This window comes from Haemorhous mexicanus, chromosome 19 (assembly GCF_027477595.1).
Source record: "Haemorhous mexicanus isolate bHaeMex1 chromosome 19, bHaeMex1.pri, whole genome shotgun sequence".
Taxonomy (NCBI): Eukaryota; Metazoa; Chordata; class Aves; order Passeriformes; family Fringillidae; genus Haemorhous; species Haemorhous mexicanus.
In genome coordinates this window covers 1,632,982-1,864,958 of record NC_082359.1, presented here as the reverse complement: position 1 = coordinate 1,864,958, position 231,977 = coordinate 1,632,982, and the positions used below count along the sequence as shown (strand labels likewise).

At 58.8% G+C, this 231,977-nt stretch overlaps 17 protein-coding genes and 1 non-coding gene across 48 annotated transcripts in view; 9 read left to right on the top strand and 9 right to left on the bottom strand.

Annotated features, from left to right (window-relative positions):
* The window catches only part of KSR2 (kinase suppressor of ras 2), an 80,823-nt gene extending 74,705 nt beyond the window's left edge, over positions 1 to 6,118 (bottom strand). The window contains exons 1-2 of the mRNA XM_059863857.1: positions 5,942 to 6,118; positions 5,722 to 5,874 (exon numbers count right to left, since the gene is read on the bottom strand). Coding sequence (XP_059719840.1) covers positions 5,722 to 5,874; positions 5,942 to 6,118 — 330 coding nt within the window. The remainder of the gene's footprint in view (positions 1 to 5,721; positions 5,875 to 5,941) is intronic.
* Positions 6,119 to 11,889: 5,771 nt separating this feature from the next.
* On the top strand, positions 11,890 to 14,319 carry RFC5 (replication factor C subunit 5). Of its 2 annotated transcripts, XM_059863141.1 has the most exons (11): positions 11,890 to 11,940; positions 12,046 to 12,110; positions 12,219 to 12,355; positions 12,461 to 12,540; positions 12,751 to 12,824; positions 12,960 to 13,119; positions 13,222 to 13,303; positions 13,383 to 13,512; positions 13,694 to 13,771; positions 13,856 to 13,910; positions 14,047 to 14,319. In XM_059863141.1, the coding sequence occupies exons 1-11, from the start codon at positions 11,909 to 11,911 to the stop codon at positions 14,141 to 14,143; spliced, it is 990 nt and encodes a 329-aa protein (XP_059719124.1). In that variant the 5' UTR covers positions 11,890 to 11,908; the 3' UTR covers positions 14,144 to 14,319. The 2 variants fall into 2 exon arrangements, with proteins under 2 accessions (XP_059719124.1, XP_059719123.1); XM_059863140.1 differs by having other exon boundaries at positions 13,694 to 13,910.
* Positions 14,320 to 14,727: 408 nt separating this feature from the next.
* On the bottom strand, positions 14,728 to 18,840 carry WSB2 (WD repeat and SOCS box containing 2). The gene is made up of 9 exons (XM_059863139.1): positions 18,757 to 18,840; positions 18,494 to 18,665; positions 17,541 to 17,776; positions 17,236 to 17,367; positions 16,846 to 16,946; positions 16,485 to 16,657; positions 16,047 to 16,160; positions 15,564 to 15,671; positions 14,728 to 15,363 (listed from the first exon to the last, which is right to left on the bottom strand). Exons 1-9 carry the CDS (start codon positions 18,770 to 18,772, stop codon positions 15,201 to 15,203), a joined length of 1,215 nt encoding a protein of 404 aa, XP_059719122.1. The 5' UTR covers positions 18,773 to 18,840; the 3' UTR covers positions 14,728 to 15,200.
* A 1,404-nt stretch (positions 18,841 to 20,244) lies between these two features.
* On the top strand, positions 20,245 to 29,345 carry RASAL1 (RAS protein activator like 1). 8 transcript variants are annotated; one of them, XM_059863134.1, is made up of 21 exons: positions 20,253 to 20,666; positions 21,869 to 21,925; positions 22,014 to 22,127; positions 22,221 to 22,282; positions 22,363 to 22,492; positions 23,187 to 23,268; positions 23,399 to 23,536; positions 23,752 to 23,840; positions 23,940 to 24,057; positions 24,140 to 24,293; positions 24,477 to 24,541; positions 24,622 to 24,734; positions 24,894 to 25,086; positions 25,187 to 25,324; positions 26,255 to 26,387; positions 26,529 to 26,704; positions 27,163 to 27,300; positions 27,609 to 27,837; positions 27,920 to 28,019; positions 28,458 to 28,522; positions 28,918 to 29,169. In XM_059863134.1, exons 1-21 carry the CDS (start codon positions 20,254 to 20,256, stop codon positions 29,148 to 29,150), a joined length of 2,940 nt encoding a protein of 979 aa, XP_059719117.1. In that variant the 5' UTR covers position 20,253; the 3' UTR covers positions 29,151 to 29,169. The 8 variants fall into 8 exon arrangements, with proteins under 8 accessions (XP_059719121.1, XP_059719113.1, XP_059719116.1 ...); XM_059863136.1 differs by having other exon boundaries at positions 20,255 to 20,666; positions 27,702 to 27,837; XM_059863130.1 differs by having other exon boundaries at positions 20,252 to 20,666; positions 27,609 to 28,019; positions 28,918 to 29,339.
* On the bottom strand, positions 29,323 to 38,350 carry DTX1 (deltex E3 ubiquitin ligase 1). The gene is made up of 9 exons (XM_059863142.1): positions 38,063 to 38,350; positions 33,494 to 34,154; positions 31,948 to 32,009; positions 31,677 to 31,838; positions 31,375 to 31,436; positions 31,136 to 31,294; positions 30,246 to 30,407; positions 30,065 to 30,154; positions 29,323 to 29,691 (listed from the first exon to the last, which is right to left on the bottom strand). Exons 1-9 carry the CDS (start codon positions 38,319 to 38,321, stop codon positions 29,467 to 29,469), a joined length of 1,842 nt encoding a protein of 613 aa, XP_059719125.1. The 5' UTR covers positions 38,322 to 38,350; the 3' UTR covers positions 29,323 to 29,466.
* Positions 38,351 to 43,009: 4,659 nt separating this feature from the next.
* On the top strand, positions 43,010 to 54,086 carry EMID1 (EMI domain containing 1). 5 transcript variants are annotated; one of them, XR_009488837.1, is made up of 16 exons: positions 43,015 to 43,188; positions 45,374 to 45,487; positions 45,573 to 45,676; positions 47,514 to 47,654; positions 47,748 to 47,809; positions 47,935 to 48,046; positions 48,306 to 48,404; positions 48,560 to 48,697; positions 49,302 to 49,388; positions 49,475 to 49,527; positions 49,613 to 49,666; positions 50,309 to 50,353; positions 50,437 to 50,481; positions 51,005 to 51,089; positions 51,995 to 52,085; positions 53,807 to 53,855. XR_009488837.1 is itself a non-coding variant. In XM_059863587.1 (15 exons), the coding sequence occupies exons 1-15, from the start codon at positions 43,055 to 43,057 to the stop codon at positions 53,935 to 53,937; spliced, it is 1,404 nt and encodes a 467-aa protein (XP_059719570.1). In that variant the 5' UTR covers positions 43,010 to 43,054; the 3' UTR covers positions 53,938 to 54,086. The 5 variants fall into 5 exon arrangements, 4 of the variants coding, with proteins under 4 accessions (XP_059719570.1, XP_059719568.1, XP_059719569.1 ...); XM_059863587.1 differs by lacking the exon at positions 51,995 to 52,085 and having other exon boundaries at positions 43,010 to 43,188; positions 53,807 to 54,086; XM_059863585.1 differs by lacking the exon at positions 51,995 to 52,085 and having other exon boundaries at positions 47,568 to 47,654; positions 53,807 to 54,086.
* A 1,393-nt stretch (positions 54,087 to 55,479) lies between these two features.
* Positions 55,480 to 76,959, top strand: EWSR1 (EWS RNA binding protein 1). 5 transcript variants are annotated; one of them, XM_059863069.1, is made up of 18 exons: positions 55,480 to 55,546; positions 58,482 to 58,518; positions 58,736 to 58,787; positions 59,247 to 59,300; positions 60,531 to 60,654; positions 65,969 to 66,155; positions 68,424 to 68,591; positions 69,221 to 69,435; positions 70,035 to 70,215; positions 72,916 to 72,953; positions 73,601 to 73,633; positions 74,249 to 74,367; positions 74,672 to 74,801; positions 74,919 to 75,041; positions 75,116 to 75,293; positions 75,616 to 75,713; positions 76,076 to 76,349; positions 76,600 to 76,959. In XM_059863069.1, the coding sequence occupies exons 1-18, from the start codon at positions 55,480 to 55,482 to the stop codon at positions 76,637 to 76,639; spliced, it is 2,118 nt and encodes a 705-aa protein (XP_059719052.1). In that variant the 3' UTR covers positions 76,640 to 76,959. The 5 variants fall into 5 exon arrangements, with proteins under 5 accessions (XP_059719052.1, XP_059719053.1, XP_059719055.1 ...); XM_059863070.1 differs by having other exon boundaries at positions 55,490 to 55,546; positions 72,919 to 72,953; XM_059863072.1 differs by lacking the exon at positions 59,247 to 59,300 and having other exon boundaries at positions 55,490 to 55,546; positions 72,919 to 72,953.
* A 226-nt stretch (positions 76,960 to 77,185) lies between these two features.
* On the top strand, positions 77,186 to 87,191 carry GAS2L1 (growth arrest specific 2 like 1). Its single transcript, XM_059863856.1, has 6 exons — positions 77,186 to 77,700; positions 78,897 to 79,587; positions 82,081 to 82,188; positions 82,388 to 82,484; positions 83,732 to 84,002; positions 85,372 to 87,191. Exons 1-6 carry the CDS (start codon positions 77,186 to 77,188, stop codon positions 86,387 to 86,389), a joined length of 2,700 nt encoding a protein of 899 aa, XP_059719839.1. The 3' UTR covers positions 86,390 to 87,191.
* Positions 87,192 to 88,029: 838 nt separating this feature from the next.
* On the bottom strand, positions 88,030 to 113,907 carry AP1B1 (adaptor related protein complex 1 subunit beta 1). 4 transcript variants are annotated; one of them, XM_059863657.1, is made up of 24 exons: positions 113,842 to 113,907; positions 108,859 to 108,976; positions 107,634 to 107,696; positions 106,658 to 106,763; positions 104,061 to 104,196; positions 101,856 to 102,101; positions 100,919 to 101,109; positions 100,271 to 100,492; positions 99,176 to 99,296; positions 98,870 to 98,965; positions 98,008 to 98,123; positions 97,215 to 97,380; positions 96,281 to 96,379; positions 94,170 to 94,429; positions 93,580 to 93,781; positions 92,734 to 92,754; positions 92,444 to 92,473; positions 92,176 to 92,325; positions 91,883 to 92,028; positions 91,266 to 91,395; positions 90,711 to 90,795; positions 90,383 to 90,469; positions 89,951 to 90,105; positions 88,030 to 88,961 (listed from the first exon to the last, which is right to left on the bottom strand). In XM_059863657.1, exons 3-24 carry the CDS (start codon positions 107,668 to 107,670, stop codon positions 88,887 to 88,889), a joined length of 2,877 nt encoding a protein of 958 aa, XP_059719640.1. In that variant the 5' UTR covers positions 107,671 to 107,696; positions 108,859 to 108,976; positions 113,842 to 113,907; the 3' UTR covers positions 88,030 to 88,886. The 4 variants fall into 4 exon arrangements, with proteins under 4 accessions (XP_059719640.1, XP_059719639.1, XP_059719641.1 ...); XM_059863656.1 differs by having other exon boundaries at positions 108,859 to 109,070; positions 113,842 to 113,896; XM_059863658.1 differs by lacking the exon at positions 92,734 to 92,754 and having other exon boundaries at positions 108,859 to 109,070; positions 113,842 to 113,896.
* LOC132336470 (small nucleolar RNA SNORD125) lies at positions 91,697 to 91,801 on the bottom strand. Its single transcript, XR_009488871.1, has one exon. It is a non-coding gene; the product is annotated as a small nucleolar RNA SNORD125 (small nucleolar RNA).
* A 2,465-nt stretch (positions 113,908 to 116,372) lies between the features above and the next one.
* On the top strand, positions 116,373 to 121,817 carry NEFH (neurofilament heavy chain). The gene is made up of 4 exons (XM_059863660.1): positions 116,373 to 117,168; positions 118,351 to 118,550; positions 119,274 to 119,398; positions 119,704 to 121,817. The coding sequence occupies exons 1-4, from the start codon at positions 116,376 to 116,378 to the stop codon at positions 121,331 to 121,333; spliced, it is 2,748 nt and encodes a 915-aa protein (XP_059719643.1). The 5' UTR covers positions 116,373 to 116,375; the 3' UTR covers positions 121,334 to 121,817.
* Positions 121,818 to 122,625: 808 nt separating this feature from the next.
* THOC5 (THO complex subunit 5) lies at positions 122,626 to 136,283 on the bottom strand. Of its 6 annotated transcripts, none has more exons than XM_059863661.1 (21): positions 136,170 to 136,283; positions 135,387 to 135,498; positions 134,999 to 135,079; positions 134,477 to 134,620; positions 133,483 to 133,596; positions 132,120 to 132,217; positions 131,355 to 131,501; positions 129,527 to 129,641; positions 128,963 to 129,095; positions 128,020 to 128,097; positions 127,821 to 127,861; positions 126,595 to 126,694; positions 126,350 to 126,458; positions 125,212 to 125,313; positions 125,023 to 125,119; positions 124,654 to 124,768; positions 123,750 to 123,853; positions 123,571 to 123,658; positions 123,348 to 123,463; positions 123,008 to 123,198; positions 122,626 to 122,835 (listed from the first exon to the last, which is right to left on the bottom strand). In XM_059863661.1, exons 2-21 carry the CDS (start codon positions 135,480 to 135,482, stop codon positions 122,772 to 122,774), a joined length of 2,133 nt encoding a protein of 710 aa, XP_059719644.1. In that variant the 5' UTR covers positions 135,483 to 135,498; positions 136,170 to 136,283; the 3' UTR covers positions 122,626 to 122,771. The 6 variants fall into 6 exon arrangements, with proteins under 6 accessions (XP_059719644.1, XP_059719646.1, XP_059719645.1 ...); XM_059863663.1 differs by having other exon boundaries at positions 135,447 to 135,498; positions 136,170 to 136,260; XM_059863662.1 differs by lacking the exon at positions 136,170 to 136,283 and adding an exon at positions 135,883 to 136,067.
* Positions 136,284 to 137,125: 842 nt separating this feature from the next.
* Positions 137,126 to 141,427, bottom strand: NIPSNAP1 (nipsnap homolog 1). Its single transcript, XM_059863667.1, has 10 exons — positions 141,330 to 141,427; positions 140,045 to 140,172; positions 139,872 to 139,917; positions 139,525 to 139,619; positions 138,349 to 138,419; positions 138,119 to 138,259; positions 137,935 to 137,966; positions 137,733 to 137,827; positions 137,564 to 137,647; positions 137,126 to 137,477 (listed from the first exon to the last, which is right to left on the bottom strand). The coding sequence occupies exons 1-10, from the start codon at positions 141,410 to 141,412 to the stop codon at positions 137,413 to 137,415; spliced, it is 840 nt and encodes a 279-aa protein (XP_059719650.1). The 5' UTR covers positions 141,413 to 141,427; the 3' UTR covers positions 137,126 to 137,412.
* A 58-nt stretch (positions 141,428 to 141,485) lies between these two features.
* Positions 141,486 to 144,901, bottom strand: LOC132336405 (pleckstrin homology domain-containing family A member 4-like). Its single transcript, XM_059863855.1, has 9 exons — positions 144,870 to 144,901; positions 144,327 to 144,394; positions 143,920 to 144,024; positions 143,380 to 143,452; positions 142,740 to 142,846; positions 142,548 to 142,651; positions 142,164 to 142,320; positions 141,836 to 141,941; positions 141,486 to 141,751 (listed from the first exon to the last, which is right to left on the bottom strand). The coding sequence occupies exons 2-9, from the start codon at positions 144,384 to 144,386 to the stop codon at positions 141,486 to 141,488; spliced, it is 978 nt and encodes a 325-aa protein (XP_059719838.1). The 5' UTR covers positions 144,387 to 144,394; positions 144,870 to 144,901.
* Positions 144,902 to 146,222: 1,321 nt separating this feature from the next.
* Positions 146,223 to 193,033, top strand: NF2 (NF2, moesin-ezrin-radixin like (MERLIN) tumor suppressor). 4 transcript variants are annotated; one of them, XM_059863166.1, is made up of 17 exons: positions 146,223 to 146,387; positions 157,468 to 157,593; positions 158,616 to 158,738; positions 160,911 to 160,994; positions 165,315 to 165,383; positions 165,529 to 165,611; positions 166,230 to 166,305; positions 166,532 to 166,666; positions 169,128 to 169,202; positions 170,669 to 170,782; positions 173,586 to 173,708; positions 174,066 to 174,283; positions 174,905 to 175,010; positions 179,991 to 180,118; positions 182,319 to 182,478; positions 184,147 to 184,191; positions 191,654 to 193,033. In XM_059863166.1, the coding sequence occupies exons 1-16, from the start codon at positions 146,274 to 146,276 to the stop codon at positions 184,180 to 184,182; spliced, it is 1,770 nt and encodes a 589-aa protein (XP_059719149.1). In that variant the 5' UTR covers positions 146,223 to 146,273; the 3' UTR covers positions 184,183 to 184,191; positions 191,654 to 193,033. The 4 variants fall into 4 exon arrangements, with proteins under 4 accessions (XP_059719149.1, XP_059719148.1, XP_059719147.1 ...); XM_059863165.1 differs by having other exon boundaries at positions 179,988 to 180,118; XM_059863164.1 differs by lacking the exon at positions 184,147 to 184,191.
* Positions 193,034 to 201,339: 8,306 nt separating this feature from the next.
* CABP7 (calcium binding protein 7) lies at positions 201,340 to 209,472 on the top strand. The gene is made up of 5 exons (XM_059863337.1): positions 201,340 to 201,598; positions 205,873 to 206,016; positions 207,325 to 207,437; positions 208,303 to 208,456; positions 208,571 to 209,472. The coding sequence occupies exons 1-5, from the start codon at positions 201,490 to 201,492 to the stop codon at positions 208,696 to 208,698; spliced, it is 648 nt and encodes a 215-aa protein (XP_059719320.1). The 5' UTR covers positions 201,340 to 201,489; the 3' UTR covers positions 208,699 to 209,472.
* Positions 209,473 to 214,048: 4,576 nt separating this feature from the next.
* ZMAT5 (zinc finger matrin-type 5) lies at positions 214,049 to 229,147 on the bottom strand. 4 transcript variants are annotated; one of them, XM_059863929.1, is made up of 6 exons: positions 229,032 to 229,147; positions 223,998 to 224,220; positions 223,571 to 223,633; positions 223,058 to 223,138; positions 216,763 to 216,874; positions 214,049 to 214,279 (listed from the first exon to the last, which is right to left on the bottom strand). In XM_059863929.1, exons 2-6 carry the CDS (start codon positions 224,122 to 224,124, stop codon positions 214,150 to 214,152), a joined length of 513 nt encoding a protein of 170 aa, XP_059719912.1. In that variant the 5' UTR covers positions 224,125 to 224,220; positions 229,032 to 229,147; the 3' UTR covers positions 214,049 to 214,149. The 4 variants fall into 4 exon arrangements, with proteins under 4 accessions (XP_059719912.1, XP_059719914.1, XP_059719913.1 ...); XM_059863931.1 differs by having other exon boundaries at positions 223,998 to 224,223; positions 229,032 to 229,081; XM_059863930.1 differs by lacking the exon at positions 229,032 to 229,147 and adding an exon at positions 228,705 to 228,849.
* Positions 229,148 to 229,196: 49 nt separating this feature from the next.
* LOC132336447 (cytochrome b-c1 complex subunit 9) lies at positions 229,197 to 230,698 on the top strand. The gene is made up of 2 exons (XM_059863934.1): positions 229,197 to 229,379; positions 230,466 to 230,698. Exons 1-2 carry the CDS (start codon positions 229,239 to 229,241, stop codon positions 230,502 to 230,504), a joined length of 180 nt encoding a protein of 59 aa, XP_059719917.1. The 5' UTR covers positions 229,197 to 229,238; the 3' UTR covers positions 230,505 to 230,698.
* The last annotated feature ends 1,279 nt before the right edge of the window (positions 230,699 to 231,977 follow it).

Sequence of the window (231,977 nt, the reverse complement as noted above, 5' to 3'; positions counted from 1 at the left end):
TCCAAGAGGGAATTTCCCTCCCAAAAAATCCCTTTATCAGCTCCCTCATCCCCAGCCCAGCACTGAGGTCTCATTCAGGGGGTGGGCAGCCCTTGGCATGCCCTGAGGGGTGTGAGAGGGACAGGGGGGGCAGGCACCACCTTTCCCACAAATGCTTCCCCATCCTAGTGCTGCCCAGCCACCCACAGGACACTTTTCCACTTCTACTCCCAGCCTCAGGGCCAAGGGACCCTAAAGGACACAGTCCCCTCTCTTACACCCAGGTTTGATGCCAAGAACCCCCCACAGAACCCTCAAAAGCCACACTCCTCTCTTGTACCTCCCACAAAAACCCTACAAGGGGAGCAGCCACAGCATCACATCCCAAGGGCTGGAATGTGGCATTTGCTCCTCGTTCCCCCCTCACCAACCCAAATCTTCCTCTCTCCAGAGCCATCCCACCTCTCTGCTCCTTTGTAGCCCCATCCCTGCTCGGATCATCCCCAAAACTCCCCAAACCCTCCCACCCCGAGACCGGAGCCGCTCCCATCCACAGCCCAGCTCCCAAAAAAAGCTGCCCTCCTTTCCCAGGAATTCGGAGCAGGGCTGGGAAGCTGCTGGGATTTCCTGCTCCTGCTTTTCCAGCTGGGTGATTCCCCGGCGCCTGCAGCACTAGATGGTGCTGTGCCTCTGCTCCTGCACACCCCAAAAACAGCCGGGGTGAAATACGGGCTGCTTTGGGTAACAAAGGCGAGATTTGGGAGAACCCCCTGGTGGGATTTGGGAGTTTTCCCGTCTCTCCGGGTCCTTTCCCTTGTGGTACCCACTGGTGATGCCCACAGGGGTTGGCATGACCCCCAAACTCATCCCCCCAGGTTGGTGAGGGCCCTGCCAGGAGCTGGGGACAGAGTTGTCACCCCCCTGGCAGCTTCTCCCCATCCTCAGCCTGGCTACCAGGGATTAATTCCTGAAAATCAATCCCCAAAAATGGGGCAGGAACAGCAAAACCGGACCTGGGGGGCTGCAGGGAGCCCTCAGCTCTGCAGAGCCCTGCCCCACTGGGCTGATTTTTAAGGAAAAACACTTCCAAACGGACAACCAAATGTTTAAGGATCAGCCTGGATCTCACATCCCAAACACACTCCAGGCTTTTGGAGCTGAAGCAGCCCCAGGCACTTTGAACACCCACAGGGGCAGCTCCTGTCTCCCAGAAAATGCCCTTGCATGGACACAAAACACCAGGAAAAGAAATTCCTAAAAATCCATGTCCTGCCCCCAGCCTGTTCTCCATTCTGCCTCTCCAGGTGGGATCCCAAAGGGAATTAAGGTGATTTCTGAGCCACCAGTGCCAAAATCAGGTTCCTGGGGTGGGAATGGAGCTGGGGACAGGACAGCCCCCACACCACCATGCAGAGGTGAGCTGGGAATGGGGAAAGAGTGGGGGGAATGGAGGAAATTTCATTTCCAGGTGGGGGAAACTCACCCCCACAGTGCCCTTGAGTGACAGGAGGGGTCATTTTTCACCCTAAAGTGGACCCTGCTGGGGTCCAGGTGCTCTGGTCTATGGATTTGCTCCAACCAGGGAAAAAGAAGCCCCAAAACCCCTCTGTAAAATCCAGAGGCTCTCGGTGTTTGCTGGGGATGGAAAGGGGACGGAATTCCCTGCCCCATCCCGCGGCCGCGGAGCTGCTCTGCCTCCCGCTCATCCCGGCACGGAGCAAGTTTGGGAAATGCCGCGTTCCTGCTGTGGCACAGCCTCCCCGTGCTCGCTCCTCCGTGCCTCAGTTTCCCCGCCTGGAGGCGGGCAGGGGGCACAAGGAGAGGGGCGGGAATCCTGCGGATCCCTCCCTTCCTGCTGGTGGAATTTGCGGCTGGTCCAGCTGCGGATGCTGCTAGAAGGGATCCAAAGCTTTTCCCGTGGAGTTGGGGTTGTTTTCCCACCTTCCCAGAGCCTCTTCCTGCTGCAGCTCTGCCCGGGGGGAGGCAGGAGCGATGCTCTGGGATGAAGGAGTGAAACCGTCAGGATTCCCTTATCTTTGGGGGATCCAGCAGCTCCTGGAACCCCCCAGCTCCTTGGAAACAGCGTCCCTGCTGCCCGGGGGCGGCTGCGGGCACAGGAGCGATGTCCCCGCTCCACGTCACTCCACAGCACCTTGGGTGACCCCGGCCAGGCGAGGGGCTGGGATCACCCAGGGCTGGAGCCGGATTTCCCAATCCCACCCCCGAGCCGGAATTTCCCTGGGCTCATCCCTCCCCCTAGCCCGGCAGGTTCCGAGCCGGTCTCCAAGGAGCCAGAGGGCGGCCGTTCCCCCCTGGAATGGGATCCTTGACGTCAGCCGGACTGGAGACAGCACCGGCCCTGCCTGGAGACCGGGACAGGCAGTGGAAAATCCAGGAGGGGGAAGTTCATTCATTCATCTGGCACTCGGTGAGCTGTGGGGGATGCCCATCCCATAGATCCCATCCCATCCCATCCCATCCGGATCAGCACACCCTTCATCCTTCATGCCACCTCTCACTTCACTTCTTCTGCACCCCCCCTAAAAATCATTTTCCATGACAGGAAACACGACCAGAGCAGCTCCCTCCAAGGGGCTCGTTATTCCAGAGGCACCTGGAGCAGCCTGGGGCTGGGGAATTCCTTGCCATGGTTCTATTTTCTCTCTCAGGGCTCTCTCAAGGTCCTGTTGGGCTTGTGAGATGTTTCTGCCTCTGCTCATCCTTTATTTCGGGAGATGCTAAATGGTCCCTGGGGATTTTGCTAGGAATACAGGAGCCAAAGTGTCTCCATCCAGCACCCAGGGAGGATCCTCTCTGGGAGAAGTGCACTGTGCTCACCCATGGTGAGAATCCACAAGTTCAGGCAGTAAAAATCACAAAATCATGGAATGGTTTGGGTTGGAAGGAACTTAAAGCTCATCCAGTTCCACCCCATGGGCAGGAACACCTTCCACTATCCCAGGCTGCTCCAAGCCTCATCCAGCCTGGCCTTGGGCACTGCCAGGGATTCAGGGGCAGCCCCAGCTGCTCTGGGCAAATCCCAGTGCTGGAACAGCATCTCCAGAGCCTGTGGAGGTTTGGGAATGGCCACAGCTCTTTTCTCAGAGCCTCTTCCCATCCTCACCACACAGCAGCCAAAAGTATCCCGGGAGAGTTCCCTGTTCCTGGCAGGAGCATGGCAGCCCAGGGGGAGGGAAGTGTTGATCCTGGAGCAATCCACCAGTTCCTGGGATCCCTGACCCACATTGTGACACTGGCATGGGGTTTAACCCCACAGACAGAACGGTGCTGTGGGAATATCGCCCAGCTCTGAGCAAATTTTCCTCCTGCTGTTCCCAAACTCCACCAAACACAGCATCCCCATCCACATTTCCACCCCAACCCCAAACTGAGAGCCACAAAGCCCAAGTGCCACACTTGGACAGGGATAAAACCCCACAGCCCAGGCAGGGCTGAGGGATGGACACTCAGCTCCTTCTGGATGCCACCCCATAGCAAGCAAACCAGTCTCGATTCCCACTCCAGGTGTTTTATCCCTGCTGCTGCCTTGGTTCCCACTGGAACCTGTCCCAAGGCATAAGCAAGACACAAAAAGCCTCCCAGCTCCAAGGATTGCCCCTGGAGCCAGGCTGCAGCCATGGCGCCCATCCCAAAAACACTGCACAGCAGGAGGCAGGAGGGTGGGAGCTCAGCCTACCTTAAGGTGGCTTAAAACAAAAAAAAGAAGGGAAAAACTTCTATTAATCCAGCAAAATCAATGTTTAGCCTATGAAGATTAATCAAAAAACAATGGATTCTCCCATTTTATTCCAGGTTCATGCTGACACAAGGGCTGGGCACTGTCTCCAGTGCCACATCCCAGGTCATCACTCCCTTTGCCATGGCACTGCCTGGCCCGGCTCTGCTGCCACCAGATGGGAAGGGAAGAGGCACAGAGCAAGGCCTGGGAGTCTGTGTCACGTCCTTGGGACGTGGTGGTGGCAGCAGGGACTCAGGGACACGGAGACTCGGGGACTTGGGGACTCAGGGCCAAGTTCTGCTCCTGCTGACGCTGGTGGCAACCCAGGACAACGCCAGCAGCCCGCCCAGGGCTGGCATTGGGAATCTGGCCCTGGATTCACTCCCCTTGTGGGAATCGCCCTGGGTTTGAGGTGAAAAACAACCAGAGAGTGTCAGCAGGGATGTCCTTGGCTGGAACATCCCAAGCTCCTGGTGTGGGGGTGTTTTAGAGATGGTAATACCAGGGTTCCCTGTGGCTGGCACTGAGGGATCCCTAGGGGCTGGAGAGGTGCATCCCTGTGAGCGTTTGTAGGACAGCATCCCCCTGAAAACCTCCAGACCCTTCATCCAGCCCCAGCTGGCTGCCCCAGTGGTGCTGGAATGCTGGGAAGGAGCATCCCACCAGGATTGCTCCACCACACTCTCCTGCTCCCCTCCATGTCCATGGGACAGAGACAGGGAATCCTCAGTACTGACCTCAGTGAGGCCAATCGCTCCATGAGGGATGAGCTCCTGGAGTCCTGCACCTCCTGGCAGGTTCTCCTGGAGATTTGGAGCCTGCCTGCAACCCAAAAAGTCTCCAGCACACCCCAAACCACTGTTATCCCTCTCCCAAGGTTGCTCCAGGACCAACAGCTCCCAGCCCCTCACACAGAGAGTTGGGATGAGGCAGGGCTTGGATCAAGGTGACAGCAGGATGGGAGTGGGAATGAGCACAAGTTGGGATGCAGAGCAGGGAGCTGCACCCCAAACCTGGGGTCTCCCCACGAGTGGCACAGCAGTGACGTGGTGATGCCCCAATTGTTCCCACAACTAGGGGAGCAGAAGCAGCAGGACAGGGCGCTCCAGTCATGTCCAGAGCCAGCAGCTGCCCCACAGAGGGGCTGCAGGACCAGCTGAAAGGCCTGAGTGGGATCAGGCTCTGAACCCCCCCCACCCACAGCCCCAGCTCTGTGCAGCCCCCCCCATAGCAGCAGCACGGCCCCACTGGCGTCTCCCCAGGGTCACGGCCTCGCTTCTGCTGCTCTGTGCCAGCTGCAGGGATCCCACTCAGCCCTGGGAATCCCTGGCTGTTCCCTGCCCGTCCCAGCCCACCGACCTCCTGCTGAACCACAAATTCACCCCAGCAGGGGCTCAGCACACTCCAAGGGGAGCCCCATCCCCTGGGAGGCAGGGGTGGGGAGAAGGCAGCCGGGTTGGGGGCTGCTGCTGGAAGGGAGGGATGCAGGTGGGCCAGGGGGATGCAGCCAGCTGGGACAGCTGGAGCCTGCTGGAAGGGGTTCAGGTGGGCTGAGGGGATGCAGCTCAAGGAAGGGGATTCAGCCAGGCCCAGGGGATGCAGCCCCGTGGAAGGGATGCAGGTGGGCTGAGGGGATGCTGCCTGCTGGAAGGGATGCAGGCAGGCCCGTGGGATGCAGCCTGCCACAAGGAATGCAGGTGGGCCGAAGGGATGCAGTCCAGGGAAAGGGATGCAGGCAGGCTGGGGGGATGGAGGCAGGCAGCAGGGGTGCAGATGAGCCGATGGGATGCAGCCCGGTAGAAGGGATGCAGCCCGGCTGGAGCAGGAGCCTGGAGGAAGGGATGGGGCCGGGCCGGGGGATGCAGGAAGGCGGAGGGGATGCAGGTGGGCCGGAAGATCCAGGTGGGCCGGGGGATGGATGCAGGTGGGCCGGGGGATGCCGCCTGCCGAGCGGTGGAAGCCGGGGGAGGAACGCGGCCGGGCCGGGGGATGCCGGGGGATACCGGGAGGATACCGGGGGGCTGCGGCCGGGACTGGGCGGCCCCGGTGGGTCCTGGCAGTAGGGTTCGGTGGTCCCGGACCCACCTCGGGGCCACCTGCAGAGCGCGCAGCCTCACTCGGGCGCACCGCAGCGCCGCGGGGGAACCCGCCGCGGCCTGGGGGGGGGGTGGGGGGGAGACTGGTGGGGGGGTGTTGATGTTGGGGGGGTCGGCGGGCCCGTACCTCCAGGGTGCGGATCTCCTTCTGCGTGAGGTCGTTGGAGGCGGCGCACTTGGTGCGGAGCCCCTCCAGGTTGGAGATGCTGATGTCGATCATGTTCTGGACCAGCTCGCACTGCTGCAGCGCCTTCTGCAGACTCAGCTCCTGCTCCTCGCTCCTCGTCATGTTGTCCTCATCCATCGCTCGCCGCCCCCCCCCCCCCCCGCCCGCCCGCCCTCCCCTCCGCCCGCCGCCGCCGCGGCCCCCCCTTCCGTCGGCTCCGCTCGCCGGCCCCCGCCGCCGCTCAGCCCCGCTCGGCCGCGGCCCGCAGCATCGCGGTGCCCACCGAGCCGTCAGCGCGGCGCCGCCGCCGCTACCCCCCCCCGGGCGCGGCGGGGCGGGGGCGGGGGCGGCGCGCTCCGGCTCCGCGGGGCCGCGCTCGCTGCGCGCCGCTCCGCGCGGGAACCCCCGCACACCCCCGGCCCGGCACCCCCGGCCCCGGCAGCTCCGCGGCATCCGCATCGCCCCCACACCCACACATCAGCATCCTCATCATCACCCCCACATCATCCTCAGCAACCCCCCCAACCTTATCAACACCCCCATCGGCATCAACACACCCCCCCAACCTTATCAACATCCCTCCAGCCTCATCACCCCCAGCCCCATCACCCCCAGCCCCATAGCTCCCCATCCTCATCACTACCCCCTTCCTCATCAACACCCCTCCATCCTCATCACCTCCAGTCCCATCACCCCCACACCTCCCCATCCTCATCATCACACCCCCTCCTCATCATCCCCCCAACCTTATCATCACTCCCAACCCCATCACCCCCACCCCATCACCTTCCCACATCCCCATCCCCCCCTTGCCCATACCCCCATCCTCCTCAACATCCCATACCTTATCAACACCCCCATCCTCAACACCCCATACCTTATCAACACCCCCATTCTCATCACCCCCAACCCCATCATCCCCATCACATTCCCATCTTCATCATCACCCCCCATGCTCATCACCCGCAGTCCCAGCACTTTCCCACCATCCTCACATCTCCTCATCCTCATCAGCACCCCCATTCTCATCACCACTCATCCCTATCCCCACCCACCCTACGCCCCAAACCCCACATCTCTCCATCCTCATCACCACCCCCCGTCTCCATCCCCCATCCCCACACCTTCCCATCCTCACAGGAATTCCCCCATTCCCATCCCACTCCCCCCCGTCCCCATTCCCATGCCCTTCTCCCCCATCCCCCCATCCGTTCTCATCCCAGTCCCTCTGACCCCGGGAATGGGACAGGAGGGGAGCACCAGGGGGGAAGGGGGGCATGCTGCACTGGGGGGGGAAGGGGCAGGGAGAATGAGGGGGGTTGAAATGGGGGTCTGGGATAACTGGGGGGTCTGGGGTAATGGGGAGTAAATGAGGAAGGGGGGCTTGGACATTGGAGGGCTGGTGCAATAGGGGGACCTGGGGAAATGGGGGGCCAGGAAATGGGGGGGGTGGGGGCATTGGGGGGATAACGGGGGCTGGGGAATGGGGGGGACCTGAGGTAATGGGGGGAAATGGGGCATCGTGGGGGCTGGGGCAGAGATGGAGAATGGAAATGGGGGGTTCTGGGGAAATGGGAAGGTCTGGGGCACTGCAGGGGTCTGGGGAACTGGGGCAGGGGCATCTGGGGCAATAGAGGAGGTCTGGGATACTGGGGGATCTGGGGCATTGGGGGATCTGGAACACTGGGGGATTTGGGGGACTGGAGGGGTCTGGGGCATTGGAGGGGATCTGGGGCATTGGAGGGGATCTGGGGCATTTGGGGGGGTCTGGGGCATTTGGGGGGGTCTGGGGCATTTGGGGGGATCTGGGGCATTGGGGGGATCTGGGGCATTTGGGGGGGTCTGGGGCATTTGGGAGGATCTGGGGCATTGGGGGGTCTGGGGCATTTGGGGGGGTCTGGGGCATTTGGGGGGATCTGGGGCATTGGGGGGTCTGGGGCATTGGGGGGGTCTGGTGCACTGGCAGGGGGGCAGAGGGGCATTGGAGGGTCTGGGGCATTGGAGATTCCTGCTCTGGGGCATTGGAGGCCAAGGCTGGCCAACACCTGGGAATTATTCCGGAGAGATGGAGCCAGGATGATGCTCCCAGAGCCTTCACCTGCTCCAGGCACAGCGTCCTCAGAGCCATAACCTCCCTGCCTCTGGATGTGTGACTTCATTCCCAGCTGGCATCCCCATCCCAGTCCCTCTCAGCTCCGGGGAGCACAAGCCAAATTTCCAACAACTCACAGTGGTCGACTCCCTCCGAGATAGCATGTGGCTAAAAAACCTGGAAATCTGCTGATTTTTGCCTTTTTTTTTTTTTTTTTTTTTTTAATTTTTAAATCAGGACTTTTAATTTCCAGGGTGACCCCTGAGCTGGGACATCCCTCTTCTGTCCTGTTCCCAAGGCTGGCTGTGAGGGGAGCTCAGAGGGACCCCTGGGGTGGGAAATGACATCAAATACTGCCAGGGAAGGGAAGGTTTCGGGAAGGGAAGGGAAGGTTTCGGGAAGGTTTCGGGAAGGTTTCGGGAAGGGAAGGTTTCGGGAAGGTTTCGGGAAGGGAAGGGAAGGTTTTGGGAAGGTTTCGGGAAGGTTTCGGGAAGGGAAGGTTTCGGGAAGGGAAGGTTTCGGGAAGGTTTCGGGAAGGTTTCGGGAAGGGAAGGGAAGGGAAGGGAAGGGAAGGGAAGGGAAGGGAAGGGAAGGGAAGGGAAGGGAAGGGAAGGGAAGGGAAGGGAAGGGAAGGGAAGGGAAGGGAAGGGAAGGGAAGGGAAGGGAAGGGAAGGGAAGGGAAGGGAAGGGAAGGGAAGGGAAGGGAAGGGAAGGGAAGGGAAGGGAAGGGAAGGGAAGGGAAGGGAAGGGAAGGGAAGGGAAGGGAAGGGAAGGGAAGGGAAGGGAAGGGAAGGGAAGGGAAGGGAAGGGAAGGGAAGGGAAGGGAAGGGAAGGGAAGGGAAGGGAAGGGAAGGGAAGGGAAGGGAAGGGAAGGGAAGGGAAGGGAAGGGAAGGGAAGGGAAGGGAAGGGAAGGGAAGGGAAGGGAAGGGAAGGGAAGGGAAGGGAAGGGAAGGGAAGGGAAGGGAAGGGAAGGGAAGGGAAGGGAAGGGAAGTATTGAATAAATTGCAATCAGGGAGACTCCACTGGGATAAAAGCACCCATCCCAAAAGCCTGCAGCAGCAGAGCTGCAGGGATTTTGGGTGTCCACCAAACCTCATGCTTCCCAAAAATCCCTACAGCAGCCTCTGGGATAGCTCCCACGCTTGGAGCTGGCCATGGTCCAAGAGGTGGATGAACATTCCAGGCAGTGGAAATGCAACAATCAGTCCATATAAAAATATCTGGTAATATTTTAATGGACTTCTGTGGGTTTTCTCCATGAGAAAAGAGTTTGGAGTGACCCAGAGTCTCTAAACTGGGTTAATGTTCCCTCAGTGCCAAAGGTACTCTTCCAGGCACGACATCCTGCTGGGAAGGGAGAGGGAATGCCCTGGCATGGCCACTCCACCCTGGCAAACCAACACCACTGCACCACACCAGGGGTTTCTCACCTAATTCCCCCAAAATCCCCCCACGAGGGTTCATTTCTCCAGCTTGGGGTGAGCTGCTTCACAGGAGCCTCTGGGTATCAGCCCTGGGATTTCTTGGTTTTTAATATGGCAAAGAGCTTCTTCAGCTCCACATAGGGTGGGGGCATCCCTGGGATTTCAGCTCTCAGGGAGCACCTGTCTAATCCTCTGTGGAAGAGCACCTCTGTCCCATCACCTCTGTCCTGTCATCCCTGTCACCATCATCCCTGTCCCTTCAACCCTGTCACCATCACCTCCGTCCCATCACCTCTGTTCCCATCACCTCCATCCCACCACCTCTGTCCCATCACCCCTGTCCCCATTAGCCTGTCCCCATTATCCCTGTCACCACCATCTGTCACCATCATCCCTGTTCCTTCAACCCTGTCACCATCGCCTCTGTCCTACCATCCCTGTGACCATCATCCATCTCATCATCATCATTCCCCACCATCCTGTCCCATCACCTCTGTCCCATCACCTCTGTCATCACCACCACTATCACCATCACCTCTGTCATCATCTCTGTCACCATCATCTCTGTCCCATCACCCCTGTCCCACCAACCCTGTCACCACCTCTGTCACCATCACACCTACCCCATCATCTGTCTCCTCATCTCTATCACCATCATTCCTGTCACCGTCGCCCCTGTCCCATCATCCCTGTCCCATCACCTCTGTCCCATCTCTGTCCCATCAACACTGTCACCACCATGCCTGTCCCATCTTCCCTGTCCCAACATCTCCATCCCATCACCTCTGTCCCATCAACACTGTCACCACCTCTGTCACCACCATGCCTCTCCCATCACCTCTGTCCCCTCATCTCATCCAGGAAGGAAATCAGAGCCATCCCAGGGACATGCATCCACCAGTTTAACCCCATTAAACACCACCCCAGAGATTTTCCCTGCTCTGGAGCCCAGGATTAATTAATGATGGGGAAACACCTGGAAAAATCCATGTAGGAGGACAAGAGCCTGCCCCAGGCAAAGGCAGATCCGGGGGGAGAGCAGCAGCTCTGGATCCAGGACGTGCAGGAAAATCCCAGCTCCTGGCTGTTCCCAGGTGCCCGGGAAGGACCTGGAGGCTCCAAAGGGAAGGGCCATCTGTCACGGCTGTCACGTGCCCAGAGGGACAGCTGAGGCTGCTGACCTCAGCCTCCAGCTCCTGCTTTCCTTTATGGGGCTGTGGGGAAAATAAAGGGGGAAAAAAAAACCAGGAAGGCAGCTGCCCTCCAGCAGATTTTTGGGGTTTTGTACAATCCAGCCTGAAGCTCTTGATGTTTTCACTTCCCTTGACCAGTATTTTTCTAGGGATTTTTTTGCCTGCCCTGTAGCGCTACTTCCCAAAGGATCACTTCCCATCCTCACTCCTCCTGCGTTTTCCAAGCCGGTGCCTCTCACTCCTGCCTGCTTTCCTTTCTGGGATCAGAGCAGCACTGGAGCATTGCTCCAGCAGCCTGGGCTGACTCTCCCCTCTAAGCTCCTTCTCTAAATGAGGCTCCAAGGCTTTTCCAGAGGCACTGGGAAGCAGCAGGGACAGGGCTAAAAGCATTTCGTTCCAGCAGCCACCTCTGGAGTTGGCTGCTCCTGTCGCACTGGGAGGACCCCAGATCTCCTCTCTGCCAGTGTCTCTGCACCCAAAGGTCCCTCTCTCATCCCATCGGTGTTCCAGGGGTAGAGGCACTGTGCTTTCCCAAAACCTTGATCCAGCCATTCCTGCTGCCGTGATCTCCCCAGGATCGCCGGCACCACCCTGCTCTGGTGAACACCAGCACGGTGCTTTTCCCACAATCACAGAATCATGGAATGGGTTGGGTTGGCAGGGACCTCAAAGGTCACCTCGTTCCACGCCCTGCCATGGGCAGGGACAGCAGGATGGGGGGATTCTCCCTCTCCGCTCAGGTGAGATCCCAGCGGAGCGCTGTGTGCTGACCTGGGGCACAGCTCAGGAGGGACCTGGAGCTGCAGGGGAGAGCCCAGAGGAGGCCATGGGGACGCTCTGAGGGCTGGAGCCAGGCTGGGAGAGCTGGGGGTGTTTACCTGGAGAGAGAAGGCTCCAGGGACACCTCAGAGCCCCTTGCAGGGCCTGAAGGGGCTCCAGGAGAGCTGGAGAGGGACTGGGGACAAGGGACGGAGGGACAGGACCCAGGGAATGGCTTCCCACTGCCAGAGGGCAGGGATGGATGGGAGATTGGTGAGGAATTGTTCCCTGGGAAGGTGGGGAAGGGCTGGGATGGCATTCCCAGCGCAGCCCCGGACCCGGGAATCGCTGGAAGGGGCCGAAATTTCCCCGCTCCGCCGGGACCCGCCCGTCCCCTCAGGCCGGCCCCGCCCCGGCGCTCTCGCGCGCTTGGCGGCGCTCTCGCGAGACTTCCCAACATGGCGCCGGCGGGCAGCGCGAACCTGCCGTGGTACGGCCGGGAGCGTGGGGGAATACCGGGATAACGGGATACCGGGATAACGCGGCGGGAGCTGCCCCGGGGCTCAATCCCCTCTCCTTTCCTTCCCCGCTGCAGGGTGGAGAAGTACCGTCCGCAGGCGCTGTCCGAGCTGGTGTCTCACCGGGACATCCTCAGCACCGGTAATTAATCCCTCCCCCCGCGGTGACCCCCCCCCCCCCCGCCGGTCCCGGCTGTCCCCCAGCTCCGTTATCCCGCTGTTATCCCGTTGCTATCCCGTTATCCGGCAGTGCAGCGCTTCATCAGCGAGGACCGGCTCCCCCATCTGCTCCTCTATGGGCCGCCCGGTACCGGGAAGACATCCACCATCCTGGCCTGTGCCCGGCAGCTCTACCGGGAGCGGGAGTTCGGCTCCATGGTGCTGGAGGTGAGCGGGAACACGGTGGGATGGGATGGGATGGGATGGGATGGGATGGGATGGGATGGGATGGGATGGGATGCAGGGATACAGATCCACACCATTCCCTTCCAGCTCAACGCCTCCGATGACCGGGGCATTGACATCGTCCGAGGGCCCATCCTGAGCTTTGCCAGCACCAGGACCATCTTTAAGTACGTGATGGGTCTGTGCTTCCCAAAGCTCCCCATCTCTTTGGCACCTTCCTGCCCTGGCACTTGGATTGGGAAGGGGATTTGGGAGGTCCCAGGGTGGGCCCAGCAAGCAGGGAGGGTGAGGATGCAAGAAGGGCTTCCCAGGAGCCAGGCTGGGAACAAACATCCCAGCTCCCCCTTCTCCAGCACCAAACCCCCCTCTCTTCCTAGGAAAGGCTTCAAGCTGGTAATCCTGGATGAAGCCGATGCCATGACCCAGGATGCTCAGAACGCCCTGAGGAGAGGTGAGGGGCACTGGGAATCCCACACCATGGGAATCCCACACTGTGGGCAGCCACGGCCTCATCCAGCCTGGCACAGGGGGGGAATCAGTCCAAGGCAGCAGCCAAGGACGCTCCTCCCCTCCCTCCTTTTTGCAGTGATCGAGAAGTTCACAGAGAACACCCGGTTCTGCCTCATTTGCAACTACCTCTCCAAGATCATTCCCGCCCTGCAGTCCCGCTGCACCCGCTTCCGCTTCGGCCCCCTGACCCCGGAGCTGATGGTGCCGCGGCTCCAGCACGTCATCCAGGAGGAGGGGTGAGTGGGGATCCCCCCAGGGCCCCTCTGGCCCGTTCCCTGCCAGGGAGGAGCAGCAGGCTGGACTCCCCCAGCTCCACTTGCCCGGGTGTTGTTTTCCAGGGTGGATGTGACAGAGGATGGGATGAAGGCTCTGGTGACGCTCTCGAGCGGGGACATGCGCAGGGCCCTCAATATCTTGCAGGTGGGACTGCGGCCATCAGCCCCTGGCCAGCTGAGCTGGAGGGGCCTCTTCATCCTTCCTGTTCCCTCCTCTTCCTCAGAGCACCTCCATGGCCTTTGGGAAGGTGACAGAGGAGAATGTTTACACCTGCACGGGACATCCCCTCAAGTCTGACATTGCCAACATCCTCGACTGGATGCTGAACCAGGATTTTTCCACGGCCTACCGCAGTATCCTCTACCCTGGGGGTTGTTCCCAGCTGGGATAAATCCTGCTCCATCCCAGGGATCTCTGTGGCTTCTGGGGTGGGTGCTGCTCTCTGGAGAGGCTCTTGGGATTGCTGTAAAGATTAGGAGTGGGATCTGGCAGAGAAACGCCTGGAAACGAGGCCTTGACTCGCTGTCATCCCAGAAATCATGGAGCTGAAGACGCTGAAGGGCCTGGCCCTGCAGGACATCCTCACTGAGATCCATCTCTTTGTGCACAGAGGTGGGGAAAGGGTCCAGCTCCGGATGATCCTGGAGAGGCCAAACTCCCCCCTGCCCTTCACTGAGTGTTTCCTTCTCTCCACAGTCGACTTCCCCCCTTCCATCCGCATCCAGCTGCTCATCAAGCTGGCAGACATCGAGTAAGTGTCACTGCCCCACTGTGGGGACCCTGGGGTGGCTCCTGGTGGTTCCTGGGCACTGCTGGCACGCAGCCCGTGGCTGTGGGGGACACCCACAGTGGTGGACACCCCCAGAGCTGCCTTGGCCCCTCTCCAGGTACCGCCTGGCTGCTGGCACCAACGAGAAGATCCAGCTGAGCTCCCTCATCGCCGCCTTCCAGGTCACCAGGGACCTGGTGGTGGCTGAAGCCTGATCCTGCCGGGTGGATCTGCTGCTGGATTTGGGAAGGACCATCAGCCCCATGCCTGGAGCTGCCTCCTGCAGCTTTCCAGTTCCTTTTCGGAAGCCCTGAGTGCACAGTCAGGGTAAAAAGGTTGTTAAAAAGTAGCATTTTTCCCAATGGGAAAATACAGGTGCCTCCAAAGCCCAGCAGGTTGCACTGCCCTTTGCTTTTTCCTCCTGAAGGGAGCTGGGGGGTTAGGGGTGCACCAGTTCTCTGTGTTCAGCTGTTCCCAAGGGAAAAACAACATCCTGGCGATGTTTGGAGGAGAATTCCCTCCACAAAGTCGGCCAGCACACAAGGGAACGTGCTGTTGCTCCAGCCACCAGCTAAGCTGGAGGATGGGGACAAACAAAACACTTCTGCATGCTCAGCATGTCTGGGAATTTGGCTGATTGAGTGCCACGCTCCAGCACGGAGAGAAAACAACAGAGGAATGGGAGCAGGGGGTGGAGTGAAGCCACCTCTTCACACAGATGGACACCCCTGCCATCCCTCCCTCGCAGCCAGGGCGGTGCCAGGCACTCCCAGGTCACCTGAGCGAGCCAGGAGGGAAATCATGAGGAATCAATTTTTATTTATTGAGACCTGTTCGGGCTTGTCCCACTCCTGCCCATGCTGGGAGAGCAGCAGAGCCCACGCTCCAGCGGGATGGAGGGACATTCCCAGGTGGGTGTTTTGGGGGGGGTTTAGCCCCATATTTGTGCAGGTGACAACAGCTCTGCTCCCACAGCAGCTGTTCCACCATCATCCCACACCATTGCACTCAGAAGCAGAAGCACCTGACCCAACCCAGCAGGCAGCAGGGGACAGGGGGACCTGTGTCCCACCCATGTCCCCTGCAGGGCCACCACAGCTCTCTGCGTGGGATTTTGCTGGGTTTTTGTATTATGACACCGAAAAAAGCCCTCCACAGCCCCAAAACCATGGAGCAGCAACGCTCCTGGCTCACGGCTCGGCGTTCCTGCAGCGCCGCCGGCCCGGGCCGAGCCCCGGGGCTCACCTCCCTGCCTCTGCTCCCCCTGCTGCCTTAAAAAGTCCGGTAAGTGAGGAATTCCTTCAGCTTCCTGGGAATGGGCAGCGCCAGCACCTGGTAGGTTGTGAGGAAGGTGCGCAGGGCTTTGCGGCACAAGTGCTTGAGCGACGAGAGGACCCTCGGGGCTGTCCAGAACTGGACGTGGCCATCCCTGGTCCTGCAATGGGATCCAAACAACCCTGAGCTCACGGCAGAGGGACACGAGGAATTCCAGCTGTCCCCAAATATTCCCAAGCTTGCCAGGAGCATGTGTTCCCCAGCCCAGGAAAACTATCCCCAGGGAAGCCCAGAATTTGCTGGGCTACAGGAGGAAGGAGGAACCCTGTGTTTCTCCACCCTCTTCTCCTGTTTACTCACCCTGTGGCAATGAATCCTCCATGAGGGAAGTACATGCAGCACAGACCGTTGGTCATGGGGGCAAAGGCCACTGGGGACCGCAGCTCCAAGGCCCAGATCCTCAGGAGCCTGTGGAGAAAGGGAGAGGACACAGTGCAGTGCCTGCTGCCAAAATAAAGCCTCTGGAATCCCCTGAAGACACAGAAACAAGAAAGATTTGCTTCCCAGAGGAGTGTTCCAGGGAGGACTATCCCCTGCTGAGCGAGTGACATGCTGAGGATGGCAGAGCACCCAGGAGGACACAGACCTCAGCTCAGGGTGACAGGGCCCTGACCTTGCTACCCCTTGTCACAGCCGAGCCATGGTGTTCCCGCAGGCCTGACCTTCCCCCTTGTTCCAGGAATTGGTGGGGACCTGGAGCACTTACTCCCCACCTCCTGAGCTCCTGGTTCATTCTGGTCTCCTCCAGGGCCCCCCTCTGGGTCCCCACAGGGGTTTACTCACCTGTCATCTGCCACTGTGGCCAGGTAGAGCCCCTCAGGGGAGAAGCAGACGGAGCGCAGGGAGCTGGTGTGGATTTCACTGCTGGAGTCCAGCGTGGAGTGCAACGGGACGTGGCTGTGGGTGGGGACAACATCCCAGCGTCAGCTCTGAGCTGCCACCAGCCCCTTCCCCAGCTGAGGCTGGCAGAGCCACCAAACTTGGCAAGCCAGACCCCCATCCTGCCTCTAGAAGCAGAGGAGTGGTGATGGCCGTGCCCAGAGAGAAGGGAAAGGCACATCCAGCCCTAAAATCCTCCCTGGCATTGCTCTGTCCTGTCCCACAGTGTCCCCATGTTCCACACCACAGTGTGGACATGGTGGCTGTGCCGAGAGAGAAGGCAAAGGCACATCCAGCCCTAAAAACCTGCCTGGCATTGCTGAGTCCCCTCCCAGGTCGTACCGCAGTGTCCTGAGCTGCTCCCCGGTGTAGGGGTCCCACATGATGACACAGGCGTCGTAGGACGCGGTGACAAGGAGCGCAGAGTCCGGGGAGAAGTCACAGGACACCACGCTGCTCTGGTGGCCCTCCAGCCTCCGGATGAGGGTGTAGGATCTCATGCTCCACAGCAGTGCCTGTGGGATTCGGGCAGGGGATCAGGCTGGGAGCATCCCAAGGTTTAAAGCATGTGGGCTCTGCTCCCATCTTCCAGCTCCCGAGGAGCCAGGGCAGGATGGCTTGGCCCTTCTCCAGGGGGGTTTCTGGGGGCACAGAGGGCTGGGTTCAGCAGGCACAGGGATGGCTTCCATCCTGCAGGACTCACCGACTTCTCACCAGCAGCAGAGCAGAGCATGCTGCAGTCTGGGGAGATGGAGCAGCAGTAGACCCACTGCACGTGGCCTGACAGCACCTGCACCTGCCGCCCTGGGGACAGCAGAAATGTGTCACCAGAAGAGAATAGGACTCCTTGGCTCTGCTCTCCCTCCCTTTCCCCAGTGGGAATTCACATTGGGCTGGGGATTCCCTGGGTAAATCCCAAGGCAATGCCCTCCTGCATCTCATCTCCCAGGTTACACTCTGCTCCCAGTCACGTGGCTGTCCCCTTCTGCCTTAAATATTGTCCCCAAAGGTCCTCTCTCCCACCACCTTCCCTCCTGAGATGGGTTTCCCCCTTTTCCTGACCCAGCACAGGGATACCCCTGCATGTTCCTACCATCCCTGCTCAGGTCCCACACGCGCAAGGTCTTGTCCCGCGAGGCCGACACGAGGATGGGACTTCCATTGGGAGCAAAGCTCAGGTCCCTGACAACATCCTGGTGTCCCAAGAGGCTGAAGAGGAGGTGCCCTGCAGAGAGGAGCCAGGCTCAGTGCCATCCATCCACGGGGAATGAGGCAGAGCCTCTCGTGCAGCCCTGCTTGGGACAGGGCAGGTATTGGGGAAGGGGGGAGATGGGATCTCCTTCCACAGAGGAACAAGGGGACAGCCAGCCAAAAGCCACAACAGAGAGGGCTGCTCACCTGTCTGCACCTCCCACACCTTGATCTGCCCATCGTTGAGCCCGGTGGCCAGGACCAGGCAGGGAAGCCCCACGGCACAGGCAGGATCTGTGTCCCCATCCTCAGCTGCGGGCCAGGCACTGAAGGCCAGGCCCCAAACGATCTGCCCACACTCCAGAGTCTTCTCCTTGGCTGCCCCACGGCTCCAGGTCTCCGCTTTGCCACCCCGGCTCTTGCACTCCGAGGTTTTGCAGCCGCTGGAGGGAGGCAGGGATGGACGGAATGTTCACCCTGAGACCCTCCCGCCCCAGCTCCATGTACCCATCCTCACCCCACACCAGGGAACCCCTGGGATCAATCCAGGCTGGGGAATGAGTGGATGGAGGGCAGCACTTGGAGGACTTTGGTGCTGGTGGCTGAGAGCTGAAACACCCGGGGCTGATCCCCAGGCAGGGGACAGCAAGAAAGGAGGGGGTGATTCTGCCCCAGCCCTTGGGTTCCCAACATCAGAAGAACGTGGAGCTGCTGGAGTGAGACCAGAGGAGGAGATGCTGCAAGGGCTGGAGCCCCTCTGCTCTGGAGCCAGGCTGGGAGAGCTGGGGGTGCTCACCTGGAGAGAAGAAGGCTCCACAGAGAGCTCAGAGCCCCCTCCAGGGCCTGAAGGGGCTCCAGGAAAGCTGGAGAGGGACTGGGGACAAGGGCTGGAAGGACAGGACACAGGGAATAGCTTCCCACTGCCAGAGGGCAGGGATGGATGGGATATTGGGCAGGAATTGCTCTGGGTGAGGGCGGGCAGGTCCTGGCACAGGGTGCCCAGAGCAGCTGTGGCTGCCCCTGGATCCCTGGCAGTGCCCAAGGCCAGGCTGGACAGGGCTGGGAGCAGCCTGGGACAGTGGGAGGTGTCCCTGCCCATGGCAGGGGTGGCAGCTTCAGGGTCCCTTCCAACCCAACCTATTCCATGACTCCGCACTCACAGCTCGGCCTCTCCCAGGGGCCACGGGATCAGCTTGACCACGCAGTGTCCCTGGGACCAGGCGAACCAGGCCCCGTCGGGGGAGAAGGCGACGCTCCAGGTCTCGCAGCTGGATTTCCAATCGTAGCGCTGGGGCCGGCCCGGCTTCAGCTCCGCCAGCAGCACCGGCTCCTCTGCGGCGGGACAGCCCCGTCACCCCCAGAGCCCCCAAACCCCCGTCACCCTCACACCCCCACACCGGGTCCCCGCCCGGCTCCCGCTCACCTCCGCTCGGCTTCATGGCGGCCCCGCCGCCCGCTCGGCCCCGCCGGGCCCGCCCGGCCCAGGGCGGCGGCGGCGGCGGAAGCGGCGGCGCGGGGAGGGGACCTGGAGCCGCCTCCTCCGGCCCCGCCGCCACCGGCACCGCCCCGCGACCGGGATGGCGCGGGAGAGGGCCGGAGAGGGCCTAGAACAGCCCCTGAGGGAGAAACGGCGGGAGCCGGGCCTGAGCCGCCCGCCGGGCCCGGGCAGCGACCCCCTCGGAGACCCGGCACCGGGACACCTCCCGGCAGCGACACACACCGGGACACACACCGGGACACCTCCCGGCAGTGACACACACCGGGACACCTCCCGGCAGCGACACACACCGGGACACACACCGGGACACCTCCCGGCAGTGACACACACCGGGACACACACCGGGACACCTCCCGGCAGTGACACACACCGGGACACCTCCCGGCAGTGACACACACCGGGACACACACCGGGACACCTCCCGGCAGCGACACACACCAGGACACCTCCCGGCAGCGACACACACCGGGACACACACCGGGACACCTCCCGGCAGTGACACACACCGGGACACTTCCCGGCAGCGACACACACCGGGACACCTCCCGGCAGTGACACCCTCAGAGACCCGGCACCCTCATGGGGACACCCCTGGCAGCGCCATTCCCCCCGAGCCCACACAGGGACACCCCCTGGCAGTGACGGCCCCCCAGGACCCAGAGGGTGACACCCCCCACCAGTGACACCTCCTTCTTGAGCACCCACACAGGGAATCCCCCCCGCCAGTGACACCCCCGGGACGCAGCACCCACACAGGGACACCCCCTGGCAGTGACACCCTCAGCACCTGCTGGATGACACCCCCCAATTCAGCAGCCCCCAAAAGATCGGCACCCCCATATTCACCGCCCCCAGCAGCCCTCAAGGATCTCACTGAGCCCCCCTTTAGCAGCACCCCGATCACCCCGTGCCCCACATCGTCCCCCCAAGGAGCAGCATCCCACCATCAGTCCCCCAAGAGCCAGCACCCCACCATCAGCCCCCCAAGAACCAGCTCCCCTCCTCTGAGCCCCTCCAGCACCCCCTGGGTGACACCCACCCTGGCAATGCCAGCAGGAGACAGCTGGCCAGCGCCCCGAATTCCACAGCCCCCCCAAGCCCCCGCTATGCCTCACCAGGGCAGGGATGTCCCCCCTCAGGGTCCCTGGTGCAGGGAGCGGTGGGATTGGGGTGCTGCACCCACAGACACGCCAAGACCTGCTGGAGTCCCCCTGGCTGGGCTCAGGGTGTCCCCTCTGAGGGCTGGGGTCACCTTGGGGGTCCCATGCACGTCCTTCCTCCCCTCATCCCCAAGGCCGGTGTTCACCCATCCCCCCCCCCTACTTTGGCACTTTGGGGTCCAGACCGAGCCCCCCACCCTGGGGGACACCCACCCCTTGTGACATGACAGAAGCCCCTCACCGCAGGTGCCACCGCTCTGCCATGCCCCCGTGCCTCAGTTTCCCCGCCTCTAGGACGGAGGGTGGCTTTGCTGTCTGGTCGCTGGCCCGTGATGGGACCCCCACGGTGGGCACGGTGCCACCTCCCCCGCGCTCGCCCTCCGCCCTGTGCCAGCCTGGCGCAGGTGGGAGCGAAGCGGCGACAAAAGCAACCGAGAAGAGGAAAGAGGAAGAAGCGGCGGTGAGAAGCGGCGGCGGCGGCGGAGGAGGAGAAGGAGGAGGCGGGGACCGGTGCCGGCAGCCCCGCCGGCGCTTTGCGGGGGCTCAGGGCACCCCCGGGCACCCATCGCAGCCCCCCAGGTGCCCACCCCGAAGTTTGAAGTTCGCCGGCATGGCCAAAACCACCTCGCTGCGCTGCCGGGTGCTGGAGGGGAAGGACCTGCCCGCCAAGGACCTGTGAGTGGCTCAGGGGGCTCAGGGCCCCCCTATTTCCCCCAGACCCATCCCGGGAGATGTGGTGGGGAGGGGGCACTGGGTGCTCTGCCCTCCCTGGGTGTTCTCTCCGTACAGTTTTGGGGGTCTCTGCTTGTACCCATTACCCCCAAAGTGGGGGTCTGGGGTGTGCAGGGACTGCCAGGCCCCCCCAACCCCCAGGGGTGTGTGACCCCCCCAACCCCTTTATCATCCCTTTCGTGCCCCCCAGCAGGGTGGGCACAGAGGATCCCTACAAACCTGGGGGTGACACTGGGGGGGCAGAGCCCCTGCACCCCCACCACTTTGTGGGGGTGGGGTGGTGAGCGGGCGGTGCAGGGAGACCCTCGCCCGCTCCTGCCCCGGGGACCCGGCTCAGCGGAGCTGGCAGTCCCGGGCACCTCCGGATGTGCCAGCTTGGCACCGCCGGCCGCTCCCAGGGCCGGGCAGCCGGGAGCGGGGCCGTGTCCCTGCCTCGGGGGGTTCTGCTCCCGGGGTTGTCCCACTGCGGGGGTCTGGGCACAGCGAGCGATCTGCACAATGATGGGGGGCCCGGTGCCGCTCCCAGCGCCCCCAAACCCAGCTTGGGGCTGTCGTGGGGCTGCAGAGGGGGTCGAGGGGAGCCACTCCCACTTCCCGTCCCGTGGCAGGGACAGAGACTGCGGTCACGTCCCTCATCCATCTCGGGGTCTCAGTCCTTGTGGAAACACCTCCTGGGGATTTGGGGCTCCAGCAGCGCCCCAGGATCAGCACCCCTCGGTGCTGCTCCAGCTGCCGTAACCCAGCAGAAAGGGACTTTGCAGGGAGCGGGTGGATGGTCCCTGGATCCGTCCCTCATCCCTCCATCCTGTTCTCCCGGCGGAAAGGGCCAGACCGGTGTCACCCGGGCACCGTGGGTTGTCACAGGGACTCGGGCTGGGCTGTGCTGCTGGACAGACAGCGGTACCCGCTGGTGGGTGGCACAGGGAGGGACACTGCAATGGCTCGGGGTGACCCACAGCAGGTCCCTCAGCTCAAGGAGAAAAGGGGATGTCCCCATCCCGGTGTCAGGATGGTGTCAGCAGGGCCAGGCTTAGACCGGGCAGCTTGGCTCACCCCCGGTGCCTCACTGCTGGGGTTTGAGGGCCCCGGGATGGGGGGGATTCCCGAGTGGGGGCTGACCCTGGGCACCCCCGTCCCCTGCCCAGGTCTGGCTCCAGCGATCCCTACTGCGTGATCAAGGTGGACAACGAGGTGGTGGCCAGGTACGGGGGCACTGTCCCACACTGGGAGGGGGCACGCAGGAGTGGAGGATCCTCCCAGGGGGGACAGCCACCTCTGCCATCCCGGCAGGACGGCAACTGTGTGGAAGAGCCTGAACCCTTTTTGGGGTGAGGAAATCACGCTGCTTCTGCCCCGTGGATTCCACAGCCTCACCATCTACGTGCTGGATGAAGACACCATTGGGTAGGGGGACAGCACGGGCAGGGTGGGCACTGAGGACCCCCCCAAGAGGTGGCAGGTCCCCAGCAGTGTCCTGCTGTGTCTGTTCCCTCACAGGCAGGACGATGTCATTGGCAAGGTCTCGCTCAGCCACCAGCAGATCTCGGCCGAGCCGCGGGGTGAGGTGGGGCACAGTGAGGTGGGGGACAGCAGGACCCATGCTGGCACCATGGGGTGCCCACGCTGTCCCCCTCGGCAGGCGTTGACAGCTGGATTAGCCTGGCACCTGTGAACCCCGACCAGGAAGTGCAGGGCGAGATCCACCTGGAGCTGCACGTCCCTGAGCGGGGCCACCCGCGGGTGCTGCGCTGCCACCTCATCGAGGCCAGGTGGGGGCTGCCAGCACCACGGGGTCTTACTTTTGGCAGGAGGGAGGAGAGGAGGGGGACAGTGGTGGCACGGGGTTTGTCCTCCCCTTTCCACACTCAGAAGGATCCTCGCTGCACCAGCTTGGGGACATCAGCGGTGCCAATGTGACAATGCCATGGGGGCTCAGTGGGAAGTGTGCTGCTATCCCTGTTTGGGGACAGGGGCACAGGAGCACCAGGGTTTGTCCCCAGCAGAATGGTTGGCTCTCACACCGTGTTTTTGCCCTTTGTTTTCAAAATTTGGGGAAACTGAGGCACTGCCCAGGCTGCCCTTCTGGGTTTGAGGGTGCAGATGTGTGTGCATGCGTGGGAGCGTGCACAGGGACACACACGCGGTGACACACACACACAGAGCTGACAGATGGAGCAGCCAGCAGAGGCAGCATCCTGCTGCCATGGCAACCAAAGCGGCTACCAAGGCAACAGGATGGCCATGGGGACAGGGTGGCCATGGGGACAGCCAGGAGGGACGGCAGCACCCCCACTAGGGACTGGAGGAGGAAGGGCTCCCTGGAAATGGGGGCACGATCTCCCCAGCATCCCCCGGCACCTGCCGGCTGCCCCACATGCCCAGGCGAGCTGGCAGAGAGCAGGGACGTGGGGCTGCAGGGACGTGATGGTGGGGACAAACCCTGCTGCCCCCATGTCCTCACAGGGACCTGGCTCCCCGGGACGCCTCGGGCACCTCGGACCCCTTTTGCCGGGTGTCGTGCTGCGGGCACACGCTGGAGACAGCCGTGAGTCACTGCTGGGTGCTGGGTGTGGCACCGGGTCGCCCACGGACCCAGGAGGCTCAGGCACCCTCGGGCACCCTCGGGCACCCTCGGGCACCTCGTCCCCTCAGCCACCAGTCCCGGCGCCCCGCAGGTGGTGAAGAAAACCCGGTTCCCGCACTGGGATGAGGTGCTGGAGTTCGAGCTGCCGGAGGGGGAGCTGGGAGAGGCTGTGCTGAGCGTGGAGCTTTGGGACTGGGACATGGTGGGCAAGAACGACTTCCTGGGGCGGGTGAGGACCTCGGGGCACACCCAAATGGTGCAGGGTCCTGGGGGCACCTCTGCGACCCCTGGTGTGGGGTCTGGGTGACCACAGGTTGGGACCCACCAGGATGGGGGCAGTGCCACATGCAGACCCTGCGTGTCCTGGGCTGTCATCCAAGGGAGGTGCAGTACAGGGGACTGGCATGTGCCCCCACCCATCCAGACCCTGCCTCTGTCCCCCAGGTCGAGTTCTTCCTGGGCACCCTCTGCCCAGGTCCCACCAGGGGCTGGTTCCATCTCCTGCCCCTCCCCAGCACCACCGAGGACCACGGGTGAGTGCAGGCAGAGAGGGCAGGGGGTTGTGACCAGGGCAGCACGAGGTGACCCCCATGGAGAGCACAGGACCCATGTGACCCCCCGTGTCTTTGCAGGGGACAGCTGGGTGCCCTGAGGCTGGCAGTGAGGCTGCTGGAGGACACGGTCCTGCCCTCCCACCACTACCAGCCCCTCATCCAGCTCCTCACCGAGCCCATCCTCTGCCCGGCCCAGGTGGGTGCTGGGGCTGCAGGGAACTTTGGGGTGACCACCCCAGTGTGGAGGCCCCACTGTGCCCACCCTGCCCTCCCCACAGTCCCCTGAGGGCACAGCCCTGGCTGTCCTGGAGGAGGTGACCTCAGGGGAGAGCCGGCAGGACGTGGCCACCAAGTTGGTGAAGCTCTTCTTGGGCCAAGGTCTGGCTGTGCCCCTCCTGGACTACCTCACCACCCGCGAGCTGGCCAGGACCAGTAAGTGCCCTGGGCCACCACAAGAAACCCCAAGCCAGGGTCCCTCCACATCCCCATGGAGAAAGAGTGAGGACACCAAGGGAGAGGCAGGAAAGGTGCCACGTGTCCCTGGGGTTGGGCACACCAGGGACAGCTGGGGTGTCACCCTGTGCCCACCTTGCCACAGCCTCTGTGCTCTTCCAGCTGATCCCAACACCCTCTTCCGCTCCAACTCGCTGGCCTCCAAATCCATGGAGCAGTTCATGAAGGTGAGCATGGGAAGGGACACCTCCATGATGTCCCAGCAGGCCATTTGGGGACAAGGATGGTGCCTTCCCACCCCTTGCAGGTGGTGGGGCTGCCCTACCTGCACGAGGTCCTGAAGCCAGTGGTGAACCGCATCTTTGAGGAGAAAAAATATGTGGAGCTGGACCCCGGCAAGATGGAGCTGAGCCGGGGCAGGTGGGCACAGATGGATGTCTGGGAGGGGCACAGGGCACCTGGCATGTCCCTGTGTCCCCTGCAGGAAGGGGCCACCTATTGCTGCTGAGCCCTTGGGTCACTTCTGGCCAGCTCAGTGCCCCCGTTCCCGGTGTCCCCGACCTGGAGGTGTCCCCACAGGAGGATCTCCTTCAAGGGGTCCCTGTCAGAGGCGCAAGTGCGGGAGAGCAGCCTGGAGCTGCTGAAGGGCTACCTGGGGGACATCATCAATGCCATCGTGGGCTCGGTGGACAAGTGTCCCCTCCCCATGAGGGTGGCCTTCCAGCAGCTCCGCAGGCGGGTGGAGGAGCGATTCCCCTCGGCACAGCACGAGGTGGGGCCCACGGCGGGGCTGGGGGTCTGCACAGCCCCAGGACCACCACGCCAAGCTCTGAGCTGTCCCTGTCCCCTGAGCTGTCCCTGTCCCCATCCAGGAGGTCCAGTACTTCTCCATCAGTGGGTTCCTCTTCCTTCGCTTCTTCGCTCCCGCTGTCCTCACCCCGAAGCTCTTTGGGCTGCGGGAGCAGCACGCGGAGCCCTGCACCGGCCGCACACTCCTGCTGCTCGCCAAGGTGGGGACAGCACGGGGACACCAGGGAGGGGTGGGCACCTTGGAGAGGGATGGGGACACCAGGGAGGGGTGGGGATCCTTGGGAGGGGATGGAGACACCAGGAAGGGATGGGGACCTTGGAGAGGGATGGGGACATTGGGGAAGGGATGAGGACCCTTAGGGAGGGTGGGGGACCTGGGGAGGGATGAAGACCTTGGGGAGAAATAGGAAGCCTGGGAATGGATAAGGACCCTGGGAAGGGTGGAGGAGCTGGGGAGAGATGGAGACAGTGGGGAGTGATGGGGATCCTTAGGGAGCGTGGGAGTCCTGGGGAGGGATGTGGATCCTTGGGGTTGGACGGGATCTTGAGAAGGGATGGGAACTCCATGGAGGGATGGGAACTCTTGGAGACGGATGGGGATCCTTGGGGATTAATGGGGACCCTTGGGGTGTGTGAGGGACCTGCAGAGGGATGGGCACCACTGGGAGAGACAAGGATTGTGGGGAGGGCTGGGGAGCCCAGGAAGGGTTTGGGACTTCAGAGAGAAACCCCAGGAAGGACAGACTTCTGTGAGGGACATGGACCCTGCAGAGAGATGGGAACCCACAAGGAATGGGGAGGCCAGAAAGGCAGGAGATCCTGGGGAGGACCAGAAACCCCAGGGAATGATGAGGACCCAAGCAAGGCAGAGCCATTCCTGCCCCTGTGCCACACACCATGGGCTGGCTCCTTCCTGTGCCACTTGAGGCCTGTCCTGCCCGTCCCCAGGCTGTGCCACCACAAGCTGGGCACAGCACAGGGGCAGAATTTGGGTCCCATCACCCCTCCAGCTGCTCCACTTTTCCCACCCCACCCCCTGAGCCCTCGGGGTCCAGGGGTGCAGCAAGGGTGGCCCAGGGGGTCACACCAGCAGGGACACAGCAGTGTGACCCCTTCCCTGTGTGTGACAGGCTCTGCAGAGCATCGGGAACCTGGGGCTGCAGCTGGGGCAGGGCAAGGAGCCGTGGATGGCCCCACTGAATGCCGTCCTCCTGCCCAGTGTCACCCGTGTCCGGGCCTTCCTGGATGCCCTGGTCACCGTGGGTGAGCGGGGACAGAGGGCAGGGAGGGGACATTGCTGGTGCCCGGTCAGTGCCATCACCCCGGTGCTGCCAGGAGCACCCTCGGGCTGTGGGAGGTGGTGGCACTTGGGGTGACACCGCTCCCTCCCTGTCATGGCCGCAGTGGATAAGGTGCCAGTGCCACAGGGACATTCCCAGCCCTTGGCCACCATCAAGGAGGGTCCCCTGCACACCTGCCCAGAGCTGGGGGTGGCACTGCTGCCTCGCTTCGCCTTCAAGAAGAGGCACTTCAGGCTCAGCACCCAGGCCCTGGCCTATGCCAAGGTGCCCCAGGGGCAGGTGGGTGCTGCCCAGGACCCCCACCCTGCGCTGGGTGCCCAGGGCTGGGGGGAAGGACGTGGGCACAGATTTTGGGGTGTTTTGGGGTATCCAGGTGAGCTGCTCCATCCCAGTGGAGTGAGTGGGGGATACAGATGTGGGTGCAGATGTTTTGGGGTGTTTGAGGTCCTCAGATTTACCATGGATATGAGTAATGGATATGGACATGGGCACAGATTTTGGGGTGTCTTGGGGTATCCAGGTTTTCCATGGACATGTGTGATGGATATGGGCATGGGCACAGATTTTGGGGTGTTTTGGGGGTATACAGGTGAGCTGCTCCATCCCAGTGGAGTGAGTGGAGGATACAGATGTGGGTGCAGATGTTTTGGGGTGTTTGGGGCTCCCCACATATTCCATGGATATGAGTAATGGATATGGTCATGGGTACAGATTTTGGGGTGTTGGGGGGTCCCCAGGTGCTGGGCTCCATCCCAGTGGAGCAGATCCGGGCAGTGGAGCAGGTGGACAGGGGCACCTTCCAGCACCCCCACGTCCTGCAGGTGGTGGCACAGGATGGCACCGGGCAGCTCCACACCATCTACCTCCAGTGCAAGGTGGGTGACCCCACCCTGCCCCAGCACCCCAAAAACCCCAGGAACCCCCCACCACCGCAGCCTGGGGGCCCTCTCCCCTGCACCCAACCATGGGACAATGGGAATGGTCCCAAATCCAGCTGTACCCAGGCTGTACTGGGAGCACTGGGAGTACTGAGGTCAAGGGGCTAACTGGGTATACTGGGGAAGTTGGGGTGTCCTTCCCTGTCTGTGCTGGGGTCACTGGGGTACCCTGGCTCCTGCAGCCCCATGTCCCCCCACCTCCTACCGGGCAGCTTTGCCACCAAACTGTCATTCCTGTCCCCCAGCCCCGGTGCCCATCCCTTCCTCCTCCCTCCTCCTCCTCCCCCCCAGCACTGGCAGTGTCCTCGGGGGTGTCCCCGTCCCTGCTGTCCCCGCAGAGCGCCCCGGAGCTGTGGCAGTGGCTGTGGGCGCTGCGCCAGGCCACCAGCGCCAATCGCGACATGCTGCCCACGTGCCACCCCGGCACCTTCCGCGCCGGCCGCTGGACCTGCTGCCTGCAGCCCACCCGTGCCGGTAGGACTGGGGGTGCCCTGGGCTCGGGGTGCCCGCGAGGGGGGTGTCGGTGGCGCCGTGTCCCCACTGCTGTGGTTGGCAGTGCCCGGCTGCAGCCGTACCCACGGCGCCGTGGTGCTGGGGGAGTGGAGCGACCTTGGGGACCCCGCGGTGGCAGCACAGAGCCTCTACGGGCACCTGCGGTGAGCCCGGGGGATTTCGGGTGCTGGTGGGCAGGGTGGGAAGCTGCTGAGGGTCCCTGTCCCACAGGCTGGTGGGGATTGGGGGTCCCGAGAGCGAAATTGAGGGCCTGAGAGTCCTCTACGGGGTGGTGGGCAGGATGCCAGCGTGTGGAGGGTGCTTGTCCCCCAAGGGGAGTGGGAGCTGGGGGTCCCGGGGTCCTTTGGGCGCTGACAGGCGTGGTGGGAGCCTGCTGAGGGTCCCTTCCTGCAGGGTGGTGGCGACCAGGGGTCCAGAGGGTGGCACAGGGGTCCAGGGGACGTTTAGGTGCCGGTGCGCAGGGTGGGAGTGTCCTGAGGTCCCTGTCCCCCAGCGCGATGGGAGCTGGGGGTCCCGGGGTCCCTTGGGTGCTGGAGGGCGGGGGGGGAGGGGGGTATGTCCTGAGAGTCCCTGTCCTGCAGGGCAGCGCTGGCCGGGGGTCCCGTGGGCAGCGCGGTGGCCGGGCCCCCCTGCCCGGGCCAGGCAGGTACGGGAGCCCCGCGGGGCGCAGGGGGGCCATGGGGACCCGGGGTGGGGGCTGGCACACGCAGAGGACCCCTGCGGGCACCACAGAACTCTGCTCCGGCTCCCTCCACGAGGGGACAGCAGATGCACGCGGACAGGGGAAACGGGGACACGGGGACACACGCAGTCCGGGGGGCTGGCGGGTGGTGGGGACACGGGGTGGGATGTGACGGGACGGGGGGAGCGGGAGGGACAGGGGACGGGTGTGGGGGCTGGGGGGACACCACGGGTGGGTGTCGCGCGTGGATGCGGGGCTGTGGGGGGGAAATGCCGGCGGGTGGTGCCGGAGGGACTGGCAGGGGGGTGGGGAGCGAGGGTGGGTGCCACAGGTGGCACTGACCTCACCCTGGGGTGCAGGGGGACCCGCTGGGGACAGGCTGCAGGAGGTGCTGCGAGACCTGGACATCGCCCACGACGCCTTCACCCACCGCGACGAGACCCCAGAGCCACCCCCAAGTCCCCTCCCTGTCCCCAGACCCCCGGCACGCCCCAGCGTCCCCCCTTCAGCCCACGCGGGGAGGGGCAGGGAGGCCAGCGAGGCCACAGAGGGGACGCGGGGCCAGCAGCCCGGCACGGGGTGTATTCTGTAACACAGAGATGTACATGGCACCGGCTGTGCGCGGCTCCCGGGGGCAGCGGCGGGTGACACGGGTGACACGGGTGGCACGGGTGGCACAGACGCGCAAAGAGGCCACGGGTGGAAAAAGACCACGACGCTATCGCCACGAGAGCGGGGCGAGCCGGGACGGGACGGGCAGACAGACAGACACACACGGGGACACGCGGTGGGTGGCACCGGGTGGCCCGGGACGGGGGACGAGCCCGCCGGGCGGGGCTGCGGTGAAGCGGCGCAGGCGGCGGCGGCACGGGCGGGACGCGGGGGCGAGGGGAGCCCCGAGCCCGGCCTCAGTCCTTCAGGGTGGCCTCGGACACGCCCTGGGCCAGCAGCTCGGCCAGGACGTTGTCCAGGTAGTTGGGGTCGGGGTAGCCGTGCCCCGTCAGGTTGGAGCCGAACTCGGTCTTGTGGTGGATCTCGTTCCACACCACCGTGTCCGACTCGCCCGTGGTGTTGGAGGTGCCGATGGTGAAGATGAGCCGCCGGTCCCAGGCCACGATCAGCAGCTTCAGCACCTGCGGCGGGCACGACCATGGCTCGCCCACCGGGCACCCTCGGCATGGCATGGACTGGCACAGCCACCCAGCACCCCCACCCAGCCTGGCATGGACTGGCACAGCCACCCAGCACCCCCACCCAGCCTGGCATGGACTGGCACGGCCAGCCGGCACCCCTGGCACTTCCTTCCCCAGCACAGCACAGCCTCAGCCCCAACAGGGTGGGATTCAGCCCCAGCACGGTGCCCACAGAATGCCATCCCATCCCATCCCATCCCATCCCATCCCATCCCATCCCATCCCATCCCATCCCATCCCATCCCATCCCATCCCATCCCATCCCATCCCATCCCATCCCATCCCATCCCATCCCATCCCATCCCATCCCCACCTTCCTGCCCTTCTCGTTGTCGGGCAGGTAGCAGTGCCGTGGGAAGCCTCGTGCCGTGAATTTCTTGCCAGGATTGGGATGCTCCGGGCCCTGGGTGGGTGTGGGGACAGGGCATGAGAGGGGACACAGGGACACAGGGACACGGGGCAGGGTCACCAGCCCACCGGGGGTTCCCCCTCACCTGGATGCCGGTGGGGATGTCGTAGACGATCCGGATGGTTTTGGAGTCGGTGTATCCCGGGAGGGAGTGGGGGATGAGGTGGAATTCCATCTTCCCAGGGGGCTGCGTGCCCGTCTTCTCCCCGTAAATGGCCTTGCAGGTGGGGCACTGCAGGCTCCCGTCCTGGGGGCACCGCGGGCCTCAGGGGTGGCACCCACCCAGCACCCACCCAGCACCACCCAGCACCCACCTGGACCCCCCAGCACTCCCCAACACCCACCTGGACCCCCCCCAGCACTCCCCAACACCCACCCAGTACCCACCTGGATCCCCCCAGCACCCACTCAACACCCACCTGGACCCCCCCAGCACCCACCTGGATCCCCCCAGCAATCACCCAAACCCCAGTACCCTTCTGGAACTGCCCAGCACCCACCCCTGCACCCACCTGAACCCCACCCAGCTCCCTCCAACACCCACCCAGCACCCCTGACACCCACCCAACATCCACCTTGCACCCCTCAGCACCCACCTGGAACTGCCCAGCACCCACCTGGATCCCCCCAGCACTCCCCAACACCCAGTACCCACCCAGAACCCACTCAACATTCCCCAGTACCCAACCAACATCCACCCAGCACCCACCCAGCACCCCCCAGCACCCCCCCAGCACCCACCTAGCACCCCTGACACCCACCCAGCACCCCCCAGCACCCACCCAGCACCCACCCAGCACCCCTGCACCCACCTGAACCCCACTCAGCCCCCTCCAACACCCACCCAGCACCCCTGACACCCACCCAACACCCCCCAGCACCCCCCCAGCACCCACCCAGCACCCCTGACACCCACCCAACACCCCCCCAGCCCCCCCAGTCCCCCCGAGCACAGCCAGCCCGGGGGGCTCTGACCTTGTTGCCGTTGTTGTACATGGCCAGCAGGCACAGCAGGTGGTACATGTGCCCGCACTTGCCCAGCTTGCCCACCAGCTCCGGCTTGATGCCTCTGGGGCTCAGCACGCCCTCGTAGCCAGAGGAGGTGACCAGCCGCTCCATGCAGATGGTGCAATCCTGCCGGGAACGGGATCAGCACCCGGGCGGATGAGGAGTCACCCCCGGCTCTCCCGGAGCCCCCCGCGCCCCCCACTCACCTCATCCGGGGGGTTCTTCACCTTCTGGATGTAGCGGCGCACCACGTCCTCAGGGGTTTTACCTGAGGGCGATGCCATCAGAGCCTGCCCGCGGTGCCACAACCCCCGCTCCACGGGACGGGGACAGCCCTGCCACCCCTGCCAGCATGGGGACGGGGACAGCCCTGCCACCCCTGCCAGCACGGCAGGGACACGCGTGGCACAAAGCAGCGACGGGCATCGCCCCACGCAAACCCCCGGGGTCTTTTCCCCCCTCCGAGTCCCCTGTCCCTGACCCCGCTGGGACATTGGTGGCTCCTTACTCTTCTTGAGCTGCTTCTTTTTGGTTTTCCTGCAGATGCCGTTGACGCCGGGGACAGGTTTGATGTCGCTCTTGCTGACGGGCGGGGGGTGCAGGATGGGTTTGGGGGCGCGGGTCAGGCACACGGGCAGCCCGGCGGCGCACATGAGGATCCCCGTCATCCCTGCGCCGGGAGAGCGCCTATCTGTCCGTCTGTCCGTCCTGCCCACCCCCTGGCAGCGTCCCCCGCTCCCCGCCCACGGTGTCACCCCGCGGTGACACCCGGCCCTTACCTGCGAGGGCGGGATGGACGGGGCCGGTGCCGTTCAGGTTCTTGACCGGGAGCGCTGGGACCCTGCACGGACATGGGACAGGAAGGGGCTCAGCCGGGCCGGCAGGGATGGCACTGTCCCCTCCCCGCATGGCATGGCCCCAGAGCAGTGTCCTTCCCACGGGACACAGGGCAGGGTGTCCCCTGGGGGCTGCTGGCACTGTCCCCAGGCAGTGTCCTTCCCACGGGACACAGGGCAGGGTGTCCCCTGGGGGCTGCTGGCACTGTCCCCAGGCAGTGTCCTTCCCACGGGACACAGGGCAGGGTGTCCCCTCACCAGCTTGGAGGGCTGCTGTCCCACCCCAGGTGACTGTCACCCAGTGCCACCTGTCCATCAACCAATGGCGCTGGTGGCACTGGTGGCATCACGTCCTCCTCGACCCAGGGTGGAAACCTTGTCAGGGCATCCTGACGGTGACACCTGTGTCCTCCACTCCTTGGGGACGTGGGAGAGGAAGGAAGTGGCGGAAGGAAGTGGCAGAAGGAAGTGGCGGAAGGAAGGAAGTGGCGGAAGGAAGGAAGGAAGGAAGTGGCGGAAGGAAGGAAGGAAGGAAGGAAGGAAGGAAGGAAGGAAGGAAGGAAGGAAGGAAGGAAGGAAGGAAGGAAGGAAGGAAGGAAGGAAGGAAGGAAGGAAGGAAGGAAGGAAGGAAGGAAGGAGGGAAGGAAGGAAGGGATGAGTTCAGCAGTGCTCAGCCCCGAGGGCTTTTTCCCTCATTCCCAAAGCTCCTCTACCCACACCAAGGCCACGGCATAGATGGGGGCCCAGCCCCTCCTCCCTGTCCATAGGTGTGTGCCAGGACAGGGACAGCGATGGGGACAAGGACAAGGACTGCTCAGCCCAGCACACAGAAGGGAAAGCAGGATGTCAGCAGGGGAAGGAAATGTGCCAGGAGCTGCTGGGGGCTCAGAGAAACCACCTGTCCCGCCAGCCCAGTGCTGCCAGCCCCAAGGGGACACCAGGCCAACCCACCACGGGGTACAGCCATGGAGATGTGGGTGCCAGGACAGGGACACCCATTAGGACACAATTCCAGGGGTTTGCTGTCCCTCCTGGACCCCCTGGTGAATCATTCCCAGCACGGAAGGGACACCGTGGCTGTGGCCCCTCCCCACAGCTGTGCCCTCCCAGGGATCTGCCCAGTGGCACAGGAGCTGGGTCACACAGCCCATGCTGGCTTTGGGGACACCATTCCCTTGGGACCAGGCACTCCATGTGCTCCAGCTGCCATGGATAGCGTGGCACGCCTGGCACGGCCTGGCACAGCATGGCACAGATCACCACACCCCCTCTGCAGGGATCCAAGCACCCCCAGGACCACCCGGGTATCCCTCCCACCACCCAGGGTGGGGACCCCGGGGCTGGAGGTGACACAGTGCCACAAGAGCTGGGGCTGCCTGCAAGGTGACAGCAGGGAACGAGCCACCCCCATCGCCCCCTTTGCCCCTCTGTGTGCCCATCCCCGCCTCGGTGACACCCCTCTTGTCCCCTCCCCACCCACCCATCTTACCCGGGGGGCACAGCAGCCCTGGCGCCCAGCCCAGCCCCGCGCTGCGTGCCGGGCCGGTTGAGGTTGTTGAGACCGGGCAGCGCCGCGCTGGGCACGCCCTGCCCGGGGCCGAACCCCGCGCCGGCCACCCGCAGCCCTTCCCCCTTGGCCGCGCCCCCCGCCACCACGGCCGGTGTCCCGGTCCCCGCCGGCCACAGCGCTCCCCCGGCGAAGGTGCTGCTCTGGCGGACGGCGCCGGGGTAGAGCTTGCGGCGCTGGGACGCCAGGATGGCGTTGGAGGCGGCGCGGGTGCTGTTGACCAGCAGGCACTGGGGGCACGAGCAGGGGGTGCCTGTGCTGGCGCCCACCGGCCAGGACTGGGATTTGGGGATGGAGCCCATGGTGAGCGGGTAGGCCAGGTCCATGCGGCGCCGCAGCCGCCGCTTGCGCTGCGTCTGCCGGTTCATTTGGGACATGCTGCTGAAGTAGATGAGGTAGCAGAAGCCCAGGGAGGAGAGGTCCAGCCAGGGGTGCTGCTTCTCGTAGGCGTTCTGGATGGTGATGCAGATGTCCATGTCGTAGGGGGTCCAGGAGTTGTTGTCGTTCTCCCACTCCCACACGATTCCCTTCCCCGGCGCCGAGGAGGGGTCATAGAAGTTCCTCCGGACGGGGCGCATGGTCCCTGGGGACACAGAGACGGGGGGTGACACCGGTGGGGGGACATCCCTGTGTCCAGCTTCCAGCCAGGCATCCCACAGGGACTGGGGTACAGAGGCTCCTTGGGGTGCAACAGCCGCTCTGTCCCTTCACTAAAGTCCCCATTGCACCCCAAAAATGCTTCCCTAGGGATGAATCCAACCCTCATTCCTGCACTGGTGACAGTGGCTCAGACTGCCACCCCTCGGGATCATCCTGCTGGATGTCCTGGGAGGAGCAGTGCTGCTCAGCCAATGTGGGAAATGGATTTGTATAGAATTCTCCAAGGTGAGAATTCAAAATTCGTAGAGAATTCTCTCACCCATCACAAGAGCCTGAAAATTGAATAGAAGTTTTGAAAAACGCCTCTCAGTTGCCCCATCTCTGGGTCAGAAAAGGGCATAATCCAACAAATCCTTGTGCTTTTCCCAGCTTTTTCCATCCCTCTGGTCCAAGCCCTTCCCCACCCTCCCATCCCCGTGGCCATCCCGGGGCAGAGGAAGCATTTCCCGGTCAGGAGAGGTTTCCTGACAGCTGGTGGCTCTGGCAGTGACACAGCCAGGGATTGTCCCACACGGCCACATCCCGGCCCCTCGCCGCTTGTTTGGGATGGAGCTGGATCCCGCAGCCCCCTCCGGAGCTCCGCAGGGCGGGGGGGGAATCCCAGCCCTCTCCTCGAGTGCCCCCCCGGCACGGGGCCTGTCTATCCCCTCGCCGGCACCGTTTGCCCAGCTCGATTAACGGCGCTAATTAACGGTCATTAATCATCGGCCGCATCAGGCAGCAGAGCCAGGCCCCAGCTGCCGCCCTGTGCTGAGGCAGCTCCGCCGGGGCCGCGGGACGGGAGCGGGGGGGCCCTGCTGCCCGCATCCCAAATCCCACTGCTGGCTCCAGGCCACCCACACCCCGCTGCTCACAGCCCCACTGCCCTCCAACCCCACTGCCCACTGCCCTCCACATTCCCTCACATCCATGTCCTGTATCCCATCTCAGTTCCCAGCCCTGCCTCCTCACCTCAATGTTCCCCATCCCACTGCTCACTCTTGTCCAAATCCCACATCCCACCATAAACACATCCTGGACCCACCGGTCCTTGCAAATGCATCCCAAATCCCCCTGCCCCTCACATTCCCATCCCAAACTTCACATCCCCATCCCAAACCCTGCATCCCCATCCCAAACCCCACATCCCCACCCCAAACCCCACATCCCCATCCCAAACCCTGCATCCCCATCCCAAACCCCACATCCCCTGCCCCTCACATCCCACATCCCCCAGAGGATGGAGGAACAGCCCATTCCCCTTGGCACACACAGCTCCCAGTCCCCAAGGGCCACCAGCTGTCCCCAGCCCCCACCCCTGCCCCCTCTGCCAGCCATGCCAGAGCCACAGGGCCAAGCCAGTGTCCCCAGGGCCACCGGGAGGGGCCACATGTCCCCGCTCTCAGAACGGGGTCACCTCGTTTCCCTTGTCACTGGGTTTCTCTGTCCCCAGGCACTGTGTGGGCCAAGCCCCCTGAGCCCCCCAACCTCCTGCCAGCCTTCCCTGTGTCCCCATGTCACAGCAGGCACCAGCAGCACCCTCAGCTCAGGGGACCCTCTTGTCCCCAATCACCACGAGCCGTGTGGCAGCCTCCAAACCCTGGGCCTCACCCTGGGGAGGGATGCTGGATAGACATGGACACAGGGATGGGGCACACGGGGACCACAATGCTGAGGACAATGGCTGTGTCCCCTGCCATGACACCCCTGGGGACATCGAGGTCCCTCTCTCAACATCCCTGTCCCCAGGTCCTGCTGGCACAAGGACTGTGGTACCCAGGGACACCCTGGCAAGAGTTGTTTTGTCACCCCAAATCCATCCGTGTGGCCCCACCACGGGCACAAGTCCCCAAGGGATGCCCAGCACTGTGGCTGTGGGATGTGATGCCAGCTGCTGTCAGAGGTTGGGTCCTGGCCAAAGCTGGCAGGAGGTGGCATGGGGACAGCCAGGGTGTCCCGGTGGCTCCCGCAGCTCTGAGTCAGCGCGGACCCTCCGGATCGTGCCGGTGTCCTCGCTGACTCAGGGCTGCAGGTGCCAAGCTGCCCTTTGCCAAGTCCGTGACCGACTGGGGATGGATTCAGAGCCAGGCTGGATGGCAGAGGCAGGTGGCATGTCCCTTCTTTGGTCCCCATCTCAGTCCCCAGCCCCACATCGGGGTCACTTGGCATCACTGGGGACTAGAAGTGGTGGCATCAGTGGCCAGGCAGAGGTGCCACAATCACGGGGGCCCTGCTGTGGGTGTCCCCAGGCAGGTCCAGGGAGTGTCACCTCACATGTGGCAGGTCCCCTGCCTGCTCTGCCTGGCCTGGACCAGATCCTGCCCCGGGCAGGGATGCAGGGATGGGCAGGAATGCACCCAGAACAGCACAGCCCCCCACAGCACAGGCAGCACGTGCTGGTTTAATGGGTCACACTGTGACAGGGACACATTTAATGGGGTCTGGGCTCAGTCCCAGTGTGGGATCAGCCCTGATTTCCCACAGGATTGCTGGCCTGGATGCGCTGCTGCAGCACCAACCAGCAGAGCTGCAGCCATCCCAGTGCCCAGCACTGCTCCCAGGGTCCAGCTGGGGCCTCCCCACTGCCCTGGGCATGGAGCAGCTTGGAGGGGATGATGAGGGGACAGCAGGACAGTGGGACACAGCACAGCACCCACGGAGGGGACAGGGCACAGAAGGATGTGGGGACGTGTCCCTCTGGGGTGGGGGTCTGGGGTGGATGAGAAAGGAAAGGAATGGAGGAGCCTGGAAGGGCCCATGGGGGCACTGGAGCCCTGGAGAGTGAGGGGAGGAGAGAGGGAACAGATGGATGGACAGATGGAGGGAGGGATGGAGGGATGCAGGAATGAAGGGAGAGACAAGCAGAAATACACAGGGAAGGAAGTGGCGGAAGGAAGGAAGTGGCGGAAGTGGCGGAAGTGGCGGAAGTGGCGGAAGGAAGGAAGGAAGTGGCGGAAGGAAGGAAGGAAGGAAGGAAGGAAGGAAGGAAGGAAGGAAGTGGCGGAAGTGGCGGAAGTGGCGGAAGTGGCGGAAGTGGCGGAAGGAAGGAAGGGGCGGAAGGAAGGGGCGGAAGGAAGGAAGGAAGGAAGGAAGGAAGGAAGGAAGGAAGGAAGGAAGGAAGGAAGGAAGGGGCGGAAGGAAGGAAGGGGCGGAAGGAAGGAAGGGGCGGAAGGAAGGAAGGGGCGGAAGGAAGGAAGGGGCGGAAGGAAGGAAGGAAGGAAGGAAGGAAGGAAGGAAGGAAGGAAGGAAGGAAGGAAGGAAGGAAGTGGCGGAAGGAAGTGGCGGAAGGAAGGAATTAAATGATGGATGAATAAGTAGAGATACACAGAATAAGGAGTGAGGGGAAGATGGATGGATGGATGAATGATGGATGGATGGATGATGGATGGATGGATGATGGATGGATGGATGGATGATGGATGGATGGATGGATGGATGGATGGATGGATGGATGGATGGATGGATGATGGATGGATGATGGATGGATGGATGACGGATGGATGGAATGACAGACAGACACACAGTGACAGATTCACGGATTAATGGAACAACAGACAGATACACACAGGGACAGGAGAGGGATGAAGGGATGGATGGAAGGAAGGAGAGAAATATGCAAGGACAGATGGAAATACGGTAGGATGGAAGGACAGAGGGAGGAGGGAGGGATGTGCCAGTGGGTGGAAGGATGGATGGATGGATGGATGGATGGATGGATGGATGGATGGATGGATGATGGATGGAGAGAGAGGGGGAGTGAAGGCTGTGCGGATGGATGGCTGCACGGACGGACGGACAGATGGAAGGACGGACGGGTGGCTGGATGTCCCTGGCCCGATGCCAACCCCTTACCCGTGTCCTGCCGGAACTGATGCATGGACTGGAGGTCAATGACGTAGGGCGCCAGCTGGACATCGACCTGTCCCAGCACCACGCTGCCGCGGGCGTCCTCCTTCAGCACGTTCTCGATGTGGTGGCACACGGCGGCTGAGTAGGGCCGCCAGCGCCCGTGCTCGTTCAGCCACTCCCACACCACCACGCGGGCCACGTTCTGCGGGGGGAAGCCCAGGCCCCCCGAGGCCAGCATGGCCCCCGAGCCCTGCCGTGCCATGCCCGGGGCGCGGCGGCTCAGCCCGGCGCCGTCCCCCGGCCCGGGGACACGAGGGTCACCCGGGGCCCCTCCAAATCCTCCTCCCGGCCGCCGCCGGCTGCGGGCTCCGGAGCTCAGCGGGGCCGGCGCTGCGGGGCTCTGCAGAGGCGGGTGCTGCCAGCCAGGTCCCCGAGGTCCCCGAGCCGCCCGGTCCCGCTCCCCCGAGGCCGCCGCGCGGAGCTGGGGCCATCCATCACCCGGCACGTCTTCCCCGGCTCTTCCTCCTCCCCGCGATGCTGCTGGCAGGGCTCGGGCTCCAAAAAGCCACCAGGACCTCGCAGACTGCGTCGGCCCGAGGATGGCGGTGTTTGTGAACGGGGATGGGGACGCACAGCCACGGTGCTGGTCCCGAGACACCCACTCCTCCTCTTCCTCCTCGTGTCCTGCTGCTCAGCCCACGTCCTCGGCGGCTCCACGGCTGTCCCCGCCGCCCAGCACGTCTCTGGTGGCAAGTGAGGGGGGTGTCACCTGCAAAACAGGGCCACAGCGCGGGTCACCCCGGGTACCGCCAGGCGGGTGGCAGCTGGGGGACCGTCCCCATCGCCCCGCGGAGCCGGAGGGCAGCGAGGCCGCGGTGCCCGCAGCCCTGGCAGCGCGGGCTGCTTGCCAACCCCAGCCGGCTGCCGGCCTCCAGCGTGACAGAGGGGACAATGGGGACAGGGGGGGACGGACCACCCTGCTGACGGCCGTGGGGGGCTGCCGGGGGTCCGAGGAGCCCGGGAAGCCTCATCGCTCCCCGCGCCGGGGCTTTGGGTGCCGGGGAGCCCGCGGGCCCTGGATCCCGCTCCAGCCGCCGTTGATTTATGATCTGCACTGCAGGCATCGGGCCGGGGGTGATCCCGGCCCCCCGCTCCCGGCCGGCCCCCAGCCCACCCATGGCAGCCCCCAGCCCCACGGCGGCGGGTGGGGGGCCCGCGCGAGGGGGGATTCGCTGCACAAACAGGCGGCAGACAGAGGGACGGCCACGGCCGGGCACACACAGACACACTGACACGGAGAGACACAGGCACACGCGCTGGCACACGCACAGCCGGTGACACGGACAGACAGCGGGACCGACAGAGGCGCGCGGACGGACGCGGGGAGCCACGGCAGCACAACAACCCCCCCGCGGACACACGCACGGCTCCGGCTGGGCTGTGCACACACGCACCGCGCACCCCACACGCGTGTGCGCCCGGCCCCGCGCCCGCCGTGACCCCGAGCACCGCGGAGGGGGGGGACCCTCACCCCAGCCCTGAGACCCCCCGGGACCGCGCGGTGGGGACGATCCCCGGGGCCAACAGCCCCCCCAAACCAGGCCCCGGCTGCTCTTCGTGGAGGGGGGGGTTGAGACACCAGGCCCGGCCCCCGTGCACGGTGTTCCCCCCCCCGCCGCACGGCAGCCCCCCGGTGCAGGGTGCCCCGCCGGTGGCCGGTCCCCCGCGATGCACGGCAGCCCCCAGGCCGCCGCCGCACGGTATCCCCGAGCACGGCAGGCTCTCCCCGCTCGGTGCCTGTTGTGTGCCCCCCTGGCGCACGGTCCCCGCCATGCACGGCAGCCCCCATCCCTCCGGAGCACGGTCCCCCCGAGCCACGGCAGCCCCCCCGGTGCCCCGTCCCCCCACCCCGGTGCCCGGTTCCCCGCGATGCACGGCATCCCCCAGCCCGCCGGTGCCCGGTCCCGCCGCCCCCCGAGCCGCCCCCCCGCCCCGCCATGGCCGCCGCCGCCCCGGCCGCGGCCCCCGCCCGTTACCTCCGGCGGCCGCGGCCGCACCGGGACCCGCAGCCGCACCGGGAGCAGCGGCGGCGGCGGCGGGCGCGGGGCCGGGCGGCGGCAGCGCTCAGCCAGCGCCAGGCAGCCACCGACACCGGCACCGGCGGCGCGCACGGCCGCGGGCACCCGAGCCGGGAACGCGCGCCGGGAACGCGCGCCGGGGAGCGGGGGCACGCACGGGGGAGCGGGCATCAGCACCGGGATGGGGAATACGCACGGGAAACTGGGCATCGAGATCGGGAAAACGCGCGGAAAACCGGGCATCGGCACTAGGATCGGGAATACGCACGGGGGGACCGGAGGCGTGCATCGGGACCGGGGTCACGGTCGGGGAAGCCGGGACACGCACCGGCGACACGCACTGGGACCGGGTGTCTGCACCGGGAACACGCACGGGGTTGGGGTGGCTGCACCGGGAGCTCGCCCTGGGATCGGGCACCCACAGCGGGGCCAGGCAGTCACAGCGGGGACACACGCCGGGCGCTGTGGGGACACCCTTGGTACACGTAGGGGACTCTGACCTGGGTGTGGGCTGCCACCGTGGGGACACAGCAGACCAGGGACACCCACCATGACAGGGCATCCCCCGCGTGGGGGACCAGGGACACACACTGGGGATGGAGCATCTGCACTGGAGCTGGACACCCCCACTGGGGACACACACTGGGTGTCCTCATGGGTGGCTGTCCCCAAGGTGTACCACCCTGCTTGAGGGGACACTTTGTCCCCCCCTTAGGACAGGTGTTTCCCACAGTCTTGTGGGGAAACTGAGGCACAGGAGGTGGCAGGAGGCCCTGAGCCACAAAGGCAACCCAATATCTGTCACCTTCAGCCCAAGGGCTTGTGGATCTGCCTGCCAAGGGACAGGTCTGGGGACAGATGTGGGGATGGGAGCTCCATCTGACACCATGAAGGGACACATTTTGAGGCAGGGCAGTTGTCATGGTTGAGCCTGTGGAAGGACAGATTTGGGGACAGGGGAGTTGACACTGAGGTTGTACCCATGGAGAGACACCTGGTGACAGATCTGGGGACAGGAGAGCTGTCACTCTGGTTGTGCCCATGTAGGGACAGATCTGGGGACAGATCTGGGAATGGGGGAGTTGTCACTATGGCTGTGCCTACGAAGGGACAGGTTTGGGACAGAGGCGTTGATGCTGCGGCTGTGCCCATGGAGGGACAGATCTGGGACAGGGTTAAGGTTGGGTTAGGGTTGGGCTGGGGGCCGGGCAGCGGTGGCCGCGGTGGCCTCGCAGTGCCCCCTTGTGGCTTCGGGCACGGAGGGGGTCCCGGGTCGAGCATGGGGACACCCACCCGTCCCCGTGGTGGGGGACTCGCTCCGTGCCAGCTCGCACGGGCAGGGTCACTGCTGCCACCGGCGCAATGAGCTCGGGTCTCATGCGGGTTTGTCACCCCACGGGCAGGGACACGGCATGGGGACATGGAGATGGGATGGGGACATGGAGACAGGACAGCGATCCGGAAATGGGGCATGGCAGAAGGACCTGGAGCTGGGGTGGGGACACAGCTTGGGGACAGAGCTGGAAACACAAATCCAGGGCAGGATCATGGCATGGGGACCTGGAGCTAGAGCAGGGACACGGAGCTGGGGCTTGATAAGGGGACATGAAGGTGTGATGGGAACACAGAGGTGGGACAGGGCCGCTGCACAGGGACCCGAAGCCACCCCGAGGAGCCCTGAAGGGGCTCAAGCCATCAGACGGGGGTGAACCCAGGGCCGGGTGGGTGTCATTGAGGGCCTTGGGGACAGCACCCTGCGCAGCCGAGGCTGGGCCCTCCATCCTTGTGGGGACACACACGTGCCTCACCCGGTGCAAGCTCCTGTCCCCACCCAGGGCCCCCCCCGGCCCGGGAGCCGCCGCTGCCGCTGCCGTGTTTAGTCTGAGCAGGAGCGTGGGTGACCTTCGGCTCCCGCGGCACCCACGAGGGTAAACAGCCCCGGGGCCCCGCCCCAAGGACACCCGGGGGGGGCCGCAGGGTGGGGATGACCCCAAGGGGCACCCATGGGTGGGGGTCCCTGGGCGGGGCTGGGTGCTCCTGTGTGCCCACCGCGGGTGGCTGGGCAGGGTGGGGGATGCGCTGGGGACACCCACAGCCCACAGAGGACGAGGTGGGGGGTCCCGGGGTGCCGCCACTGCAGGGCTGTGTCCCCAGACAGACAGACAGACAGACAGACAGACAGTCTGTAGGGCCCGCCGGCGGGGACCACCCGCCCACACAAACACACACGCGCGGTCTCTTGCACGCCCCGACACGGGGACCACACACACGCACACACACATGGCAGAGGCAGCTGGAAGAACAGCAGGAGACAGACAGACAGATAGACAAAGAGGCAGGCGGACAGACAGGAGGGTGGGTGGGTGGGTGAGCACACGCCCGGGCCGTGCACACACACGCAGGCACAAACGCACCTGGGTGTGCACACGCGTGTGTGATTCCGTGGGCACACACGCGTGGATTCCGCGTGTGTAAAAGTGTGTAAAGAAACGGACAAATGCGGAATTTTGTGCTCACACGCGTGTGTAAATCCACACACAGGGATGCACACGCAGGCTCCCGCACACGCGTGTGTCCCCAATCGCTCCCACGGGGACCGGTGTCCCGCCGCCGGGCCCAGCCCCGCATCGCGCCCCCTCCCCGAGCCCCACCTCCCCCGACCTCCGTTCCTGCCCTCCCCGGGCCGGTTTGCCCCCCCAGGCTCCCAAACTGCCCCCCGCAGCCCGCGTCCGCCCCGCCAGCGGGACCCCTGTGCCGGCGGGGCGGAAGGCGGGGGAGCAGGCGGGGGGGCAGGCGGGGGGTCCCTCCTCCTCCACCCCTCCTCCATCCCTCCTCCTTCCTCCTCCCCTCCCCCGCCGCCCGCTCGGTGCCGGTGCCGGTGCCGGTGGCCGGGCAGCGCCGAGCCCCGCGGAGCGGCATGGCCGGGGGCCGGGGGTGCCGCCGCCGCCCGGCCCTGCCCGCAGCCCTGGGGCTCTGCCTGTCCCTCTGCCTGCTGCTGCCGCCGCCCGCCGCCGCCTGGAGCCCGGCCCTGCTGCCGCCCGCCGCCCGCAGGTACCGGCACCGGGGACACGGACATGCGGGCACCGGGGCAGCACCGCCTGCTGCGGGTACCGGGGGCCGTGGGTACCGGGGGGCACCGGGGGGCACCGGGCACCGACAGCTGCGGTTTCTCAGCGCCAGGGGCGTCAGGGACCCGGGAGCTCCGAGCACGGAGGACACCGGGGACGTAGGGATGTGGGCACCCGGGAGACTCCGGGGATCTGGGGGTACCAGGGGTATCAGCCATGGGGGCATCAGGCACGGGGTTCTGTGGGTACTGGGGGGTTCTGTACCAGGCGTGGGGGCACCACGGACCGGGGGCACTCCAGGGAGGGGCTCTGTGGGCCGTGATGCTGGGGCTGCTGGGGCAGAGGAGGCTGGGGGCACTGGGAGATACTGGGGCTAGCTGGACTGGCTGGGGCTGGGTGTTACTGGGGCCAGCAGGACTTACTGGGGGCATCAGAGCTGCCAGACTTGGCAGGGTGCTGGGAGGTGCTGGGGTTGCTGGGGTTGCCTGGGCATTTTGGGATACTGGGGCTACCTGGGCATTTGGGGATCCTGGGGCTGCCCGGGCATACTGGGGCTGAGGCTGCTGGGATTACTGGGACTACTGGGATGGACTGTTGGGGCTGCTGGGCATACAGGGACATGCTGAGGCTCCTGGGTTTGCCTGGGCAAATTGGGATCCTGGGGCTGCCTTGGCATGCTGGGACTACTGGGAATGCTGGGCATGGGGGGGCTCCCAGGGCATGCTGGGGGTGCTGGGGCTGTCTTCTCATGCTGGGGCTACTGGGAGGGCTGGAGTTGGTGAAGAGTGAATTCCCCAGCCCCAGGGTCCCCAGCCCCAGGGTCCTGCCCGTCCTTTGGAGGTGGCCCAGTCCGGGGCTCTGTGGGTGCTGTGGGGGGCTGTGGTCCCTGTCCCGCCGCAGCAGAGGGGTGGGCGGGAGGGTTGTTTACAGGAAACCCTTGGCTCTGGCCGTGTCTCCGGCACCGGATTGCCGGGACCTCCCGGTTCCGCTCGGCTCGGTGAGGCGACGGGCAGAAGCCGCCTCATTTCCCCTTCCCCTCCCGGCCAAGCCCAGGAAGCCCCCGGCGCCTTGGCACAACCCTGCCGTGTCCCCCCGGGACCCCCAGGCCAGCACCCAGCGACCAGGAGCCCCCACCCCATCCCTCCCTGACGCATCGCTGGGATCCCACGTGCCCAAGCCGGGGGCTCAAAGCCAAGGGGCCGATTTGGGGAATGGGAGTGGGATTCGGAGCCAAACCTGGTGTGGGCTTTGCCCCGGGTGGGCACAAGCCCTGGCAGCAGAGCCCGAAGCCCCTCGGTGCCAGCGCGGTGCCGGGTGGGCCGGGGTCACGCCGGGCCAGGCGGGCGCTCGCGTGCCAAAGCCTGCCAGCTCCTGCCCCGCTCCTGGGAGGGCATTCCCCCTGGGAAACGAGCCGGGACCCATCCCCATCCCATCCCATCCCAACAGGCATTTCCACAGCTGGAGCTGGCACCGCCCAGCAGCCGGGTGTCCCTCCAAGGGGGACAATGCCACCCGGGACCCCCTTGGCATGGCAGGGTGGCAGCGGGAGCGTGGCGACAGCCCCAGCGGGCTCTGTGCCTCCACAGCCCTGGCACGGAGCCCGCCTGGGACGCTGCCCAGCCGGAAAGCCCTGTGCCACCCTGCTGTCCCCCCCGCCTCCGGCACCTCCCAGACAATTGTCCCCCCGCGGCGCCCGCTTGTCCCTGCCGCTACCGCCTCCCTCCTCGCAGCACTGCAGCAGTGCCGAAGAGCTCATTTTTTGACCCAAATTGTGCAGCCTTTGAATTTGGAGCTGCCGAGAGTACGGCGAGTCCTTCCCGCCGCGGGGATGGGGACATCGGTGTCATGGCACCTGTGTGTCCCCCTCTGCAGAGGGAAACTGAGGCTGGGGTGCCCTGGGAGGGGGTGGGCAGAGCCTGGCATGTGGGGCAGAAGAAAGGAGCCTTTGTGTGGGGTGGGCTGGGGGCAGGGGGGGCTCCGGGCCCGCTGCAGGCCGGCCGGCGCCAGCGCTGCCGGGAATGCCGCAGGAATGTGCGGCCCCACGCTCCCCATGGGCACCCCAAAAACCGGGCATGGGCACCTCCCAGGGTGACAGTTCAGCTGGCAGCACCCCCTGTGGTGTCCCTGCAGAAGGGAAGGGCTGGTGACATCGGTGGTTTCCCTTCCAGCAACTGGTGCTCCTACACGGTGACACGGACGGTGTCGTGCCACGTCCAGAACGGGACCTTCCTCCAGAGGGTGTTCCAGGGCTGCCGCTGGCCCCTGGCCTGCAGCGGGGGCAGGTGAGCGGGGCCACCGGGGTCCCCCGGGAGCAGGTACAGCCGGGATGTCCCCAGGACGGGTGTCAGCTGCCCCTCTGTGCCGCAGCTACCGCGCCGTGGTGCGGCCCCTCTACAGGGTGACATACAGGACACTGACGGCGCTGGAGTGGCGCTGCTGCCCCGGACACGGCGGAGCCAACTGCGAGGAAGGTGGGAGCTGGCCTGGGTGGGCAGGGCCGGGAGGTGGCACCCAGGGGCTGTGGGACACAGCCTTCGGTGTCACTGGGGGTGAGGAGAGGTGGGATGGATGGATGGATGGATGGATGGATGGATGGATGGATGGATGGATGGATGGATGATGGATGGATGGATGATGGATGGATGGATGGATGGATGGATGGATGGATGGATGGATGGATGATGGATGGATGGATGGATGGATGGATGGATGGATGGATGGATGATGGATGGATGGATGGATGAATGAGGCATGGATGGATGGATGGATGGATGGATGGATGGATGGATGGATGATGGATGGATGGATGAATGAGGCATGGATGGATGATGGAGGGATGGATGGATGGATGAGGCATGCATGGATGGATGGATGGATGAAGGATGGATGGATGATGGATGGATGGATGGATGGATGGATGATGGATGGATGGATGGATGATGGATGGATGGATGGATGGATGGATGGATGGATGGATGGATGATGGATGGATGGATGGATGAGGCATGGATGGATGGATGGATGATGGATGGATGGATGGATGAGGCATGGATGGATGGATGGATGATGGATGGATGGATGGATGGATGAGGCATGGATGGATGATGGAGGGATGGATGGATGGATGGATGGAGAGAGATCCCTGGGTGGGGCAGTGCATGGACAGTCAGGGGGACAGGAGTGGGTGGGCAGTGGGTTGTGTCTGGGGTGGGGAACTGAAACAGCCAATGGACAGGGTGTGGGTGGATGGGCAGATGGACAGATGGACATTCCTCAGCATGGCAGTGCCCACGAGGGGGTGCAGTCCCCCAGCCACAAGGGGCCGGGTGTGGGTGGGCACTGGATGAATGGGTGCGAGGCTGTGCCGTGTGTGGGAGGACGGGCGCTGCCAGCTCTGACAGGGGGGTCTTTGTCCCCATTGTCACCACATCCTCCCCCTCCCCCTCCTCCCCCTCCTCCTCCTCCTCCCTCTCCCCAGGACCCCACTGCGGGTCCCAGCCCGGCCCTGGCTCTGTGGGGGCTGTGAGGGCAGCGGGTGGCACCCAGGGGTAGGGACGCCCTGGGGTGGCACCGAGGGTGTGCAGGGCAGCGGGTGACACGGGGGGGTCTGGAGGCGGCTGGGTGGGCGCAGCGCTGAGGGAGGCGGGGGGTTCTTCCTCCTCCTCTTCCTCCTCCTCTTTCTCCTCCTCCTCCTCCCTGCGTGCTTGGCCGCCTGCCCCACATCTGGCCCCACTTAGGGCTGTCCCCTGCAGCACGGTGGTGGCCGTGCCGGGGTGGGGTGACAGTGTGGGGGGGCTCGGGGGCCACCTCTGCTCCAGACACCCCTTTCCTGCCGTGCTGGTTGGCCCCAAGCCACTGTCCCCGGGATCCCTCGGTGGGGACAGGGGACTGGGACCCCCCCGTGGGGGCCGGAGGTGGGCAGGGTCCCCAGGACTGTGCCCCCCCTTCTAAAGCCACCCCCGGAATGGGGCTGGGGGACGTGGGGGTGTCTGGGGGGATGGGGCTCAGGGCCGAGGGGGGAACTGGGGGGGCTGGGCTGGGTTTGGGGCTGAGATTGGGGGGGTGATCATGGGGAGATTTGGGGGGTCTGGTTAAGGACCGTGGGTGGGTTTGGGAGTTGTGGGTTGGGGCCATCTGCTGTGTGGCCATGGAGGGTTTTGGGGTCTCGTTCAAAACCATGGGGGGGTTTGGGGGATCCCGACTCAGGTTTATGGCTGGGATTGGGGGTCTGAGGCTCACCTGGAGCAAGGATGGGGCCCTGCAACCCCAGTGTGTTGGAGGGAAATACAACAGGAAGGTCTCCCACAGGAGGCGATGCCCCACGAGGGGGTCCCCCCGTGCTCACCCCCCTTTCCTCGGCAGAGGCTCACACCTCCCTCACCCTGCGGGACCCCGGGCGCCCCAGCGCTGCCGCCCGCCGGCCCCCCCTGCACCCCACGGCCTTCTCAGGTGGGTCCCTCCCTCCCCAGACCCGCTGGGCTGGGCACAGAGGGCCGGCTGCCCCCCATCCCACCGCCCGTGCCCCCCAATTTCCCCCCGCAGGGTGCCTGAACTGCAGCCGTGTCGGGGAGCTGACAGCCCGGCTCGCCACCCTCGAGGCACAGGCAAGTCCCAGTTTGGGCTCTGGCCACCTCCCCCTGCTCCCCCCGAGGGGCACCAGAGCCCTGGGTGGGGGGGGGGGGGGTCACCTTGTGCCCGCTGCTGTCACCCACCCCCGTGTCTTTGGCAGGTGGCCCGGCTGGCGGTGGCCGAGCCCCCCAAGGGCAGCAGCCCGGGCAGGGGGCCCGAGGCCGGGCAGCTCTGGGGGTCCCCGGCTGCCCGCGGGAGCCCCGGGGATGACGGTAAGGCAGGGTGACAGTGACAGTGACAGCGACAGTGCACCTGGCAGCACCCGCAGGGCGGGGGAACGCACCTGGGTGTTGTCACTACTTAGGGAGGCGGGACCCCTCACTCTGGGGGAAAAGCAAAGCTGTCCCACCGCAGCTGTCCCCAGCGGTGACACCCGCGGGGACAGGCCAGCTCTGGGGAGGGGGTGGGGGACTGGGTGTGGGTGGGGGGCGCCCCGAGGGTCCCCCCCCTCAGGGTGCTGCTGTGTCGCAGGGAGACCCGGCTGGAGGGGACCCCCCGGGCCCAAGGGCGACGCGGGAGGACGGGGACCCTCGGGAATTCCTGGAGTGAAGGGGCCAGTGGGGCCACCAGGTATGGGGGGGACAGTGTGGGGGGACCCCAGCGGGGTGCCTGGCCCAGCCGAGCCCCACCTTTCCAGGTGGGCAGATTTGGGGGCTCCGTGCAGCACTCGGAAGGGCTCCAGCGCTCCACAGCCCCAATCTTCACCCTCCTCTTCCTCCCTGCAGGTCCCCCCGGGCCTCCAGGACCACCCGGCCGGGATGGAGCCAGGGGTCTCCCCGGAGAGAAGGGGTCCCCCGGGCCCCCCGGCCCCCCGGGCCCCCCTGCCCCTGTGGGGCCGGCGATTCCCCGGCTGGCCGAGCCCAGTAAGGGGGGCTGGGCTGTGGTCCCCAAAAACGGGACTGGGCTGGGGCAGGGCTGGGACGGGGCTGGGCTGAGGGGTCTGAGCCTCACCTGGGCTGGAGGTGGTGTGGGGACATCCTGGGGGTCCATGGGGTCCCGGGGATGAGGTGTGGGGCACTGGGCAGAGCTGGGGACATCCAGGCCATTACTGGGGTGACACAGAGGAGATGTGGGGCACTGGGCAGCACTGGGGAGCCCCAGGCCATCATTGGGGTCCCAGGGATGAGGTGTGGGGCACTGGGCAGCACTGGGGTCCCCCCTGCCACCTCTGGGGTTCAGAGATGAAGTGTGGGGCACTGGGCACAGCCGGGGACCCCTGACACCCCCAGGATTCCAGGCATGAGGAATGGGGGGCACTGGGCACAGCCGGGCACCCCCTGCCAGCAGTGGGGTCCCAGCAAGGAGGTGTGGGGTGCTGGGAAGAGCTGGGGACCTCCTGCCATCATTGGGGTGACAGGGACGAGACACACAGAGGGCAGGGGAATGTGGTCCCTCCATGTCCCCAGGTGATGCCAGGGGTCACGGAGGCCCTGCCCCAAACACCCCCCCCCCCCATTCTCCCCCCAGGGGACCCCGTCCTCTCCAACACCTTCACCGAAGCCACCAGGAGCATCGTGGGTCCCGTGGGACCGCCCGGGCCCGTGGGGCCAATGGGTGAGGGTGTCCCCACCCCCTCTGTCACCCCCCGATGCTTTCAGGTGCCCCAGTGTGGGGCTGAGCTGTGTCCCCTGTCCTCGCAGGTCCCCCCGGCCCCCCAGGTCCCATTGGTCCCCCCGGGCCCCCAGGACCCGATGTAAGTGCTGGGGGGGGGTGGGGCAGGGCAGGGCTGGGCCCCCGTGTTCCCCCAGGGCTGATGTCCCCACCGTGTCCCCACACAGGGCAGGGCAGGAGCTCCCGGAGCTGCCGGGCCCCCCGGCGAGAAGGGGGACAGGGTGAGTGCCACAGGGACACTGTGACACCGGCTTGGGGGGGCTGGCCGTGCCCCCCAGGGGGGTCTGACAGCCTCTGTGTCCCCCGGACTGTCCCCAGGGCCACCCGGGCAGCTGCTGGTGTCGCCCGTGGTGGGTGGGGTGGCACAGGGAGTGGTTCGGGGCCACCTCTGCTCCAGACACCCCTTCCCTGCTGGGTGGCCCCAAGCCACTGTCCTCAGTGGGGACAGGGGACTGGGACCCCGCCATGGGGTGTGGACATGGGCAGTGTCCCCAGCATTGTCCCCCCCCACAAAGCCACCCCCGGAATGGGGCTGGGGGCCGTGGGGGTGTTTGGGGGGTGGGTTCAGGGCTGGGGGGAGATGTGGGGGGGCTGAGGTGGGGGGAGTTGGTGTGTGGCCATGGGGACATTTGGGGGACTCAAGACCATGGGGGGGTTTGGGGTTGTGGGTTTGGGGGTTTGGTGTGGGGTCATGGGGGGGTTTGGGGTCTGGTGTGGCATCATGGGGGGTTTGGAGTTTGGTGTGCAGTAATGGGTGGGTTTGGGGTTTGGTGAGGGGTCTCAGCCACGGGCTCTGCCAGCACCTCCCCTGGTGGGGGTGTGGCCGTGCCCCCCGGGTGCTGACGGGCTCTGTCCCCCCGCAGGGTCCCCAGGGCCACCCGGGCAGCCGGGGGCAGGACGGGGCGCAGGTACGTGGGTGGGTGGGCCCTCCCCGGCCGCTGCCCCCCGTGCCCCCCCTGCCAGCTCCTCTCCTCTCCTCTCTGTGTTTCAGGGCGAGCCGGGCCCCCGGGGCGAGCCGGGCGACAGGGGCACTTGGGTGAGTGGCACCGGCGACACCGGGGACGGGAGGGACGCACCGTACTGACAGGGGGGGGCTGGGCTGGGAGGGGGATGGGCACGGGAGGACCCCGACACCCTCCGTGCTGTCCTCTGCATCTCTGGGACCCCAATGATGTCCTCAGGGTCCCCCACTTGTTCCCACTGCCCCACAGCTCATCCATGCCACCCCAGCGATGTCCTGGGTGTCCCCAGCTCCGCCCAGTGCCCCACAGCTCATCCGTGTCACCCCAGCAATGTCCTGGGTGTCCCCAGCTCTGCTCAGTGCCATGCCTCATCCCCAGCACCCCAAAGGTGGCTCTGGGGTCCCTGGCCCATGTCACCCAGTGCCAGTGTCACCCAAACAGGCTGATGGGGCACAGGGTGGGCTCAAGCCCCCCGGGGGTTCCCCCTCTCCTTCCCCTGGTGTCGTGGTGAGTCGGGGGGTCCCCGTGTCCCCCCCCGGGGGTGGCCTGGGGCCATTTGGGGTGCAGCCCCCCCTGACCCCTCCCTCTCCTCCCCAGGGGGAGGGTTTGCACCAGCTCCGCGAGGCGCTGAAGATTTTAGCGGAGAGGGTTTTAATCTTGGAAACAATGATTGGGCTCTACGGTGAGTAGGGGCACGGGGACCCCCGGGGTGACCCCCACCCCTGCCAGCAGGTCACCAGGCCCCCGTGACATCACGGTGGCCCTTGGCTCACTGCTGTCATGGAGCTGCAGGGAGGGCACCCTTGGCAGCCTCTCCTCGTGCTGGGGGGGCAGGGACAGCAGGTCCATCCCCTCCAGGGGGTGACCCCCATCCCTGCCAGGAGGTCACCAGGCCCCCATGACATCTCAGTGGCCCTTGGCCATCATGGCATCAGCCACGCATGATGTCATCACCCACATGGTGGCATCGTGGCCAGCACTGGGGACCACTCAAAGGAAGGGCCACCAGGGTCCCCCCACCCTCACCCCCAGCTGGGCACCCCAGAGCCCCCCCCAGGCACTGCCCCCCTCGGGCAGGGACACCTGTGACAGTCTCAGTGTTGGGGACAAGCTGGTGGCCCTCTGAGAAGGCTGGGGACATGTCCCCCCATGTTTTGGAGAGCTCAGTGTGCTGGGGGTGGCAGAGGGAGCACCCCCAGCTGGGGACATCAGTGGCCCCCCAAATATCGGGGGGCTCAGCGTGCTGGGGGGGGGCAGAGGGAGCACGCTCAGGTCAGGGACATCAGTGTCCCCATCAGGGCACTGCCAGGGACATCAAGCCAGCACAAGGGGCCCCCCTGTCCCCATGGACCTGCAGGGATGGGGGAGCCCCCGGCACCCTCTGAGACTGGGAAGACCCTCCTAGGAGACCTGGCACCCCCTCCTCGTGCCCCAGCACCCCCATCCCACTGGGGCTGCACCCCCGCCATGCTGTGCCACCCCTGCCATGCCGTGTCCCCACCCTGTGTCCCCATGCTGTGTCCCCGTGCCCGCGGTGGGGCCAACACGCTCTGCTCTGCTCTGCTCTGCTCTCTCCCTCTCCCCCAGGCCAGTAGCTTCCAAACCCTCCTGCGGCAGCAGGCCCGGCTGGAGGTCCTGGCTAGAAGGGTCACCTTGCTGGAAGCCATCATCTGGCCAGGTAACCACGCCCCGCCCCACCCCGCACGAGCCCGGAGCGCCGCGGCACCCCCGGGAGCGGGCGTGGAGCACGGGGGGCTGGAGCAGCCGGGACCGGGCACTGGAGAGCTCCGGGGCCATGGGAGTGCTCAGAGACCTGCTTGGATTGAGAGGGACAACCATGGAGATCCTCCTGGATTGAGAGGTGACCATGGAGATCTCCTGGATTGAGAGGTGACCATGGAGATCCTCCTGGATTGAGAGAGGCAACCATGGAGATCCTCCTGGATTGAGAGGTGACCATGGAGATCCTCCTGGATTGAGAGAGGCAACCATGGAGGTCCTCCTGGATTGAGAGAGGCAACCATGGAGATCCTCCTGGATTGAGAGGTGACCATGGAGATCCTCCTGGATTGAGACGTGACCATGGAGATCCTCCTGGATTGAGAGGTGACCATGGAGATCCATTTGGATTGAGAGGGACAACCATGGAGATCCTCCTGGATTGAGAGGTGACCATGGAGATCCTCCTGGACTGGAGAAACAAACATGGAAATACTCTTGGATTGAGAGGGACAACCATGGAAATACCCTTGGATTGAGAGGTGATCATGGAGATCCTCCTGAATTGAGAGGGGTGACCATGAAGATCCTCCTGGATTGAGAGGTGATCATGGAGAGCCTCCTGGATTGAGAGGGGCAACCATGGAAATAATATTGGATTCAGAGGAGCAAATAGGGAGATCCATTTGAATTGAGAGGGGCAACCATGGAGATCTCTTGGATTGAGAGAGGCGACCATGGAAATACCCTTGGAGAGGTGACCATGGAGATCTCTTGGATTGAGAAGGGTGACCATGGAGATCCCTTGGATTTAGCCATGCAACCATGGAGAATCTCTTGGACTGAGAGAGGCAAACATGGAAATACTCTTGGATTGAGAGGCAACCATGGAGATGCTCGTGGGCCAAGGGAAATTCTGGAGCTCCCCAAGGTTTAAGGGAGACCATGGAGAGACCCTCTCACTCCAAAGGAACCCGTGGAGACCCCTCTTGGACCAAGAGGAACTCAGTACCTCTTCAGGGTTCAAGGGAGACCATGGAGAGACCCTCTCACTCCAAAGGAGACCATGGAGACCCCTCTTGGATCAGGGGGACCCAGGGAGGTCCCCCAAGGCCAAGGGAAGCTCCAGAGCCCCTCTGGAACCACAGGAGACCATGGAGCCCCTCTTGGATTGGGAGAGGCAGACACAGAGCCCCTCTTGGGCCAAGGGAAACCCTGGAGTACCCCAGGGTTCCAGGAAATCCTTGGAGAAGGGAGACCATGGAGACCCCCTCAAGCCAAGGGAGGCTCACAGAGCCCCCCAGGCTCCCAGCAGACCACGGGGACCCTCTCGGGCTGCAGCGGCTCCCAGAGCTCCCGTTGTCCCCAGGGATGCCCCGGTGCCAACCCCACCCCGTGCCAGGGCGCCCCTGCCCTCCTCCCCCCTCCCCCTCCCCATTCCAGCTGTGCTTTTCCACAGGGCTCACGCCGGGGGTGCCAGGCAGGGGTGCCAGCTGGGGGATCCTCGGGTGGGTGTCCCCAGGGCTTGGGGACACCCAGAGCCACCACGGTGGAGCAGTGACCCCCATTTCTGCGGGGCATAACACCCCCAGCACAGCCCCCAGCGCTGATTTGGGGGGTTTTGGAGAGGGGCGTGCCATCCCACCCCCCGACACCCCCTTTTTTCCTCTCTCCCCGCAGAGCCAGAGCCCGGCTCGGGCAGCGGCGCCCCCGGCACGGCGACCCCCGGGGTGCCCCGTGCCAAGCGCGGCAGCGGCCACCCCCCGTACCGCATCGTCACCACGCCCCGCCGCGCCCCCCCCGAGCCGTGACAGGGCGGGGGCGTCACCCCGGCCACCCCGCTGTGCCACCCTGGGGAGCAGGACGGGCTCACCCCCGTCCCCCCTCTTGGTGCTACTGGTGGCACGGCACCGCCCCCCCGCCACGCTTCGCCCCCATCGCTGCTGCTTGGGCCCCCGCGAGGGACAGGGGTGTCCCCAACGCCGTCGCTGTTCCCCCCGCCGTGGTGCAGCTCCGGGGGGATGGGTTCATCCCATCCCATCCCCCCCCAGCCCGGGAGGAGGGGACTGGGGGGGCTGGCGGTGGGACCCCCCGGGCGGGGACCCCGCTGTGCCACACGCTTCGCTGCTTTGGGACCTGCCAGGGCATTAAATGTCCCCAAATCCGTGTCCTGTGGGGTGGCTTGGTGCGCCAGGGTCATCCCAGGGGACACGGGCAGAGATGGGATGGGATGGGATGGGATGGGATGGGATGGGATGGGATGGGATGGGATGGGATGGGATGGGATGGGATGGGAAGGGATAGGATCCATGGGGTGGGATGGGTTGGGATGTAGTGTGATCCATGGGATGGGATGGGATGGGATGGGTTGGGATGCATTGTGAACCATGGGATGGGATGGGATCCATGGGATGGGATGGGTTGGGATGCAGTGTGATCCATGGGATGGGATCTATGAGATGGGATCCATGGGATGGGTTGGGATGCAATGGGATGACACTCAGGGACACCCAAGGGACATGTGGCTGTGTCATGGGACGCCCACCTGCAATGTGACACCAACCCATGCAATGTCACTCCTGGGACACCCACTCATGTCACAGCACCCATGGGACACCCAGCTGTGCCACCATACCCCGGGACACCCCCCAAGTCCATGCAGGACACGCGGTATCTGCACCCCTCCCATGTCCTCATGGGACATGATGATGTCACACAGTGATGTCACACAGTGACGTCACTCTGCCACGTTCACCACATGGGCCGCATGTGGTGAACGTGGCAGGCATGAATGCCAGGCACAGCACGGGGACCCCAGCCGGCACCCGCGGTGCCGCTTCTTGGCACGTGACCTGTGACATCTGGTGACGTCACATGCAGCTCATGGCGTCACGGGCTGGCCGGTGACACCGAGTGACCTCGCGTGCCGGGAGGCACCGTCAGGCGACCGCGTGACACCCAGGGCTCACCGCGTGCCGCCGGGCACGGTGCGTGACGTCACAGCGGCCCCGCGCCGCCCGTTACGCCGCAATGACATCACTACGCCGACTATGACGTCACGCCCCCGCCGCGCTCCCCGCTCCGCCTCGCGGCCCGAGCGCCTCTTGCGCGACGGTCCCTAACGGCCGCGGGCCGTACCATCCCGCCGCCCGGCGGGGGAAAAGCGCCCGGCAAGGCGGCAGAACCGCGCTCCGGAGCGGCGGCCGCTGCCCGCCGGGCCGTCCTGGTTCTCCGCGGCCGGTAGAACCGGCGGGCGGGCGGCGGAACGGGGCGGGCAGAGACCCCGGGGCGCGTTGTCCCGGCCGTCCCCCCCCCGGCCGCGGGGTGGTGCGCGCGGCGGGGCCGGGCGGCGCATGCGCGGCGCGGGGCGGGGCCGGGCGGGCAGCGCGGAGGAGGAAGGCGAGAAAATGGCGTCGACGGGTGAGCGGGGCTGGAGCGGGCCGGGCCCGGGGCGGGGGGCGAGACGGAACGGGACCCTCGGCAGCGCCACCGCCCCCGGCACGGAGTGGCCGGAGGGGCGTTGGGGCGGCGCCGCCGGCCCGTAGCGCCGCGCTCGGGGGCCGCTGGGGTCGGGCCGTGCGGGGCCCGTCTCGCCCGTGTCCCCCCGCGCCGCCCGCCGGGGCCTCGCCGGGGCCGCGGGTGTTTCCCTCAGCGTCCCGGGGGTCGATTGCGGCCTCTCGGTGCTGCGGCCCCGCGGGATCGCCGGAGCTCCGCGCTCCCAGGGGCAAAGCGCCGAGCCAGGGCTTTCTCCGCGCGTTCGGCCCTGCCGGGCTCGGCCGGGCGGGTTTGGGAGCGAGTCTGGGATCCTGGAGTGCTTTGGGTGGGAAGGCAGCTGAACGCTCATCCCATGGGCACGGACACCTCCCAGTGCCCCAGCGCGCTCCCAGCCCCGGCCAGCCTGGCCCTGGACACTGCCAGGCATGGAGCATCCTCTGGGATCTCCCTCCCAGCGCCTCCCAGCCGGGAATTCCTGCCCAATATCCCATCCATCCCTGCCCTCTGGCACTGGGAAGCCATTCCCTGTGTCCTGTCCCCTCCGTCCCTTGTTCTAAGCTCCTCTCCAGCTCTCCTGGAGCCCCTTTTGGGCCTGGAAGGGGCTTTGAGCTCTCCTGCTTTTCCCCATAGGGAGGTGAGGTGTTCCATCATCTCCATGGCTCCAAAATTTTCTGAATGAAACGTTTTTTCCACGAGGGCTCCAGCTGGAGACAAGTAGTTGGGAACTGAGACTCCCCAGCTCAGTACACTTTTAAAGTACTTTAAAGCCCAGCAGCCCAAGATCTGACTCTCCTTAAAGAAGGAGGATTTTCCTTTTCTCCAGCAAGTAAAATCCCCTAGGCCACGGAGTGTGAGGGAATATCACCAACAACACCTTGGGGAGCCTGAAAAAGAAAAGTCAGTAAAGGAACATCTGCCAACGGAATTGTCAGGATGGGGGTTAAAACCACAGCTGTGTTTTCCCTTAATTCATGGAATTGTTCCTCCTGGGAGCTGCTATTTTCAGCCTCTGGTGTGCTCCTGAGCCTTGTGAAATAAAAGGATGAAGATTAATTTCCCCCTGGAAATAAAAGCCAGGAGATGGGTTTAACTAAATGAACCATAATATTATTTTTTATTAATGTTCTATGTTCCTCTAAATCCCAGCAAATTAAAAGAGAGGCATCACCACACGCAAACTGCAAATTCCACACCTGGAATTGAATCCTACAGAGGATGAAATGTTGGATTTAGGTGGGACTGGGGGAGGGCTGTGAGGAGAGGGGTTAATTGATACCCCTGTGTGGAGCTGGGGGCCGAAATGGGGCTGAAAATGGAGAATTCAGTGAGGTTTTGGTGACTGGAGGGTGAGCAGGGAAAAGAGTGGAAAAGAGTGGAGTGGTAGGAAAGGGAAGTTGGATGAGGGGGACCAGGCATTAATTAACACTCAGGGTTTAGCAGAACCACGTGTAAAGTGAATGAAAAAAAAACCCAACAAACCTAGAACCCTGAACTGAAGGAGGAAGACGTTCCAATATCCCATGTGCCAACCTGAGAGGGAAGTGGGAATGCTGCCAGAGGAGTTTAACAACTTGTGCCTTGTGTCCTGGGAGCAGGAAAAGCTTTGGAGAACTCCAAGTGTCTTCTTTCTCCCTGTGAGGTGTTCTGGGCAAGGTCAGAGGAATGAATAAGTGCCAGGGATTCCTCTTGGGATCACAGCTGGGCCATTCCTGCCTGCAGCAGGATCCAGGGGCTCTGCTCCTGCACAGGAGGAGAAGCTGGGAGCACACCTGGAGGCTGGGCAGGAAGGGTTTGGTAGGGATGGATGCACAGGCTAAGGAGCAGGAGGTTGTGCTGGATGCAAGTTGTGTTTTCCCAGTGATTCCTGGGGCTCCGTGGCCTTGGGAGTAGTGGGATGATGGCATGAGAGCCAGGCAGAATTTGCTTCCTGAAATTCTCCAGTGCAGGAGTTAAACTTGATCCGTGTGGGCCTCTCCCACCTCAGGATATTCCATGGTTCTGGGAGAACCTTGGATTTCTGACAAGCTGTGATGGTGATGGGAGCCCTGGGAGCTCCTCCCACACAGGGATGGCTGGGAACAGCCCCACTGACCCAGCTCCTGGCTGTGGCCTCCACCAGGAGGTTCTGGGCTCGTTCCTGATCCCAGGCTTTCTGTGCTTCTGGCCAGGTCTGCTGGGAATGGTGAATTCATCCCTGCTCCAGACCTTGGGGTGGGAGCTGGAGCTGTTGCTGCCCGTGAGGGACCTGGGAGCTGCAGTCCTTTCAAATTTAGCCTCCTAATTGCCATGTGGATTCATTTTCCATCCCTGCCAGCAAATCAGTTCAGCACAGGCTTTGCTGCTGGGATTTTCAGGGTTTTGGTTCTCCTCCCAGTCAGTTGCTGCCATGGATTGAGGATCTGGGGAGGGAATCACTCCCATCTTCCCAGCTCCAGTGGCTTTCCAGCCATCCATTTGTGTCCTCGAAAGGGAAGGGAGTGAAGGTGGTGAAACCTTCCAGCCCAGCCCTTTCCAAGCAGGCTGGTGGGTTTGTAAGGCTCAAATCCCTGCTTTTCCTTTGTTCCAACCCAAATCCCCCCCTGCCAGCCCCCTGGGATCCATCCAAGGTGGCAGTTAAATTGAACCAGGGTCATTTGAGATCAAAGTGGCTGCTGCAAACAGCAGGAACAATGAGGGGAAGGGAGGTTTTGTTCCCCTCAAAAAGGAGGACTGAAAATGTGCATTTACCTTCCACCCTTGGGAAACTGGAATTCCAGTGGTTTATAGTGAGCTGCAGGAGGAAATTCCAGCTGCTGTGCTCTGGACTCTTTATTAAGCCTTTATCAACGTTTTTGTTCTTTTTTCTTCTCTTTTCTTTTAGATTACAGTACCTATAGCCAAGCTGCAGCTCAGCAGGGGTAAGTAGCTTATCCTCCCTCTTTTAAAAAGATGTAATAAAAGTAAATCATAATTATGGTTTGGGCTTAACTCAGGTGTGTTTGGGAATCCCGAGGGTTTTCCTGGAGCTTTGTATTCCCCTAGAATTTCAGCAAGAAACCGTTGGGCTGCATGAAAATTTGTCTGGTGATGCAGATTTGGGGCAAGATTATAAATGTCTTTACATTCATTCCACAGCTACAGCGCCTATGCACCTCAGCCAGCCCAAGGATATGCACAGACCACCCAGGTAAAACATGGGGAGGGGGTGGAATTCCTGCTCAGTCACCTGTTTTCCAGGAAAATTGGAAATTCCAAGCAGCAGCATCGAAGTCCGTGGTTCAGAGTTGTCTTGGAGCTTCTCCCCCAGCCCAAAGGGCTTTTTAAAAGCAGAAATAAACCTCAACAAGCCCCCTTTTTTTTTTGTTAATTTATTCAATCTTGATCCCAGAAAAGCCAAATTCTTGGTGTGTGTTTGACACCACCACGTTGGTGGGTGTTGTAATCAGAGGTGTAGGAGAGAAAAAAACTGGGAAAAAAGGGGGGGAATTGCCTGTTGGGAAATGGCAGAATTGGGCAAAGGAGGAGGAGGGAAACTGCCTTTTCCTGGAGTTTTTATTGCTATAACTGTTCATACTCTCAGTTGGCTGGACTGCAAAATAATGATGGTCTTTAAGAGATTAACTTAATGCTTATTTTTAACCTTTAGAATCCAAGTTACTACAACCACATTTGTCTGCAAACTCCAAGTATGTTTCCAAAGGTAAATTCTCGTCCTCACAAAGTGCTGTAGGCTTAATTTTCCTTCCCAAGAGGAGGAAGACAGGCTCAGTGGGCTGAGAGGAAGGTGATGGTGACTTATTTAAAATAAAAGTCTTTGGAGACAACAACTGGGAGAGCTGCTCCCAGCTGTAGGTGAGGTGAAAGGTGGGAGTAGGATAAGGGTAGGAACAGGAGGCCTCAGCAACTAAAACCAGCTAATTAAACACCTAACCAGCTAATTAAACATCTAACCAGCTAATTAAACCCCTAACCAGCTAATCTCAGCTGTAGGCACGTGTCCATGGGAAGTTTGCAGCGTTCCCTGCCTCTTGGATGAGGAACTTCCAGGGACAGGGATGTGTTCACGTGCTCAAGGCTTTCCTGCTCCTGGTTCAGACCTGTGCCCTGAGTTCAGGAAGGCTGAATATCCCAAAAAAAAGTCCAGAGAAATCTGAATTCTGTCAGAATCTGCAGGTTAAAGCTGTCTCCATGTCACTCCTCAGACTGTATCCAGAGTTTTATCCTAAGCCAGGAGCTGTTGGAAGCTTGCTGGTGCCTGCAGCATGAGCTGGTAGGGCATGGCTTGGGCAGCTGGTGGCACTGCTGGGCACAGCTGCTCCTCTCCCTTCCTCAATGATTTTCAAGCTGGATTTGGAAACAAAATCAGGGAATGGGTGAGGTGAGAGCTGATCCCTCACTGAACACAGGCACCAGAATGGGAGCAGCACCACTGGGATGTTTTGGGTGTTCCATGGATCACATCCTTCCATGCCTGCACCAACTCCCTTTTTTCAAATTAATTGCTGATGGGCATGAAAAATACTCTGAATAATTTAATTGAAACCTTCATCGTGTTTCTTTTAGCCAGCACCAAAGCAGTTTGACACTGAAGTGACTTTTCTTTGGTGCAGTTCCTCCCTCGGGGCGCTCCCATTCCCGTGGTCCAGGTTAAGCCTGGGGTGGTGCCTGTGGGTGCTGGTGGTAGCTGTGAGCAGCTGGGAGCTTTCCTGTTTGCTTTCCACAGAGCAGAGGTGTGTGGTGCCAATGTCAAGAGCCTGTCCCTTCAGTCTTGGCAGGGAAAAACCTCTCCATAACCTCCTTGCAGAGCTGACCCGGAATTTCCCGCGGCACCTAAACTTTCACAGCAGCCTTGGCTTTGGGAGTGCTCAGCAGCTGCAATTCCTGGGGGTCCCTTGTGCTCACGGATTGAATCTGTGTCCTTTTGGAGCAGACCTACGGGCAGCAGAGCTACGGGACCTACGGGCAGCCCAGCGACGTCAGCTACACACAGCCGCAGACCACGGCCACCTACGGGCAGACGGCCTACGCCACCTCCTACGGGCAGCCCCCCACAGGTGAGAGCCCTGCTGGGCTGGGTGGGCTCAGCCTGCAGCTCTGCTGGGCCTGGGACAGGCCTTAATGTCACCTAGGGACAGGGCAGGGACAGCTTCCACAGGTTGCTGCACACCCTGGGCAAGCTCAGACGCTTCGGGGATGTGGCAGCCGCAGCTGTGGGTAACCCGTGTGACTGCCCTGCCAGGGAGCAATTCCTGCCCAAGGTCCCATCCTGCCCTGCCCTCTGGCAGGGGGAGGCCATTCCCTCACAGGGAACAATTCCTAATTCCCAATATCCCATCCATCCCTGCCCCCTGGCAGGAGGAGTCTGTTCCCTCACAGGGAACAATTCCTGCCCAATATCCCGCCCATTCCTGTTCTCTGGCAGTGGGAGCCATTCCCTGTGTCCTGTCCCTCCAGCCCTTGTCCCCAGTCCCTCTGCAGCTCTCCTGCAAGGGGCTCTGAGCTCTCCCTGGAGCCTTCTCTTGTCCAGGTGAGCACCCCCAGCTCTCCCAGTCTGGCTCCAGCCCTCCATGGCCTCCTCTGGACTGGCTCCAGCAGCTCCAGGTCCTTCATGGAATGGCTTTGGCTGGGAGGGACCTTAAAGCTCATCTGGTGCCACCCCCTGCTATGGGCAGGGACACCTTCCACTGTCCCAGGCTGTTCCAAGCCCCATCCAGCCTGGCCTTGGGCACTTCCAGGGCTATGGCAGCCATGCATAGACAGGAATAAATGCTCTGTTGAGTTTTCAGGGCAGGGTTTGGGTGCTGTGGGACCAAGCAGGATGTGCTGTGCTCAGAGCAAAGGGAACAGTGTCCCTGGCTGCTCCTCAGCCCTTCCCTTCCCTGCCAGTCCTGTCACTGGCAGTGACATGTGCCTGTTCTGATCCTGTACCTTCTCCTTCTCACCTTGTGCTTCCCACAGTGGAAGGAGCCAGTCCAGGCTGGACTGTCCTGCTCACTCCTGCATGGAAAATTCTGTCTCATCCTGTCAGAACCTGAGGTCCCCTTTGGGACCCTTGAGGTGTCACTTGGTTTTAGTGCCAAACCCTCGAGTGTCAGAGCTCACCCAGGCAGTGACAGCAGGGCTGCAGTGCTCTTTGCCATCTCCAAACTCTCCCAAGTGCCATCTTCATGGGTAAGATCCTGACCACTGAGACAGTTTAGGTGACTCCAGCCCCATTTCCAAAAGGATAAACAGCATCCTGCCCTCCACCTTTGCATGCCCCGTGGTGGTTTTGGATTTCCAGAGCAGATACTTGTTCCTTAATGCTCCATAAACTCTCCCAATGTGTTCTTGGAGCTGGAATTTCCTCCAGATGAGTGTCTTAATGTTTAAAACTACTGAGACAATGTTTAATTCATGTATATTCATGTTTATTTAATGTATGTTTGGGCTGAATATTCAGGAGTTTTAGGAAGCAGATTTTCCTCCCAGTGATTCCTTGGGTGCCGTGTCCTGCACATTCCTGGGAGAGACATTATAAACATTTTGTAGTTGGAATTAAACACTTCCCAAAGCAGGGGAATTCCAGGACAGACAGACAGACCCTGGGATATCTGGCTGTAGAGGCCATTGAGGAATTCTTCACAGGGAGGAGCTGGAGAGAAAATATTAACCAAAATGAAAATATTTACCATCTTTACATGGATCAGGAAAATTCCTGCTCCTGAGATCCATATCCATTAGCCAGTGGCACTGGGAGTTATCTACAGAGCTTTTTCCTTTCATTTAAGACTACCTAGAGAAAAGTTGGCAGCAAAAAATTATTTGTGACCTTCCAAAAATTCTTTTCTTAGAAATATTTACATCCCTGTGACTCCTTTGGACTCCAGTCCCACAGGGGTCACAGGAAACTGCTCTGTTTATGTTTTTCCTTCTCCCTTAAGAGGAGATTTGCTGGAATAATAATAATAATATCAGGCTTTTTTTTTTTCTGCACAGCTGCACTTTTTGTTTTTTGGGTAGGCAAAAAAAAAAAAATAAAAGCTTCATTTTCTTTTCATCCATGAAAAAACCACCAACTTAGAAAGTGGTCAAGCAAAAGATCGTATCAGCCCACAGAGCAAGGCTGTGGCAGCTCTGGGCATGGAGCCAGGCTGGATTTATCCTTCCTCCACCTGCCTCTCCTTGAGGAGCCAGAGCTGTGGAAAGGAGACTGCAGCCTCTCTATCTCTCCCCCCTCCCTGCCTTTCATGCTCGATGAACCCCAGGGCCAGACATTGTCATGCCCTGAGACACGTGCAGTTCCTACAGCTGAATCCCAGTCCTGTTTTCCTGTGAATCACCTTTTTGTACTGCAGTTCCTTAAAGCAGTTTTTTTTCCCTTTGCTTGAACAGCCTGGGGTTTAGGTGAAGTGTTGTTGAGGTCAAGGAAATCCAAGGTGTGTGTGGATGCAGCCTCTCAGGATGGGGGGAATGGCAGGGATGGAGTTTTCCTTGCCCTGCCTCCAGGAAAGAGTTACCACCCTCCTTCCTTCCCTGGGGCTGTAGGAAAAGGTGTCTTGGAGCCACCCAGTGACTTTGTTCCAGAGAAAAAAGGATTTGGGAGCAGCTCCCTCAGGTTAGGGATCACTGGGCACCCTCAGACCTGTGGCTCATTAATCAGTGCAGGGTGTTGGCAGGAATTACAGGACTAAATAAATAAAGAGCATTTTGGTGTCCAGGTGTGGATCTCTTGGAAGTGGAAAATGCTCTCTAAAGCCAGCCAGCCCCTGCTTCCCTTTACCTGGGACATTTGGGGTATGGATATTGAAATTTCTAAAGGATGTGGAATTAATGAACACACAGCTGCCATAACAACCCCAGAATATCCCAAAACAGGCTGGGGTGAGTCAGCTCTGCACCCCTTCCCCAGCCCCTCACTGCTGGGATGGACCACAAGCAGGAGGCAGCTCTCTTCCTGAAGAAATTTCTCTGGAAAGAAGGAATCTCTCTGAGTCCAGCCTTTTCCAGTTGATATTCTCTGTGGGTCAAATCCTGCAAGCTTCTCCACCACCTGGAGAATTCCTAGCCTTCAGTGAGGGGTTCCTTTGAGGGGAATTTAGGCACTTGAGGCAGGTTATTATTCTTTCTGCCACCTTTTTCTTTCTTTCTTTTCTGCTGTGTCAACTTTTATCTTCCCAGCTGGGAGGGGAGCAGAGAGAAGTGATGTAATAGGAATGCCACCCTCAAAACAGCAGCTCTTGAGGGTTCCCAGAGTGTCTAAACTGGGCTTGGTTTGTGATTTAGACCAGTGGGATGGGAAATCACTGCCTTTCCTTTGGGACAAACCCTTCCTGCTGAGCACACGGTTCCACGAGGGAAATGCTCCATCTAGAGCTGAAGCTTTAAAATTCAACATCTTTTTTTTCCCCTCCCTTTCATCCTGCTGCCTGTGCAGAGCCAGCAAAGCTTTTTGCTCCCAGTAAGAGCACTGGGAAAAGGGGGCCCAGCTGTGGGAGGAGCACCCTGGGGCTCCAAATCCAAGGGGAACAGCCCAGGGCAGAGCTCTGGCTGCATTACAGGGCCTGCAGGCTGTACTTAGCCTTTTTTAGTGTGTGGTCAGGCTTTGGCCAGTTAAAAATAAAGGTTTATTTAACTCCTGGGATTGGTGCTCCCTGTGGAATTGCTGTCTAGCCTCACATTTAAGTCTTTGGGCTGCTCAAATTTGTCCAAGGCTTTAAAAATCCTCCCATTGGGCATGATCCCCTTCACTCTTCTCAGCAACACTTTCCAGGGAGCAGCAGACAGGAATAATAACCATGAACATTGATTTCCTAGTGATTCCTCCAAGTTGTTTCCTAGTGGGAGTCCAGTTTACATTCCCAGCTTAGGAATGCCCTGGGATAGGGTTGGGGGCCGGGGGTAGGAAGAGGGAGGAGTGGGCAGAGGGTCCAGGCTGGCCTTGTGTCCTCACCAGGCTCCTGAGGGTCACCAGAAAGCTGAACTTTGGGGGTGTTTTTAATGAATTTGCTGTGCAAGCTTCCTGCCCTCCTCCTGTTCCTCTTTCCTGCTGCCCTGGTGTGCAGGCAGCAGTGGGGCTGTGGCAGTGCCATGGTGCTCTGTGAGGGCACACCGTGTTCTGCTCTGCCAGTGCTGTTTGCTTTGCAAATGAGGCACTTGGAATGAAATGCTGCAGCCCAGTTTGCCTAAAGGAAATGTGTGTCACAAGGCTCCCATGTTTATTAAAAATCAAAAGTCATGGAGAAGCTGTTGCCTTCACTGATCCCAGCCATGAGAGCATTTGGCTGCTCTTTTTTTTTTAATGTTTAACAACATTTTTATTGCTGTTTTTCCATCTAAGTCTAATATTCTTAATTTGAAAACTTGCTAGAAAGGTTGTTAGGAGTACAAACCCAGTGTGTTAATGCCAGTTCACCTTTGTGACAAGGCAAATGCCACTAAATTATACAGGAGCTGTTAGGGGATCCTGGATATTGTAAAACTGTTGAAAAGGAACTCTGTGAGCTCTCAGCTTTTTCTCTAAACTGAAGTGAAATTCTGAGAAAAGGGAAGGTACATAAAACATCAGGAGCTGCCTGATGTGTCTCTTTTGACCTTTTCCTCATGTGAAAGCAAATGGAAAGTGCTTTTCTTTTGTTTCCAGCTTTACTGATTTAAAATAAGCCTTCAGAAATGTCTCTGAAAGACTTCCCAGGCCAGGTTTTGTGCCTTTATTTTTCAGAAATGTAAAAGGATGGGACTGTACTTGCTAAATCAGTTGGATTTATTTTATTTTGGAGCTCAGGGGGGTTTGTTACCCTGCCTTTGTTGAGGAGATGCTCCATGTCTCAGCTTGCCCTGCCTGAGCTCTGGTTGCTGTAAACAATCCTGAGTGCTGGTCCAGGAGTAGCTTCCAGAAAGCTCCTGGGAGTGAGATTTTGGGATGCTGAGGGGCTGGAGGCTGAGGCTTCCCAAGGTGGGGGGGTTCTGTGAGGAAAGCAGAGGGGCAAGGTGGGGTCATTGATGATTTTTGAGTTGTCTGAGGTGGTTTTGTGGTGGTAAAACTGTGTTGAGTCCCAGGAGCACCACAAGGGCCAGAGTCTGAGATATTTAGGAATGCTGGAGAGGGACTTGGGACAAGGGTCTGGAGGGACAGGATAAGGGGGAATGGCTTAGGGTTAGATGGGATACTGGGAAGCTGAGGGGGTGACACAGAGAAGCTGTGGCTGCCCCTGCATCCCTGGTAGTGTCCAAGGCCAGGTTGGACAGGACTTGGAGCAGGTCTGGTGGAAGGTGTCCCATAGCAGGGGCACGGAGAGAGATGAGCCTTAAGCTCTCCTGCAGGCCAGGCCATGCTGGAATTGCGTGGTTCCTGGCCGAGCTGTGGAGCTGAGCTGTGCTGTGTTGCAGGTTACAGCGCCCCGACTGCCCCCCCTGCCTACAGCCAGCCCGTGCAGGGCTACGGCAGCGCCGCCTACGACACCAACACGGCCACGGTCACCAGCAGCCAGAGCTCGTACGCAGCCCCGGCCGCCTACGGCACCCAGCCCGCCTACCCCGCCTACGGGCAGCAGCCGGCCCCGGCCGCCCCCGCCAGGTACCGCCCCTCCTCTGCCCCTCCTCCTCCTCATCGGCACCATCCTCCTCCTCTCCCTCCTTCTCCTCTGTCTCTTCCTCCTCCTCCTCCTCCTGGCACCGTCCTCATCTCCTTCCTCCTCCTCCTCCTGGCACCGTCCTCATCTCCTTCCTCCTCCTCATCGGCACCATCCTCCTCCTCTCCTTCCTTCTCCTCTGTCTCTTCCTCCTCCTCCTCCTCCTGGCACCGTCCTCATCTCCTTCCTCCTCCTCCTCCTGGCACCGTCCTCATCTCCTTCCTCCTCCTCCTCCTGGCACCGTCCTCATCTCCTTCCTCCTCCTCATCATGGCACCATCCTCATCTCCCTCCTCCTCCTCATCGGCACCATCCTTCTCCTCATTGTCACCGCCCTCATCATCTTCCTCCTCCTCCTCCTCCTCCTCCTCTTCCTTCTTCTTCCTTCTCCTTCTTTTCCTTCTTCTCTGTCTCTTCTCCCTTCTCCTCTTCTGTCTCTTCTTCCTCTTCCTTTTCCTTCTCTTCTTCTTCCTCCTTCTCCTCATCCTTCACTTCCTCCTCCTCCTCCTTTTTCTTCCTCCTCCTTCTCTTCCTTCTTCTTCTCCGTCTTCTTGTTTCTCCTCCTTTTCTTTCTCCTCTTCTTCCCCCCTTTTTCTCCTCATCCTTCTTTTCTACCCCCTCCTCATCCTTCTCTTCCTCCTACTTCTCCTTTTTTTTCTTCTTCCTCCTCCTTCTCCTTCTTTTCTTCCTCCTACTCCTCCTCCTTCCCTTCCTTCTCCATCTGTCATTACTCCTCTTCCTCCTCCTCTTTCTCTTTTTCCTCCTTTTCTTCCTCCATCTCCTCCTCCTCCTCTTGTTCTTCCTTCTCCTTCTTCATCTCAACTTACTCCTTCCTTCCTCTCCTTCTCATTCTCCTTCTCCTCCTTTTACTCCTCTTCCTCCCCCTCCTCCTCCTCCTCCTGTTTCTCCTGCAGCACCCCCAGCTGCCAGGGCTGTGGCAGCCCCTCCTGCCTGGGGGAGCAGCGTGGGAGGGCTGGGCTGGGCTGTGCTGTGCTCAGCCCGTGCTGTGCTGTGCTCAGCCTGTGCTGTGCTCCCGTGAGTAAGCACCATTCCTGCAGGACCAGGGAGCCCCCACGCAGCCACATCAGCCTCTGGGCTCGCAGGCTGCAGCAGAGGGCTGAGTCCTGCCTGCTCCCGAGTCCCAGCGTCAGGCAGGATGCTGGGTGGATGCACAAGCTGCAAAACATTTCCTCTTGAAGTCTCACCCCTCTGGGCAGTGCCTGTCAGCTATTGAGTCGGATTGTTTGCTCAGAGGATATGGAAAGTTTAGAATACATAATGGAAACTGGTTTGGGAGTGAGTAAAAGCTGATTTATTCCCTTACCTGGTGTCTGTAGCAAGCACTGTGGGAAGGAAAGGCAGAGCCTGGCACAGCTCTGACAGGTTACACTTTAAAGGGATGTAAATTTGCTGGATGAATCCTGACACTGTATAATTTTTCCCAGCTTCTACAGCAAAAGCAGCTTCTCTCTTTTTGCTCCACTCAACAAATAGAAATTAAAGACTCGTAGAATCCTTGAAGTTAGAAAAGCCCTGTGAGGTCATGGGGGCCGCCACTAACCCTCTCCCCAAGCGCCCCATTCACATGGCTCTTAAACTTTGGGGCAAACAGCAAGGGATGTGTGAATCACATGCAAAGGGTTCTCAAATTTCAGGCCTTGAGTTAATTCTAAACACACAATTGTGAGTGGTTTGGGTTGGAGGGGACCTTTAAAGGTCACCCAGTCCGAGCCCAGCATCCTTCCTCCTCTGTGGGATCATTGGGGATAACGTGTATGAGGCAATATCTGCCTGAGCTGGATTCTGAACCAAACAATGGGGCATTTCACTGCCTGCCCTGCTGCCTGCTTCAGCTCCTGCTTCCCCAGGGCTCTGCAGGAACAGCCTTGCTGGCATTCCACATCTCCACTCAGCCCCACAGCCCAAGTGTGAGCCCCATGGCTTTAGGATGAACAGGAGCTGTGGTGTTCCATGCTCTCTGTTCAGGACACTGCCTGGGCCTTTCCTGGAGTGTGCAAATACCCAGGCAGTGAGTGCTGAAATTGTGTTTATTACCTATTTATTGGCTGCTGCCAGAGTGGCTGGCACCAATCGAGGCCAGCTTTAATGCTACCCCAAAAAAGAGCTCACAACCCTCAGTCCTGGGGGATCTGAGCCTTTTGCTGCTTCCAGCTGTGAGGCTGGGCACCAATGTTGTTCCATATTTCTCCTCAGACCCCAGGATGGCAGCAAACCAGCAGAGACCAGCCAGCCTCAGTCCAGCACGACAGGCTACAGCCAGCCCAGCCTGGGCTACGGGCAGAGCAACTACAGCTACCCCCAGGTGCCTGCCAGCTACCCCATGCAGCCTGTCACTGCTCCACCCTCCTACCCTCCAACCAGGTAATGGCAGTGCTCAGGTTAGGGGCCTTTCCGGGGGGATTTTATGGAAAAGGAGCTTTGGTGGCCTGGCAGGAGGAGCTGTGCTTCTTGTAGTTGTTGTGGTGGGGAAGGGGAGCCTGTGGCTGAGTGTGCACATCTGAGAAGGAAAATGATGACAAATGGGTTTAAGACATTTTCTACTTTTTTTAAAATTTTAATACTTGAGAATTTTAAGAGTTTTCCTAGAGTGACCTTTTGCTGCCTCCTTCCACATACAGCTTAGCCCAGGAGCTCCCTTCTCCCTTCAGGTGTCTTTAATGTGACTTCTAAAACGTACACTTTGAAATTCTCAAAGCCCCAGCTGCATGAGAGGAGCTTCTTTTATCCAGGGCCTGTTACCTCCATTACCACTGAGTTTTGCCCTGGCACTTGTTCCTTTTCCTAGAGGTGTGAATAAACTGGGATTGGCCACATGGTTTTTGTTTTCACAGCCCTCGAGACTGGCCTCCATAGGATGACTTCAGCTTTTAAAGTGATTTACAGCACTAAATACAGCCTCTAATTGCATTGCCTTCCAGCATGAGCCATTCCATGCACGCTGCCAGGGAATTGCCTCACATCCCACCTTTCCCAACGCTTTTCTCTTCCAGCTATTCCTCCACACAGCCAAGCAGTTACGATCAGAGCACTTACTCCCAGCAGAGCAGCTACGGGCAGCAGAGCTCCTATGGCCAGCAGACCAGTTATGGCCAGCAAAGCAGCTATGGCCAGCAGCCACCTCCCACCAGTTACCCACCTCCCACTGGATCCTACAGCCAGGCCCCCAGCCAGTACAGCCAGCAGAGCAGCAGCTACGGCCAGCAGAGTGAGTGGGAGCCCTGGGAAGGAGCCCTGGCCTTAGTTTGGATCTAAAACTTGGAGCTGGGTTGAAGGGAGAGGGGGTTGAAGCTGGGGTTTGGCCTTTGTTGGTGAAAAATGGCATCTCTGGAGGCAGTGGTGGGATAGGGAAGGTTCCTCACCTCAGGGGAGAGGGAACACAGAGGCACAAAATGTTCGTGGGGAGGATTTGAGGGGGCTCAGCCTGGAGAAAAGGAGGCTCAGGGAGGACCTTGTGGCTCTGCTCAGGGCAGGAGTGGGGGGTGTCAGGCTCTGCTCCCAGGGAGCAGGGACAGGATGAGAGGGAACAGCCTCAGGCTGGGCCAGGGGAGGGGCAGGGTGGATATTGGGAACATTTCTTCATGTTGGTCAGGCCCTGGGCAGTAGTGGATCCCCGTCCCTGGAGGGATTTAACAGCCATGTGGATGTGGCACTTGGGTGCACGGCGCAGTGCTGGCCTTGGCTGGGGAAACAGCTTGAATCAACACCCTCAGAGGGATTTTCCCAAACTAAACAACTGCAGTGTGGCTGGAGCTGAGGGCAGGTGAGGGGGCTGCCTCTCCCTGACCTGTTTGCACCCTTCCCCAGGCTCGTTCCGCCAGGACCATCCCAGCAGCATGAACATGTACGGGCAGGAGTCCGGAGGCTTCTCCGGCCCCGGGGAGAGCCGGAACCTGAGCGGCCCCGACAGCCGGGGCAGGGGACGAGGGGGATATGAGCGTGGAGGCATGAGCAGAGGTGGGCGGGGAGGAGGACGCGGTGGAATGGGGTAAGAGCAAAGCTTTTCTCCTTTTCTCTAATTCTGGTTTACCCATAGGATTTGAAACTCAACAGAAGGGACTGAAAGGTTGACGTTCCCAGCTGTGTTTCCATGGAGGACATGTCTGTGTAGCAGCATTGCTTGTCATCCATGGAAACATTATCCTAAGGGAAATAGGAGCAGGATGGTTGGTTTGACCTGCAGCTGGTTGGGCCCCAGGGAGGGGGATACTGGGGGTAATGCTGGCCCTGGCACTTTCAGCTCCCTTCATGGTCGCCCAGAGGTGGAATCCTCTGTGGGGTTTAACAGTAACTCTGGGTGGAACACACACAAACCTCCCACCAGCTCCAGGGGATGCTCCCCGGGCCTCAGGAGGGGATTTTGGCAGGGCAGGAGCCTTGTGTCAGCCTCCTCCCATGGAGCCTGCGAGCTCGGAGTGCCGCGTGGAGAAGGAGCCCGAGGACAGAGAGAAAGAAGTGCTTTGGCTCCCAGGCCTGCTCCCCCTCGGAGCATTCAGGTGCTCTGAATCAGTTTGGCCATTTCACCTGATGGCACAACCTGGTTTGGTGCCACCTGTGCCTTCAGGTGTATCCCCATCCGTGGAGGTCGTTCTGATGGAGGCGAGGGAGGAGAACTAATCCCAAAGGCTCCTCCGAGAGAGAATTCTCAGCTTTGTGTGTGTTCCATCCCCTCACCCCGTTGCTCAGAGCTATGCAGAGTGTCCCCAGGTGTGGCACAAGACACGCTGTGCCCACCCTGGTGCTGGCAGGGGGGCTGTGATGGCAGCTGCCCTCCAGAGGCCACTTCTTCCCGTGTGGCACAGCCCGGTGAGAGCCCCAGTTTGGCAGTGGGTGGCCCCATTCTGCATAGCTCTGTTGCAGCCCATTGACGTGGCATGAAATCTTTATCAGAGAAATCAGAGGAAGAATGGAAAGGGCTGGTTTGTGTGGGAACACATCCAGCCTGGAATTGGCACGGGTGGAACAGAGTTCCAGGGATCTGCATAAAGATTTCAGCCGTGCTGTATTGATCTCTTAACGATGAAAGTAGATGTAGACACCTGAAATGTCTATCATCACATCTTCAAATTTCTAGCCCCTTCCGAGCTTCTCATTGCCAAAGATTTGTCACCTGTCTCTGATCTCACACCTTAATCCCAGCTCAAATTTGCCTCCCGAGCGATTTCCCACCTGGCCAGACCCTTACAAAGGGTCCCCCCCTGCCCCAGCCTTATGGACGTAGAGTTTGTGATGTCCATAGAACGGGTGGCTTCAGGGGACACCCAGGGCAGGTAGGGGAACTCGGCCCACCTTAGCATGCTGTGGTGATGGATTTCAGTGTCTCCAGCAGGTAAGGAGCTCGATGTTATTAACATGCCCTTTTTCATTGCCTCGATGATTTGATATTTTTATGAAAATGGAAAACTTTTTAACATGCTTTGTCGCATTTATATGCTACAGGTTACAAAGTGAGAGCCTTGTAAACACCTCAATACTTAAAAAGTACCCGTACTCAGTACTCAGCCGGCAGCATAATGAAAAGTGGGACTAGACACGGTGTCCATATGGAGAGGAAAAATATACATAGAATATTTTTAACCCAATGTATTGATTGTATAAACGGAATCCTTCTGTAACTTTGGTAACTGCATACTTGTTGTTTGGTAATAAAACCAGAGGAGGGTATACTACTACTTTAGAATTGTGTAACATTAAAGAAAAAAAAAAAAGTGTAAAAATCTTATGTTTAAAAAGAGAGACATTACGTAAATGGTGTGTACTTTAACGAGAGGAGGCAAAGCTGCATGCAACAGCTCGAAATTCTGTATTGACTTTTTTTTTCCCAGTATTAGAGGTGCAATACTTGCTAGAAAAATTCACGGTGCTCTCCCTCCTCCACTCGGCTCCTTCCAAACAGCTTGCTGGCTCACCCAAAAAAAGAGCAAGAAACAGCCCAAATCCTTTCTCAAGGTGGCATTTTCCTACTTCACCACCACGCTCCAAAGCAGTTTTAGCTGTGAATGCTTCAGCCAAAGCTTTTGGTGAAAGCTGCGGCCCTGTTTGCATTGGCACCTGCCCAAAAGTGAGCGTGTCCACAAAGCTGCACCCCAGGCCTTGGAGCCCCCGCTGTACTCTGTAAGTTCTCCCTCCAGAGAGTTGTTAAATTCAGTAGTGACCTGAATGTATGGCTTTATTTTGAGGGTTTTAGGGGCGATGTCAGCTGAATTGTGTTGTAGGTCTCGCGTGTGGTTTGTCTCCTTTTACACTGTTAAATGTCAGGGACCCGCGGGCCCGCGCTGCCACAGGCTGAGGGTGCACCTTGGTGGACACACCGAGGGGAGGGAGTTGACCACTGAAACACCACCAGATTGCTCTTGAACAACAACAACAACAAAAAAAAACCAAACCACCTGCTTTGATTACAAACAACCCCCATTTCTCAGCCAAGTATTGCACTGATGATACCCGAGTATTAACGCCGGGGCACCGACAGCAGAGCGGTGCCTCAAACCACACCAAGGTTGCTTTATATGTAAAGAAAATTTGAGCGAGCTGCCCTGAAGAAAGGCCTAGTGCCGAGATGAGAGAGAGACAGAGAGATGTTTGGAGATGTTTAGCCAGTGCCCTTCTCCCCTGTGAGCCGCAGAGGCTCAGAGCGGTGCTGGCTTTGTAAAGGGAAAGGCCTTCATTTCTTCGTTTATCCCCCCAGCAGCGCTGGAGAGCGAGGTGGCTTCAATAAGCCTGGTGGTAAGTTTTTGAGCATTACAATGGATAGTGTTAAAAAAAAAAAAAAAAAAAAAAAATTGCAGTCAGTTTTTTTTTTTAGCACGAAGTGTAATTTTTTATTCATTTAAGTGGTTTAAAAATGACAATATGCAACCAGACTGTAATGGGTACTGCCGGCGATGCCCAGGGGTATGCGGACACAGTGGAAGAGTTGAGCAACCACTCCTGTAATTTTGGGGAAAAGAAATGGTTTGGATGTAATAAATCTTTTTTTTTTTTTTTTAATATATATAGATATATTAAGTAACTTTTATTAATGAACTTAAAAACTGATTGGCTTAGTAAAACCTTTTAAAAAATCAGCGTTAATAGTGGTTAACGGTTTGAAACCTGCTAAAAAAAAAAAAATCAGTGTAATAGTGGTTAACGGTATGAAAGCTGCTAAAAAAAATCAGTGTAATAGTGGTTATTGGTTGGAAAAAATGCTTAAAACCAGTGTGATAGTGGTTTTTGGTTGGAAGAAGTGCTAAAAGAGCCACCTGATGGCCCAGTAAGGTGCAGTGCTGCTGTTGTGCGGCGCAGGTCGTAGCTAGTGTTGTGTGTGTCGGTTCTCCAGCCCGCAGGGCCCCCACTAACACCCTTCCCTATGCTTCTCTCCCACCTGGCAGGACACATGGAGGAAGGACCCGACCTGGATTTAGGTAATTCCCACCAAACTCCCTCCCGAGGTTGTGGAACAGCCATTTGTGTCCTCGTTCCGAGGGCTGCGGCCACCGCGGTGTTGCCCCACCGCCACTTCCAGCCTTCCTGGCTGTTCCCATCATTTCTTCATTCCCAAACAGCTGGAAAACCACCTCACGTGGTTGGGACATGCTCCCCCTTCTCTGCAGGAATTCAGGGGGTTGGGGGCTGCTCTGGAGCTCTTCCAGGGGGCCTGCAGCACCCCCAGGCCTCATCCGTGGCTTCTCCCTTCCTGTCACACAGGCGTGTCTGGAAGTTGTGCGTCAGCCTTCCAGTATCGGAAAAGGGGGGTGGATGTCCTTGTGTGGGAGCCCAGGGGGCACCAAGGTCTTCCTCATCTCTCCTCTGGGATGTGTCCTGAAATAGCCTGGGGGTTTTTCCCACGTGGGTGGGTGTGGGCTCTGTGTGGCTGTGGCACTGGGGAGGTGAGGTGGGGACAGTCCCCTCCCTTGGGCCTGGGGTTTCCTGTCACTCCCGGAGAGCAAAGCTGCAGCCGTGGAGGGGATGAGGGGATGGAAAGAGCTGGGCCCTGGGGTGTCCCTGCCCTTCCTCTGACCCTGGGAATTGTCTCCTAGGACCCCCTATGGACCCGGAGGAGGACTCGGACAGCACTGCAGTCTATGTGCAGGGACTCAATGACAATGTGACCCTGGAGGATCTGGCAGATTTCTTTAAACAATGTGGTGTTGTCAAGGTGAGGGGACACCAGTGACCCCTTCCCGCTGGCACAGGGAAAAGGGTCACCCTCCTCCTCTTCCTCCCTGCCCATGGCTCACATCCTTCTGGCCCCTCATGTCCAGGCTCTGGGAGAGGCCTGGCAGTGCTGTTTAGGGCCTGTCCCTTCATTTTTGGGGCAGTTGCTGTCATCCATGGTTGGCCTGGGGTCTCTTTCTTCTGTCCTGGAGTCCCTGGAATGAGCTTCTGCTGGAAAGCAGAACAGTAAATCCCAGCTGGGCTGTGGGGAGGCTGGAGCAGGGTGACATTGCACTGTCCCTTAGATGAACAAGAGGACGGGGCAGCCCATGATAAACCTGTACATCGACAAGGAAACGGGCAAGCCCAAGGGCGATGCCACCGTGTCCTACGATGACCCGTCCACTGCCAAAACAGCCGTGGAGTGGTTCGATGGTGAGTGCTGGGCGGCGTTTTGGGGTGGAATTCCAAAATCTCCCAGTGTGGGCAGCACCCGGGTGCAGGTGTGTGAATCAGGATTCACCGATGCTCCTGCCATTGTGTCCCTCCCAGGGAAGGATTTCCAGGGGAGCAAGCTGAAGGTGACCCTGGCACGGAAGAAGGGCCCGATGAACAGCCTGAGGGGCGGGATGCCCCCCCGGGAGCAGCGGGGGATGCCCCCACCCCTCCGTGGAGGTACCGTGCAGCCCCCCCAGAGCTCTGCCCATCCTTCCCGTGGCTCCCAGCACTAACAGGGCTCCTTCCCGCAGGTCCAGGGGGCCCCGGTGGCCCAGGGGGCCCCAGCGGGCCCAGCGGCCCCATGGGCAGGATGGGGGGCAGAGGTGGAGACAGAGGTGGCTTCTCCTCGAGAGGCCCGCGAGGATCCCGGGGGAACCCGTCCGGAGGGAGCGTCCAGCACCGCGCCGGGGACTGGCAGTGCCCCAACCCGTGAGTACCCCACTCCCCTGAGCCACGGGGGCATCAGTCATCCCAGCAGCTGGCCAGGGCAGCCAGGCCTTTCCCACAATCCCTGGCCGGGCCTGCCCAGGAAGCAGCTTCCAGCTGGTGCAGAGGGAGGGACGGGGTCACTCCTGGGGGCTGTGGGTGAGCCACAGCTGCTCTGGGCAGCCAGACCCCCACCCTGCTGCGGGAGCTGTGCCCCACGTCCTGCCCTTGGGTCCCTTCTCCACGTGCTCTCCTGCTCGTGCTTCCCAATGTCACCCCAGCTGGAATGCCGTCCCACTCTGGGCTAACTGGAATTTGTACCCAGGGGCTGTGGAAACCAGAACTTTGCCTGGAGAACAGAGTGCAACCAGTGCAAGGCACCCAAACCTGAGGGGTTCCTCCCACCCCCCTTCCCTCCTCCAGGTACGTTTGGGGGTTCACAGCCCCACTTCCCTGCAGGACACCCCAGGCCTGGCCTTGGGCTCCTTGGGGAATGGCTGGGCCAGCTCCAGGAGCTGCCAGGCCTTCATCCCTCCGTGAGCCATGACATGGAGACTGGGATTTCTCCTGTGCTTCCTGGATTTGGGGGGCCGTCAGCAGCACCCCGACTCCCCAGGGCACTGCTTCAGGCTTAATGAACCCCGAGTCCCCTCGGGAACCCAGGAGCTCCCAGCCCTTCTCCTGCTGCTCCTGCCAGTGCTGGACGTGCTGGATGCTGGGGTGGGGAGCACGGGGGCGGGCTGTGCTCCCCTGGGCTCACTGCCGGCTCTCCGCTCCTCCCGCAGGCGGTGACCGCGGCCGAGGTGGCCCCGGGGGGATGCGGGGCGGGCGCGGCGGGGGCCTCATGGACCGAGGGGGGCCCGGCGGGATGTTCCGAGGCGGCCGCGGCGGAGACCGAGGTGGATTCCGAGGTGGCCGGGGCATGGACCGAGGCGGCTACGGAGGAGGCGGCCGGAGAGGAGGAGGAGGCGGCGGCCCCGGGGGACCCCCCGGACCCCTCATGGAGCAGATGGGAGGAGGAGGCAGAGGACGGCGCGGAGGGCCGGGAAAGATGGACAAGTATGGATGGAGGGCGGGGCAGGGAGCGATGGGAGGGGACACTGGGGAGCGGGAGACCGTGATGGGGACAAGGTGGGGGGGGGCGGCTGGGGTGGGACAACTGGGTGGAGGGACAAGGGGGTGAATGGTGGGGGATGGGATGGGATGGGTGAATGGGTGTCAGGGTCTCTGGGCGAGGGGTTAAGGAGCCTCCCCGACCCGGGGAGAGCTCCTGAACCCCACGACTGACCCCTGTCCCCCCGGCCCACAGGGGCGAACACCGCCAGGATCGCCGAGACCGGCCCTACTAACGCCGCCCCCCCAGAGCCGCATTTACTACCAGATTTATTTTTTAAACCAGAAAAAAATGTTTTAAATTTATAATTCCATATTTATAATGTTGGCCACAACATTATGAGTCCTCCTTGTCTGTACTTTAGTATTTTTCACCGTTTGTGGAGAAACATTAAAACCAAGTTCAACGGTAGCGTGATGAATTCTTTCTTCCCCCCCCCCCCCCCAAAATAAAACCGGTTGTTTAACGCGCCCCTGTCCCCCTCCCCGCCTGTAACGCTGTGAACGGTTGTGACGGTTGTTTTTTTAAATAAAATTCCCGCTGTTTGTAACCGCACCATTGCTGGCCTTTCTTGAGAGCACCCCGGGGGGGCCCGGGCCCGGGCCGGGGTAGGAGGGGATGGAGGGGAGGGACGGAGCCGCCCGGTGCATCCCGCTGTGCCTCAGTTTCCCCACCGGGTGTGAGTTCCGGGGAAGGGAGGGTGGGGGGGAGGAGGAGGCAGATCAATGGAAGCGGGGAGCCACACCCGGGCGGGGGTGGGGGAACGTCACCGAGTGTCGCTATGTGCCACCCCCGTGCCCCGGCCGTGTCCGTGCCGCCCCCCCATCACGCCCATGCCCCCTCCCCGTGTCTGTGCTGCTCCCCCCGCCCCGTGCCCCGGCCGTGTCTGTGTCCCCCCTCCGGGCCATGTCCCTGTCCTCCCCCCCCCCCCCGTGTCCGTGTCCCCCCCGCTCCCGTCCCCGCCCGCCGCCGCCGCCGCCCCCGTCCCGGCCCTTTCTGGGCCGCCTCCAACTTCCCGGCCGGGGCGCGGCGGCGGCGGCGGCTCCGCGGGGCTGCGGCGGCCGAGCCTCGTCAGGCGCCCCCCGGGCCCCCCCGGCCGCCCCCCGGGCCGCTGCCGGCGGCCGATGGCGGCGGGGGCCGCGGCGGGGCCCCCCCGGCGCTGGGAGCCGCGGCCCGGCCCGGAGCGGGGAGCGGGCCCGGCCCGGCCGTAGCGGAGCGCGGAGCGGCGGCGGTGAGTGCGGCCGGGGGGGTCGGCGGGAGGCCCCGGGCTCTGTGTCCCCCACCGTGTCCCCGCAGGTGCGGATCCCCTCCCGCCGCCCCCGGTGGATCGCCCCGGAATAGGGACCCCAGCGCGGACAGGGACCCCCCCCCCCCCCGAGACAGAGACACCCCCAGAGATGGACAGCCGCCCCCAGGGGACAGGGGGACCCCCGGCACGGACACCCCTGAGCACGGACACCCCCCCTCCGAGGGTAGGGACCCCCCCCCGGCAGAGACAGCCCTTCCGAGGGAAAGGGACCCTCCGACCCCGCGGGAAGGACACCCCCCCCCCTGCGACAGGGACACCCTCTCCCCGAGGGAAAGGGACGCCCCCCGCGAGGATCCCCCACTCTGGAGGGATGGGGACCACCCCCCAACAGGGTCCCCACATCCCCGAGGGCGGCAGTGCCACCCCCCCCAGGTGAGGGGACCCTCCCCAAGGGACACCCATCCGAGGGTAGGGGACACCCTCTCGGCAGCAGGGACACCCCAGAGGCAGGACCCCCCCCTCCCAGGGTGTAGAGCTGGGCTGGGGGTGGCAGTGGAGGTCAAGGGGTCCCCGGGAGGGGGTGACACCTCTGCTGAGCCATCCCTGGCTCTTGTACCCCCACCCCAGGTCAGGGACGGCCAGGGGCCTCCCCCAGGTGCAGCCCCCACCCCATGGCTGAGTGCTGGGACCCCAATCCCCCCACCCCCTGCAGCCCCTCAGGGTTGAACCCCATCAGGGTGAAGGGTGGGCTCCCTGCTCCTGGCACTGCCATCCCTCGGGGTGTCACCCGCTCCAGGGTGGGGACACCGAGGTGAGGATACCCGCCATGACTGGGCAGCTTTCAGGGCGGGGTTGGGGAGGGATGTCCCCTCTGTGCCACAGCCCCCCCCCAGGGGTGGGCATGGGTGACAAGGGACTCATTGACCTGGGGGGGGGTCACAGGATGAGGGGACACAGAGTGGGGGACATGGAGAATTGGGACACACAGGGCAGAGGGACATGAGGGGAGGAGACGTGGGCTGTGGGGGGGACACATGGGGTGGAGGGACAGGGAGTGGGTGGGCTGCAGGTCCTGGCAGGGATCAGACAGGTCCCGGAGGGGTGGTGGTGGCAGTGGCGATGCTCCTGCCCATGGGTAACGTGTGGGGGAAGCTGAGGCACAGAGGGGTCACCGAGGTTGGTGGGTGGTTTTGGGGGGCTTTGGGGGATTTCCCGCCCATGACAGCCCCCGTTGTCCCCGCAGGCAGCTTGCCATGGCCGACCCCAGCCACATCCAGTCGGCCGCCTCCAAGAGCATCCGCCCCTTCCGCTCCAGCGAGGAGTACCTGGAGGCCATGAAGGAGGACCTGGCCGAGTGGTTCAACACCCTCTACGACCTGGACATCCAGGTGGACACCTTCCTGGAGAGCCTGGAGACGGGCTGTCACCTCTGCCGCCACGCCAACAACGTCAACCGCACCGCCCTGGACTTCCAGGAGCGGCACCCCGAGGCGGCCGCCCGCATGCGCGTGCCCCAGAACGAGGTGGTGTTCCAGGCCAAGAACGTGGTGCCCGGCTCCTTCATCGCCAGGGATAACGTCTCCAACTTCATCCAGTGGTGCCGGCAGGACCTGGGCATCCAGGACGTGCTCATGTTCGAGACCAACGACTTGGTGCTGAAGAAGAACGAGAAGAACTTTGTCCTCTGCCTGCTGGAGGTGGCCAGGAGGGGCTCCAAGTTTGGCATGCTGGCCCCCATGCTGATCCAAATGGAGGAGGAGATCGAGGAGGAGATGAGGGACCAAATGGCCGAGGGCGCGCTGGGCATGCGCCGGGAGAGCCGGGACCCCCGGGCGGGCGCCTTCCCCAGCCGGGCCCGGCCCATCGCCCTGTGTGACCTCAAGAACCTGGACGAGCTGGTGAGACACGCGCTGCCCGCGGAGCCCTGCGCCTGGGTGAGGGCCCTGCCGGCCACCCCGCGCCGGGCCACCGCCAGGGCCTCGCCGGGGCGCTCGGTGCTCTGGGGGAGGTGCTGCCCAGCCCCCGGCAGGGAGCTCTGTGCTTCATGGGAGCTCCTCTCTGTCCGGCCAGCAGGGTGCCCTCTGTCTCCTGGCAGGTCCTGTCCACTCAGTGGTCACTCTGTGGTCATTAGGAGGTCCCACCTGTCTCTGTCCACCCAGCAGGGTCCATGGGGGGTCCCACCCATCTCTCTGGCCCCCAGGATCCCTCTCTGTCTCTGTGGCTCCTGTCTGTGTGCCCCATGAGGTGCTCCATGATCCATGGGAGCTCCCACCTCTCCCCCCCAGCGGGGCATTCTGTGGTCTCTGGCAGGTCCCACCTGTCCCTGTGACCCCCAGGATGTCCTTCCTGGCCATCCAAAGGGCACTCGGTTGTCCGGGGGAGGTCCCACGTGTCACTGTGACCCCTGGGAGGTCCTTCTGCCCACCCCTGTGGTCCATAAGATGTGCTCCACCCACCCATCCCAGCTCTCCATGGCTACGGGAGCTCCTCCCCACCCACGCGGGCTCCCGTGGAGCCTCCTGACTCCAGGGGGGTTATTTCGGTGGCTGTGACCAGAATCACAGGTGTCACCTGTGCCCTGCCACCTGCTCCCCGTGAGGGTGTGACCCGCAGTGGTCCCCACCGCAGGACTGCTCCTCCCCTCCTCGGGACTGCTGTCCCCAGGGACGGACGTGGGGACATCCCGGCTGCTCACAGCCACAATTTGGGGTGTCAGGAAGGGGGCGCGGGGACCTCCCGGGCCGGGAGCTCAGGAAGGATTAAAGCCGGGTGCGGGATCCGTCCCGCGGGTGAGGCAGCGGATTAATCCGGCCCGGGGGGGGACACGGGGGGGACAGGGGGGCTCTGCCCTCCCCTGACTCCCTAAGCCTTTTTTTAATTGAAACCCCAATTCCTCATTAAGTCCCTCATTAAAGAGCATCCTGACCCCCCCCACCCCGCCCAGGGCCGCATCGGGGGGGCTCCCCGTGGCTGTTGCCCCCCCAAGCCCCCCTGGCCGGGCGCTGCCAGCCCCGGCTGCATTTTTCCGGGCTGCGTAATTCCTCGCCATCGGCTTTTATGGGCAGCGCCAGCGCCGGGGAGGAGCCTGGCGGAGCAGGACCCGGCCTGCCTCGTCCCCAGGTGCCCCTCCGGGGTGGCAGCAGGGTCACGACCCCTCCTCACTGCAGCCCCCCCCACGCCCCCACTCCGTGACTCAGTTTCCCCAGCTGGGGCTCTCCGTGTCACCCGGATGGGAACCGGAGCGGCCACATCCTTCCTTCCTCTCACCGCTGCGATGGGCACAGCTGCAGGAAGACCCCCCAAAATCACGGAATTATTAAAGAAACCCCAAATTTCGGGACGAGGCGGCGCCGTGCCCCCCCCCCCCCCCCCCCAGCCCCAGGCCGGGACATGATGCGGCCGCGTCCCCGCGTCCCCCCGTGGCTCCCGGTTTAATCCCTGACGTCAGCCCAGGAGATAGAGCCGGCAGCTGGCAGCCGGCGGGACCACGGCACTGTCCGGCCACCCCACAGCCCGGGGGGTCCCCTGCCCGGCCCCCCAAATCCTCCCGCTCCTCTTTTCCCTGTGCCACATCTTCAGGTTTGGAGGGAGGCAAACCCCCCCGGGATTTACCCCATTTCTGTGGGTGGATGTAGGTCCTGCCCCATGGCGGGGATCTGGGGGCGAATCCCCCGCGGTTCAGCATTAGGGGGGTGGGGGATGTTGTGTGCCCATCCCCGGGGGTCCCGGGGCGGGTGAACCCCAAATGAAGAGAGCTGTGCCCGTTCTCAGCCTGCCGGGGGTGCCCAGCCACGGGAGGAGACCCCAGCCCCGCTGCCCCTGAGCCCCCCAGCTGCTCCCCACGGATGGGAGCTGCCAGCGTGGGGGGCACACAGGGCCCTACATGTGTGCCCGTCTGAGGGGCTGCCCCTATGTGGGGATCCACACTGACCTTGCAGGGGGGTTTGTGCCCCACCGACCCTATAGCAGGGGGTTCTGTGCCCACCAGCCCTATAGTGGAGGGTCTGTGCCTCACCAGCCCTATAACGGGGTTTGTGCCCCACTGACCCTATAGTGAGGGTCCTGTGCCCAACTGCCCTATAACTGGGGGGTTTGTGCCCCACTGACCCTATAGTGGGGGTTCTGTGCCCACCGGCCCTATAGGGGGGTTCTCTGCCCACCAGCCCTATAGCAGTAGGTCTGTACCTACTGATCCTATAACAGGGGGTCTTGTGCCCCACCAACCCTATAGGGGGGTTTCTATGCCCACTGGCCCTAGAGTGGGGGGGGGGGTCTATGTCCTGCTTGGCCCATAATGGGGGGTGTGTGCCCCAGCAGCTCGGTAACAGGGGTCTGTGCCCCACCGGCCCTATAGGGGGGTTCTGGACCCCGCCGACCCTACAGCAGGGCGTCCACGCCCCACTGACCGCTCCCCTGTGTGCCCGCAGGTGCGGGAGATCCTGGGCTGCTGCTCCTGCCCCTCGCAATTCCCCATGGTCAAGGTCTCGGAGGGGAAGTACAAAGTGGGCGACTCCAACACGCTCATCTTCGTCCGAGTAAGAGCCGCCCCCTCACCCCATTGTCCCCCCCTCTGCCCCCATTGTCCCCCCATTACACCGGGCCCCTCCACCCTCTCCTTCCCCCGCTCCCGGGCAAGGTGGGTGGGGTCCCGAGCTGGATTTCCCGCCCACGCCGGGGTCCTGGGGTGGCTTTGGTGGCTCTTTGGGAGCCGCAGGGTGACAGCGCTGCCCACAGGTGCTGCGGAGCCACGTCATGGTGCGCGTGGGCGGCGGCTGGGACACCCTGGAACATTACCTGGACAAGCACGACCCGTGTCGCTGTGCTGCCCTCTGTGAGTGTCACCCGGCAGCCAGTGTCCCCCCCAGGCACGCTCCTGGCGCCTGGCCTGGTGGGGTGGGGGCTTCCATTCCCTGGCTCTCCAAGGGATCCGTTCCTGGATTCTCCCAGGGGCCACTTTCCCTGATTGTCTATGGGGTTTTGTTCCCTGATTTTCCATGGGGTTCCATTCCCTGGCTCTCCCTGGGGCTCTGTTCTCTGGTTCTCTGTGGGGTTTTGTTCCCTGATCTTCTGTGAGGTTCCATCCTCTGGTTCCCCATGGGTTCAGATTCTCCCTGGGCTCCATTCCCTGGCTCTCCATGGCACCCCTTTCCCCAGTTCTCTATGGGGTTTTGTTCCCTAATCTTCTGTGGGATTCCATTCCCTAGCTCTCCTTGGGACACAGTTTCTGATTTTCCATGGGGCTCCATTCCCTGGTTTTCTGTGGGGTTGTGTTCCCTGTTTCCCCATGGGGCTCTCTCTCTCTGTAGGTTCCAGTCCCTGATTTTCCGTGGGTTCCATTCCTTGGTTCTCCATGGCTCTCCCTGATTTTCTGTGGGGTTGTGGTCCCTGTTTCCCCCTGAGTTCCCTTCCTTGGTTCTCCCTGATTTTCTGTGGGGTTCCATCCCCTGGTTCTCCATGGGTTCTGTTCCCAAATTCTCCCTGGGCTCCACTCCCTGGCTCTCCATGTGGTCCCTTTCCCTGGTTCTCTCTGAGTTTTTCTTCCCTGATTTTCTGTGAGGTTCCATTCCCTGGGGCTCTGTTCTCTGGTTCTCTATGGGGTGTTGTTCCCTAATCCTCTGTGGGGTTCCATTCCCTGATTGTCCATGGGTTCTGTTCCCAGTGTATCCCTGGTTCTCTATGGGGTTTTGTTCCCTGATTCTCTGTGGGCTTCCATTCCCTGGCTCTCTTTGGGACGCTGTTGCTGATTTTCCGTGGGGCTCCATTGCCCGGTTCTCCACAGGGCTCTGTTCTGTGGGGCTCCATTCCCTGATTTTCTGTGGGGTTCTGGTCCCTGTTTCCCCCTGGGTTCCCTTCCTTGGTTCTCCCTGATTTTTTGTGGGGTTCCCTTCCCTGGGGCTGGGTTCCTCAGGGCACTGATCCTGCTGCAAGGGGGAAAAGGAGAGTGACAAAAGTGGGGCTTTTCCCCAAATTCCCGAGGTGTCACCATCTCCGGGAGTCAGCCCGGCTGGGAGATCGGGATGCTGGGAGGGGAGGGCTTGCTGAGCGCTGTCCCCGCTGACCTCCCGCTGTCCCTTCCAGCTCACCGCCTGCCCCAGCCCCGCACCCCGGGCATGTCCCCCCAAAAAGCAGCTCCCGGCGCCTCCTCGTCCCGCGCCTCCAGCCCCAGCGTCCCCCGGCGCCCTCGGCCCGCCGGGCCCCCCCCAGCCGGGGCGGAGCGGGGCCCCCAGCCCCGGGGGGACCCCCCGAAGCCCCCCAGGCAGGAGGGTTTGCCCCCCCGCGGGGGTGCCGCCCCCTGCTCCGGCAGCCCCTCCCGGAGCCCCGCGGAGCCGCGGGGAGCGGGGACGCCCAGGTACGGCCCCCCGGGGCTGGGGGGACCCCAAAACTGCGCCGAGACCCCACGGCAAGGGCTGAGCCCCCCGCAGGGGATGGGGGAACGGGGGCGTTAACGGGGAAAGCATTGGGGGCGGTGGGGGTGCAGTGAGGGGGCAGTGGGAGGTACTGGGGTGGAATGGGGTAACTGGGCTGAACTGGGGGATGCAGTGGGGAACACTGGGGAGATCGTGGGGGGGATATGGAATCACTGGGGGCAGTGGGAGGCACGAGATGGTGAAATGGGGGTGCACTGGGGGGTGGAGTGGGGAAATCATGGGGGAAAATGGGGCAGTGAGCAGTACTGAGGGGGCAGTGGGGTGAATTTGGGGTGGAATGGGGGTGCAGTAGGAAAGAATGAGGGAATTGGGGCGCAGTTAGGGAAGGCAGGGGAAGGGAAATGGAGAATGACAGTGGGGGTGCGGTGGGGGGCCATGGGAACAGATAATGGTGCACTGGGAGGTGATGGGGGGCAGTGGGAGGGGGAAATGGGGAAAGCATTGGGGGATCAGTGGAGGGGAATAGTGGGGGGCAGCAGGGGGAGGGAAGGGGGGCTACAAGGGGGAAATGGGGTGTGCAGTGGGGGATTGTGGGATTTCGTGGGGGTTCACTGGAGGGGTTCACTGAGGTGCAGTGGGGAACAAGGGGGAATGGAATGAAGGGGCAGTAGGGGAAACGGGGGTCCAGTGGGGTGTGAAATGGAGGGGGATGGGATTGGCAGGGGGTGGAAAATGTGGGGTGCCGTGGGGGAGTTCAGGGCAGGGAGGCAGTGGGTGTGCAATGCGGGAAAATGGGGTACAAGGGAGAGAATATGGGGTGCAGCGTGTGGGGGCTGAGGGGGGAGAAGGGGGACAATGAGAGTGGAATGGGAGGATTCAGTGGGGGTTTAATGGAGGGGGGAAACGGGGGGCAGTGGGGAGGGAAATGGGGTTCTGGGGAGTGCAGTGAGGAGGAATGGGCAGTGAAGGGGAGAACGGGGGTTCAGTGGGGGGTTTTAATGGGGGGGCAAGGGGAAGGGAAATGGGGTTCAATAGTGGCAATGCGGGGTTCGGCAGGGGTGCAGTGAGGATGGAAATGGGATTTAAGGGGGGGAATGTGGGGTGCAGTAGGGGTGCAGTGAGGAGGAATGGGGATAAAGGGGGAAGAATGAACGGGTGCCGAGGGGAGGGAAATGGGGTGCAATGGAGGGAGTGTGGGGTGCCATGGGGGGGAATGGGCAGGGTTGGGTGGGGAGGGGTGCAATCGGGGGTACTGGGGGGTACCAATGGGGGGGTTCATGGAGGCTGTGCAGTTGAGGGGGTGCCCTGGGGGGGGACACCGGGGTTCTCACTCTCCCCTGCCGCCCCCAGGCCCCGCGCCCCCGCGCGCTCCCGGCGCTGCTCGGGTGACAGCGACTCCTCGGCCGCCTCGGCGCAGAGCGGCCCCCGCCGCCCTCCGGCCCGCCGGGACCCCGCGGACGCCCCCGCCCCGGGCTCCCCCCGCGCCTCCCGCAGCCCCGGGCGCGGCTCCGCGCCGCTGCTGCTCATCCGCCGCCGGCCCGACGGGCAGCACTCGTGGGCTCGGGCGGAGCCCCCCACGGCCGGGGCCGGCCCCGCGGGGAGCCCCGGGGGGCGGCGCGACCCCCGGCCCGGCCCCGGGGACCCCGAGGAGCTGGCGCGGAGGCTGCGGGCCCCGCGCTGGCTGGAGCCCGGGCAGGAGCAGCGGCTGTTCCAGCGGCTGGAGGAGGAATTTCTGGCCAACACGCGGCTGCTGGAGCAGCTGGGGGACACGGAGAGCCCCCCCCCCGCGCCCCCCGCCACCGCTGACTCGGCCTATTGCTCCTCGTCATCCTCGTCTTCCTCCCTGAACGTCTTCGCCAAGCACGGGCTGCCCGCCGAGGAGGGGCGGCGGGGCGGGGGCAGCGATGGGAACAACAACGGGAACAGCAACGGGAACAACGGCGGGTGCCCCCCGCTGCCGTCCAACCCCAGCCTGGCGGATGCGAGGCGCCGCTCCACCTTCTCCAGCTCCTCCGACGAGAGCTGCTGCTTCCCGGCCTCCTGGGACAACCGGGAGACCCCGGGGAACCCCGGCTCCGACACCGACTGGGCCACCGGGGAGGACGAGCTGATGGAGGTGGAGGAGAGCCCCGGGCCGGAGGTCCCCGCGCCCCCGCCGCGGCCCTGGCCCAAGCCTCGGCTGGACACGCAGCCCCACAAGACGCCCTCCCGCATCCCCACGCCCCGGGGCTACGGGGCAGGCGCGCAGCGGGCCCCGAACGGCAGCCCCAGGGCCTGGGGGGCTCTGCAGAGCATCTCCTCCTCCCTCCTGGAGCCCCCCTGGGCCCCGCGGGAGCGCGAGGGGCTGGAGGAGAACGCGTGGCCCTGAGGGGTCGATGGCCGTGGCAGCTCCTGGCAGCCCCTGGGGACATCCCCGAGCTGCTGGGGAGGGTGGAGGTGGCACCCGGCCAGGCGGTGGCCACAGAGTTGGGGTGGCCAGGACCTCTTCACTCGGTGACTGTTGGCACTGGGGTGGGCCCTGCGAGGAGCCCCCAGCCCCAGAGGGTGCCAGGGGTGTCCCCATGTCCTGGGGAGCAGTTCCAGGCAGGGCAGCTGCGTGGTCAGGGCAGTGGTGGCCAGAGCAGAGCTGGGAATGGGGCTGGAGAGCACCCAGTTCTCCTGGTCTCTTCATCTCCTCACTCTTCTCCACTGGTTTTCCTTATCTTGACCTTCTCTTCTTGTCTTCTCCTCCTCTTCTTGCTATTCTTGTCATCCTCCTCCTCCTCCTCTCATCTTCTCTCTCCTCTCTTCTTTTGGGCTGCCTCCTCTTTCTCTTGTTTTCTCCTCTTGGCCTTCTAAGTTCTTTTCCCTCCATCATCTTCTCTTCTTGACTTTCCCTCTTTCCTTCTTGGCCTCATCATCACCTCTTTGGCCACTTTCTCATCTCCTCTCCTCTCCAGTCTCTTCTCTCCACCCCTGAGATGACTTGGGGACATGCTGTTTGTCACCACAAGCCCTATTTCAGGGCAGGAGGGGGTCACTCGTCCCTCTGCAGCCCCCAGCTGGCCACAGCACTGCCCACAGCTCGTGTTGATGTCCCCGGGGTGGGACAGGGCTGTGTCCCCAGCCCAGGCCACCGTGGCCCCCACCCCTGCATGTCCTCTCCAGCCAGTAAAGACCAACGGAGCTGAGCCCACCATGTCTGCTCATCTGTCCAGGGGGATTCAGACCCCAGGCCCAAGGGAGGGAGGCTCTGAGGGTGCCAGCAGGGGGGAGCAGTGAAGAGCTGGGCTGAGGCTGAGTCGCAGTGTCCTGCACCCCCTTACAGCCACTGGCACCCCTCCAGAGGTGTCCCTGGAGCCCCAAGTGCCCCAGGGCCAGGGACCTTCACCTCAGGGCTGCTGGCCCAGGGGGCCACGGCAGGTTGTGGGTCACCAGGAGGGTCCAGACCTGCTGGTGGTGACCGCCCTGCTGTGACTTTGGGGGTTCCAAAGCAGGGTGTCCACCTGCTCTGCCAGTGGGGCTGGTGTCCGGCCCCAGAGTGGTGCTGGTGGCCCATGGAGTGTCCCAGAGCAGCACCAGTGATTTGTGGGGTGTCCCAGAGCAGGACTTGGTGGTGCTGCTCATCACCCACCCCACAGGGACCAGTAACAGCTCCTGGGGACCCCACGCTTGTCCCCAACCCCAGGAGGGGCTCGGGGCACCGAGACTGGACACCATGTACAGCGCAGGGCCACCTTGGCCTTGGTGGACCCCTGAGAGGCTCCAGGAGCAGAGCCACGAGCTCTTCAGGCCCTTCCTGTCCCCAAGGGGTGACAGGCCCCGTGTCCCTGGTCCCAGCCCTGCCCATCTGCTGTGTCAGGCCTTGCTGTGCCAGAGGCCACTGGCCCCAGGGAGGGCTTATCTGGCCCTGCAGGGCTGGCAGGAAGCTCCCAGGATCCTGCTTCCCTCGGGGTCACCGGGCCATGGCCACCCCAGCAGCGTCCCCATGGGCTGGTGTCACCTTTATTCAACATTCCCTCAAACCAGTGAACATTACAATATATTTATCTTTCATATATTAGAGATTTCCTGCTTCCAGGGAGGGGGGGACCCATGGCTTGATTTAGGGGGGAAGGGAGCAGTGGGACCCCAAGGGGAGCACCCAGGGGTGCCAGGGGGAGCAGAGGGAGCTGTGGGGCTGGGCTGGGGGAGAGGGGACACTCAGAGCCCTCCTGGCCCCATAGCAGGGGCTGGAGGGGGCTGCAAAAGCCCTTTTTAACCTGCACCCTAAGTACAGCCTCAAGTGTGGGATCCTTGAGCCCTTCTGGGAAGGGCTCCCATGGGAAGGAGATCCTCTGTGAAGGGCTCACGTGACCACAGCTCTGCTGAACCAGGGCACAAAAGCAGGGAGAGCCAAAGCTGTTTCCCACCTGCTCCAGCCCCAAATCCCAGGGATCCAGGGGGATCTGCAGCCAGAGCCACCCAATCCCACAGCACTCTGGGCCCCCAAGCCACTATTCCCAGGGTTTGGAATGTGCTGAACCCACCACCAGACAGCACTCCATGAGAGCCAGGAGCAGGAGCTGGGCATTTTGGGAGCCTGAGGGTGAAACTGGGATGTGGAGGGAGCAGCACATGGAGGAGGACATGGCATCACTCACGCACGGATTGCTGCAGGGATGCAGGGACTGGGGACAGCCCCCTGCCCCCTCTGCTCCCCCAGCCCCCCAGGAAAGGGAGAACCCCAGGGGCTGGGTCCCCAGCAGGACGGAAAGGGGACATGCACACGGATCCAGCCCTGCTCCCTCGGGTGGGAAAGGGAGGGGAGGAGGAGGAGGAGGAGGAGGAGGAGGAGGAGGAGGAGGAGGAGGAGGAGGAGGAGGAGGAGGGGCTGCAGCAGCCCCTCAGTTCTTCAGGATGGTCTCATAGGCTTGGTAGATGTACTGGGACACCTCTGGTGCTCGGCATTTCAGGGATAACTGTGGGGAGAGAGGGAAGAGCGGGGTCATGGCATCCCACCCCACGCTGGCGAGCCACCAGCCCCAAAGCAGAGCCCTGCATGCTGCAGCACCCTCCCTCCCACGGGGCCCTCCAGCTCCTGATTTCAGCTGGAAAAAGGCCATTTAACCCCTGCAAGCCCTCCCAGGGCAGAGCCATCCACATGCAGCACAGGCAGGGAACAGGCAGGGGCAACACTCCAGCTTTTGGGATTGGATTCAGTGCATGGCACTCCAGGGTGAAGGGTTCCCAAAAAACGTCCTCCTTTCCAAAGAGGCATCAGCCCCTTCAGGTGTTTGCTTAAATATTACATCATTCCCAAATGAATTAGCTCCTCAAGCAGGGAAAGCTCACGGAGAATCCTCTGGGACAAGGATTTTCAGCTATCCTCATCCCTAGTGAAACCAGCAGGGCGATGGGGACGCCCCAACCCTCGGAAACGTCCCCTCCTTGTGCCAGTCCTGCTGGGAAGGAGAGGCAGGAGGCACCAGGAGACTGGCAGGGCAGGGATAAACATCAGGGGAGGGAGGAATATCCAGGCAGCAGCCAGGGAGAGCCCAAAGCCAGGGAAAAACCAATCTCTAACCTCCAAATCCTGCAAGAGCGGGCAGGCCGGCGAGGCGGGCGGCAGGGACAGACACAGAGAGAGGAGTCAGGGTGACACAGCTGGCCCCACCCCAAAGGCTGCCAGGGAGGTGGGGAGGGGACAGGGAGAGCAGGACATCGGGATGGCTCTTGGGTGAGGTGTGGAGAGATCCCTGCTCAGGGAATGCTCCGAGGACAGGGTTTCATGGAGCTGGGTGGGTTGGGAGCCCACTGTGTCCCTCAGCTGTCCCCACAGGAGCAGTGCCACCCTCCCCACGAGAGAGGGACAGCGGGGCTGGCACCAGCGCCACCAGCAGGTGGGTCCCACAGCAGGGATGTGCCCCCCAGCCCCAGGGGCTGGGAGCAGGCAGGGGATGGGATGTACCGTGAAGCTGGGGTTGCTGGGCGGGATCCGGAGCTCTGCCAGCACCCAGATGCCGTTGGTGAGCTTCAGGGACTGGTAGAGCATGTCCTGGCCCTCCACGTTCCTCTTGGCAATGGTGAAGATGTTGCTGCCTTGGAGTTTGCTGCTCACAGCATCTGGGATGGGAGAGAGAGGCTGAGGGGCTGGGCTGATCCCCTGTTCCCCTTGGACCTGCTCCTGCCCCACCTCCTCCCCTCCTTGTCATGGAAGAGGCTTAGATTGGGTTTTAGGGAATTAGGGGAAATTTCTTCATGGAAAGGGTGGCACAGCTGCCCAGGGCAGTGCTGGAGTCCCCAGCCCTGCAGGGATTGAACAGCCACGTGGATGTGGCACTTGGGGACAGGGTTAGTTAAGTGTGACCCGAGCCAGGTCCTTGCGAGGGGTGGGACCCACCTGCGTTGAGGGAACAGTCTTTGATCTGGAACTGGGTCTCGTTCTCGTTGGGAATGTCCTTCCAGGTGGCCAGGAATGTCTGCCTCTCTGCAGAGAGGGAGGACACCAGTGCTGAGGGAGCTGCCAGACTGGCCACCCCCAAAGGTGACAACACAGGTGACATGGCAGCCAAGGTATGTCACCCTGCCACCCACTCCAGCAGGCTCAGGGCAGCCACCTGCTTCTGGGGGCTCACCCAGTGTGATCTAGAAGGTTCCAGGGGCTGGGATGGCACCTAGGGACAGGTGACAGAGCACCACCTTGCTGGAGCCATGGTCACCCCACTCACCCATCTTGCCGTCCTCCACGAACAGGATGTGCAGGGGGTACAGGGTGCTGAAGTAGAAGACGTCAATGTTGTTCTTCACTGCCACCTGGGGTGGAAGGACACGGGGATTTCAACACCTCCAACCCACAGCAGCCTCCCAAAATGTCCCATCCCATCCCGTCCCGTCCCGTCCCATCCCATCCCATCCCATCCCATCCCATCCCATCCCATCCCATCCCATCCCATCCCATCCCATCCCATCCCATCCCATCCCATCCCATCCCATCCCATCCCCATCCCATCCCCATCCCCATCCCCATCCCCATCCCCATCCCCATCCCCATCCCCATCCCCATCCCCATCCCCATCCCCATCCCATCCCATCCCAATCCCCATCCCCATCCCCATCCCCATCCCCATCCCCATCCCCATCCCCATCCCCATCCCCATCCCTCTGGAGCCAGGTGTCACTGCAGCAAGCACCTGGCTCCTGCTGTCACACCTCCCTCTGGATTTCTCCAAGGGACCCTGCCCTGTCCCCAGCTCCCCAGGAGGGGACAGCCCCGTGTTCCCCACCTGGAGGTTGTTGAGGGGCTCCATCTTCATGACGGAGCCCACGGTGTTGAGGGGCAGGGAGATCTCCACGGACTGGTTGGGAGCCAGAGGTGCATGCACCTGCAGAGGAGCTGCTGGGGCCAGGCCGAAGCTGGGGGGACACCAGGGAGGGCAGGGGGTCAGGGTGGGGACAGCAGGGGATGGCACAAGGCGCTGTCCATCCAAGCCTGGTGCTCCCTGCCTTCTTCCATGGGCATCCCAGGAATCGCCTCGCTGCCCCTGCACCGTCCAGGAAGGGGCTGGTTCCTGCCCTGCCCACCCTGGGGCAACCCCAAATCTCCCCCCTTCCTCCTCCACCCATGTGTGGCATTCCTGCAGCATTTCCTCGGTGCCTTGGAGGGAAAAGGAAGCATTGCTTCCCCAGGATAACCAGCAGGACAATGGTCAGACCCTGAGGAACAGCCTCTTCAGCCAACTTCTTAGAGGCTTTGGTTTGATGCTCATCACCACCACAGCCATCAGAGAGAGAAGGGTCATCACCAGAGACTGTTCCCAGCCCTTGCAGCTCCTTCCTCACACCCTTTTCCACACAAAACTGCTCCACAGGTCCCAGGTGAGCCAGCCTGGGTGGGACTCACCTGTTGCGGTTGAACTGGATGGCAAAGTCAGACATGACCTGCAGGGCTTTGTTGGTCAGCACGAGGTCCATGGAGATGGAGCCCACCTGGCGGCTGAAGGTGCCAGAGATCTCCAGCCCCTTGGCTTTCATGGCAGGGAGCCAGACCTGGGCCAAGGAGACAAGAAACCCCTGGGGTGTCACCCACAGCAGAGCCTCTGGTGCTCCCCCACCTCCTCCAGGGGGTCTCTGCTGTGGGGGGTGGGCACAGGGGTCTGGGCTCCCCTTAACCCCGAGCCTGGCTGCCCCACTCACCGTTTTGGGGGCCACATAGGATCCTGAGAGGGTCCCCACCCCACCGGTGAGGTCGAAGAGGTCGCCCAGGCCGCTGCCAAGGGGTGCCCCCATGTTCGTGGGCGCCGTGGTGCTGGGAGCTGCTGTGAAGCTGCCACCGCTGCCACCCATCTGTGGGGACAAGGGAGGGGTTACAGGGGCACCACGGGGAGGGGAACAGGAGGAGGAAGAAGAGGAAGAGGAGGAGGATGCAGAGAATGAGAGGGTTTGGGTGTGAGGGCACACTCACAGCAGGGCTGCCTCCCACATCGCTGCGCAGCTGCAAGAGAAGAAAGGGGCATCAGCAGGGGCAGGGCTGAGGGCACAGGGGTCCCCAAAATGTCCCCTCTGGACGCTGCCTGGAAGCAGCAGTGTGGGGCAGCAAGGGCCTGGAGTTGGGATGCTCCAGTGGTCCCAGACCAGGAGCTGTGAGGGGCCATGGCTGTCCCCAGAGGGAAGCAAGGTGTCCCTGGGGCTGGGGGGAGCAGGGGCAGCTGGGGGGGGCACAGGGCTGGGCAGAGGGTGATCCATGATCCATACCCCTTCCGACTCGTCCCCCATCTCCAAGCAGAAGCAGGCAAGGTGGAGAGAAGAGCCAGCCACATGCAGAGAGAAGAGACAAAAAGAGAGAGAGAAGAGAAGGGGAGGAGAGGACAGAGGTTAGTCCTGACACATCTGTCTGTCCATGGCTGTCCTGGGGACAGGGGACAGAGCCAGACCTCGTTCCCAGCCTGAGTGCCAGCCCATCACCAGTCCCTGGGAGCCACAAGGTGCCAGGGCAGCACCTGCAGGGTTACAAATCAGGAAAGGCAGCAAGGCTGCCTCCCCTTGGGATAAATCGGCTGAATTTCATGAGTCATGGAGCAAACTCCAAACTCTGTTCCTTCAGGGAGCCTGGCCCATCTCCAGCACCCACAGGACAGGTGTTCCCACCCAGGAAGAGGTTTCCATCCTGCCTCACCCAGAGGCCAAACCACTGCTTGGCCTGCATTCCCAGGAGGACACGCTGTCACCTCTGGGTCTCCTGGCACAGGGGACACCCCACAGGCTGGGAGTGGCCGCATCCTGGCCCAGCCCTGCAGCAATTTGGGCAGCCAAGAGCAGCCACTCCTGCAGCACAGCACATGGAATGGGAACATCCACACCAACAGAGAGAAAAGGCACAGGGAAGTGGTGGGTGGGACCCCTCCCTCCCCTCCACTGGATAATGGCAGGATAAATGAGGGTTCAGTGCCTTCCATCCTCACCCCCTGCAGGAAAGGACCAGCCCAAGTGTCCCCAGGCTGACAAGTCTGTCCTTTGGCAGACCAGAGCCAGCATCAAGCCCAGCAGGATGCCAGTGGGATAGCAGGGACCCAGGGAAGGAGCACAGGAGCTGGGACGTACCAGCCTGTCCAAGCCACCCCCGAGGAGGTCCACGGCGCCCATCTGCACGGCGGAGGTGGCCATGGGTGGCCCGCTCACTGGGGGGCCCAGGTCCAGGTTGAGCAGGTCCCCCAGCAGGTCCCCCTGGGTGGGGATGACAGAGGGCTGATCTCCTGCTGGCCCCCCCGACGGGGCTGTGTCCGGGCTCTCAGGACTCTCACCCCTGCAGGGAGTGATGGGAGAGGGTGAGGAGCTCCAGCTGGGACAGGAGGTCCCACTGCAGACAGGAGCTGGCCCAGTTGAACCCTCCATCCCATCCTGGCTCCCAAAACTTCAATGGCAAGCAACACCCCCCCCCCCATGCCATCCCGGCTCCCAACACATTCCCACAGATATCACTGGGAATCACTTGGGAATCTTTACAATCACCTCCACTGGGATCACTCCAGCTTTTTAAGGCCAGGGCTGAATCCACACAGCGCTGCTCCTACAGAACCTCCCCTGGGGAGGCTCATCTCTGAGCCCAGGGGCCCCACAGCAGCCCCACATGCACCCCCTCCACCCACATCCCTGGAAATCCCAGCCCGGGGTGGGGACACGGGAGCACTCACGAGTCCGTCCGTGGGGGCAAACTCTTGTGCACGACGCCCCTGCTGCCCTCCACGAAGGCGCTGGGGGGTTTGTGGTACACCGAGGCCAGGGTCCCGATGTAGCAGATGAGCTCGTCCAGCAGGGTGGGCTCGATCAGATCCGTCTCCTCCGAGATCAGCGGCTTCTCAGCCAGCACCACCTCCTTGGCGGCCACCGGGTCCGTGGAGAGCAGCCGCCAGTAGATGTAGCCACGATCCCGCAGGTCGGGGTTGTCCGAGTCCTTTGGGAAGCCATTGGGAAGCTGCAGCTGCTACAGAGCTGCTCGGTGCAACTGCAGCTACTACAGAGCTACTCGGAGTAACTGCAACTACTACAGAGCTGCTCAGAGCAACTGCAACTACTACAGAGCTACTCGGAGTAACTGCAAAAACTACAGAGCTGCTCGGAGCAACTGCAACTACTACAGAGCTGCTCAGAGCAACTACAACTACTACAGAGCTACTCAGAGAAACTACAACTACTACAGAGCTGCTCAGAGCAACTGCAACTACTACAGAGCTGCTCAGAGCAACTGCAACAACTACAGAGCTGCTCAGAGCAACTGCAACTACTACAGAGCTGCTCAGAGAAACTACAACTACTACAGAGCTGCTCAGAGAAACTACAACTACTACAGAGCTGCTCAGAGTAACTGCAACTACTACAGAACTGCTCAGAGCAACTGCAGCTACTACAGAGCTACTCGGAGCAGCTGCAGCTACTACAGAGCTGCTCAGAGTAACTGCAACAACTACAGAGCTGCTCAGAGCAACTGCAACTACTACAGAGCTACTCGGAGTAACTGCAACAACTACAGAGCTGCTCAGAGCAACTGCAACTACTACAGAGCTGCTCAGAGCAACTGCAACTACTACAGAGCTACTCGGAGCAGCTGCAGCTACTACAGAACTGCTCGGAGTAACTGCAACAACTACAGAGCTGCTCGGAGCAACTACAACTACTACAGAGCTACTCGGAGTAACTGCAACAACTACAGAGCTGCTCGGAGCAACTGCAACAACTACAGAGCTGCTCAGAGCAACTGCAACTACTACAGAGCTACTCGGAGTAACTGCAACTACTACAGAGCTACTCGGAGCAGCTGCAGCTACTACAGAGCTGCTCAGAACAAATGCAGCTACTACAGAGCTGCTCAGAACAACTGCAGCTACTACAGAGCTGCTCAGAACAACTGCAGCTACTACAGAGATACTCAGAGTAACTGCAGCTACTACAGAGCTGCTCAGAGCAGCTGCAGCTACTCAGAGCAACTGCAGCTGCTACCACAGAGATACTTGGAGCAGCTGCAGCTACTACAGAGCTGCTTGGATCAACTGCAGTTACTACAGAGATACTCAGAGCAACTGCAGCTACTACAGAGCTGCTGAGAGCTGCTTTCCCCACCCAAGCCTTGCAGGGAGGGATCACAGGGATCACAGAGGCCAAAGGTGCCTCCCGAGCCGTGGGAGTGCCCACATCTCCAGGCTTTCAAATGTCAGCGTTCCCAGAGGGACTTGGGCCAAGGGATGGAGGGACAGGACACAGGGAATGGCTTCCCTGTGGTTCTGAGCTGTGTTAATAAGTCTTTGAGGAATTTTTGTGGAATAGTGTCATGGTGAGTGATTGACTGGTTGAGAGGGGGAGTTATGGGGGTTGTTGAAATGGGTGGGGGGAGCTATGGATTTGGGAAAATTGGTGTTGAGTTTGGGTGGTTTGTTGGTGTTTGAGAGGGTGTGGGTAGGGGAGGGAGACCCTGCCCATCGAACCCCTGCCAGAGGGCAGGGATGGATGGGATATTGGGCAGGAATTGCTCCCTAGGAGGGTGGGCAGGCCCTGGCACAGGGTGCCCAGAGCAGCTGGGGCTGCCCCTGGATCCCTGGCAGTGCCCAAGGCCAGGCTGGACAGGGCTTGGAGCAGCCTGGGACACTGGAATGTGTCCCTGCAGGCTGGAACAAGGAGATCCTTAAGGCTCTTTCCAACCCAAACCATTCTGAACTAAGCTCCAATTACCTGCCTGCTGTCACATGACCAGGCCATTCCCGCTGCCCCGAGGGATGGGAAGCCCTGGGAAGCTCTCCCAGGTGTCACCCACCTGTGTGGCCAAGCTCAGCACCTGCTGCACCAACTCCTGTGTCTCCGTGGGCTTCTTCAGGAATAGCTTCACGATGGCTGTCAGCAGCTGCAGCTGGACCTGTGGGGGACAGACAGGGTGAGGGACAGACAGACAGGTCACACTGTGTTCATGCAGGAACACATGCCCCAGGACCTAACCCCAACCTGCCTTTCAAGTGACCATGTCAGTGGCAGTGACACATGTCAGGGCACCTTGCCTGGCCCCTTTCCAGCCCATTTGCACACCCTCAGACCCAGGCTGACCCCAACACCATGGGGCAGGACCTTGGGAGCAGGTTACATGGTCCCACAGGGCACAGGCCAGAGCATCCTTTAACTTCCACATGGATAAGCAGCAGGAATTTCCCTCCCAGCCTCTCAGGGGGCCTGGATCTCTGGTTTTGCTATTCAGCATTTGTAGACTTTGCCCTGTTCACTGTCACTTGGTTACAGGGTGTTTTGCAGAGTTTTCCAGAGCTGGAAATGCTCCAAAATTCCACAGGCAAACCCACTGGCCTCAGTTGCCCTGGGAGACAGGGCAGGCACTGCTCCCTCTGCTCATTTTCCAGCTCCACAGGGATCCTGTGCTAGCACAGTGGGATAACCAGGTCCCTGCCTGGTGCCTCCCAACCATGGAACAGGGAAGGCACTTGGGACAATGCCATGGTGGCATTTCACAGAACCATGGAACAGCTTGGGCTGCAAGGGACCTCAAAACCCATCTCATTCCCCCTCCTGCCATGGGTAGGAACACCTTCCACTCTGCCAGGTTACTCCAAGCCTGGACCACACCCTACACCCAAACCTGCCCAAGCACCTGCACAAACAATCCCTTCAGAGCAAACTGTCCCCTGCTCCACTGAGCAGGAGCTCTGTCCCAGTGTCACCCCGAGGCAGCAGGTCCCCTGGCACACCTGGGTGCTCTCATCATGGAAGCCCTCCAGGAAGCTCTCCAGCAGCTCGTCGGCGTTGTCGATGCGCTCGGCGTATTCCCCCACGATCCAGATCATGGCAGCCCTGGCCTCGGGCTCGTCCAGGGAATCCAGGTTCTCACAGAGTGTGGCGATCACGCTCTCATACCTTCCCGAGGGGAGGAGAGCAGGAGAAACCTCACCCAGAGCAGGAGATCCTGATCCACCCAAACCCCAAACCACATCCCACTGCCCACAGCAGAGCTGTGGCTGAGGGCATCCTGCCTGGGGCTGTCCCCTCGCCCCATGGGCAGTGCCCACACTGATCCCAGAGCACATTCCCTGCTCCTGAATGAACCTGGAGCCAAGGGCTACTCCTGCAGAGCTCTGCTCGTTACCAATTCAGTTCATTAGTATTTATTACCACTATTAGCCCCCGACTTCCTGATTACAGAGTTGCCTATTCATCCTGGCTCAGCTGGAACATTCCCTCCCCTCTCCTCTCCTCCTGCTGCCTTTGTTCCAGCACCAGGAGCTGGAATGAGAGCCAGGGACAGTTTCTGCTGACACAAGGGACCTGCGCATCCCTGGCAGCTCCTCTCCATTTCAGTGCCTGGATCTGCCACCATCCCGGGGCTGGGGACAAAACAAACCCAAAGCCACCTGTGCTGGGGGGAGGCTCCGGGGGCTTCATCCCACCAAGAGCTCGTGGCCCCCCAAGCACAGAGGGGAGGGAAGAGCTCAGGTAGGACCAGGAGCACCCCGGAGAACCCACACGCCAGGAGTCCCCACGCACTTGTTGGGGTACTTGCGGAAGATGTCCTTGATGACCACGATGGCCTCCTGCACCACGTAGTTCACCTTGGTCTGGATGAGGTCCAGCAGGGTGCTGACACAGCGTTCGGCCGATTGCTGCCAGAGGGACTGGGTCACACAGGGACAGTCCCCCGCTCCCATCCCAAACCTTCCACTGCCTCTTATCCCCCCCCAAATCCAGCCCACAGCTCAACAGGGGACACTGAGTGTGGTCTGCCCTTCACATCCTGGTGTGCCTCCTCCTCATCCTCTCTGCACATCCCCACAGGCTCCTCTCTCCCCATGGGAAGTGTTCCAGCCATGCAGAGCCACCTTTCCAGGGAGGTTTTTAATAATCCCCTTTGGAAAATTATCCCCACAGGGAAGCAAAGCCTCTGAGCAGCCCCTCAGGAAGGGATGGATTCCCTCCCAGCTGCTCAGGAAGGGACTGGCTCCTTGCCAGCCTCTTGCAAAATGACTGGGACCTTCCCAGCCCCCCTGGGAAGGGATCAGCTCCCTCCCAGCCCCCCTGGGAAGGGATCAGCTCCCTCCCAGCCCCCCTGGGAAGGGATCAGCTCCCTCCCAGTCCCACTCTGATCCCCCAACAAGCCACTGGTATCGCCCATTGCATTCCTGGCCCCGTTCCAGGCAGGGATCCTAAAGCACCTCCACTTGCAAAGGATAAGGGGATGGAAGACCCTCCTGGCACCTCACTGATCCCTGTGGAAAAACCATGGCTCATCCCCATGCATGGGAAGGCTCCAACTTGCAAATGCCTGGGGTGAGATGGCCACCATGTGCTGGAAAGTGCCACCCTGCCCACCCAGAAGTGCCACAAGGCCCCAGCATGTCCCAGCCCTCACCTCCACCTTGATGGCACAGCGGCCGATGGCTCTCACCGCCTTCCTGACAAAATCCACATCCACCTCCGTGGCATATTCCTTCAGCTCTGCCAGCACCTGAGGGGTGGCACAGCACAGTGAGAGCCTGGCAGCAAGGCACAGCCACCAGGAAAGAGGGGCACAGCACAGTGAGAGCCTGGCAGCAAGGCACAGCCACCAGGAGAGAGGGGCAGTGACCCAGCACGAGCAGCAGGGTGGGACAGCTGCTCCCAGCAGAGCTGGGGCTGGCACTGGGGTGGCCCTGGGTGCCCCAGCCCAGCTCCTGACCTGAGCTATGTTGGCCTGGGAGGCCAGGCGGATCATGATGTCCAGTTTCTCCAGTTTGACGTAGATGGGGTCGTTGTACTTGACAAAGAACACCTTCATCTCGTGCTTCAGGATCTCGGGCCTGGGGCAGCAAGAGGCAGCGTTAGGGGGGACAGGCACTCACTTCCACCCCAATCCCAAGGTTTTGGGAGTCTATTCAATGCCAAGGAATCCAAGTCACCATGGTTATCCCCCAGGATTCTGTCCCCTTTGCTGGCACACAGGGGACAGAGCACAACCTTGTCACAAACACGGGCCAGACGTAAGGCAACGGGGGACGTTTGTCCTGCCAAGGCTGGAGGGATGTTTTAGTGGGAGCAGGGACACAAATCCAGACCCCAGGGCTAGGCTGGACCTTTCTCTAAGCTGGGAAATAGCTAGGCCAGGTCCAGCTCCAAGCTGGCTTCCACATTCCCACTCCCAGGGACACTAATTGCTTTCTACTTCTCCCAGAAATTGCTGCTATTTTTAAAAGACAACCATGGCGCTGACTGGGAGGAGAACAAATCATCTGACTGGGCTGGGGCTCTCCAGCTGCCACTCCTGCTCCAGGCACACGTGTGGGGCCTCAGCCACCTCCAGGATTTTAGATCAGCAAAGGGACAAAAGGACTCTGAGCACTTGTTCAAAGAGGACAACTGTGGAGAAAGCAGCTGGCAGCACAAAAATCCCTCCCTAGACACAGAGGGACTACTCCAAAGTCTCACAGCTTTTGGCTTTGCCATCCTTTGCTGCCCCAAATAAAGAATAAATTAAATTAAAGGATACATTAAATTGGAGATCCCAGCTTAGCTCCCTGCTCATTCCCTCACCTGACAGATGCAAGGGCAGGCTGGACAGGTCTTGGAGCAATCTGGTCTAGTGGAAGGTGCCCATGGCAGGGGATGGAATGAGACGAGCTTTAAGATCCCTCCCAACCAAACCATTCCATGATTGCATGACTCTCCTTGGATTTTAAGTAACAGAGAAGAAATCACCCTAGAGGATGTGTTGTGACACTGCTGCAGTCAGAGGGTTTGAAGCACCTGTGACTAGAGGGGACACCTGGACACCCACCTCTTCTGCACTATGAGGTTGATGTTGCGGAGGGCCACGTACTGCAGCTCGGGCTCTGCAGACAGTAGAGTGACCAGTGGTGGGGCCAGCTTCTTCAGGAGAGTGCCATAGTAATCCAGGTCCTTGGACAGCATCTCCATGAACTTCATCAGCACCTTGACAGCCGACAGCACCACGGCAGAGTTGGCGTGGGACAGCCGCGGTGTCACCCGCTCACAGATGCTGCCGGGGCGAGGAGGAGGGAAAGGAAATGATCCCAGCCCTTCCTCCTGCTGAAAAACTCCTGCCAGCATGGAGGAAGGACTTGTAGGAAAGCTGAGCGGCACTTGGGACCTTCCCAAAGAGGCTGAACTGGCTCCTGAATGCCCCAGTGAAGGTTATTCCCCAGGCTCTGCAGAACCCTCTGGCAGTGACCCCGTTTCAGGGCTCCCCGGTGCCCATTGTCCCCTGCAGCCACATTTTAAGCAGCTCAAGGAGCAGAATCCCAGTGCCAGGGCTCACTACGGGACCAGGGCCGGCTCCAGATGGCCATGCCCAAGGCACAGGTCCAGCAGATGCCCGCTGTCCCACCTCCTGCAGCAGGGTCAAGAGGATGAAGACTCTCCTCAGAGGAGAAGGGGCAGTGCCAAGCCCTGCCTGTCCCCTCACCTCTGTGCTTCCCGGTCATCCTTGGGCATGTAGTTTGCCAGGCAGTCCAGGATGAAGATCTGGCCCCACTCAGTGCACTCATTGAGGGCTGTGAGCAGCTTGTTGATGGACTGGGGGTTGAGGTCCAGGAGGTTGCTGCTGGGATGAGACTCTGCGATTTCTGACAGCGCCGCCACCGCGTTGGCCACCACCTGCCAGGGGGACAGGACAGGGATTGGTGACACCAAATGTGGTGTGAGGGGATGAGCTGCCTCCTCACTACAAACCCCTCACATCCCACCTACATCTGGGCTCCAGCTTCTCCCTCCCCACAGCCGATCTGAGGGGGATGGATGAGCCATCCCCACCGGCACGCTCCCACCGCCCACACCACATCTCCAAGGGCTCCCACATGTTCCTCAGAGTCAGCCTTGGCTTTGTGCCCAGTTCCCTTCCCCAGGCAGCTCTGAGGAGCCCCAGAGCTTTCCATACAGCTCCTGGGCTCAACACTACACCCAGGGTAAGACTGGAAAAGCAGGAAAGGCTGTGGGAAGAGAAACCCTGGGGAAAGGTGGTTTTAAAGTTCCCCGTGCCCGGGGAAAGGGAGGGAAGCCAAAGCCCAGCTGCCAGGAAAAACAGAAGCAAAAGCCACTGGCTCTATGGTATCAGAACCAAAGCAGCAGCTTCCCTCTGCCCTGAGGCACCTGGGGCAGCCTCCTTCCCACTGGGAACAGAGGAATAACACACAGCCACAGGATGGGAGAAACCCTCTGTCCAGGACACAGGGTTATGGGGCAGGGAACACAGCCTGCAGTCCTGAGAAGCAAAAACTCCCCAAAGGTGGCTTGTTAACACCAAAAAGAGAGTCTGGGAGGAAGGGAGTTGGACGCGAACACGATGGGAGAGCGGCGACTGCCATTTGGACGAAGGGGAGCTGAAGAAGGCAAAAACCAATCACCATGGGGTTGGAGTCTGAGATGAGATCCTTGAGGGTGTCCAGGAAGCCCTGGTCCTCCACCAGCTGGGCGTTGATGTCGTGCAGCTTGGCCACGCAGACGGCGGCCGTCTTGCGCACGTAGGGGTCCTCGTCCTTGAGGCACTTGCGCAGGGGCTCGCACAGGTACTCCGTGATCTTGTCCACGCGGATGCAGCCCATGGTGCGCACGGCCAGAGCCCGGATCAGCGGGTTCGGGTCCTCACAGTCCTGCAGGGATGTTACAGGAACTTCTTTGAGCTAGGTCTAATGAGCTCTAGGAGGCCTATAACACACCCAATGGTGCGCTGTGATTTCAGGGTTTACCTCAGAACCTCGGGTCCCTCCCATGATATTTGCCGGCTGTGTCAGTCACCTCTGCTTCCCCCTCCCTTGCCCCCTTCTGAGTACTGTCTGTCAATCCTGGAATTCCAGAAAGGCATCGAGTGATTGGCAGATTCAAAAGATGTCCTCTGCCCCTGGGGGGACATTGGGCCATCCAGGTGTCCTTTGTCCCCTGAGACCTCCCCTCCTGTACCTGGCTGGTGGCTCCCTGCCCCTTCCCTGCCCTCTCCCCAGGGTTAAAAGGAGCAGCACCCACGGGGTCAGGAGTTCTGTTGGAGCTGGGGCTGGGTTCAGAGGCATGTGGGTCAGAATAAAGCTCTGGATCTAAACCATCCATCAGAACCGACTCTTTTCCTTCACCATCCCCTTAAAGCTTCTCCACCAAAGGTAAACCTGAGCTCCTGCATGTCTGGATTTGCCTCCAAGGGCCCAGCTGCAGTATCCAGCTAGCCAAGTGTCTCTGGGGTAAAACACCACAGTGCCAGTCTTTGGTTCAGCAGCAAGGGCCAGACAAGCTCAGGCACATCCTGTCTGGCTATATTGGTAATTATTCCAATAACCCAAGATAGCTCAGCTACTTTTGGAGGCACAATAATCAGCAGAATGGCTTCTGTTGTTGCAGTGTTAGAAAGAAAAAAGTTTAATTGAAGAGAGAAACTTCCAGACCTCTTTCCTTTTAAAGAGACAAAAGATAGTTTTGTCACTCTGTTAGCAGAGAGCACACTCCTACACAGGGAGGACAGGGGAGGGTGGATATATTATTGTAATCAAGGAGCCCCAACGAAGGCAGGAATGATGCATCTGATTCCATGTTCTCAGAAGGCTGATTTATTACTTTATTATACTATATTATATTATATTAAAGAATTCTATACTATACTACAGAGTGCAGAAAAGATACTTACTCAATGTTAAAAAGATAATAATGAAAACTCCTGACTCTTTCCAGAGTCCTGACACAGCCTGGCCCTGATTGGCCAAAGAGTGAAAACAACTCCCAGCAGAATGCAATGGAACAATCACCTGTGGGTGAACAATCTCCAAACACATTCCACACCAGTACAACACAGAAGAAGCACATGACATAAGAATTGTTTTCCTTTTTCTCTGAGGCCTCTCTTACCACCTTTCACCTTCCCAGGAGAAAAACCCTGGGTGAAGGAATTTTTTCAGAGAATGTGAATGCCACAGGCTATCTTGGGCTCCTCAGCTGTCTCCAGGGGGTTCAGGTTTTCCAGGATTTGGGTTCAAATCCTGAGGTTTTCATGTTCTGCTCTTGAGAATAAGTCACCCAAGAGAAGTTTCTCTCTTGTCCTGCACCCACTGAGTTCCAACACCACCAATCCTCACAGCCAGAACTCCTCAATCCATCCAGGAATCCCATGTCCTCATCACTTACAAAAGGGACCTGAACCAACCTGATGCTGGAAACGGATATTGGGATTATTATGAGGGGTTTATCCTCCCTGAAAAGCCTGAACTCCCTCTAAAGCCCACCAGGCCTTTCCACTGAGTGCTTTGGCAACATCCTGGTTCCTAACACGCTCTTCAGCTCTCAGCTCCAACAGGAAGATCACGAGGGATTTCTCAGCCCATAAATTCACATGACAGCTCTCGATCACGGGAGCTGCCCACACCCCTGACAGAGCGAGTGGCACAGCTGCCAAAAACCGACTTTCTGCATTACTGGACAAATTCAATCAGTTTTCTAGAGCTTGCAGAGCCCCTCCTCCAGAAGGGAGAGGCTTTAGAAAGCTGCCCACGCTCCCTGGCTTGCAGCCTGGCACGGTGAGCTGGCACCTGGTGTCCCCTGTGGCCCTGGGACACAGAGCCCTGACCCCTCACCTTCACAAAGGTGTTCACAGCCATGATGGCCATGTCTGGCTGGCTCTTGGCATAGTTCATCAGGTAGAGGTAGACCAGCTTCTTCAGCTCCAGGTTGTCTGTCTGCATGCAGTTCACCACGTCCGGGAAGAGAGCGCTGGAACACAGAGAGCTCAGTGAAGGCAGGACACGGCCACACTGCCCATGGATCCCCTTCCCATGGATAACCTGCTCCCAGAGCCAGGAGAACCCAGCCCTCCCCGGGCTGGGAGAGCTGGGGGTGCTCACCTGGAGAGGAGAAGGCTCCAGGGAGAGCTCAGAGCCCCTTGCAGGGCCTGAAGGAGCTCCAGGAGAGCTGGAGAGGGACTGGGGACAAGGGATGGAGGGACAGGACACAGGGAATGGCTTCCACTGCCAGAGGGCAGGGATGGATGGGATATTGGGAATTAGGAATTGTTCCCTGGCAGGGTGGGCAGGCCCTGGCACAGGGTGCCCAGAGCAGCTGTGGCTGCCCCTGGATCCCTGGCAGTGCCCAAGGCCAGGCTGGACAGGGCTTGGAGCAGCCTGGGACAGTGGGAGGTGTCCCTGTCCAGGGCCAGGGGTTGGATGAGCTGGGCTTTAAGGACTTTTTCCCATCCAAAACATTCCATGATTCTATGATTCCATGACTCGAGCCCACCCTGCAGCAGCTGAAATTCCCATCCCCAGCGGGTTTTTTTAATGGATCTGTATCAAAACCAGCCCCTGATGGACCAAAACTGAGCTTTCCCACTTGGCTCTGCTGCATCTCTGCTCTAGGGCACATCCACTGCCCCAGGAGAAGGTGCTGCACAACTCTCTCAGGCACAGGGTGGGGTTATTGCATGGCCAGGAGCTGCACTGGATGACTCTTGTGGATCCCTTCCAACTCAGGATATTCCAGGACTTTATGCATCACCACAGGATGGTGCCCAAAGGAAGAGCCCCACCCCCCTGGCTGAGTCTGGAGCACCAGGAGATTCTGCTGGGATGGAGGGGAATGCAGTGGATCTGCCTGCACAGAGCTGGGGCTTCCCAAACATCCTGGAGCTGTGGGATACCAGAGATGCTGTTTCATCCAAAGACAGATCAATTAGACAATTAAACCACCTCAGGGGAGGCAATCAAGATCCCAGGGCTAACACAAGGGTTATTCCACCCTGACAGATGTCCCAAGGCTCCTGGAAGCTTCTCCACCTCCACAACCAGCCAGGATCAAACCCAGGCCCCCCCCTAAATCCAAGGAATTGGGTTTTGCAAAGCTGCTGCCCACCTGGGCTGGTCTCACCCCGGGTTAAACCAGGCTTTGCTGGCACCTCCCGGGGAGCAGTGAACTGAGCAAACTTCTTCCCTGCAGCCTGAAACAGGCACACACCAAAAAAAAATGGGCTGACACAGCCACAGGATCATGGAATGGCTTGGGAACCATGGAATCTCTAAACTTATCAAGTTCTACCCCTGCCATGGGCAGGGACACTTCCACTACCCCAGGTGGCTCCCAGCCCCAATGTCCAGTCTGGCCTTGGGCATTGCCAGGGATCCAGGGGCAGCCACAGCTGCTCTGGGCACCCTGTGCCAAGGCTGCCCACCCTCCCAGGGAACAATTCCTAATTCCCAATATCCCATCTAAATTTCTTTTAGCTTAAAGCCATTCTCCTTTGGCCTGTCACTATTTGTCCATGTAAAAAGCTGTGCTCCCTCTTTTTTTAAGCCCCTTCAAGCACTGGCAGCTCCTGTCATTTCCATGTGATTTCCACAGTGGTCTCAAGATGGACACTCCCTGCTGCTGCTGCTGCTCTGGGAGCCAGGGATGCCCCAGTTCTCCCAACCCTGAGTGTGTTTTCCCTCCATTTACTCTCAAATGCACCATGAAAATCAAATTGCTGATGCTGCCTGTGCTGGGACAGGTCCGTGCAGGACAAGGTACGGAAAGAGCCACGTGCAGCTCAGCCAGATGGAAAAGGAAGCAGGAACAGCAGCAGCTGCCTGACCTTTTGGACTGGAGAGGCTGTAAAGGGTTTATCAGCATCCAGGCACCGCCACCAACCCTCCAAGGGGGTCCTGCTTGTTTTTAGTAACACACAAAGGAAGTGGGAATAATCCCAACAAACTGATCTGGCAGCCAGACCAATCCTCTTTTAGCCAGATTACAACAAAAGCCAGGAGAGCCCCCACCTGCCAGGTGGCCACGTGGACACAAACTGCACTCCAGGAGGTAGAGCTGCAGCCAGGGTGTACCTGGGTGAATCCTGAGGGGAAAAGCAGCATGGAAACCCCCTGGAAGCAACAGGGGGCAAAGGGGGCAAACCCAAAAACCAGCTGGGTTTGGCTTGGGCATGTGGGAGAACAGCAGGAAAGAGAGGTTTTAGGGTAAATTTCAGGAAAGATTCTTCCCCCAGAGGGTGCTGGCACTGCCCAGGCTCCCCACGGAATGGGCACGGCCCCAAGGCTGCCAGAGCTCCAGGAGCCTTTGGACAGCACTGCCAGGGATGCCCAGGGTGGGGTTGGTGGGGTTCTGGGCAGGGCCAGGGGTGGGACTGGATGATCCTGGGGGGTCCCTTCCCACTCAGGACATTCCAGGCTGCAGCCCCAGCACACACCTGACGTCCTTGCCCACAGTCATGGAGGCGATCACCTTCTTCACAGCCTCCTTCTTCTTCTCCTTCTTGTCGCTGTTCAGCTCAGCCTTCAGCTCAAATATCTCCCCTGGAGAAATGGGAGAAGTGGCAGCTCAGGGATTAGAGGAAGGGGTCCCCTACCCCTCTGCTGGATGGGCACATCACCCACCTGCTGTGTGACAGGGTTCCTTTGCCAGCCCTGAAAAGGGGGATTTAATTTCCCAAACACCCACCCCAAGGCTGGGGCTGCTCTGGGGGCTCAGCTCTCATCCATGGGAATGGAGAATGTTCACCTCCTGCTGAATCCTTGGGGCTCCTCCAGCCCCACAGGGATGGGAGATGCTGCAGGAGCCAGAAGCACCCCACAGGCACTGGATGGGGTTATCCAGAGGGTATTTTTGGCTGTGGGGTGATTATCCCAGCCCCAGGAGGCCCTACCCTTCCCAGGGATGATGGCAGGTGGATTTTGGGCACTGCTCCTCAAGGCCATACGAGGAAGGGTGGCTCCTAAATCCCTCCCTGCCTGTGGCAGCGACCCCCCAGCCCAGGGCAGCATCTCCTGCCCTCCTGAAGCCTCGCTGAGCTCCTTACTCCCTCCTGGGCTGGCAGACTGAAGAGGAAGATGCCACACGGCTTCTCTCCACATTAATTCCTTGGTCTGGAGAGTGCTTAAGGCCCCGAGCGCTGCCCAGGGGAGCTCCTGAGCTGCTAAAGCTGATCACCAGCTGCCACCAGCCCTGGCTGGGCTCAGGGGGCTGGGGACAAGGTGCCCTGACCCCACAGCAGCTCAGGAGCTGCTCCAGAGCAAGGAGCAGGGTGGGGCGTCAGCCAAAGCATTCCAGGGGGACTCAGGGCATTCCCACGGGAGCTTCCCAACCCTTCCCACCTGGTTTGTACAGGAGTAAGAACCAGCTGGTGATTTTGGGATGAACTGTGACATTCCTGCTCCTTCCCTTACCTTTCTTGGTGGTGGTGAAGTACTTGGAGTCTGTCATGGTGGTCTCCAGCCAGCAGCACAGCCCTGGAGGACAGGCAGAGCACAGAGGGTCAGGGCTGATAATTTCCTTGCAGGGATTGTTATGGAGAGCTCCAGGAAGGAAAAACACCAGGGGAGGGAAAGAGTTTGGGATCTCATGGGAAGAGTCACAAGGAGAAGGCCAATCCCTAAGGGAGGGTGAGCACCTCACAGCACTGTGATGATGGGAATCAGCCATTTCCTGATGGGGAATCAGGGTCCTCCAAAGAGGATGTGGAGGAGGAAAGGAATCACTGAAGATTCCAGGGCTGCAGCCCTGACTTTGCTCATCCCATCCTGCACAGAGCTGGGCAGCAGGGGCTCAGTGATCCCCCCCCCTGGATTGGCCTCTCCTCATCCAAAAAATGCTTTCTTAAGGAAAATTCACAGCCAGCCCTCCCTCTCACCTACCCAGGGAACAGCTCAGGGCTGGGGACAGGAACTGAGCCAAACCCAAGGCTCAGCTCAACGGGACAGCACAGCCAAGGGGAACGGATCTGCCAGATCAAAGGGAGCCTCTCCCACAAACCAGCCCTGCTCCAGCAGGGTTGCTTTAAATTCCAAGGGTGTGAGGCTTCAGCCCAGCACTTGAGGCTCTATTATATAATTCAGGCAGTTTAGGGCAGATTTAGGGCTTGGCAGGCTGAGGAAGGAGATGTGCAGCCCTTCAGAAAGGTCAGCAGGGATTTGGCTTTCATGGCTGGTTTTCCCATCTTTGCTTCAACAGGGAAGGAACCAGAGGCTTGTCCTTGAAAGCCTGCAGTGGCCTTGCTGTTTTGGAGGGGCAGGAATACAGGAAGCAAAGCCAAGTGAAAAAAAAAGAGATTAAAAAAAAAGAGCTTGCGGATGGGCTTAAAATACAAATGAGCATCTTGAAATCCAAACGCAGCAGGAGCACAGAGGAACTGTGTCCTCTGTTCCCTGTCCAAGCTGGAGAGGGATCCCCAGCAGGGATAAAAAGAAAATCTGGATGAAATCTGGGGGTTGAGCAGGCTGGGCAGAGCACACAGCTTGGCAGGGAGGGAGAGGGAAGGAGTTTGCGTGGGTTTGGGGCTGCTCTGGGGGCTGGCAGCACCATCCTGGTGCTATTCCAGAGGGGGAAGCCTGGCACCACACTCCCATAGCCCTGCCCCTGGTGAGACAGGACACTCCTCCCTGCCTCAGTTACCTGGGATTGATTCAGAGCCTTTTTTATCCCACTAAGTCGATGGCTCTCCAGGGAACAGCGGGAGCTCCAGGCTGCGCCACAGCTCTCTGCACCTCACTGCAGATCCCGTCCTGCCAGACTGGGAGGAAGGAAGCAGGGAAAGAAAGAGGATTCACTGCAGTCCCTCCGATTCCAGGACCTGGCTCACAGTCAGCCCTGCTCTGCAGAAGTGCCTGGAAAGCAAACTTGAAGCTGAGCAGGGAATTTGTGCAGGCAGCTCGCAGACATGAATCACACCGGCCGCTTCCCTGCAGCTCCCTGCTCTCCCAGAGCCAGGGAAAGCACAGCCTGTGCTCTTCCCATCCACAACCCCACTGAAAAAAACCCCACTGACTTCAGAGGCTGAGACAACCACCCATTCCCCCACTGCTTTAAGCCCTGCAGCAACCCCAAGAAGGAAAGTGGCTCCTCCAGCTCAGGAATGAAGGCGCAGCCCTCGCTCCTCACACTGACACAACCCTCCCCAGGGCAGGAAGCACCCCAGGGCCTGCAGCAGGGTGATGAGGGGACCCAAAGAGCTGCCAAACCCCAGTGCTCAGCACCCTGCGTGTCCCCCAGGCTGTGCCAGGGTGACAAGGCAGGGCTGGCTGCCAGCTGCAGGTGAATTCCCTCAGCTCAGCCCTTGGGCAGGGGCCAGCGCTGCTGCCTGGCTCTGCTCTGAAGGATGCAGAGAAGGTGTTTGCTCCCTCAGCTCCAGCAATCCCCACCCAGCCCCTTTCCACACTGATCTCCCACGGAGAGGCTGAGGGGAGCAGCTCCTCACTCACAAAAAGCAGGATGCAAGCAGCAAAGGAAAGGACACAGAGCACCCCTGACCTTGTGATGGCTCAGATTTTACCCCATCTTGACACCAAACTTGTTTTAAGCTGGTCTGGCAAACAGGATTGAAGGAGTTAAGTGTCCATAAGGATTTGGAAGCTGCTGGAGAAGAGCACCCAGAGCCTCCCCCCCAGCCAGTTTGGGCTCCTCAGGACTGGTTTTGGGACAGGTTTTGGCAGTGGCACAAACCCAAAGCCTTTTATCCCTGATTTTGTTCACTCCAGGGGACTCAATTCCACAGCTCCACACAAACCAGAGCACTGCTGCTCTCCTGAGCCTCTCAGCCCCAGGTCAGGCACATGGCACAGCTCAGCCACCCCATTTTTTCCACTGCCATGCCAGCACCTCTCAAATTCAGCTGCCTTGGGAAAATAAGAGGCTCCTAAACCCAAAATACCACAACAAACCCATCACTGGGCTTCCCACCGAGGTGGCTGCTGCCGGGGGGTGGTCCTGGGAATGACACCAATGCCAAAGGAGCCATTGCTGGTGCTGCTCACTTCCTCTTATGGAGAGTGCAGGAAAACTCATTTCTTCTGCTACTTTTACCACCCTGTTTTAGGATAATTCCTCCATTCTTGAAGGCTGAGATGCTGCTGATCAGACACTTTCACCATGGAATGGTTTGGGTGGGAAGGGACCTTAAAGCCCACCCAGTGCCATCCTGCCATGGGCAGGGACACCTCCCACTGTCCCAGAGGGGACAGGGCTCCAAACCCTGTCCTGGAACACTTCCAGGGATCCAGGAGCAGCCACAGCTGATCTGGGAATACCATCCCAGCCCCTCACCACTCTCACAGGGAACAATTCCTAATTCCCAAGATCCCATCCATCCCTGCCCTCTGGCAGTGGGAGCCATTCCCTGGGTCCTGTCCCTCCAGCCCTTGTCCCCAGTCCCCCTCCAGCTCTCCTGGAGCCCCTTCAGGCCCTGGAAGGGGCTCTGAGCTCTCCCTGGAGCCTTCTCCTCTCCAGGTGAGCACCCCCAGCTCTCCCAGCCTGGCTCCAGCCCTTGGAGCATCTCCAGTGCCTCCTCTGGTCTCACTTTCAGCTTCCCCCAGCACAGAGCCATTGCCAGGGCTGGGAGCAGCCCTTAACCTGTGCCCAAGACATCCCAAATCCCTGTCCATCCCAGCCCACCACAGCTCCCAGGTCCTCCTTGACCCTCTGACAGCCCAGCCCAGGAGTTCTCTGATTGCCAGAGCTCTGATCTGCCCAGGCTGAGCCAGGAGGGAAAGGGGAAAAGGGGGAAAAGGTGAAGGAAGGACAGGCTGCTCTCACCAGGGAGAGCAGAAAGGAGCAGGAAGGACAAGCTCCTAGGAAAGGGCTCCCCTGGAAAACAGAGGGGCAGCTGGAGGTTAGTGGGGAAAGGCAACTCCCTCAAGCAAACACCTCAGCTGGCAATGAAGCACCTGAGGGCCAAGGTGGCATAATTAGGGAAATTAAGGAAGACTAAAAAATTAATGGGTAACTGGAGCCATGGGGAATCACATAACTGCTCCCTGCTGGTGTGAGGCAGCTCCAGGGCACTGCAGAGGCCAGGCAGGGGTGAGGTGGTGATGGCTCCCTGTGGGAATTAGTAAAGGTAAGAAGGCTTCCAAAGCTGTAAAAGCAGGCCCCAGAAACAGAAAGAACAAAAAGCTTAGAGCTAAGTTGTAGTTAGAAAGTCTGAAAGTAGAAAAATTATAATAGTACAGCAAGCAAGGACATGAAACAACAGCTTAAGTCTTAAGCTTGGCTAAGACAGACTTTAAGACTACAAGAAAATATGCTTAGCAAGACAGTAGAAGGTTTAAACTTACTAATAATGTACTGTGTATTATTCATACAAGAAGACAAGCAAAGACTGTGTGAAACAAGTATACATCTACTTTTAGTAATTAGCTAGAACAATTATCTGTAAACTTCAGCAATCTGCTATTAGCTAAAAGTTTTTAAAGTATCCTGTAACAAAGAAACCTTGAGCTGCTACTAGCTGTACATAAGCTTTACCATCTTCCTATTGTCCCAACCATGTAATAAAGGTAACACAACAAATAAAACTCAAGAAATGCACCCAACAGTCCCATCCTGCTCATGAATGAAAAATAAAAATAAGATAAGCACACCAACCCAGCTCTGAGCACATCCCTGCCCCATGGACAAACCCCAGGAGCTGCCACAAGCACCAGCCAAGGGAGAGAAACACCCCAGGGTGCAAGAAGAGAACCAGAGGCTGAGGATATCCACCCCAACAGCTCCAGAGCCTCGTGCTGATCCCAGTTCTTTCCCTCCTTACTCACAGCAGCGTTTCCCATCCTACAGCCAGGGGCACAACTCCCATCCCACAGCTCCCATCCCACAGCTCCCATCCCACATCCCACAGCTCCCATCCCTGGGCTCATCCCACCTCTGCCAGACCACCACAAGCCCTCCCAGCAGCCCCACACACCTTCCCAGCAGGATAATTTTCCTCTGTCTGGCCTAACTGGAGCCAGTTTTTGCTGCAGCTTGGCCCTGCAGCAGCTCAGGGCTATGATTCTACTGGATCCCACCAGGACCATCCCCATCCTCTCACCAATCTGTTTCTGACCAACCCATGGGCATTCCAAAAGGCTCCATCCCCATCAAACAAGGGATAACTTGGATAACTCAGGGGTAGGAGCCATCATCACTGTGCCATCAGCAAGGTGTCCAAAGCAAATCCAAAAAGTCTTTGAGAGATCCAAAGCAGTGGCACCAGCAAATGAGCTGCAAGCAATACATCCCATCAACCAATAACTGGGAATAAACTCAAGGAAAAGGCAAAAAGAACAATGCTGAGGTGTCCCCTGCAGCACACACTGCCAGTATCCCACTGCCACAGAGCCAGAGCCCCGTGCTCTGAGAGCTGGGGGGACTTTTAACCACCTTGAACTGGGATGGCACCCCCCAAACTCTGGCTGAGCATCCCCAGGGACACCAAGGACCTTGTCCTGGCCACAGCACCAGGTTCCCGTGGCAGAGGGGATGTTCTCCTCCTGGGATAGCCAGGTTCTGCAGGGTGGACACCTCCTGCCATGGAATTCCCAGCCTGGCTCGATCTAAGCAAGGCCCAACACCTCTGGAAAGCCCCTTGGGGTGCCAAAGCCTGTTCAGCCTGGCAGTCTGACCCCACAAATGGGTGTGGGAGCCACGAACCACATCAGTCCAACTGCTTATCCAAGCCTTATCCCATTCTCTGTCACCCCAGGAGAGAGCAGACACAAAACCCCACTGAGCCCCCACTGCTGCTGGGGATGGCACCCCTGGAGGTCCCATTTTGACCCTGACAGGTGTCAGAACTCCACACAAAACACCTGCAACAACAGCAACACCTCCAACACGGCTCCCTCGGGCCGGAGCTGTCTCACAGCTCCTTTTTATCCACTTTGGGGCTTTTTCCCCCCAAAATCTCCCTGGAGGAGGCAGCAAGCACAGGATATCGGCCTCCCTGTCTGCTCCATGCCCAGTTCCCAGCTTATTTCATGCAAGCCAAGACCTTTCCCTAGGGATGTGCCATGCCCTGAGGGGGGTGAAGGGCTCACCCCGGGTCCCCCAGCCCTTCCAGGGGGTCCTGCCCCCAGCACGGTGCCCCCCGGGGCTCTGCCTGTGGCCAGGACACGGCGCCGGGGAGGGGAGCGGATCCCGGGGCGATCCCTGCGGGATGGAGCCGGGAGGGCAGCGCTGCCACACGGAGCTGCCGGGGAACAGGAGGGGACAGGAGGGACACGGGACACGGCCCGGGGGAGGCTGCGGGGACCGGGGACCCCCGTGCGCCCCAGGTGGGCAGGGAAGGGGGACACAGCCCGGACTGAGGAGCGGAGCACGAGGACACAGCCCGGGGACACAGGCCGGGGGCAGGAGAACAGGGCCCGGGGTCACAGCGGGGACACCGCCGGCCCAGAGGGCCACGGCTCAGGTCGGGGGGCGGGAGGGGCCCGGGCCCAGAAGGACGCGGCGCGGCCCGAGCCCCAGCGAGGGGCCCGTCCCGGGTGCGCACGGGCGGAGCTCGGGGGAGGCGCCCGGGGCAGGAGCGGCTGCGGGGCCCGGCTCTGCCCCGGCTCGGCTCGGTTCGGTTCGGTTCGGTTCGGTTCGGTCCACCCCTGCCCGGCCCGGCCCGGCCCATACCTGCTACCGCCGCCACCGCCGCCACCGGAACTGAGGAGCGGGGAGCGCTTCCGGGGCGGGGCGGGGCCTCCGCGGGTGGGCGGGGCCAGAGGCTGGAGGGGCGGGGCCGGGAATGGGAGCGGGAACGGGAGAGGGAATGGGGCAGGGATGGAGATGGGATAGGGGAGACGGAATGGAGGATTCGGGATAGGGATGGGACAGGGGAGAGGAAATGGGGGACAGGGAACGGGGACAGGGAATGGGAACAGGGGATAGGGACATGGGATGCAAACAGGGGATAGGGTTAGAGTATGGGAACAGGGGATAGGGATTGGAGGTGGGAGCATGGGATGGGGATGGGAATAAGGGATAGAGACATGGGATGGGGACAGGGAATGGGAATAGGGGATGGGGATGTGGGATGGGAACAGGGGATAGGGATAGGGGATGGGGACATGGCAGAGGGACAGGGATAGGGAAAGAGATGGGGACATGAGACAGGGGCATGGGATGGGGACAGGAGTGGGTCAGGAATAGAGACAGGGGATGGGAACATGGGATGGAGCAGAGATATGGGGACAGGGGACACGCCACATGTTGGGATGGGAATGGGAAAAGGGCTTGGAGACAGGGTTCAGGAAGAGGGGTCACACAGGGTGTGGGGGCAGGGTCACCCCCTCCACAGATCCCCTTGCTCAGCCGGGTGTCCCCAGGGTGGGAAGGACCCGCTGGGCCCTGCCTGTCCCCACCCATGGGTCCCCATGGCCCCAGGCTGGGGGCGGATGGCCGGGAGCGGGACAGCGGTGCTGGCCAGCGGGAGCAGGACAGGCACACAGCTGCTCAGGGGTGGCCAGTGCCTGCTGTCCCCATGTCCCCAACACTGCCGGGGATGTGTCACCAGCTGGGGCTGCTCAGCCTCCCTCTCCTCCTGGCACATGCAGTTGCTCCCAGCCTGGCTTCCATGGATCTGTGGGAGAAGGGACGGGGTGGGACCCTGCTCCCACATGGGACAGCTGTGGGGACAGCAGGGACACCAGGGCGGCTCCTGGCACCCACGGAGCTGTGCGCTGATTGGCTGGGATCTGTGGGTCTGTGTGTTGATTGGCTGGGATCTGCGGGCCTGTGTGTTGATTGGCTGGGATCTGTGCTCGTGCCTGATGATTGCCTGGGGCAATGTATTAGGACCTGGTTGCTGATTGGCTGAGATCTAGGGACCAGTGTGTTAATTGGCTGGGATCTCCAGGCCTGGCTGCTGATTGGCTGAGCTGTCACTACCTGCCCACATCTTGAGCTCTGTGTGTGCTGATTAGCTGGGTAGCAACTGTGTTGATTTGGTGTATGGTCTGTGACTGCTGATCGGCCATTGGTCCATCTGTCCGGGCTGTGTGTGAGTGCTGATTGACTGGATGGTACCCAAGTGCTGATTGGCTGGATGGTGCCCGAGTAATGATTGGCTCTATTGTACCTGAGTGCTGATTGGCTGGGTGGCCCGCACCTGCCCCTCTCCCAAGGGCAGGTTTGGGGGATCACATCTCCCCGCCCCATCCCTGTCTCCATCCCCTTCCCCATCCCTATCCCAGCTGGGATCACAGACCCGGCCCTTCCATCCCTCCCTGATGGGAGCTCCCCAGCATCCCGCAGGGCTGTCCCCTGTCCCCCCAGGGGACCCTCCCAGCACCACCCCCCAGCCAGCAGGAACCCCCAGTCACTGCCTGGCCCCGGGGGGACACCGAGTGAGGGCCCCATCCCAGGGTCGCTGCCCCACCCTCGGAGGGGGTGTCTGTGCCACCCGGGGTTTCCCCCTTCCTCCTTCACACCGAGGTGGGTTCCTGCTCTGTACTGGCTGGTCCCAGCTCCCTCCCCAGCGTCGCACTCTCTACTCGTGGGGACCCCACTCTATTCCCAGGTGTTCCTCTCTCTGTCCACGGAGTCCATGGTCACACAGGAGCTCCCCACTCCCTTTCCACGGGGGTCCCACCTCCCTCTCTGAAGGTCCCACCCTCTATTCCTCTTTTCCCCCTCTCTCTTCGGAGGGTCCCTTCTCGCTTCGGGGGCTCTCCACTTCTCGCGGGGTCCTCACTCTGTCCTGGGGTGTCCCTGCTCCTTTTCCGGGGCTTCCACACTCTGTTCCCAGTGGTCCTGCTCCCTGCCGGGGGGGATGTGTTCTCCCTCAAGGAGCTCCCTGCTCCCTTTCCGAGGGTCTCAGTCTCTGTTCCCGGAGGTCCCGTTGTCTGCCCGGGGGGTTCCGTTCTCCCTCCGGTATCTCTCCACTCCTTCCCCGGTGGTCCTGTTTGCTGCTCCCGGGATCCCGCTGTGCCCCGGGGTCCCCGCTCTCCTGCCGGGGACAATCCGTTCCTTTCTGGTGTGGCTCCCGCTCCCCACCTGGGCGTGGCACCGGGATCCCCCCGCACCCGCGGGGCTGCGGCGGCGGCGCGGGGCGGTGCCGCTGCCGGTGCCGGTGCCCACCCCCGCTGCCGGCGGCGGGGCGGAGCGGCCGTCCCGAGCGCTATAAAGCGGGCGGCCGCGCCGGTGCCGCAGCGAGGGCGGGGGTCGCCATGAGCCTGATGCTGGAGACGCTGCTGGGCCCCCCGGGGGGGCTCCGCAAGGAGCCGGGCCGCGCTGCCCCGCGCTCCGCCGCCTCCAGCGGCTTCTACTCGTGGACGGCCCCGGTGGTGGGGCGGGCGCGGGGCGCGGGGGGCGGCGGCGGCAGCGCGGCCGCGTCCTCCACCGAGAGCCTGGACTCGCTGAACGGCGAACCGCGGGCGCGCAACGAGAAGGAGCTGCTGCAGGTGCTGAACGACCGCTTCGCCGGCTACATCGAGCGGGTGCGGGCACTGGAGCAGCAGAACCGGGCGCTGGCGGCCGAGGCGGCGGCGCTGCGGCAGCAGCAGGCGGGGCGCTCGGCCATGGGCGAGCTGTACGCGCGGGAGCTGCGGGACATGCGGGGCACCGTGCTGCGCCTGGGCGCCGAGAAGGGTCAGCTGCGGCTGGAGCGGGCGCGCCTGGCCGAGGACGTGGCGGCGCTGCGGGGAAGGCTGGAGGACGAGGCTCGGCAGCGCTCGGAGCTGGAGGCGGCGGCCCGCGGGCTGGCGCAGCGCTCAGCGCAGGAGGAGCGGGCGCGGGCACCGCTGGAGGAGCGAGCCCGGGCTCTGCGGGAGGAGGCGGAACAGCTGCGGAGGCAGCACCGCGCCGAGGTGGGAGCGCTGCTGCGCGGGGCGCGCCCCGAGCTGCCCGCGGAGCCGCCCGCCTCCCTGCGCCCCGGCGTCACCGCCGCGCTCCGCGACCTGCGCGCCCAGCTGGAGGGCACGGCGACCCGCAGCACCCTGCAGGCCGAGGAGTGGTTCCGCGGTGAGTGCGAGGGTGTGGCCGCCAAACGCTCCGGCAGCATCCCGCTACCTCCCCGGGGACACCCTGGGCTGCCGCGCTCCGGGACGGGTTTGGAGCAAAGGGAGCGAGGGAGGCCCGAGGGACGCGGGGACCCCCCGCTCTCTGTATCGTGTTAGATGCCCCCTCCCCGGGAGGTGCAGGGACCCCTCCCACCTCTACTGTGCTCCTGGAGGGTGTTGGGATACCGAGCCCCCATATATTGTGCTGGGGGAGGGCGTCAGCATCCCCCCACCCTAGCAGTGTGCAGGGACCTCCCGTACATCCAGCACCCTGAGAGGGCTTCAGGGTGACCCCATCCCTGCCCCCAGAGCCCCAGTGCCTGCGGGTGCCCTGCCGACTCCCCTCTGCCCCGCAGTAAGTTTCGAGGAGGGTTCCAGGATCACTGGCCCGGCATCCCGCAAGTTTTTGGGGTGCCGGACGTCCCGATGCTGCAGGGAATTGTGCTGGTCCGTCTGAGGCGGGGCGAGGCCAGGGGTTTTTGCAGTGCTGGGGAGGTGGTACCCCATCCCTGACGAGGGAGGGGAGGACAGACAGTGGCCCTTTTTTGGGGGGGGGGGGGGAGAGACTTTTTTTGGGGTGCGGGGTTGGGGTCGGCACCCCAGGCGCAGCCCCCGGGCGCGCAGGGCGGGTCCAGCACCGCGGACAGCGGCGCTTCAGCACCGCGGGCAGCGGCAGCCACGACCCAGTCCCGCAGGGCGGGAGCTGCCCCGGGAGCCGCGGGATCGGCGCTCCGCATTTCTGTCCCTCATTCTGCGCCCCTCCTCGTCCCCTGGGGTGTCTGCAGGGCGCTGCGGCAAAACCCCCCGGCCTCGCCAGGGCTGGTGTGTGTGGGATGTGGCGGGAGAGCAGCGCCGTGGGGCAGGGGGCTGTGGAACAGCTGAAGGGGAGGCGGGGGCTGCAGAGAGGATCTGCACTGGCTGAAGTACAGGATGGCAGAAACAGCCCCGAGCTCGTCTTGCCCGTCCTCCTTCACTTATCCCGGCAGAGATGGAGCCAGGGGTGAGGAAGGCAGAGCACTCAGTGAGCCTGGAGAGGCTCTGCAGAGGGTAGGGATGTGTGGCATGGACTGGTTAGAGTTTCCCCAAGGAGGTGAGGCTGCAGCCTCCTTCCCTCCTGCTCTGCAGCTTCCCTTTTCCATTGCAGTGAGGCTGGACAAGCTCTCGGAGGTGGCCAAGGTGAACACGGACGCCATGCGCTTGGCCCAGGAGGAGATCTCCGAGTACCGCCGGCAGCTCCAGGCCAAGACCACCGAGCTGGAAGCCCTCAAAGGGACCCAGGAGTCGCTGGAGAGGCAGAGACAGGACTCAGAGGAGCGCCATCATGCAGATGTCCTGTCCTACCAGGTACCGTGGCGCAGTGGGCAGCGGCCCAGGCTGGGGAGGGACCATCCCGCTGCGGGGAGGGGCAGCACTGGGATTTTGGCTTCAGGGATGTGAAGGAGTTGTGGGACATGCTCAGAGCTGTGTCAGAACTGGCCTTCCCCAGCCCACAGGGATCAGGAACCCAGAGCCTGAGGTGGTGTCCAGGCTGTTTTGTCCCTCAGCACCCCTGGAGCTGCCTCATGGCTCTGCCTGGCACTGAGCTGCCTGTGAGGATGGTCACACCATGGAAGTGTGTCCAGGCTTTGGGCCACATCCTGTCCCCCAGATCTGGGAAGTGAGGGCTGCCTTGGTAACCTTGGAATGAAGTGCTGTCCTCAGGGTGGTGCCCACCAGCCTCCAGCTGGAGTTCAGTTGCCATTGGACTCACCCAAGTCTCAGAAGCATTCCCACAGCTTGTCCCTGCTGGAGGCAGTGCTGGGAGCGGGCCAGGGGCTCAGCTGGAGTGCAGCTCCTTGCTCAGGGCATGCAGGGCTCCTGCCAGGTCCCCCAAGGCAACTGGACACCCTGTGACCACCCCTGGCTATGTCCCCTTCCCTGTGTGTCTGCAGGAGGAGGTGGCTGCAGACTCCTCCGTGAGGACACCCTGGTGCTGGAGACCAGGGGACAGTTTAGGGGTGCTCGTGTCCCCCTGCTCCTGGGGACTGTGCCATGTGTCCCCCCCATTATTGCTCTGTCTGCCCACAGGAAACCATCCAGCAGCTTGACAACGAGCTGAGGAACACCAAGTGGGAGATGGCAGCTCAGCTCCGCGAGTACCAGGATCTGCTCAACGTCAAAATGGCCCTGGACATCGAAATTGCTGCCTACAGGTACAGGGGGCAGGGGAAGGTGTGGGGGGTCTCAGCCAGATCTGCTCAAGGTCCCTTGTTAACACCTGGGCTCTTTTTGGTGAGCAAATCATCCATCCATGGTGGGCAATGTCCAGTTGAGTGACCCAGTGGTGTGTGGAGGGAAGGGCAAGGAAACCTGCTCATCCCAGGCCACAGGAGCAGGAGAATAATCCAGGATGGGACAGGGAGGGAGACAGAGCTGCAGGACATTGCTGGCAGCTCCTGGTCATGGGAGGAGAGGAGAAGTCACCACTGAGTGCCCTGTCCTGGTCTCTCCCTGGCAGAAAGCTCCTGGAAGGGGAGGAGTATCGGCTTGAGACTGGCATTGGGATGCTCTCCTACCCCGAGGTGGTCCCCAAACCTCCGAGCATCACCACCAGCATCAAGGTGAAGAGCGAGGAGAAGATCAAGGTGGTGGAAAAATCAGAGAAGGAGACAGTGATTGTGGAGGAGCAGACAGAGGAAATCCAGGTGACCGAGGAGGTCACAGAGGAAGAGGAGGCTGAGAAAGAGGCTGAAGAGGAAAAAGCTGAAGAGAAGGAGGAAGAGGGGGAGGAAGAAGAAGAGAAAGCTGAAGAAGAGGATGAAGAAAAGGCCCAGTCTCCTGCAAAGGAGGAGGCCAAGTCCCCAGAGAAACCTGAGTCCCCCTCAAAGGAGGAGGCCAAGACCCCAACAGTCAAGTCCCCTGAAAAGCCTCTGTCCCCCTCAAAGGAGGGGGACAAGACCCCAGTTGTGAAATCCCCAGAAAAACCTGCAACCCCCTCAAAGGAGGAGGCCAAGAGCCCGGCTGTGAAGTCCCCAGAGAAACCCCCGACCCCCTCAAAGGAGGAAGCCAAGACTCCAGCTGTCAAATCCCCTGAAAAGCCACCAATGCCCCCTAAGGAGGAGGCAAAAGCCCCAACAGTGAAATCCCCAGAGAAACCTACACCTCCCTCAAAGGATGAGGCCAAGACCCCAACAGTGAAATCCCCAGAGAAACCCACACCCCCCTCAAAAGAGGAAGCCAAGACCTCGACTGTCAAGTCCCCAGAGAAACCCCAAGCCCCTTCTAAAGAGGAGGCCAAGAGCCCAGCTGTGAAATCCCCAGAGCCACCTGCAACTCCCTCGAAGGAGGAAGCCAAACCCCCATCTGTCAAATCCCCAGAGAAGCCCCCAAGCCCCTCAAAGGAGGGAGCCAAGCCCCCAGCTGTGAAGTCCCCAGAGAAGCCCCCGAGCCCCTCTAAGGAGGAGGCCAAGCCCCCAGCTGTGAAGTCCCCAGAGAAAGCCAAATCTCCCATGAAGGAGGAGGCCAAGTCTCCGCAGAAGGAAGTGGCCCCAGCCAAGGAGCCAAGCCCTGCTCCAAAGGCCCCTGCCAAGGAGGAGCAGCCCAAGGAGGTGAAGGCTCCCTCCAAGCCCGAGGAGGGTAAGAAGGAGGAAGCTCCCAAGAAGGACGTCCCAGCCAAGGCAGAGGAGAAACCCAAGGAGAAGGCAGCTGCTGTGCCAGAGCCTCCAGCTCCACAGGCCAAAGAGACCAAGCCAAGCCCCAAACCTGCCAAAGAGGGAAAAGCCGAGGAGGCTCCAGCAAAACCTCAGCAGGAGGTCAGCAAAGCGGCCACCAAGGAGGCTGAAAAGCCAAAGGCTGAGGAGCCCAAGAAGAAAGTAGAAGAACCCAAGAAGGAGAAGGCGGAGGAGCCCAAGAAAGAAAAGGCAGAGGAGCCCAAGAAAGAAAAGGCAGAGGAGCCCAAGAAGGAGAAAGCGGAGGAGCCTAAGAAGGTGGAGGAACCCAAGAAGGAGAAGGCAGAGGAACCCAAGAAAGTGGAGGAACCCAAAGCGAAAGCAAAACCCAAAGATGAGCCCAAAGCCAGTAAGGAACCCCCCAAAGCCGAGGCTCCCTCCAGCAAGGAGGGCACAGCCCCAGAGCCGGGGAAGAAGTGATGGAGGAGTCCTGGGAGCCGCAGGCACCTCCGGGCACGGGAGCTGCTCCGCTCCCTCCGATGGCTGGGCCCGGGGTGGGAGCCCAGGGACCCCCAGGCCAGGCTTTCCCTTAACAATAGGCCCGTGAGAGCCCCTCAGGTGGGCGATTGCTTCCCTCGCAGAACGTGATATTCGCCGAGCGCCACATTTAAACACTTGAATTATAACCCAGGAGAAGAGGGGGGACCCCCAGGGGAACCCCACCACCCTTCTCCTCTAAGTGCATTTATTTAATGTATGTGCAATGGATGGATGAGTGCAATGCAGAGCTGTAGCTGCTTGGGGGGGCTGGCAGGGTCCTGCCCTGCCCTGGGGGGTGACAGTCCCTCTGGGCAGAGGTGGGAGAGGCTGGGAGCTGCTGGAATGCTCACAGACACACATGGTGCACCAGGAACCTCAGCCCACTGATCTTTGCTTTCTGTGCAATAACCAAATAAAAGTGCTTACAGAGACACCCTGGCTCTGCTGGCTTGTCCTAGGGAGAAGACAGGGAAGGAAGGCGGGAATGTGGGGCTGGGGTGGGTGACATGGGGCTTTCCAGAGGGGAAACACACCCCACAGCAGGCAAAAGAACCCTGGGTCCTGAGGATGGAAATAGGGCCAGCCCTGCCATGCTTTCCAAAGGATTTCAGTGTGTTTTTTCCCTTCCTTCTTTTTTTAAAGCCTGGCTCCCAAGGGACTGGGAGAGCCTGGTTTAACCCAAGGGCTGCGGCACAGCCCGGCACTGCAGCACTGCACCGAGGGCAGGGGCTGGGGGAGAAATCATTCCCATGAGAGACACAGAGAGGCTGGGATTGAAGGAGGGACAGTGACCTTGGGAGGGGGGATGGAACCCCAGCTCTGCCAGTCTGGGACCCCACACAGAGCGGTGGAGGGGAGGGGGCACATCCCAACTCCCTGAGGCCAAGCAGGACAAGCCAGGATGTCCCACCTCTCATCCTGTCTGTCCCAGGACCCTGCTCTGCTCCCCTGCAAGCCCAGGAATAGAGAAGCCCCCCAGGATACAGGGATTGTGCTGAGTGGGATGGCAGCCAGCTGGCAAGGACAGGCTGGGGCTGCACTGCGGGCTCTGGAAAAGGGCTATTTTTAGCCACCTCAGTTTTTAGCCACCTCAGCTCCCCAGTCCCTATGGTGGGGAGGGAAGTCAGGAGGCAGGGAGCATCCCTGGAAAGGCTGTCAGAGCCAAGGGCTGGGACACAGGGCTTGCTGCAGCCCTCACCTCAGCCCCTCTGCACAGAAAAGGCACCCACACATTTTTTCTTTAGCTCAGTTTAATCCCTTTGACTACAAAATCTTCAAACAACCCCCAAAATATTGTAAAAGGAGCAGAAACATCAGGATGGGAACCCTCCTCCTACAGAGTGAACGAGTTCCATCCCAGAATGAGGCCCAGGGCTGCTCAGCGGTGGCTGAAGAACCCCTGGGGGTAGTTGAACTTGAAGGGTTTCAGGCGCAGGGGACCCCTGGAAGAGGACAAGAGGGAGAGGCCGTGACCACAGGGATCAGGAACATCCCATGGCACCCACAAACAAGGCCCAGTTCTGGGGCTACTGTGGGGGCTGGTCCCTCTAGGACAGGCTCCTAGGAACAGCAATGCCACCAGAGTCCCTGGCAGCACCCTCAGGCAGCTCCCACCTGACCAGGCGCAGACACATCTTCTCCTGGGGGAATTCCTTGGGCCCCTCCACGCTGGGATCATGGGGCTCTGTCTCCAGGTACACATCCAGCACCATGCACAGGCGCTGCAGCTGGTTGGTGAGCAGCTGGTAGCCAGGTTTGGGCCCCCACAGCTCCTTGTAGTAGACATTGACCTCGCTCTCCATGGCCTGGAAAACAGGGATGAGGTTGGCACAGGCTTGGATCTCCACCCTGCATTCCCAGGAGTGTCCAGCCACCAGCTCACCCCAACATTTCCTTGTTAGAGACACAGAACTGCTGGGGACACCCCCAGAATGCAGCCCCCTCCCCACAGTACCCGAATGTTGTCGTCGTTGCTGCTGTTCCTCTCTCCCTTCCAGTTCAGGCACAGGCTGAAGACAGGAGGCAGCGTGGAATAACCAGGGTTCAGCACCACAGCTGCCTGGAGCTTGGCTGAGCAGGGAAAAGGTGTCACTCACAAGGCCTCCAGCCAGGTGGGTTACCCATGAAGCTGCCCTGGGATGAAGATTGAAATTCCCAAGGGAAGAAAAGGTGCCTACCTGTTCCTCTCTCTATCAGGGCCATGTAGTAGAGGTGAGTGTCTTCAGCCAAGCCAGCCTCTATCACATCCTTAGTGTAGGGCAGCTCCTGAGAGGAGGAGGAGGAGGAAGAGGGATGATGGCTGCAGTGCCATGTGGGAGCTGGAAGGGAGGGATTCAGCCTCGTGCTCAGCACTTACAGCATAATCCTCATAGGGAATGGCAGTCCACTTCACCAGGCGTGAGACAATTTTGGTTGGGAAGAGCTGCTGGCACTCGCTGGACACTGGCACAACGCCGTGCTCTGAAAGCAAGGACAGGGCTGGGGACACTGCTCTGCCACTGTCCTGCAGTGGGGATACCCCCAAAGTGGGACCTGGGCATGATGTTATCCTTCACCAGCTCCATCAGGTGCCCAGCAGAGCCCAGGCCGTGATTCCATGGGATCCCTGGCTTGTGATCCCACTGGATCCCTGGGCTGCTTGACAGACACACAACATGCATGGTGTGCAGTTCACCTCCCACCATGTCCCAAATCACCTCCCAGCACTGGGATGGCCATTCCCAAAGATGTGCTGAACACTGGAAAGGGCAGAGCCTTCCTCTGCCACCCAAAATAGGGCAGTTCCTTCATTTCTACAACTCCCAAGGGCTGAGGAAACAACTGAGAACGGCGAGGGTGGCACTGCCACCCATCAAATGCAACATCAGCCAGCTGATGTCTCCTCTCCTGTGATTGCTGCTGTTCCACTCTCCCTCCAAGTTCAGGCACAGGCTGAAGATGGCTCAGCAGCTTGGAATAACTGAGATTCAGGACCACGGCCACCTGGAACTTGGCTGAGCAGGGAAGAGATGCTTCCCTGCATGAGGATCCTGCCACTGCACCCCTGCCCCCAGGGAAGGGTGAGGAGCCTGGCAGGATCCTGCCACTGCACCCTTGTCCCCAGGAAAGGGGGGACATTGCATCCCTGTCCCCAGGGAAGGGCAGAGAGCCTGGGAGGACCCTGCCACTGTACCCCTGTCCCCAGGGAAGGCTGGAGAGCCTGGCAGGACCCTGCCACTGCACCCCTGTCCCCAGGGAAGGGTGGGGAGCCCAGCACTCACCAAGGGATGCAAACTGCTTGTGCAGGGCCAGGCGGGACTGCAGGCGGCTCCGGAGCAGCTTCACTGTCAGCTCCATGTGGCTGGCACTCAGGGAATTGTCAGCAGCCACCGTGTGCTGTGGGCAGGAGGGATGTCAGGCCAGGAGCCACATCCCCACAGGGACAGACACCCATCATTCAGTCACTAAAAGGGCTTGGACTATCACATGTGTGGCATGAAATATGTCAGCGTGGCCCCACACACAGATCCAGCCCAGCTCAGCCTGTCCCAGCCATGATTTGGGGGCAGCTGGTGTCAGCAGGGGGACAGGACAGGACCCCAAAGCTCAGTCCAATGTTGTGGGGGAGAGGGGAGGGGTTTGTGCCGTGCCTGAGGCTGATCCTTGGGGAAATGCAGGCCGCCCAGCTTCTGCACCCACACGTAGGGGTGTCCCAGCTCTGTCACATAGTCACTCAGGGTCAGGATGCTGTGGGGACAATGAGGAAGGGTCACATCAAGCAGGGAGGATTTGCTGTGCTGGAGCAAGGAACTAATGGCAATGGCATGGGTGACACTCACCCCACTTTATCGAACTGGAACTGGTTGGCCGGGTTGGGCGTTTTCCTCCCGTGGTCCCCGGGATAGAGGCAGTTGAGGAGGGAGTCTGGGGAGAGCAGGTCCCTGGCAGAAAGAGAAGAGAGGTCAATCAGCAACAGTCTGGGCTCTCCATCCCTCCATGAACAGGCCCCAAGCCCAGAGAAGGGGATTATGAGCTTCATGAGTTCAAGAGCAGAATGACTTCCCCCTAATTCCACTCCAAAAGGAGAGCTGCCTCCTCCCTGCCCAGAGCAGGATGGAAATCACAGGGCACCAGGAAGCTGCTCCCTCTAGTGCCATGAAATCCCTCATTTCTGACTGTACTCACAGGACTGACCAAGAACAATGGGCTGTAGGATTTGGGGTCTGGCTCAAGGCACAGCCTCCCTGGTTTGGGGTAACACAGCCAAGGGCAGAGGAGGGAGGGAACACCCTGCACAGGATCTCCAGCTGCTGCCACAGAGGGTTTGGGGTGTCTGCAGCAAGAAGAGAACCCCAAGAAGATGAGGAGGCTGCATATGGGACAGGCTGGGAGGCAGCACTTGCTCCCAGGCAAGCCCAGGCCAGCTTCTCCCACCTCCCTCTTCCTCAGGCACTGCCTGTCCCAGGGAGAGCCACCAGAGAGCTGGCAGCTGCTGGGAGCCCCCTGGGCAGGCTCCCAAAGCTGCCACTTCAGCTTTTCCTCACACCAATCAGGCTCCTGCAGGCTCTGGGGAGCACAGGCAGAGGCAGCAGCATCTCTGGAGCTCAGGACAAGGTGACCTCAGGAACAGTCAGGTGAGGGAGCTGCCAGCTCTGCCTGTGGGAGGGAGGCTGAATGTGTCAGCAGGAGAGACTGTCCCTCAGTTCCTGACAGCCCTGGCACTGCTGAGAGGTTCCCAAACTCCCTGAGTCTGGCTTGCCACGGCAGAGGAGAGGGGGAGGAAGGTACTTGGGCTGTGCAGGGCTCCCAGACCCACAGGGACAGAGGGGTCACTGCCCAGTGATCTCCAGGTTCTACAGGGCTCCAAAATCCCATGAAGTCACTGCCCAATGACCTCCAGGCTCTGCGGGGCTCCCTAAGCCCACGAAGTCACTGCCTGATGATGTCCAGGCTTGCTGCCCACAGGGCTCTCCTTACCCAGCACTGATGGCTGTGGTCATCTCCACGGCAGTGGTCACCTTGGCTTTCACTGTCATGACGTTGAGGTTCATCAGGTAGTGGAAGGTCAGGTGAAGCACGTTCTCATCTGCCCACACAGAAGGGTGACATTGGTGCCTTCTCCAGCTCAGAGAAACGCCTCCACACTTCCAGCTCCCCTCAGGGTCCCCAGGGTGCTGCTGGGGACAGTCCCTGAGCTGCTGTCACACCCCAGAGCCCCTCACCTTTGCACTTTAGGTCCAGGGTGACAGACAAGGGGTGTCTCTTCAGCATCTCCTTGCGTTTGTCGTCCAGCTGTACGCCCAGGGTGGGCCTGCGCCGCTTCTGGGGGGGCAAAACAGCTGTCAGAGCCTTCTTCTGCTCCTCACCAAGCCATGGACCTTCCCAGCTCACAGCTCTTTCCCTCCAATCCAGTTCCACAATCCCTCAGCACCACGGCCACAACTATCCTGGGGAGGGAGAGGAACAGGAAACCCTCACTCAGCTCCAGCTCCTGTCAACAGGGAATGTCTCCACTCTTGGGAGATAAAGCCAAGGACCTGCTGGCCCAGAAGATTTCCCACTGCAAGAGGCAGAACCTGGAATCACTGAATCCTTTAGGTTGGAAAAGCCCTCTGAGAACATCAAGTCCAACCACCCCTGCAGTACTGCCAAGGCCACCACTGCCCCATGTCCCCAAGTGCCACAACCACATAGCTGTTCAATCCCTTCAGGGATGGGGACTCCCCCACTGCCCTGTGCAGCTGTGCCAGGCAGGACAGCCCTTTCTGTGAAGGAATTTTCCCACTATCCTCCTCTGGCAGACTCTCCTCTCCTTCTGTCCCTGTTCCCTGGGAGCAGAGCCCAACCCCCTCGGCTGTCCCCTCCTGGCAGGAGTTGTGCAAAGCCACAAGGTCCCCCCTGAGCCTCCTTTTCTCCAGGCTGAGCCCCTTCCCAGCTCCATTCCCTTCTCTGGACACAAGACCCTTCCCCTCAGAACAGCCCCATACACCTGGCTCTGCTGCTGGGAGTGGAGGCCCAGAGCCCCTTCAGGCTTTGCTGCTGGGAGCAACCAGCACCTCCAGCCTCTCCTCAGCATCCAGCAGGAATTATTTGTAGGAGAAACACTTCCTCCAAGGAGTGCTGAACAAGCCCTGGTGCAGAGAATGCTTTTGGCACGGGATGGACACAGATCCCTCCCTGTTGGACACAGCTCCCTGCCCTCAGGCTATTTATACAAAGTGGAGCAGCTCCAGCCGGAGAGCTGCAGGGATGGGACACGAGAGGAGCAGCTCTGTACCCTGCCTGCTCCTGCATTTGGGACACCAACTGGAAATGACAGCTACCTCCTCCCAGGAAAGGTCAGGATTTGACATCACTGCACTTCCACACACACTCCCAGCATGCAGGAGCAGTACCCAGCCCCAGCCAGGCCCAGCTCTCCCCAGAGGGGGACAGTGCTGTCCCTTACCGTGGTTTGCTCCTCCTCTGCGTCAGAATCGCTCTCATCATCTGTGCAGAGAGAGGGGTGTCAGCAGGGACCACCCAGGACTCAGCTCTCCCACCACCAGCAGGACCACCAAGCCCTGACACCCCTCTCCCAACAGAAGCAGGGTCCCAGGAGCTGCAGACACAGAGGAACAAGTCCCCAAGGCAACCCCACAACTCACCCTGCGAGTCCTCAGGTGGCTTATAAAGGGCCTTGGCTTCCTCCACGCTCCCTTCAATGGCCACCACCAGCTTCTTATCTGCAGAGGAGACAGGAAAACTGAGCTAGCAATCCCATTCCTGCTGCCAAGGCAGTGAGCAGAGCAGCCCTGCCCCTAAAGCTCCGGGTTCCTGGTGAAGGAAGCTCCAGCAAAAGGCCAGTGGGAAGAGAGGTTATCTGGAAGGTTCTGGGAGGCCACCACTGGGCTGGATCTCCTGGGCAGGATGGGGCCAGAAGATGGAAAACAATGTGTTTTGAGGGATTCTCCCTGGAAACCATAAGGGTCAAATCTTTATTAAGAGCCAGGAGAGGTTGGGATCTGGCTGGGACAAGCAGGGACCAAGCACCTGGTGGGGCCAAGCACCACTGTGTCCTTCCATGCTCCTCTGGCAGAGAGGAACCGTCACACCACAGCCCTCACCACACAGGGGGTATGCACAGGCCCTGTGTGGGATTCCTGACCTCTTCCAGGAAATCCCTCCCAACTCAGGGAGGCTCTAGAAATCCTCTCAAAATACAAAGGGATGAAGGTTTCCAGGTGAGCTGTGGGAATGGCCTCTACAAGGCCTGGGGTCCCCAGGTGGCACAAGGCAGGGGGTGACAGCTCTGGGGAAGCTGTGACAGCACTGAGCCAGCTCACAGCCTGCAAGGACATCCCTGCTGACCTTGGGAAGGGGGGAAGGGGTGGGAAGGGAGCTTCCCAAGCACTTCTTCCAGCGAGGCAGCTGAGCAAACAAGGTTTCAAATGCTGCTGCCTCACTGCGCCATGGGGCCACCCTGCTGCTCTGTGCTCAGCAGAATCTGACAGCAGAGCAGACAGTGGGGAAACACCCCCAAAAAGTGGTGATGGCTGCAGGCAAGAGTGCAATCTGGCCCGTGGGGGGCACTGGCCCCTCGGTGCTCACCACAGGCCTGTCCATAGGCACTGGCTTGGACGAAGAGGACGTAGAGAGGCGGCGGGAGGTGCCGGGCGGTCTCGTATTGCTTGTGAGCCTGGTCGAAGGGCATGAACAGGTACTCCTGCACAGGCAGGGAGGCCTGGGAATGACAGGGAGAGCCTTCATCACTGGGAAGGAAACAGCTCTTCCTCCTCACCCTGAGAGAGTGGGAGATGAAGCTGGCAAAGCAGCGGTGGTGCAGGGTTAAACATGGAGAGCCCCAGGAAAGGGCTGGCAGCTGCCTCTGCTAGGAAAGTTTTGGACCTGGAAATAACCCAGTTCCTCCTCCTGTTCTTCCCTCCCAAGGCAGTCACAAGGGGCTGGAACTGCGTGGGGCTCTCCAGGGAAAGGCCCATTTAGCAGCTCCTGCAGCTGCAGTTCTGCAGGAATTGCTGCATAAATAAAAAAGGAGACTCTGGAGGGGTCTCAGATCTGCCCCTTGCCCACCCCAAGCGGGAATGAAACATTTCCAAACCCAAACCAGCTCAGGAGCTGCCTCTCAGAGTGTGACCTCCTGCAGGGCTCAGGTACCTGCATGATGCTGTTGAGTCGAGGCTGGAGGCTGCTCAGATATTCCTTCTTCACCTCAATCTCCTTCAGGATCTTCTCCTTGCTGGTCAGGCACTCCTTGTATTTCTCTGCCAGCCTAGGGGAGGGAATTCTGTCACTGCCACACACCACAGCTCTAAACCTGCTGGGGTCCACCTGGATGATGAGCCCCAGCATTGCTGCCCTGACATAAGGAACCAGGAGAGCTCAGACATGGGGCAAACACAGAGCTCCTAACACCAAGAGCAAGTGGAGGCAGGAAGGAACTGACTGGAGATGGAAAACACAAGGAAAATGGGAAGCTCAGCCTTCTGCTGTGCTCCACAAAGGGGCAGCAACTGGCTCTTCCCTCGGGAGATCTGCTACCACACCAGGCTCTGCTGCCAGCAGCCATGACCCCTCTGAGCTCCCTAAGAGGCTTTGTCCCTTCATATCCCCAGAGCCACATCATGTCACATAGACAAGGCTCAACAGAGAAAACCCAGGAAAATGCAAGCCCACCACGATGCTCCGAGCCCTGGATACACTCGTGTTCAGGGAGAGCACACCAAATCTCCTCACTGCTGCTGACTGTGAGCCCTTTCGAAGCAGGAGCAGGGAACTGGGTATGGAAGTGACCTGCCCAGGACAAGGGTTCTCCAAGGGGGAACAGACCTGACCTTGCAGAACTTGGATTCTGTTTCCAAGCAAAACTGTATTTGTGTGGGCCAATGCACATTCCAATAGGCTCCTACACAAGCTCCAGTGCTCACACACCTTCCCAAAACAGAGCTGCTGAAATCCCTGCACTCCACTCCAGAGGCACCTCACACAAGATGGAGAAGAATCCAAAGCCAATCCAATGGGGTTGCACCAACCCAAATGATGGATGGATGTTGGCAACCCCAACATCATCAGAAAGTGCCCAGAGCACCACTGGCATCTGCTCGTGAGCAGCTGAGCAGGCCATATCCCACCTCAGCAGTGGTGGGAGATGGACAGGGGCATTCCTTAAACACCACAGAGTGAAGACTGGGAATTCCAAGGCCTCTCAGCAATTTCATGAGCAGCTGAGGGTCTCCATGAGGTTTGCAATGATCATTTTTATGCACAACCTCAGAGATCTGCAGGCTGAACACTCCTCTGCTTGTGCCACAGGCAGAGCCAGCTGGAGGATCCTGGCTATGCCTTCCACCAGGCAAAAGCAGCCAGGTTTTAGGGAAAGGATCTGGGAAAAGGGAAGCATGAAGGGTTGGAGGCACCCAGCACCTCATCTGCTCTGCTGAGCTGCCCCCAGGCTGCACCCACCAGCATGTTCCAACTGATCTTTCCAGAAGGTGTTCTTGGACACTGCCTGACTGTTATCCAAACACAGGAATGCTGTGTCATGTTTGCTTTTCCCAGGGGGCAAGAGTCAGGGAGCAGCTGAGCCCTGGGACAGCGGTGACGCCAGCAGCAGGACACAGGGCTGTCCCAGGCCAGCGTGGTTGGCAGCTCCACACCATGGCATGGAATGGCAGCAGCTCCAGCCAGGATGGGTTCCCTTTGTTCCTTGGATCATCAGGCAGTGCCAGAGAACTCCCTGAGCTATGGAACAAGGATCCCAGCAAGCCCAGCTCTGCACAGAGGGAATCTCCCAGCCACACAATAAACACCTGTTCAACACTGACCCAAGTAGTTAAAAACTTCATCCCTACATCTGCTCTCCCAGCAGCTCTGGGTGTCTGCCCAGACCCCTGGAGCTGGGACATGGAGTGGGGACACCCTGAACACCAGGTGTCTGCCCAGGTCCCTGGAGCAGGGGCACGGAATGGGAACACCACTGACCCACCTCTTGCGCTGCTCCAGCTCCCAGTCCAGGCGGGCCAGGGTCTGCTGGTGGGGCTCGCTCAGGGTGATGGCAGGGCGGCTGATTTCGGGGGGGGCCTCTTTGTAGAACTCCTCCAGGCTCACCAGCTCGATCTCCTCATGTTTGGATCTGCCAGGACACATGGATCAGACCAGGAAAAAGTGGGAAGTGCTCAATGTGTCCCACAGGACAGTGTCCCACTGGTGCTTCCAGCCCTGCTGCTGAGCCACCACCATCAGTGAGCTGAACTTGTTTTGATCCCCACTGTCTGTGCCTAAAGGAGCTCCAGGAGAGCTGGAGAGGGACAAGGGATGGAGGAACAGGACACAGGGAAGGAGCTGGGGACAAGGCCTGGAGGGAAAGGACACGGGGAATGGCTTCCACTGCCAGAGGGCAAGGATGGATGGGATATTGGGAATTAGGAATTGTTCCCTAGGAGGATGGGCAGGCCCTGGCACAGGGTGCCCAGAGCAGCTGTGGCTGCCCCTGGATCCCTGGCAGTGCCCAAGGCCAGGCTGGACATTGGAACTTGGATCAGCCTGGGACAGTGGAAGGTGTCCCTGCCCATGGCAGGGGTGGCACTGAATGAGCTTTAATGTCCCTTCCAATCCAAACCATTCCATGACTACAAACACCTGAAGCACCCACTCTGCTCCCACAGTGAACATGGGAAGAGCTCCCAAACTCAGGAATCACCCACCCATCCCAGACACACCAATGCTCCCTCTGCTCCCTGGCCATGCTCACTTGAATTCCAGACACTTGGTGATCTCTTTCTGCAGGTGCATCACCTCATAGAGGAGGTTCTGGAGCTGCAGGTGATAGGCATCAACCTTCTGCTTTGCCTGAAACACAGACACAACCAGAGCAGGGATGGAGCAGGAAAACTACTCACCAAGAGAGAGTCACCAAGACCCCATCACTATAGCAGCTTGGGACAGATTTTAGGGTATGCAACAGTTTTTTGGGGGAAGAATGCCATTTTTAAGGGCTGGAGGAGCAAAGGATTGTAACAGGAGACTGATCCTGCTCCTTCCTGCCCATCAAAGCCAAGGCACAGGACAGCGCTCATTTGCTGGGGCACACAGAGTCCCCAGGCCAGTCATCCACCCATTGATACACTTGCTCAACACCAGATCCTTGAAACAGACTTTCTGACCTCCTGCTACACTTGAGACAAAAGCAGATACTGCTCCTTCGTTATTACATATCTTATTACAGCTGCCCTGCACCCAGCAGGAGTTTATCCTGATTGGAGCCTGTCTCAGGTTGAAAGGTGTAGCTGGGGCTGTGTGCTCTATCCCCATCTGTCAGAGCTGGGGCAGTTCTTTGCTGTTCATGGGGCAGTTTTTTCTTTATCTCTCCCACAGCCAATCCTCCCTCCAGGAGATCTCTGCTCTCCATGGCCACTGAGTGTCCCTGCATGGCTGATCAAATTCCATCATCCCATGGGGAGATGCTCTGCCCAGGGGAGGAGCCAAGCATTCCTACCTGGATCCAATCTGCCCTGGGAACAGCACAGCAGCCTTTGCCCACTGCATTCCCAGAGGAGCAGCTTTCTCCTGCCCTGCATTCCCAGAGGGAGAGCAGGCCCATCTCCAGCAGCCCTGGAGCTCCAGAGGAAAACTCCTGCCTTGTGCAGGATCCCTGCTCCAGCAGAACCACAGCTGGCACTGCAGGAGGGCTGAGCCCCCCTGGGATGGGACTGTGCCACCACCCTGACCCACAGGGGGCCAGCTCCTGTTCTGACTCTGGCAGTGTTTTTTTTTGTTTGCTTGTTCTACTGCATTTGTATTTTTAATTTTCCTAGTAAAGAACTGCTACTTTTATTCCCATATCTTTGCCTAAGAGCCTCCTAAATTCAAATTTATAACAATTCAGAGGGAGGGGGTTTGCATTTTCCATTTCAAGGGAGGCTCCTGCCTTCCTTAGCAGACACCTGTCTTTCCAAACCAAGACAGAGCCTCCCAACAAACCCTCAACTCAAACCCCACGACCTGGCCGAGGTGTAACTCCTCACACCACGCCCACAGGACAGTCAGGACCCACCCCATCTCTGACCCCCCTAAATCCCAAGCTGCATTCCTCCCTGCCAGCCCCTCCTGGGTACCTCGTGGGTCTGGTCCCTGCCCTTCTTCAGCCGGATGTGGGCCAGGCGGTTCAGCTTCTTCAGGGTCATGAAGTGCACGCAGCTCTGCACGCGCCGCTCGTCGATCTCCGAGGCCTGAGGGCAGGAGACAGGGGGTGGAAGCAGGAGGGATGGCTGGCACCACCTCTGCAGGGAATTCCTGCCACAAAAGGGGCTCCACGCTTTGCTGTGGAGCCACATTTATGTCCCTGGGGCTTCTGAGGGAGCCTCCTGCTGCCAGACCACAGGGCTCTGCTAGGAGTAACTGAGAGGGGATCCAGGCTGCTCAGAGAACCACTCCAGCCATTTTCCTCAGCAGTAGGAGCAGAGGTGGTTCAGCCTGAGGCACCTGACATGTCCCAGGAACCTGGGACAAGGGAGACTATTCTATTTCTAGAGCTAAATCCCTGTCCCAAGAGCCCAATACAAGGGAAACTGGTCTATTTCCAGAGCTCAATTCCTGCCCCAGCAGCCTGGGAAAGGGAGGTTATTCCATTCCCAGAACTAAATCCCTGCCCCAGGAGCCCAAGACAAGGGAAACTGTTCCATTTCCAGGGTCTCATTTCCTGCCCCAGCAATTCAAGACAAGGGAGGCTATTCTATTTCCAGAGCTCAATTCCTGCCCCAGCAGCCCTGGACAAGGAAGGCTGTTCCACTTCCAGAGGCTCAATTCTTGCCCCAGCAGCCTGGCAAAGGGAGGCTGTTCCATTTCCAGAGCTAAATCCCTGCCCCAGCAGCCTGGCAAAGGGAAGTTATTCCATTTCCAGAGCTAAATCCCTGTCCCAAGAGCCCAATACAAGGGAAACTGGTCCATTTCCAGAGCTCAATTCCTGCCCTAGCAGCCTGGCAAAGAGAGGCTGTTCCATTTCCCTGACTCTGCCCAGGAGACATCACAGCACCTGCTGCCTTTCCCTGGGATTAATGGGAAACACCGAATGACAGACATGTTACACCACACGTGAAGGCCTCTGCTCACATTTTCCTTGATGCCCCGGCTCTTCAGCTCCTGGATCTCTGCCATGAGCCTCTGGAGCTCCTGGCAGGTCTCTCTGTAGAGCTCATAGTCCTTGATGGGGTCCCGCAGATCCACCTCGCTCTCCTCACTGTAGTACCTGGCATCCTGCCAAGGCAAGAACAGCTCCCGTGGCTCATCCCTCCCTCTGGAAAGGACCCTGGGGGACAAGCTGCCATTTCTGCCTCTGCCCATGAATCCCATGGCTTTGCACAGGGAGAGGACTCAGTTCCAACAATCCCAAACCCACCAATCACTAAAACACCTGGCAAGGTCAGGCTGTCTTTAATTGTTATAGATTTGAATTGACACCGCTGGGGTGTCTGGGCCAGGAGTTGGAGGAGGATCCCTGTAGATCCCTTCCAACTCAGGATATTCCATGATCTACATGACCACAGAGGACAATCCAGAAAGGTGATTCCTCCTCCTCCTCCTTCTCCACCCCGCTCCCCACTCTGGCTGATCCTACACTATCCTGCTGCTCACGGGAGGGTTTGAAGGCACCATGCAAATCCCTGAGGGATCTTCCAGCTTTGTGCTCACTCTCCAGAGGAGTGTTTGTGTCTCCTGAAAGAGATGGAAGCAGGTTTAGGAATTCACAGTGGGAGTTTAGGAGGCACTGGAAGCTGAGGGAACTGGATCTCACAATTCATGAAATTCCAGAATGGTTTGGGTGGGAAGGGAGGACTTTAAAGCCCATCCAGTCCCATGGACAGGGACTCCTTCCACTATCCCAGTTTTCTCCAAGGCCACTCCAACCTGGCCTGGGGTGCTGCCAGGATGGGGCAGGCACAACTTCTCTGGGATTGTTTTCCAGCAGGGAAAACCAGGCCAGCACAGAGGGGTGTGGGCGGGGCCCTGGGCACGTCTGTACCTGGTCCGTGTCGCCCTTGCCCCGCTTGCCCTCGGCTGGGACCCCGTCCGTGCGGATCACCTTGGGCTTCCTCTTCTTGCTGGACTCGGAGGACATGGTGCTGCCGGCAGGGCTGGGGAGGGAACACGGGGCGAGTCCGTGGGGGCCAAACCTGCCTGCACCGGGGATCCCCCGGGCTCACCCCGCCAGGCCTGCCTGGGCTCTGCGGTGCGCCCTGTGCCTTCCTCCATCGTGCACCTCCCAGCCCTTCCCAGCCCCCTCCAGCACGGCAGGCCCGGGGTCCGCTCCACCACAGCCCCCCCGGGCCCCCCAGTGCCACTGAGCTCCCTTGGGACCCCGGGCCCGAGCGCTGAACCTCTCCCTGAGCCCCCGGACTGCAGCACACCGGATTGCGACTTCTGCCTCACCAGAGCCCCCAGAGCCCTCACAGACCCGGGACCCTTAGCTCCTTCAGAGCACCCCAGAGCCCCGCACATCCATCCCGGAGCGAACTCACCTGCGAGCCCCCCAGACCCGGGACCCTGAACCTCCCCAGAGCGCCGCACACCGGGCCCAGAGCCCTTCACTCCTTCAGAGCCGCCCCAGACCCTCACGCCGGGGACTCTCCGCCCATCCAGAGCCCGCGCACCGGGCCCGAGGCCTCAGAGCTGCCCCAGCACGGGGCCTTCGCCCCTCCAGACCAGGACCCTCCACTTCCACTGAGCCCCTAGCACACAAGGACACGGACCTCCCACCCCTGCGGAGCCCAAGGGCCGGGGGTCCCCGGCTCACCCCACCACTCACCGCGGCCTCCCCTCCGCGCCTCCCGGAAGTGACGTCACGGAGCGGCGGAGCGGCGGCCGCTGCTACAGGCGCCCCCTAGCGGACCTGGCATCCTGGAGGACCCGCAAGGGGCCGGGGGCGTGGCTTCGGGAAAGGCGCGTGGTTTAACAAAGGGGCGTGGCCACATGTGAGACCTCCACGCTGGGGGCACTGGGGGGTTCCTGGTGCAGAAGGGCACCCACAGGAATAGGGGGAGCTTGCAGAGGGGTCCCAGAAGCACTGATGGGTGTCCATGGGCTTGGGATAGGGTCCCCAGTGGCTCTGGGGGTACCCATTGGTTGGAGGGGCATGGGATGGGGTACCTGATGGCACTGGGGGTACCCATGGGTTTGGGATGGGATCCCCAAGGTGTTGGAGGGCACACAGGGGCTTGGGAGGGGCACAGGATGGCGTCATTGGTGGTGGTGGAAGGATCCATGGGCTGGCGGGGGACTGGGGATGGCATCCACAGTGGCACTGGGAGCATCCATAGGCTTGGAGGGTCATGGGATGGTGTTCACCTTAGCACTGGGGGATTTCAGGGGCTTGGGATGGGGCCCCCAACGGCCCTGGGTGGTATCCATGGGCTGGGTTGGGCCTTGCCTTGGAGTGCCCAGTGGTTCTGGGGGATCCAGGAGCTCGGGGGGGACACTGGATGAGGTCTCTGGTGGTGCTGGGTGTATCTATGAGCTTGAGGGGAGCATGGGATGGAGTCCCTGAGGGCACTGGGGGGTATCCATGGGCTTGGCAAGGGGTCCCCAGTGGCACTGGGGTTTTGGGGGGTCCCTCAGTGTATCCCAGCACCCATGGGTGGAGGTCCTTTGGTGCAGGAAGCACCCACGACGTGGGGCAGGGCAGCCCCCCGGGTGACAGCAGCCGGGGGGGTCACACCAAGCACCCCTCAGTCCCGCCCTCCCCACCCCGAGAGGGGCCCAGGCTTTAGCATATTAAATATTTAATTGGCAGCAAAGGCACCCGCTGGGCTCATCAGGAGCAATTAAGCCCCTCCACTTCCACAGCCCCCCCAGCAGCACCATCCTGGAGACCCCCCACAGGATGGGGGGCTCCCACCTTCCCCTACCTGCTCTCAACCCCCCCAGGGCACCCCAAACCAGGCTGGGGGAGAGAGCTAGGAGTTGGGGGGGAGCAGAACCCCCCAGCCCTTCCCCAGCAGGGCCAGGGAGCCCCAGGGGGTGCAGGGAGACCCCCCTGGCACGGCCCCAAATCACTGCAGGGGGGAGATCTTCAGGGGAATCATTATCCGGGATTCCATGGTCCGGATCAGCGGGACTGGGGAAGCAAAGGAGACAGAGGTGAGGCCAGGGGGTCCCCTGCACAGCCAGGGGGTCCCCAATGCGGGTGGGGGTCCCACTCACCTGTGTAATAAACGTTCTCATCCCAGCCCCTCTTCCTCCAGGCTGCATTCCTGGTCTCCTCCCGGGACTGCAGATCCCTGTAGGCTGTGGGGAGAGCATGGGGGGGGCACCCTGAGCCCCCCAGCACAGCCCCCAGGCCAAGGGTCCCCCAGGGGTGACCCCCCCTTACCCCAGAGGTGGTGCACCACGTAGAGCTCCCCAATCTGGGAGAAGAACCCCCCGACTGCCTCCTGGTTCTCCTGGCGGTACTTGATGGCCCGAGCCCTGCAGGAAGCAGGGGACACATGGGGGGCTGCCCCAGGGGTCCCCCCTTCTCCAGAGGGAGCTTTTCCTACCGTGGATCCCTCCATGCTGGGAAACCAGCACCTTACCAGTTGTTGCCCCACTCGATCATGGTGCCTGGCTGGAAACAGGGGAGGAAAACCAGTCAGAACCTCCCTGCCCATCTAGCCTAGGGCCTTCTCATGCAGGAAGAAGGAATTTGGGGGACTGTCCCCCAAAACTGGGGTACACCAGCCTGAAGATCCCCCCCTTGAGGCACAGGCTGATCCCCACCTTCAGCTTGTAGGTCCTGAGCTCATAGATGTTTGGCCCCTGGCGGGGCTGGGGCTCATTCCAGAAGCTGAACTCCAGGAGCAGCTGGTTCCTGCGGGACAGCAGCATCCGGCTCCTCTCCTTGCGGAAGTCCAGGTACTCCTGGGGACAGCCCCAGCCGGGGGTTTGGGGTGGGGGTGACAGGGAGTGGGGCTGTGGGGCACAGGGGGGGCTCCCCACCCCGGCGTTACCTTGTTCTGCCTGAGCTTGTTCATGCAGTCCATGAGCGCCGGGTACCCACCCGAGAAGCGCCACAGGTGCACTGCAAAGAGAAGTTTGGGCTGGGGAAGGGTGTTCTGGTCCCTCTGAGTGCCACTGAGTCCCTCTGAGTGCCACTGAGTCCCTCTGAGTGCCACTTAGGGAACCCTGAGACGGTTAACAGCGGAGGGTGGCACTCTCCTGTGCCCCGGGGGTATGGAGGGCAGCCAGGCTGATCCCCATCCCTGGAGGTAAGGAGGGCAGCCAGGCTGATCCTGGGGGTATGGAGGGCAGCCAGGCTGATCCCCATCCCTGGGTGGGTACAGAGGGCAGCCAGGCTGATCCCCATCCCTGGAGGTAAGGAGGGCAGCCAGGCTGATCTCGGGGGTAAGGAGGGCAGCCAGGCTCATCCTGGGGGTATGGAGGGCAGCCAGGCTGATCCCCATCCCCGGGGGTGCTGAGGGCAGCCAGGCTGATCCCCATCCCTGGGTGGGTGCAGAGGGCAGCCAGGCTGATCCCCATCCCTGGGTGGGTACAGAGGGCAGCCAGGCTGATCCCCATCCCCGGGGGTATGGAGGGCAGCCAGGCTGATCGCCTGCAGCAGAGGAGATGCTGGAACAAGGGCAGAAGATGAAGGGGGGGACTCTTAGCAAGGGTTAATCCAAGATTTATTTCAGGAGCTCCGGGGAGCCCTCACAACCTCAGGGGGCTCCTGCCGAGAGCCCCGGGAGAGGTGCCAAGGTTACATTTAAAGGGAGGTGGAAAGCCAAAGGAGATGGCATTTACTGACCAATGAGTGACCCTGAGGGATGGCTACTGGGGAATGGACATCTAGGACAGCGTATGGGGTGGCACTTGGGGGGCTGACCCCTGACCTCTGGCTAATCACTCGACATCCTGGACCGAAAGTTCTAGGGGGAGGGGATGGGATGCTGAGTGATTGACAGAGAGCCAGGGTGGGGATTTGGGGGTGATCTCAGGGAAGGAAAGGGATTACACAGGTGAAGGGAAGGGATACAATCTGCGATAAACCACTTGGGAAAGATACGGGGATACAAAACCAGGACTATTACAAAGTATTACAAGGTATAAAACCACACTGCAACAGAAGGGGAGGAGTGCCCCAATGACCCACCAAGATCTCTGGGGCAGGAGCTGCCTGGCCTCACCTGCCTGGTCCTGCTCGCCGTACCACGTGTTCCAGTTGCCCACCAGGTCACAGGGGTAGTCGGGGTCTGAATGGAGCTTGGGCAGCACCTCCTCTCTGTGGGGGCACAGAGGGGCACAGTGGGCTGGGGGGCAGCACCCCAAACCCTCCCAGTGCCCCTCTTTGCCCTCCCAGACAGGATCTGGCACAGCCTGGGGGATGCATCCATTTCACAGGGAGGGAAACTGAGGCACAGAACAGGGGATACAGATCCAGCCAGGAGCTCCAGGAGCCCTCCCACCCCTGTCAGTCCAGAACAGCACCCCAAAACCCCGCTGGGAGGCTGGGAAGGCCCCTCAGTGTGCTCACGTCAGCTTGTTGTAGGCTTCCAGGCACTCCGGCTTCACATTGTGAACTGCAGGGACAGGAGAGAGGCTGGGAATGGGGGAGGGAAGGAGAAGGATCCGGGAATGGGGGTCCCAGTGGGTCGGTGAGGGGGGCACTCCAGCTGTGCCTGCCTTCCTCCCGGCAGGAGCACTCACACTGGATCTTGTAGAGATTGCTGGTCTCCTTCTTGGACAGGAGGTTGGAATGTGCGTCCTTGCGGGGATCCACCTTGTGCACGAAAAGGGAGCGGAACCAGCTGCCCTCGACATCCCTGGAGTACCCCCTGCGGGACAGCGGGGCAGGGGGACACCGGAAATCACCGGGAATGGCCGGGAATGGCCGGCAAAGCAGGATCCAGAGGCCTCACTGCCAGTCCTGCGGGCAGCTGCCTCCATTGTCCGGCTTCCAGGGAGCCCCGGGGCTCCACGGGCTTCTGCTCAGTTCGTTCTGGAAGCCCCGTCCCAGGTCTGGACTGGGTCTGTCCCCAGCTCCAGTCTGTCCCCTGGACCCAGAGGGGGTGGCCATGCTGCCCAGCAGAGCAAGGACACTGGTGTGGGGGGATGGGACAAGGGGGGCACCCCCATGGGAGCCCCGCTGCCACTGCAGTGACAGTGACCCCTCCATGGGCAAGGGGACATGGGGACATCCCCCATGGGATCCCCTGTGCCCAGGGGCTGCTCCAGAGCTGGTGACCCTTCCACGGGCAAGGGGACAAGGGGACGTGGGGCGACGGGAGCAGCCCCCCAGCCTGTCCCCCGGGGCTCCCCAGCAGCCCCGGCGGTGGCTCCGGTGCCCGGAGAAGGTCGGGCAGTGGCGGGGGGGGGAACGGGGCCCCTCGGCCCCGGGTCCGAGCTGCGGCCAGACCTTTGTCCCCAGCGAGGCAACGACCGTGGGGCCACTCCGGGGACCGCCCGCCGACTCGGGGAGGGCAGCGGGGTCCGGGGAGGGCTCCGGGGGCTGGGTGCGGGGTCCCTGCCCGGGGGGATGCGGGGAGCGGGGGATATGCGGGCTCCAGGAGGGGATCAAGAAGCCCAGGGGAGCGGGGTGCGGGGGCCCCCTCCCGGGGCGATGCGAGGAGAGGGGTGGGGCTCAGGGGTCTCAGAAGGGGGGATACGGGTGTCCCGGCCCGGGGGGATGCGGTGTCCGGGGAGAATGGGAGGGCTCGTGGGTGCGGGATGCGGATGATGCGAACAGCGGGGAAAATCTGGGCCGCAAGGGCTCAGAGGTGGGGACTTCACCCGGGGGGATGCGGGGAACAGGAGGGATGCGGGGTCCGGGGAAGCTGCAGGTGCAGGGGGGAGGATGCGGGGCGTCCCCGCCGGGGGAGATGCGGGGAGAGGGCTGGACGCGGAGTCCGGGGGAGGATGAGGGATCCGGGGATGCCGCGGGGGCTCTCAGGGCGGGGGTTCCAGGGGTCCCCGCCCGGGGGTCCCCACTCACCGCGCGCCCCGCGGGGTCGCGCCCGCGCCCCCGCCCCGCAGCCGCCGCAGCGCCGCGCTCCCGCCGCGCGCTCCCGCCGCCATCTTCCGCACCGCGGCCGGGCCGCGCGCCGCGCGTGCCCACAGGGCCCCGCCCCCTCGGCCTGGCCCCGCCCCCTCAAAAGCTGGCCTGCAGCAGCGTGATCCTGATTGGCCGCCCGGCCACACCTTCTCGCGCCCGGCCACGCCCTCCCTCCCCCTCCCGCCGCCGCCGCGACGCCTCATTGGATGCCGGAGCGGGGGCGGTGCCCGCAGACTCGGCGGCACTCGGCAGCCAATCAGAAGAGGCGGTTGGAGAGGCCGGTGGCTGATTGGTCCCGATGTCTCGCTCCGGCGGGGGCAGAGGTGCTGTTCCAGGAGGGCAGGGCTTCCTCGAGCTCCGCTCTGGCGATGCGAGGCCAGAATGGGCGGGGCCGCTCGGCCAAGGGGCGTGGTCGGGGCGGAGCCGGGGGCGTGGCCGGGTCTCACCTGCAGGCGCGGGCTGGAGCTCGGGGTGTCCCCGCGGGCCCCCCGGCGTGTCCCCGGCCCTGGGGGGACATCCCTGCGACAGGGGCTGCTCCTGGGCTTGGGGCACCTGCGGGAGGGCACAGGGAGCGCTGCTCCGGCCGGACCCAGAGCCGGTCCTGCCCCAAACGCCCTCTGCCCATAGCCCCGCTCTGCCCCATAGCCCCCCCCACCTCTCAGTCCCCCCGCTCTGCCCCGTAACACCCCATCCCCACACGGATCTGCACCACAATCTCCCCAGTACTTGCCCCCCTCATATCTCCCCCCATTTCAATTCTCCTCCAGATCTCACCTCGCTGTGGGGCTGTGGAGGGACTGGGGGGCAGCAAGGAGGGGACACGGGTGGGCCCCCGAGCCCCTCCCTCGGGGAGTGCGTGGGCAACGGGGGCGAGGGAGGATCCGCAGCCCGGGGTTCCTGGAGCGCCTGCTGGGAGAGGGAGCGGGCCGAGCTGTGAAGGGGGGAGAAAACAGGAGTTAAAGGGTTAACTGCCCCCAAAACCCCGCCAGATGCTCTGTGACCCCCACAAACCTTCTGTCACCCCCCGCCCCAGATTCCTCAAACCCTCTCTGTCCCTTCCCAACTGTCCAACCTCCTCCTGCTGCCTGGGATCCCCCAAACCCCTCCAAACCCGGGGCCCCTCTGTGCCCCTCCCATTGCCCCCCGTGCCCCACTCACCCGGGCAGGGCCGATGCCCCCCGGCGCAGGGCACAGACCCAGGCGTGCAGCTCCTCGGGGCTCTCGGTCCCCAGGCAGTACGTTCGCATCCCGGCATGTTCAGCCTGGGAATGGGGGAGCCTTGCTAGTCCGGGCTCAGGTGTCGGGGTCCTGTACCCCCCCGATTCGGGGTCCCGGGGAGCCGGGGCTGACCGTGAAGAGGAACTGGGGGGCGCGGGGGGCGCGGGGGGCGGCGGGCAGGACGCGGATCTCGTAGCCGGGCAGGGGGAGGCCACCCCGGACCTGCTGCTCGCTGCTGTCTGGGGGCAGAGGAAGGTCACAATCGGGGGCACCAGAGCCCCCATCTGCACCCTGAGATCTCCAGTACCATCAGGGGGATGCCGGGGACCTCCTCTGATGCCCTCAAACCTCCCGGGGTTAGATCAGACCTTAGAACCCTACCAAGGACCTCTTCAAGCCCCCAGGGAGCCTCGATCCTGGGGAATCCCTGATCCACTCAGTGACCCCCAATCCCCAGGAGTTCCCAATGCTCCAGAGACCCCCAATCCCTGGGGGATCCCTGACTCCCCCAGAGACCCCCAAATACCCCAGGGATCTTTAATCCCACTGAGATCTCTGACTGCCTCAGGGGCCTCCAACATCCCAGGGACCCCCAAACCCCCAGGATTCCTGGTCCTCCAAGGACTGCCCAACACCTCAGGACCCCTCAACCCCCCCAGTGACCCAGGGACAGCCCGGAACCGCTGACCCCCAGGGACACCAGGTCACCCAAGCCCCCTGACCCCCAGGTCCCCAGGCCCTCCAGGTGTCCCAGCCCCCCATGCCCCCTCACCCCGGTAGTAGTAGAGGCAGAGATCCACCAGTACAAACCAGCGGCGCTTCCAGAGCCGCAGCCCCGAGCTGTCCTGAGAAGCGATGGAGGGGAGGATGGGGGCTGAGCCCCTGCAGCCCATCCCCCCGGGACCCTCTGCTGCCCCAGACTCCTCAATCCCTTCTGATCCCCCCAAGATCCTCACCCCAGGACTCCCTGCCACGCCAGATCCCCAAACCCCATAACCCCCGGCACCCTCTTCCATGCCAGACCCCATAACCGCCCCACACCGCCCGGTCCGACCACGGGTCTCTGATCTCCCCATAACGCTCCCCTCACCACCCACTGACCCTCCCCAACTCCCTCTGATCCCCCCCCAAACCCCACATCCACCCCCATGGCCCCCTGACACTCCAGACCCTCCCAACCCCCTACACCCTCCAGCTCCCCCGCACTGCCCCAGGTCCCTCCAAAACCCACAAACCCCCCAGAATCCCGCACCACAAACCCCACACAGCTCCTGAGCCCCCTCCCCAGCCCTCCCCATGCCCACCACCTCACCTGCTTGTGCAGCCAGCCCTGCATGGCAGGGGGTGTGCGGGGGTCCCTCCGCAGTGCCTGCTCCCCCTTTCCAAAGGCGTGGACCCTCGGCACGGGCCGGCAAGGCTGGGCAGGGGGGTCACCCATGGCGGGGACCAAGGAAGGGTCCCCAACACCCCCCCAGCCCCCCAGCCCTCCCACCCCAATTTATCTTTCTAGCCCACAATGCCCCCCCAGCTGCCCAGAGATCCCCCCTTGTGCCCCATAAGTCCCTATGGATTCCTGGGCTCCCCCGTCCACCCCCATGCTCCACATGCCACCCTCGGGTGCCCAGGGTTCCCCAAACTCTCTCCCCCAACCCCTACAACCCCCCACACCTCCCCGTAGTTCCCCAGTTTCCCCCTCATGTCCCCACCCCCTTCGCCCACCTGGGTGCGGGGTCCAGCGGGGGCGGGGTCCCGGCGGGCAGGGTCGTCGCTTTCTGCCATGGGGGCTCCTGCGGAGGCAGCGGGGCCCGGGGGGATCCCCATCAATGTCCCCATTGTCCCCGCCGGGACAGAGGTTCCGTTCTTCCCTCTGCGGGGGCAGGGGCTGCTCCCGGACGCCTGGGTCCCCCGGGCGTGTCGGGGGGGGCATCTCGGCTCCCTCTGGTCCCTTCCCCCTCCTGCTCCTGCCGGATTTAGGTCCGCCCCGTCCCCCTGCGCTGGTCCCGGTTTCTGTCCAAGTAACCCTGAACTGGTCCCAGTTCCCATCCCGGTAACCCTGTAGTGATCCCAGTGCCCCCCGTGCTGGACTCAGTTTCCGTCCCGGTAACTCTGAGCGGGTCCCAGTTTCTGTTCCGTTCCCCCGTGCTCGTCCCAGCTCCCAGCCCGTTATCCCACACCGATCGGGGAGGCGGTCCCGTCCCCTTGCGCTGGTGACAGGTCCCAGCCACCGTCCCCTCATCCCAGTGGCGGTCCCAGGACCATTACCGCGGCTGGTTCTGCTCCCGGCGCCGTCCGGTGTCCCGTTGCGCCGCGCTGGTCCCAGTCCCGATCCCGGTCCCAGATGCAGTCCCAGTCCCGGTCCCAGCTGCAATCCCAGTCCCAGTCCCGGTCCCACCAGCAGTCCCGGTCCTGCCCCGTGTCCCCGCCCGCCCCGGGCGCTGGTCCCAGTCTCTGCCCCCACCCACGAGCCCGGACACCCGGGTGCCCCCGGGACCGCGTGGGTCTCCTCGCCCCGGCAACCACCGAGGGGGCGGCACCCCGTGTCACCCAGGGAACCCCGCCCTGCGGGGACGCCCACGGCGCTGGGGACACCCACGGTACCGGGGACACCCGTGACACCGGGTCACCCACGGCAGTGGGGACACCTCAAGGACCTCACGGACCCACAGAGCCCTCGCATCTCAGCGATCCCTGACATCCCAAGGACCCTCATACCCCACGGACCGTACACACCCCCGGGCACCCCCAGATCCCTGACACCCCACGGGCTTCTGACACTTAATGGACCCCAGACACCCCAGGATCCCCGGACCCCCACAGACCCTGGACACTCCACTGGCCTGGGGATCCCGGACACCCCACTGAGCGCGGACACCCCACTGACCCTCCAGAGAACTCGGACTCCCCACTAACGGCGCAGAGACGCCGGACATCCCTGGATCCAGGACACCCCGCGGACCCCTGACACCTCACGGGCCCCGGACACGCCAGGGTCCCCTGACACCGTCCCGTGTCCTCATGCCCCGGTGTCCCCCGTGTCCCCGTGTCCCCGTGTCCTCATGTCGCCCGTGTCCCTGTGTCCCTGTATCCCTGTGTCCCGGTGTTCTCCGCCTCCTCGTGTCCCGGTGTCCATGTGTCCCCATGTCCCCGTGTCCCGACGGCCCGGGTCCCCGTGTCCCCCGTGTACCCGTGTCTCGGTGTTCCCCGTCTGCCCGTGTCCCGGTGTCCCCGTGTCCCCATGTCCCCGTGTCCCGACGTCCCAGGTCCCCGTGTCCCCCGTGTCCCCGTGTCCCGGTGTTCCCCGTCTCCCCCGTGTCCCCATGTCCCTGTGTCCCCGTGTCCCGGTTTTCCCCTATACCCCCGCCGGCCCCTGGCGCTTGTGTCCGCGAGCAGGGCGCTCCGCCCGCCGCCAGGGGGCGATACCGCCACGCCCAATCGCTTCCTCACCCCGCTGTTAATGGCCCCTCCTCACCCCGCCCCTTCTCTTGAGCGGCGTCCTCTCTACCCAGTCACAGCCGCTTTTGCTCCCGCCTCTCTAGCATACCCTTTTCTATTGGCTACAAGGTGCGGCGGGGGCGGGCGCACAGCGCGGCACGGCCAATGGCACGGCGGAGGGGGCGGGGCTAGGCCGCCATGGCGCCGCCGCCGCGCTGACCGCGCTGCGCCGCCATGGCCGGGGCCATCGCGTCCCGCATGAGCTTCAGCTCCCTCAAACGCAAGCAGCCCAAGACCTTCACGGTGCGCATCGCCACCATGGACGCCGAGATGGAGTTCAGCTGCGAGGTGACGGCCCGCGCGGGCGCGGGGGTCCCGCTGAGGGGGACGTGCCCCCCAGACCCCCCCAGACCCCTGAGGGGCCCGGAGCCCCCTCCCGGTCCCCCCCACCCTCCGCCGGTTCCCGGGGCCTGCCCTGGGCCAGCAGCGACACAGCCTTGTTTTGGTTATAAATTGGCGTTATCCTGGTGTGATTTTGGTTATAATTGCACATTATTCTGGTTATAATTCGGCTTGGTTTTTTTTTTTTTTAATTTTTTTTTTTTGGTAGTAATTCACCTTTGCTTTGGTTATGAATCGGTGTAATGTGGCTTTACTTTGGTCATAACTTGGCTTTGTTTTGGTTGTAATTCAGTGTTATTGTGTGTGTAATTCAGTTGTATCCTGGTTATAGTTTGGCTTTATTTTTGTTGTCATTAATCCTTATTATGTGTGTAATTCAGCATTGGTTTAGTCTTAAATTGCCTTTTTTTTCTGAGGATAATTTGGCTTTAGCCTGAGTATAATTTGCCATTTTTCTGGTTATTATCCATCCTATATTTTGGTTATAATTCAGCTTTATTCTGGTAATAATTCATATTCTCTCCACGTGTAATTTAGCTGTTTTTGGGTTATAATTTGGCTGCATTCTCTTTATAATTGGGTCTCATTCTGGGTGCAATTTGGCATTATTCAGCTTATAATTAACGCTATACTTTGGCTATAATTCAGTTTCATTCTGGGCATAATTCAGGTTTTTCCTGGTTATAATTCAGCTTTATTCTCATCACAATCCAGCTTCCTTTGGGCTCTAATCCCGTGCTGTCCTGCCATTCCAGCCCAAGTCACCACTACGCTGTGGCTGTCACAGGGCTTGAGGAATCTCAGTGCCAAGGCTTGAATCCACAGGAACCCAACTCCCAAGTGCTCCACAAACGCCCAAGGACAGAATTTTGGCTTTTTCCTCAGCCCTTAGCTCACCATGAGGCTGAGGGATGCTCCAGGGGGTTGGGCCTGGCTTTTCTGTGATAATTTCCCTTTTTGGGGCCCTTGGAACTTATAAAAACCTTCTCCCAGGGCGTTGTTGCCAAACCCTGGGATCTGCTCTGCTTTTTCAGCTGATCCTGAGGGCTTGGCCACACAAACACCGAAACCCCAGTCCAACCTCTGTATTTAATAGTTTATATTTCATTATCCTGACCCAAACCCTGAGGGAATCCCAGCGCCCATCAGCCAAGGGGAGTTTGTCATCACCCATTTCCTCGCTCTGGAAATCTGCTCTTGGCCCTGAAGAACTTCCTGCTTTTCTTAGGGATTAAGGATTTGTTCTGGGCAGCCCTGTGAGCTTCCCACTTCCAGCAGAGTGGGAATGTCCTGGCTCTGTTTTTCCTGGTTTCCCGAGGCGGCAGCAATGACTGATGGTGGAAAGTAAATAATTGTGAGTTTCAGTGCTGTGGCCGGGTGTCATTTCCCGCTGGGATCAGGGGCTTTGTGCAGCCAGGAGGCAGCACTCCCGTGGGATTTGGGTGTGGAATTGCTTCATCTCCAGCTGACTTTTCTGGGAGGTTCCTGCCAAAGGAACTTGTTGCTGCAGAGAGACTCGTGCAGCTGGAAGGAGCTCAGGCCCTGCTGAGGGCTCCTTGTGTTGGAGCTGCTGCTGGGGGGATGCAGAGGGAACTCAGGCCTCACCCTTCAGCATGAGGCAGGATGGATGGATGCATGGATGCAGGTGGGTGATAGGGCTGTTTCATGCCTTGCAGGTTAGGAGTGAGTTTTCATGGAATTATGAATGGTTTGGTTTGGAGGGGACCTTAAAGCTCATCCAGTGCCACCCCCTGCCACAGTCAGGGGCACCTTCCACCATCCCAGGCTGCTCCAAGCCCTGTCCAGCCTGGCCTTGGGCACTGCCAGGGATCCAGGGGCAGCCACAGTTGCTCTGGGCACCCTGTGCCAGGGCCTGCCCACCCTCTCCAGGAACAATTCCTTCCCAATCTCCCCATCCATCCCTGCCCTCTGGCAGTGGGAGCCGTTCCCTGTGTCCTGTCCCTCCATCCCTTGTCCCCAGTCCCTCTCCAGCTCTCCTGGAGCCCCTTCAGGCCCTGCAAGGGGCTCTGAGGTGTCCCTGGAGCCTTCTCCTCTCCAGGTGAGCACCCCCAGCTCTCCCAGCCTGGCTCCAGAGCAGAGGGGCTCCAGTCCCTGGAGCATCTCTGTGGCTTCCTGGGCTTGTTCCATGCCCGGCTAGAGGTGTGAACTTTATCCAAGCTGGATCTGAGCAGGGCAGGTCCCTGGCTGGATCTCTGTCCCTGGTTTTGTGTTGCACTTGGGAGGCTCTGGGGAAAGAAAGCTCCTCGTTGTGCTGAGTCTGCAGGGACATCCCTGGGACAGAGGGATCAGACACACCTCGAGTTGCTGGGCTGGGAAGGTGGCCCAGGGAGAGGCTTGGCTTGCTCTACACCCACAGTGAGAGCCAGGAGTGGAGTTTGTGCCCTCCTGAGAGCTAGTGTGGTGGGAGAGTCGATTATTTGGGACAGATTGTGCTCCTCCCTGAGGGAATCTGGCCCCTATCCCAAGGTTTGCCAGGAGAAGAGTGAGCAGCAGTGTTTTCCCAGCTATCTGTGTGCTTTGAGGTGCCTTTGGCCAGGAAGGAGAGGGAAACCTGCCTCACAAACCCTTGAGAGGATCAGTGGAAGGAGATGCAGTGGGAATCCTGTGGTTTGGGGGCTCTTCAGATGTGTTTTTGTGGCTTGTGAGTGGCACCTCGTGCTGACAGGGACAGGGAGCTGCTGCTCTGTTGGATGTCTGGAGCTGGTCTTCCATGATCCCTGGGGGTTCCTCCCAGCTCAGGATATTCCATGATTCCATGACCCAGCTGTAGCTGCTGAAGACTCACCTTCTTTCTCAGTGCTATTTTTTCAGTCTGCTCCCTAGAAATCCGCAGCTGTGCATTTTAAGGGATTAAACCTGCTTTGCATCTGTTTATTCTGCAGTTGATGTCTCTAAATTGAGCCTAAATCTAAAATAATTCCTAGAAATGAAATCTTAATCTTTCTAACATGGCCATGCAGATTAATAATCACAGTTGGGGTTTCACTTTAAAGACTTCAAATTTGTTTGGGGAAATCTTGGAGGCGCAAAGCGAGTGTCTTCTTTTTGTTAGTTCCATCTCCGAGGTTTGAGCTGTACCTAATTAATTGATAACATCTGGAGGAAGGGTAGACATTTGCATAGCTCTTGAATCCCTGTGCTAAAGCAGCCCCAGGTGCCTCACCTTCCTGAGAGCCTTGGACAGCCACGTGGAAGCCTCTTCCCTGGGAGGCTGGTGAGTCCCTGGCACAGGGTGCCCAGAGAAGCTGTGGCTGTCCCTGGATCCCTGGCCGTGGGGATCAGGTTGGAGTACCCTGGGATAGTGGAAGATATCCCTGTCCAAGGCAGGGAGGTGGAACAAGATGGGCTTTAAGGTTCCTTCCCACCTAGACCATTCCATGAGTTATTCAGTATTGAAAACCCCGTGGTGTTTTTGAGTCCACTTCCAAAGCACTGTTTATCCCCTGTCTCTGGTGGGATGGCAGAGTGTGGTGCAGCTAATGACAGGCTGGTCTCCCCCCTTGCCACGGGCAGTTTTTTGCCTCTCAGAACCAAGTTCCCTGGCTGGTGGGAGATCCCCTCCATCTTTCTTTTGATCTCCTGGGTGTCTTTCCCAATTTCTTCCTCTTGCAAGTGCTCAGCCCCGTTAGTGTCTCTCCTTCTCAGAACCACGGACCATTTTCCAAAGGGTGTGTTTTTCCCTTTCTGTTGTGTTGTGATCTTGGGCTTGAATCCTGCAGGGGTGGTTGCTCCATCAAGGTGCAGCTCACTGCCGAGCTGCTTCCCAACCTTTATCTTTTGGTGTCTTAAAAATGAATAGGAAAAGCTTTACAGCCAGCCTGGAGAAACAGCTTAAGTGTTCAAGCAGCGAGAAGAGGCAGGTTTGTGCTGATGTATTTGCTGGTCTAAACATGCATCCAGTTATTGCTTCAGTGCTTAAGCTGTTCCTCTCTGTCCAGAGGATAATCCTGGTTGGAAGGGATTTTTATTTTAGCCCAGTGCCCCACTCAGTGCAGGGCCAGTTGGATGAGGTTGGATGTAAAGCCCTTGTAAGTAGAAGAGTCCTGATTTCGGCCATGTGTGGCCGAGTGCTGTCCCTTTGTCACCAGACACAGGGACTTGTGTAGCTGAGCTGCAAAGCTCATCTTCTGGAACAGGAACAACCAAGGATTTGGTGGTGGAAATGAGTTTTTGAGGAAGAGCTGGTGCAGTAAATCCGAGTTGAGTTTTGAGCTGTGTCCAGTCACTGCACCAAAATAAAAAGGCAGGAGGAGGAAATCAGGGAGCAGAATGCCCTTGGCTTCCTTCTGCATTGCAGGATACTTGGAAGGGGGTTTATAAAGATCCATATGTTCCCAGTTTCAGGGAGCAGGGTGCTGGTAGGGACAGTGACCTCTTGATGCTGCAAAGCTTTTGTGAGTGGACACAAACTTAACAGGAAAAGAGCAGTGTGTGTGCAGGAACAGCTGTTTAAAAAAGCTGAGAGAAATAATCCCCCTCAGCTAGATGATCCCAAGTAAACTGTTGGGATACCAGCTGTCAAGTCCGTGTTTTGTTCCTCCACATGCCTCTGTGTCCTGATCTTGTGCCAGCACTCAGGAGCACGTGCTGCTCTCTTTGAATCTGAGACATAGCAGGTAAGGGCTGTTTCCTCACTCATATCTTGGAGGGGTTTATTCCCCAAAACCTCAGAATTTCTGATTCACACCAGTGACATTTGGGAGTTGGTGTTTTGGAGATGTCTTGCTTGGTGCAGTTCATTTCCTTAGGTTGTGCTTGTGACTTGTGGACATGGATCCTCTTTGGCTTTGGTGCCTCACCCTGCACCTGAAAAGTTCTCTGGATCCCCTGCTCCCATCACAGCCTCTTCCAAACCAGTAAGAAACTCCTGTTACTTTTCTCCAAAGACTGTTCAAAACTTCTGTCAATCTCCAGAGTCTGTTAATTAATCCAGAGATGTGTTGAGGCAGAGGGGAAGGAGGGAGGGCATTTGGGACAGTAAATCTTTCTCTTTTGGTGTGTAGATTCCAGTTTTGATGCTCTTTAATACCTCTTTTTTTTTTTTCCTTTGTACAGGCAGTGTCTTTCAAGTAGGTGGTTTTTGAAATTAAAGGTACTTGAACAGGGAAGCAGCCCTGGGAATAATCTTCTTGAAGCTGGGAGGCAACACTGGTAGGGAATGACTTGGAAATGCCCTGGAAATGGGAAGAGAGGCATTAAACCTGGCATCACCCCGAGGTGAGCCACTGGCTGCCCCTCCCAGCCCGGGTGAGCTGTCTGTGTTCAGAGCTCAGCAATATTGAGGGCTCATCAGAGCAGGTCAGGCTGGGGCTGAAACACCTTGTGTCCATCAGCAATCAGCTCCTGCATGGAGGGAAGGCCTGGGGCTGTCCTTTCTGGGGCAGGGAGCAGTGCTGTGCTGCAGATGTGTAAGTGCAGCACAGAGACAGCTCTGGCTGATGTTACAGCTCTGTGCATCCTCAGCAGAGCTCCCTGCAGGATCGAAACCCTCCTTTCGTCCTCTTGGAGTTTCTTGCTCTGCACTGAGCTGCTGCTTGACCCTGTAACTCTTCATCTGTGTGAGCCCAACTTACAGGGTGAGGTGTGGCTTTGGTGATGGAATGGTTTGGGTTGAGAGGGACCTTAAAGCTCATCCCATTCCATCTTCTGCAATGGGCAGGGACACCTTCCACTATCCCTGGCTGCTCCAAGCTGTGTCCAACCTGGCCTTGGACACTGCCAGGGATCCAGGTGCAGCCACAGCTTCAGTCTGTGCTTACAGGGAACAATTCCTCACCGATATCCCATCCATCCCTGCCCTCTGGCAGTGGGAAGCCATTTCCTGTGTCCTGTCCCTCCATCCCTTGTCCTCAGTCCCTCTCCAGCTCTCCTGAAGCCCCTTTGGGCACTGGAAAGGGCTCTGAGGTGTCCCTGGAGCCTTCTCCTCTCCAGGTGAGCACTCCCAGCTCTCCCAGAGAGAGAGAGGCTCCAGCCCTTGGAGCATCTCCGTGGCTTCCTCTGGACTCTCTCCAGCAGCTCCAAGTTCTTCCTGTGCTGGGACCCCGGATGTGGAGGTAACTCTGCAGGTGAGGTCTCACCTGAGCAGGCAGAGGGCCTATTGTCACCAGTTGTTGTGCCCTGCCTCTCCCCTGGCTCTGTCTGGTCACAGCCTGCTGTCCTCGGCGTTGCCGCTCCGTCTCTGTGTCGGGCAGACACCTCGGAACGTGCTTGGCTGCACCATCTGCATCCTCACGCCTGGGCGCGTTTTTGGCCTCCTCGGTGGTTAACAGAAATAGGTTTTAATTAAAAGCTCATTATCGAGTTGTCGTGTAGCATTAGTAAATAAAAATAACTTTTACAGCCCAGCCCTGTGACTCAGTAAATGGCAATTGAAAATATTTGACATCACTTTATTTAAAACAAAATTGACTAATATTACATTTTTGATTCCCTGTTTGCTCCAAATGGGCTTTAAATCTAAATAAATGGTTGTCTGTGGCACTGTGGTTATCATTCAGGTCCAGAAGAAGAAATAAGTGTGGTCTGCAGTCTCAAAATCATCTCCATTTCACTTGTGAACTGTTGCGGCTGGGTGGTTTGGGCATCTCCTGTGGGATGGGGGTTTGGAAAAGCTACAGCCTACATCCATTTCCTCATTCCCAGGTGGAGGGTTAGTGGAGGGATGCTCAGCTCAGGCCCAGCTCCCTCCCTTCTGCCTTCTCCATCCCTGTTTCAGTGAAGAGATGTCACGTTCTTTCATTAAAACTTGATTCTAAACAGGAATAAGTTCACTCTCAGCACTTTTTCCTGGGGCTTGGTCCCCTTTACCCAGCAGTCCTTTGGCTGTCATGTCACAGCAGGGGCTCTTGCCTCTCTTTGCATCCCTAGCATAGAGCTAACACCTAATAAAATTATCTGCAAAGCAAAAAGCCATTTTCTGTGTTATTTACGGGTAAATTGGTGCAGTAAAATACTCTGTAAATGCGAGTCATTTCTGCAAGGTCATGCCTTAACCTCATCCCATGGGTGGGGTGTACAGAGGCTGCTGCTCTAGGTTTTCCTGGGAAGCAGCTGAGCCTTGGTGTCCTCTGATCACTTTTTTGTGCCCTTATTGCCCAGCCTATCCCAGGAAGAGCTGAAGCTCCAGGGGTTTGTGTTTGTGATGAGGAGAAGAAGGTGAGATCTTCATTTGTGCCCCCTGAGCAGAGACAGTTTCTGTCCCCTGGAGTTTGGGCACCTCCCTGTTGTCCCAGGAGAGCCTCTTGTGTGAGGAACCTAAAAATTAAATTAATCCCATCTCTCTTGCCTCCCCTTTACCACATTTGACATTGTTGGAAGGAAAAACATCACCTGACAATGTTTTGGGGATCTCTTTTCTGCACAGACCCCTCACTCAGCCCTCTCTGTGCAGGATGCTTGCACCCCCTTGTCCTTTGCTGCTCATTTTTTAGAACTGTGGAATATCCTGAGCTGGAGGGACCCACAAGGATCATCCAGCCCACCCCTGTCCCTGCCCAGGCCCCCCAACAACCCCACCCTGGGCATCCCTGGCAGTGCTGTCCAAAGGCTCCTGGAGCTCTGGCAGCCTCGGGGCCGTGCCCATTCCCTGGGGAGCCTGGGCAGTGCCCAGCACCCTCTGGGGGAAGAACTTTTCCCTGATCTCCACCTAAACCTCCCAGCACAGCTCCATTCCCTGGCTTGCCCTCCCTCCTTGTCACCCCTGATGAGCGGATCAGACAACCCTTCTGCTCAGTTTGGGAGCTGCTTTATCGAGTGGGGAGCTGAGGAGCAGTTGTGAAACTTGACAGAGAGGTTATGCTCCGAAATAAATCGCGCAGTTGCCTGCGAGTTGGAAATGACTCCCGGTGCAGGTTAATAAATAATGCAAACCCTGTTAATAGATGCCAAATGCGCCGTCTCCGCCAGAGAAAAAGATGATGCCAATAATCTGGGCTGGAAATACTCAGTTCTAGCCACTGGCTGGAGAGTTTGCTGTGTTAGTGCTGTTAATTTAACATGCTTTGCTGATAGATTGTAACCGCTCTGTACTTAGCAAAGAACACGAACAGCTCGGTGGAGTAACAGCCGGTGTATAACGCGCCTCATTCCCGTGTCCCTTCTGCGGCTCCTGAGTCCCTGCAGCCACCCGTGCTGTGATCCTGCTAATGGGAAAGGAGCTGCAAATGTCAGAGGTGATGCCTGCAGCCGAGGGAGGATGCTGGAGTGACGCATCCCTCTCTGTCCTGACGGTCACATTGAGGTTATCATGATGTAGCTTTTTGCTGGGAGATGGAGCTTTATTACAGCATCGTGCCAGCCGCCCCAGCATACGGCTGAGGTTTTTTTCTGCTCTGAGCTGCTTAGTTTTGTCTTCGGGAGCTCAGAATGGCTTCTAAAATCATCTTTGTGCTTCAGGTGTCACGAGTGCCGTGCAGGGAGGGGATGGTGTGACGGACATTGTGTGGATGGGAACAGCCAGCCTGTCCTGGCTGTCCCCCAGGCTCTCTGGACAGCAGCTCTGTCCATCCCCTCATGCCCTGGAGGGGCTTTTTATCTAGTAGTTTACAACCACAGAATGTGGCAGTTAATGACACAAAGCCTGTAAAGTATGGGTGAGGAGGGCTGAGGTCCTGGATGTCTGTAAAGCAGTTGGAGTTCAGCTGTCAAAAGATGCCACTTGAATGCAGATGGTTATTTTAAGTACCGAGGTGTGGAGGGAAATCATGTCTGTTGGAATAAAGGTGGCTGCTGATCATTGATATATTTAATGAAGGTAATTGAGCACAGTTGGGGAGGATATGTGCTCTGTTATGGCTGGAGTCTTGAGCATTGTGCAAGAATGTTAAATGTCTATTCCTGCCGCCACAGAAACGCGCGGTGACAAAGCGCTGGTGTAAATTGCAGCAGCAGAAGCCTCACTTAACATACAGTCCCTTAAAGAGGGGCTCGTAAAAAAAGGAGAGAGAGTTTTTAATGCAGGCAGATAGTGGTAGGGGAAGGGGAAATGGTTTTAAACTAAAAGGGGAGAGATTTAGGTTAGGTTAGGAAGAAATCCAGCTGTGGGACCCTGGCACAGGGTGCCCAGAGAACCTGTGGCTGGTCCTGGATCCCTGAAGTGTTCAAGGTGAGGCTGGACAGGGCTTGGAGCAGCCTGGGATAGTGGAAGGTGTTCCTGCCCATGGCAGGGGTGGCACTGGGTGGTCTTTAAGGTCTCTTCCCACCCAAACCATTCCAAATTCCGATCACCAAGTTGAAACTGCACAAAGCTCCTGCTTTAATCCGCAGTGCTGCTCTTCAAAACAAACTGGTGGTTTGTGTTTTGAGAGGAAACCTTTGGGTCCTGTCAGCCCTTGAGCACGGTTTGGGTACCTGAGGTGGTTCAGTGAGGAGTCACAGCCAGTGGAAATTCCAGGTTTAACGCACTGATCCCATGGGATGTGGAGCCACGTCCTGCTGCCATCAGCAGCCTGTCCTGGGAAGGTTTGGTGCAGGCACTGCTGTGCTGAGACTGAAATACATTCTTAGAGAAGGAAAAACAGCCCATAATGCTTTATACAAAGCAGTTTAGTGAAGAAATAGCCTTTTGCTGGCAGCCTGCTTTTATGTGCCTGCAAAAATGGTACCAAATAGCTCTTTTAATGGGCCTCACTCTGTTTTGTCTGAGCCCTCGAATTAACCTCCCACTTAAAATCATAGTCAGGAAAAGATCTTCTGCAGTCTGAGCCATCCTGTGCCGAGCTGGAGCCCATCCCGGGGGCTGGAGGATAGTGAAATGTGTGAAATTAGGGGGGTTATAATTACAGCACTGCCAAACTTGCTGCTCCTGGCGTTTTGACCCCGAGGTGTTGACAGCGCCCGATCCGAATCTCGGCGAGCGCTCCGGGGGTGGTGTTTGTCGGGAGGGTGGCGGCGACTTTGTCCTATTCCGGGACTGCCAGCGCGTGTGCCTGTGCTCGCCGGGAAGGGGGAGAGCAGCGACGGAGTCATCACTGAAAGGCAGAGCTTGGCTGAGCCGGGCCTGGCTGTGCCCACAAGGCGGCAGTGGGTGACAGCGGGAGCGGCCCCGGCGTTAATATCGATGCGTCCAGGTGGCACCAAGATTGAGTTGTAGTGACAAGAGAGCGCGCGAGATCTGTTTGCCCAAGGGCTTTGGAGTAATGGCCATATGTCTCGGTCCAGCAATTGTTTTCAGAGTGCAGATGGAAGACCAAAGTGGCTTTGGCATATTAGATTCACGTGGTTTATGTCCCTCTTCACCTCTCTGCCTCCCAACACCTCCCGGTTTTATGAGCAAACTTCCATAGCATCATGGATGCAGCTGCAGGATTGCTCCAAGGACATGGTCCTTGAGCAACCAATTTTCTCTGCTCCTTGGCTGCTTCTGTCACCAACATTTTCAGCAGAAAATGCAGTTTAACTCTATCAAAATGTGCTCCCAGACAACTGCTGACTTCAGTGGTAACAATGGGGATTTTGGAGCTCTTTTTTCCCTTCTGTCCGTGCAGGGTCGCTGGCTCTGGACGCTCTGTGCAGGGATTGTGTCACTGCTGATTTTGTGGCTCCACTCTCTGAACCCCTGGTGCTGATGGTGTTGCTTGTGCAGGGCTTCCTGGGCCTGTAGGGAGACACATTAAAGCCACCAAGGGGCGGTTCAAAGGGATTTTTATTCCCTGCTGGCAACAGTCAGGAACCTAAACATGTCAGGAGCTGAAACCTGAGCTCAGCAAGAGCCTAAATGAACACTTAGTTTCCCAGGGCAAGAAACAGGGGCTTTACGGTGTCATTTTTTGGAAAAGGGGGAAATCACATTTCAGTTTCCTGCTGAGGGAGGAGCTGGTGATCTGCAGATGAGATCAGATGGAAAGAGATAACGTGTGCCTCTTTAGGGTGTTTTCATGTCTGTACCAGACTCGTTCACAGGGGGTTTAAAGTTGACCTTGAGAGGTGAAAACAGTGCATTTGGGTGAACAGAGAGAAGTTCTGAAATCCACCTTTATAACTCTGCTTCCTGTTTGCTTTCTGGCAGGTGAAGTGGAAAGGGAAGGACCTGTTTGATCTGGTGTGCAGGACTCTGGGACTGCGGGAAACCTGGTTCTTTGGGCTGCAATACACCATCAAGGACACCGTGGCTTGGCTCAAAATGGACAAGAAGGTCGGAACCAAAGTTCACAAAATCCCAAAATGGTTTGTGTTGGAAGGGACCCTTACTGGACCCTCAATGCTCATCTCATTCCTAGCCCTTGCCATGGACAGAGATATTTCCCTTGAGAGGTTGTGTGGGATGACAAAGGAAAATGTCCTTTTGTCTTTGCATGCCCGAGGTTGTGTGGTGGGTGAACTGGGACAGATGCACTTAAATCCCATCTTTGTGGTATCTGGGGGTGTCAGACTGGAAAAAGGTGGCAGAGATGCCCCATCCCAGCATCTGTGCACACTGAATCCCCTGGAGACATTTTGGGACACAACCATGCTGGGGTGCTGCACTTGGGGGTGACTGCAAAGGAAATGAAACCTAAAAGTCTCTCTTTTGTGCCTCTGAACACAAAACCATCAGCAGAAAAGTGGAGTTGCCTCTTGTTTTGTTGTTGAGAAATACAGAGAGCTTGGGAGGAGGAAAACCAGAGTGAAAAGAAGATGGGGATAAGGGAGGAAATGCTCCCCAGATCTGCGAAGTGAGGGTTTTGGAGGTGTCAGGTGTGGCTTGTTCACATCCAAGGGATGTGACACTACAGCCAGATGGTCATGGACACCAAAGGAGGCCTGGGTGTCTCACCTCTCAGGTTTTAAGGTTTTAAACCTACATTTAACTGGTCAGTAGCAGAGCAAGGTGGGAAGAAACACCAGTGAGATAAACTCAGTGCAGGAAAGTGAGGAGAAGGTCGGGTGGTGGCGCAGCAGGATCCAACATCTCTCTGCAAGTATCAGGAGAGGCAACAAGCAGATCAGGATCAACCTTCACTGTCTCATTTCTCATGCTGTTTGTTTCTGCCTTTTTTTGTTCCCTTGCATCATTAGGAGTGTCAGAAATGTTTGTTTTCTTTTTTTAACTACGGTGTTTGAACTATTTAGGTCTGTTCTAGATGTCTAAAAGTGTCTGACAGAATATGTGCTCATCTCAACAGAAGGGAGCTGGGTCTTGCCTTGGAAAAACCAAATGGCTTTTGTATCCCACAGGTCCTGGATCATGATGTTCCCACAGAAGAGCCCAAAACTTTTCACTTCCTGGCCAAATTTTATCCTGAGAACGCAGAGGAGGAATTGGTCCAGGAAATCACTCAACACCTGTTCTTCCTGCAGGTAGGAGTCAATACACTGCTATCCAGCCTGAGGGAGAGGGAGCCAGGATGAGCAGAAGGTCCCAGGGTCAGAGAGCTGGTCAGCAGAGTGTGCTCCACATCCTTAATGTTCATACTCTCCAAAGGGACTTGTCTTTAGCAACAGACACTTCCTAAAATAGGTGAAGGATGGTTTTTGTGGAGGAAGCAGCTTGCCCAGACTGGCAGACCTCTGAACTGGCAGTCGAGAATGATGAGGTGATCCATAATATCCATGGGGGTGGCTCAGGGACGGGGATCTGTCAGCCAAGGGCTCGTGTCCCTCTGCAGGGTGTGGGATGAGCTCTGCTGAGGGGTGGCAGCTGCCTTTGGACATGACAGCGATGTTGTGTGGAGCAAGGAAGTTTGATCCTGGAGAGCAGAGTGCAGCCAGCCTGTTCCCAGGCTGCACAGCAAAGTTCCCCTCCTCACCAAACAGCCTTCAGGTCCCTGGAGCAGAAGAACATCCCAGCAGTTCAGCTCTCTGATGGAAAAACAGAGAAGGGGAGACCTCACAGTCTCACCTGCCCCACGAACTCCTGCCCTGCAGTTAAGCCTTTAGAAACTCTGGTGAACACATCTTGGTTGGGTTTTTAATTTAAATTATTCTACAAAACTTTGTGTCCTGAGAAATCAGTTCAGCTGATGATGTGGCAATGCTGCACGGCTGGTAACAAGGAGCTGCTATCACAGGAGCTCTCTTTCAGAGACATGATCAATTTTCTGCCACAAAATCCATTTTCTGACACATTCTTCCTCAGAAGAGTGTGTCAAGCATGGTTACAGGGAACCAAGCCCTCCTAGTCAGACTCCTGGGTATTCACTGGGATGTTTCAGCTGCTCTCTGGCTGTTAATTTGAAGATAAATTACAAAAATTTTTTAAAAGTCACTCATTCTTACGTTTTTTACACCAAAGTCAGGACAACCTGGATTTGGGAATACCTCTGTAGCCTGCAGGGTGTCCTGCCCTTTCCAAGTGAGCTCAGCAGCCCCTTGATACTCCTCCCTCTTCCAAAGTCCATCTTTTTTCTCTAGAACCAAAAGTGTTCTAAATGCAAAGTATTCCTGTTAATTTCCAAGCTCAGTCTCGTGCACTGGTGTCTCTGTAGGGTTATTTCTGAATGCCTCATTTGCCAGGAGCTTTATCCACAGTGAGGAAAAATGCTGTTGGCGTCTTTGAGAAGGAAAATCAGAGAGGAAAAGCCATTCAAGCTGCATTTTCTAAATGCAGACCATGACTTTGCTGCTGGGATTTGTGTGCTGAGAGGAACCTGGGCTCCTGAATGCATTTGGGAAACAGGAGCACATCTAAGCTTGTAAACTCTCCTGTTTTTTATCTTGATGCAGCAGAATATCTGCTGTGATTATGTTGTACCCAACTTTGAGGACTCAAAGCACGTTATAAATTCAAATTGATGTTCCTGCATCTCCAACAATCCATTTAAGCCTCCCAGGAAATCGTAGGCTTTTTAATTTTTTTTCCCTCCTATCTTTAATCAGGAAAATTAAGTGTGCCAACCCAAAAAATATCGAACATGACAGGTTTAATTTTTGAATGCACAGGAGGCAGGGAAGTAAAGCTGTGGCCTCAGGGAGCTGCACGTTGGCTCTCCCAGGAGCACATGGGGCTCTGCCTGCTGCTGAAAGCTCTGCCACAGAGGTGACCCACAGCTCTCTGTGCTGGGATCCAAGGAATTGGCCTCCAGCACAGGTGAGCACTGACTCACAATGAGGCCTGAATGTCCCAGAACAAAGCTTGCAGTGCTCAGAGACTGCTCTTTTATTTAACAGCGTGGCTGAATGTCCTATCAATCCGTAGCTTGTGCCTGAAGAGGTTTTATCTCTGTGTTTACATGCAAGGTTCCCCCCCCCAACCCTTGCCTTTAGCAACAGGATAAAGCTGCTGTCATTTTCCACATATAAATTTAGCTCTTCTCACCAACCTGTCTGAGAAAGGTGGTCTGTGAAAGCCTGAGCCCTTCCGAGCCACCAGAGATTTCCTGGGTCTGGACTGTGATTAGTGTTAGGAAAATTGTTAACTCTGGGTGGTTGACAGCTCGAGTTAAAACAAACTGCAGCCATCTGCTGTGACAGTCATGCTCTGCTGTGCTCCACTAAATGTGTGCTATCTGTCCTTTGCTGCTCTGTGTGCAGGTGAAGAAGCAGATTTTGGATGAGAAGATCTTCTGTCCTCCTGAAGCCTCTGTCCTGCTGGCCTCCTACGCTGTCCAAGCCAAGGTAGGCAGCAAGGGATGCTCCAAGGGCCTGCTGGGCTGGTGTTGATCCAGGTGCTTTGTGCTGGAGCCACTTCCTGGGGAAAGGGAAGGCAGGGAAAGCTGTGAAAGCTTGGGAAGTGAGGGGGCTACACCAGCACTGCTGTCTTCTCCATGTGGCTGGTTCCTGGCTACTTCCAGACATTGGATGGATTTTTGCTTTCTCTTTCCAGGACTCTTTAGCAAATGCTCAGCTCATGAGCTGCAGAGCCTGCTTGAGTGTGGCTTACTGCTGGAGCAGGTGAATTCCCTGAGCATGAGGTTTTTTTGGATCTCCTCCCTGCTTTTGCCAGTGTAGCCAGAGGCAAACCAGCCGTGGGACTCCCAGCTCCACTGCTCCCTCAGAATACTTATCTTGATAATGATTTTATTTCAGTGCTGCAGCTGCCACATCCATTTTATTGCACTGTGAAAGGGCTTTTCCTGGCTTCTCCCTTTATCTTGGGTTTGATCTTGGGTGTTTGGCCTCACCAGACAGAGGGAAAAGTCAGTGTTCATTGAGTTCCCCTTGTTTCTCTGCTTCATTCTGCTCTGGGCCCAGAGTGGGTGTGTTTTGCTGAGCATTTATTCCAGAGGACACTGCTTTCCAGTTTGGGGTGTGCAGCCTTGGGCAGCTTGCCCAGGGCAGAGACTCCTGGGGTGGAGGGAGCAGCCCAGGGTTCAGTGGCAGGGACATTGTTGCACTCAGGGACATAATTTCTCTCTGTGTGTGCACGACATGTGCTGCTGCTCAATTAACAGCTCCTGGAGCTCAGCTCCAGTTTGTGTGTGCAAAGATCCTGTTTTGGGAGGGAGAGGAGCAACTGCAGTCTGAACGCAGCCCAGCCACGTTGTCTCTGCATCTCCTGTTGGTTCTGACTCTGGGTGGGATTTTGGGAGGGTTTGGCTCACAGGAGTGCAGGCAGGTGGCCGTGCCCTGGTTCTGGCAAGTCCTGCTGTCCTTGAGGAGCATGGCTGTGGAGAGGTTTAGGAGGAGCAGCTCTGTGGGACCGTCTTTCCTAGCAGTGCAGGACAGAGGGTTTGGCCCTGTTGCCAGAAGAGAGGGCCTGATCCAGGCTGGTTTTTCCCTTTGGCCATGTAATTTTCTCATAAGCCTTCAGCTCATACTCTGAGTAGAGCCCTGGGTGTCATGTTCTTTGATGGGGTTAGAATTTACAAGAAATTGGTGTTTTCTCCTCATAATCAGAGTATTGATGAAACCATGTTAGAGACTCATCAGCTGGGCAAAGAAAAGTTGCTTTTAGAAATGTTTCTGTTTGTGTGAAACATTCATCACTCTTATTAGAGTGCATGAGTAAACACTTCCTTGGCTTTCCTTCCATTGACCTGAGCTGAGGATACGTAGGGAATGACTTTTCTGGCTGCCAGAATGAATAAATGTTGGGTAAATATTGAGCTCTGTTACCTCATGGCCGGGACAGCTCCTTGGGTACAGACTGTGACTTGGTGCAGGTCCGTTGTGCCCTCCTCTTTGTCCCCCTGGCACCTTGAGTGTCCTGGGGCACTGGGAGGAGCTCACTTGGTGTCAGAGCAGTTCTGACCGAGCTGAGATCAGGAGAAGGTGGAGCAGGGATGACTCTTCTGCTTTTCACTAAAGGACTTTTTCAGACATCCCTTTCCTTGCTGCCCCTCCAGTCTGGGATTCCCCTCCTCTTTCACTCCCAGCAAAGGTGGAAGCTGAAAGCACATCTTTGATAGGGAACTGGGAAGAAGGATGTTGCAGGTCATCTCCTTCCAGTTGAATAGGATAATGATGTCCTTCCTGGACAAGAAAGCAGGCAGAGAGTGCAGTAATTGCACTAATAACGTGCTGATTTGCATGATTAGGGGCATAATAGCTTGACACAGCGGTGTGTGTGTGCATCCAGCAGCCACTTATTGACAGCCAGGTGCTGCTGGTCCATCCACCCCAACCTGAGACAGCAAAGGAAACAGGGGGGTCGTAAAAATAACAGCTTATTTATTTCTCTCTCGTTGTGTTCATTTGGGGAATTACTATGTGCTTTCCCCTCCAGCCCTGTTGAAACCACCCACGTGGCTTTCAGAGGTTGGAGGAGGTTCAGGTTTTAAATAGCTGGGAAAGACGTGGGATCAACTGGAAAAAAAATGGGAACATCCAGGAGGTTCTTCTATTTTTTGCCCCTTAAATGCAGGTCGCTGCTGTGCTGCAACTCTCTCAGCACTTCAGATCTTGTAGCACAGCAAACAGCTCTTTAATTATTATTGTTTTTCCCCCAAACAAGCAATGCTTGGTGTTAATTTGTAGCTGAGCGTGCCTGTGTTTATCCAACAGTCTAAGCTGGGCGCATGAATGTGGTAAAGGCAGTTCCATGCCCAATCATGAATATTAATCATACAGTTCAATTAACAAGAGCTGAAATTCCATGACAGTTTGAAAGTAATGGTTTAATTGAAAAGGCCTTTAGAAAGTACATTTGCAAAATCATTTGAGCCAACAAATTCTGCAATACTTAAGCCATTTGTTGATTTTTGACTTGTGAATAATTAATGTTCTCATCCAGACTCCCCTCTCAGTACAAATATTCCTCTGGGACATGGCAGTATTTTTTAGCTCATGAAAAGTCACATAATCCATACTTAGTCTTAGACTTCTGCAGAAGATCACAACAGAAAATAATCATGTTAATCCTATTTACTATTATTTTTATCCCCTAAAAATGATTTACTTGCTGTCTGTCCAAAGTTGTTAGAGTTTCTTCCTTTGCCAGTGCCACGTTTTTAGTGCTGCTTCCTTTGGAGAGAGGCTCAGGGGCCGTGTACCTGCAGAGTGCTGCATCCTGAGGAGCTCCAAGACCTTGGAAGGCAGAGAGTTGCCCCCACTCTTGGATGAAATCCGGGCTGGTTTTGTTCTATTAATTGAAGTCTGAGTCAGTGTTGGTTGTTGTTACATGCTCCTTTTGCATCTGCATTGGCTCCAAATCAATATTTGTGTCTTTAATCCCCCACGTGTTGTCTCCCAAGTGCAGAGGTGAGATGTGTGTAGACTTTTGATGCTGAGCTCTGGTTTTGGTGCACGATGTGAAGGTCCTGGCACAAAAAGGAGGCTGAGAGGAAAAGCCTTCTGACTTGTTGTATGACCACCAGGTGCCTCTTGATCTTGAGTTTAAAAATTGTCACCATTTTGCACTTCCTGAGTGAAGGTTGCTCAGAAGAGCAGGAAGGGAAGGGCTGCCCCACTTGCAAAATGAGTGGCTTGAGCAAACGGAGCTGCGTCTCGTGCAGTCGGGCACTGTCACCTCTATCACTGCAGAAGTCCTGGTTGCCAGGTGAAGGAAGTGTGGAAATCACAGCATTCCGTGTACGTGCCTCACATGCTTTGTTCCTCTCCCCCTGATTTTGCTGGGCTGTTGGAGGAGCTGTTTTGCAGCATTTTCCTGCCCTCTGAGGCCGTGCAGGAGGTAAATTCATTTTCACATGCACCGCAGGGACACACAGCTCTTCAATCTGTTAATAAGCAGTTTTCTTTCTCAGTCACTTTATATGCTGCTCAAAGAGATGTAAATCTAAACAAATACCAGTAATTAGTGGATGTGCTTAACAAATCTGAATTGGATTCCATGACCCAGTTGAGCAACAGACCCTCTGATAGAAGAGCCACCACCTGCCTGAGAGGAATCTGTCAAACTCCTCTAATTTTTTTGATATTTATTCATTAGGGTGATGAGCAGCGACAGAGGAACTGCCATCTGCCTAAGTGGGATCACTGCTATCCATCAGTTTTTGGGGACAGGTCTTTCTCCATGTCTTATTTCCTTGTTCTGTTACCTGTGGAACCGCAAGGACCTCTCAGCTATAATCTTGCCCTGCTTTGGGGGAAATGTTAATTAGGGCATGATAATGAGAATAGAATAGACAACCATCATCTACAGCTGGACTGATGGAGGACATCAACTAGTGATGGTCATCAGCTGAAGTTTTGTGGCAAGTGGTGGAGTCACCATCCCTAGAAGTGTTCAAAAACTGAGCAGATGTGGCTCTTGGGGACCTTAGGGGTGTTCAGTCACAGGCTGGACTTGATCTTGGAGACCTTTTCCAACCTTAACGATTCTGTGGTGGTGGGAAGTTTTGTTCTTCTCCCAGCTCTGCTGCTTGAGTAGAAGGAAGTTCTTTGTTTCTATTAGCAATGAAATGACAAAGAAATTCAGAAATTATTCACCTTGGAGAGCAGCAGGCTCTGTGCTCGTGGGGTGAAGGGGTGAGCAGGCCGTTTGACTTGCCCTTGTTGTTAACGTGGGGTGGGCGTGGTGTCTGTGCTTCTCCCCAGTACGGTGACTACGATCCCAACGTCCACAAGAGAGGATTCCTGGCACAGGAGGAGTTGCTACCCAAGCGGGTAAGGAGCTCAGCAGCGTCGGGGAGTCGGTGTCCAGGCTGTCCTGAGGCTGAATGTGCTGCTGGGACCTGTCTTGGTGTTTCTGGCTTTCTTGCTGAGCCAGGAGCAGCACTGTGACCTGGTCTGTGTCTCCCACCTATCCCAGGTAATAAACCTGTACCAGATGACTCCAGAGATGTGGGAGGAAAGGATAACAGCCTGGTACGCGGAGCACCGGGGCAGAGCGAGGTGAGCTTGTGCTGCTGGGCTGGGTCAGGGCCAGTCCCCTCCCCTGGGGAGCCACCAGGCTTTGGGAAGCTTTGGCAGGTGCTGGATGAGCTCTGCCAGCATGTTAATCCCAGCACATCTCTGCAGAAGCCTCGGGAAGAGCTCAAAGCTTTTGTTGATGGCTCTGCTTCTGCCTTGCTGTCCCCTGGTCACTGTTGGGGCCTTCAAGAGAATTTAGGAATGATGCAAAGTAAGGACTCATCTGCATCAGGGATTTGGGAGAAGAAATAGGAATTCAAACCTTATGGCTGCCTCAGGTGGCAAAATGCTCCTCTTGGGGGATAAACCTAAAGCCATGGATCTGAAACAGTGGCATCCCAGCCAGGGATTTCCTGTTTATGCTGAAAGGATTGAGAGGTGAACAAAGCCAGGCCTGGAGTGCTGCATCTCAGCAGCCACTCAGATGCTGGCAACTGCAGTGTGAGATTTGCTCTTGGACTTTATTGATCCTGCCAGCAAAGACAGGATTGACCTGTGTGATAGAGACAGTCCAAGCTTTAAAGCCTGGTGAGTGCTTAGGATCAGCAGGAGCAGCCATGTTCCTCTCTGATCCTCCCAAACACTGTTCCTGCCTGACAGAGATGAAGCTGAAATGGAGTATCTGAAGATAGCCCAGGACCTGGAAATGTATGGCGTGAACTACTTCGCCATCAGGGTGAGTTGGGTGGGTTGGGGATCCTGTTTTCCTGCCAGGGTAATCTCCATGTCCTGGAGAGCCAGGAGAGGTGGGAGGTGGCATCTGGGGACCCCCACCTGTGCTGAGGGGAGGCAGCAACTCCTGGTACCCAGTGCTGGGTCACTGCTCAGGGCTGGCTGAGGAGGGAGCAGTGGTTCACATCTGACCCTCCCAGTGATTTCTGCTCTTTCCTTTCCTCCCGCAGAATAAAAAGGGCACAGAGCTTCTCCTTGGAGTTGATGCCTTGGGTCTTCACATTTATGACCCAGACAACAGGTTGACCCCCAAAATCTCCTTCCCATGGAACGAGATCCGGAATATCTCCTACAGTGATAAAGAGGTATGGATGCGTCCCACCTCCTCCCTGAGAGCAGTAAGAACACAACTGGGATTTAAAATTATTTCTTTTGGCTTCTCTGTCTGCTGTGCTTGCTCTCACCAGCTTAGCTAAGAGCAGCTCAACTCCTCCAGTTGAAACCTTAATCCAAGCCTTCCTGAAATTGTGCAGGAGTGGGCGTGCAAGGGGTCACTGGGGAGCTGGTTCTCCTCTTTGGTTTCAAACTTTCTATGTAATAATCTTTTCAAAAACCCAAAATTGCTGTTGATGTTCTTAGCCCAAATACCAGAGTTCAGAAGTTAAAATCTCTTCTTTACTGCATATATTACAGTATTTATTACTGTGGATATATTCTGTATTATGAAGTACAGGGAGATGTATTCCTGGGGAGAAGAGCTCTTGCCATCTTATTACATCATCTTGGGTTTCAGGCTGCTGGGCTTGGCATAGCAGCTGGAATCTTTTTAGGAAGTTGAGCAATTTAAGCCCACTGTTAGATAGTTATTTATTAAATCCAGAGTCTAAATATGGGTCTTTGGGATTGTTGGCCCCCAAACCTAATTGAGAGCAGAAGTGCAATTGGCTGAGGAGGGGGAACTGAGCAGCTCCATTTTAATTCTGAGAGAGCTGCTCAAGGAAACCAGCTGCCTTCATGGTAAGGAAGAGAATTAACTTCTTAATTAAAAATGGTTTTCTAATCTAAACATGATATTGATCAGGGAAGCAGCTAAAGGTTTCTCATCAGCTGCGTTTATTGCATGTCTTGTGAAGTTTCATAAGCAGTAAATCCATGCTGGAATTGTCTTCACTTGCTTTACTCCTTAAAGAGCTTCACAACTCTGCAGAAGGCCCAGCACTGAGCGACTTCCAAAGCTCCCCTGCCTGTCCCAGTGCAGTGGGAGCTCCCCAGAATCCAGGGACTGACCCCTGCCTAAGCAGGCCTTGCCACAGGACTGTAGCAGAGCTCTCTCCAGGGGAAGGACGGATCCCTTCCATCAGCTCAATCATCTGTGTTATCAGGTGTCCACAAGCAGGTCTGACCTGATGCAAACAGGGCCAATAGCTGGGAACAGCAGCTCTGCTGACACCACACTGGGGGTTATCCCTCCTAACAAAGATTGACTGTTCACACGGAGCTGAAACTCCTCTCCCAGCACAATCCTGCTGCTGCTCTCAGTGACTGCTGGGGGCCCTGCTGGAGCTTAAATCCAGGGACGTTCATGCATGTCTGCTTTTGTGAAAGTCTTAAAAGATTGGCTCTTAAACTGCCAGAGCAAGGCAGTGCCAGGACAGGGCCCTTTGCAGGCAGGGCCATGTATTGACAGATCTCCCACTTTAATGGACACACTGTCTGCTCCAGCTCCTCAGCCCGTTATTTCTGTAGTGTGTGGGGGAGTGATGGAATATGTGTGTGTCTCCTAAAAAATGCCATCTTGCAGAGCACTCCATCTCTTCAAGTACCCTTTGGATAGTGTAGAGGCTTCTCTCCATCCAAGGGCTGCATTACCAAAGCCCTTGAGGGATTTGTGCCGCCACTGGGCTCTCAAGAGAGCCTCTGTGGGAGGTTGTGGAGAGGGTGAAGCCAGGCCAGGGGTAGGGCTGGCTGGTTGGTACATGGACTGTAAATACAACTTAGAGCCAGGGAATAACAGTTTGAATTGTGGGGAAATCTGAGTTCTGGAGAAGAAAATGCATGGAAAATTCTTCTGGGGAGCTCTTGTGGGTGGAAGTGCCAGTGGGAAGGGCAGCAGCTCCTTGCTGTGTTCCTGATGCAGCTCTCCTGCCCTTTTACCTCCCTGACAGGAGAGTGCAGCCAGGTGGGAGTTGAGCTCTTCTCCCAGGTAACAAGTGACAGGATGAGATGAGACAGCCTCGACTTGGGCCAGGGAAGATTTAAGATGGATATTAGAGAAAATTCCTTCATTAAAGGGCTGTCAAACCCTGGCCCAGACTGCCAAGGAAAGTGTTCAGAACACTTGTGGTTGTGGCACCTGGGGACGTGGTTTGAGGGTGAACATGGTGCTGTTGGGTTGACACTTGAATTTTAGAATCTTGGAGGGCTTTTCCAACCTCAATGATTCTGTGGTGCTGAGCTGGTTCTTCCTGCCTTTGGAAGCATCCTGAGTCCCTGCTGTGGTTTCTGTGTTCCCTGCAGCTCCCAGGAGAGCAGCACCTTGCCCGGGGAGGTGCTGAGCTGAACCCCCACCCCTGCAGGGTTGTCTGCAGAGGACACCAGCTCCTGTGGCCCCCATGTTTTCCTGGCAGGAGGAACAGTTGTCTCCTTGGCTGCTTTTGATGCGAGTCCTCTTGCTTGGCTCAGAGCCACGGGGACGGCTCTGAGCCGTGTGTCTGACCCTGCTGACCTGCTCTGAGCCAGAGCTTTCAGGAAGAATTTTATAGCTGCCTTTTTATTAAATGCACCACTCTCTGATAACTCTCTCCCTCTTTATTTTTTCCTTTTCAGTTTACCATTAAGCCATTGGACAAAAAGATTGATGTTTTTAAATTCAATTCATCAAAGCTGCGTGTGAATAAGCTGGTAAGTGCACACACAGCCTTTTTTTATTGCCTGCAGCAGTGGGTTCTGCAGAGAGTGTGAGACAACGAGCTTTTGGGGCTTTTCCTTTGAGAGGGAGCTGCTGCTGTCTGGTTGTGGTGGGGTGTAGCAGTTTCTGCTCGCTGAAGGAGGGGAGACTCAAGACAAGCTGCTCCACAGAACCTCTTCCCCTCCCCTGTTTTTGTGCTCCCTTTTGGAGCTCTTGGCTTTCAGCTGACCTAAATAGTGGAAGCACTTAGTAAATACAACTCCCAGCTTTGCTCAGTTCCTCTTTCTTCCCATGTGGATCTGTCCTGTGTCATAGCTTTCCCTGTTTTGGGAGGCACCTTTACCAGAGTCCTGGCTTTTCCCCCTCTGAGGACACTCTCCTGGGACCAGGATGGGCTGCATTGAGCTGTCCATGTTGGAAACCAGCTTTAGCTGATGTTCTGGATTTGGATCTGTTGTTAGGTCACACAGGTACCTTTGCTGTCCTGTTGTTGGCTGTGCTTTGTATTCCATAGGAAATGAGGCTCCCTCATTCCCTGCATCATCAGGTTCATAGTGCTGAAATCTTCAGAGAAGTCATTTGTGACTTGGGTTGTGGCTGCCCCATCCCTGAAAGGGTTCCAGGCCAGGCTGAACGGGGCTTGGAGCACCCTGGGATAGTGGAAGGTGTCCCTGCCCATGGCAGAGGGTGGCACTGGATGATCTTAAAGATCTCTTCCAATCCAACCATTCCATGATTCTTGTGATTTTATGAAATGGAAGAAGATCATGTAAATCAGTCCTTTAGAAAAGAATCCAAATTTAGAACCCTGCTTTTATTGCTAAAAAAATCTTTTCACTCCTCTGTGTGCCCACCTTGTGCTAACCCTCCTCTAGCACTGCCACCTCCCTGGTCCTCACAGAGAGGAGAGAGAATCACACTGGGGCTCAAATCCCTTCAGCAAAGGCATCTGGAGATGCCCAAGCAAATTTTGGATAAGCCTTCTGCTTGTCCAAATGGAAAGTGGTTTTCCTTTCTTTTTTTTTCTTTTAATTTACTTTTTAATCTCAGTGCCTTAAATGTACACTGGGGAGAAGGTGCAAGTTCATCTTGAGCCTAAAGAAAGGGGGCAGTGAGGACCAGGGAACCAGGAAGAGCTGTAGAAATTTTTTATTTCATTATTTGGCCTCTTGCCTTTTTAGAGTGGGTGTGAAACAACACCCGTGCTGTGCTGGAAGCACAGAAAATTGGTGTCTGCAAAGAGCTGCTGTAGCCAGGAGCTGGTGTTTGGTGTGGGACCTGGCTCCCTGCCCCTCCTACAGCTGTGAGAGCTCGCAGGGTTGGAGCTCAGTGGGTGGAAGCACTAACAAGCACCAAATCAAAGCAATTCTAGTGGTTTTGTGTGTCAAGAATACAAACCACCTCATTGCCATCACGCGTACAGCTGTGTCTCTCTGCTCTTCACCCCTGACTGCAACAGATTCTGCAGCTGTGCATTGGGAACCACGACCTCTTCATGAGGAGGAGGAAGGCAGACTCGTTGGAGGTGCAGCAGATGAAAGCACAGGCCAGGGAGGAGAAGGCCAGGAAGCAGGTGAGCCACATGTCCCATAACCAGTGAGCCAAAATCAGAAATGCAGACGGTCTTGGGAAGGACGGGTCTCTGGAATGGCTGCAAAGCAGCTTTGAGGGAAGGTCTAGCTGAACATTTTTTAGTAGCCTGCTCTCAGCTCTCCAGTCGTCTCAGCTTGGCTCTGCAGGTTGGTGGCAGCCTGAGTCCAGCCCCCAATTTGGGAACAAACCTGAGAGGACGGGAGGGAAGAGCTGCCCTGCGTGTCTGCAAGTGCATGGCAGGCTGTGTGTTGGGACAGTTGATAAATCAGGGGCTGTGAGGGGGAGCTGTGCTCTGCTGTAGCTCTTTGGCTCATTTCTAATTGCAGGGTGATGGAATGCACAGGCTGTGCAGCCTGGAATGCTAATTCCACGCTGGCCTCTCTCCGTGCCGCGGGTCAGCCCGGGCGGCCGGCACGGCGCGGCAGAGGCAGCGGCGTGGAGCCCACGAGCAGAGATCAGCAAATTGAATTGTATGAATCATTGTTTTCTGCTCGTAGACCTTTTCTACTCACTGAAACCCACACAGCTAATCTGAGCACTGGTGCTCGGAATATAAATGGCCCTTTGGCAGGGAAGCCACTAGAGAGAAGGAGAAGCCAGAGCAGTCACTGCACCCAGCAGGGGCTTGTGCTCATGGGTCTGGGTGTAACTGGGTTTGAGTGTGGCCACAGAGGTGCTTGTGTGGGGTGGAGCTGCTCAGCTGGCCTGGAAATGGGACATGGCTTGTCCTTCAGGAACCTCTCTGAATCCTTGTGTGGTGCTGAGGTGCTCAGCTGAGCTGAAGGTAGGACATGGCTTCTTCTTCAGGCACCTCTTGGTGTTGGTGTGATGCTAAGGTGCTCAGCTGGGCTGGAGGTGGGATGTGACTTGTCTTTCAGGCACCTCCTGAGGCAGTTTTCCTTCATGTAGCTCATGGAGTAGCAGGAGAGGTCTGGACTTGAGTAACTACAAGCTCCACTGGGCAAGAGGGACTTTGTGCTTCCCACAGGGATTCCTCTGGTCAGTAAGGAGTTGGCACTATAGATCCATTGAGGTTGGAAAAGCTCTCTGAGGCCTCCAGCCATCAACCCTTTACCACTGTGTTCCCTAAGCCATGTCCTTAGTGGAGCAGAAGGTCCTTGGAAGGAGCAGCACGGTGTCCAAGTGCTGACAGCCTCAGGGATGGATGGTCAGGCATTGGAATGGGCTGCCCAGGGAATTGGTGAAATCACCATCCCTGGAAGAGTTCAGAAGTGCATGTGGCACTCAAGGATATGGTTTTGTGGAGTACACAGTGGTGCTGGGATAATGGTTGGGCTTGGGCTTAGAGGGCTTTTCCAACCTTAACAATTCCATGAATCTTTAAGTTTTACAATGTGTGAGTTTTTGATGTGTTTGGCTAACACCACACCCAAGATCCTGTGCTTCTTTGGCTGCTGGAAGAGGTGAGGGCTCTGGGAGGGAGCAGCAGCTTATGGCTCCATGTGAGCTCCCAAATCCAGAGCACTTGGGAAATCCCTCCCCAATCCAGGGCTCCATGGGAAAGGTCAGGCTCCTGTGTGGGCTGGCTGCCCTGTCCTGAGTGAGCCACTGTGCTGTCTGCCCTGCTCCCTACTCCCTCCCCAGCATCCACAGTTGTTAACTGGTTTCAAATAGTCCTTTTAGATCAGGAATTCTTGTTAATGGGAGTCCTGAGCGGGATGCAGATCATAATGATAATTAATGAGGGAGACCTTTAATGGAAGGAAGCAGAACGGTTGGAACAGTGGGCGTCCCGCTTTCAGAGCACAGCTGGTGTCCAAGGAGTAGAGAAATGTGGCTTGTCTCACTTCCTTCCCTTATTAAACCCAGCAGGTCTCCTGTCCTGGCTGCAGTGTGGATATTTATAATGCCCCATCCCTGTGGAACTGGAGGAATTAAACTCAGTGTGTTAATTAGCCCAATGGCTCCCAATGGGCTCTTGGCTGGTGAAGAGGCAGTCCCTGGGCACAGCAACCCTCCTGGCATCTTCTGGAAAGAGCTGGCAGGTCCTGGTGGCTTGGATCTTCTCCTCCTGGGGAAGCATTGCTGTACCCTGCAAACGGAGAGGGTTTGTTTTATCCAGGAATTGCTAGAGATGGTTGCACTCTGTGTGACCTCCCTCTGAACGAATGGAAGTGAAGGTTCCAGGATGCTGGGTTGGATATCTGATAAAAAGGAGCAGCTATCCTTGTCCTTCAGCCCCCTGCCATGTGCTTTGGTGTTTGGGAGATGCCCTCAGACTGTCCTTAAGCCCAGCCCTGCTGTAAGAAATTCCAGAGAGTTAAGCTGGAGATCTTGAGACCCACTTGTCCTGGTCTGGCCTGTGACTCAGCCTAGGAGGGCACTGTCTGGGGACATTGTCACCTGCAGGCAGCTCCTGTGGCCATGCTGTGAGTGACAGCCTGAGCAGAGGATGGGAATTGTCTCAGGACTGGCACTTTTCAGGGGAGTATCAAACAGGCTGCCCAGGGCAGTGGTGGAATCACCATCCATGGGAGGGTTAAAAGAATGTGTGGATGTGGCACTTGGGAATATGGCTTAGGGGTGGCCTTGGCTGTGCTGGGAGAACAGTTGGACTTGATGATCTTGGAGGTCCTTTCCAACCTAAGTGATCCCATGATTCTGTTCTTTGGTCAGGTCACCCCAGTCCAGGGGCATTCCCACTGTCACTAAGCAGAGAGGAGGCAGCAGTGCTCTGACCTCACCTGTGACTCTTTCTCATCCATGGAAAACCTTCCTCATGTGTGTTTTTCTCCTCGCTTTCCCCAATCCCTTTTTCCCAGATGGAACGACAGTGCCTGGCACGAGAGAAGCAAATGAGAGAAGAGGCTGAGAGGACCAGGGATGAGCTGGAGAGGAGGCTGATGCAGCTGAAGGAGGAGGCAACCATGGCCAACGAGGCTCTGGTAGGTCCCTGGGAGGCCGTTTCCCGAGCACTGCAGCTGCTCCTCACTCTTTCCACTGCCGAAGCGTTTTTGGAAGTGCTCTGTGACTGCCCTAAGACTGCTCCCAAACTGCTGCCAGTGGCCAGTGAGCAGCAGGCTGGATGGAGCTATTTCATCTGCTCGGCTGCTTGGGAGGAGCACAAAAAGGATGATTTGGGACAGAGCCTGGGCACATCCCAGCCTTGGCAGCAGACGGCTGCAGGCTTTCATGGAAGGGAGGGATTCTGTGGAGCGTGTCGGGGCCCTGCTCCAGGGGCTGTGGGCACATTTGGGGAGACATTGGCTGTGCTTAATTTCTTCGTGTCCTGGAATTGTCAGATGAGGTCGGAGGAGACGGCGGATCTGCTGGCGGAGAAGGCGCAGATCACGGAGGAGGAGGCCAAGCTCCTGGCTCAGAAGGCGGCCGAGGCCGAGCAGGAGATGCAGCGCATCAAGGCCACGGCCATCCGCACCGAGGAGGAGAAGAGGCTGATGGAGCAGAAGGTGCTGGAGGCAGAGATGTTGGCACTGAAAATGGCTGAGGAGTCGGAGAGGAGGTCAGAGGGTACAACCTTGCAGCTGCTTCTGCTTTGCTTCCCAATCTCTTCAAGTTATCCCTCTGAGTTATCCTCCCTCAGCTTCCCATGTGTGTCCAACAGCAAATGGCTCTTTGGCCCAGATGGTTTCCCTCTCCAAAAGCCAGCTCTGCTTTTGGGTGCTTTCTGCAACCCTCCCCTGCATTCCCCAAAGTATTCAACAATGTTAATAACACCTGGGAGTTGTTCTTCCTCTGGATGGTAGATCTACATTCCCTTTTCTCTCCTTACTCCTTTACTTATCTCTCAGTTGTTCAGTTCTCCTTTCCAGCCGTGAGGTCTGTTCCAGGTTAGCCTTGAACAGAGACTTTGCTCCTTGTTAAAACTGGTGTTTCCATCCTCCTGGTACCCAAGCTCAGGTCCCACGGTGAATGTGGCAGTGAGCAAGTAAAAGATCAGCCTTGTTTCCTTCCAGCTGATTACTCCTCTGTGTGAGAGCCTGCTTCGTGTCAGCCCTTCTGCTCGGATGAACTCAGCCCTTCTCTGTCTCTTCTTGCCTATTCCACACTGATCCTGCTTCTCCATCCTCTTGTTGCTCCTGGCTGCAGTCTGACATTTGCTGTTTGCTGTTGGTCCTTGCAGGGCAAAGGAGGCTGATCAGCTGAAGCAGGACCTGCAGGAGGCTCGTGAGTCGGAGCGCAGAGCGAAGCAGAAGCTCTTGGAGATCACCAGCAAGTCTTCCTACACAGTAAGAGAGATCTGTGTTGTAATTCCCAGTTCCCTGCCCTCCTTTGTAGCCTGGAGGAGCCTCCTTCTCCATCCCAGTCATGGAGGGGGTTGAGCTGTCTCTTTGCTGCTCAGAAATCCTGAGCAGTGCTTGCCCTTTTCATCCCTGCATCTCATCCAGCAGAACTTCACTATGCTCTTTTTTTTTTTCCACCCACCTCTTGCTACGAGAGCAAAGGAGCTGCTGGTGAAATTAAAGCAGCAAATTTTAAACCAATTTAGCAGCCATGTCAGAGCCACTTTGCCGGCACGTGTGGAGTGCACCAGCTTAGCCATAACCTTTAAAATAGGGTTAAATAGGCCCTTATTCTAGTTAGGTGGGATGAACACTGTTCAGAACCTGTGAATTCATTATTTGGACATAAACTGGACCTTCATGTGCTGGAAAAAAACTTACTTGAAGGGAGATTATTCCATAATTGTCCATTAAGAGGATTTCACACCTTCCTCTGAAGCATCTGGTCCTGCTTCCTGCTGGGCACTGAAAAGCCAGACTAGATGACCAGTGCTCTGACTTGTCTGACAGTTCTTTTCCTCTGCTTCCCTAATTGTGCCTGCAAACCCCATCAGGTGCCTCCAGTCCTGCAGCTCACACCTGTTCCTTCCTGGCCTGGGGGAAGGGAAACAGCATCAGGAATAGGCTTGATGTGGGAGTTACAGACTGGCCAGCACAGAGATTTGAATTTGTACCTGCAGGCTCCTTCCCCCTTTGTCTGGAAACTTTATAGGAGCAGATTGGAGAGAGGTTGAGATGGAGCAACTTTTCATCCCAGTTCCCTGGAGTTCACTGCAAGAATATTTGGAAGCTGTTAAAAATAACAGTGATGGAAAATAATCAGGTGCTCTCAGCTCTGGGACACTCAGTCAAGTGAGTGCTGGATAAAGCCCAGCTTTGGAGTGCTCCTTCTTTTACAAGTCACTAGAATTCTGGGATGCACCAGCTTCTTAATTCTGGCTTTGACTTGTGCACAGGGAGGCACTTGTCCTCTTTGGAACTGTTCTGCCTGGCTACACCAGGCACTGTGGAATTTGGACAGCTCTTGCCCACCATGTTCCCTTGTATTGCCATGTCCATCCTTAGTGAAACCAGCAGAACCCCAGCTCGAAGCCCTTGTGCTGAAATCCCTGTGCAGGGGAGCAGCTGGGTGGCTCTGCTCTCTGTTCCTGTGGAATTAGAGCCTCATTAGGGGAATGATGTGGGATTGCATGGAGCTCAGCTCCACCCCCCCAGCTGCATCTGCCTGGAGGCAGAGCTGCCGCTTCCAGACACATGGGGCTGTGTCCTCTGCCTTCCCTAAAGAGCCCTGGCCTTCCAGACACGGCTGCCAGTGCCTGCTGGGAAGGAAAATGCTTTTTCCTCCCCGTTTTGGTGTCAGGGTCCCTTCATGCAGCTGCTGCTCCTCCTGCCCCTCTCCCTGCCCTGGGATGAGGGCTGTGCTGCACAGACTCCCTGGCTGTTGTTTTCAAGGTCAGGAGGAGGCTGGTGTCCCCAGCATGTTCCACCGTATCCAGGTGAAAACACCTTGCTGAGATCTTCCATCCTCTGTTACACTTCCCTGGATTGCCAGTACATGGCAGGACCCTGTTTTGAAAGCTGTTTTTGGGAGACTTGAGTTCCTCAGCTCTGATGAACGGTGCAGGATTCCAACATTGGGCTTGTTCTTTTCCGTGGTCCCACACTTGTGCTGTCATCCCCTGACACTGGGAACTCAGCAGGACTTCACAAGAGCAAGAGAGGGAGGGATTGGATGGATGTAGAATCATTTAGGATGGGAAAAACCCTTCAGAGATGAAGTCCAATCCCTGACCTAACTCTGTGCTGCAGAAAAGGCTAAAGAAACAGTTAAATATATATATTTTTCAACTTTCCAATCTCCAGTCCTGGTTCTTTGAAGCTTGTTTCAGTGTCTTTTTAGTCCTTGAAGCCCAGGCTGCTTTTATGATGTCACTGGTAGGTGATGCATGAGAAGTGAGATGTGGATGTGAGTCTCAGGCCGTCAGGGCTTGGAGAACAACTCATTCCTTATGGACTTGGCCACAAATCTTTGCCTCCCTCAGTGCCCTTCAGGTGCCAGCTAAAGGCAGTCGCCTCCTCTCTGATCCTGTGGGAGCTGTAAGTGGCTGCTTTGGGCTTGCCCAAAATAAAGGCAGTGGCAGCACCAGGAGGGGCTTTGCCTGTAGGGGAACCCTCCTGACCTGCTCTGTGCTCCCTCTGGATCCTGTGTGGTGCTCTGCATTCCACAGGGATTCAAGGGGTGATGCTGCCGGCGTGCTGCTTGCCTCTTAACGGCAGGAAGCTGCTGTAGTGCAGGAACAGGGCTTTGCAGTTTGTTCCAGGTCAGGGAACACATATGGAAAAAGCTCCCTCTCCCTTTTATCACCCCATGGCCCTGGATTAGAAATAACAGCACCTGCTGAAAGAGCTGCCCAGGATTGTTGCTAATGGCAGGGAATCTGCAACAGGAATTCTGTCCCTCTGCCCTGCTCAGTTGAGACCCCCCCTGCAGAGCTGCCTCCAGATCCAGGGTCCCAGCACAGGGAGGACCTGGAGCTGCTGGAGAGAGTCCAGACGAGGCCACAGAGATGCTGCAAGGGCTGGAGCCCCTCTGCTCTGGAGCCAGACTGGGAGAGCTGGGGGTGCTCACCTGGAGAGGAGAAGGCTCCAGGGAGAGCTCAGAGCCCCTTGCAGGGCCTAAAGGGGCTCCAGGAGAGCTGGAGAGGGACTGGGGACAAGGGATGGAGGGACAGGACACAGGGAATGACTTCCACTGCTAGAGGGCAGGGATGGATGGGATATTGGGCAGGAATTCCTGGCTGTGAGGGTGGGGAGACCCTGGCACAGGGTGCCCAGAGCAGCTGTGGCTGCCCCTGGATCCCTGGCAGTGCCCAAGGCCAGGCTGGATGGGATTTAGAGCACCCTTGGATGTGAAAGGTGTCCCTGTCCATGGCAGGGGTGGCACTGGATGGGCTTTAAGGTCCCTTCACACCCAAACCATTCCGTGCTTCTTTTACATGCTTTGTTCCAGATATCAGTCCTGTGCCTTTGAGAGCCCTGAACCTGCTCACTCTTTGCTTTTTCCATATTCTTCCTCACTCCTGCTCCTCTCTGACTTCTCCAATTTTTTCCTTGCTCCATGGCAGAGCACTGCTGAGGGAAGAGAAGGAAGTAGTGGCTGTAGAAACCCTGATGAATTGGCTCAGGCCTTAATGGTTGCAGCAACTGAAATTCCTGCTCAACTGTTACTGCTGCTGTTGGGAGTTTTTAAAAACAAAAACCAGCAAAGCTTGTACTGAAAAAAATACAAGCTAAAGGTTGTTTGAAGGCCAGTGGGCTGGCCTGGATGCTCCTGGCTCCCCTGCGCTGCAGGGACAGGAGAACCTCACGTGGGAAGGGCTTTGGGAACCTGTGTGCCTTACAGGGAAGGGACTTGAATGTCAATGGGATGCAAGTATTTAAATCAGTTAAGTGCTTTGGCAGACCTGTCCCCTTTCCTTCGAGACTGGAATTTAGGTACTGAGCTGTCCCTTCCAGCGCCTGCTCCAGAATTAATGTGGCATTGTTCCGTGCTGGTAGCAAAGGGGGGAGGAAGGAGTTGGGTTTCCTTGTCATGTGGGTCTTAACTCACCTGGAAGGCTCCAGCCAGGCCAAGTGCAGTTTGAGGCACCTCCTTGTTTATGCTTGTACGAGGTGTTTGTGTTCCAGCTTTGCTGCTCAATGAAATGTTGTCCCTCTCAGATTTGTCCGAGCTGGGAACAAGCCCTGGCTGTTTGTGAATTCCAGGCTGGTGGTGAGGGGAGAGGCAGGTTATTGTGCAGAGTAAATCTGTCACCCCAGTGCTTGCAGGTCTTGCTGAAGAGGAGCTAACTGAAAACAGTGCTTGGAGTATCCCAAATAGGAGAAACGAGGGAAAGAAAGAGCCAATGGAAGCTCAAACTCTCGTTTGTTAGAGCAGGTGCCCAGCAGTGCCATTCCAGGTTTAGGCACGTTGTTTTCCTTACAGGAATCCCTTAAAGCAAGAAGGGAGGGAGGTAGGGAATCTTTGGCATTCCAGGCTGGATTTCTCATACCCCAGAGCAGGGCTGAGCAGGCTGGCAGCAGTTGTGACTCAGCCCCGTCTGATGCTGCTGTGCCCTGTTTGCCACCTCATCCAGCGTGCTGCAGGAGCAGAGCCATGACTCCAGCAGGCTTTTCCTCTCCTCCTAATGAGCCCATTTGTTAGAGGTGTGACAGAATTTTTTACTGAGAGGAAGAAGGGTCATTTTTTAGGAGAAGATAAAATCTGAGGACCCTCCAGTGTGTGTCACTGGGGGATAGCGAAGCATTTTGCAGGAGGAAGAAAGTCCCAAATCCTTGCTCAGGTGTTCCAGGAGTGATTTGCTGTGTTATCTCCATTTCCAGCTGAATCTAGAAGTGGTTTCTAAACCTTTGGAGCTGTAAATTCCTGAGGAGATAAAAATGTGTCGGTGCATCTCCATGGACCTTGCTGGAATGGCATCCTTGGAGTCACATTGGTCTTTGCTCAGGCTTTGGGGAGCTGTGGAGTGCAGGACTCTGCTGTCACACAGGGTCTTACATTGTCCCCACTCACAGCTTGAACTTTATAAACCTGACTGAATGTTAAATAGCAGACAGATGACTCCCAAGAGGCAGCCTAAAGTGACGCAGCAGTGATAAAGCCTTGATTTTACCAAGTTTTGTCAATAGATTTTGAAGGCAAGTGGTGTTTTGTCTCCTCTTTTACAACTGCAAAGAATCCTGGAGGAGCAATGGCTTTGAACTGAGGAGCAAACTGGGAATTGAGCAAGGGGATGTCCAGGCTGATCTTGTGCTCAGGACTCTGGGCTCAAGTGTTGCTCTGATTTTACGTCAGCATTGCAGAAGATTGGCTGTAGTGACCCTTGTGTGGCCCAGAGTGATTAACTTGTGCTCTCTCTTCAGCAGTCCATGAACTCGAGTACCACAGCACTGCCCACTGACCTGCCAAGCTACAACCTCATCAGTGAGAGCCTCTCCTTCGACTTCAAGGATACAGACATGAAGAGGCTGTCCATGGAAATCGAGAAGGAGAAGTATGTGGCACACATCCAATCCAGGCTGGGCTGGGATTTGTGCTGGACATGAGCCAGGTGTGGCCAGGAAGGTCAAAGACACCTGGGTTGTGGCAGCCCTGGGGAGGCAGCAGGAGCAGGGCAGTGCCCGTCCCCTGAGCTGGCACTGCTGGGGCACCTCCAGTGCTGGGGCAGCTCTGGGACCCTCCTGCCAGGAGAGACCTGGAGGGGCTGGAGCGTGTCCAGGGCAGGGAATGGAGCTGGGAAGGGGCTGGAGCCCCAGGAGGGGCTGAGGGAGCTGGGAAGGGGCTCAGCCTGGAGCAAAGGAGGCTCAGGGGGGACCTTGTGGCTCTGCACAACTCCTGCCAGGAGGGGACAGCCGGGGGGATCGGGCTCTGCTCCCAGGGAACAGGGACAGGAGGAGAGGGAACGGCCTCAGGCTGGGTCAGGGCAGGCTCAGGGTGGATTTCGGGGACATTTCTTCATGGAAAGAGCTGTCCAGCCCTGGCACAGCTGCCCAGGGCAGTGCTGGAGTCCCCATCCCTGGAAGGATGTAAAGGCCATGTGGATGTGGCACTTGGGGACGTGGGACAGTTGTGGCCTTGGTAGTGCTGGAGAATGGTTGGACTTTTCCAACCTGAACAGTTCTGGGCTTGTCCTGGCTGAGCCTTTCCCTGGTGGGGACCTAGTGTCACAGACCTGTCCCTCACAGGTGAGCTCAAGGCCCTGCTCCAGGCAGTTCCTCTCCCTGTGGGAATCCTGGCTCCTGCTCAGGCTGGAATTGTCCACAGTGGTGGAAAGAGTTAACAGCAGGCTGAGTGCTGGAGGCCTGAGCTTGAGGCTTTGCAGGTGTGCAGGGAATGTGATAGCTGGGGTGTGTTAAGGTCCTGCACTAGGGCTTTAACCCCTTTTCCTTGGCATTTGTGTCACGTTCCTGGATAAAAAGTGTTCGCCAGCAAGTTTGGATGTGATTATGAGCTTTGATCTTGTGTTTTCCTGAGGGTGTAAGTGTAGCCTTCGAAATTACCAATTGAGCAGAAATCAAAGCAGATCAGATTTTAATCTCTGTAGTAATGATGTGCTTTGTTCATCGATTGGGTCGTAGATCAAAGCCACAATGGCTCTGTCATCCCGCTCCGGCCAAAACTTCCTGAGGCTGCACTGACTCCCCTGGATCCCAGAGGCTGCTTTGTTTTGCCTCTGCTCAGTGCCCTTTCCTGTGTATGAAATCACAGACCTAGAGACAGGAGATTAAGAACTTCTAAAAACTTTTCCCAAAGCCAGAAGGAAAAAGATAGAAGCTGAAAATAACAGGATAATTCCTGGTTCTGTACCCAGGTTGCTATCTAGGTCATCCTGCTCTCCTGAGCAGGGAGAGCTGCCTCTGCCAAATGCTGAAAGCAATAGGATGCTTTTCCTGTCTTCTCTGGGGCTGTTCTCTTTCCTTGGGTGCTGGGATAAACCTCTTTACAAATTTTGGCACTGGAAAAGGTTCCTGTTACCCTGCTGGCCCTCTGACCCAGCTCAGGGAGTTAATCACAGGTACAAAATGCATGGGGTGATTTTTCCAGTTGGTTTATCATTGTGAAAGGCAGTTCAGGACGTGTCCTGGGAATGGCTGGCTTTGGGGGTTGGTTTTTTCCCTTTCTTGCTTTTTTTTTGGGGAGACTTTCTCTCTGCCAGGGGTGCTCTGTGTCCACAAGATACCTGATATTTTGGGGGCAGCACTTGCTCCCACACAGTTTATGAGCTAAATCCCTCTAAAACACGACAAGTCACTACATCAGGGTCCTTCCTCATGGAAAGATTTGCAGATTTGGGTTGTGGAGCAGGTTTGGAAAGGGGTGCAGAGGTGTAGAGCTCTCCTGAGTAGCTGCTTAAAACACTGTGTGGTGTAAACCTCTGTCAGCTTCACTTGCAAATTGGGAGACTTAAAAATACCACCCAGCTTGGGTTTAATTTTGTATAATAATAATATAACTTACACTTTTATTGCTGGGTTGGCTGTCTGGGTACCCTTTAATACGGAACAAATAATTGCTCTGAGTAGCTCACTGTGTGCTATAAACTGATATTATCAGTTCCACACGCTAAAAATAATGAAGAAAAGCTGTTTCTGTTATAGTTCTGTTATAATTCTGTTATAATTCTGTTATCAGGTGTCACATCAGCAGGTGCAGCTGGTCAGTGCTAACCCAGAGCTGTTCTGTGTGTCTGTTAGGGTGGAGTACATGGAGAGGAGCAAGCACCTGCAGGAGCAGCTCAACGAGCTGAAGACAGAAATCGAGGCGCTGAAGCTCAAGGAGAGAGAGACAGCTCTGGATATTTTGCACAACGAGAACTCCAGTCGGGGCAACAGCAAGCACAACACTATTAAAAAGGTATCAGAAGGCCCCAGTTTGTATCCCCCCTGATGAAACCCTTCAAAAAGAACCCTAAAATCATCCTGCTTTTGATAATAAAATTGTTGGATCTAGGCTTTCTTCCCCAGCTGCTTAGCTTTGATCGGAGAATTCCAGCTTCTGGTCCTGGTGTCCTGACCCAGCCTGGTCTCTCCGGTGCTGTGGGAAGGGATGTGAAGGTCTCCAGGGCTGATGGTCTTTCAGAGCCTTAAAAGCTATTCAAGGATGTTGTTAGAAGGGCTCTATATCCCCAGTGAACAGGAAAAGCCCTCCCTGCCTATTGCAGCCGTTCCCTACGAGCACTGAGACTGTCTGGTGAATAATGAGGGCAGAAAGACTTCTGTCTTAGGAGCTCTCAGTGGAAAAAGCCAAAAGCTCTTCCTCTCTTTTAATCTCTGTAGAGAAACCTGTAGTGCAGCTTCAGTCACTAACAGCAAAGCCTTTGCTGGCAGGGGGTGTGAGACCTCTGCTCCCTGGAGCCACCTGCCTCCCGCAGTGGGGCTGACATGAGGAACTTCAGCCAAAAATTGAGGCTGCCTGGGTCTGCTGACCCAGGGGTCACCTGAAAGCTTGCAGCAAAACCACTTCTTTATTCTTCTGCATCCCATCTTTTTCCTTTGCCTCAGTGCTGGGCTCTGTAACGAGGGGCTGGAGGCACATCCATGATGGATTTGGATGGTGGTGGTCAGCCCCACTCACCTGCAAAGGCTTTTTTCCCTGCAAAGGCTTTTCCTGGCTGGCTTTCTGCTGGCAGCTGTCCTCGGGAAGGATTCAGAAATCCATACGGCACGGGATGCAGGCTGTGGTAACAACTGCAGGCTTGAAAAACAAATCCTGCTCTCTTTACTACTCCCAGCCAGAAGTTATGTCTGAAAGGATTTGAAAATATCAGTTCTTGCCGACTTTCATGGCTGGGAGTTTGTGATCACTGAATTGGGGCAGGAAAATGAATCTAGCCAGGCTCACTCGCCAGTTTCCCCGTGCTGGCCTGGAGCTATTCAGGTTCCTGTCACACTAGAGCAGAGAAAATAAAAATCTTCACAACCCCTTTTGTCATTGTAGAATCTGGAGGCGTTTCTGCTCCCAGTAGGTTTTGGAAGGATTTGTCTCTGTGTTCCAAGTCCTTGGTTTAAACAGAAACTACTAAATTTTCACTTCTGACAGAGAGGAGTTCATAGAGAGCTGATGGTCCCATTTGTCTCCCTTAAAGAGGGTGGCTGAGCCATCATTACCATGTCTGTCAGGGCTTGTCACAGTGCCGTCACTTTGCTGCCTTTGAAGATGGGAGTCTTGTCCTGTCCCCTCCCTTCCGGAGGGAGCGGGGGCTGCCCGGCTGCTGCATCTCAGCACGGAGCAAAGGTTCCCAAATAATAGACTGTTAGTGGAGACATCAGAGGGAAATTACAGCCTGCTCTGCTCAGGGAGGTCAGCAGGGCTTTTGCCTTCGCAGTGGTGAAGGCAAGGAAACATAGGGCACTGGGAATGGGATATCAGTCCAGCAATACTTCAGTGGCACCAACCCTCTGCCTCACCTGGAAGCTGCTGGTTGCTCCAGGCAAGCCCTAAGATCCCACAGATCACCTGCCCTTGTATCACACACGGGGATTATTATTATTATTTGTTGTTCATTTTATTTTGCTGGTTTAGCCTCAAGCCCAGGGCAGAAGACCTATCTGCATTTGAGAATTCCAAGTAGGTTATTCCAAGGTACTCTGCGTGGGGGTGCTGGGATCTGGCTGTGGCACTAACCCGTGCATGAGCTTGCCTGCGCTGCAGCGGGACCGGCTGCCCGCGGTCACCCGTCCAGCCCGGCTCTCCCTCCCTCAGGAGCACTCCCGGCCTCTCTGCATTTGTTCCTACACCTGATCCTCCGTGCTGGGAAGCTTCTTTCCTGGCAGAAGTTGTGTTGGCAACCTCAGAGGGGGAGCTCAGGTAGAGGCACTTAAATAATTCAGCACGCCTGTTTTTGCACCGCTGGTTGGGAATCTATTGGAGGTGCAGGGCAGCCTTTGAAGATTCCGTTAATTAAGTAAACCAGCACCTTCCCCCCTTGTTTGTTGCAGAAAGAAATTCAGGATGTAAAAAAACCCCCAAACAAACAGTCAAACCAAATAACCTCTGCTGCCAACACTGTCAAAACAGGCTAAAAATGCGCAGCTCCGTCTTGGAGCCGAGCAGCACGAGGATGCTCTGCCTGTTGGAGAAGCATCCCAGGAAGGTAAAGCAGAGGACTGAGGACAGCTGGTGTCTGCAGGTGGCTCTTGTGCCAGGGGAAGGTCACCAGCACACCTGGGGACAGGAGTTGTCCTTCTCCCTGCACTGCCTCTGCCTGTTCCTCACACACTCCTGCCCAGGGGGTCCTGCTCCCTTAATGCCACATCTCTTATTCCTGAAGCCTGCTTTCCTCCAAGGATTTGCCCTCAATCTGCAGACTGTATGTGCTGAGCATCCACTTCCTCTTTCAGGAGGATGAGTTTGGGGAAGCTTTCCTGCTCTGCCCTGGGGCAAAATTCTTGCACAGCCACGGGGTTTTGGGAGCTTGGAGTCAGTGGCACTCAGGGAAGTACTGAGATACCACACTCATGGGTGGCAGAGCAGATGGGAAATGCTTTTGGAAAAGATAGAGCAATTCCCCAGCACCTCTGGAGCTCAGGAGCAGAGGCAGGAGGTTGTTTTACCCAGGAGAACTCAACACGAGGCTGTGCTGTTCTTCACTGCACAGCCATTCCAGGGGCTGTAAATCCCTGGAGCTGGGGTTTGTGCCAGCTCTGGGGAGCTGCAGGTGTTCCCCAAAACAGGCTGCTTTCATTGTTAAACAGTTCCATGGGGAAGAGGCTAAAAGGGGTGACCCTGCAGGACTGGGCCACCTTGGGGGAGGTGCTGGATATCTCCAGACAGACTGGCTGTGGATGAAACGCATTATCCCATCCCACCTGGCTTGAAGAGCTCCATGGCAGGTAAATTTGGGGTGAAATCCGCTTGTGGCCACAGCACAAGGAGGTGAAATGAAGCCCTGGCAGTTTGTGGGAAGACTCTTCCAGCAGCTGGGAGAGCTGCAGTGCCCAGGAGGAGCCCCCATAATTAAAGCATCTGCACGGCGAGCGCTGCAGTGTGACCTCTGGGGTTTGGTGCCTGCCTTTGAAGGCGCCTGCTAAGTTTTTCATGTTTAATTACGTGGTTAACATGCTAATCCCTTTTTATGAGCTCTGTGGGCACAGCACAGACACCTCATCTGGAAGCTGCTCTCCCTTCTCCGTAGCTCCCTGCCGTGGGCTGGTGCTGTGGCTCCAGCTGGCTGCGATTCAGGAGGGTTTGTCACTTAGTCTGTGGTAAAGAGTGAAAAACCCACTTCTTCCTCATCTCCTCCGCTGCAGGAAAGCTCCCAGGACAGGCTGCTAAAACACAATCAGGTCTTTGATTCCAGTTGCTTTCTTCTTGCACAGTCATGCTTATTTACTGGGATTTAAGCCCTTTGAAGTATCCAGGCAAGGAGCAAATCTCCACGCCTGTTCCCAGACAAGCAGCTTTGTCGTTGAGCCTCTGGTCCTTCCACAGGCAGCCTTAGCCTCTCCTGCCAGGCTCTCACGTGGCTGAGAGCAGCTTCTCCAGGGCTTGAGCTCAATCCCAGGGGATCACTTTTGGGGCTCACGGGGATCCTGCTGCCTCCTTCCCTGGCTCTGATCCTGGACATAGTGCAGTGTTGCCCTTGGCTTGGATAATGATCATTGTGGAGACACTTTGAGATCTGAGCTGGGGGTGTTCAGGCTGGAGAAGGCTCCAGCGAGACCTTAGAGCCCCTCCCAGTGCCTAAAGGAGAGTTGGAGAGGGACTTTGTACAAGGGATGGAGGGACAGAACACAGGGAATGTCTTCCCACTCCCAGAGGGCAGGGATGGATGGGATATTGGGAATTAGGAATTGTTCCCTGGCAGGGTGGGCAGGCCCTGGCACAGGGTGCCCAGAGCAGCTGTGGCTGCCCCTGGATCCCTGGATGTGTCCAGGGCCAGGTTGGGCACTGGCGCTTGGAGCAGCCTGGGACAGTGGGAGGTGTCCCTGACTGTAGCAGGGGGTGGGACTGGGTGAGTTTTAAGGTCCCCTTTGGATTTAGCCAATGAACAGTTCCCAGCTGGAAGCACAGAAGGGTGAGTGGGGCAGAGCCAGAGGGACTTCTGCAGCCTTGCCTTCCCTCCTGCCCCCTTCGGGATAGGCTATGCTCTGTCCTTGTGAGGACACTGGTGGCTGATGGTGGCACTGCTGCCTGAGTGTCTCATCATGCAGATAGGATGTGCCACCCCCAAATGTCACGAGGCTCCTTCATCATCTGGCAGGTGGAAGGATTTTGGGAGGCTGGCACTGGGGCAGATGCTTTCTCCATTTTCCACCTGCACCAGGTGAGCAGTGTGGTAGGGATCCCTGAAATGTGTCCCTTGGGGACTTCACAATTCCTGTGGGGTCCCTTTCACCTCCTGGGGACTCTCTTCCTCATCTCTCCACTTCTGGAACTGCAGATTCCCTGGAATAGGTCTGTTCTGCCCTAGCAGTTTATTGGGAGAAGGAGGATGTGCCCCTTGGCAGAGAGAAGGGACCAGCACAAGGAATGCTCTGGGCAGGACAAAAGGAGGGAGCCTGGCTGGGACAGAGCAGGCTGAGCTGCCATCCTTCCCTGTGGATGTTGGGATGAGGTGCTCCTCAGTCTCCTGCAGGGCTGTATAACCCAATCCCAGCTGGAAAGGGAAGACAGAACAGGCACACCACCAGCAAGGGACTTCCCAGGAGCAGCAGCACCGGCGTTTCCCATTTCCTTGAGAGCTGTGAAGTTGGAAAAGATAAGTGAGGCTGCCAGCTTCTCACTCAGCCTGGCACCTGGCTGGGGTGCAGGTGGGAGCCAGGAGACACCCAGTGGGCAGAGCAGCTCTGGGAACACATTTTTCTAGTGCAGAAGGAGACAGAGGCTCATCCCACGTGGATCTTGCCCACACACCCCCACGTGTGACAGACCACATCCCTTCCAGGTTCGTTTTCTTCCTGGTTCTCCTCGGAGCTGGGAAGTGAAACTCCCAGGCAGTTAAACTGGGACACGGCAGCCTCTTTTTCCTTGTTTACAAGGAGCAAGAGGAAAGTAGGAAACGTCAGGCCTATCAGCTATTTCTGTGGCAGCCTTTGAAAAGCGTTTCCTTCGCATGGAGCGTCATCTTCTCATTTCAAATGGGCTCATCAAAGCGTCGGGGGCTGGGGGACAGTTGTGCTCGGGAGAGAATAAACGGCAGCGTGGGAGGGAGAGAGGAGCGGGGAGGGAAATGGGAAGAATCACAGGAAAATAGGCTTTGGGTTCAAAAGTAACACAGTGGGAATTGAGAGGTCCACCTGGCTTGGTGGGACTGGGGAGTGGGCAGGGATGGAGAAAAGCACCAGGGCAGTGAGAGAGAAATAAAGAGGATTTAGTGTGTGGAGCACTGGGTGGTGATTAGCAAGGACTATAGATCTTCCCAGCAGCAGGAAAGCATCTTGGCATCACACAGGGTGAGGGTGGCACAGGTCTCCCACTCCTCCATGCTGGCCATACTGCAGGCTAAACAAGGAAACAGCAAGAAAATGAGACATCTTTAACCTCTCCCTGCTGGGGGAAACCAAGGGGCAGGTTGGTGTGAGTTGCAGCCCCTCCCTGTTGCATGGGGATGGCCCCACTCTGGGGGCTCACAGGAGCCTTGGGGGGTTCCCCTGGATTGGGTTTGCCCAGCCTCAGCACGGCTGTGCCTGCAGTTATTGGGTTACCTGCTCCAAGCCGCCTGTGCCTGCCAGGCACTCATTGGGTTGCTTTGGTTTGTTTGTGTTTCCTAAATGAAATCAGTCCGGATGCCCTGGGTAGGAGCAGGCTCAGAGGAGCCCCAGTGCAGAAATGCAGGGAGCAGGACTCTTCCCTCTCTTCCCTTCCTGAGATCTTGATTCATTTTGAGCTCAGGCCGCTTAATTGCGCTGCCTCTCTCTCCCTCTAAATTTTCCTTGATGGCTCTGGTAGAGCATCGGGAGCCCACCCTCCCTCCTGCAGGAAGGAGATTATCATAATACTGCTTGTAAATCAATTTTTTTTTCCTTTTCTCTGCACTGACGAGGATGTAACTCCCTCTTAATCACCCTGCACAGCGTTACGCTACGGGGAGGGATATTTATTTCTCCTCGCCTGGCCAGAAGGGGATGCGGAGACTGCGGAGAGATTTTGGAGGTGTCGGAGGCTTTCCCCCCAACAGATGATGGAGAGGCCAGCACAGGGTGCTCTCCCCTTTGCTTTCACATCCCAGTGCAGAAAAGAAAGGAAAAGCAGTTGAGGGAGTGGGATTTCCCTGCAGAGAGCACCCTGTGCCCACCAGCTCCCGCTGCCCCCAAGGCTCCCCTGGGATGTGTCAGGATGGCCCTGGAGCTCCGCCCAGCTCTTCCCACCTTCCCCCAGTGCATCCCTCGGGACTGGTCTGTGTGGTGCTCCCAGTGGGAGCAAAGGTAGCCCTGCCTGTGCTCCACAGTGAGGCAAACGACAACAAAAGAAGGAAAAAGGGCTGGGGAGAGTTTTCCCCCCTGGCATGGGCAGTGGAGAGTCAGGGTGCAGTGAAGAGCAGCCCTGATTTCCTCTCGGGTGGTTCTGGAGCATGGCTGCAGTGGGGTGTGAGGAGGCAGCTGCCTGGAGCTGCTGGGCAGACCCGATCCTGGTCCTGGTCCTCTTTGGAAGGGACCTTAAAACCTGTCCTGTCCCACCCCTGCCATGGCAGGGACACCTCCCACTGTCCCAGGCTGCTCCAAGCCCTGTCCAGCCTGGCCTTGGGCACTGCCAGGGATCCAGGGGCAGCCACAGCTGCTCTGGGCACCCTGTGCCAGGGCCTGCCCACCCTCACAGGGAGGAATCCCTGTGGTGTTTGCCTTTCAGGTGGCAAAATCTGGCCAGTGCTGGGAGCCAATGACCCACAGGGCACAGCCCTCTTGGGAAGTCTGTGCTCACTCCTCTCCATGCGATCCCGTCTCCTTGAGACCCACCTTTGCACTGACTCCCTGTATGGCTGCTCTTCTCATGCCTCAGATTCCCTGGATAGATTAAAAAGGTACCACTGAGCCTCTCTAGGAGCCTTGGGATGTTGTGGATGAAAGCATCCAGCAAAGGAGCAGGGCTGCATCTCTCCCTTCTCCCTGTGCCTGTGCTGGATGCTCTGGAGCTCTGCTGGAGCCCTGCCTCTGCCTGCTTCCCAAACCTCCAGCCTGAGGCAGGCACAGCTTTGGGCTCAGGCTGCCCTCGAGGTACCCCAGGACCCCCAAAGCACATGGGGGGTTAATGGAGAGCTGTGTGTAGCTACAGGCAGAGAGCCAGGCTTGAAACAGTTGGATGCCTTGGTAAGCCTGAGGGAAACATCTTCCCTGTGCTCTGTCAGAGGCTGCAGCTTTGCCAGGGTGATCCTGCAGGGAACTCCCCTGTGCTGGGAAGGAGTGAGCTCCGGTGGGCTGGCAGGGGTGGCAGGCTCTGGTTCCCCAGCGAGGCTGCAGAAGGGATGGATTTGGAGGCACAGCCTTGGGAAGGAGATGGATGGCAGGTAGATAATGGAATCATGGAATTGTTTGCATTGGGAAGGTCCTTCAAGCTCATCTCATTGCACCCCCTGCCATGGGCAGGGACACCTTCCACTGTCCAGGCTGCTCCCAGCCCCAGTGTCCAGCTTGGCCTTGGATACTTCCAGGGATCCAGGGGCAGCCACAGCTGCTCTAGGCACCGTGTGTCAGGGCTTGCCCACCCTCCCAGGGAGCAATTCCTTCCCAATATCCCATCTATCCCTGCCTTCTGGCAGTGGGAAGCCATTCCCCCTTACTCTGTTGTTCCATGCCTTGTCCCAAGTCCTTCTCCAGGTGTTTTGGACCTCTTCAGGCACTGGAACACTTCCAGGAAAGGACTGCCTGTCAGATGGCCCCAGCAGTGGGTCTGGCAGCAGCCTGGGGCTCTCTGCTCCTTTTTTTTTCCCCTCTCCAGCCTTAGAGAGGAACAACACTGCCTGTATCACACAGAATCCCTGTCCCACCTCACCCACCTTCCAGTCAGCTCTGGAGGGGATGCTGGAGCAGCCAGGAGGATGCTGAGGAGGAGAGCCAGCCCTGGCCCGGAAGCTGCTGCCAAGAAAGATTATTAAGCCTCTGTAGAAATTTCCTCTGCAATACAGATTTTTTTCTGACTGGCATTAGAGCTGAGAGGGAATTACTGAGGAAAAGCCATGGGGGAGAAGCAGGGAGGGGGGCGAAGCACCTGACTGCTCCATTGAGGGGCTTAACTCACTGTAAGGTGATCCCAGGATTCCTGTTTCAGCAAAACCAGCATTCCCGGGAAGGCACGGTGCTTAATCCAGCTGAAACAGAGCCCTGGCAATTAGCCCATGCTTTGGCAAACTCCTGGTGATCCAGCAGCTGCTGGAAGGTGGCACTTGTGCTGCTGCACTCCATTGGGTGGTTGGCTGTAAATCCTGGGATTTCTTCCCTGCCACTGAGGGTTTCTTCTATCTTCTTTGGCCCCTCAGCAAGTGGGCTCAGGCTGCTCCGTGGGGTTTTGTTTGTGGGATGGCTGTGGAAGGGTTTCCAAGGGTTTCTGTGTCCTGCAGAGCCTGCAGGGACAGTCCTGGCAGTGAGGGCTCTCCAGCTCTGTCCTGTGGCAGGATGGCTGGAGTGGGGTGGGATGAGATGAGATCCCAGGGTGGCTGCGTGGATCACACATGGTGGGATGGGGTTGGATGTGAGTGTGGAGAGGATGGGCCCCCTTTGGTGACAGAGGGGACACGTGTCCGGTGGCTGTCGGCGTTGTGGGTTCTCCCTCAGCTCACTGAGGTGTTTCTCCTCCAGCTTCCCAAGATCCCTGTATGTCCTCCTTGTCAGGAGCCCCAGGACTGGCTCCTTGGATCCAGTCTCCCAGGTGTTCCATTCCTGGAAGCCTCAGCCATGCCAGTGACCTTGATGGAGTCTCTGCCCCCGCTTTCCCTCGGGCTGTGCTTGCTGTGGTGGGGGCTGCACGACCCCCGGCTTCTGCAACCCCCGGGCTTCGACATTCCCTGGTCTTTTCAGAGGGATACAGGCAGCAGCTCCCTCCTGGGAGCCCTGTGGGAGGTTGGGGTGCCCCCTGATCCCACTCTGCTCTCTTCCAGCTCACCCTACAGAGCACCAAGTCCCGTGTGGCCTTCTTCGAGGAGCTCTAGGAAACAACTGCTCGGCACCGCTGCTGCTGCCCAGCGGCTCCGCCCAGCCGGAGCCCGCCCCGGAGCCGGGGCTCCCAAGGGATCCCCCCGGAGCCGCCGGCTGCTCCGGCCTCTGCACACCCACGGACTCGGGGCCGGCTGCCCACGGACTGTGTGATGTTCTCTAGCTTAGCAGCCGTTCATCCTTCTCCTGACACTTTGTTTCCCTGGGTTTTCCAGCTTTTTTTTCTTTATTTTTCTAGCATTGCTTCCACCTCGGCCCTCCAGGCTTTTCCCTGGAGCCGGGGTCGGGGCTGCGGCCGTGCCTTCCCACCCTGGCAGCCGGCAGAGGAGTGTGCCCGAGGGTCTCCCTGGGAGCGGTTGTCACCCCTCTGGGTTGCCTTCTCCTGGGCTCTGGAGTTCAGTGTGCCAGCCTGGAGCCCCTGGTGCCGGTCTGGAATTCCCCGGGCCGGCCCTGGAGCCCCTGCTCACTCCCGGAGTCCCGCGCAGTGCCGGGAGCTCCATTAGGATCCCGAGCATGTTCCAGTGGAGTGCTGTAAATCAGGAACGTCGCGCTGGCTCTCCCAGCGCCCGCTGGGGTGGGAGAGGAGCAGGGAGCGGGAGGACAGGGACCTGGGGCTGGGGGATGCTGGGCTGCGCCCCTGGGGAGAGGAGGTGTGAGGAAGGGCTCCTCCTCCTCCTCCTCCTCCCTGCTGGGAACAGGGAGCGGGAGAACAGCTAGTGCCAACCAAATGAAACCTTCCTGTTCCTGCAAACTGTGACAAAACTGGGCAGCTTCAGGCTGGAGGGATCCAGGGGCTCCGGGCTGGGCTCTCCCTGGGTCCCGGGGCATCCCAGCCCCTCGGAGCCTCCCGGGAATGCCGCTGTACCGGGCTGGGCCCGGGGCTGCCTGCTCCTGCCTGTCCCATCCCGGGTGCCTTTGCTCTGACCCCCCCGCGGGGGGAACAGCGATGCCTTGATCTTCCCTTCCTGTCTCCGTCCCAGATCCTGTGCCCCTCCCGGGTGGAATCCTCTTCCAGCTGCGTTTACCCCCCAGCAGAGCCGGTGCTGCCCCGGGGATCCCTCACAGCCCCTCAGGACCCCCAATTCCTCCTTCCCACATCCTCACCTGACCCACAGCCCCACCGGAGGCTCAGCCCGGGGCTAAGCATGGAGTAAACCCCATCCCATCGCTGTTTATTTAAAGCCTGGGATCGATTCCCCGCACGTGGCTGCAGCTCGGATGGCTGTGGCCTGGCACAGCCGCTTTCCCATTCCCTGGACTGTTGTACTCCGAAGGAATAACTGTTTTCTCCTGTTTTAATAAAAATTCACAGCACTAGGAGGGGAGCTGAGGCTTCTTTGCTTTTTTTTTTCTTTGGGAAAAGCTGCTCGGAGCCCGGCTGCCGCAGTTGGCGGTGCCGGGATTAATGGGAGGCGCAGCTGCAGTGCTGGGATCCCGCCGGGGCTCCCGCGGGACCGGGCGGGCTCCAGGGTCCCGCTGTCCCCGCTCCCTCGGGGCTCTTTGCATCCCTCCTGAAGGGAAGAGGGGTTTGAGGCGCCCAGAGGGGCTGAGCCTGGTGTTGGCCATCCCTGATGCTTCCTGATCCCGTCCTGCCTGGAATAAATAAAGGATGTGCTGCATTGACCTCAATTTTCTAATTAATCACGAATGAAACCGGCCCAGCCCAGCGAGCCCCGACCCCCGGGGCTGTTCCCGGCCCCGCCGGGATCGGCGATGGATGCGCTTTTCATCCGCCCTCCGGCAGCAAAATCCCGGGAGATTCACGGAGCTTCTCACCAGAGCTCGTCCCCGCGGGTGGGCTGGGGGATTTTTTCCGGTTTTTGTTGTTTTAAGCAGGGCTGAGGGGGTGGGGTGGGGTTTCTTTTGGCAGAGGGATGCCGGTAGGATACCCACGGGAGTTTTGGGGAAGCTGAAGGCAGCTGGTGAGGGATGTGGAGGGAGGGTGACCTGGTTTCCCACGTGGCAGCCAGTGACAGGAATTCAACTGGTGTGGCACCTGCACCACCTGCATCCTGAAATTAATCCAGAGGAGCTTTACCCAGCAGGGCAGGGGCATAAACTGGGAATTCAGGGGATGGGTTGGATGTGCTGAGGATGCACCGGGTGAAGCCAGGGATGGATCCAGCATGGATCCCCCTCTGGCACAGGGGTCCCTGTTGCTCCCAAGGGCTCTGCACAAAGCCTTGCACACTCCCAGCCCTGCACACTCCCAGCCTTGCACACTCCCAGCCTTGCACTCTCAGAGTTTTGCACACCCCCAGTGTTGCCTCTCCCACTCCCAGCCCTGTGCCATCCCCCTGCCCGCCCTCCCTGGCACATTCCAGACCGTTTCTCTCTTGTCAAAAGAAGTTTCACCCTGATTTTTTCCCTTTTTAGCAAACTGAACTCACTGGGTGTGGGTTGGTGTGAGCTGCCTTTGCTCAAGGAAAAGAAACCATCAAAAAGCCTTTGCCAGGTACCTCTCCCAGTCCCTTCCCCAGCCATGGGTTCCTGAGGAAGGAAATTGGGGATTTGGCCAATCCCAGGCAGCACCTGAGTGCTTTGGCCTCCCAAAGTCTCCTCAACTCGCATTATTTCACTTCCAAACCATCAAATAGTCTCAAAATTAGAATTAAATGTTGAGAGCTGGAGATGAAAGGGACAGAGGGGACACAGGGTGACCTGTGGGTGGCAAGTCCCTGATGCAGGAGGGGCATCAGGGTGCTGGTTCAGAGCCCACCCAAAACGTGCACAGCTGGGCCAGCAACTCCTTCAGGCAAAGAGCTGAGAATGGGCAGAGGGGATGGATGGGGAAACTGAGGCAGGGATGGCTCTGGCCTGGCTTTGCAGCCCAGGGGCTGCTGGTGTGGCCTCCCCACACCCACGGGCTGCTGCTCCGTCCCCCCCACTGTTCCCCTGCGTCCTGGGGTGCTGCCTGGCCCTGGGTGCCTTAAGGGACAAGGGAGGGGTCACTGTGGGGACAGGGGGACACTGGCAAAGCCGCAGGCAGGGCTGGGAGGCTCCTGCACGTGTGTGCATGAGGGAAGGGTGTGAGCACAAGGGCACAGTGTGGCACCGTGGCACCTTGCCATGGGTCACCACCAGGAGAGGCTGCAGCTGGGGGAACCAGGGCACCCCAGGGTTGCAGGTGGCTCTGCAGGGTCACACTCTGCCCACCCACATCCCGGTGGGAATTGGGGGAGCAGCCCATGGGACACCTCACCCCTGCCCATAGGCAGCCCGGGATGCTCAGGGCACCCAGTGCTCCGGACAGGTGAGGAGGCAAAACGCTGTTCCCAGGGGTCACAGCCAGCTGGATCTGCTCTTTTCCTGAGGACACGGGGACCTCATTCCCCCTCGGCTGCCAGCTGTCAGCCTGGCATTGTCCCTGCCATCCCCATCCATCCCCATCCATCCCCGTTCATTCCCATCCATCATCCATCCATCCATCCATCCATCCATCCATCCATCCATCCATCCACCCATCCATCATCCATCCCTCCATCCATTATCCATCCATCCATCCATCCATCCATCCATCCATCCATCATCCATCCATCCATCCATCCATCCATCCATCCATCCATCCATCCATCCATTATCCATCCATCCTCCATCCATCCATCCATCCTCATCCTCATCCATCCATCCATCCATCCATCATCCATCCCTCCATCCATCCATCCATCCATCCATCCTCCATCCATCCATCCATCCATCCATCCATCCATCCATCCATCCATCCCTCATCCATCCATCCATCCATCCATCCATCCATCCATCCATCCATCCATCCCTCATCCATCCATCCATCCATCCATCCATCCATCCATCCATCCTCCATCCCTCCATCTATCCATCCATCCATCCCCTCCATCCCCACTGAGGGCAGGCACAGCACCACTGGCTGTGCCCCTCCACCTTTGTGTTCCAGTGAGTAGAAACAGGGAGGGAAATGAATTTAAGAGGGAGAAGGGAGGGGAGAGAGCTCGATGGGCCGGGCCCCGGGCCAGGTTCCTCAGGGATTTACTGGGCGGGGACGCCGCAGCTGCCGAGCCGGAGCCCCCGGCGGGGACCGGAGCTGCGCGCTCAGCCCGGGAGGGGAGGATACGCCGAGGTTGTGGAATCAAATGGATGCCGAGCTGCTCGGGCTGCCAGCGAGCAGAGGGTGAATCCCTGGAGCCAGGTGGGGTTTTGGGTGAGGTGTGATGGGTGTGGGATCGTGGTGAGCTGCAGAACCAGGCAGGGGCTGGTATCCCTGCCCTGGGGACAGATCTAGAGCAGGAATGCTGGAGTCCCACTGCCATCACCTTCTGCTCGGCCACAGGGACACTGGGCATTGACACAGCTCTGCAGGGATGTGTCTGCTGCCCCTTTCTGGCCATCCTGGCACCGGGTACCACTGGAACCTGGCACGGGGTAGAGCCAGGCTCTGGAATTCTGGCACCAGGCACCACCAGATTTTGGTATCCTGGCACTGGGCGCCACTGGGTTCTGGATCACAGGGCATCCCAGTGCAGAGAGACGGAGCTGATGTTGCTCTGCACCAACAGCGGGATGGGAGCAGAGCCAGGCCCGGTGTCCCGGAGGCAAAACTCCCTCCAGGAGCCGCCACCTTTCCTTCTGAAAAAGCCACATCCCTCCCTGTGCTCCGGCACTCCTCCCTGGGCAGGCTGTGCTCTCCAACACGGTGATTCTGATGCTGTGAGCTTGAGGGTCTTTGACTTAGATCTCTGCGAGTTGTTTCTTGCTCCATCTCCTGGCAGGAGCAAGCGGAGTCACCGCTGCCCTCAGCATCCTGGGCTGCATCCCCTTGGAGGGGTGCTAAGAGCAGGCTCATCTCGATTCTTGCCATTTTTCCATACAGAAAAATTCCCCCTAAGCAGAATTCTTGCCTCCTCCCCTGGCAGGGCTATTTTCCCCCTTCAGAACTAAAATTCAGCAGAGCTCTCCGAGCTTTTCCCATTCCCCCTTCCCTTCCCTCCCCTCCCGCGCCAGCTGCCTGCAGCTGTGCCCGGTGTTTCCCCGTTACGGGTGGAATTCGCTCCCAGGTGTGGGAGGAGGCTCCTGACCCCTCCCCCGGGGCTCTCTCCGCTGCCCTTCCCGGGTATCCAGCGGGCACTGGGAGCTGGCAGCCGGCGGCCGGGATAACCTTGTGGCTCGGAACATTGCAGCCATCCCTCTTCTCCCATCAAGTGTTCATTTAGGAAACATTTCACTAAATACCCACCTGACAGCACGGCCCCGGGAGATTGATGCCTCCAGCGCCTCTGAGGGCTCGGTGCCAATGACTTTAAAATGTCACAACGACACCCCCGGGGCGCTCACGTCCCCTCCCAGTGCCTGTGGGAGTGATGGGCGTGTCCGGAGGGCGCTGTGGTGCCAATCCCCATCCCAGCCCCCTCAGGCTGCCAGGAGGTCCCTGGGGTTGTCCTGAGGGATTTGAGAGCACCCAGCACAGGTTTGCATCATCCCCAGCCATAAGGTTTCCTCATCACTGACAGCTTTCCCGTGGCTTTGGGACATCCCCATCCCATCTCCAATTCCCATCCCCATCCTATCTCCATCGACATCCCATCCCCCCCTCCCCACTCCTGTGAGGGATCCTCATCCCCATTTCACCCCATTTCATTTCCAACCCTGTCCCCATCCTCATCCCACCTCTATCCCTGTCCCTATGTCATCCCCATCCTCATCCTCATCTTATGCCCATCCTCATCCCCATCTCACTCCATTCCATCCCTATCCCTATCCCATCCCAATCCTCATCCTCCTCCCATTCTCATCTTCATCTTCATCCCACCCACTTCCTCATCCCCATCCCCATCCCATCCCACCCCATCCCACCCCATCCCACCCCATCCCATCCCACCCCATCCCATCCCATCCCATCCCATCCCATCCCATCCCACCCCATCCCACCCCATCCCATCCCACCCCATCCCATCCCATCCCATCCCATCCCATCCCATCCCATCCCATCCCATCCCATCCCATCCCATCCCATCCCATCCCATCCCACCCCATCCCACCCCATCCCATCCCATCCCACCCCATCCCATCCCATCCCACCCCATCCCATCCCATCCCACCCCATCCCATCCCATCCCACCCCATCCCATCCCATCCCATCCCATCCCATCCCATCCCATCCCATCCCATCCCATCCCTCAGGGCAGGAAGTAGCCCAGCAGTCTCGGCTGGGCAGGCAGAGCCAGAAGGACCCCTCAGCTGCCACCAGAGGGATAAACAAGGAACAGATTAATTAAAGATCAATCAGTGCCATCCCTGAGCCAGAGCCACTTCAGTCCTTCTCCTTTCCATTCCCTCAAACTCCTGGAAGAAGGAAGGGTGTGATGTTGGGATGTGAACCCAGAGCGAGGGCCCTTGACAGATTGCTCTGAGGCTGCAAATAAACCACAAAACACCAGGCCTGGATCGAGTTTCTCCAGCTTCATTAGTGGAATCAGCTAATTAGGAAAACAGCTGGGAGTGTTGGGAAAGGGCTGCTGTCTCCAGAGGGACAAAGGGACAGAGGGGAGAGGTGGCATTGACCTGCTGGCAAGGCTGGCCCTAGCCCGGGGTGAGATAGAGGGGGAGTTGTGGAGAGGAACATTCCCAACATCCCAGCGGCTGAAACCCCTGGGACGCCGCTGCCTCCACCCCATCGTCCTCGGACTGAGCTCTGAGGAAACCGCAGCGCTTCTCCCCACAGAATCGGAGGGAGAACTCAGCGCAGGGCCCTGGGGCAGAAGGAGCCAGCACGGCTCGTCCCAGCCTTCATCCCGCGAGGAAGAGAGCTGTGCGGCTGAGCTGGGCTCCGGGAAAGCTCGGGAGCGCTCCAGCGGGGATCCCTGATGAACAAAAACCCTGTCAGGGCTTCAAATGCAATTAAGCCACTTAATTTTCCTCCGCCCCCCCCCGCCTTGTGCCGCCTGCCCACCCCCATCCCCATTCCCGGGGAGCGGGAGCCGGGAGCAGCGGCGGCCCCGTCCCTGGGGAAGGCGGCTCTGCCACGTCCCAGCCGCTGCACAGGGAGCTCCGCTGGGGATTGGAGGGGAAAAGCCCAGAAATTGGCCTTGTTATTCCTGCTGGGATTTGGGTGGTGACAAATTAATGAGTTTCCACCCCAGAACCTCTGGAGAATTAATTGGGAGGGAGATTCGTTAACATCGAGGAGCAAATTGATCTGTTAAAAAAAAAAAAAGAAAAGGAAGGGAGGATATTTTCAATCAGGCTTTGCTTTTTGGGGGTTGTTTCTCCCAAAAAGCCACTTGTTATTATCAGCACTTCCCCCTTCGAGGGCTGGGACCTCAACTGCAGTATCTGACACTGGGGACTCCCTGTGGGGCACAGATCCACGTGCCCCAACCCCATCCCGAGCTCCAGGGAAAGAGGGAATTTCAGCAGAGTTGGAAAGATCCACCCCCAAGCCACGACTCCCCGGGAGGAACGACCCTGCCCTGGGAGCTGAGACCCCACAGCATCGGGAATTGCTCATCCCTGAAATCCCCTCTCCGGAGTGCGGCCGTGCTGGTTTCCTGCTGCCGGAGAAGGAAATTTCTCCCAGCTAAAAAATAGCTTAAAGGGGACCCCAGCTGGCTGAAGGCAAAGGCGGCTGCAGCGGCAGCGCGGCCGGGAGGCAGCGCTGGGCTCGGGGGAGCCGCGGAGCCGGGTCCCGATGCTCGGGGGGGATGGAGGGTTCAGCGCACGGGAGGCCGGAGCAGCCCGAAAATTCCCGGCAGCGGTGAATTGGATGAGGCTGAGCACGTGTCCACGGCGACTGCAGGAGGCGAGGGGGGGCTTGGTGAAGCAGTTGTTGGAGCAGCAGGAATCCTGTTCCAAGATTTTTGGGGCTCTTGTGACAGTGCCAAGATGAGAGGCACATCTGGAGCCTGTCCAGCTGTGCCTCAGTTTGCCCATCGCCCTGACGCATCCTTGGCGGCCGGTGAGAACCTGGGAGGTGCCAACTGTTCCACTTTTCTCCCTCCCAGCCTGTTCCAGCTCTGGGAATCTCATCCCTCCGGCCCCCAGGCCCTTTCCTCCCACCACGGCACCTCCAAATGTGCGGAGCAGGACCCACTGTCCCCACCTCCAAGGATGCCACCCAGGCACAGGGGACACTGTCATCCCCCATCTGCCAGTGGGCCGGGGGCTGCTGAGACAGCCCAGCCCAGGGAAGGGCGACAGGGGGATTTGGGAAGGAAGGTGTGCCCGCTCCTGGGAGCATTCCTTGCCGTGTGTCTGAGCGCAGGGATGGCACAGGGCTGGCACAGGGCTGGCACAGGGACACGGATGCTGTGTGGACACGGCATGGTGGGGACCTGCCCTGGCGCAGGAGCCCAGCTGTGATTAATCAATGTCCAAGTGAGAAACAAGGTAAAAATGTGACCAAGGCTGGGGGCAAGCAGGAGATGGCTGGAACAGGTGACAGGGATGGAGGTCTTTGCTCCTGGCCCCGCTTCCTGCCTCTTCCATGGCTCATTTTTTTCCCTGCTGTGGGAGAGGGAGGTCTGGACCATGGGGTCCCTGTCACCCACAGCACCCCGGCGACCTCGGGGTGATGGCTGGCCCAGGGTGGCACGTGCAGGAGCTTTGGGGTGGTGGCAGCCTGGGGTACAGAGGACACAGGGGTGACAGGTGCCCAGGCACGGGGTGCCACGTATAGGGAACCAGGGGGTGATGACTGTCTGGGTTTGGGGTGCCACATGCAGGTGCCTCTTGGGCTGGTGACAGTCCCGGATGCCTGCAGGGACCCTGGGACGGTGACTGTCCCACGAGCAGGGTGCCATGTGCTGGGACCTCGGGTGACAACTCCCTGGGCATGGCGTGCTGCGTGTGGGGACTCCGGGATGGCACCTGCCGGGACAGGGGGTGCCACAGGGATCCCCAGCCCTGCCTGCCCACAGCCAGTCCCCCCCGAGCACCCCCCGCGGTACCAGCATCTCCCACTCCCCCTCCCTGCGGCCCGGGACGCTCCCCCCTCACTGCCGCACTGCCCCCCCTCGCCGCCCCCCCGGGGGGAGGCCCCACCTCCCCCCCGCCCCCAGCCCCATTTCCCGGGCGGGACCGTTCAAAACCCGCCCGGCGCCGCCGCTCCCCGGATTCCGCCGCCGCTTCCCCGGGGCCGGGGCCGAGGATGCTCCGGCTGCCGGCGGCGGCGGGGGGGCGGCGGGTGCGCGGCGGGGGCTGAACCGCGGCGGCAGCGAGCCCCGGCCTGCCCGGGACACTTGGCGGGGAGGAAGAAGAAGAGGAGGAGGAGGGAGGAGGAAGACGAAGAGGCCGCCTTCAGCCTCGGCCCCGCCATGCCGGGCCCCAGCGGGGAGCGTGGCCCGGTGGCAGCGGCTCCCCGGGGTCTGTGAGCGGCCCGGGGCCGGCGGAAGGGGGGCCCCGGGAGGAGGTGGGGGGGCTCCGGGCGGAGGGGGGACCCCGAGCGGCATGGCCAGCCCCGTCCCCCCCGCCGCCACCGCTTGCACCGGGATTTAACCGGCGCTTGGATGCTTTCACCTCCCGTTTCCACTTCGGGAGGGCATGTGCGCGGGGGAAGCGGGCCGCCCCCAGCGGAGCCCCCCCGCGCCCTGACTCCACGGTGAGGGGCTCGGCCGCCAGCCCCGTCCCGCCGCCGGCCCCGGAGGACGGGGAGCGCCCGCCCGCCCCGGCCCCCCCTGGCCGGTGGGTACCGGGCGGGGGGCGGCGGGTACCGGCAACTTGTGTTTAGCGTCCGGCGCTACCGACTGGGGCGAGCCCCCCTTCTACCCGAAGAGATTTGGGTTTAAACTTTGGGTTTTGGGGAGACCCGAAGATGCCTTTCCACCCGGTGACGGCGGCGTTGATGTACCGGGGGATCTACACCGTCCCCAACATCCTCGCCGAGCAGCGCCCCGTGGAGATCCCCGAGGATGAGCTGGAGGGTGAGCGGGCTCGGGAGGCTGCGGGGGCTACCTGGGGATCAGGGGGGATGAGGGGGACATCCCATGGGATTGCGGGGTGAGGAGGTTTGGGGGACCGGGAAGTCCATCCCGTGGGATGCGGCTGTGCGGGAGTCGGGGTGCGCGTTCCCCCGGCGCCGTGGGGAGGCTGAGGGCGAGCGGGATGCGGATGGATGGAGAAGGAGGAGGAGGAGGAGAAGGAGGAGGGGAAGGAGGAAAGCTGAAGCGGGGAGGAGGCGTGCGGGGGTCCCGGGCCCCCGGTTGTGGCAATATGACACAGCAGGGACCGGCGATAGTGGCGGGGGACCGGTTTCCCCTTCGCGGCGCGGCGGGGTCACCCCCTCCCCGCTGTCATAATATGACAGTAGCTGGTGGCGCGGGGAACCCGAGGGGTGGCTGTCACCCGTGCCACCCCCCGGGTCACGGCAGCTCCACGCAGTCCCGGTGACACCGGACTCCGGCCGGGAGGAGCGGCCGGCGGGGCTCTGCCCACCCGTGCGATGAGAGGGGCCGAGCTCAGCTCGCTGCCACCAGAATGGCTTTTTCCGCCCCAAAAGTTTGCCGGGGCGGCGGGACGGGCACTGGCGGTGCCCGGCTTTGGGGTGTCCCTGGGGAACCCGGGGTAAAGGGGCACAGCATCCCCGGCTCCAGACCCGGCTCCAGGGGGGAAGCTGAGGCACGGGGGGTGACCATACCATGTCCCCACTGCCTGGGGAGAGGAGCCTTGGCCCAGCACCAACCCTGGAGTCCTCGGCATCCCCGTGGGGAAACTGAGGCAGGGAGCTACAGGGCTAGGGGTGCGGAGAACCCCAAAATCCATTTGGGAGCCCTGAGCAGGCATTTACACCAGCGTGCAAGGGCTGTGTGTGAGTGTGAGTGTGTGTGAGTGTGTGTGAGTGTGTGCAGCTCTGCAGGGTGTGCATGTGTGCTGACGTGCCTGTCACAGCCTCACTGCAGGGGCTGTGTGTGTGTGCGCAGGCATGGCACACCCCCTGCACACCGTGCTGTGCGTGTGCTCACACCTCTGTGTGCTCACACATCTGTACGGTCACACATCTGGATGGCCACACATCTGTATGCACATGCACGGCCTCGCTGCAGGGTGGCTCCGCGTGTGTGGCTGTGCCAGTGCCAGTGTCACTGTGTGTGTGGCTGTGGCAGCGTCACTGCTGTGTGGCTGTGGCAGTCTCGGTGGCTGGGCCCGTGTTTGTGTCACTGCAGCACGTGTGTGTGCCCATGCACAGCCTGGCTGCAGGAGGTGTTTGTGTGAGTGTGCACACACAGTGGCACAGCAGGACGGGCTCGCACGCACAGCCCTGCTGCAGAGGGTGTTTGTGTGCCTGTGCACGGGCACAGCATGGCTGCAACGTGCTGGGGTGTGTGTGTGTGTGTGTGTGTGTGTGTGTGTGCAAACACCAGCACAGCTCTGCTGCAATGGGGCTGTGTCTGTGTGCATGCACAAGTGCAGCTGTGCGCGGTGTTGGTGTGTCTGTGTGCACAAGTGCAGCATCGCTGTGATGTGGTTGTGCCGGTCCATGCGTGTGTGCCCACACAAGTGCAGCACCACTGCAAGGGGGTGTGGATGTGCAGGCACAGGGATGTTACTGCAGGGGGGCTGTGTGTGTCTGGGTGTGTATACATGCACAGATGCAGCTGTGCTGGGTGTTGGTGTGTGCACATACAGGTGCAGCACCACTGCATTGTGGTTGTGCACGTCTGTGTGTGCACAAGTGCAGCACCACTGCAAGGGAAGTGTGTGTGTACATGCACCAGTACCTCAGTGCAAGGTGTTTGTGTGTTTGTGCACATGCACAGGAGCATCTGTGCAAGGTGCTGGGGTGTGCATGCACAGGTACAGAACCACTGTGAGGTGCATCACTGCCAGGTGTTGGAGTATGCTGCATCCATGCACATGCATGTCCCTGCACAGGGACTGTGAGTGCACAAGTGTGTGTGTGTGTGTGTGCGCACAAGCACATGGCCCCAAGGTGCTGGGGTGTGTTTGCACACTCACACACGTCATTGCAATGTGTGTGTGCACACAGGTACAGCATCACTGTGATGTGGTTCTGGCTGTGTCCCTGTGTGTGCACACGTGTCAGTGCAAGGGGTGTGTGTGTGCGTGTCTGTGTGTGTTTGTGTGTGTGTCTCTGTGTGTTTTTGTGTGTGTGTGTGTGTGTGTGTGTGTGTGTGCGTGTTTGCACACCTGGGCACATCCCTGCAAGGTATTGGTGTGTGACACCAGTACAGCATCACCATAAGGAATGTGTGTGTGTTTATGTGTGTGTGTTTTGTATGTTGTGTGTGTGTGTGTGTGTGCACGTGTGTGTGTTTATGTGTGTTTGTGTGTGTGTTTATGTGTGTTTGTGTGTGTTTATGTGTGTATGTTTGTGTGTGTGTGGGTGTGGGTGTGTTTATGTGTGTGTGTGTGTGTTTGTGTGTGTGTGTGTGTGTGCACAGGTCTGGTGTCACTGCCAGGGGTGTCCCAGCCTCGCTGCACTGGGGTATGTGCAAGTCCTGCAGCTGTGTCTGTCTGTGTGTGTCTGTATGTGTCTGTCCATGTGTGTCTGTCTGTGTGTCTGTGTCTGTCCGTGGGTCTGTCTGTGTGTCTGTCCATGTCTGTGTCCGTGTGTGTGTCCGTGTGTCTGTCTGTGTCTGTCCGTGGGTCTGTCCGTGCCTGTGTGTGCTCACACCCCTCCATGGTGTCCATGTGCCCACTCCCCGTGTCCCTGGGCTCTTGTCCCAGTTCACCCAGTCCCCGGGGTCCCAGTGCGGTGTCCCCCCCTCCCTCAGCACCCACCTATGGCAGCAGGGACCGATGGCACTGCAGGGAGCCCCAGGGGGACCCCACAAGGTGCCAGACACCCACGGGCTGCCACCTCCTCCTGTCCCCTGGCTTGGGGACACCGGTGACATCCTGACACGGCTTCCCACTGAGCTGAGCAGACTCAGGGCAGGGGGTGCTCCGTGGGGAGCCAGGACCCCACTGTGGCCACTGTCAGGACATATCCTTGCTTGTCCCCCAACACCCTGAGCCATCTGATGAGGAGCGACCTTGGAGCTCTTTGGGATGAGCATCCTTGAAGGACGAATTTTGGGGGTGCCTGGAGTGTAGTGAGGCCCCCTAGGAGCACAGGGAGAAGCTGGAGGATCTCCTGCTCAGGCAGGGACACTGGCCATGGAGAAGCTCACAATGACAGGCCAAAATCCCACAAAACTCCCCCAAAACACCTTGAAGACATCACTGATGTGACACCATCCAGGCAGGGATGTTCCCAAGCACTTGGGATCAGAACTGTCACCCAATATGGGTTTCTTTCCCCAAACCCAAAGTTCACAGCCCATTTCTCCTGCTTGGATCCTCCAGCACAAATCCCCCTGGCAGCCACATGGAGAAGGAAGAGGCACCAATGTCCTGGCCTGGCTTCCCACTGTCCCCCAGCACAAATTCCCTGGTCCTTTTCCATCAGCCTGGTTCCAGCCTCGCACATAAGATGGCATCAAAAAGCCAGAAACTGCCCCAAAAAGGAGCAGAGTCCTGAGTGCAGCAGGAGGTGGGGTGGAGTCAAGGGACTCAGGCCGTGCCTCAGTTTCCCCGCAGCCTCTCCCTGCCACCCTGCAGGGATCTTCCCCCACATCCCAGGGGTTCCTTTTGAGCCAAAACCCCCCAAAGCTCCCACTTCTTCCATCCTCCTCTGCACCAGACAGGGCCGAACACTGCAGCAATTTTGTCAAGATTTAGGATACTTTTTGGGTGAAGTGTGGCACAGCTCCAGCACCCTCCCCTGGACCCCAGGATGGGGGCACAGACCCACACTAACTCCACGGGATGGGGCACAATCCCACCCCGAGACCCCGGGATGGGGCCAATCCCCAGCCCCCAAGGATCCTCAGGAACGCTACCGGCTGGATATGCAGCCCCAGGGATGCCCCCGCGGCAGTGCCCACCTGGTGGCACCCCGCGGCAGTGCCCACCTGGTGGCACCCCGCGGCAGTGCCCACCTGGTGGCACCGCAGGCTCAGGCACACCCAGGGATGCAGTTTCAGGGCAGAACGCAGCAGCAGCAAGGGCAGGGTGGGTGCGGCGAGCGGGTGACTGGAATTGGGGCAAATATTTGGGGTCTGTTGGGCAGGTGGGACCCTGCTGGGGAGGCTGGGGGCTTCATGCTGGCTGGGGGGCAGGTGGGACCTGCACAGGGGTTCTGTGGGTGCTGGAGCAGGAAGCTCAGCCGGACTCATTCCTGCTCTTCCCCCAGAGATCCGGGAAGCCTTCAAGGTGTTTGACCGCGATGGCAACGGGTTCATCTCCAAGCAGGAGCTGGGCACGGCCATGCGCTCCCTGGGGTACATGCCCAACGAGGTGGAGCTGGAGGTCATCATCCAGCGCCTCGACATGGATGGTAGGACCCCCACAACCCAGGATGGGGATGGGGACGGGACCCCAGCAGGGTGAAACACAAAATTCTCCCCTATTTCCACCCCACATGCTGGACACGACATGGGATGAGCCTGACCCAGGCTCTGCCTCCCGCTGGAGCCTCCCCCTCATCCATCATCATCATCATCATCATCATCATCATCATCATCATCATCATCATCATTGCCACTGCAGCTTTGTTTGGGATGATTTAAGGATCCTGGATGTTTGTGGGATCACTAAACCTGCTGGGACCACGCTGCCGAGGCTGGATCCTGCACCCTGTGTCCTCAGCACCCATCACCCTCCAGCACTCGCTGCCACTGTGACCCTGTCCCCACCCCTCCCTCACCCACAGGGACCTGAAGGAGCTCATTATTTTATTGCTTTTCCTTTTTTCCCCCATTTAAAAGCCTTTCCGGCAGCGCTGCCAAGGCGCCGCTCCCCTCATTACTCATCGTTAGTGCTGCCCTGACAGCCCCAGGCCAGCGTCCCCCACTGCCAGGGGACATGGCCAGAATGGCCACCAGGCACCAGCAGGGTCACAGCCACCACTGGGGTCCCTGCTGGAATTGGGGTCCCAGCTGGAATTCAGGGTCCAACTGTTGTTCAGAGTCCTGGACGGTGTTTGGCTTCCCTGACCAGTACTGGGGGCTCCAGGTGACACTGGGTGTCCCCAGATCCCAGTGGAAGGGGGCCCAAATGGCATTGGAGGTCCCCAGATGTTGCTTGGGGTCCCCAGCAAACACTGGGGATCCCTACTTGGCAGTGAGAGTCCCAGCCAGCACTGGGGACCCCAGCCAGTGTTGACATCCCAGCTGGTGTTGGAGACACCAAACTTGGTTGGAGGTCCCCACCCAGTACTGGAGTCCCTGCTTGGTTTTGGGGGTCCTCAGCCAACATTTGTGGTCCCCAGTTAGCCCTGGGAGGCCTCCAGATGGCATTGAGGTCCCAGCCAGCACTGGAGTCCAGCTCATGTTCATGTCCTGGATGATGATTGGTTTCCCCAGCCAGCACTGGGGTCCCAGATCACATTTTGGGGGGACTAGGTGGTGTTAGGGTGTCCTCAGTTGGTCCAGGGGTCCTGGCTGGCACTGGGGACCCCATCCAATGCTGGACATCCTGGCCAAAGTTGGAAGTTCCCTAAATTTGCTGGAGGCTCCAGCTGATCGTGAGGTCCCCATCTGGTTTTGGGGATCTGTGACCACCCATGGGGCCCCTTCTGGGAGGATGAGCGTCCCATGTGCCCCATGGCCCTGCAGGGGGTGACAGCTAGCCCTGTGTCCCACAGGTGATGGGCAGGTGGACTTTGAGGAGTTTGTGACATTGCTGGGGCCCAAGCTCTCCACCTCAGGCATCCCAGAGAAATTCCACGGCACTGACTTCGACACCGTCTTCTGGAAGGTAGGGACACCCCCACGGGATGGTAGGGACACCCCTGTCCCCCATGAGAAGGCAGGAAAACCCCTGTCCCCCACGGGAAGGCAGGGACACCGCTGTCCCCCACGGGAAGGCAGGGACACCGCTGTCCCCCATGGGAAAGCAGGGACACCCCTGTCCCCCACGGCAAGGCGGGGACAGCCCCATCCCCTCCTGGAGCATCACCCCAGAACCTGCACCAGGGAGGGCTCAGGGTCAGGGCCAAGGTTGGGGTTGGGATCAGGGATAGGATGAGGGTCAAGGCTGGAATTGGGCTTGGGCTGAAGGTGAGTCAGGCTCTGGGTCAAAAATGACATTAGGGTTGGTTTAACAGTCAGGATTAGGTTTAAGATTAGGATTAGGATCAAGCTCAGGCTCAGGCTCCAATTTAGGGTTAGTATAAACTTTGGGGTCAGGGTCAGCACTGGTTTAAGGGTTGGGGGTAGGGCTAGGTTTAGGATCAGGGTTCAGGATGGAGTCAGGGTTAGGATGAGGGCTGGGATCAGGTTTAATGGTGGGGCCAGGGTCAGGACTGGGGTCAGGAACAGGTTCAGGGTCAGGATTGATATCAAGGTCAGGACAGGGGTCAGGGTCAGGATCAGGATGAGATTCAGGATCAGTGTCAGGGTGCACCCCCTGAGCTCCTGTGCCCCTGTCACAAACAGGCCACATTTGGTGCCAGGACCCTCTGTGTGCTCCTCGCTCTGTGGGGGTTCACCAGGACACCAGGCCTTTCCCAGACAATTCCAGGGTGATCCACCCAAATCGCCACAGCCAAAGGTTCTGGGGGACCCCGGAGCCCCCTGTGCTGCCGGCCATGGGGTCACCCCGAGCCCCCCGGTCCCCTCAGTGTGACATGCAGAAGCTGACGGTGGACGAGCTGAAGCGGCTGCTGTACGACACCTTCTGCGAGCATCTGTCCATGAAGGACATCGAGAACATCATCATGACGGAGGAGGAGAGCCACATGGGCACGGCCGAGGAGTGCCCCGTCGACGTGGAGAGTGAGTGTTGGGCACCGGGAATGCCAAACCCCGCACGGGGATAGCACTGGTTACCCTTAGGACCAGGAGAGTGTATTTGGGATTGGGGTAACGTGCTGTTTGTCCCACCCCCAGCCTGCTCCAGCCAGCAGATCCGCCAGACCTGCGTGCGGAAGAGCCTCATCTGCGCCTTCGCCATCGCCTTCATCATCAGCGTGATGCTCATCGCCGCCAACCAGGTGCTGCGCAGCGGGATGAAGTAACGGGGCGCCCCCGCCGCCGGGGACCCGCCGCGACAGCGAGGAGGAGACACCTATAAATATCTATAAATATCTCTATGTACATCCATCTGTGGCCCAGAGACGTGACCCCCTCGGGCGGGGGGCAGCCGAGGGGACAGAGCCGCGCCGGGGCCCCGCCGTGCCGGGCGCTGCCGTCGCTGCCGTTGGCAGAGCACGGAGACTTTGGTACCGACACCGACACACCGACCCCCCCTCGCCAGACAAAATCCGACCCGTGAGTGCATGTGATGTGCATGGAGCCCCGTGAGCCCCCTCCCCGCGCCGGGGCGGCCCCTCCCGCGGCGGATCCCGTCGGATTCTCCGATCTAGCGTTAGAGCTCATATTTAGGATAAACCAAATCATCCCCTAAGCAATACACGCGCCTGAGATGGTTCCTAGAGCTGGGAGCGTTTGCATGGACTTGGCTGCCAAGGGCTGGATTCCACCCCCCCCAGAGCCCCTCCCCGTCCCCGTGCCGTGCCTCGGTTTCCCCACCTGCCCGGTGCGGGGACATTCCTGACCTCCTGCTTGATGCACTTTGAGCCGATCCCCCCTGGGAAGAGCCGGAGCGACCCCGAGGCCGGGGAGCCCCGCACGCCCCGGAACCCCCAGCCTGTATGTAGCACCCACCTGGGCACGGACTGGTTTGGGTTTGGGGCCGTTTCTCATTCTTTGGAGTTTTTGGGGTTTTTGGGGTGGTGTTTTTGGTTTTGTGGTTTTTTTTTTTTCTGTTTTTGTTTTTGGTTTTTTTTTTTGTTCTTCCTGGTTGATTGTTTCCGATCTGAAATAAAACTGGGATTTCTGAAGCGCTCTGGGCTGTGGGGGCTCCTGGAGATGCTGGGGTGGAGGGCGATGGGGTGGGGCCCTGGGAGCACCTGTGGGTGCTGCTGAGTCCTCCTGGCAGGGGAGGTGGGCACTGGTTTGGGGGGCTGTGACCCCCAGACTCTGGGGGCTGGAGCATCCCTAAACTTTGGGGCAGTGGGACCTGGCTCCTTCCCAGCAGCTCCCACGTCCCCCACCCCACTCCAGCTGTGGATCCTGCTACAGGTCCTGCCTCTTCCCATGGATCCCAGTGGTTTTATCCCCCCCTCCACGTCTCATGCCCTGATATTTTATGTTTGGTTTGATGAATGTTTCACTCCCCTTTGCCTCAATGGGGAGGATGCTCAGCCAAGCCCCTTCCCAGAAGCGCTTTCACCTGGATTAACAGTAATTCCAGCAGGAACCAGGATCTGTCTGGGGCACTCAGAGAGGCTCCACAGGGTCACAATTCCTGGGCCAAGCCCTGCCCCAAGGCTGGTGGCGGGGAGCACCCTGTTACTCCTGATTTACACGGCTGGGGCCTGGCCCCAGTGTGGGCCCCCAGGCTGAGGGACATGGGGAATCTCACTGCCTCACGTCTGTGTGCACTGTGGGAGCCCAATCCCACCTAATGGATCACCCTCCCCGAGCCCCCAGCGATGCATTTTTAATGGCAAAGAGATTAAAGGGATAAATAAAAACAGGGGAAGTGCTTGGGGCTGGGGCGAATCAGGCAAAGCTGCTGCTCCCCTATTATGGGGCACTTCCCACGGGGAGCGGGGCTGGAAAAGCCCATTCCAGGACACTGGGGCTGGGACATCCCCACCTTCACCTCCCTGGTGCTCCCATGGGGAAGACATTTCCCTGCACCAGCATGGCAATTCCCACCCTGCAGCACCACAGGGGGGACACCCCATTTTTGGGATGCCAGGAGGAACTGGTGGTGTTTTATTGATTTGGGGTTTGGGTGGGGGCCTTTTTTTGATCTTCTCTAATTTATCAAACAAATTGAAGCGAACGTCCAAATGAGAAATGGAAATGGGAAGTGCTCCACGGCAATGAAATCACTCCGGCTGCCTCGCAAAGTGCGGGAGGCTCTGCATCCCTAATGAAATTTCATCCATCTCCCACAGAAAGTTTGGATTTTTTATGGACTGGCATTTCCAAATGAACCACGTGGCCTCAGAGACGTGTGTGTGTGTGTGTGTGTATATATATATATATATATATATACACACACACACACACATATTTTTTTTAACCAGGTCTATTATAGACACTGTGAATAAACATAAGAGAAGAAGAAGAAGAAGGACAATTTAATTTGCCAGAAAATACAATAATGTAAAAGAAAAAATTAGATAAAAGGAATAACACCATCCCCCAAACTCAGCGTTTCAAAGCTGCTCAACTAATTTTAATGGGAATCAGCAGAACGGATTTCTTGGGGCAGGCTTAGAATGGCAGCTCCCGATCCCGGAGCAGGCGGGATGCCGGAGCAGGCGGGATCCCCGAGCAGGCGGGATGCCGGAGCAGGCGGGATGCCGGAGCAGGCGGGATCCCCGAGCAGGCGGGATGCCGGAGCGGGGTCCCAGCCGCGTCCCTGCTCTGCCGCAGAGGCGATGGATCACTGCGGCTGCTGCAACAGAGATGCTCCGGGATAATTCAATTAAGGGACCGCCAGGAAAGGCAAAAACAAAGGGAATGTGCCGGGAGGTGGGGGCTGCCGCGGGCGAGGGGAGATGGGAGGGAGCAGAACTCTGCATGGGTTCTGTGGACATGGGGACAACGGAGCAAAAGTGGCAGCAACCCCAGCAGGGGTTGCAGGGCAGAGATTCCATAGCTGTGGGAAGGGTTTGGGATAGGAAGAGAAGAAGTTGGTAATGGTTGTTTCTCTCTCTTGTGCTGCAAGTGTGGGATGGGCTCAGCTCCACCCATATCTCAGTCTCATTCTCATCCCTGTCCTTATCCCAATCTCTGTCTCCATTGCAAACGCCATCCTCAGTCCCACTCTCATCCTTTTTTCCACTCCTCTCTCTGTCCCTTTCCCCTCTTCCCATCCCCACTGCTGTCCCATCCTCATCCCATCTCCATCCCCATCTCCCCATCCCTGTCCCATCCCCATTCCCATTTCTGTGCTTATTTCCATCCCTGCCCCTCTCCCCTCCCCCAATCCCCATCCTTGATCCTATCTCTACCCCCATTCCATCCTTTTGTCCATGCCTCTCTCTGTCCTGTCCTCACCCCAGTCCACATGCTGTCCCCATTCCCACTCCTGTTCCTGTCCCCCTCTCCCAGCAAGAGCTGCCAGAGGACACGGGCAGAGCCCAGCAGGGCTGCGCTTGGCAGGGGCCCAGCAGCCGCTCATTTCCCTAAAAGCTTCCCGATAAATTACTCCAGCTCTTGCTCCAGCAAAGGTACTTTGGCTCGGGCTTCACTATTGGGCAGCAGCTCTTTACCCCCACCCTGGGGACAGTGAGTCCATCCCTGCAGCATCCCTTGGGATCAGGTACCAGTCATCCCTGTGGGAAGGAGCCACAGCCCCGTCCCGCTTTGGTGTCCTCCTCCCACAGCCTTTTCCCATGGATGAGCCCACAGAGGCTGTGTCCCACCCTGGTGATCCATGGCACTGTCACCTCCTGCCACTGCTGTAACACACACCCCACACACACTGCCATTCCCAGCCTCTCCCCCCACCCCAGGAACTAGGAGCTCCATGAATCCACGACATCCTGCGGGTGATGGTAGGCTCTGCCCATCGGTCACACATCCCATTTTTTTGTGGGAAACCCCTAACTTTAATGAATCCCCCTTGGCAGCCCCTCTCACCTCCCCCTGGACAGGCTGGAGCTCAGCAGGGAATGCTTCTGCTCTTGCTTTCAGCCTTTATTGGGAACTTCTGCTTCCAGAGCAGCTCACCTCCTTGGGAGCAAGGAAAGGCTGTGGCTGTTGTATTTTACACTGGAATTTTCATTTACAGTTGGGTTCCAGAGCTTGCCCAGAGAACTCTATCTAATTTAAGCAGGATCTGGTGAGCCCTGAAGTTTAGAAGTGTTGGGTAAAACAACCCCTCCTGGATCAGCTGGAAAACCCACCAGGACTGGAGCACATGGAGACGGGACAGGCCTGGGGGCTGATCAAAGCACGGGTCCAATCAACGCGAGGAACAGGGAAGGATTTGGATATTGACTGGGGAAAAAAACCCATGGAAGGGACTGGAGTAGGAGTTCCTTGATCTGCTGGTGCTGGACACCACCTGGAAGGCATCCAGGAGCGTGTCCTGGCTGCCACCAGCAGAGCAGCCACTGTCCCTCCAGTCAGTGGGGCCCCTCAACATTCCCCAGGACTCTTCCTCTGTGCCAGGCTGGGGCACAGGGATGCACATCCAAACTTGGAGAAAGCAGGCCCAGATCCCACCCTGGAGCATCCCACAGCCCCTAGGGGGTCCCTACTTCCCATTTCCTTGGGGGCAGGGTTCCCTTGCTCCAGGGACTCCCATCCATTCCCAAAGAGGAGCCGCCTGGGTGCTCTTATTAATCCACCTGTCCTGCAGCTCGAAGTGAGGACAGGACACGGGGCTGATCCTGCATCCTCTGAGCCCAAGCCCAGGGCTCCTGCCTGGAAGGATAAATACATTCTGCAGTTGGTCCTAAAACTCATCCAGGCTGCAGCCAAGGCTGTTTCCAGGCTGCTGTCACATCCAGTCCCTGCTCCTGTCAGAGCCACGTCCCAGGACAGGGCTGACGCTCCTGTGACAGTTTGCCATCACATCCAGAGATGGGAGCCCTGCCCTGCTGGAGTGATCCAGGCAGGATTTGGCCACAGGCAGCTGGCTCCTTCCTGTGCTCTTCATGAATCTGGACCCATCATCTCCCTGCCCAGCCAAACCTGGAATGCTCTGGCAGTGGGCACAGCCCTCCTGGACAAAGCTCTGCCAGAGCTGCCTCCTGGGATGCTGCTGGACAGGATTCCCCCTTGCCCCTGGAGCTGCAGCACCCTGCTCCCTTCCTGAGACAGCCAAGGGCCTCCCTCACCCCACTCTTTACCAGCAAGGAGAGATGACCCAAACTCTCACTGAGGAGAAACCTCAGGATATTTCCCCTCCTTGCCCCCCATCTCCAGCACAGCAGGAGCAGTGCTGAGGGAAGCTCCCCAGGCTCTCCATTGGGAGCTTCAGCACCTGGACCCAGGCAGGGTCACACCCTGAATTTATCAGGAACAAACACAGCACCAACACCGGAGGAAATGAACCATCAGTTCTAAAAGCCTGGGTCCTTCTCCAGCCTGGATCACAGAGCCCAGCATGGAGCTGGACTGAGAGCAGGCAGAGCAGGCAGCAGTGATATGAGGGGATGGATCCCACCCAGGAAATGGGGAATGTCGGCTTCAGGTGACAACAGACAGCCCCTGTGCAGGGCTGGAGCTGTGCTGAGCACAGATCCCGTTCCAGAGGCGGGGAGAGAGCCAAGGGAGTGGCTCAGCCCACGGGAGGCTGCCAGGCCAGCAGGAACACGACACACGGAGGCTGCAACGGGTGGAAGGAGGGTTTATTGAAATAAAAGCGTGTATAAATATTCCTGTCCCTTTCCCAGAGCAGAGGCAGGCAGCCCCAGCCAGGCTCTGGGGGTGCCTCAGCCCCACTGCAGGTTGGGGGGCACTGGCCACCCCCCCGGCGGGGGGGCCTGCAGGGACGGGGGCAGCTCCTGCACTGGTGGCCAGCCCAGAGGGTACTGGAATGGTGCTGGTTTCTCAAGAAGAACACTGTGAGAGGAGACGGAAAGGGATGAGGTGAGAAGCAGTGTGTCTGTCTGACACCAAGGTCATGCTGGGGGCTAGTGTTCCCTGTGCCCCCTCCAGTAGCTCCCAAAGAGAAGGGACCAGCAGAGGAAGGTTTTGGTTATCACCAAATGGGTTCATTCATTCCCCCATCCCAAATCCAGCACCAGAACAGTTGTGTGACCATTCCCAGCATATCCAAGCAGCCTAACACAGTGTGTGCCAGAGAAAACTGAGGTGGGATCACTGAGGTGAGGGGGCTTGGGCTGGGGGGAGCAGCACAGCCCCCTGAGAGGGGCTCAGCAGGCACAGCTGCCAGGTGCAGGGAGCAGGGCTGGTCCCAGCCCCTCCATCCCCACTCCTCACACAGCTGAGTTGGAAGAACAAACAAAATCAGCAGATGTTTCTTTCTGAGCAGCCCAAATCCCAAGCCAGCTGCGCACTTCCCAAAGGACAAGGACCCCTCGGAAATGGAGGAGCTGCCAAACCAGCAGGGTGTGTGCACCAGAGGACCCTTGAGCAGAGGGAAGAGGCTTCTCTCTCACCCCACAGCCTGGGAATCACTCTGTCCATGCCCCTCTCCTCATCTTTACTGGTCGAGGCTGCTGCAAACACCACACTGGGATGAAGAAGTGCAGGAGCAAGAACCATCTCTCCCTTGCCTCCAGCTTGACTGGGGCACGTTTAAATTCATGGGAAACATACCTTTTCCAATAATTCCCAAGTGCAGGAAGCTCATTTGTTCTCTCACACAAGCCCTGACAGCAACCTTGCAGCTTCTCAGGCCTCTACCTCCGATCCTGATGAATCTTTTTAATTGTTATGCCAGAAGAAATCTAATCAAACTCCTTTACATAACCCCGGGGAGAAGCAGCACCCTCCTCTCCCTGCGGGGCCGTGGCCCAGAGCCAACTACAGGAGTAGTTTTCCAGGAGCGTTTTCCAGGCAACTAACACAGAGCAAAGTCACTTGGCTCAAGGTTTATCCCCTCAGCGGAGATTCTCCAGAGCCCAGGATGAGGCAGGACCATGAGGACACACACCAGCCCCTCTGGGCAGGGATATTTGGTGTCATCCCCCCAGCACTGTGGCTCAGGCACATGGTGGATATGGAGCAGAGGGAATGCTGCAAGGTTGAGCCATCACCTAATGAGCATTTCCTGAGCAACAGGACCGATCAATAGACAGGATGCTGCCTGGGTACTCAATTCCCTGGGGTCTCATGAGCTACAAGTGCTCTATCAAAGGTTTATCTACAGCTGGAGCATTCTCAATGCCTGTCCCACAGGGATTCTCCAGTGGCTAGCAAGGTCAAGAATATTTCCTTTCTGAAGGTGTTAATGGGATCCCTCTCTACCTACTTCCACACATATGGAACTTGTGGCATCCCAGAAGCTTTGAGGCCTTGGATCCTTTTCTAATGGAAATCCATGCTCTACGTTTCCTTTGGAAATCGGTAAAAATCAATCCCACGAAATGTGGGGCTGGAGGGCACAAGGGGAGCACAGAGATGATTGGGAGAGACATTGGCAAGACTGGAGAGAGGAAGGGAAGTTCCAATAGTTGGTGTTTAATTCCTGTAGCAGATGGTTTCTGAGCCTGAAGGGAGAGGGAAGCTGGAAAAAGAGCAACAATCCTGGAAATTTGTTTTGCGCATCTATGGAGGCAGCAAGGACCAAGTTCTGAAGGTCTGAACATTCCTCTGGGTATGACCAAGTAGTTCTGAAGGTCTGGAAATTCCTCTGGGAATAGCGATGGCTATCTTCTATAAGAACTGATCTATCCCATGTTCCAGGGATTCACAGGCAGAACAAACAAAATGGGGAAAGAGAAGTGCAGGGGACAGGAATGTGGGCACCTCTGCAAGGCCAAGGGCAGCTGAGCTGAGGGACAGAACAATCCCAGAGCAACAAGCTCAGACAAGCACCAGAAGGAAGCTCCTGCCCAGTCCAAACACGGAGAGGACGGGAACAAACAGAGAAAGAACAGAAGAGAGATTTGGCACCTGCCCAAATGTCATCCCATTAAGCCTGCGGCAGAGTCAGGTGAGCGAGCAAACAGCCAGTGCCCCAGTCTGAATGGATCCTGTGAGGAGGAGCCAATTCCACCCTCCCTGGCAGGCAGGGCATGGGGGAGCTGTCAACAGATGAAAGCAGGCTCCTGAGACTGAACCCTGGGCATTAATGAGCCAGCACAGCAGCAGCTCTGTTCTTTCAGGTGTGTCTGTGCGCTCTGCACAGAGCAAGGGCAGCTCTCTGCTGTGGCTTGCTCCCAAAGTGTCCCTTGGCAAACAGGGACATCTGTGCAGACATCCCCGGTGGGGCAGGCAGGGCTGCACCCATACACAGGCCCCTCATGAGTGCTGCCTGGGGGTGTTGAGAGCTCTGATGTCCTGCACCCTCCCCTATCCCAGCCCTCCTGTGGGATCCCCCTTGCATCCACACCTGGATGCTCCCCAGTACCCAGTACCTGCTACTCTGAGCTGCGTTCAGCCTCTGGGCTCTCTTGTCCAGCCAGTCCTCAATGGTGCCAGGTGGGATATCTGCTCCCTCCCTCTGCAGCTCCTTCAGCCTCTTCTCCCCTGCTTGAGAGAAAGATTGAGATCAGAGAGGGCTGGATCAGAGGGAGGGCCATGAGAGAATGGGCCGCCAGACCCTTGTCCTTTCACTCCATTAAACCTGCTGCTTATTACCCTGCACAGTTTCAGAGGGTGGAGAGTGTGCACCATGCCTGGGCAGCCCCTCCTCCTCCTCCTCCTCCTGTGCCCTCCTGCCATCTGATGTTTGGTGACAGCTGCAGCCAGGCAGAGCAGGGGACAAGAGCTAAACCAGCACGGTGGCAGTTTGGGCACTGAGGGGAGTCTGACGTCTCCCCCCGGGGCAGATCACCCTCATCCTTTCCTGGAACAGCCTCAGCTGGCCCTGAGCTGTTTCCAGAGCTGTGTCCCTCCAACTGGCAGCAGCAACTGTGCCACCCCTGCCCTGTTAGGTGGAAATGACAGGGACAGGGTCCGGATCAATGCAGCCTTGGCAGCCTTGGGAGTCTGAACAGTTCCGGGTGCGTGTTGAAGCCAGCAGACAGATCCCAGAGCTGCTGTCAGGGATGCTTAAGGAGCTCCCTGCCTGATGTGTCCCCAGCCCCTGCACAGCCCAGACAGAGCTGTCACCAGCCCAGGGGCAGAACCAGGGCAGAGAGAACCAGGGAACAAGTTCTTGTATTTAGAAAGGTGGAATGGTTTGGTTGGAAGTCACCTCAAAGCTCATCCTGTTCCACCCCCGGCCACAGTCAGGGACACCTTCCACTAGCCCAGGCTGCTCCAAGCCCTGTCCAACCTGGCCTTGGATACTTCCAGGGATCCAGGGGCAGCCACAGCTTCTCTGGGCACCCTGTGCCAGGGCCTCACCCCATCAGAGGGAAGGATTTCTTCCATAAATCATAGAATCACAGAATCAATCAGGTTCAAGAGAGACCATCGAGTCCAACCTATACCTAACCTAAATGTCCCCTCTTCCAGTTTGAGCCCATTACTCCATGTTCTATTTCTCATGGTGTTAGGAATGAGGAAGGAAACCAGAAGGAAACCTCTGCTGTTTAGTGAATCAAGATTTCAACCCCTCCAATCACTCTGGAAGGGCTGTGTGGGCAGATGCCCACAGGCACCCCTGGGGAGAAGGGCACGGAGCCAGCGTGGCACAAACCCACAGCTGCCCAGTTAGCAAAGCTCCCCAGTCCCCCCCAGCTGCAGGGAGAGAGCTCGTGCTGAACAGGTCTAGCAGGAGTCCTGACACAGCCACACTCCTGCCAGCACATCAGGGATGAGGACACACTCCCAGTGATCCCAACCCGAGCCTAGTGGAAACTTTCCACCTAACAGAGCAGGGAACTCAGAAAACCAAATACTGGTGACAATAAAAAGGAAGCAGAGGCAGCTGCATGTCATTCCCTTAGCCCTGCTCATCCATCCTTCTGGGGGATCCCTGATCCCATTTAGGGATCAAGGCACCTGCAGCCGTGCCCCACAGGAGCCTGCTCCACACCCACCCACCATATGTCACAAGTTTTAAGGAAAATATTATACCTTTGCAGACAGGGTGTGAAATTAATAGTGCTTGGGCAGAGTGAAGGATCACTTCATCCTACTGGTGGCAACCAATTATTCATCTGCCTGTTGAATACTAAATCAGGATGGCAGGGATGTGCTACACAATGAACAGCCAGATGGATAATTTGTCATCCAGCCTTTTCAGCTGCTGCTGCTGGGCGGGGTGACAATGCGCCCAGTGCCACCACAGAAAGCCCGCTGTGGTCCGGCTGCTGCTCTGAACCCAACGAGAAGGTTGGGGACAGCAATGTTCCAGTCTCCCACAGTTCCCAAGGAAGGATCAAAGCCCCAGCAGAGCTACCTGGGGTCAACCCAACCAGCAGGCCAGGTGGGGAGATGGGAAGGCAAGAAGCTCAGCCTGGAGAGCAGGGCACAGCTCACACTCAGGTTTAGACTCATCTGGCAACATGAGCACCTTATTCCCCTTTGCTCCATGTTCTTCCACCTCCTGAGCACATCCCACCTTAGCAGGGGGACAGACAAGCAGTGTCTACGAGAAGCTTCAATGAGGCAGGGAAGAAAATCATGGTGAATCTCTCCCACCTCTGTGTACCACTGCGATTTCCTTTTCATCCAACTCCCAGCCCCAACAGAGAACAGAACATGAACAGTCCAAGCTTCTCTGTTCACAGCAGGGAGCCCCAAGGTACCACACCAGCGATGGAGTAGCCACAACTCATGGTCCCAGCCAGAAAAGTTCACTGGATGCTGTGGAACCACTCTGGATTCGCACTGCCCCAAATGAGGCCCCAGATATTCACATCAGAAAGACATCCAGCTGTCTCTCTGTTCTCACAGCTCCAGGAGCTGCTGCTACAGAGCAGTCCAAACCTCAGGCTCAGAAATACGGCAGCAGGGACAGGCAGCTCTCCAGCTCTGCCCACACTGATGATGTCCATGTCCCATCCAGGGACCACCAAATGCACCCTGAAATTGGAAATACTCCCTGAATGCCAACAGCTATTCCAAGAAGCAGCTCTGAAAGGCCTTTACCAGCCCTTGCTCCCCACACATGCCTGTGCAGCTGGACAGGTGTGAAGGTGCTTCCCCCCTCCTCCTCCTCACTGTGGTGTTTGCTTCAAAGCCTACTTACAGCCAACTGAAAGAGCACCTGCAGTTGTGAAGTGCCTCTAGTGATGCCAGAGCAGGGTCCACACCTATCTTCTCTCCTCATGGGTTTTACTCTTGACAAAGGCACTGGTGTGTGAGAGATGGAACCCGCCAGTACTTGCTGGGGGGGTCACCCAGCAAGGCAATGCACAGGAAATCCCTCAGCTCCCACCCAGCAAAGAGATGCACATCAAATCCCTCAGCTGCCTCCTGGGTGGATGATGTGGAACCCAAACTCCTCCAGAGCACAAGACCAGCACCAGAGCATGGCTGAGATGAGGCTGAGGAGCCCCTGCAATCAGAGCAGCCAAACAAGTGACTGCCCTGCAGCCCACTGTGAGCACTCCTCCCACTCCCTGTACAGTTAAACTGGTGGATTCCAGCCACCCCAGCAGGGCCCTCAGATCCTTGCAACCTCATGGACATCCTGCAAACCCACCCCAGCTGTGCCCTCCTCTGGCAGCCCTGCCTGGCTGGAGCCACCAGAGCCCAGCCAGGTCGATCCTGCCTGCATCAGGGACACAGATTAGCGGGGAGCCAATAACTCTGAGCAAGGAGATGGCAATTTGACAGTGACTTTTCCTGACATGACTGTACTTAAAATGACAGCCTGGAAGTGTCTGGCTGATGAATGATGCAGCAGATGCAGAAGGCTAATGCTTTGATGGGGGAACAGCTGGGAATATGAGCTCCCTCCCTGCTGAAGGTGTAAACTGTTGCTTCTTGATGAGGATATTCTACAGGGTGCAGAGATGCTGACGCCAAAGTAGGCCAGGCTCCAAGCTGTTCTAGAACATGGAATCATCCAGAAATTTTCCTGCTTAACCTACAAAACTTACACAAACTACAGGGTGAACTCCCAGCATTAAAAGGGCCAAATGTTAAGGATAATGTCACGTTTCCTTTGGCTGTGATAAAAATACTTCATTATCAAGGTGAGTTCATGGACACAGAGCTAGCAATGCCAAATACTCACAGAGACTCAGGGACAGGTTCAATATTTACATGATAAAAAAAGTGTCATCACAGTTTAGATGGTTAAAAAAAAAAGTCAGACAAGGCTTTGCCTGCACCAGAGCTGAGGAAAGGAGGGTTAAGCAGCACTGTAGGCCCACCAGGAAAGTGTCCCCCACTAGCCTGGCCACCCCCAGCATGGTCCCCCCAGGCTTGGGAAAGCTCTGGAGCTTCCAATCTCTTGGCTCATCTCAAATCCCGGATGACCCCTGGCCCCAAAGCTGCCAAAATCTCCCAGCTGGGTCAGTGAGAGGCAGCCTGGTCCAGATTGCTCCAATCCTGCTGGCTGTGGCTTGGGATGGCTCGTGGCTCAGAGATCCTGAGTGGGAATGCATGTGGGATATTAGTGATGGAGAATCCTGTGTGAATTACATTTCCTGCCACTACAAGTTCACCCTCAACTCTGCCCTCCTCAGAGCAGCCCCAGCACCTGAGACAAGGGTGCTTTGGCAGCTGAAGGAGTGTTGGGATGTCTCCATGACTCACCAGAGAGCGTCTGATCCTTCCATCCTGTCTGTTACAGGCTGTCCCTCTCCTCCACCAAATCCTGCTGAGCCTTTCCCTGCACCAAATCCCTCCAAACTCTCTGATCAGAGCTGGAGTCTGTGTGATGCACGAAACCACGCCATGAGAGAGGTGAGCAGGATTGGACTCTCCAACCAAGCACTCCCTGTCCCCTGGCCATCACTCCTTCAGGGCTAATTGGTAAATGAAATGTTTGACTCCGGAGCACAAATGCAAGGTTTCCCAGTAATCTCCCTGGAACTGGCTCTCAGCAGCCAATCCTGCACTCACACTGACCCATTTGACACAAGTCAATACTCAATAACAAGTGTAATTGGCAAGGAAAGCTGCCCAAGTGCAGAGGAGCTGCCAGCCCTCCCTGCTCCGCTCCAGAGAACTCCCACTTCTCCTGCAGGAACCGCCAGTGCCTGGAAATGCTAGAGGTTCCTGTGCTGCCACTCTGTGCACCCTCGGGAGCCCAGCAGAGGGGGGTCAGGGAGAGGCTCTGGCTGGAAGGTGACTCTGGGAAGGGCTGGAGCACTCCATCCCCACCGTGGCTTTATCGACTGCCAGCAGCGCTCAGAGATTGATTCAGAGTCACCTCGGGGGCTCTCACTGACTCAGCACAGCCTGGAATAGCTCTGTGCTGCCTGCCTGCCTCCCCCTGGCTCCCCTGGGCTCTCCCTCCCCAAACGGGATCCCTCTGAGGGCCAGGAGAGGCTCTGCCCCACGCACACCCCTCTCTCACATCCCACACTTCCAACACTTCAGCCTGGCTTCGCCAGACTCCTGGCAAAACAACAGCTGGCTCCAGCGAGGGTGTGGGCATGGGAGCTGCTCCAAGCTGGGCTGCACTGGGACACCGGGCTGGGGAAGGAATCCTTCTCTGCTCCACACTGTGAGGCCACAACTGGGTGCTGTACCCACTGCTGGGCTCCCCAGTACAGAGACAATGGGCACAACCCAAAATACGGGAATTTCCATCAGGAATTTCTATTTAAATATTTTAAAAATTACACATTTTTATTATGAACCCATTCAAACACTAGATCAGGTCATTCACAGAGTCTCCAGCCTTGAGATATTTGAAACACCCTGGATGTGCCCCTGAGCACCCTGCTTGAGTTCACCCTGCTTCCAGCATGGTGAGGATTAGATGATCTCCAGTGGAGATTCCAACCATTCTGCAAGTTCTCACCAACACCTCACTCACACTCCCTGGAAGTGTCCAAGGGATGGATGGGGCTTGGATGTCCAAGCTGGATGGGGCTTGGAGTAACCTGGTCTAGTGGAAGGCGTCCCTGCCCATGGCAGGAGTGGAGTGAGATGAGCTCTGAGATCCCTTCCCACCCAGCCCAGTCTAGGATTCTGTGATTTTCTTTAACCACTGAAGTAATGTGGAGAAAAGAGAGCTACCACCTCTTTTCCCTAAAAGAAAAGTAGTTCCAAGAATGGTAGTCCCAGAATGAGAAAGTTCAAAAGTGCTCTGCAGGCTCCCAGCAGGGAGCAGCTGCCATCCACCCTCTGCCCACACTTCACTTCCATCCAAAGCCACCCAAGCAGAGGCTGTTTCTGGATCCAGGACCCCTTTCACAGCCCGACAGCAGGACAGCTCTTCCCACCAGCTCTTCCCACGGGTTGAAGCAGCAGCTCCCTGGTAATAGCAGCAAGGTGGGGGGAAATCAAATCCATAAATATAAGGGGATGTGATGTACCAGTGCCCTCTGCTGCTGACAGTTTTTATTCCCTGACTGAGCAAAACCCCGAGGGCTCAGGAAGGCCACTCCAAACTCTTGCTGCCAAGTGGTAACAGCACTGCTCAGCTCCAGGTTTGTGTCTGTGCCAGCAGCTCGAGAGCAGGAAGCATATGACAAACTGCAGCACTTCCAGGCTCACACAGCACTGCGAAGCAAGAGGGATTGGCTGGCTCCATGCAGGCAGCAAGGGATCACACCCTGCACAACCCCTCACATCCCCCTGCAGCAACTCCCCCTCCGAGGAGATCCTCAGATATTGCCTTGTTGGAGGACTCACCTTGAACCTGGGCACTCAGCTTCTCCAGGTCCTGCTCTGTCATGTGGGAAAATCTGCAGTTGGACCCAAAATCACACTGTCCTGGAATGAAATAGTGAGATTTGAAAATCCAGTCTCAAAATTCTCTAGATTAGATATTAGGAAATATTTCTTCACAGGATGGGTTGTAAAGCATTGGAATGGGTTGCCCAGAAAAGTGGTGCAGTCACCATCCCTGGAAGTGCTCAAAAAATCTGTGCATGGGGCACCTGCGGACATGGTTTAATGATGAACATGGTGGTGCTGTACTGACATTTAGACTTTGTGATCTTAAAGGTCTTTCCAACTTTAATAATTCTGGGAAAAGCCAGAGTCCCATGAGAACCACCCACAGGAGGTCTTTGTGCAAGTAAACCCAGGCTCCATCACACCTGGATGCCAAACAAAGGCCCAAGCCCCTCTCTTCAGCCTTGGGCTGGTTCTGGAAAGAGCTGCTAGTGCCCAGGCACTTCATTCCACCTCAGAACTCCTCACCTGTTTGCAGAAACTTCCGACAAGGTTTCTTGGTTTGCTCTTCCTGCAGGATAGCAGCAGCATCTGGGGAGACAAGGGATGAACCCAGGTAAAGATCCTTGGCACAGCAAAATCCCATCATGTCCAGTCCCAAACTGGTCAGGGAGCAGAAGGAAGCAGAGGGACATTCAGGCAATGGTTTCACAGCCAGTTTAGCCCATTCCCACTGCACTCCTCAGGCTGGCACTAACACACCTGGAACTGTGTGCTGAGACAGCTCAGAGCCACACACGAGGGTTTCACCTCTGAGACTGCCTGATTCAGCAGCATCACGTGCTCAAACTGCTGGCACACAGAGTGTACAAACCATCAGTGCTGATTTATTTTCTCTTCCCACTCCCCCACATCCATCCCAGGAAGGGAGTGACAGACAGCTGGGAGCACCCACCTCGGAATAAGTCGTACCAGACTCTCTTGGCCCGGAGATGCTGCACTCCATTGAGGTGTTTCTTCCTGTTGTGCAGGTTGTCCTGGAAGGACCTGTCACAGTAGTCACAGAAGTACCTTTTGCCCATCTCTCTCCTGGCAAAACAGCATCAGCATGTCCTGAGGTCATCAGGCAGCTCCTCGGCTCCCAGTCATGGGAATGGAGGATCCAGGATTTACAGCGCCTGCTTCCAGAGAAGGAGAACTCAAATCACTTAGGGCTGGCAGACAGAGGAAGAGGTGAGACCCAACAGTTTACATCCTTGTCCATCACAGACTGCTGGGGCAGGATCTGCTGCCTGTACATGGGAGAAAAGGCCTGATCTGCATTTATCTCTGTCACCCAAAGCAACAACAGCTCTGCTGGAAGGATTCTCCTTTGCTGAGCTCAGAGCACAGAAAACAGAGAGCCACGGGCTCCAGGGAAGGTGCAGCACAAACCATCCAAGGTGCAAACAGGAGGAGCTGGAGGTCCACAACCCCCACGAGCTGATACAAAAGAGGAAGGAAACTCCCCAGTGTCCATCTCTGCAAGGTAAGGAAGAAACACAGCAAAGCTCATTTCATCCTCAAAGATAAAACAGAAGCTGATCTCACCTGTGCTGCAGGTGGGAAGCTGCATTACAAACACTACAGGACATATTTCCTACCATCCACTGAGCCACCTGTTTTTTCCCAGACATCATGGATTGCTCTCCTCATCCTCCCCAGCCCATGGCACCAAGGTGTGCCTGCTCTGAGTACAGCACTAAGATCACAACAGAAGTTGGGAGCTCCCACTTGTGCTGGGCCTGCCACCGACAGTGCAGGTGAGATCAGCCTGTGTTTTATCCTTCAGGCACCTGTCCCCATCAGATGTCCCTGCTGGAGGTGCAACAAACATCCTGAAGGAGCTGCAAGCTCTCTCCCAAGGAATATAAAGGTACCTGATGAATGGCAAAGATGGATGGACTGGGAGATAAACTCCAACAGCAATTCTCCAGGTTTTGACACTTTGAACAGCTGAATGCATTTAAAAAGTGGCACAGAGACCAGCACAAGAAATCAATATTTTAAAAATAAAATGGGTCCAGAAGCAATCACAGCCCCCTGGCTGATTCCCCTGGCTCAGCATGAAGAGCAGAGCATCAGGCTACCCCTCAGAGCCCAGCGTGCCCAGCTCAGGCAGGGCTGCCAAGCCTCCTGCCAGACATCCATCCCAGCAGGAGCACCAGCACCACATTCCCTTCCCTCCCCTGCTCCCAGGAACTGCTGCTTCGAAATCAAACCCCTGGAAATCTCCGAGGCCTCACACCACAAGTTAAAGCAAAGCTGCATTTGATGGGAAGACCTTCTGAGATGTTTAAAATTGGATTGAAAACCTCCACACTGAAGGTAAAATGTTCAGATATTCCAAGTGAACTGGAATCCCTTTGAGGTTCCTTCCTGGGGGGGTGAGGGCTGGCCATGCCCCAGCTGTGTGTGCTGGGACCCCAAATCCCCCATTCCCTGGGCTGATCCCAACCCAGCTCTGCAGGGCTTGAGGTCTGAAATCGTCCTCCTCCAGCCCAAGAACCCAAACCCAAGCTCTGCTTAATGAGCAGGGAGCTGTAAATTCCCTCATCCCTTGCATCCCTTAGTTTTGCAGCCAGGTTTGCAGCACTGTGGTGAGGCTGCTGGAATTCAGGGGGAACAATGCTTTTAAATACTGAAAAATCCCTGTTCCACATGTTATTCCATAGTCTCTCAAAGTTCCCGGTGACACAAAAATCTCCCTGTCTCAGCTGCTGCTCCTGCACTCCATCTCTGCAGAAGAGAATGCTGCAGACAGGGAAAACAAATGAGATTCTGCAGTGGTCCCACACAAGTTTCCAGAGATCTCCCAGGGAATTCTGCCTGCAGAAGCCCAGCAGCAGCCAGCCTTTGAAATCGTATTTCAAACTTTCTCTTTCATCACTCCAACAGCAATAATTGCAGAAGCTCCTTCCCCCTCCTCCCGCAACAAGCAGGGCAGAAAGCTCCTACAGACTCCAGATCCCACACCCCACGGCTGCCTGCTCCCAAATTCTCTGAGCAATTCCCATTGCAGGGGACGGAGGGATTGTAAAAAGCAATTAGAGAGGTATCAGACTCTCCCTGAGACTTTCCCCTTCAGTGATTATACCCAACACTTAACCCCATCTTTTCAGGGATTCCACTGCATGGATGCCTTGCTGGCTTCTGCCAGCTCTCTGCAACACCAGCACTTCCCAGCACTCTGTGAGTCCAGAGGAGTCAAAAACTGCTTCTGAGCAGCACCAACCTATTTCCATCTCCCCAAACGGCTCCGGCAGTAAACAGAGAGCATTATTCAGCTGAAAACAGAGATGGCTCCTAATTAAACCCATCTTAGTCATTGTGAAATAAAGTAAATGTAGCTGTTCTATAAAGAACGCCTCAGCCTGGCCATTTCCTCTCAGTATCTCCAGCCCCTGATTTGCAACTGAATCAGGGCACTCAGACCTGGGCCCACCAGCCATTAATGCTTCCAGCCAGGTTTTGTGCCAGCTTAAAAGTCTTCCTGAATAAATGCAAATTAAAATTTAAAAAACCCAACAACCCAGGGCTTTATGTTGTATGAAAGTGTAACAGCAATGCTGTGCTGTGTCTTCTGGAGCCCTGCTGGGTGAGCAATACCCTAGTGTGAGACACCTCAAAGGGGCTTGGGACAACTCTAGCCAAGATATCCTTGGCACCATCCCACATTTTCCCTGTTCCAGCTGCTGCCAGAACACTCCACTCTGCTCTGTGTCAGCTGCAGATTTTATCTCTGCCTCCCGGGGTGTTTCCCCGGGCAGAGGGAGGAAGGTGACCCCGAAGGGGCACTGACTCCTTTGTGTCTGGGGGGAGCTGCTGTTCTCCACAGCAGCCCCGGGAGGTGCTGCTGGGCCCTGACCTCAATTTCCTGCTTTCTCTCAGCCCGGGCTCGGGGCCATTCCAGCCACTTTGGATACCCAGGCAGATGTGAATTAATTAAATCCAAGTGTCAGGCTGCTGATATTCAGCTGCCAATTTAAATGGGCTCAGATCTGCAGGGAGACTGGAAATGGCAGCAGAGTCTGCCAGCACCTTCCCAATGATAGAGGCACAGATCCTACTTTCCATTCCACCCAGAGGAATCATGGAATGGTTGGGTTGGAAAGCACATTAAAGCTCATCCAGTGCCACCCCTGCCATGGCAGGGACACTTCTCACTGTCCCAGGGTGCTCCAAGCCCTGTCCAGCCTGGCCTTGGGCACTGCCAGAGATCCAGGGGCAGCCACAGCTGCTCTGGGCACCCTGTGCCAGGGCCTGCCCAGCCTCCCAGGGAACAATTCCTAATTCCCAATATCCCATCCATCCCTGCCTCTGGCAGTGGAAGCCATTCCCTGTGCTCTGTCATAGAATCATGGAATGGTTGGGTTGGAAAGGACCTTAAAGCTCATCTCATCCCAATCCCTGCCACAGGTGGGGACAGCTTCCACTGGGAATCCAGAGCTTGATTTGGGATCAACATCAACCTGACCACACACAAACCATCCTGGTAGCAGCAATTAATGGGCAGCTGGGGGGGTTTGTGTGAGATAATCCAGAGCAGTTACTTTTGAAAAATAAAATTTGAGTTTGTCTGAGTTCTGCTCTGTGGTGACCAAGGCCAGAACCCAGGGCACGGCTGGAGCTGGGCCAGGGCAGGTCAGGCTGGAGATCAGGGAAGGGTTCTTCCCCCAGAGGGTGCTGGCACTGCCCAGGTTCCCCAGGGAATGGGCACGGCCCCGAGGCTGCCAGAGCTCCAGGAGCCTTTGGACAGCACTGCAGGGATGCCCAGGGTGGGGTTGTTGGGGGGTCTGAGCAGGGACAGGAGCTGGATGATCCCTGTGTGTCCCTTCCCACTCAGGATATTCTGGGGTTCCTAAGGGATAGCACAACACAGGAATGTGCCAGGCACCTTCCAGAACAAGCAGAGGTCTTGTCCTAACCCAGAAAAATCCCACAGATCCCCAGAGTCACTCCACGAGGGGAAAAATATGAATAAATCAGGAGAAATTACTCTGCAGACAGACCTTGTGCTATTTCTGAGGGGGTGGGACAAACAAAACAACAGAGGGTCTGCCCTGGAACTTCATGGATACTTGTTTAGCAACAGCCCTGTGGGGAAACAGCCTCAGTGTTAGGATTCCCCCGTGTTCCACCCCTGTCTGTTCTGCCTTCCTAAATCCAAATTTACCTCTCTCCCCTCTGTGCTAGAGTCAAGCAGGGCTGCTCTGCTCTCACTGAGGTCAAAAAGAGAGAAACACAAAGAGAGGGGCAGCAAATAGGAACGTTCCCACTTTTGTTCTGCCCCACGGGACCAGGTCCCACTCCTCCCGAGGCCTCTGGAGCAGCTGTCAGAGGTCTTCTGGCCCTGGCACAGGTGCCCAGAGCAGCTGTGGCTGCCCCTGGATCCCTGGCAGTGCCCAAGGCCAGGCTGGATGGGGCTTGGAGCAGCCTGGGATAGTGGAAGGTGTCCCTGCCCATGGCAGGGGTGGCACTGGATGAGCTTCAAGGCCCCTTCCAACCAACCCACTCCATGATTCATGAGCCCCACACCCCTCTCCCATTCCCCCGACATTGACACCAACCACCTTTTGCAACCCCAAACAGCAGAAAACACCCCCAATCACCTCCCACCCACCTTCCGGGGGTCAGCTGAGGGCAGTGACCGCAGCCTCCTTCCTGTCCCTGTCACCCTTGGCCGCACACCCGGACAGGGCAGATCAGGGCAGGCCAGGCCCAGGGCGTCTCTACCCCCCCAGCCCTCCGCCCCGCCGCCCTCTGGCTCCAGCCCCGTCTGCGTCCCGCCCCAGACACGGCCGGGCCGGTTTCACCGCACAACTCTAGGGGCGGCCCAGGGGAGGCCGCTGAGGACAAGGCAGGAGGGATGGGACGAGCGGAGCCTCACAAGGACCCCTCACAAGGACCCCTCACAGGGACCCCCGGTATCCCCGCCACGCTCACCCACCTCTGGCCAGGCCCGCGCCACACCGCCTACAACTCCCACAACGCCCTACGGCAATCGCGCATGCGCAGATTGCAAAGGGCACAGCGCGTGGCCTACAACTTCCAGCATGCCCCACGGGCGCTCGGCAAGCTGTACAAATCACAGAGTACCGCCTACATCCCCCAGCAGCCCTCGCGGCGCGGCGCAGGCGCGGAGCCCTCCGGCAAGATGGTGCTGCTTCGGCAGGTGTACGCGTCGCTGTTCCGCCGCAGCTCCACGTTCGCGCTGTCGATCGTGCTGGGCGCGGTGCTCTTCGAGCGCGCCTTCGACCAGGGCGCAGACGCGCTCTTCGAGCAGCTCAACGAAGGGGTAAGGGCTGTGTAAAGCCCCGCCGAGGCCGCCCTGGCGCGGGCCCAGCGCTGAAGGTCAGGCCGGCCCCGCTGGGCCCCGCGCGGGCCGCGCCCCGGCAGCCCCGGGCCCGCGGCTCGCTGAGGGCTCGCTGAGGGCTCGCTGAGGGTCAGCGCGGCTCGGCCGCGCCCGAGGGGTTCCGCTTCTGTCGTGGCGCTCGGTGGTCCGGGCTTCGGGGTGTCCTTGGGCTTCTCTGGCCTCTTTAAAGGGGCGTGCAAGGTAGGGGGGAGTGGGAGGAGGAAAAGAAGCTGCTTTTGTGCTCTGCAGGCCCCCGGCTTGGCCGATCTGGCCGTGGCGGAGGAAAGGGATAAGGGCTGGTGGCCTTGGGTGTCCCCAGCGTGAACTTTGGGGAAAAGGGGTCAAGTTGTCCTTAGGCTCCTAAGTACAGCATTGGCGGGATAATGACTGCAGGATAGAGAGGCAGGCTTGGGGGAGACCTTAGAGCCTCGTTCGGGGCATACAGAGGCTCCAGGAGATGAGAAAAGAACTTTGGACAAGAGTCTGAAGTGACAGAACACAGGGAATGGCTTCCTACTGCCAGAGGGCAGGGATGGATGGGATATTGGGAATTAGGAATTTTTCCCTGGGAGTGTGGGCAGGCCCTGGATCCCTGGCAGTGCCCAAGGCCAGGTTGGACACTGGGGCTGGGAGCAGCCTGGGACAGTGGAACGTGTCCCTGCCCATTGCAGGGGTGGCATGGGATGAGCTTTAAGATCTGTTCCAACCCATTCCATCATTGTTCTGTGCATCCCTTATGTGCAGGAGCAGAACTGCCCTCTGCAGTGTGGCTGGGAATTCAAGGAAGTGTCTCTGGGCCACTAATCCAGAGCAGAACAGGGGAAGGGGAATCTCTGCAGCTTCCTCCCTGTCCAGATTAGAAGCCAGGAGCTCCCATGTGCATCCCTGTGTCCCCCAGAGCCAGTACAGAACTCCATCACCACCTCCCCACTAGGATAATTTGCATTTTGGATTCTGTTATCCAAACCCCATTGAGAAGCTGCCTAAAACATCTTGATTTTTTTTTCCCCCTGCTTGTTTTGCATGCAGAAACTGTGGAAACACATCAAGCACAAGTACGAGAACTGAGCAGCTCAGCAGCAGGAGCCAGCCTGGGGTGGCAACAGGCACTGCAGGGATGGATTCAGCCTCCTGAAACTGGGAATGGATTCCTGATGGAACAACTCCGAGCCACCAACTGATACGATGTGAAGCCAGATGAACTCAAGGAGTTCTGCTGCTGTACTCCCCTTACTGTGTTCAAATAAAACTCCTGGTCCTTTCTTGTGTCTGTGTGTTCACCTCACTCGTCCTTTGCCCTCTCTATGCCTCCTCCTTCTCTGGGAGGTGGAGAATGTTTAAAAACAGCCCTGTTCCTGAGTTCCAAGGCACTGTTAGGAATCACAACATCTTAAAATGGGTTTGAAAGCACTTAGAGAGATGTGGTTCATAACAACCCTTGCCTTCTGCCTGGCAAGGGTGAGAAGCTGTCTGCTTCTTCTGGTGTGCCTGCAGAAAAGGGGCTTAGAACCACTCACGGCACCTTTTGTAGCTCAGCTGTGGTGGAAGGTCCTGGCCTGGGGCCTTTTGGAGTTGCAGGTGCTGCTGCAGCCCTGCCCTAACAGGAGCGTGCTCTGCACTGCTGGGCTGAGAAGGGATCAGCTGCAGCTTGCAGAGGTGTTGTGGATCCCTTTCCTGATTATCCCTGTACCACCTGGTTCCTCCCACGGCTGGAGGAGCAGAAGTTATGTCAGGTTTGTGTGTCACACCTGCCTCCATCCCCACTGACCCAAGGGAAGGTGCTCGGAAGGGAGAGGGATCACTCAGTTCCTCCAGGGGCTGGCTCAGAGGGATGACTCAGTTAATTCCTCAGCTCTCAGGTGGCTGTAGGGAGATGTTTCCCAGCCCAGCAGCCCCAGCTCCCCCTCCTCAGTCCATTTTCACTAATCAGGAGCAATTTCAGCATAGGCTGAGGCAGAGCCCATCAGAGGCAGTGCTCACAGCAGCTTTGTTGGGTTTGCAAACGAGTGCCGGGGGGTAAAACATTTACTCTGAGAACACAAGGAGTACTTAAACACTTGTGCTTGTTTTTGGAGCCAAATCCAACTACAGCTGTCCCAGTCCCAGCTGTGCTTTATGGAGATGGTTGAGAGAAAGGTTTCAGCTTTCCTGGGACAACCCCACCCGAGTGAGTGCCAGCTCCTTGAGCTCTGCTGCTGCTCCACACCAGGCTGAGCACCTCAGAGAGAGTTGCAGGCTCAGAGCAGCTGAACCAAAGCTGAATACAGGATGAGGGGACAGCACTGCAGTGGGCAGCAGGGAGGAGCTGAAGCCATCAGTGCAGAGAGCAGGAGCTGCAGGAGAACAGCATTATCCCAGCAGGGGATTTTCCTGGATACAGCATTTGGGGATTCTGGTAAATCTATTCCTTTTTCTATGCCTGTCATTGGGAGGTTTGGGCAGCACTGATAGGCAAAGAAAAATCTCCTTGGAGCACTCAGGGCTTCCCCTCATTTCATGGCAGTGACTGTTCTGCTGCATTTCTGCTTCTCTGCACACAGC

What these genes read in the sequence shown, in the direction of transcription:
- ZMAT5 (XM_059863929.1), bottom strand. Translation starts at nt 224,124, where the DNA reads ATGGGCAAAAGGTACTTCTGTGACTACTGTGACAGGTCCTTCCAGGAC. An exon ending in TCGGAAGTTTCTGCAAACAG is followed by an intron (nt 223,139 to 223,570) that starts GTGAGGAGTTCT and finishes ATTTCATTCCAG; the next exon opens with GACAGTGTGATTTTGGGTCC. An exon ending in GCTGAGTGCCCAGGTTCAAG is followed by an intron (nt 216,875 to 223,057) that starts GTGAGTCCTCCA and finishes TCTCTCAAGCAG; the next exon opens with GGGAGAAGAGGCTGAAGGAG.
- THOC5 (XM_059863661.1), bottom strand. Translation starts at nt 135,482, where the DNA reads ATGTCCTCCGAGTCCAGCAAGAAGAGGAAGCCCAAGGTGATCCGCACG. An exon ending in GCCACCTGAGGACTCGCAGG is followed by an intron (nt 127,862 to 128,019) that starts GTGAGTTGTGGG and finishes CTCTCTGCACAG; the next exon opens with ATGATGAGAGCGATTCTGAC. An exon ending in CCTGATAGAGAGAGGAACAG is followed by an intron (nt 123,464 to 123,570) that starts GTAGGCACCTTT and finishes TTCCCTGCTCAG; the next exon opens with CCAAGCTCCAGGCAGCTGTG.
- NF2 (XM_059863162.1), top strand. Translation starts at nt 146,274, where the DNA reads ATGGCCGGGGCCATCGCGTCCCGCATGAGCTTCAGCTCCCTCAAACGC. An exon ending in CCTACGCTGTCCAAGCCAAG is followed by an intron (nt 160,995 to 165,314) that starts GTAGGCAGCAAG and finishes GCTTCTCCCCAG; the next exon opens with TACGGTGACTACGATCCCAA. An exon ending in AGCTGCGTGTGAATAAGCTG is followed by an intron (nt 169,203 to 170,668) that starts GTAAGTGCACAC and finishes TGACTGCAACAG; the next exon opens with ATTCTGCAGCTGTGCATTGG.
- WSB2 (XM_059863139.1), bottom strand. An exon ending in CCCCTGGGAGAGGCCGAGCT is followed by an intron (nt 17,777 to 18,493) that starts GTGAGTGCGGAG and finishes GCCTCCCTCCAG; the next exon opens with CGGCTGCAAAACCTCGGAGT. An exon ending in GAGCAGCTCAGGACACTGCG is followed by an intron (nt 16,161 to 16,484) that starts GTACGACCTGGG and finishes CCCCACCCACAG; the next exon opens with CCACGTCCCGTTGCACTCCA.
- EMID1 (XM_059863587.1), top strand. Translation starts at nt 43,055, where the DNA reads ATGGCCGGGGGCCGGGGGTGCCGCCGCCGCCCGGCCCTGCCCGCAGCC. An exon ending in GCACCCCACGGCCTTCTCAG is followed by an intron (nt 47,655 to 47,747) that starts GTGGGTCCCTCC and finishes TTCCCCCCGCAG; the next exon opens with GGTGCCTGAACTGCAGCCGT. An exon ending in CGGGCGACAGGGGCACTTGG is followed by an intron (nt 50,482 to 51,004) that starts GTGAGTGGCACC and finishes TCTCCTCCCCAG; the next exon opens with GGGGAGGGTTTGCACCAGCT.
- NIPSNAP1 (XM_059863667.1), bottom strand. Translation starts at nt 141,412, where the DNA reads ATGGCGGCGGGAGCGCGCGGCGGGAGCGCGGCGCTGCGGCGGCTGCGG. An exon ending in ACAAGCTCAGGCAGAACAAG is followed by an intron (nt 138,260 to 138,348) that starts GTAACGCCGGGG and finishes GGCTGTCCCCAG; the next exon opens with GAGTACCTGGACTTCCGCAA. An exon ending in TGAGAACGTTTATTACACAG is followed by an intron (nt 137,478 to 137,563) that starts GTGAGTGGGACC and finishes TTGCTTCCCCAG; the next exon opens with TCCCGCTGATCCGGACCATG.
- RASAL1 (XM_059863130.1), top strand. Translation starts at nt 20,254, where the DNA reads ATGCCCCCGTGCCTCAGTTTCCCCGCCTCTAGGACGGAGGGTGGCTTT. An exon ending in GATCTCGGCCGAGCCGCGGG is followed by an intron (nt 22,283 to 22,362) that starts GTGAGGTGGGGC and finishes CCCCCTCGGCAG; the next exon opens with GCGTTGACAGCTGGATTAGC. An exon ending in CCATCCTCTGCCCGGCCCAG is followed by an intron (nt 24,058 to 24,139) that starts GTGGGTGCTGGG and finishes CCCTCCCCACAG; the next exon opens with TCCCCTGAGGGCACAGCCCT.
- CABP7 (XM_059863337.1), top strand. Translation starts at nt 201,490, where the DNA reads ATGCCTTTCCACCCGGTGACGGCGGCGTTGATGTACCGGGGGATCTAC. An exon ending in CCCCGAGGATGAGCTGGAGG is followed by an intron (nt 201,599 to 205,872) that starts GTGAGCGGGCTC and finishes CTCTTCCCCCAG; the next exon opens with AGATCCGGGAAGCCTTCAAG. An exon ending in GTGCCCCGTCGACGTGGAGA is followed by an intron (nt 208,457 to 208,570) that starts GTGAGTGTTGGG and finishes TCCCACCCCCAG; the next exon opens with CCTGCTCCAGCCAGCAGATC.
- DTX1 (XM_059863142.1), bottom strand. Translation starts at nt 38,321, where the DNA reads ATGGCACGGCAGGGCTCGGGGGCCATGCTGGCCTCGGGGGGCCTGGGC. An exon ending in CGTCCATCCCGCCCTCGCAG is followed by an intron (nt 31,839 to 31,947) that starts GTAAGGGCCGGG and finishes CTCCCGGCGCAG; the next exon opens with GGATGACGGGGATCCTCATG. An exon ending in TGTACAACAACGGCAACAAG is followed by an intron (nt 30,408 to 31,135) that starts GTCAGAGCCCCC and finishes CGGTGCCCCCAG; the next exon opens with GACGGGAGCCTGCAGTGCCC.
- LOC132336405 (XM_059863855.1), bottom strand. Translation starts at nt 144,386, where the DNA reads ATGGCAGAAAGCGACGACCCTGCCCGCCGGGACCCCGCCCCCGCTGGA. An exon ending in AGGGCTGGCTGCACAAGCAG is followed by an intron (nt 143,453 to 143,919) that starts GTGAGGTGGTGG and finishes ATCGCTTCTCAG; the next exon opens with GACAGCTCGGGGCTGCGGCT. An exon ending in GGGGCATCGGCCCTGCCCGG is followed by an intron (nt 142,321 to 142,547) that starts GTGAGTGGGGCA and finishes CCCCCTTCACAG; the next exon opens with CTCGGCCCGCTCCCTCTCCC.
- EWSR1 (XM_059863069.1), top strand. Translation starts at nt 55,480, where the DNA reads ATGCGCGGCGCGGGGCGGGGCCGGGCGGGCAGCGCGGAGGAGGAAGGC. An exon ending in GCCCCGGCCGCCCCCGCCAG is followed by an intron (nt 66,156 to 68,423) that starts GTACCGCCCCTC and finishes ATTTCTCCTCAG; the next exon opens with ACCCCAGGATGGCAGCAAAC. An exon ending in GGGCCGGGAAAGATGGACAA is followed by an intron (nt 76,350 to 76,599) that starts GTATGGATGGAG and finishes CCCGGCCCACAG; the next exon opens with GGGCGAACACCGCCAGGATC.
- RFC5 (XM_059863140.1), top strand. Translation starts at nt 11,909, where the DNA reads ATGGCGCCGGCGGGCAGCGCGAACCTGCCGTG. An exon ending in CCGGGACATCCTCAGCACCG is followed by an intron (nt 12,111 to 12,218) that starts GTAATTAATCCC and finishes GTTATCCGGCAG; the next exon opens with TGCAGCGCTTCATCAGCGAG. An exon ending in ATCAAGCTGGCAGACATCGA is followed by an intron (nt 13,911 to 14,046) that starts GTAAGTGTCACT and finishes GCCCCTCTCCAG; the next exon opens with GTACCGCCTGGCTGCTGGCA.
- AP1B1 (XM_059863657.1), bottom strand. Translation starts at nt 107,670, where the DNA reads ATGACAGACTCCAAGTACTTCACCACCACCAAGAAAG. An exon ending in CTTCACCACCACCAAGAAAG is followed by an intron (nt 106,764 to 107,633) that starts GTAAGGGAAGGA and finishes CCATTTCTCCAG; the next exon opens with GGGAGATATTTGAGCTGAAG. An exon ending in TCTCAGACTCCAACCCCATG is followed by an intron (nt 101,110 to 101,855) that starts GTGATTGGTTTT and finishes TCCCCCTGGCAG; the next exon opens with GTGGTGGCCAACGCGGTGGC.
- LOC132336447 (XM_059863934.1), top strand. Translation starts at nt 229,239, where the DNA reads ATGGTGCTGCTTCGGCAGGTGTACGCGTCGCTGTTCCGCCGCAGCTCC. An exon ending in TCGAGCAGCTCAACGAAGGG is followed by an intron (nt 229,380 to 230,465) that starts GTAAGGGCTGTG and finishes TTTTGCATGCAG; the next exon opens with AAACTGTGGAAACACATCAA.
- GAS2L1 (XM_059863856.1), top strand. Translation starts at nt 77,186, where the DNA reads ATGTGCCACCCCCGTGCCCCGGCCGTGTCCGTGCCGCCCCCCCATCAC. An exon ending in CCCCCACCGTGTCCCCGCAG is followed by an intron (nt 77,701 to 78,896) that starts GTGCGGATCCCC and finishes TTGTCCCCGCAG; the next exon opens with GCAGCTTGCCATGGCCGACC. An exon ending in CGGGGAGCGGGGACGCCCAG is followed by an intron (nt 84,003 to 85,371) that starts GTACGGCCCCCC and finishes TGCCGCCCCCAG; the next exon opens with GCCCCGCGCCCCCGCGCGCT.
- NEFH (XM_059863660.1), top strand. Translation starts at nt 116,376, where the DNA reads ATGAGCCTGATGCTGGAGACGCTGCTGGGCCCCCCGGGGGGGCTCCGC. An exon ending in GGCCGAGGAGTGGTTCCGCG is followed by an intron (nt 117,169 to 118,350) that starts GTGAGTGCGAGG and finishes TTTCCATTGCAG; the next exon opens with TGAGGCTGGACAAGCTCTCG. An exon ending in ATCGAAATTGCTGCCTACAG is followed by an intron (nt 119,399 to 119,703) that starts GTACAGGGGGCA and finishes TCTCCCTGGCAG; the next exon opens with AAAGCTCCTGGAAGGGGAGG.